Source organism: Cyprinodon tularosa, unplaced genomic scaffold (genome assembly GCF_016077235.1).
Source record: "Cyprinodon tularosa strain WSP-4 unplaced genomic scaffold, ASM1607723v1 ctg264, whole genome shotgun sequence".
NCBI classification, from domain to species: Eukaryota; Metazoa; Chordata; class Actinopteri; order Cyprinodontiformes; family Cyprinodontidae; genus Cyprinodon; species Cyprinodon tularosa.
In genome coordinates, this window is record NW_024038968.1 from 342,354 (window position 1) to 630,711 (window position 288,358).

General features: G+C 41.4%; 3 protein-coding genes across 5 annotated transcripts; 1 reads left to right on the top strand and 2 right to left on the bottom strand.

The window, feature by feature from the left end:
* Positions 1–543: 543 nt before the first annotated feature.
* On the bottom strand, positions 544–66,947 carry cntn2 (contactin 2). The gene is made up of 23 exons (XM_038289159.1): positions 66,777–66,947; positions 61,965–62,074; positions 60,469–60,610; positions 56,328–56,500; positions 56,117–56,212; positions 50,087–50,299; positions 48,899–49,001; positions 46,320–46,501; positions 46,107–46,243; positions 45,088–45,217; positions 44,811–44,961; positions 39,980–40,107; positions 38,736–38,911; positions 31,308–31,428; positions 26,334–26,492; positions 24,967–25,116; positions 19,890–19,960; positions 16,979–17,213; positions 9,595–9,707; positions 7,285–7,471; positions 6,249–6,361; positions 3,501–3,669; positions 544–888 (listed from the first exon to the last, which is right to left on the bottom strand). Exons 2-23 carry the CDS (start codon positions 62,017–62,019, stop codon positions 788–790), a joined length of 3,105 nt encoding a protein of 1,034 aa, XP_038145087.1. The 5' UTR covers positions 62,020–62,074; positions 66,777–66,947; the 3' UTR covers positions 544–787.
* Positions 66,948–96,792: 29,845 nt separating this feature from the next.
* Positions 96,793–235,605, bottom strand: nfasca (neurofascin homolog (chicken) a). Of its 3 annotated transcripts, XM_038289162.1 has the most exons (34): positions 235,391–235,605; positions 220,083–220,205; positions 196,696–196,743; positions 193,816–193,977; positions 190,980–190,997; positions 187,562–187,670; positions 182,903–183,099; positions 182,623–182,745; positions 180,107–180,277; positions 174,146–174,257; positions 172,097–172,281; positions 171,880–172,011; positions 169,699–169,842; positions 166,431–166,542; positions 165,211–165,377; positions 161,547–161,694; positions 161,309–161,433; positions 156,938–156,982; positions 154,114–154,215; positions 152,494–152,691; positions 152,181–152,251; positions 150,927–151,149; positions 150,710–150,825; positions 150,400–150,610; positions 145,066–145,188; positions 143,762–143,935; positions 140,569–140,595; positions 132,431–132,667; positions 129,335–129,451; positions 125,190–125,336; positions 120,566–120,694; positions 113,362–113,431; positions 105,189–105,230; positions 96,793–98,192 (listed from the first exon to the last, which is right to left on the bottom strand). In XM_038289162.1, exons 4-34 carry the CDS (start codon positions 193,931–193,933, stop codon positions 97,964–97,966), a joined length of 4,122 nt encoding a protein of 1,373 aa, XP_038145090.1. In that variant the 5' UTR covers positions 193,934–193,977; positions 196,696–196,743; positions 220,083–220,205; positions 235,391–235,605; the 3' UTR covers positions 96,793–97,963. The 3 variants fall into 3 exon arrangements, with proteins under 3 accessions (XP_038145090.1, XP_038145088.1, XP_038145089.1); XM_038289160.1 differs by lacking the exons at positions 96,793–98,192; positions 105,189–105,230; positions 113,362–113,431; ... (6 more) ...; positions 145,066–145,188; positions 190,980–190,997 and adding an exon at positions 176,397–176,444 and having other exon boundaries at positions 150,334–150,610; XM_038289161.1 differs by lacking the exons at positions 96,793–98,192; positions 105,189–105,230; positions 113,362–113,431; ... (6 more) ...; positions 145,066–145,188; positions 190,980–190,997 and having other exon boundaries at positions 150,334–150,610; positions 235,391–235,604.
* A 15,099-nt stretch (positions 235,606–250,704) lies between these two features.
* Positions 250,705–252,301, top strand: LOC119786082. The gene is made up of 3 exons (XM_038289170.1): positions 250,705–250,964; positions 251,136–251,418; positions 251,574–252,301. Exons 1-3 carry the CDS (start codon positions 250,720–250,722, stop codon positions 252,231–252,233), a joined length of 1,188 nt encoding a protein of 395 aa, XP_038145098.1. The 5' UTR covers positions 250,705–250,719; the 3' UTR covers positions 252,234–252,301.
* Positions 252,302–288,358: the final 36,057 nt, after the last annotated feature.

The following is a 288,358-nucleotide window of genomic DNA, read 5'->3' on the forward strand; positions in this document are numbered from 1 at the left end:
ATAAATAGAATTAAAATAAGCCGAGACTTTTAGTGTGTCCTTGTTAAACAGCAGAGCTCAGTCTGTCTTAGAAGGCGGGACTTTCCGTCAAGACTTAGAATGATTGTTTTCTACTTTCGGCTACTTTAGATTGTAGATGAAATGTGAAATAACAGCAAATATAGGGAATTATGTGTTTAGATTCCAAAAGAGATTTGATCCTTAGGAAAGTGGTGCATTAGAGTTTGTCCGAGTGGAGTTGCCACGTTTTGACATCATAAAGCAGATCTGGTGCCTACGCCGGTATGTGGGGGTCTGAGCGGCTCCCACAGAGAAATAATCTTTGAAGGCAGGATGGTGATCTGGATGAACTGACTGCACAGACCATGTTTTCAGGAGGACTTTCTCACTTCAACATAGATTCTAACTACTTTCTACCCGCTGATCACAGCTAATATAGCCGCCATTGTTCCAGGCAGAGAAAGGATAGAGTAGCTCCGCCCACCGCGCATCAGAACCACTTTTCCTCCGTACAGCTAGAGCAGCAAAGATGCTTCAGCTGCGTCAGAACTAAACTTATACAACCATTAAAAATGAAGCAGCAGGCGCGTTTTTGCTGCTTCTGCTGCGCGCGGTCTGAAAGCAGCATAATGCCTCATCATGAGCGGCGATGGCTCCCATCACACGTAATCCCCTCAGCCTCTATTGCAGTGAGTTATTAAACTGTTGTTATCAGAAAATAAAAAACATTCTAACTGAAACCAAGTCCATCTGGAGCCTTGAGTTTATCGACAGCGACCATCGGGGATCAGGGGAAGGTGAGAGCGAGGAGAACCAAGCCAGCCGAGATGCAGGCGTGCGATGCGTCCAGCGTGGAGCCGCCATCTTTCTGCACCATCATCCCAGTTCCTGCAAAGCAAACAAGCAGAAGATCGGCTCAGATCGAGCAAAAAGAATCTCCACTTTTAGGATAAATAATAAAGGATTATTTACAGACTTTATAATGAATAACTTATAAACTACCCAACAATATTTTATTATTTCAATTGAATATTAATTCACTCATTTTAAATGAGCATTTGTTGCAGACTGTCAACATAAAAAAGGCTTAATTTAAATATCTCAAACTTGACTGTTCTAATCTCTGATTAGAACCTTTTCTTTTCTTATCCTAACCTGTCAAAGGACTGTAAATATAAATCATGTAAAATAATAATCTTATCTGACATTAATGTTTGACTTTCTCTTTAAATGAAGCCGAAGTTCACCTGTTTTAGAACGTGAAATGCTCGATAAATCCTGACGCACAGGCCCCGGTAAGAAGGACCTCCATGTTTCATGTATTTAGCTTCAGTCTAAACCTGCTGGAAAGTCTAGGAATAGATTTAGTTTTTTCTTCTTTTTAATATGGGTTCTTTGTTCAAAGGAGAAAAGCTCTGAACAACGCGAACTTTACGGAGCGTTATTTTGGTTCTCCTTGCTTGACCTCATTCCTGAAAGCATGCTAACATTAGCCCGGCTTGCTAACATCACTCCTGTCTCTATTCCGCCAAAAACTCTGGTCGTTTTCAATTCACCAGAACGCGAGTACAGACTCGTGTTCTCGCCAAGAATGTTCTTGACAAGAACGCAGGTGAGAACGAAGCACGCAGAATAAATCTGGGTCAACAGAAGCGTACTGATGACATCATCACATTCAAAGCTAGTCTGGAGTTTCATTTCACCTCCTGTTATTAATAGTCTCTAGATAATAATAAATTAGACTTTTTTTTCATTTATTGGGGGAATATAATGAACAATGTCAGATAAACACAAACCAAATGAATATTTTACTAAATTAAAACAAAAATATCACCAAAATAGCCAGCGGTACTTCACACAAGGCTATGCAGAGAGAGCGCCGCTGCAGACGGGCTAACGTGTCAGACAAACGTTAACATTGTCAGGATTCCTGTCTGTGTTTGTCTCCCTTCCTCCACCAGGAGGCGCCTGGTTCTGGTCCGCCTCCCTACACACCTGCACAGAGTTACCTCATTAACGGAGCGCTCTTAACCTGCTGACTGACACTACCTCGACGCAAGAGTGTTTGCCAGTTTTGGGAAGTCATCCAGCAAACTGGATGTTTTGGACCTTCTCTCCCTGGAAGGATCATCTGAGCTTCAAGCTGAGTTGAGGATTTAAACTTGAGGTTTGAATCAACTTTTCCTCAAGAGATTGTTTGAGCTTCACACTGAGCAAGGGATTCATCTCCACTACGACCCATTCAAGTACCGCAGGAAATCTGAGTGGCAGTCAGCTTCTCCGTTCACCTACAAACAAACGCATTCTGGGTAAACCCTGTCCGCCCTCTATTGATTGAGACAAACACTGGAACTACCGCACACAAACTGGAGTCAAAGTGTCAACAACTTCTCTGGAAACGTGAGTCAGCAACAAAATCCTCCTCTTCAAGTAGGAGAATCACATTTCCCACCGAGCCTGACCTGAACTAACCGCAGTGTCTTCCCCTCACCTTTCAGATCCGGTTGAGCAGTGTTCAGAGCAACACTGGATTCTTCACAATCTCCTAAATAAACCTGTTAAACTTTTTCCCAGGTCTTTCTGTATCGGTTTACTGCTTTTGGGTCAGATCATAGTTAAAATCATGACAAACTTTATCCAACACAGTCCGATAACATTAACGTTTATCTGACTGTGTTGATTGTTATCAGATGCAGCCAGAGTTGTGTGTGTGTGTGTGTGTGTGGGGGGGGGGGGGGTTCACGTTTTATCTTTTTCATGTGCTTCTGCTCCAGCAGGATTGGTTCATTCTGCTTTCTATGATTATGGCCTCAGCTTTTTTATTTTCTATTTGCTTATAATAATAATAACCCTTAAAGGAACAGTACACCCAAAACATAATTAGCCTTCATTTTACCTGTGCAAAGAAAGAAACAACGAAAGACAAATGTCTGAGGACTTCAGTGTTGAGGAAGAGCATGAGTTCTTTGCCGAGCTGAATGCGCACTTTCATCTGGTTTGGTCTGCCGGCTTCCGTAGCATCGTGATCGCGCTTTTAGGAAATCCTATACACTACTGTTTATGCTCTAAAAACATTCTAAATGACTTCGTTTCGAGTAAATTCTGGACGCTACCCACTCAGGACACTTGGAATACATTGGACGAGCAGTATGGAGGAATATTGCCACGTTTTTTGTGGACTTTTATGGACCTTTCTGCCTCGGGCGCCATAGACCTCCATTATTTGAATGTCAGCAGACAGCAAGAAGCCTCCCAGATCTCCAGATGCATTTGAGATATCAAAAAAGTACTCCAGAGTGTTGTTCAGCATGGGGGTGAGTAGAAAGTGAAGGCTAATCATGTTTTGGGTGTACTATTCCTTTAAGCATCCTCAACATCGTTCTTTCTTCTAGCATCTCTTCATTCCTGTGGATAAATTCTGCTTCATCCAATAATCTGAGTTTAGGTTCCTACTAATCAACAGGAAGCACCAATCCAGGAATCCTGCTGCATCCTCCTACCAGAGTCCTGGGAAACGATGACTTCATGAGGCGGCCCGTCTCCACCCTCGCCGCAAGTCCGGATCTGTAGCACCACATAGCCATAGTCTTTAGGGAGAGGGAGGCTCAATGAGGTCTTTGTTTTGTCCAAAACCTTCATAACAGTCTGGTCTTCATGTTTGTACAAAACCTGAAAAACGAAATACAAGCAGGTCTCATAAAGGAAAAACTACAATTATCAGTAGTTTATGTAGTTATTAAGAACTGATAGATCTGGAGGTTGCTGCATTGCAAGAAACTGAAATCTAAATAGGTAATTTCTCTCTTAAAATAAGTGCATTTTGTCTTGAATTGAGGATGTAAGTGAGAGACTTTGCCAATGGGACGAGACAATTTACATTTAAAATAAGTAGGGCTGCAACAACGAATCGATAAAATCGATAAAAAACGACTTTTAAAAGCGTTGGCAACGAATTTCATCATCGATTAGTTGTGTCACGCGATTAATGCGTCATCCGCCACCGCCGTCATTGCCGTGGGGCGCCTCCCCCATCCCAACCCCGTTCTCCCGCAGGAGTCCCTCTCAGCGCTGCAGTCAGAGCCGCAGGATGTTTACCCTCAGCATCCAGACTGCAAATGAAGCGCGCACGCGCCGGGATTGACGGCGCAAATTGATCACAATAATTAAAATAGCCTGCGCTTTGTAAAGTGAAAAAAGTCGTAACATGCAACTTTAGTAAAAACAAATGAACATGGCACGGAAGCACCGCTGTTATGATGCAGCACCTGAAAAGGAAACACGTTGGAGCCTTCGATGGCGTGAAGAGAGCTGATCAGCAGGATGAGCGGCCATGTTTGTTTGGTTTTAAAGTGGGGAAACGTAACGTTAGTTTCACAGGTAGCTCATCTGATGCTTTCCTTACCGTGTTAGTAGGTTACAGACAGTGATAAGGTTGGCTACTTATTTTACTTTTAATTTCATTTGAATTAGCTTAAGCAGCGTTTATATTTTCTTTATAAATAAATTAACTTGCAAATTATGAGGGCAAGACTTTTAAAGTTTAAATCTTCTGGCAAAGATAAAGAAAAGAAGATCCTGCAATTTATGGAAGTAAAGCAGAATAAAATCCAGCAAGATCAGTAATATGTCAATTAATTATCTGCCACATTCCCATGTAAATATCTGTCTTTGGAGGATGTGTTTTTTAGCACCCCTAGTTCTCTCATTTTTATTCCAAATACAATTTATAATTTGAATCACAGGCTATTTTTATCTCTATGGTTCAGTATTTTCTCAAGTAGCAACTTTAACTGCTATACTTTCCGTTCTTAAAAGGCAGAACTCTTCTAGTCTAAAAAAAACTCATTTGTTGAAATGGGGGGGCCTGTTGTTTGAACCCCTTAGGGGCTTAAAAAACAAAAATGTCTTTTTTAGCGCTTTATGAAACAAAGTAGCCTATATTTTGTGGATGTACAGCTACATTTCTCATGTAAGTTTGCGTAGTTTTAACACAAACATTTATTTTTCATATTGCACCAGTACAGTTAATGAGCAACCTGTACTTGTGTGCTTGTTTGTTCTGAATAAAATGTTTATTTTGAAATAAAGAGGTTAATATAAAAATATTTTTTGTCCGATTCATCGATTAATCGAAAAAATAATCGGCAGATTCATCGATTTTTAAAATAATCGTTAGTTGCAGCCCTTAAAATAAGAAAAAGCAATTGCACTGTCTTATTACAAGTGCATATTATCTAATTATCGTATTTTTAAGAGTAAAATACTCATTCTATTGGCAAATAATCCCATTAACCTACTAAAATTAAGGGTAAATATTTTTGTGACTATTCTTGTCTTCCAAATCAAACTCTACAGGCCCTGATAAACATGTTTTTATGTTTCTTATCTGGCCACGTATTGTTCTCATCTCTCTCTAGACGAGATTATAATTCTTTAAACTTTAAAAACTAAAGCATGAACTTCCAGCTTAGAGGTCAGGCACAAATAAAAACCTTTATCTTCAATAAACACAACCAACACACAGCACAAATTTGAAATCTAAATAAATATTTTTTTTCATAAAATAAGTATGAGTTTTCTTGAATTGAGGAGTTGATTGCACACTGAAAAAATGATTTCTTAAATTAAATGTATTCACCCTTAATTCTGGGTAGATAAATGACATGATTTGTCAATGTAAGACGCATTTTTTAAATCTTAAAATAATATATTTAGATACAATGCACTTGAAATAAGACAATGCAATTGTTTTCTTATTTTAAATGATTTTAAATGTAAATTGTCTTGTTCCATTGGCAAAATCTCTCTTTTAATTTCTCAATTAGAAATAAATTGCCCTCATTTTAAGAAAAAAACGACTTATCTAGTGTCAGATTTTTTTCCAGTGCGACATTTTGCCAATGGAACAAGACAATTTGCATTTAACATAAGAAAAGACAATTGCATTGTCTTATTTTAAGTTCATATTATCTAATTATCTTATTTTAAGAGATTATCTTATTCAGATTAAGGGTTAATATGTTTCTTTTAAGACAATTGTACTTCTATTGTATTTCTAGAATGTTTTTGCAGTGTAAACCTTAATAAAACCAGGTTTATTTTACAGCTCTCTGTCTCAGAACCACAGCTTACTGAATGGGAGACTTTACTTCTGATTGGCTTGTTTTGGGCTGCATTAAATCTTCAAAGCATGACGACTGGTTGGTTTTTTTTCCGTTTAAAAAATGAACCTTGTTCAGCAAAGTCACCTTATAGCCCGACACAGCTGACTCGTTGTGCAGAGCCGTCACATGACTCCACCTCAGCGTTACTTCAGATCCTTTAGTTTCAGTAGATATGTTGCCTGGAGGACGATTAGGTGCTGAAAATGAAGAAATAAAGGATGGGAATTAAATATATATATATATATAAAAATAACAGAGAAAAGAAGGTCGGGTAATCTGGGTCTGCTCACAGATGATTAAACACTATTTTTTTTGGTGAAAATTCAAATATCTCTTATTGGCACTGATTAATGAAGCCCAGGTTTTTCGATCATTTAGATTTTAGCACTTGAAATCAGAGATTTAGATATCGCAAACCTATTGAATAACAAACTAAAGCTGTAAAGATTATTATTTATCTCTTAACTGACCTGCTGAAGACTTAGCCTAGATTGATGTTGGCCTTTTAATTTCTGTCCCTTTCCTTAAATATCCACTTCTGAACCACAGCTGTTAATACTACTACTCTGAAGACATTCTAGTTAATATTGGCATATGAAATAACTGTGACATATTCGGAAAGTCAAGGAGGAAACGACACATTGAGTCATAATATTTATGTTTGTTTCTTAAAAGAGCAGCAGAATGAGATCATGGTAAGATCATTTCTGTATCTATGCTTCTTTTTCTATGTCTGCTTCTGTCTCCTTGAACCCCAGTCGGCCTCAGCAGATGGCCGCTCACACTGAGCCTGGTTCTGCTGGAGGTTTCTTCCTGTTCAAAGGGAGTTTTTCCTCTCCACTGTCGCTACAAGCAGGCTTAGTGTGAGGGATTGCTGAAGAGTCAATGAGTCGATGCAATCAGCTGGTTTTCCTTAGATAGAAAACTTTGAATCAATCTGACTGGATGATCTGGTGAACTGGAAAGTGACCTGAGATGACATGATGTGAATTGGAGCTATAGAAATAAACTGAACTGAACTTTATATATTCCACATTAGAATAAATTGGTTTTTCTCCTACAGTTACTGGGTGGCGTGTGATTTGATGGGCTGTGAGCCCTGTGGGAGCTGCAGGCGTACGTGGTTTCCTGGTGGTGACGTTGGTGCGAGGCGACGCAGGCCCAGCGCCGGCGCTGTTGTACGCCAGAACGGCTACGTTATATCGAGTGCTGGGTCGAAGGCCAGAGACCCTGGCTGAAGGCTGCAGCCCGGCGGTCCGTACTCGGTCCGCCGCCGCCTCCCTTTCATGCTGCCGCCAGTACCGGATCTGAGGACACAAACAACACAGGCTCACTCCCTAATCACACTCTGGACACAGCAACACGTCCCCCAAATGAGGTCAATAAACAGGGAAATAAAAATATTCCAGACAAGCAATCAGCTGCTGACCTCAGCTTTTCCGTCACTAATGAAAGAATGCCTTTTGCTCTGAAAACTGAACCTAATAAAGCTGATAGCGGAAGCCTGAATTATCATCAGGTAATAAACATTAATCAGCTTACAGTAGGTCAAAGCACTTCTGATGCATCAGCAGCCCTGAAAACCGTATCAGTGAGAACATAGGGATTTATTATCCAATAAACCTTTTCTTTTAAACAAGAAAAAGCTGAAATTCATGCAGCATCCAGATAAATACAAATAAACACATTCAGCACTTTGCTGAAAATAAAACCCCAAAAAATACCTGAAACCGACTAAAACAGAAAGATTTTCACATCAGAACCATCCCCTGCAAACAGGAGGACAATGTGCCAGCTTCCTCTGAACCGCTGCTCTGTTCAGGTCAGATGGATCAACAGGTGAAATGTCTTCATGAGACCAGAGAGAAACACCAGTTTGATTATTTTGGTTTTTGTTTTATTGGCTTTTTTACTTTATTTGTGCTTTTGTTCATCCTCTGATCATTTTTGTGTTGAGAAATTATATTTTTGGAAATGTTATATTTCTGCCTGAGATTTTTATCGTATGTTTTTATATGGACCCCAGGAGGACTAGCTGTTTCCATGGCAACAGCTAATTGGGATCCTTAATGTAAAAAAAAAAAAAAAAAAGAACAAAATAAAGAAAAACTGTACAGGTACAGCTGATTGTTTGCAGTATTTTATGCAATTAGATACTTAGATACCAGATAAGGACAGAGCACTGCAGCAACACAAATGAGCTGAGAGTATACTGCCATCTGCTGGCCTGTTCCTGTACTGAGAGATAAACTGAGACCATATACATCCTGAAAAAAGACACAAAGAAAAAAAATTGTCCTAAAATTCAGTTAGTTTTAAATAGTTTTCAATATCTTACCACAGTTTCAGTTAGTTTTGGTTTTGTACAGGGTCTGGTTTTTATTTCTATATCAGTTAACAAAGATGTTTTTATTTAATGTTTTTTCTAGTTTAAAATCTAGCTTAGCTGTGACTCCATCCTGGAGAGAAATATCACCTTTGTTTCTAGATGTTGGAGCTTGGCCCGTTTTCCAGTGTAGTCCTGTTTCTCTGACTGTGACTAACTGGATGTGCTCTCTTCATCCTCTGACATGGGAGCTGGCTCGGAGCTCGTCTGCCTGGCTGTGTGTTTCCTGGACGGGGCCGCCTGTGGAGCTGGTTGACAGTTGCCTTTTGTATCTATGCTTCTTTTTCTATGTCTGCTTCTGTCTCCTTGAACCCCAGTGGGCCTCAGCAGATGGCCGCTCACACTGAGCCTGGTTCTGCTGGAGGTTTCTTCCTGTTCAAAGGGAGTTTTTCCTCTCCACTGTCGCCACAAGCATGCTTAGTGTGAGGGATTGCTGAAGAGTCAATGAGTCGATGCAATCAGCTGGTTTTCCTTAGATAGAAAACTTTGAATCAATCTGACTGGATGATCTGGTGAACTGGAAAATGACCTGAGATGACATGATGTGAATTGGAGCTATAGAAATAAACTGAATAGAATTTAATTCATTATGCTTTTAGCTAGTTATTGATAACATCTCTCTTCCTATTATCTTCCCATTATCAGGATCCCGTTGCTGTGGCTGAGAAATTGGCTGCAGGTCACTTTAATTGATTCAGGCTTTCAACAAAATGCTTTTATTAAGGTTATTTATTAAGAAAAGGTCCATCTGGTGTTTGCACATATTGACGGTTCGGCTCAAACATTTCTCCCGTTGTCTGATGTAAAGCGGTTGACTGAATACAGTTAATCCAGCTGCTCAATGAACTGATCGTTTTTGGTAGCTTTATGATCCAGAGTGATATCCAGGGTGATAATCCTAAACACCGTGGAGCACAGGGGCCTCACAGGCTGCTGGATCAGTCCTCTGACCTCTGCATTTTGAAGATGCAGCTTGTCAATTTTAAACTAGTTCCTATTTTTCCAAAGTAAAAACTAAACTTTTTTGTGGGTGAAGCCGTTTACCTCGTATCCTCGGATGATATCGTTGCTGAACAGCTGGACGGGCTCCCATGACACCTGGATCTCAAAGGCAGAGAGCGCCGTGGCATTGACGCTGGAGGGTCTCGCAGTGGGCTCTATGGGGAGGGAACGAGCATCATAATGATGGACCCTGCTTCATAACACACCAGCTATGGACAGACTGACAGCTAATAAACCTCCCATAGTGGTGACATGGTTTTGGCTGCTCTCTAGTGGTTAAAGTGGGAAAAACAGCTTTGGAGTCCTTTTCAAGCCTCTTATTTTTGATCTGCTCCTCAGATACACACATCCACACCCACCTCCCAATCAGAAACAGAGGGTGCTTGTATCTGTGAGCATCCATGGTACACGTTTCACTGTATTTTATAATGTGATTAAATAAATGTTTTTTTGTTTTTTTTTTCTAAAATTCTACTGCATTTTAAAATCCTTTAAAGGCACACTATGCAACATTTTTCAGTTAATTAATGTGTTCCATAACGTTTTGGATGATTAAATGAGTCATTTCAGGTGGAACAAAGGTATTCTCGGCCGCCCTGGTGGTCTGTGGGGGAAATACTGCACTTGCAATAGCAGGAGCCCTCGGCCCGCACCCACAGGCTCAGAAGTCTCGCGGGAGTCGGTCTTGCTTTACGGCGAGAACTGCTACACGCCCCAGTTAAAAGCATGCTCGTTGCTAGCACAGTGGCGATCAATAAATCCAGAAAGACAGTACTTAAAATCATGTCATCTTATCTTCAACAAACTGGACTAAACCTAAGGATTTAAGGAAACATAAATAAGATCAAGTAGGTGGCGATAATGCTCCATTTGGTTGCAAGTTGCCAGTAAAACAAGAAGAAGAAGTAGACAGTGGCGATCTTTGTGCAGTTATGCTACGTTCACATCGGACGCAGCAAAAGCAGCAAAATCGCGTCTGCTGCTTCATTTTTACTGCTTGTACCAGTTAGTTCTGACGCGCGGCTGAAGCAGCTTTGCTGCTCTGGCTGCGCGGTGCAAAAGTGTGTCTGACGCGCGTTGGGCGGAGCTTCACTATCCTTTCTCTGCCTTGCAGCTATATTTGCTGTGATCAGTGGGAATAAAGTAGTTTTAATATGTGTTTAAGTGAGAAAATCCACCTGAAAACGTAATCAGTGCCGTCAGTTCATTCAGATTATTATCCTGCCTTCCAATATTTTTTCTGTCGGAGCCGCTCAGACCCCCACATACCGGCGGTGCGCCGACAGTAGGAATCCCTTCATCAGCAGCCTCTGGCCGGGTCGCCTCCTCGCGGTTCACCGCGGCAGCTGGTAGGTGTTTTTCATCTAAATAATCCAAACTGCAGGCAGCAGGATAATAAAAGCCAACATATTCTGCCGGCAGATTTCTGCATTTTAAGTTAATTTAGGAGTCAATAAACTGTTTAAGAGGAGCGATCATCAGCACTGTGTCTCTCTCCCTGCCAGCTCCCAGACCAGCTTCTCTGATTGGTTGACGCGGCGCGTCGAGCAGCAAAAATTAAATTTTTCCATCTCGAGCAGCAACGTGTTTGCGGCGCGTCAGATGCTTAGTCATTCGTTGCGTTCGCCTGTCTGCTAAGCTCAAAACAACCGCGCCTGGCTTGACGGAGAAACCAGGAGAACAGCTGAGCATATTTACGAAAGTGCACTTTTACTTTCGCCCTCTGGGGGGAGCCTCGCTGGAAAATCAACACCGGTTGCATAGTATACCTTTAATATAAAATCTATTTCAGATGAGCACCCTTCACCAGAGCTTAAAAGATTTAAATCAGGATTTAGAGACACTAGTCTAATGTAAAGCTGATATAGCATGTCGCTGATTGGATCAACAGAAATGATCTATCCAGGGTAGGAAAGGATCTCCTGTGTAGCGTCCAGACAACGATCAGTTCTTCAGATTTCTACACTGAGATCACTGCAGATCGAAGGTATTCAGATCCAGGATATTAGATGTAACAATAAGATGTTGAGGAATCTCCTTTTAAAAGAACTTTTCCCAAATCCAATTAGAAGACATTACATTTTAAAGGACTTTACAACAGATCAGATTATTAAAATAAGAACTAATTACATAACTTACCCTCTGCCACCAAAAGCGAAAGAGATGCAATTCAAAATTATCAATGAAATATATCCAACGAAAGAATTTATGACTTCTAAGTTTAAGTTTGATACAGAATATTGTGTTTTTTGCATGAGAAACGTTGAGAGTTTGAAACATTTTTTTTTTTTTTTTGTGAACCAAACTTTAAATTCTGGAAAGATTTCCAAAGTTGGCTAATAAGTAAGAATGTTTTTTTGTCACCACTATCTGACACAAGTATTTTATTTGGTTTAGAAAGTGAGAATAAGACTCTTGAATATTTAGGAAATGACCTTATACTGTTGGGAAAATTCTTCATTCACAGATGTAGGTATTTTAAGACTAAACCCACTTTTTGCCATTGGAAAAATGACTTGGATTTATATTATAAGTCTCTGAGACTAACTAATTCCAAACCCGCTGTCAAAGTTTCATCTTTATTAGAAAACTTGAAGTTGATATAAAATTGACCGTTGTTATTATTTTATTACTTTACTTTTGTACAGTTTTGTTATTATTTTTTATTTCAGACACAATTCAGGTGTGTAAATGGTGTAATGTTTATGGCGTCTTGTTTCTGTATTATTTCATGGTCTTATTATTTATATACAAATTGACTTGATCTCTTAAAGGAATAGTACACCCAAAACATGATTAGCCTTCATTTTCTACTCACCCCCATGCTGAACAACACTCTGGAGTACTTTTTTGATATCTCAAATGCATCTGGAGATCTGGGAGGCTTCTTGCTGTCTGCTGACATTCAAATAATGGAGGTCTATGGCGCCCGAGACAGAAAGGTCCATAAAAGTCCACAAAAAACGTGTCAATATTCCTCCATACTGCTCGTCCAATGTATTCCAAGTGTCCTGAGTGGGTAGCATCCAGAATTTACTCGAAACGAAGTCATTTAGAATGTTTTTAGAGCGTAAACAGTAGTGTATAGGATTTCCTGAAAGCGCGTTCACGAGTCTACGGAATCCGCGGCAGACCAAACCAGATGAAAGTGCGCATTCAGCGTCTGCTCTGCCGATAATGCAAGCGTAGAAGAAGAAATGTGCTGTTTACCTGTGCAAAGAAAGAAACAACGAAAGAAAAATGTCTGAGGACTTCAGTGTTGAGGAAGAGCATGAGTTCTTTGCCGAGCTGAATGCGCACTTTCATCTGGTTTGGTCTGCCGCGGTTTCCGTAGCGCCGTGAACGCGCTTTTAGGAAATCCTATACACTACTGTTTATGCTCTAAAAACATTCTAAATGACTTCGTTTCGAGTAAATTCTGGACGCTACCCACTCAGGACACTTGGAATACATTGGACGAGCAGTATGGAGGAATATTGACACGTTTTTTGTGGACTTTTATGGACCTTTCTGCCTCGGGCGCCATAGACCTCCATTATTTGAATGTCAGCAGACAGCAAGAAGCCTCCCAGATCTCCAGATGCATTTGAGATATCAAAAAAGTACTCCAGAGTGTTGTTCAGCATGGGGGTGAGTAGAAAATGAAGGCTAATCATGTTTTGGGTGTACTATTCCTTTAAGGCTACACTCTCCTGGGGAAGGACTCTAAGTTACTGAAGCTCTCCATGAGAAAACCGCAACAATATGAAGGGATTTACGCCAACCTGTGTCACTATAAACTAAGCTAAATAAAATAGCGGGTTAACGCGTGTTTTTCAAACATGGGTGAACCTGCTAACAATCAGCATTTGGCTCCATTCCTACAGGCAAAGAAAGCTGCATGGCCTCTGACCCCCACAGCTGCGCGTCTGCTGACATGATCATAGTGGGTTAGCTGTGATGTTAGCGTTACATTACCGTGACAGAGATCAGGAAAATAAACAATGGAGAGTAACAGTAAGGAAGTGAGGGCGTAGTCAGTGTGCTTTATTGTTTCGCTCTATTATCTGTCTGAATCCCTCTCACCAGAGCTAATCCATGTTTATCAAATGAAAACAGTCGTTGGTAAAGATCTTCAGTCATCCAGGTCATAGTTATTCCAAAAAAGTTTTAAAAACAATCCACTGGACTTTGTTTCCAAGTTTGAAGACATTTCTCTTCCCATCCAGGAACCTTTTTCAATTCAAAATGTCTTCAGAAGCTTCTTGGATGGGAAGCCAAATGTCTTCAAACTTGGAAACTAAGGCCCCGTCCACACGAAGTCAAACCCTGGCCTAAACGCCCTAATTTTTCACCAAACCAGCCTCTCATCCATACGAAGCCGGCGTTTCGGGGGTCTGTCAACGATCTTTTTTTTTATTAAGCCTTCAGAGTGGGAAGATTCTGAAACGCCGTTTTCGCGTTTCCATCTTTAAGCTCTGACCGCATTTTTTTTCTTACACGCATGCGTCATAGCGTCGCCTCTACACACGCATGCGCGACACAGTATCACAACAACAATGGCGCCGTACTGTGTTGAATGGTTGCTGCTCATGCTACTCACCCTGCTGTCGGGCTTACAACAGAATCTTCTTCTTCTGGAATATCTCCAGGAAGAACAGAGCAATATCGACCACATAGTTCAGCACCTGAATTTGACTGAACCACGAAAATGGAACCGCAGGGCAACCATGTATAAATATTAGTGCGCATGCCCAACACTTCGTCGCCTATTTTTGCTTTGGCACCACAGCGCCACTTACAGGCCTGGCATACATTTTGCAGCGTTTTCATGCATTCGTGTGGACGATCACATTTATTTTACGTCTCCGTCTTTACGACAAACGTTCTGGAAAATATTAGCGTTTCGTGTTCGTTTTGACTTCATGTGGACGGGGCCTTAGTCCAGTGATTTACATTTTAACTTTTTTTCAGTAAACAGATTTGTTTCTGCTTTTTAGATCATATCGACTATGCTTCTTTTTCTATCTCTGCTTCTGTCTCCTTGAACCCCAGTCGGCGTCAGCAGATGGCCGCTCACACTGAGCCTGCATTGGAAAAACGATCTAGAAATAAGTAAAAATGTCTGAAATTAAGTGTATTTAACCTTAATTTGAGTAGGTAAATGAAATAGTTTGCCAATGAAATGAGTATTTTTACTCTTAAAATAAGATAATTAGTTTATATGCACTTGAAATAAGACAATGCAATTGTGTTTTCTTATTTTAAGTATAAATTATCTTGTTCCATTGGCAAAATGTCTCTTTTATCTCCTCAATCCAAGAACAAATGCACTTATTTTAAGAAAAAATGACCTATCTAGATTTTGATTTTTTTCCAGTGTGGTTCTGGTGGAAGTTTCTTCCTGTTAAAAGGGAGTTTTTCCTCTCCACTGTCGCTACAAGCATGGGCTTAGGTTTGCATAGGGACCATAGGGACATGTCCCTACCAAAATTTTGGACGGACCTATTTGTCCCTACCAATAATTGGATGTGAACAACATGTTTATAATTTACTATACAGCAGCCGCTTCTTTTCCTCTCGCAGCTTCTCTGCCTGGTAGCTGCAGCTGCCTGCTCTTTCCTGTCCCTTTCACATAGCAGCGCATCAACTGTGCTGCGCGGTTTAACTCTGATTATTCTGCCTTAAGTTCCGCCTTCTCTCTTTCTGATTGCGTGTTTTCTAGTCTGTATGTGCGCGCGTGCGGGTGCTTGGAGCGCGAAAAAAAAAAGACGCTAAAATAAATTAATATTGGGCTACGAAACTAGTCCCAATTGAAAAAAAATATTATCTACGCTAAAACAGGCGAAAGCTTCTGATTGGAGTTCTGTAAAGAAGTGGGAGAGAGTTTTATTGATTTGTGGAACTTAAGTTAACAACGTTAGGATTTCTTTTATTTTATCTTTTAATCAGATAGCCAAAGGCTCCTTAAAGATCTTTTATGAAATGAAACCAGGTGAAACAGAAACGTTTAAACGTTTCCTTTGGAGGAGTTCTGAATGGAGAATATTGACAGACAAAAACTTTTTTTTTTACTTCTTAAATGCAAAATGTTTACATATTTTTTACAATCTTGGTATAATTCCTGCTCTAAGTGGGTCGCTCTGTCGGCTCAAGGCACATTTTAGTGGCCCTATATTCCAGTTTACGATTAATCAATTACTAAATTAGTTCACGATTATTTAAATAATTTGTTAATATGATTAATTGTTTCAGCCTGAGATAAAATACATGAAATTAGCTACACAGAGTAACTACAGCCCAGATGTACAACTTCTAATATTAATACTTTAAATGCTCAGTGTCAGTTCCTCTTCTAGTTCCAGTGCACATGTAAATACAATACATTTATTTGCCGTCCCTTGAATTTATTATTTTGCATGATCCAGAGAGAGCATATTAGTTAAAAAAAAATAAGAGTGGGTTTTACCTCTGCACAATTCTATATCTTCAGAAGAAAACACAGGATAAATCCACATATTATAGACTATATTTGGTTAAACAGACACTGTCTTAGTCGCAGGTGAATTTAAATGCAATCCTTTTCAAAGTGGAAAAAGTCCTACTTCCACATTCATCAGAGCCAGTGATGCTTTAAATATTGATAAACAGCATCTAGTGCATGTAGTGCTTATAAGATTTGTATTAATGTAGCAAGAAATGCTGCTGTTCTCTTTAAACAAAATGAGCCCTGAAGCTCACATTAAGCATAAAAAAGAGCCTGCATATTTTTGCAAAGGACCAATGAAACTGAAGAATAGTGTCCCTACCAAAGCTGAAATCAAACCTACGCCCTTGGCTGAAAGCATGCTTAGTGTGAGGGATTGCTGAAGAGTCAATGAGTCGATGCAATCACCTGGTTTTCCTTAGATAGAAACCTTTGAATCAATCTGACTGGATGATCTGGTTGAACTGGAAAGTGACCTGAGATGACAGGATGTGAATTGGAGCTATAGAAATGTAGTGAAGTGAATGGAATTGAATCGAAATGTAGCAAAAGGTCGTAAAGCTCAAGGTGGCTGAATATGTTTGCAAGACGCTATAAGCTGGCTTTGAAAAAGGTCCGTTGATAGCAGTGAAAATAAAACTGAATTGATTTAGATTCTATGTTAAAAAAAAGACAGTTTGTGTGAATCAAATAGAAAACATGCATCCGTATCTCAGGAAAAACTTTTCCTGTAGCCAAAATTAAAGAATTTAATCATATTTGCAATACAATACTCTAACAATGAAAACCCAGACCATGCATGAAAATCTGATTAATTACAGTCCACTGATAGATTTTCTCTAACAACAATTTAAAATTGTGCTCTCAAATTAGGAAAGAAAGAATATCCAACTCTGCTGTTATTTGAGATCTCAATTAACAACCAGTACTGGTGCAAAGAAAAGGACAGGAATGACTCACCTTCCTCTGCAGAGTAGACCTCTGAGAGCTGACTGAACGGACCTTCTCCTTTACGGTTATAAGCTTTGATCCTTACTTCAAATGCCGTGTATGGCGTCAGGCTTTCATTGTAGTAGACATATCGAGAGGACTCCAGGTGTGGAATTTGCACCTCTGACCATGCTGCTGTGTCTTTCTTCCTGAACGCCAGAATGTAACCAAAGCCATCGCCGTTCTGGTACTCCCTGGCCATGGACTGGTGAGTTCAGAGCAGAAAACGAAGACATAAGGAAAGGCTGTCATTGCTAAAAATAATTGGTTGGTGTGCTAAATCTGGCGCAGCTGTATGTAAGCCACAGCGCTGCTCAGTGATCCATTAACAGGTGCGATCAGGGCCTCCTGGTGGTGGCACCATTCTACTACCAGCCTGACATTTTGTTAACACTCCAATATCTGTGTTATTGTGAAATACTCTACACCCAACATAAAAGTCCTCCCTTGGTCCTCAGTTTGGTCCGTTTTAAATGGAGAGTCGCTCATATTCAGAATCCAAACTTCTGAAAGTTCTTTAAATCTGAAATGATTCCATCCTGTTCAATAAATGATCAGTGTTTTTAATTCAGAGTAATTTTCATGTGAATGTTCTTTACTGGAGGCATCCATGTTTGTCAAAGAACACTACTGCCACCTACTGGTTAGTGACGTCACGGTGCGGTATCGGCTGTTGATCAAGTCCCAGTGCTGTATCTGGTGTTTGTCACAACTAGGGATGGGAATCGAAAACCGGTTCCTGTTCAGAACCGGTTCCGTATTTTCCGATTCCATGGCATCGTCTGGCAGCTCGCTGAACGATTCCTTTTTCGATTCCCGCAGCACCAGAGCCTAAAGCGCCGGCTCTGGGGAGCACGACTTACGTCACGTTTTTTACGCAAGTTACGCACACGGCGTTCAGTAAGCAAGTACGGAAGACAACGAGCTGCGGTCACTTTGTGAATCAAAGCCCCGTCTTTCCTTAGCCCAGAGGGTAGATCAGGAAATCCAGCTCTATAAAAGCTTGCCCTCCATCCACTGCAGGGATAGCGCCACACTGTGGTGGTGGAACAAGCAAGATACGCTGCCCTTGCTATCTGGACTGGCTGAAAACGACCTCTGTGTGCAGGCTTCCTCCACCCCATCTGAGAGGGTGTTCTCCACGGCTGGAGACACCATAAGCGCTGAAAGATCCCGTATCCTTCCAGAAAAAGCAGATATGCTCATCTTTCTGCAAAATAACTGTTAATTTTCCCTACTACTGTTTTATAATTAGTATTTTTTGTTATTTAAAATAGGTTATTATCCCATCATTTGTTATTAGACATTGTTGGTTTTTAAGTTTGTTCTTGTATTCATTTTTCATTTAAACACAGATGTTACTCCAGTTTCACATTTCCTGTGGACATCTTGATCTTGTTGAGTTTGTAAGATTGTGCAATAGTTAAGTAAACAAAGTTGATGCTGATAATCAAACTGTTTGTTCTCCTTTTTCCCCCAAATTGGAATCGAATAAAGAATCGAATCGTTACATAGAATCAAAAAAGGGAATCGGAATCGTGAAAATCTTTTCAATTCCCAACCCTAGTCACAACGCGCTATTATCCAAGTCATCTTGAAAACATTCTTCTTCCAAATGTTGGCTACATATTACGGGTTTTTTCTCTGGCCAGAAGTTCGATGGCAAATCCTCCCTCTTCAAGTTGGCGATCCAACGACCAACCTGTCCGTGGAGGATCAGGAATCAGAAAGGTGGAATAACTCTTTTTTTCCCTTTTACCCGATGTATTCCAGCATCCAGCTGCCATGCACGTGGGCATTGTCAGTTTCACTATAGCTCTGGTGAATTTCAATGGTGAAGTCCTCTGGAAATCTTCAATAATTGTTGTTGATTGCAGATGTGTCTAGTAGTTCCCATTGATTTAGCTTGTAAAGCGGGGAGAATGGCGCTAGGCTTACCGCACCGTGACGTCACTGCTGGAAGATGGCAGGAGGGAGGGGCTACTATATTTGGGCAAAAATGGCCGCTCCCAGACTCAGTGATCGCCACAAACATTATAGTTTTTCTACTGATTAACGCTAAAGTCATTAAATCACTGCAAACGTATTAGTTTAGGTATAAATAATGATCCATCGGTTGCTGATGAAGATTTTCAGTCAGTCAGGTCATAATCATTCCGTAAAAATTCTAAAAATATCCACTGGACTTGGTTTTCAAGATTTGAAGACATTTCTCCACCTCTCCAGGAAGCTTTCTCAATTCAAATGTCTGGATCCGCCATGAGTTTGAGTCTTGTATGGACAAGGCCTTGTATTGCTTGGAAACATGCAATGGTAACCGATGAATGGGTCGTTTAGTTCCATCGTTAGCCTGTGATATCTGAACCTGTCTATGATTGTTAAGGGCCTTTTCCATACAAGACTCAAACTCACTGCGGATCCAGACATTTGAATTGAGAAAGCTTCCTGGAGAGGTGGAGAAATGTCTTCAAATCTTGAAAACCAAGTCCAGTGGATATTTTTTTAATTTTTACGGAAGGATCCATCGGTTATTCCTTGCTGACCGGACTTCTCCTTTAAAACATTTTTAAAAATAAATAACTCATAAAATGAAAGAACTGATTGAGCATCAAACTGATTATCATACTGATCATCTGCACCAGCTTGACCCCCTAACCCTGGTATAATGGAAGGTTCCATTAAAAGTCAAAATGAACTCATAACAGAAGGGCTGACATGATAAACCAGCAACTCACTCCCTGCCAGCGGCGCTTTTTAAATAATTCAGATTTCATTATTTTCAGTAAGTTATAAAAAAAGGTCACATCCATTTGCAGAGCACCACACTGAAAGACAAAATGTTGAAATGGAAAAACATAAAGTAAAGTAATGACCCACTCACCGTCCAGGTAACTATCAGTTCATGGGGGTTTCCTCCTCCTCCACCAAGTCCACTAGGGGCCACTGTTGGTGCTGTGGTCCAAAAAACACATGCTGTGAATCCTCTAAAAGGACAAGCTAAAATAATATAAGAAAAAAACTCCTCAACTGGAGACCGATTAAATCCCTTGGAGAAGCAGAGCAGTCAGGATCTAAATCAGGGGCAGATTTAGGAAATGTGGGGCCCTAGGCAAAGACAGGAATGGGGCCCCTGAATTGAGAAGACATAAAACAGCCCCATTCTCCAGATAGAGAAATGTTAATAGAATAGACATCCATTGTCTGTTCTAGGTTGTGTCCCTCTCTTCTTGTCCCTTTTCTTCTTGTTTTCCTCTCTATGTTTTGTACTCAGCTGACTTTTCATGCTGTCTCTAAAGGAATGAAAGATTTTTTCCAAGCACTAAGCTCACTTAGCTGATTGCTCCTTCCTGTGTTTCCAAAAAGGCCAAAGTAAATAACCCAGTCCTTCTTTTCACTGTAGACAAGCCATGATCTGCTTATCTGTTCTCCATTTTTCATTTGGATGAAATAAAAGCTGCATGAATCATGACTAGGGGTGTAAATAATAATCGTTTTGTAACGATGCATCGATTCGTCCGCAAGATAATCGATTCATGTTTTTTTTTTTCCTCCGGTCTATTTTTATCCATTTGCTCCTGGGCGTAATTCTCCCTCCCGTGCTGCGGTGGCGCTAAACCTATTTTGCCCTCCTACCTCGGTTCCTGGTTATACTCTTACAGCAGTGTGTTGCAGTGAGCTTGACACAGACATTTTTAAATTATGCTCAGTATCGAAGCATGGTCTGAGCTACACGCTGTGGGTCTAGATACGGCCGAGGCGGCGAGGAAGTGGGGGCGAGTTTAGTCCAACGACGGAGGGACATGAGGGCCAAAAAGAGCGGAGATCCAGGTGGAAAAAGGGTCCCAGCGTTCTCGCGCACCTCGCTCTTCTAGCGGGTCAAACTTCACGAGTTGTATTCTGCAATTTCGGTCATAAAAACAAAACAAGCCGGCCTCCTGTCTGCTGCACTGTTTGCAGTCAGCTACAATTTGGGAGAGGTGCAGCGGAGCGTCTGTGGAGGGGGCGGGGCGTCTGGAGCCGAGGTATTGAATTGAACTCATTGCACTGATTCTGTGCAGTATTTTTTGATGCAACTTTTCTACTTCTGTTATTTGCTGTTGTTTCTAAAAAAAATGCATAACGATGTTACAGCTTTCATTGATTTATTTCAAACTTGAAACTTTGTTTAATGTAAAAAAAAATAATCATAATAAAAAAAAATTTAACCGATTAATTGAATCGAATCGTGGTGTATTCTTGAGTATCGAAAATAATCGAATCGTTGGGTCAGGAAATCGATACTGAATCGAATCGCCATGATGGATGTGATTTACACCCCTATTCATGACAGCAGACAAGATAGAGGAGAGCAGGAGGCGGGGTTACCAATCTACTCGCTCTGGAGAGCAGAGTTCGCTGCTTTTAGATGTTGTCTCCAAAGTCTCCAGTAGCAGAAAAAAGGCGCTAGATTTGGCGCTAGGAGCTTTTTAGAAATCAAAGTGCTAGAGGGGTCTGAAAAGTGGCTAAATATAGCGACTAAAGCGCTAAGTTGGCAACACTGCTCTTTGCATCTGTTAGGTTTAATCGATGATGATTATAAAGTTAATGTGTGCACATATAAAACATTGGAGAAATGAGATGCTTCACTCTGTTTACTGCAAACGGTCATGCAACGGCGGTAGAAAATTGCTGATGTTTGTGCAAGGCTAATCACAGTTATCAGGAGACCACTCTATTCTGTGATTCAATCAGAGGAGCATTTTGTCCTATGACCTGATCAATTGCCTTGTCAGAAGAACACTCTATTTTGTAACCCACCCCATGTGTTATGATCTGCTAATAAAAAGGCTTCTGCAGAGGAAGTCCGTCAGAGAGTAGATGTAGCTGAATGTAACTCTCTCCTTCTGCAGAAGTTGTTAAAAATCCCTCTTCTGTGTAGACTAAGTTCCTCTTTTACGTACCTACATTTTTGAACCTAACAGCATCGTTTGTTTTCAAGTGAAAATCATGATTTTCAGTCCTTCACCCGCTCGCTCCCGCAATGCTCAGTCCCGCTCCCGCAAAGAATTATGATTTTCAGTCCCGCTCCCGCCCGCAATTCCTGCATGATTCCGTCATTCGGCTACTGCTCAAAGCAATTCATGTCATTAGTTTGAGGAATTAAACACGCTGAGCTCAGCTGAGCACATTACTGGCCGATTCTTCACCGCATAGTGCATGACGTGCGTTAGGTGGCACGAGCTGCTGCTTCACAGCAATACCCAACTAACCTACCAAAATCTACTGAGGATATTAAGAATAATATATTGTGCAATATATTGTGCATCCCTCCCTTAGAGATAGGGTGAGAAGCTCGGTCATCCGGGAGGGACTCGGAGTAGAGCCGCTGCTCCTCCACGTCGAGAGGAGCCAGTTGAGGTGGCTTGGGCATCTGTTTAGGATGCCTCCTGGACGCCTCCCTGGTGAGGTGTTCCGGGCACGTCCCACCGGGGGGAGGCTCAGGGGGAGACCCAGGACACGCTGGAGAGACTATGTTTCTCGGCTGGCCTGGGAACGCCTTGGGGTTCCTCATGAAGAGCTGGAAGAAGTGGCTGGGGAGAGGGAAGTCTGGGCCTCCCTTCTTAGGCTGCTGCCCCCGCGACCCGACCCCGGATAAGCGGAGGAAGATGGATGGATGGATGGATATTGTGCATAATCTTATATGCCACTCATCATCAGGTTCACGTATGAAATAAAAATATAATAAGTTATAATTAATCATTTTAAACACCATATAATGGAGCCCCACCCAGCACATTGTGATGTATAAATATGATAGACATAGACTGATCATTTATGACTTTATTTTACATTTTAAAACATGTTTTTAGTTTGCGGGACTGCCGCTTACCCCCGCTCCCGCCCACACCTGCAATGAGCTTTCAATATTCTTCCTGCGCCGCACTGCTTTGTGTTGGGTCCCGCGAGTCCCGAGGGACTCCTGCAGGAGCGCACGGCTCTAGTCTGATGCGTGTGGGCGGAGCTACCCTATCCTTTCTTGGTCTGGAACAATGGTGGAGGAAATCAAGAGAGTTGCTTGGCTTATTTTTACTTAATAATGCTACGTTCAGACCGCAAGCACTGGAAACAGCAAAGAAGCTTCAGCTGCTTCATTTCTGCTGTTTGTCCTCATTAAGGTCAGACGTCCAGTAAAGTGAGTCCAGATGCTTCTGCTGCTCCTGTGTTCGATGCCAGAGAGCAGCTTTGCTATATTAGCTGTGATCAGCGGGTAGAAAGTAGTTAGAATCTATGTTGAAGTGAGAAAGTCCTCCTGAAAACATGGTCTGTGCAGTCAGTTCATCCAGATTACCATCCTGCCTTCAAAGATTATTTCTCTGTGGGAGCCGCTCAGACCCCCACATACCGGCGCTGCGCTGTCACTGGGAATCCCCAGCAGCAGCTGCCTCAGGCCCGCTCGCCTCTTGGGGTTTTCCCCTCCTGTTGGTGGCGGCTGGAAGTAGATGTTAGCGTTTTTCAGGTCTGTGCTACAAACTGCAGGCAGCAGGATAATAAAAGCCAACATATTCTGCCGGCAGATTTCGACAATTTAAGTTAATTTAGGCGTTAATAAACTGTTTCAGAGGAGTGATCATAGCGCTCTGCATCAGCAGTGCTGCGTCTGACTCCCTGCCAGCTCCCAGATCAGCTTCTCTCATTGGCTGAGGAGGCGCATCCAGCAGCTCCAAATGCCTCCAGCAGCTTCAGTCATGCTTCAGTTTCAGCTGCTCAGACGTGCTGCTCCTGTGGCTGAAAATGTGCTGCAGTACATTTTGCTGCGCCTTGATGTGCGTCAACCATTGCCCTTGCATGTAAACCAGCAGCGTGCGATCTTAATGTAGCTTTAATCTGATCATTTATGAACTTTTTAACAGATCCTGGCTGCTACTTCTCCACCTGAATCCCAAGTTAGCACAAATGTTACTAGATTCTCATATTAATTCCTAAAGTTAATTTTATACTACTCAGGCTCACTTCAGGATTCCCTCCAACATATTTCAGTGCAGAGGGCTGCTTCACCAAAATTTGGCTTTGACTGACATCTGGGCCCCCTCCCACACGGAGCTGTCCAGCACATTTCAGCACAAACACAAAAGTTTCAATTCAATTCAATTCAATTCAGTTTATTTATATAGCGCCAAATTCACAACACATGTCATCTCAAGGCACTTTACAAAATTACACTGAAATTACTGTAGGTTGATGCAGTGAATTTTAATGAGAATTAAAGCTGGGCCAACTGTTTTTAAAATATATTCATCCCCTTATTTGTACGTGTAAATGAGAAATGCCTTATGAAAAAATAAACCCCACAGCATCGTTGATATGCCGCGGTGTAGCCGCCTATCCCAGGACACCACGGCTACAGGCAGATCTATGCAACATCTACGGGCCAGCCTGATCATTTTTATCTTAAAGCTGGGCATACACTGTGCTATATTTTGAATCGTTGCACACGGCTACAGCTCCAACTAAACGATGAAAGTGCAGGGTTTAAAAGTTCACAGTTCACGATGCATGTTCTCACACTGTGCGACCCGACACTCTGATGCGATCTACCTGCTCACACTGTATGTGCAAAAAAACAATCGGACTCTGCACACCTGGACTCTTGGTTGAAGCTCCGGCGTCCATTGGAAAAAGTTCAATTTACTGTCCCCCATAGACTTTGCATGTAATTCAGATGCTTTGACACATAAAAGGTGTCTGGGCTAAATGCAGCATAGCAGCGACGCTCTCTCTGCATCTGGTATTGTCTAGTCATGCACTTCCAAAAAATGTTGAAACCTGACGAGGAACGAGTGCGCACAGCCTGATCCAGAAAGAACAACATGCAAAAACTTAAGACGAATGAATCGTTCCTTCTGCACAGCTTTACAAACAAGAGGGTGGAGGAACTGAAGGAGTTCAGAGAGACTCGGTTATGTTGGAGGGAATATTACCTGCTTGCTTTGTGCGGATGACGTGGGACGGCATGCTAGGCTCTCCGCTGCCCAGAATGTTGCTGGCAATCACCTGGAATTCATAATCCATCCAGGGAATAAGTCCACTCACTCGTGCAGACTCTGCGTTCCCCTCAATGTTTGCTGGTTCTATGGAGAGGAGAGGAGACGCAGGTTTATTAGATGCACTGATTCAGGGAAGTTCTCTTTTAATGTTACGGTTAAAAAGATAAAGAAATGCTTCTTGACTTTTTGGTTTAAACAGGTAAAAGTTTGTCTTTTCTAGACAATCAGACTTTAAATGTAGTTGAACCATCACATTCTTTCATACACTTTTCTCCTTGCTCTACTTTTCTTATAGCTCATCCAAAATACTTAGTTTATCCTGCAGCTATCTCTATAGTTCTGCTGCTATAGGCTTAGACTGCTGGAGGACATAGGGACCCCTTTTTCATCATTCTGCTTCATTCTATCTCTATTCTCCCACTCCGCAGAATCTGTTAGTTCAATCTCTAACGTTCTGCTCTCTCTGCTTTTTCTCATAGTAGCTTCATCTGGTCTGTTCCTGTTTGGCTGTGACTCCATCCTGGAGAGAAATATCAGCTGCGCTGCTGCCATCAACACCTTTGTTTCTAGATGTTGGAGCTTGGCCTGTTTTCCAGTGTAGTCCTGTTTCTCTGACTGTGACTAACTGGATGTGCTCTCTTCATCCTCTGACATGGGAGCTGGCTCGGAGCTCGTCTGCCTGGCTGTGTGTTTCCTGGACGGGGCCGCCTGTAGAGCTGGTTGACAGTTGCCTTTTGTATCTATGCTTCGTTTTCTATGTCTGCTTCTAACTCCTATCGTCAGTATGGAGCTACTCTGAAAATATGTTTGTACCTGAGAGAAGTTTAGAAATAGGGGAAAAATGCTGCATGAGGCATTTTGTTCTGAATCACTCGTAAACCATTGAAGAACTCATTTGTTTGTATGAACACTTCTTGCATGAGGCCCAATGTTCTGTGCTGTTATTCCAGCTTTACTTCCCACCTCTCATGTTCTTCCAATAGACTGCACAGGAAAATCCTCAAAGCTGTTCTTAATTTCTGTACAGTTTAGAAAACAGAACCCAGTTTGTTTGACACTCTTATCAGAGCCTACCTCTGAATATTTTGACGAATCAATTAAGCTGTCCTGCTCAGATGATTCATTTATTTCTCAATTACTTCCAAAGTTTTTAATTCCAATGAACGATTGTCTGACTGCCTTCAGTCGGGAAACTGTATCTCTGCTGAGTTTTGAAGCGTGTCTGAGTGTTTGTGCTCTAGTGTCTCTGTGTTTGTCTGTTTTCATCTCACTCTCTGCATAAACGCCATGTTTTCACACACCTGTCATCATCTTCTTCCATTCTGATGAGAGTGACGATCGACCCATTATGATGTATTTGCCAATGGGACTGTGGTTATCATGGCCGCGACTCCACTTCAGCTCCACTGATGTCTCGGCCACATTCTTCACCAGCAAAACTCCAGGGGGTCCAGGAGGTCCTGCGCACACAGGGGAAGAAACCATTCACCGCCTTCACTCAGATCCATCAGAAACAGCATCTACACTGCAAAAACGATCTAGAAATAAGTCCAAATGTCTTCAATTATGTGTATTGAACCTTAATTCGAGTAGGTGAATAAGATAATATGCACTTGTCTCACTTCCCTCCTCAGTTCAAGAAAAAAAGCACTTATCTTAATAAAAATATGACTTATTTAGATTGCTGTGTAGCTTCTAATCAGGTCTACCTAAAGCCACTCAAACGATTTTACTCAAACCTTGCTTACCTGCTGTGTGTCCCCATTTAGAGACAAACCTATCGACCAAACACCAGGGAGTTTAACCTTAAACTGCTGAGTGTTTTACACCATCAGAGCATTTAGAAGCTGTGACAGAAAGCAGACTGTCTGCAGGATGCAGTGATCGAAAGTTCAGCTGTTCCTGCTGCTTCCTCAGGTGAGAGCCACCGGACGGTGGAGCCATTTCTATTCTTTATTCTCCGGTCTCTACCTGCAGCAGAGCGAGTCGGATCTATAGTGGCTTCATAAACATAAATATTTAACAGGAACAGCAGTTGGGAGAGCTTCCCACATACTCTGATTCCCGACCCTTTTCGACTCGTCTACCCCTCTGACATTTTATCATGCCATGAGTCCCCCTCTGTCAAACGTGGTGATTATTTTCCAACAATAGGAAATACAGCTGATCATAAAAAGAAAAATATTTATTTCATTTTCTTAACTTCAACTTTTAATAATCAGACATGCCATTCTTTTCAATTCGAATAAAAATAATCTAAATATGTTGACTGGAAAGTGAATGAGAGCTAAAATAAACATAAAAGCAAATTATGTTGCAAATCCACATTTTTTTTTAACAAAAACGGCTTTTCGGAATAAGTCCCCTATAAACACGTCTAAGCTTGACGATTCAGGAAAAAAAATTAACTAAATAATATTCAGACTCATCATATCATTTTTACTGTGTTTTCATCAATCAGCTGGGGGTTGATGAAGTATGCTGGTTCAGATTCTCAGTCATCCAGGTCAGAGTCATTGCAAACAAGTTAAAATCAATCCACTGGACTTTGTTTGCAAGTTTGAAGACGTTTCTCTTCCCTTCCAGGAAGATTTTTCAATTCAAAATGTCAGAAATAACGTTGAGTTCCAGGCTTTATCCAGCAGCCCAACAAAGCCTGGTTTTTCAAGAAAACATGCAGATTGAACCTGACTAACAAGTCCCCCACTTTGGAATGGGGGTCGTTTGGGTTCTTTGTTAGCCTGCAATGCCCCATACCTGTCTATGTCTCTGAAAGTGGGTTGTTAAAGGGAATTGTTGGCCTGGCTGAATAGGCGAGGTCTTCTGTTCCCCTGTAAAGGGGTTGCGATGATAGCTGGAATGAATCAACTCTATCACTGCATTGTACACTCACCGGCCGCTTTATTAGGTACACCTGTCCAACTGCTCGTTAACACTTAATTTCTAGGCAGCCAATCACATGGCGGCAACTCAGTGCATTTAGGCATGTAGACATGGTCAAGACAATCTCCTGCAGTTCAAAGCGAGCATCAGTAGGGGGAAGAAAGGTGATTTGAGTGACTTTGAACGTGGCATGATTGTTGGTGCCAGAAGGGCTGGTCTGAGTATTTCAGAAACTGCTGATCTACTGGGATTTTCACGCACAACCATCTCTAGGGTTTACAGAGAATGGTCCGAAAAAGAAAAAACATCCAGTGAGCGGCAGTTCTGTGGGCGGAAATGCCTTGTTGATGCCAGAGGTCAGAGGAGAATGGCCAGACTGGTTGGAGCTGATAGAAGGGCAACAGTGACTCAAATAACCACCCGTTACAACCAAGGTGGGGAGAAGAGCATCTCTGAACGCACAGTACGTGGAACTTTGAGGCAGATGGGCTACAGCAGCAGAAGACCACACCGGGTGCCACTCCTTTCAGCTAAGAACAGGAAACTGAGGCTACAATTTGCACAAGCTCATGGAAATTGGACAATAGAAGATTGGAAAAATGTTGCCTGGTCTGATGAGTCTCGATTTCTGCTGCGACATTCGGATGGTAGGGTCAGAATTTGGCGTCTACAACATGAAAGCATGGATCCATCCTGCCTTGTATCAACGGTTCAGGCTGGTGGTGGTGGTGTCATGGTGTGGGGAATATTTTCTTGGCACTCTTTGGGCCCCTTGGTACCAATTGAGCATCGTTGCAACGCCACAGCCTACCTGAGTATTGTTGCTGACCATGTCCATCCCTTTATGACCACAATGTACCCAACTTCTGATGGCTACTTTCAGCAGGATAATGCGCCATGTCATAAAGCTGGAATCATCTCAGACTGGTTTCTTGAACATGACAATGAGTTCACTGTACTCAAATGGCCTCCACAGTCACCAGATCTCAATCCAATAGAGCATCTTTGGGATGCGGTGGAACGGGAGATTCGCATCATGGATGTGCAGCCGACAAATCTGCGGCAACTGTGTGATGCCATCATGTCAATATGGACCAAACTCCCTGAGGAATGCTTCCAGCACCTTGTTGAATCTATGCCACCAAGAATTGAGGCAGTTCTGAAGGCAAAAGGGGGTCCAACCCGTTACTAGCATGGGGTACCTAATAAAGTGGCCAGTGAGTGTAGGTTTTTGAAAGACTCAGATTTCAGCTATCAAAAACCTACAAAGCAGCAATAGCAGAAGACCTTGCCTTTTCAGCCTGGCCAACTATTCCCTTTAACGTAATGTTACAACGAATAAAGTTATAACATTACAAGAATGAAGTCATCAAACCACAACCTGTTTCAGAAAGAAATCTTGGAGCTCCGCCCAGCAGATGACGGCCGACCAGCTCCACCAATCAGCAGCCAGAGTCCACTTTGACCTCCTGCCCAGTTTGATGCTGCTGCTAAAAGATTTCCTGATCTGTCAAACCGATGCTAAAGTAGAACTTCACATGATGCTCCACATTCCTCATTTTAAGGAAGAAAGGGCTTCTTGGAAGAGTTGTCATAAAATAGAACTTATTTCTTGGAATTTCTCAACTTTATTCTCTTCTGTATTCATTTATATATCACAACCTTATTCTCGTAATTTTAGGACTTTATTTACGTAATATTATGACTTTATTCTTATAATATTACTACTTTATTCTTGTAATTTTATGAATTTAGTCTCATAACTCAACGCTAATTCTGACATTTTGAATTTAAAAAATTTCTTGCTGGATGGAAGAGAAACGTCTTCAAACTTGGAAACGAAGTCCAGTAGATTGTTGTTGAAGTTTTTTGGAAAGTGTTGATGAACCAGCTGAGCTTCTCCTGAATCCACAGCAGTGGGATGTTTCAGCCATTTATCCTTGACTGCAGCTGCTTTGGTGCGTTTCTTCTCTTGTGACCTTTGCCTTTAGGTCTATTTCTTCCCGCTCTCACTCACAGAGCAGCAGTGCAGGTGCACAGCAACCATAGCCACTATAGTCATGATGTAAGTATTGATTAAGACATTTTCTTTTGCTCTTTTTGCTTGATTTGCATTTGGGTCCTTCCAGAGTAAAACCCATCTCAGCCTTATTTTATGACATTTCTTTATCCGGGAAATAAAATATTTAATATTTTGACTAACCACTTGCAATGCCATGGCTGGCCTCTAGAGGTACTAGTACCCCTGGTTGGGAATCCCTGTTCTAATGGATAAACAGAAAAAAAAATCAATGATTGGAAAATTTTTTATACAACTTAGCAATATACCAGTATTTTTTTAATTTATTTTACAGACTAATATATTATATATACAGTTTATTTAATTTTTTTGGCTGATATTGGAGCAATTACCACAATTAATATCAAAATGTATATCTGAATATCAATATTTGATATTCAGAAATTAATTTGATCTCTGAATCAATCAGTATACACTGGAAAAAGGTTCTAAAAATAAGTAGAAATGTCTTAAATTAAGTGTATTTAAGCTTAATTTGAGTAGGTAAATGAGATAGTTCGCCAATGGAATGAGTATTTTTGCTCTTAAAATAAGAAAATTTGATAAAATGCACCTGAAATAAGACAATGTAATTGTGTTTTCTTATTGTAAGTGTAAATTGTCTTGTTCCATTGGCAAAATCTCTCTTTTACCTACTAAATCCAAGAACAAATACACTTATTTTAAGAAAAACTGACTTATCTAGATTTCGATTTTTTTCCAGTGGTGGCTAGCCTTGCAGCAAGAAGCTTTCGGGTTTAATTCCTGGCCTGAGGTCTTCGAAGTTAGCATGTTCTCCCTGAGCATGCGTGTGTTCTCTCCGGGTACTCCGGATTCCTCCCACAGTCCAAAAACATGACTGTTAGGTTAACTGGCTTCTCTAAACTCTCCTTAGGTGTGTGTGTGAATGGTTGTTTGTCCTGTTTGTCTCTGTGTTGTCCTGCGATGGACTGGAGACCTGTCCAGGGTGGACCCCGCCTCTCACCCGTAGACAGCTGGAGATAGACACCAGCACTCAAGCGACCCCGAAAGGGATGAAGTGTGACGGAAAATGGATGGATGGATGATATCTGAATATCCATCAGATGGGCCTGATCCTTCTGTTGTCTCTGGACTCCTCTGCCTGCCTGGCTTTTCAGTAACGTTCTGTATCATCTAATGAGGCAGACCCATCAGTTCCACTTAGAATTAAATATTGATAAAAATATATCATCTTCAAATCATCTGTGTACATTCCCAGGAATTTCAGTGGAGATTCTCTGCTGCTATTTTCTAACTATTGTAGAAATGAAGGAGATGTCAGAGTCCAGTCAGCAGACTGCTTGTTACTCACCTCTGACCACCAGTTTAGCTGAAGAAGAAGCGCTGTCCACCACCGTCTGAGCCGTGCAGGTAAATATTCCTGCCTGGCTCAGCTGAGCGTTTACGATCAGCAGGTCGCCGATGTTTTCTTTCTGAATAGAAAAGGTAAGAGACGCTTAGATTCTGTTCTGGAGAGGGAGCAAGATGTAAAACAGCCTGAAATCACCTGCAGCATTTTAAAGTTTGACATGGATGTAAGTATCACCAATACTAAATACAAACAATTGGATAAAAACCACATTTCATTTCAGCTATGAAGGTTCTGCACTGGAAAAAATTGAAATCTAGATAAGTCATTTTCTGTTAAAATAAGTGCATTTGTTCTTGGATTGAGGAGGTAAGAGAGACATTTTGCCAACACGACAATTTACATTTGAAATAAGAAAACAAAATTACATTGTATGAATTTAAGTGCAGACGAAAAATACTCATTCCATTGGCAAACTCTCTCGTTTACCTACTCAAATTAAGGGTAAATACACTTAATTTAAGACATTTGTACTTATTTCTAGATAGTTTTTCCAGTGTGGGCTGCATATGCTGCAAAAACGATCTAAAAATTTATTAAATTAAGTATATTTACCATTAAGTTGAGCAGGAAAAAAAGATGATCTGCCAATGGAATGAGTATTTTAACTCTTAAAATAAGAACATTTATTTCAGATAAGATAATTACATAATATGCACTTGAATTAAGACAATGCAATAGTTTTTTCTTATTCTAAATGTAAATTGTCTTGTTTCCCTGACAGTGTCTCACTGCCCTCCTCAATTCAAGGAAATATCCGCTGACTTAAAAACTTATTTAGATTTGAGTTTTTGCATTGTAAAGCCATCTTCCCTTCTGTTTTACTCACATACATGAAAACAGCGTTATGACTCTTGTCACACCTTGCTAAATTTATACAGCATCTGCCTAACGTCCCAGAATCTCCTAAAACGCTGGCATACGTTGAACTTTCTATGGATTTTTTCAATTTTGGGCGTATACATAGAGTATTCATTACGAGTCCAGAACTTCTGTCCAACGACAGCCTAACTGCTGCAGAACGCACGGCATGCTTGTGCATCATTTTAGAGGCGTTACGAAGCATCAGTTAAAGCTGCCGACTTTCTGTGGGGTTTGGACCATGGCTCCAGTCCTGTTTGGTTATACATGTACACCAAATCTCAAAATCCTTACTAAAAGGGTGGCCTGGGGCTGTTTTTTTTTTGTTTTGTTTTTTTGTCTTATGTCGAGAATTCAGAATTTGAAGTTTGGTCACACCCACATTGATAACTTTTGATCCATTATTCCTTAAGTCTAGGCTCAGTCAATTAGAAGTTTGCAACTCAAACGCTTTGGGAGGAGTTCGCTCAGATGTCATAAAGATAAATAAGTTAGAGGACACTTCTGGAACAGCCTCCCAACAAACATCAGGGAATGTCCCACTTATTGCACATTTAAAAAGCACCTTAAACAGTTTCTTAAAAGCTCCCAGTCATGCACTCACTAATGTTATTGTTGTATTGTCATTGTCTGAATGTGTGTCTATGTGTATTGACTGATATTGTATTATGTGATCTTGTGTTGTTTTGTCTTTCTGCCTCAGGACGACAGATGTAAATTAGCAACTATGCCATAATCTGGCTCATTTACAATCTGTAGAGAAGTATAAGACTGTTTATTTATTTGCTCTGTCCTGTTAAATAAATAAATAAATGATTGCCTCGATTCAAAATGGCCGACTTCCTGTGGGGTTTGGACCATGGCTCCAAGAGCCATGGTCCTTTTGTAGGTTTGGATGGGTTGCACTTTAGTACCAAATTTCATAATGGATCTTACCTTTTGCTTTATATCAAACAGACAAAATTTGACGCTTGGCCATGCCCACATGCTTTGATGTAGAATAATCCTTTTGATACCCAATGTCTAAGATTAATGTAGAGTGAAATTAGAAGTTTGCAACTCAAACGCTTTGGGAGGAGTTCGCTCAGATGTCATACAGCTAAATAAGTAAAGTGATTGCCTCGATTCAAAATGGCCGACTTCCTGTGCGGTTTGGACCATGGCTCCAAGAGGCTTTTTTGTAGGTTTGGATGGGTTGCACTTTAGTACCAAATTTCATAATGGATCTTACCTTTTGCTTTATATCAAAAAGACAAAATTTGACGCTTGGCCACGCCCACATGCTTTGATGTAGAATAATCCTTTTGATACCCAATGTCTAAGATTAATGTGGAGTGAAATTAGAAGTTTGCAACTCAAACGCTTTGGGAAGAGTTCGCTCAGATGTCATAAAGCTAAATAAGTAAAGTGATTGCCTCGATTCAAAATGGCCTACTTCCTGTGCGGTTTGGACCATGGCTCCAAGAGGCTTTTATGTAGGTTTGGATGGGTTGCACTTTAGTACCAAATTTCATAATGGATCTTACCTTTTGCTTTATATCAAAAAGACAAAATTTGACGCTTGGCCACGGCCACATGCTTTGATGTAGAATAATCCTTTTGATACCCAATGTCTAAGATTAATGTAGAGTGAAATTAGAAGTTTGCAACTCAAACGCTTTGGGAAGAGTTCGCTCAGATGTCATAAAGCTAAATAAGTAAAGTGATTGCCTCGATTCAAAATGGCCGACTTCCTGTGCGGTTTGGACCATGGCTCCAAGAGGCTTTTTTGTAGGTTTGGATGGGTTGCACTTTAGTACCAAATTTCATAATGGATCTTACCTTTTGCTTTATATCAAAAAGACAAAATTTGACGCTTGGCCACGCCCACATGCTTTGATGTAGAATAATCCTTTTGATACCCAATGTCTAAGATTAATGTGGAGTGAAATTGAAGTTTGCAACTCAAACGCTTTGGGAGGAGTTCGCTCAGATGTCATAAAGCTAAATAAGTAAAGTGATTGGCTCGATTCAAAATGGCCGACTTCCTGTGGGGTTTGGACCATGGCTCCAGGAGGCTTTTTTGTAGGTTTGGATGGGTTGCACATTAGTACCAAATTTCATAATTCTCAGTAGAGGATGGCCTGAATCTTACCCTTTGTTTTATATCAAAAAGACAAAATTTGATGCTTGGCCACGCCCACATGCTTTGATGTAGAATAATCCTTTTGATACCCAATGTCTAAGATTAATGTGGAGTGAAATTAGAAGTTTGCAACTCAAACGCTCTGGGAAGAGTTCGCTCAGATGTCATAAAGCTAAATAAGTAAAGTGATTGCCTCGATTCAAAATGGCCGACTTCCTGTGCGGTTTGGACCATGGCTCCAAGAGGCTTTTTTGTAGGTTTGGATGGGTTGCACTTTAGTACCAAATTTCATAATGGATCTTACCTTTTGCTTTATATCAAAAAGACAAAATTTGATGCTTGGCCATGCCCACTCCCTTGATATAGAATAATCCTTTTGATACCCAATGTCTAAGATTGATGTGGAGTGAAATTAGAAGTTTGCAACTCAAACGCTTTGGGAAGAGTTCGCTCAGATGTCATAAAGCTAAATAAGTAAAGTGATTGCCTCGATTCAAAATGGCCGACTTCCTGTGCGGTTTGGACCATGGCTCCAAGAGGCTTTTTTGTAGGTTTGGATGGGTTGCACTTTAGTACCAAATTTCATAATGGATCTTACCTTTTGCTTTATATCAAAAAGACAAAATTTGACGCTTGGCCACGCCCACATGCTTTGATGTAGAATAATCCTTTTGATACCCAATGTCTAAGATTAATGTGGAGTGAAATTGAAGTTTGCAACTCAAACGCTTTGGGAAGAGTTCGCTCAGATGTCATAAAGCTAAATAAGTAAAGTGATTGGCTCGATTCAAAATGGCCGACTTCCTGTGCGGTTTGGACCATGGCTCCAGGAGGATTTTTTGTAGGTTTGGATGGGTTGCACATTAGTACCAAATTTCATAATTCTCAGTAGAGGATGGCCTGAATCTTACCCTTTGTTTTATATCAAAAAGACAAAATTTGACGCTTGGCCACGCCCACATGCTTTGATATAGAATAATCCTTTTGATACCCAATGTCTAAGATTGATGTGGAGTGAAATTAGAAGTTTGCAACTCAAACGCTTTGGGAAGAGTTCGCTCAGATGTCATAAAGCTAAATAAGTAAAGTGATTGCCTCGATTCAAAATGGCCGACTTCCTGTGCGGTTTGGACCATGGCTCCAAGAGGCTTTTTTGTAGGTTTGGATGGGTTGCACTTTAGTACCAAATTTCATAATGGATCTTACCTTTTGCTTTATATCAAAAAGACAAAATTTGACGCTTGGCCACACCCACATGCTTTGATGTAGAATAATCCTTTTGATACCCAATGTCTAAGATTAATGTGGAGTGAAATTAGAAGTTTGCAACTCAAACGCTTTGGGAAGAGTTCGCTCAGATGTCATAAAGCTAAATAAGTAAAGTGATTGGCTCGATTCAAAATGGCCGACTTCCTGTGCGGTTTGGACCATGGCTCCAAGAGGCTTTTTTGTAGGTTTGGATGGGTTGCACTTTAGTACCAAATTTCATAATGGATCTTACCTTTTGCTTTATATCAAAAAGACAAAATTTGACCCTTGGCCACGCCCACATGCTTTGATGTAGAATAATCCTTTTGATACCCAAAGTCTAAGATTAATGTGGAGTGAAATTGAAGTTTGCAACTCAAACGCTTTGGGAGGAGTTCGCTCAGATGTCATACAGCTAAATAAGTAAAGTGATTGCCTCGATTCAAAATGGCCTACTTCCTGTGCGGTTTGGACCATGGCTCCAGGAGGCTTTTATGTAGGTTTGGATGGGTTGCACTTTAGTACCAAATTTCATAATGGATCTTACCTTTTGCTTTATATCAAAAAGACAAAATTTGACGCTTGGCCACGCCCACATGCTTTGATGTAGAATAATCCTTTTGATACCCAATGTCTAAGATTAATGTAGAGTGAAATTAGAAGTTTGCAACTCAAACGCTTTGGGAGGAGTTCGCTCAGATGTCATAAAGCTAAATAAGTAAAGTGATTGGCTCGATTCAAAATGGCCGACTTCCTGTGCGGTTTGGACCATGGCTCCAAGAGGCTTTTTTGTAGGTTTGGATGGGTTGCACTTTAGTACCAAATTTCATAATGGATCTTACCTTTTGCTTTATATCAAAAAGACAAAATTTGACGCTTGGCCACGCCCACATGCTTTGATGTAGAATAATCCTTTTGATACCCAATGTCTAAGATTAATGTGGAGTGAAATTGAAGTTTGCAACTCAAACGCTTTGGGAGGAGTTCGCTCAGATGTCATAAAGCTAAATAAGTAAAGTGATTGGCTCGATTCAAAATGGCCGACTTCCTGTGGGGTTTGGACCATAGCTCCAGGAGGCTTTTTTGTAGGTTTGGATGGGTTGCACATTAGTACCAAATTTCATAATTCTCAGTAGAGGATGGCCTGAATCTTACCCTTTGTTTTATATCAAAAAGACCAAATTTGACGCTTGGCCACGCCCACATGCTTGGATGTAGAATAATCCTTTTGATACCCAATGTCTAAGATTAATGTGGAGTGAAATTAGAAGTTTGCAACTCAAACGCTTTGGGAAGAGTTCGCTCAGATGTCATAAAGCTAAATAAGTAAAGTGATTGCCTCGATTCAAAATGGCCGACTTCCTGTGCGGTTTGGACCATGGCTCCAAGAGGCTTTTTTGTAGGTTTGGATGGGTTGCACTTTAGTACCAAATTTCATAATGGATCTTACCTTTTGCTTTATATCAAAAAGACAAAATTTGACGCTTGGCCACGCCCACATGCTTTGATGTAGAATAATCCTTTTGATACCCAATGTCTAAGATTAATGTGGAGTGAAATTGAAGTTTGCAACTCAAACGCTTTGGGAGGAGTTCGCTCAGATGTCATAAAGCTAAATAAGTAAAGTGATTGGCTCGATTCAAAATGGCCGACTTCCTGTGGGGTTTGGACCATAGCTCCAGGAGGCTTTTTTGTAGGTTTGGATGGGTTGCACATTAGTACCAAATTTCATAATTCTCAGTAGAGGATGGCCTGAATCTTACCCTTTGTTTTATATCAAAAAGACCAAATTTGACGCTTGGCCACGCCCACATGCTTGGATGTAGAATAATCCTTTTGATACCCAATGTCTAAGATTAATGTGGAGTGAAATTAGAAGTTTGCAACTCAAACGCTTTGGGAAGAGTTCGCTCAGATGTCATAAAGCTAAATAAGTAAAGTGATTGCCTCGATTCAAAATGGCCGACTTCCTGTGCGGTTTGGACCATGGCTCCAAGAGGCTTTTTTGTAGGTTTGGATGGGTTGCACTTTAGTACCAAATTTCATAATGGATCTTACCTTTTGCTTTATATCAAAAAGACAAAATTTGACGCTTGGCCACGCCCACATGCTTTGATGTAGAATAATCCTTTTGATACCCAATGTCTAAGATTAATGTGGAGTGAAATTGAAGTTTGCAACTCAAACGCTTTGGGAGGAGTTCGCTCAGATGTCATAAAGCTAAATAAGTAAAGTGATTGGCTCGATTCAAAATGGCCGACTTCCTGTGCGGTTTGGACCATGGCTCCAAGAGGCTTTTTTGTAGGTTTGGATGGGTTGCACTTTAGTACCAAATTTCATAATGGATCTTACCTTTTGCTTTATATCAAAAAGACAAAATTTGACGCTTGGCCACGCCCACATGCTTTGATGTAGAATAATCCTTTTGATACCCAATGTCTAAGATTAATGTAGAGTGAAATTAGAAGTTTGCAACTCAAACGCTTTGGGAAGAGTTCGCTCAGATGTCATAAAGCTAAATAAGTAAAGTGATTGCCTCGATTCAAAATGGCCGACTTCCTGTGCGGTTTGGACCATGGCTCCAAGAGGCTTTTTTGTAGGTTTGGATGGGTTGCACTTTAGTACCAAATTTCATAATGGATCTTACCTTTTGCTTTATATCAAAAAGACAAAATTTGACGCTTGGCCACGCCCACATGCTTTGATGTAGAATAATCCTTTTGATACCCAATGTCTAAGATTAATGTGGAGTGAAATTGAAGTTTGCAACTCAAACGCTTTGGGAGGAGTTCGCTCAGATGTCATAAAGCTAAATAAGTAAAGTGATTGGCTCGATTCAAAATGGCCGACTTCCTGTGGGGTTTGGACCATGGCTCCAAGAGGCTTTTTGGTAGGTTTGGATGGGTTGCACATTAGTACCAAATTTCATAATTCTCAGTAGAGGATGGCCTGAATCTTACCCTTTGTTTTATATCAAAAAGACCAAATTTGACGGTTGGCCACGCCCACATGCTTTGATGTAGAATAATCCTTTTGACACCCAATGTCTACCCAATGGGGTTTGGACCATGGCTCCAACAGACTTTTTGTAAGTTCCATCATGGGATGACATATGAAGCTCTACAGAGAGCACTCACCCCCTCCACCCGCTGGTACAGCCCAGCTGATTTCTCCAGGTCCAGCGGCATCCCATTAAGAGCCCAGGTGAAAGTCAAGTCCATGGTGGGGTCGTGGGAGGCATGACACTGCAGCGTGACGTTCTCCCCCTGGTTGACATCGGCATTGGAAGGAGCCAGAGTGATTTTGGTGGCATCTGCAAGAGAAACACATCTGTAAATAACAGAGGTCAGAGAAACAGGAAGGATGAGGGGAGATTGTCTGCATTTTCTTCTCATTCCTGAATGATTAGATTGAATACTGGGATGTAAAGAATCAGGCGTGGAAGAGGAAAGGAGGCCGTTCATCTTTAATCCAACAGCGCAGCCGAGTTCACTTTAAAACAGGAATCCCTTTGACTGGAGACTGTTGGACTGATGTTTGTTTGAAAAATGTAACATGAAATCAATAAAAGTAACTTTTATTCTGTAATTTTTTTATACGCGGATTCAAATTGTTAATATACTGTATGCACAATTAGATAATTAAATATACCAATTAAATTATGAAAGATACATTTGAAATTATTAATTAAATAATTACATGTTATTAAAAAAATTATACTTTAGAATTAAATACCTTTTTTATTTGTATAAATGAATATTGATTGAAGTTATAAAAAATCTCTATTTATTCACTGGATTGCTGATTGCCCGTTGGTAGTACAGTGTTGAAGTAAGCCACCGGCTGCCATATTGGTACTCCCTAGTTGGACCGGTCACAATGTAAATGATCCGTGCGCTACAGCATCGAACAACGATGATGTTATCATACATACATAACACTGACATTTCACAGTGAATTACTTTCTATTTTCTCTACTTTCTATTTTCTAATGTTAGACCCAATATCAATAGCTAACTCTGTCAATGTCTTCCAGTCAGTCCCAGATAGCCAGACTAATGTTAGTCTACAGACTATACTATAGGATCCATCGGCTTTAGATGGATTTATTGCTTAGTTCATCCACTAACTGGAAAATGACCTGTGGAACGTCTTCCAACAGCCAGAAAACTCCTGCGTTTAGCAGCCAGATGCTACACAGGGAGGCATTTTTGGGGAGTACCAATATGGCGAGCGGTGTCTTCACTTTTTTCAGCCAATCAGCAATCCACTGAATAAATAGAGATAAGTGGTTTGACCCAACATGTTGAGACAATAACAGCACAGCGTGTTACAGAAAGCTCAGCTTCAGCTTTGACAAGTTGTAAACAGGTGGGTTTACCTCTAACAGATAGATGTCCCGTACTGTTGGCCTTGCCCAGGTAATTTTCAGCAAAGCAGGTATATTTCCCTTCATCTGCCCGGCTGATGTTATAGACCCACAAAGTACCATCTGGAGTCACTTTGATTCTGAGAGGAATAAGGTGAGAAAAACAACAGCTGGATCATAAAAGCACATCAACAAATTTATGATCCTTAAAACTAGAAAAGTCACAAACCAAATCAATATTTTAATTTTGTGCATCAGTTTCTCTTATTGACTTTAGGGCCCTGATCTATTAAAGTGTTTGCTTTAAAACAAAAAAAGGTTTAAACCTGATACCATCGGCAAAGCTGATCTACAGACAGATCGCAGCCAGAAATGCCCCTGTGACACCAACAAAGTAGTAGGCGCATTTAATTTAGCCTGTGTGCCTTCAAAATACTGCAGAAGAGATTCTGCTTACCAAAACATGTAAAATACTGGGAGGATATGTAACCCTGACCTAAAACATTCTGGCAGTGAAGTTTCTGCTTCTATTGTTAAAAGTCTGTGCCCTCATTTAGCACTACATTACCCATGATGCACCCGTGAGTTAGCCGGTTACATTGTGCTTTGGTTTGGCTCAGTTCCGTGAGACCATCCACAGTGCTGGGATTAACAACCGATGCCAAGGCTTTGTTAATCATGTGTGTATTTTGTTCTTATCATGTAAGCATTTCTACAGGTTGTATCTGGTACCTAGGCCTTCAGTGGGTACCCCTCAACTTAATATCTGTTACTTATCCTTTGAGATCCATATATATATATCATATACATATGGACAATCATTTCCAATGATGGGTGTCAGGAGGTTCATATCACCACTTTTGCCTTTTGATTTAAAAAAACAATAGTATTCAAATGTGAAATGTAACAAGCACAGGTATAACTGGGAGGAAGATCAGTGTGAGGATATATACAGAGATCAGTTAGCAAGAAGCCCCGTTAAGACAACAGCAATTATCTACTCTATAACCAGTGCTCCACTATGTTTATATCATTGTTAGGAATCCAGTTTGTGTGGGTTGTTTTTGTGTTTTTCTCTCTCCACCACCAGGTGGTGCCCTGTTCCTTGTTGGGCCTCCCTGCACACCTGCGGCTCGTTGGATCATCACCGAGGAGTATTTGAGCTGCAGGCTGCCACTACCTCAACGCCAGAGTGTTTGGCGGTTTTGGGTACTCTAGCTAAGCTGAGATTAGCAGAGTCTAACCGAAGCTTTGTTTCTCTGAGTCTAATCTTGTCTTTGTCTTTGCTCTTCGGCAGGAAGCCTTTCCTGTGTAACTGGAAAACCTGGACCTTCTCCCCCTGGAAGCATTACTGAGTACACACTGAGCAGAGATAAACCTCCACATGATCTGTTCAAGTCCTCATCGGAAAACCAAGTGACAGTCCGATCCTTTACTCCTCTGGGTCCAACGTATGTCTACCTGTCCGCTCTCCGAGTTCCCTCTCGTCTGGATTAATTCCCCACAAACTAGATTCAAGGATTAACAAGAGGCCTCTCAAACGTGAGTTTCTCTCCAGCTATATTCAAGCCTCAGTCAATTTTCCTACGGTCTCTGAACTGGTCACCGTGACCTCTCCTTCAGACTTTCTGGTTCCGGTTCACCAGTCCACTGAGTTCCAGATCCTACTTCTGTGTTTCATCAACATTCAATAAACCTGTTACACCTTTTCCCTTGGTCTCTGAGTGATTCTCTGCATGTGGGTCAGATCGCTTAAAGGAATAGTACACCCAAAACATGATTAGCCTTCATTTTCTACTCACCCCCATGCTGAACAACACTCTGGAGTACTTTTTTTATATCTCAAATGCATCTGGAGATCTGGGAGGCTTCTTGCTGTCTGCTGACATTCAAATAATGGAGGTCTATGGCGCCCGAGGCAGAAAGGTTCATAAAAGTCCACAAAAAACGTGTCAATATTCCTCCATACTGCTCGTCCAATGTATTCCAAGTGTCCTGAGTGGGTAGCGTCCAGAATTTACTCGAAACGAAGTCATTTAGAATGTTTTTAGAGCATAAACAGTAGTGTATAGGATTTCCTGAAAGCGCGTTCACGAGTCTACGGAAACTGCGGCAGACCAAACCAGATGAAAGTGAGCATTCAGCTCGGCAAAGAACTCATGCTCTTCCTCAACACTGAAGTCCTCAAACATTTTTCTTTCGTTGTTTCTTTCTTTGCACAGGTAAACAGCACATTTCTTCTTCTACGCTTGCATTATCGGCAGAGCAGACGCTGAATGCGCACTTTCATCTGGTTTGGTCTGCCAGCTTCCGTAGCGTCGTGAACGCGCTTTTAGGAAATCCTATACACTACTGTTTATGCTCTAAAAACATTCTAAATGACTTCGTTTCGAGTAAATTCTGGATGCTACCCACTCAGGACACTTGGAATACATTGGACGAGCAGTATGGAGGAATATTGACACGTTTTTTGTGGACTTTTATGGACCTTTCTGCCTCGGGCGCCATAGACCTCCATTATTTGAATGTCAGCAGACAGCAAGAAGCCTCCCAGATCTCCAGATGCATTTGAGATATCAAAAAAGTACTCCAGAGTGTTGTTCAGCATGGGGGTGAGTAGAAAATGAAGGCTAATCATGTTTTGGGTGTACTATTCCTTTAAACCATTTATGACAATCACCAGATAAAACGGCGCATAAAGGATGAAAATAAAATATTTCAAACTAGTAGACATGCTGATTATTTATAAAGTAAATCCATCCTTCTGTCTTTGTGCAGGAAGTCTTAGTATCTCCATTTAGCATCAGCCATTGAGGTCAGAAACACTAAATGCAGATTTTAGGGAATCTAAAATGTAGATTGTTGTTAGCTTAACTTGGCTGTAAACATTTTGCTCTAACTCACCAATCAGAGGACAGAAAATGCAGACGAAGGTGCGGGCCCTCTAGCTGGCCCCGTGAGGCGAATCCGAAATCTGATTGGTTGAAGAAACTATTCCTCAGTAATATTGTTAGAAGACCCTGGGAGGATTTGATTTACATGGCAACACACTAAGGCTGAAATCTTATTTCCCACTTGAACAATGTAGTGTCTACAAAATGTGTCGTCTCGATCAACATCTCATCTGTCGTGGCTTTCTCCGCGGTGTGCTGGTCATGTATTCTCCTCATGTTCGCCTCACAAGTAGTTTGTAAGATGGCTCACCTGTGGCTGCCTGGAGAACAAGCCTTTAGACGTCAGCCACGCTGATGGGCTGGCAGCTTGTGGCGATCTACTGAGCGAGGTGATTGGTTAGCTTGGCTGATAGAGCTGTGCTTATAGCTTCATCCATGTCAGCACGTCACGTTCTATGTGGTAATTTCACAGTCGCCTACACGGGTAGGAAGACTGATCCGTTCTCGCCCCCAGATATAAATCCCAACTACAATATCAAGGTGAAAGTCATCATTAGTATAGATCCAGCTCCGATCCCAACTGTGAGAATAGATTAATGCAGATAACAGCCCAAGCAATAAATAAATGTCTTGCTACTTCTCTGTTGCTATCTGCGCACTGCTGTCCGTACGGCTGTGGTGCTGAAAGAGGCTCAATATCCAGCCGCTATTTTCATTTGTCTGTGTCTAAGGATACGTTTACACTGCAGCCTAAAGTGACCATTTTTGCTAATGTGCGACCTGGATCTGATCTATTCATGACAGTCTGAACAACACAGATCTGATTCTCTTTCTAGTGCGACCCGGGTACCTTGGATCTTTGGTCCTGAATCCAATACAAATATGAAGTTTTCAAATGTGACCTGTGAGTGAACGGCCAGGTCGCATTCATCCCACCTGTACGCCATTATGTAATAGCTAACATAGGTCACTATTCTGCGTCTTGCTACGCAGAAGCAGCAAGAAAAACAGCAACCATGATGGACGATGATAAGGAGAGCAGTATTTATCTTTAACCATCTTAAAAAGATTTTTTTTAAGGGTGGAAAAGATCTCTAGATGTTCTCCAGCGCTACCATCCATGTTTACTTCTATAAACACAGAGCACGCTGGCATGTGATGTCATGGCGTCCTCTACTGCGCATGCGGGACACTTAAGCTCTATGAATGCAGTTCACACAGGAGATCATATAAAGGTTGTTTATATTTGGAAATGTGAAAAACAACGCAAAAAGAATCAGATTTCACAAAAATATCTGAGCTGAGCATCAAGGCCTGTCAGAAGAGGAGCTACTCTGCTGTGCTTGTGCCTCCAACTGATTATTTTATTTTACAAAATCAGAGAAGGTCCTTCCTCTTGTGCTCCACTTAGCTGAGCTGCAGGAACAGCGCTGCAGATAGATGTCATGCCGTCTGTGGGCAGTGCTGTTGCATATTAAGGCTAAATTTATGATGCACAAAAATAGACCAGTCTGTTCCTCCAAACACAACCTCTTTATTTAAATATGCTGCCTACGATAGTTATGGATCACTTACCCAATGAATCTGCAGCTGCAGTTGATCAACTGTAATGTGGCAATAAGTGCAATTTATGTCTTTTGTTAGCTATTTTTACTGTTTTCTGTTGTATCTGTTGTTTTACTGTTGTAAAAGTATTAATTTTGCAAAAAAAAAAAAAAAAAAAATATATATATATATATATATAGGTTTTGGTTGCATAAACTTCGACGGATCCAAAATATCTAAATATTGACATCAGGTTATAATGCCAGCCTCGCATTTTTCACCACTGTCAGCTTAGTGTGTTAATATTATACAATGTTGAAAAAATGTAAACGTAAAAACTTTTATAGAAAACTCTGATTGTGTGATTTATTTTATGTGATCAAAGAAATGACTCCATATCGTACCTGCTGCTGTTGGTAAGGAGCTCCGTCCCGCGGCTCCAGAACAGGATGGGCTTGGGTGCTGCACGAGGGCGACACTCCATCACTACCTGGCCACCTCTGGCTGCTGGGATCAGTTTCCTAACCGGATTCAACCGGAAGTCAGGAGCTTGGACTGAAGGGAGGATACAGACGACAGCAGCATGCAGGAGATCACAATGTGCGTGAAGGAAATGGTTAAAAAGATGTCTTTAAAACTTCAACAGGACATCTCGTCCCTGAGAAGGAGTCGCTCTCTGACCTTGGACCCTCAGCTCTGCAGAAGAATAAATGGTGCCATGTTTGTTCTCGGCCACACACTGGTACATCCCTGAATCCTCAAGGGCCAGGTTACTGATCCTCAGATGAGCTCCGTTCACAACCAGCCGATCCTGTGGTTCAGTTGGAAAGATTTCATCACGGGAAACAAGAAGCAAAAGTACGGAAGAGAACGGCAGAAACTTTAACACAAATATGGGTGGAAGAAAGACTGAAGTAATTTTTAGAACCGTCTACCTCTGAAAAAAAACAAGGAAATAAGGTAAGAGATAATTTACAGTAGCAGCCAAATAAAAATGAACCTTCCAAGTCAAACAACCACCCAAGGACTACCCAAGGACCAACCAATGACCAGCCAAGGACCAGCCAATGACCACCCAAGGACCAACCAATGACCACCCAAGGACCAGCCAATGACCAGCCAATGACCACCCAAGGACCAGCCAAGGACCACCCAAGGACCAACCAATGACCACCCAAGGACTACCCAAGGACCACCCAAGGACTACCCAAGGACCAACCAATGACCACCCAAGGACTACCCAAGGACTACCCAAGGACTACCCAAGGACCACCCAAGGACCAACCAAGGACCAGCCAATGACCAGCCAATGACCACCCAAGGACCAGCCAAGGACCACCCAAGGACCAACCAATGACCAGCCAATGACCACCCAAGGACCAGCCAAGGACCACCCAAGGACCAACCAATGACCACCCAAGGACTACCCAAGGACTACCCAAGGACTACCCAAGGACCACCCAAGGACTACCCAAGGACTACCAAAGGACCAGCCAAGGACCAGCCAAGGACCACCCAATGACCAGCCAAAGACCAGCCACGGAAATTGGGGACATTTTTAATGGCTACTACTACTACTACAAATTAATGGGAGGAGTAAAGAGGAGTAAAATCCTCTGTACAGATCACACCTTTAAGCATAAAGTGAAGCATAGTTGCTAATCGAACCTAGGCAGGCGGCCATGTTGGCCTGTCTTTACCTGCGAGGAAAGAAACAATCCGTTGCGTATCCAGCGAACAGTGGGTCGAGGTTTTCCAGCAGCCAAGCAGGTCCAGTGAAGTTCGGAGCTGATCTCCACCTCTGAGTCGCTCATGACCTGCAGCCACTCCGGCTGAGCTGCAGGACCAGAGGGGCTAGTCAAAAAAAACATCCCAGACCGATGACAGGCATGAGCAAATGCTCTGTTTCTCACCTTGCACTACGATGCGTCCTTGGTACGTGTCTTTTCCCTCAGAATTGTAGGCTTCACACTCATAGATGCCCTCATCATCAAAGGAGAGCTCAGGTAGGGTGAGGGTGGGGCTCTCTGAGGAGGAGCCTGCTTTAGACGGCATTAAACCGTCAACCTTCCTCCATCGAAGCTTAGGGACAGGACTGGAAAACAGCAGAGAAATGAATAAACAGTAATAATCCCAACGGACTGAATGTGTGGCAGAGGAACAGTAACTAACCTTGTTACAGTACTTTTTTTGAGGATCTGTACTTATTGTGATTTTATGTCTTTTATTCTTACAGATAATTTTTGAGACTTGTTCTTCTTTATTTAAAACTCTGGGACGTTGTTATTCAATAAAAAAAAACTTAAATCTCAGTGGGAACCGTGTTCTGGTTGTCCTGATTCACCGTCCCTGCTGGTCGGCAGAGATTATAGGGAGGATTTTTATTCATATTGTTAAATTTCACTTTAAATAATCAAAATATTTTTAGTGTCATTGATTCTCAAAATAAATGTATTATTTCTATTATTATTATTGTCCTAAGAGTTGATAACATCAATATACTGATAAACTATCATGTATTATACAAAATGATACAAAAAATTTATATATATATATATATATATATATATATATATATATATATATATATATATATATATATATATATATATATATATATATATATAATTTTTATATATATATATATATATATATATATATATATATATAAATTTTTATATATATAAATGATATAATACGTTCCTCCCATATCATGGGGAAAAAAAATGAACAAATCCTGTGAATTTTGAAACTGTTATTATTTTTCAATATTATGTTGGAAACATTTATTATTTAATATTTTGAAATCCAAAATAGTTAAAATAAATATGTCTGTTGGTTTGATGATCTTTATTTTATGTAATTTTAATTCTCAGTTCCAAATGTCTGCAGTAGCATTGCTCCAGACATTTTGAATTTAGAAATCTTTCTGGATAGAAAGCGAAACATCTTCAAACTTGGAAAACAAAGTCCAGCTGTTTTGGTTTGAACTTTTGTTGGAATATTTGTAAATTGTTAGATAAACATTTAAACAGAAAAGATATTTCATAAAGATCATCAAAGGGGGAACTGATTATATCAGGTGGCTAAAATAGATGGTTCCCCTCTCATAACTTTGGCAAATAATGATCAAATGTCACCAAATCCACAGAGTTTGTTGTTGATGAAGAGAGGAATAAACACAGTTAAAGACGTTCAGATTAATTCATTTCTTCCCATATTATGGAGGAGGAACGGATTATTTCAGGCAGCTGAAATCTTCATTCTCTCCTCTCCTCCCATATCTTTGAGAAATAAAGAGCAACTGCTTCCAAATTCTCAGAAATTATTAAGTGTCATAGCATGTCAGATAGTAAAAATGTCCTTAAAGGGGAACGCCGTTTTTTTTTTCCATTGGGCCCTTGATTTTACGTTATTGCATCATGTTCTACTCACCCTAGTGTAATTTGGAGCCGTTCTGAAGATATTCCGTTAGGTTATATCCAGGTAACATCTTCCTATGGGCAACGACTTGAAGGATGAATGAACGGCTACCATTCCTTCATCATGTCCGCTGAACTGCTGCTAGTTTTCCTCACATGCCTGGAAGATGTCTAGTGCTGCTACCAAAGATGATCTCGCTCTCCAAATGGAATTGAACGATTCAGATTAGCTAGAATGAATAGAAGGGGTAGAGCGTAGCCGCCTGGTGCACTCAGGCGTTGCCAGATCCTAGCAGCTCTGTGGTAGAGCTGAGAAAAGGCTTCTTCTCTATGTTACAAAAGGCTACAAAAGGCTCTATGTTACAACAGGCAAACTGTAGACGGTTTAGGGAAGCAAATGGCTTCAAAAAGCCACTTTGCAACCAGCTAGCAAACAGAACAGAATGAGAGCCACTTAGAGGCTGGCAGACGTTCCTCTTATAGCTTTGACCTTTGAACAAAAGGTCAAAACCGTTTTGATCTGAAATATTTTCGCGCCTTTCACAATAAACATTTCATAATATACATCAGGATATAAACTAATTCTAAAAACCAAGTGTGCAACTTTTAAAGGCTACAAGTTATGATTTAAGGTACAGTAGCAGCCAATGAAAATGGCAGCCCACTTCCCTGCAACTCCCAGCAAAATCCCCTTCATCGTCCAGCCACTCGAGGGCCCCCATCTTGCATATTTGTCTTACTCTAACTCCACCCTTTCACTGAATTACAGGGTCTGACCAGGAGATGGAGCTTCTCTTTACATCTTAATGTCCAAAAATCATGAAAGAAAGAATATTTTAGATGTTTAAAAAGGAATTGTAGTGGAAGTTTTGCCAAGTGGAGAATTTTTGAATGGCTACTAATGTAATAGGCAATTTCTGACAAAGATGCATAATTTAGTTTACTAAACTGGTTTAGATCCTGTGATGATTCCACTGCTTTCTGTCAATAAGAGAACTGAATGCAGGCGTTACACAGAACAAACTGCATCAAACATGGACAAATGTAGGGATTTCTGGTGGGAAACTTACTTTCCGTAAGCGAAACATTCCAACTGGGCAGTGTGTCCGGCGAGAGCATACGTCTCTGCTGGGAAGCGCAGTTTGATGCTTGGTGCTGACCTCCTGGGATTGGCTGAAATAAACCAAAAACTGAAAAAGTTAGGACTTTGGCACAGGCGTTCCACGTACCAAAGTATTTATAGGGATCTCGGAGGAGCCTTTCTATTCATCTGCTCTACTTTATTAATTATTTTGCGTAGAGATTTTACTTTTATGTAATTTTGCTTTAACACCTAAATCTGTTGCAGGTCAAGATGTTGAACAGAATCTGTTTGGCTAAACTACTGAGACCTCCTAACATCTCCCACATACAGGGGGAGATTTACCACTAGGCAATACTAGGCAGTTGCCTAGGGCCCCAAGTTCCTGGGGGCCCCAGAAAACTCTGTTTACAAATGTCCTCCATATTGGATCAGTCCATTTGCTGCACATGTTCAGAAAGGTCCAAACAGACAGCAGCAAACCATTTGAAAACAAACCATGCAAAGAGCAGTGTTGCCAACTTAGCGCTTTAGTCGCTATATTTAGCCACTTTTCAGACCCCTCTAGCACTTTGATTTCTAAAAAGCTCCTAGCGCCAAATCTAGAGACTTTTTTCTGCTACTGGAGACTTTGGAGACAACATCTAAAAGCAGCGAACTCTGCTCTCCAGAGCGAGTAGATTGGTAACCCCGCCTCCTGCTCTCCTCTATCTTGTCTGCTGTCATGATTCATGCAGCTATTATTTCATCCAAATGAAAAATGGAGAACAGATAAGCAGATCATGGCTTGTCTACAGTGAAAAGAAGGACTGGGTTATTTACTTTGGCCTTTTTGGAAACACAGGAAGGAGCAATCAGCTAAGTGAGCTTAGTGCTTGGAAAAAATCTTTCATTCCTTTAGAGACAGCATGAAAAGTCAGCTGAGTACAAAACATAGAGAGGAAAACAAGAAGAAAAGGGACAAGAAGAGAGGGACACAACCTAGAACAGGTAATGGATGTCTATTCTATTTACATTTCTCTATCTGAAGAATGGGGCTGTTTGATGTTCCTGTCTTTGCCCAAATGGTGTACAAACCAGAGGAAGGTTTCTACTGTATGTCTCACTGCAAACGCTGTCAGAAAATTATTAACACAGGTAAATAGCCTTAGTTAGATTTGAACCTCATTGATCATACCGTCTGGCATTACGGTGAGCAGGCTGCCTTTGCTGAAGGTGCTTTTGGTGCTGATGTCCAGATTGATGGTAGTGAAGCAGAAGTAGTTCCCAGTATCATTCAACTCTGCTTTGGCCAAGTACAGGTTCCCTGTGACCTGTGACACAAACCAGCGGCCATCGTCCTTCCTAATGAAGTTGGGGAACTCGTTGAAGTACCAGCGATAGGACAGAGCTGCAGAAGATGAGGAGCAGAACATAACAGTTAAGCACATTCAAAAGCTGAGATGTATTGCAATCAGGAGTTAGGATGTAGGTTAAAGGCAGCTGAAAGTTAAAAAAAAAAAGCTTCTCAGGTAATCCTCCTCAGAACTTTTAGACTTTTACCAAACAGAAGCTGTAATCTATAATATTGCATCGATTTATCTGATTTATGTCAGATAAAACCAACCTGAGAAGATCTATTTTTATTTAATCATTATCTCCAGGATACCTGGTGTTCTCAGTTCTGTGCCATGAACCATGATAATAATTTTGGAACCAATGGCCATGCTTTATATTAACCATATCCATTGGGTTAGGAAGATAAAGGACAAGCCCCATTTCTCTCACTTGCACTCATTTTGGACCCTAGCACTCGGTTTTGTGTGTTTACGTGTAAGGCTAGTGTGGCCCAATAGTTATAAGAGCTAGGGGTGAGTGCCCTCCAACCCTTAAAATGATTCCTTCAGACCGTGGTTTCCCAGAACTCATTCAGCGAAAGGAAAAATGCCGTCCGGCTTAACTGCACAAATCTAAACGTATTTTTACAATTAACTGCGCATTAAAAAAAAAAAAACATGTTGGGATATCTTAGTTAGATATAAACACAACTCAGTTCTTTATTGTTGTGTTAAAACATTAATATTGCAAAATGGCTATTAGTAAAACACAAGTCTACCGAGAGTTTTTAAGCTTTGCTCTGCAGCTGACTTTGCTTTACAAAGTTAAGGTGGAGAGCCCTCCTGATGTGTGTCTGGCTGTGATCCTGCCATGCTAAGCTGCTAAAGATGGGAGAAAACTTAAGCCAGGCTTACACTGTGGGATTTTTTCAATTGTTTCACGCAGCTACAGCTCAAACTTTACGATGAAACCACAGGGTTTAAAAGTTCACAGCTCAACATGCTCTGATGCGATCTACCTGCTCACGCTGTACGTCTAAAAACCAGGTGAGACTTAGCTCCGCAGTGAGATGGCGCTACTCGGACTCGTCTATCTGGAAGCCAACCAGTAGAAGAGGAACATGAAGCTCACTAGAGTGAAACGCGCTGCCTTGGATATTTGGGCAACTTTGTGCTGAAAGCCCTAAAAAGAAAAGGAGACGACGTATTTGGACAAAGACATGGCTGAGCTAACGTGGCTACTACGCTCTGTCATGACTGAAAAATCAGCCAGAAAAGGACAAAGAATCGAACAGTGTATGGCCGACTAAGTTTTCCAAAAACGAATATGTGTAGAGGTACAGGTCAGGCACAAGTCAGGGAGAGTTTATAGCCAAATAATTTGTTTCTTTGTGGATTTCTGATCATTTCATGTCTTTAATGTTGAGTAAAGACAAAGCTAACAGGATGGACGGCATAGTACGATATGCTAACATAACTGAGCTGTTGTTTATAAAGGTAGAAACAGGTTTATTTCATTAAGGGTTTAAACACTGATATGATGTTAACATTCATGTGTTTTCTTATGTGCTCATTACATTTTGATTACCAAATTATGACCATAAGTCAATTAATGGAATCCTCATGTCTGCTAGCTGCTAGCTCACTCAAAGAATGATTTAAAGATGTCCGCTCATAATCAGAACTCAAACTTCTGAAAGTTCTTTAACCCTTTGAAACCGAACGTGTCGCCCGCGACACATTTCACAAGCCAACTTCAACTTACCGTAACTCTGCGACGGTTTGCGCTATCAGAAAAATTCAAACTGTCTTTGAAAGAAAATAAATTGCACTTTCAGACATGCATAGTGTTATTACGGTAATTGACTTCCCGCCGCTCCAGGAAGCCCGCGAATGCTAGTCTGTGTCTCCCTCTGCTGCACGGACGAAGAGTGCAGAGTGAGGAGGAAAAGATGAGCGACAGAGCGGAGAGTCAGAGTGAAGCGCATGATAATATGACTAACAAACGTCCTTCAAGAGATAAAAAGAAACCGAGGAGGTTCCTGGATGGTTTTGTGTTTGAAAAAGGAGATCCAGTTTTTTCTTCTGAAGAAAGGTAATGTTTGATCATTGAATAACATTTTGAATTTTATTTCTGAATGAATGGGGCTTGTTACTTCATGGATAATAGCTTTTACTTGGTACACATAATTGGATGTATTTATAGATTTATTTTCAATTTTATTTTGTTTTTGGAATAGTTTAGAGAGTATAAAAAAATAAATAAATAAAAAAAAGAGTATAAGTTATTATAATATTCATCAATATTTACTTTGTGTAAAAGTGCACTTTTGCTCACTATATATGACACTCCTAAGTACAGCACCACACTCTTCATGTATTCATGTGTAGCTTACTATGACTTTTTTTATTGCTTAGTGTGGATTTGAGACCAACTTTATTTATTTACTACTATAAATAAAAGCTGTCATTGCTGTGACAAACTTGTATATTTACTGTTTTTAGAACATTTTCTGATGAAGAGCAGCTGGCTCCAAGGGGGCGAAGTAGAAGAGACAGAATTCCTTCTGGAGGGTCTGCTGGAGGTCCTTCTGGAGGGTCTGCTGGGGTCCATGCTGGGAGTATGAGGCACCGCAGCCGTTCCCCACATCATCCAAGGTGGAAGACCCATGAAGAGCCTGATGAGAAAGGCTTTCAACCCCTAAGGTTCTTCCCCAAAAGAATCCCTGGTGTTCAACCCCCTCTAAATGTAGGAAATCCACAACCAGGTGAAATTTTTGAGTACTTTTTTGACAATGAAGTCCTCACATTAGTTTGTGATTTTACAAACAAGGGGGCAGCCAGGAACCTGGAGAAAGGGAGGAAGTTCTCCTGGACTGAAATAAGTCCAGGGGAACTGAAGAAATTTATAGGCATGCTGCTCTACATGTCAATCAGCCGCCTGCCAAAAATCAGAGATTTTTGGTGGACTGGAAGTATTTTCAGTCTTCAAACACCAGCTACCATCATGTCCAGAGACCGGTTCTTGGCCATTTTGGCCAATGTTAGAATGAGTGACCCAGAGGAGGATCAGCAAAATGATAAACTAAAGGGCACAGAAACATATGACCCTCTCCACCGGGTCAGGCCACTGATGGAGATGATTGGGACAAGGTGCTGTGCCTTATACCACCCAAGGCAGCACCTTGCAGTAGATGAGAGGATGGTTTCGACCAAAGCCAGGCTCAGCATCAAACAGTATATGAAAGCCAAGCCAACAAAGTGGGGCCTGAAATTTTTTGTATTGGCTGATAAAAATGGCTACACGGTGGATTTCCAGCTGTACACTGGAAAATCTAACGTGTCATCGGAGAGGGGCTGTCGTTCGATGTTGTGACCACCTTAGTGAAAAAAGAGTACCTGGGCTCTGGATACATTGTCTACACGGACAACTTTTACACCAGTCCTGTCCTGTTCAAACATCTGAGGCAGCAGGGATTTGGCGCTTGCGGGACATACAGGCAGGGAAGAGTTGGTGTCCCCACCACCACTGAAAATGCCCTCACCAAAAAGTCCAATGGATGGACACCAGGGAGGTCTCGATGTGTTCCACCATCCACCCTGTTTACACTGGAGACTCTGTTCAGCGCTGGCAGAAGTCACCTGATGGGAAAGTACAGGTCGCTGTCCCCAGGCCCACTGCTGTGACAGAATACAATAAATACATGGGAGGGGTGGACACATCGGACCAAATGATTGGGACACATTCTATCCACCGCAAAACAAAAAGGTGGGTCACCACTGTGTTCCAACATTTGGTCGACATCGCTGTGACAAACTCCTTTGTTATTCACAAGGATCAGTGTTGTGCAATGAGAAGCAAGCAGAAGACCCGACAAAGTTTCCAGGAGGAGCTGGCAGCACACCTCCTAGGTGTTCCTCTTTATGACGAGCCACAAAAAGAAGCTGGGAAAAAACATCTACCAGTCCCATGCAGCAGCAACAAGCAGGCAAAGTCTGAGAGAGCAAGCATGGGGAGACGGCGCTGCAAGCTTTGTCAGAGAAGCACAGCCTGGAGTTGTGAGCTCTGTAATGTGGGCTTGTGTCTTCAGGTGGACAGAAATTGCTTCTGGGAATACCACCAAGGCCCAGGAAAATAAGGAGAAATGCAGAGAGGGGAAAATCGCCTGTAAATAGTTTTAATTGTTAGTCTGTTTCTTATTTGTAAAAATAATTGAGAATGAAAAAAATATTGTAAATATGTTCTATAGTGTTGAAATTGTCAATTTGTGATGCAAAATCTGTACTTCATGTTCAAATGCAGTGTTTTATTTGCATAAAATCTCCAAAATCTAATTTCGATTTTTGTTTTTTCTTGATATCAAACAGTTTTAATAGTGGTTTAGTATCAAGAATAATGTAAAATAATGCATTTATTGAAAGCTCTAAATGATTCTGGAAAAATGTGCTGAAGCACTTGGCCACAGGACTTTTTCTTCCTACTTTTTACTTTAAACAAGTAAAAAAAATGCCAGGCGGACTTTTGAGTGACAGGCCTAAAAGGGTTAAATCTGAAATGATTCCATCCTGTTCAATAAATGATCAGTTTTTAATTCAGAGTAATTTTCATGTGAATGTGCTTTACTGGAGGCATCCATGTTTGTCAAAGAACACTACTGCCACCTACTGGTTAGTGACGTCACGGTGCGGTATCGGCTGTTGATCAAGTCCCAGTGCTGTATCTGGTGTTTGTCACAACGCGCTATTATCCAAGTCATCTTGAAAACATTCTTCTTCCAAATGTTGGCCACATATTACGGGTTTTTAGTCTGGAAAATCCTCCCTCTTCAAGTTGGCGATCCAACGACCAACCCGTCCGTGGAGGATCAGGAATCAGAAAGGTGGAATAACTCTTTTTTTCACTTTTACCCGATGTATTCCAGCATCCAGCTGCCATGCACGTGGGCATTGTCAGTTTCACTATAGCTCTGGTGAATTTCAATGGTGAAGTCCTCTGGAAATCTTCAATAATTGTTGTCGATTGCAGATGTGTCTAGTAGTTCCCATTGATGGCAGGAGGGAGTTGTTACTATATTTGGGCAAAGATGGCCGCTCCCAGACTGATCACAACGAAAGTTATTGTTTTTTATTTTTTACTGATTAACGCTAAATTCATTAAATCACCGCAAACATATTAGTTTTAGGTATAAATAATGATTCATTGATTATTCCTTGCTGATTGGACTTTTAATTTATCTAAAGGTTATTGGTTCTTGATTTAGCAAATGATATAATAACACATTGTTTGGCTGGATAATGTTTTATTCACCTCTTGGATTTGCATGGATTGAATTGGTTTGAAAACATTCCAATTGTTCTAAATTGTTTAAAAGCTAATTTGAACAAATCCCAAAATCTTCATTTTAAACTTTGGTTCTTTGGTTCTCAAATATAAAATCCACGTTCAACTGTGATATTATTGCATCATCTCATTGATTATATTTTTAACTTCTTCTTTATACATAGCAGCTTCGTTTAGTTGTGTTTAACTAGTTTTTAGTCAAGTTTTTATCCCAAATATGCTTGACTTTGAGCTAAATAATTAAACTCTTAAATAGGGCTGCAACAACAAATCGATAAAATCGATAAAAATCGACTTTTAAAAGCGTTGGCAATGAATTTCATCATCGATTAGTTGTGTCGCGCGATTAATGCTTCATCCGCCGCCGAGGTTGTTGTGAATATATTCCATATATGTGCAGAATTATATTACCCCGGTGGGCAATAGATATATTGAAGTTGCTCAACACTCGGCCAAAGGATAACGGATCTCATCTCTTCCTGCCTTCAAAGATGGAAGAGGTGTCTGTTTTGTTAAGCTTGTGTTGAAGCAGGAAGGCGGGTGGTGGTACCTGGGTAATGTGGGGGGGGCTGACAGGCATGGACGGTCCCTGCACCCTCATATACAGTCTGTGAAGTCCTGCTGTTAGGGGGGAAATCATGAAGGTCTGAGGAAGGAGGAAAACACGGAGATTAGGATGGGATGTGAGATTTCTGCTTCAGTAACAGAAGGAAAGCTCAGTGTTTAATCATCATCCTCCAGGGAGGTCTTCCTACACTCACAGCCAAACTTGACATTAGCAGCCCGGCTGATGATGGTCCCACACGGGTTCTTAGCCAGACACTGGTACGACCCTGTGTCCTGAATACTGTTCGGGTTGCTGATCACCAGGCTGCCAGCCACTAAAGTGTAGCGGCTGGACCCCAGCTCCAGCAGGGTGCCATTCAGTTTCCACCTACAGGACCGGAAAGGAAACAAACTATAGAAAAACTACATTCAATTCAATTCAATGGTACTTTATTCCTAGGCTCAGAGGTGAAATGGTATAATCTTGGAGAAAGTTGTAGGCGCATAACAATCTTTTCTACAGGGTTTCGTCATGATGAGACTACAACAAAAACTCTGAAGACTGGCAGAAAAAATGATCAACCAGCCTGACCCAGAAAATCTGTCTCTATCTGAAATTCAGCTCCACACTGGCCTTCAGAGCCTTTATCTACTCAACTCTCCGGGGATGAAATGTAAATATGAGGCTCTGCCCTCCGCCCCCCTCCATCACATAAAGACATCTATGAAGCTGCGCTGTTGGTCGGCTGACTAACTGTTACTCCTGTCAAGGACATTGACCCTGGGAATAGTGCTTCATGCACTTCATTGGCACACACTGATGCTCAGATATTCAGCCTACAAGAATAGATGAACTGAATTGAAGATATGATGTTGTATCTATGGAAGCCCGTTTCTGCCACATGAAAAAAGAAATAATGCCAAATTGAAAGTCATAATTATAAGATACAAAGTTTGAAAGTTGAATATCTCATAATTATGACTTTCTTTTCCATTTTGTGTCATTCTAGTTGTTTTCTGGTTTTACTCCTGGGAGCACCTATCGCTTCCCCAAGGAGAGCTGGAAGAACAGTCTGCGTAGAGCAGAGGTCACGCATTAGAGGACCGCGGTCCGGATCCTGACCCACCTGCTGGCTAATCTGGACCCAACCTGATTTCGAAAATGTATAAATTACCGCATGTTGTCTGACGACAGTGTCTAACTTAACTTTTACCCTGAAATCCCACATCCTCCGTCTCCCCCCCGCAGCATCCAGACCTCCTGCAAAGCAAAGCTGCAGCCTCCGCTGTTCCTCCCGTATTGCTGCGCTCCGACTTATCCTCAGAGCTCAAGGAGAGCATGCGCCATATTATCAATACATTTCTCAGGAGTAAAACATGCAGAAATGAACACTTAATTTAATATGACATACTAAATAAATCCCAATCAGCATCCAGCAGATGTGCAGTTTCTAATGGAGATGAGAAATCTGCTTCCTGGTCTGTTGAAGAACCAATAGTTTGCATCCAATGTTTTGAATAAACTATGTTAGCTTTTTGAAATATAGAAGAATTATGCTCTAATTTATAGTTACCGATCTGTTGTTACTGTATTTTTATTTGACAAACCGGATGTTCTCGCCGTAGTGGTTCAGTTTTCCGGTCCCCTTTGCAGAAAATCGGATCCAAAGGAGGGGCTGGAGGAGAACTTAAACAATGACTAAATACTTTTTTTTTTTTCAAAGAGGATCACTACTTTATCCGTTTTCTGTCCTCCTGAACTCCCATCATGGGGAAAGTTTTCTATTTTAATGTTTCATTCATTGTTTTTGCTCCAGTCTGTCCTGCTTACTATAAACGCGATGTGCGACTCCAAACTGACTCTTTCCCCGTGAGATTAACAGATTTTATTTTGGATTTTTGGATTTTCCCCATTATACTTTGTAACTGCATCTCTCTTCCTGTCAGACCCATGAAATTGCTGCTGAATTGCTGCATAGTCCAAATAAAATAGACGTGGGCCGTTTCTCATTTCACGAGAACACGAGTACGTACTCGCGTTCTCGTCAAGTCCGATCTTCCAGCGTTCTCGCCAAGAACGGGCGTATTGTGTATTGGAACAGAAGCGTACTCGTGACGTCCTCACATCCAACGTTCTTTAACTAGACCGAGAGAAGTGCACTACAGACGGGGTAAATTTAGCCCTGGCTGCGGTTACCCTCGGAGGTCTGCTGGTCACTCTGGTCCGCTCAACATCGGACCTTTTTTTTTTTTTTTCGCACTAACTCTGTAAACAGACCACACAGGGAGGCTTCAATGTATAATGTTATCGCCTCAAACGATTTCAAAACGTACTTTTGAAGAACAACAGCAGCAGAAAAGGGAATGTTTAACTTACCACTGTGAGCGCTGTCTGGAATCAAGCTGCGGCCGCGGGGCATTCTGGGGAAGCGGTCAGTCTGAAGAACGCACAAGTCTGCTCTGATGCATGCTCGATAAAGAGGGCGGGGCGAGAACAACATCCGGGGATTTGATGCATTATCGATCTGGCGTTCTCGAGAATCGGAACGGTACTCTGGCTGAGGCTGATGACGTGTCACGAGTACACGAGAACGCTCAAGAACGCATTTTGAGAAACGGCCGTGGTCTCTATCTCAGTCGGAGCTACGCTGCCCCCTGCTGGAAATCATCCCCATTTACTTTCAATGAGCGCTAAACGCTACAACCTCGTCTGACATGATTTTGCGTTGGATCAGATGCAAAGTTGGATTTTCTGTGATCTGGCCTTAAGGAGTGAAATGAGTTTAGGTTTAGGGTCACAGTAAGGCTGTAGAAATGGGTTAGAAATGAATGGAGGTACAACAAGTATGGAGAAACATGATGGTGTGTGTGTGTGTGTGTGATGTGTGTCTACCTGTCCAGCCCTCAGAGTGAGGACCATTTTTCCAATTTCACCATTATATTGTTGCATCACACCGTTTTTTTCAAAGTGAGGACGTTTTGCCAGTCCTCACATGCTAATTTGCTAATGGTTAGGTTAAAGGCTCAGGTGGTTAGGGTTAGGGTGAGGTATGCATTGGTAATGGTTAGGTTTGGGGTTAGTTTTAGTGTTAAGGCATAGAAAGTAGGGCTGGGCGATAATTCAATATATATCGATCGATAGACGTGTGGCGCAATAGAAAAAAAGAGAGTCGATAAAAGTTCGATAAAGAAACGCAGTTTTCCTTCCTTCTCATTGTAGCCTAGCATGTAGGTTTATGCTAGTCGCTACTTCCTCCCAACCAATCGCAATCGCGGACCCAGGCACGCCGTCACCAAGCGCCGCCCTCTCAAACCACAACACAGAGCACATGAAGATGTCGCAGCAAGGAGAGGCGGAGGAAATTGTTCCAAAGAAGGGTTTTTGTAGTTCTGCAGTTTGGCAGTATTTCGGTCATGGCAAGTCGGACCAAAAACAAACCACAGTCATCTGGAAAATGTGTCGGGAACCAGTGAAAACCAAGTCTGATAACGAAACCAACTTTTTTATTAACATCTCAGCCGCTAACACCCGCAGGAGTACAAGCTGTGTAGGCCCCGGCGCGGCTCTCCTCCGAGGAATCTTCGGGAATTTCGGGAAAATATATATATATATATATTTTCAGTTCTGGGCAGTTTCCCACATAGTTCTAACAATTGAGAGAAAAATGCTGAGGGGCCTGAAACTTCAAATTAATAACTCAGAAGAATGATGGGGGGGGGGGGGGTTCCATTTATTTATTTGTTATATTTATTTTGGTCACTTTAGTTTATTCTTTGTCAGTATTTAATAACATAACTCAGGTCTCTTAAGTTATTTTTCTTTAAAACAATTCTGTTATGGTTAAAAAAGTTGGTTAAATAAAGATTTAATTGGAAGTCTGTGTTTGTGTTCTTTATTAAAATTAAATCATTTAGCAATATTATAAAAAGTCCAGGTAGAGCTGCACATAAAATATGGTTTCAAATCTTTTCAATAATTATCGATATCGATCAATATGCATTTTTTTTTATCGATAAGCTTTTTTTTCTATATCGCCCAGCCCTAATAGAAAGGTTTGAAAATGACTGAAAATGAATGGAAGTCAATGGGAGTCAACATATGGTCCTCCCTACACATAGCAGAACGAGTATGTGTGTGTGTGTGTGTGTGTGTGTGTGTGGGTGTGTGTGTGTGTGTGTGGGTGTGTGTGTGTGGGTGTGTGTGTGTGTGGGTGTGTGTGTGTGTGTGTGTGTGTGTGGGTGTGTGTGTGTGGGTGTGTGTGTGTGTGTGTGGGTGTGTGTGTGTGGGTGTGTGTGTGTGGGTGTGTGTGTGTGGGTGTGTGTGTGTGTGTGTGTGTGTGTGTGTGTGTTACCCACGAGTAGGTTGCCAGTGGATTGGCTCTAGCCTGGCAGCTGAGGGTTATTTTGCCTTCAGTCAAGCCCTCTGGATAAATTAAACTGCTCGGCTGTTCTTCAAACATGGGCCCTCTGTCGTGACCTGATACACACACATTTCCCACTGGGAAGAAATTAAAGGATAAAAAGTGAATAAACTACTTTAGTGTATAACATCAAAAACGTTTGAAAACATCAAGGTGTTAAAGTGACGTTCTTTCAGGTTATTGTGAGAATTTTTCGCTGGAAAAACTTTATTTTTTAAGTTTGAAGACATTTTGCTTCCCTTCCAGGAAGCTTTTTTTAATTAAAAATGTTTAAATTGGCGTTGAGTTCCAGGCTTTATAGAGTGGACCAAAAAAAAAGCCTTGTTTTGGCTTAGAAAACATGCAAATTAAACCAGAAGAACAGGTCCGCTCCTTAGTAATGGGGAGTGGTTGAGGTCTTTGTTAGCCTGCAATACCCTTCACAGGCCTATGCATCTGAAAAGGTGAGTTGTTAGGGCCGTTGTTGACCTGGCTGACCAGGTGGGATGTCTTGCTCCCCTGCATGGCGATGGGTTTGGGAATCAGAGAGAGATAAACCAACCTTAAACAGAGGCGGTGGACTCAGGTTTCAGCTTTTAAAATCCTACAATTCAGCAATAGAGTTGATTCCTTCCCACTATCATCGCAGCCCCCACCGCCATGCAGGATACAGAAACATCTCGCCTGGTCAGTCAGGCCAACAATGCCCCCTAACGACTCCTCTTCCAGAGACATAGACCAGTATCACGTATTGCAGGCTAACAAAGACCTCTGCATTACTAGATAGTGGACCTGCTCTTCCAGTATAATTTGGATGCTGTCTAAGCAGACCAAGCATTTGTTGGGCTACTCGATGAAGCTTTGAACTCAAAGCTAAGCTGTTTTTTTTGTGTTTTCGGATTGGTAGCTGTTCTGCTTTGATGACTTTCTGACGCAGGATCCTGGCTGCTTCATTCTGTTTCTCTCCTAGATGAAACCACCGCTGGAACTACAACTGCAACTAACCTCCCACTTCTCTCTCACATACAGTTTCCTCCTAGATCGGTGCTTCTGAGTTCCTTTCGTGTTTCTGCATCGTTTGTTCAGATGGCTACTCACACTAAGCCTGGTTCCTCTGGAGGTTTGCTCTGTTAAAGGGAGTTATTCCTCTCCACTATCACTCTATGCAAGGAGAAAATGCCACCTGCTCATCTGGCAGAAGCGAATCGTGCAAAGTCAACGACTGGATGCAGTTAGCTGGGTTTCCTTAGATAGAAAACTTTTAACCAATCTGATTGGATTTTCTCCATAAAGAACCTTGAGGTGAGTTGTGTTTTGAATTGGCATAAAAAGTCAACTGAAATGAAGTACAATTAAAGAAATGTTTAGGTCTGTCATAGTCCTTCCCTCTGATATGGTGCATAATTCATTCAGAGAAAACTGATAACTCAGAGGTGTTGAAGGGAAACTTACCATCTGCCTTAACAGCGACAGAAGTGAGGAACAGAAACCCCAACAACACTTCCATTCTTTGGCTCCAACTGGGTCCGTCAGGTCTGTCTCAGGTAGACTGCCTAATGTATCTGAATGGAAAATTTACAAAACATGATAAGAGTCGAAGATCATGAATCTAAATAACTGCTTTAATGTAATGAAATAAATCAGAACTGGCAGAACAGAAATGCAGAAGAGTGAGTTAAACTGGGAAATGTACAGAAAGTTCTAAACATCTCTAGAAAACGTCTTGTGAGGATGATGAAAATCACTCCTGTCCTGACGAGGCAGGTAGGTCAACTCGTTAGTTTAGAGTCTTTATCCATGGAGCTGATACTTTATAGAGAAAATAGAACCTGGAATAAAGGATAAAAATGATTTTTTTAATAATGTTAGTACTGAAAAAAAATGAAATGCCATGAAGTTAGACAGAAAAACAACAGAAAAAATTTTTACTGAAAAATTTCAATAGACATGTATCAACCCTTAATGGACAAGTTACTGTTTGATGCTTGCCCTTACAAATAGAATAGAATAGAATAGAATAGAATAGAAAATCCCTTTATTGTCCCACAATGGAGAAATTCTGGTGCTTACAGCAGCAAAAAACTTCCTTTACAGAAATCCTTCACCACTTCTGCGAAACGTACTCTTATCCAAATGACCATTCTACCCATTCTAGACCATGGAGACACTATTCTATTCAGTTTATTTCTATAGCTCCAATTCACATCATGTCATCTCAGGTCACTTTCCAGTTCACCAGATCATCCAGTCAGATTGATTCAAAGTTTTCTATCTAAGGAAAACCAGCTGATTGCATCGACTCATTGACTCTTCAGCAATCCCTCACACTAAGCATGCTTGTAGCGACAGTGGAGAGGAAAAACTCCCTTTGAACAGGAAGAAACCTCCAGCAGAACCAGGCTCAGTGTGAGCGGCCATCTGCTGAGGCCCACTGGGGTTCAAGGAGACAGAAGCAGACATAGAAAAAGAAAAAAAATTGAAGCTGTGAGCTATCTTATCAAACAGTAAACTAGCTTCACAGGTGGCTTTGTCTGGGAAAGAAACTGTTAATCAGACAAACTCTGAGCCAGTAGTAACAGATTCTGCAGAGTGGGAGAATAGAGATAGAATGAAGCAGAATGATGAAAAAGGGGTCCCTATGTCCTCCAGCAGTCTAAGCCTATAGCAGCAGAACTATAGAGATAGCTCAGGATAACCTGAGCCAGTCTAACTAGAAGCTTTATCAAAAAGGAAAGTTTTAAGCCTAGCCTTAAAAGTAGACAGGGTGTCTGCCTCACGGACTAAAACTGGTAGTTGGTTCCACAGGAGAGGAGCCTGAGAACTTTTAGAAGTTCTAGGAACCACTAGTAAACCTGCAGATTGAGAGCGAAGTGCTCTGTTAGGAACATAAGGAACAATCAGATCTCTGATATCAGATGGAGCTTGGCCATTTAAGGCTTTATATAGGGTTGTAGTCCACTCTATCAAAACTCGAGAGTCTTTACCATTCCGCCATCAGGTGCACCACTGCACTCTGTATTCATCAGTCAACTGGCCCTCCCTTCACAATGGACACAAAATTCACTCGTTCATCTTCATTTGCCAGACCCTTCTCTGCTGCTCACCACCTTATTAAGGTCGCCTGCAGCAGCACACCCTGTCACTTAAAGGAATAGTACACCCAAAACATGATTAGCCTTCATTTTCTACTAACCCCCATGCTGAACAACACCCTGGAGTACTTTTTTGATATCTCAAATGCATCTGGAGATCTGGGAGGCTTCTTGCTGTCTGCTGACATTCAAATAATGGAGGTCTATGGCGCCCGAGGCAGAAAGGTCCATAAAAGTCCACAAAAAACGTGTCAATATTCCTCCATACTGCTCGTCCAATGTATTCCAAGTGTCCTGAGTAGGTAGCATCCAGAATTTACTCGAAACGAAGTAATTTAGAATGTTTTTAGAGCATAAACAGTAGTGTATAGGATTTCCTGAAAGTGCGCGCCGGCGCGTTCATGACGCTACGGAAGCCAGCAGACCAAACCAGATGAAAGTGCGCATTCAGCGTCTGCTCTGCCGATAATGCAAGCGTAGAAGAAGAAATGTGCTGTTTACCTGTGCAAAGAAAGAAACAACGAAAGAAAAATGTCTGAGGACTTCAGTGTTGAGGAAGAGCATGAGTTCTTTGCCGAGCTGAATGCGCACTTTCATCTGGTTTGGTCTGCCTGATTCTGTCCCACTTTAGTCCAACGAGAGACGTTGAAAAGGCGTTAATAATCCAGTTTTCAACGTCTTTTAAACAATCTTAAAATAATGGCCTTTCAACCAAATGTAGATGTGCTTTTGACGTAAATCATGTTGTCTTTTCAACCAAGGTTTGCTCGGTGGGAGGCTGGCAGCAGTAGTCCTCTGCAGCTATGCCTGAATGAGCAGCTTTATCTTTAATAAGATGGAAGACTCATTGAGGACTTGACCAGACACAGAAAGATATTTATGAGAAGAGCTTGATTCCTTTCTTGTCATCCTGGATATCAGTCACTCATTTGCTAAGGATGAAAAAACTAAGAGCTTAGCATTGAGCAGATAGGAGCTGGAAGAAGTGGGGAGGAGCGTAAGAAAGAGAAGAGAACTGTCAACCATGTCAAGCCCAGGTTATCCTGAGCTATCTCTATAGTTCTGCTGCTATAGGCTTAGACTGCTGGAGGACATAGGGACCCCTTTTTCATCATTCTGCTTCATCTATCTCTATTCTCCCACTCTGCAGAATCTGTTTGTTCAATCTCTAATGTTTAAATATAAAATCATATTAACAATTATAAAAGACAATTTAACACTATCTTATCTGTAATGTAATAGTAACCAAAATAAACAGCCAGATTCCAGCATTATTTACCAGACGTTAATGTTTGTACTAATTTACTTATGGACCGTGTGGAAATCTAGAAAAATAGAATCAGTGTAAATAGAATTCCTCTGTTTGTCTTTATCCTATTTTTAGACGAAGAATCAATTAAATAGAATTATTTTGATGTGAAAACAAAACATATCAGATCTTAATCATCCATCTCATGTTGTTATCTTCTACAAAACAAATAAAACCTGTGATTTATACCTGAACTGCCTCAAAAATGAAAACATTAATAGAAATATTGGTGAAAGGGAATCAGAAATATTGATAGTTTACAGTCTTTGTTCATTTTAACAGCCGTTTTCTTAGTTTAATAAAGAAATCCTAACATTGGTTACTTTCATTTCTCTAGTTCCATAAATCCAAACTCTCTCCTGCTTCTTGGCAGTTCAGCAATCAGAAGCTTTTGCCTTTTTTAGCGTAGATGATATTTAGTTTTTTAATTGGGACTAGTTTCCTAGCCTAATATTAACTTTGGTAACCGTCGTATTCTAGTGTTTTTTTTTTTATTTCGCGCTCCAAGCACACAGGTATGGAGGACCAACTCTGCCATATTTAAAAATAAATACAGAAATAAATAAATGCTCAATAAATAAATAAGCATACAATTAATTGCCACCAAAAATACAATAAACAAATAAATGTAAGTAGAAATTAAATTATACAGTGAGACATAAATGTTTATAACTCTTTTAATTTGCTTCTTTATTTATTTGCCTTTGTAATATTTACCTGATTTTTTTTGGGTCATTTATTAACTTCAACTTTATTTTTTAATTACTTATATTTTAAAGTATTTATTTACGTGCATGTTATAATTAGGGATGCACGATATTGGGATTTTGGCCGATATCCGATATTTTAAAACTCATGTAGCCGATAACCGATATCGATACCGATGTTAAAGCTGGACAAAAATAAGTAGTTTGAAAATAGCAGTTTTATTATCCATTTCTGACACTTTGAAAAATAATATACTCAAATATATTTTCATATGCTGATATCAAATTAATTTTTAAAACCGCTGTATCGATCTATTTTACTTTCAAAATCTGGTGAAATTTCATCGTTCTGTTACAAACTCTCGTGATATTTTGCAAATTCTTGTGAGATTTTGTTAGTAAAATAGATCGATACCGCGTCAATATATCAACATATAAAAATATGGCAACATTTGGTGAATTTTCGGGGGATTTCGTAGCATAACGATGACATATAGCAATATTTCATTAGTAAAAGAGATTGATATGGTGTTTTTAAATGGCAATATATCAGCATATGAAGATATTGGGATATTTTAATGGATCAATATTTTTTCCCTCGTCTTTAGAAGTTTTTAAGTCTGTAAAAAAGAAGTTTTTGAGGAAGAAGAAGAAGTTTTTTTTTTAGACTTTAGAAACTGAGAAGCTGATCAAATATGGGTTAAATATCGGTGGGGGGGCCGATGTCCGATATTCAGTTTTAAGGCCGATACCGATAGGGGGCCGATTATTTGATTTGTGTCTGTTTTATTCTTCCTTTGTATTTTTTTACCCTAGTTATTTCTCCGCTGCTATTTATTTCTGTCTGCATTTCTGCTGCAACAACTACTGCAGGAAATTACAAACATAATTCACATTATTGCTAGAGACAAATAGGTCGGTCCAAAATGTTGGTAAGGACATGTCCCCATGTCCCCATGCAAAGCTACGGCCATGCTGAGCAGGTGTGCTGTTGAAAAGGAAATCAGCAGGTTTGGTTTATGCGGAAGAGAAAAGGGAAACATCTTCTAAGGTGAAAGAATGAGGTAAACATCAGGTCGGCTGATGTCATGTTCCGCTGCTGAACCGACCTGGAGCGATGAAGATGATGATGATGAGGAGGAGGAAGGTTGTTTACCTTTAGAGGAAGCTGCGGAGCTGATGGAGGCCGCCGGGCTGCTTGCTTTCCTCCAGCTGTGTCCAGATGTGCAGCGGTTCTACCTCTCTCTGCTTCCTCTGCTCACTCTCATCCCTCCTTTCTTTGAATCGCACTGATGTCGCCGTTCATCAGTAGTCAAGTCTGCGGAAATGACGCCGCTTCCGGTCTCTATCGCAATAAGATTCATGTTTTTTTTTTTTTTTTTTCACTTAAAGTCACACAACAATGTATAAACAAACAATGTATAAACAAACAGTGTATAAACAAACAACAAACAAACAAATAAATATGCCAGGGGGTATGTCACAATAAACAAGTTCAGTTAGGAGAAAAAAACATGCAATTATATAAACATCAGCGCTGGGGAGTGTCATATATATATATGTGTATGTATTATACAAATATATATATCTTCTACAACATTAAGTTGTCTAGAATTTCTAGTTGGGAACAGATTGTTATGGTTTTTTGAGCTTTCTGATGAGAAGAAAGATGAATTGTATGAAAATATTGTTTGATTTCTATTAAATAAGCTTTAAAGTCCGGTTTTTTTTTTTAGAAAATTAAATTTATGCAAGTGAAATTTGGCCAACAAAATTAAAAGATTGATAAGGAATAAGATTCATGTTTATTTCTCCAGTCAGGGAGGATTTACCATCAGGCAATACAAGGCGGGGCCCCAAGTTCCTTGGGGGGGGGGGATCTGAATGAGAAGACAGCACATGAAACAGATAGAGAAATGTTAATAGAATAGACATCCATTATTTGTTCTAGGTTTTGTCCCTCTCTTCTTGTCCCTTTTGTTGTTTTTTCCTCTCTAAGGGACCCTCATGTCCATCACACCTGACCTGACTGCCTTCACCCCTCCTGAATGGTGATTTTTATCTATCTTCTCCATGAGCAACACTTGACTCGACCAATGGGACGAGGGGATTCTGGATCGTTACATATATGCTGTCAGCTCATTGGTCACAGAGCAGGACAGGGACGGGAACAAGTTTACCGTAAGTTTTTGATCTAACGCGCCCTTGTTCTTCATTTTTCATTAGCATTTTACTGACTATTTTTCAATCTCCCAGTAAAACGGGACAAAGTGCGTTCCTCTTCCACTAAATACAGAACAGGTACTTCTCTTAATAAATATGGAACGATTCCACTTTTCAAGGGAAGGTTGGCAACCCTACTCTAAAGGAATGAAAGATTTTCTCCAAGCACTAAGCTCACTTAGCTGATTGCTCCTTCCTGTGTTTCCAAAAAGGCCAAAGTAAATAACCCAGTCCTTCTTTTCACTGTAGACAAGCCATGATCTGCTTATCTGTTCTCCATTTTTCATTTGGATGAAATAATAGCTGCATGAATCATGACAGCAGACAAGATAGAGGAGAGCAGGAGGCGGGGTTACCAATCTACTCGCTCTGGAGAGCAGAGTTCGCTGCTTTTAGATGTTGTCTCCAAAGTCTCCAGTAGCAGAAAAAAGTCTCTAGATTTGGCGCTAGGAGCTTTTTAGAAATCAAAGTGCTAGAGGGGCCTGAAAAGTGGCTAAATATAGCGACTAAAGCGCTAAGTTGGCAACACTGCTCTTTGCATGGTTTGTTTTCAAATGGTTTGCTGCTGTCTGTTTGGACCTTTCTGAACATGTGCAGCAAATGGACTGATCCAATATGGTGGACACTGAAGGGGGGGGCTGAGACACACCTAATATTATCAGCGTTCTGATGGCATTTTAGTTATTACAATGTTATTAATGTATTAACCATACATGGAAACAGAGTTTTATGGGGCCCCCAGGAACTTGGGGCCCTAGGCAGCTGCCTAGTATTGCCTAATGGTAAATCCGCCCCACCCCCCTGTCAACAGCCAAGGCAGCCATCCAGCAGGGTTTTTTTTTAAGTTTTTTTAAACAGTAGGATGTATACTTCTAATGAAGTAATAAACATGAATACTTTTGACACCTCTGGGAATATTTCACAGCATTCATAAAAATGAGTTTCACTTCTCCATGTTTCTTATTTAGTCTACCTGAACGCTTAGGGTGTCTAACTGAAGACTTTTATTTTGAAGGCAATGGGGATCTGCTTCCTGTAATGGTGTGGCCCCCCTGCCTCTTTCCTTACTGCACTGCCCTCCCACCCCCCACCCCTGAACCGTTCAAGTTTCTGTTGTGCTGTGTTGAGGCTAAAGACAGGCTCACCATCAGCAGCAGGAGGAGGAGGTTAGACTCCTCCGTCAGAGCTGGATGGTCCTGATGCAGATCTGGTTCAGTTCTGCTCATCCTTCATCCAAATCCTGGATTTCAACATCTACCTCTAATAACACTTTCCTTCACATGACTCAGATCTCTCTATTTCTCCCTGTGAGCATAAACTGAGAGATGTCATCATTTTCTCAGATTCTACATAAAAGGTTTGAACTAATGACAAAAAGCAACAGCAGTTAAATATGGTTACTGGAAAACAAACATTTACGACAGGAAATGACTTTAATTTCCACCTAAATGACCACCTGGTTCACGGCAGACATTTTATTTACTTTATTTTCAGACAAAGAGTTAAAAATAAAGCTAAAACTGGACTAAACGTCTTTCTGCTGAGGCCATGAGAGGAACCTTTTGTTTTAGGCCTCTGTGCCTAGAAGTGAAGCTGAAGCGGGGAGCAGGTGCGGCTCTCCTCCTCCTCCTCTTGCTCCTCCTCCTCCCTCCTGCTCCCAGGGGAGCCGGGCTGTGGGTGGAGTTGTGTTACCAGTGAGTGAAAGGAGAGCTCCAATTATGCACTGCATGCAGATATAATGCCTCAGTCCACTAATATACTACACTTAAAAAACCTTGCATTCATTTTGAAATGTTGTGTTTGCTAAAAAAATAAAAATAAAAAATCAACAATCATATATTGATCTAAATAAGAAAGAAGGCGCAGGAAAGTTCCCACTTTTTTCTCTCAGTTCACAACATTAAAGGGTAGAAATATTTGGAAATAAAGCTCAACACAGAACCATCTTAGCCATGGCAATGATTTATGGAAGAAAATTTAAAAAAAAAATTTTGTGGCTAATTCAACTTTGACTACAATTTTATATGGTACAGTTTGATTTCATGTAATTTTAGTAAACAGACAAGCAGCAAGTACAAGAAAAAAGCAACTGACAATTTTTTAACGTAAAAGTTCAGAATTCAAACTTCTGAAAGTTCTTTAAATCTGAAATGATTCCATCCTGTTCAATAAATGTTTTTAATTCAGAGTAATTTTCATGTGAATGTGCTTTACTGGAGGCATCCATGTTTGTCAAAGAACACTACTGCCACCTACTGGTTAGTGACGTCACGGTGCGGTATCGGCTGTTGATCAAGTCCCAGTGCTGTATCTGGTGTTTGTCACAACGCGCTATTATCCAAGTCATCTTGAAAACATTCTTCTTCCAAATGTTGGCCACATATTACGGGTTTTTAGTCTGGAAAATCCTCCCTCTTCAAGTTGGCGATCCAACGACCAACCCGTCCGTGGAGGATCAGGAATCAGAAAGGTGGAAGAACTCTTTTTTCCACTTTTACCCGATGTATTCCAGCATCCAGCTGCCATGCACGTGGGCATTGTCAGTTTCACTATAGCTCTGGTGAATTTCAATGGTGAAGTCCTCTGGAAATCTTCAATAATGGTTGTTGATTGCAGATGTGTCTAGTAGTTCCCATTGATTTAGCTTGGAAAGCGGGGAGAATGGCGCTAGGCTTACCGCACCGTGACGTCACTGCTGGAAGATGGCAGGAGGGAGGGGCTACTATATTTGGGCGAAAATGGCCGCTTCCAGACTCAGTGATCACAACGAAAATTATCATTTTAATTTTTTAACTGATTACCGCTAAATTTATTAACTAGCTGAACAACTGAACTAACAGCCAGGACATGGTGGTGCTCCAAGGTGTAGCTGCAGAGGTCAGGTCTAATGAGACATCGGTTGATCCTTGCTAATGTTGGGATATGTGTAGTCTAGGGCAGGCATCCCCAGCCTGTCCTGCAGGTTTTAGAGGTTTCCTTGCTCCAGCACAGCTGATTTTAATTGAAGGCTGATTAACAGGCTTTTGCTGAACAGCAATCATCAGAATCAGCTGTGCTGAAGCAGGGAAACCTCTAAAACCTGCAGGACAGCGAGCCTCGAGGACCGAGGTTGGGGATGCCTGGTCTAGGGGACTGATGTGTAAAATATCAATATAATATTGTTTCAGTTTTAAATGTTTTTATGGCATAAAAAGACAATATTTTACAGCGATGATTCCCGGCAAAGAAAATACATTTGAATTAAGTTTAAGATAATGTTAAGGCAAATGGTCCTAAAGCCACTCCTTCAATATCCTATCCAACATTACTTTGAAGGGTCTCTATTTTAAGTTGAAAATCAGTCAGCGTCCCTCTTTTATCTGAAATGTTTCTAAAACTTTGCATCAGTTATCAACGTCAAGCTCAGGTTTCCCAGTAGATCATATTTCCATGTTTTTAAGGACATCACATCGGATCCAGCTGTGTCCTGAGACTGAACCCATCTGTTGGTCAGAGCAACACAATCAATACTGCTGGCTGAAAGCCTGCAAAGAAACCCGAGATGCTCTTTTAGCCCAAAGCATGGGGTGTTACTCCAGTAGCCACTGGTTCTCCTGGTTGTCTGATAAAATCACTGCCATAAGGTTATGAATTGATTATAGTCGCATTTTTTTTACAAATTAATTTGTTTCCCACTAATTTGATCAAAAGTTCAGCTACGTTGTAGACGTGCCTTCGATGTGAACCTCTCCCTCATAATAAACCATAAATAACATCCTCACATGGTAATAAGAGAAATATCCCAACTTAGAGACCCTCAAAATTAGGTTTTCAGACCCCAGTTATAATCCTAAAACAAAATACACAATATACTGTTTAAATATAATTCACAAATCTTATTTCAGTATTCGGTGTGTCCATCCCCCTCCCCAGCCACTTGGGCCAGCTCCTCCTGCGGAATCCCAAGGCGTTCCCAGGCCAGCTCCCTCCAGCGTTTCCTGGGTCTCCCCCTGGGCCTCCTCCCGGTGGGAGGAGGCCGTAGGGCGTGCCTGGAACACCTCACCAGGAAGACGTCCAGGAGGCATCCTAACCTCCCTGGATGACTGAGCTCCTCCCCCTCTCTCTAAGGGAGAGCCCAGACACACTACGGAGAAAACTCATTTCAGCCGCTTGTATCTTGGATCTCATTCTTTCCGTCATGATTCAAAGCTCATGACCATAGATAAGGGTAGGAACGTAGATCGACCGGTAAATCAAGAGCTTTCCTTTTTGGCTCAGCTCTCTCTTCACCACAACATACTGGTACAAGGCCCGCTGCACAGCAGACGCCGCACCAATCCGCCTGTCGATCTCCCGCTCCATCTTCCCCTCATTCGTTAACAAGACCCAAAGATATTTAAACTAATCCACTAGGGGCAGTACATCCTGCCCAACCTGCAGAAGGCTTTGTGCGTATGGTAATATTATTATTTAGGAATGCTTGCATGCAATATTGAAGTAAAGCTAAGGCTTTAGCTCTACTATTTTTCCGCCTGATCCACTACTGGTCATGGCTGAGGCAAGGAAAAAGTTTAAACCTTCTGAGGCTAAAAAGAGAAAACGTGAAAGGGGTTGAGGAAAAACAAAAGTTGATCTTAAAAAGGAGTTTGTTCGTTGGCACAGGCTGAAAGAAGAATCTGGTGTTCTGTCAGACCAGCATTCCTTTAGTTTTGTACATAGAATAGACTTTAAACTACCTCGATGGGCGTGTATCCCTTTAGTCATGTACAAAAAAATCTATTTAAGGGGTGATAGAATGATTCTATAGGGTATCTGGTCCTTAAAGTCTCTGAATAGGGTGTGTAACATTGATTGGGCTGAAAATGGCATATTAGCTGTTCTATGAGCCCTAATGCAGCCTGGTTAAAAGCCCTAGAATGAAACCACAGGTTTTCTCATGAATATTTAGATGAGCTGTGCTCTGATTGGTTTGTTTACAACGAGCAAAGCTGCTGAGCAAAGACGCATCATAGCAACAAGCACTCACTCACTGAAACATCAGATTGTTGATATGGTAGGGTGACCAGACGTCCTCTTTTTCCAGGACCTACTTTTCATACCTAAAAAAAAATGTGTGGGGGGAATTTCAAAATCGGCCTGGATTTTGGTCGACTACAGTGCAGCACGTAGTCGAAACACACCGAGCACTCGAACCGAACCGTCAGCTCCGGGGCCGGTCCGGGAACCTTGGCAGACTGTGGCAGGGAGCCAGCGGGGGGCGGAGCGACCAAACCAGACCCCGTCAGACATGGCAAAAGTACTCGCTTTCCATACTTGAGTAAAAGTACAGATACTTGTGTTAAAAAATACTCTGCTAAAAGTGGAAGTACTGATTAAACTTCTTTACTCAAGTAAAAGTAACAAAGTACAGGCTTGTAAATGTACTTAAAGTATAAAAGTAAAAGTAGAAACCACTTTTTTCATGCCGTTGCCTACATTTTAAATGGATGTCTGCCAATAGGACTAGATCTCCGTTGTGTTCATTTTCAATCATCTCGTCGTCCATGCTACTATGCTAACGCCACCGCCACCAAGCTGCAATGATTTGCCGCCAATGAATACCGCCGAATCTGTCGATTCATCTTGTAGTGGTGCGTCAAATGCAACGTAGATTCCCATCCAGTTAGATTGAATTTGGTATTGATGACGTGAAAAATAATAACGCTAACTCCATTGAAATGATTCAAAACTAAAGTAACGAGACAATTTTTAAAATGTAAGGAGTAGAAAGTACAGATATTTGTGTAAAAATGTAAGGAGTAGAAGTAAAAAGTCGCCATAAAAATAAGTAGTAAAGTAAAGTAAAAATATCAGAAAAATCTACTTGAGTACATTAACGAAGTATTTGTACTTCGTTACTTCCCATCTCTGGACCCCGTGACGGTAACCTGGACACAAGCGGCCCCTGAGGACGGGCGGCTCATGGCTCTCTGTTGAGGCCCAGCAGTCGACTGTCAAATTGGTGCTTCATTCGGATTCGCCTGTTTTATGTTGGAAGTTTAGAATTGTGAGATTTGCAGAGAAAGGAGGTGTTGATGGGGTTTAAACTTCTCTGTACGTCCATTTCACCCACTGAATCATTGTTATTCATCTATGACAATGGAAACTCCATTTTGCATTCTGTGACCCCTTTAAGGTCAGATCACCATATGCTTCAAAATACACCAAAAACGAAGTAATTAAATCGTTTTTTTGTACTTCACTTAAGGGATATACGCCTGTTGAGGTGGTATCCAACACCCTAGAAATATTTTCAAACCCTGCCTTATTTCATTCTTTTCAGAAATAAAACCTCCTGAAATCCCCCTCGCTAGTTTTATTGCTGCATAAATATACATCAGCAAATTTGGACTAAATTGGTTGAAGAATATTTGTTCCACCAAGGTTTTAGTGGACATAGAGGCAGACGGACCTGTAAGCATCCAAACGCGTGAAAACCCAGTGCCTAAAGCCTAAAAAAAGAGACAATACTTCTGTACCATGACTGAAGTTTTCTGCCTCCTGCTTCACGAAGTGCAGCTAATGTGTGCTGTCATCACAGTGTGACATTAACACCCACCCACCACACCACCTCCCATCTGTCTGTCTCTTGGGGCTTGCAGCGTGAATACATAATGAGGTGGTCAAAGCACAGCAGCCAGATAATAGCAGACAACCATTAGCTCAATGACGCCCAGGGAAGCAGCACCCGCTGCAACTAATGCACTTTTCTTCCTCCATTGTTTTCCAGCTCCTCCTCTTGGTTACCTGCAGCGAGGGACCAGAGGAGGGGCTTCCTTTAAAAGCAGCCACAAGTACTTGCAGGAGTCATTTTCCTCATTTTTCATACTAAAGGACGCAGCCCTGAGGGGAGCCTGTGCGAAGCAGCAGACGCGATTTTGCTGCATCCAACTGCACAAAGATCGCCACTGCGCTAGTAACGAGCATGCTTTTAACTGGGGGCGTGTAGCGCTTCCGCCGTAAAGCAAGACCGACTCTCGCGAGACTTCTGAGCCTGTGGGTGCGGGCCGAGGGCTCCTGCAATTGCAAGTGCGGTATTTCCCCTACAGACCACCAGGGCGGCCGAGAAAACCTTTGTTCAACCTGAAATGACTCATTTAATCATCCAAAACGTTATGGAACACATTAATTAACTGAAAAATTTTGCATTGTGTGCCTTTAGAGGGGGGGATTGTCTCCTGTAATACCTGAAACCTGTCTATGATTGTTAAGGGTCGGTCGTTAAGGAGGTATTGTTCACCGGTTGGAGTGGGGAGGTACTTTGTTCCTCTGTGATGGGGTGGGGGTGTGGTGATATCTGGAAGGGATCATCTCTATAACTGAACTGTAAGTTTTTGGAAGCTGGAATCTGAGTTTTCAAAAGCATTCCTCGCTGCACTGAACAGCATATACCACTCCGCTCATATTGGGTCTGGGGGTTTTATCTTTAGGATGCACTAGTCTATGTTTAAGGGTTTTGTTTGGTTTGAAATGTACTGGGATTTTGTGTTTGGAGAAAATCCTCTTGAGCTTTTCAGACACTCCAGCAACATAAGGGATTGTGATGTTTTTGCGTTTAATTTTCTCATTGCTGTCCTCTGTTGCGTGTCTTTTGGATTTCCTTGCTGATTTGATAAAAGCCCTGTTTGGATATCCACAGTTGCTTTGATGATTACATCCAAATCCAAACGACCCATTCATCGGTTACCATTTGCATGTTTCCAAGCAATACAAGGCCTTGTCTATATAAAGACTCAAACTCACTGCGGATCCAGACATTGGAATTGAGAAAGCTTCCTGGAGAGGTGGAGAAACGTTTTCAAATCTTGGAAACCAAGTCCAGTGGATATTTTCTGAACTTTTACGGAATGACGATGACCTGGATGACTGAGAATCTTTATCAGCATATCCAGATATGATCAATTTTCAAGCAGATGCATTGGCCCAGGCAGATGCAGTTATTTAGGGATGCATGTGGAGATGTTCTGTTCACCGGTTTCAGATGTGATCAACCATTAAATGGCCGTTATTAGCAGTTATATAGAATGCCTTCGGACTTTGCCTCCTCTACTCTACATTACGTAATATGCAGCTAGCTGTTGATTATGGGCGCTTCTGCCACATCTAAAACCTTAAACTTTACTTTCTGTTTACCTACTTCATACTTTTTATCTACTTTATTTACAGCTTACCTAAAAAAAAGCATTTACTTTGAGTGAAAAAACAACTCAGTTGACAGGATATCAGATTTTTTTTTGGAGGGGATGTTCCATACGAGAAGCATGTCAGTAAACTTTTTATTTTTTTTTTAACAATAGATGAATAACTACTAACATTATGTTCAGATTACACAAAAGAACCACATTCATTAATTATGCAACTATAAAGGAATTGGCTTAGGGTTAGGATCCATTCACTGAGCCTACTGTTGGGTTTTAATCCAGAGAAATGTGAGTTTAAAAGATTAAGAGGAAATTATCAAAAACAGACTGGGATTTTGAAAAGTCAACTTCTGCAAAGGGGAGAAAGACTGCTGGCTCCAAAACCAGCACCGTTTCTCTCAGATCCCTTCACAGCAAAGCCTTTTATTGACAGTTTACAACATAATAGGGCGGGCCTTGAACAGAAGACCCAGTAATGATTATCTGCCAGGATGCAGGTCATAAGATGTGAAATGACCATCTGGCTGGATGGAAGTCGCACAACCGTGTGACTCTGCCTCATGACCTACTGGATGCAGGTCATAAAAGTTTATGACCCTTCTGATTGAATCACAGGATAGAAATGTAGCATCTTCTTTCTTTCAATGTTTCATATGCCCACACAATAATTTTATAATTATCCCTCTAACACCTACTGGTAGGTAGGAGGCACAATCTGAAGCCATTCTATGCGACTGATAACCACTAATAACGGCCATTTATTGGGGTGATAACATATGAAGCAGCTGTTCAGCTGATAAGTAGAAAAGTTAATATTTTATCTGTAAGACGCCCAGAGAAATCACTGCAGACCTTCTGCAGCTGTCCATGTTACGCTGACTCCTGTTAGGTTGAACGCTTTTGGTGCAGCAGTCTCCAGCCCTCCATATAACCTTGTATTTAAGCTTTCTCTGTGTTTCTCTGACTCTATGCTTAATCCAGTTAGCTCTGCACCCCTAAATTATTGGCTTCAGAATCTCTTCTAACGCTGCTCATAGATCCAGCTCACCACTTGACCTAATATCTCTAAGCTCATTCCCTGCCAAACATAGTGGTTTTTTAAATTAAAATCATTGAATTTTTTCTTGAATTAAAAAAGTAAGAGCGACACTTTGCCAATGGGACAAGACAATTTATATTTGCCTCTGCAATGTGACACTTGTGTAATATCTAATGTGCAATTACTATTTCATACCCTGTGCAATAACCTGTTTTTTATATTTGATACCCAGTGCAATAGCTATATATAGAAATACTCATCTTTATAAATATTCATTTAATACCCTGTGCAATAACCCTGTATAATAATCCGGCTAAACAAGAGACTTCAGCTGTTATATACATACAGTAGCAGCCGTTCAAAATGGCCCTTCCCAGTCAAACGGCAGCCGAATGGCAGCCCACTTCCTTCCAACTCTTGCATATTTTTTTAATCTGACTCCAACCTTTCACTGAATTAAAGGGTCTGGCCAGGAAATGACACTTCTATTTAGATCTTAATGTCTACAAATCATGACAGTAAGATGATTTTAGTACAAATATCGATGGAATATCGAGGAATTGTAGGGGACCAACCAAGGAGAAGCCAAGGGCCCATCAAGGAAAATGGGGAAATTTTGAATGGCTACTACTGTACATACTGTATATGCCCCCATGCACCTTTTCCTCCTTCTGGCACCTTCTTCTTCTATTTGACTATTGAGCAGCTGCAATTAGGGATGCACGATATTGGGATTTTGGCCGATATCCGATATGCCGATATTTTAAAACTCATGTAGCCGATAACCGATATCGATACCGATGTTAAAGCTGGATAAAAATAAGTAGTCATTGAAAATAGCAGTTTTATTATCCATTTCTGACACTTTGAAAAATAATAAACTCAAATATATTTTCATATGCTGATATCAAATTGATTTTTAAAAACGCGGTATCGATCTATTTTACTTTCAAAATCTGGTGAAATTTCATCGTTCTGTTACAAACTCTCGTGATATTTTGCAAATTCTTGTGAGATTTTGTTAGTAAAATAGATCGATACCGCGTCGATATATCAACATATAAAAATATGGCAACATTTGGTGAATTTTCGGGGGATTTCGTAGCATAACGATGACATATAGCAATATTTCATTAGTAAAAGAGATTGATATGGTGTTTTTAAATGGCAATATATCAGCATATGAAGATATTGGGATATTTTAATGGATCAATATTTTTTCCCTCGTCTTTAGAAGTTTTTAAGTCTGTAAAAAAGAAGTTTTTGAGGAAGAAGAAGAAGTAGTATTTTTTTTTTTTTTTTGACTTTAGAAACTCAGAAGCTGATCAAATATCGGGTTAAATATCGGTGGGGGGGCCGATGTCCGATATTCAGTTTTAAGGCCGATACGGATAGGGGGCCCATTATATCGTGCATCCCTAGCTGCAATAAGTAAATTTCTTCACTGTTAAATCAATAAAGTCAACAATCAATGAATCAATTAAAATAGGAAAAATCTACTGCATTGTCTTATTTCAAGTGCACATCAACTAATCTTATTTTAAGAGTAAAAAAAAATCTGTATCTATATTTTCTGGTCAAATTAAGGGTCAATACATTTAATTTAAGACATTGTTACTTATTTCTACAACATGTTTGCAGTGCTGGCTTCCATCCTCTGATCATTCAGAGTTCACCACTTCATGCAACCCATCCATGTCTTGCCTTTTTCCACGCCAGTGAACACCATCCAGTATCAAAGGAGGCTCCTCCTCCCAGACTTCAACATCAGATCAACATGATGTTCTGCAACGGTGGTCAAATTTAGTTCCCCACAATGACAGAAGAATGAGGAAATACTTGTCCACTGCTTCAAAAGAAAACAGTAATCATCTTGAACTTTTAAATATTTCAGTTAAAGGAAAGGTCCGGTCAGCAAGGAATAACCAGTGGATCATTATTTATACCTAAATCTGTTACGTTCGCTGTGATTTAATGCATTTAACGTCAATCTGTAAAAAAATAAAAAGCAGACATTGTCGTCACGATCACTGTTACTATAATTTGCCCAAATATAGTAGCCCCTCCCTCCTGCCATCTTCCAGCAGTGACGTCACGGTGCGGTAAGCCTAGCGCCATTCTCCCCGCTTTACAAGCTAAATCAATGGGAACTACTAGACACATCTGCAATCAACAACAATTAACATTTAAGTTTCAACACGTTTATGTTTGCATATTCAGTAAATTTTTTCATAATCCTTTTAAATAGAACACAACTCAATGTTCTACTGCTTTTCAGCAACATATTTATTTATTTTGCACTGCACTGAACCTTTTGCTCCATCACCTTCAACTGGCTTCCTTTTCTACTACACTATTTACATTCTGAACAGTGCTGCACTTTATAAATGGAAATGTTCATTTCACTGTTGGAAGCTGTAAGCATAGAAATTTCCATAAAGTTTGTCTAAATCTAAACAAAAATCTCCCCATAGAATAATAAAAAATTCAACAGTCCATCGTTAAAGTAAAAAAATGCACCAACAAGAGCACCTCTGAAGGCAGTTGTTTCTAATGGGAGGAATACTGTGGAAGGTGATGATGGAAAGTCAGTGTTCATTGGCTTCCTGTTAAATCTAGAATAGAATTTAAAATCCTCCTTCTCAATTATAGGGCTAGGCTTAAAACTTTTCTTTTTGATAAAGCTTCTAGTTAGAGTGGCTCAGGTTATCCTGAGCTATCTCTATAGTTCTGCTGCTATAGGCTTAGACTGCTGGAGGACATAGGGACCCCTTTTTCATCATTCTGCTTCATTCTATCTCTATTCTCCCACTCTGCAGAATCTGCTAGTTCAATCTCTAACGTTCTGCTCTCTCTGCTTTTTCTCATAGTAGCTTCATCTGGTCTGTTCCTGTTTGGCTGTGACTCCATCCTGGAGAGAAATATCAGCTGTGCTGCTGCCATCAACACCTTTGTTTCTAGATGTTGGAGCTTGGCCTGTTTTCCAGTGTAGTCCTGTTTCTCTGACTGTGACTAACTGGATGTGCTCTCTTCATCCTCTGACATGGGAGCTGGCTCGGAGCTCGTCTGCCTGGCTGTGTGTTTCCTGGACGGGGCCGCCTGTGGAGCTGGTTGACAGTTGCCTTTTGTATCTATGCTTCTTTTTCTATGTCTGCTTCTGTCTCCTTGAACCCCAGTGGGCCTCAGCAGATGGCCGCTCACACTGAGCCTGGTTCTGCTGGAGGTTTCTTCCTGTTCAAAGGGAGTTTTTCCTCTCCACTGTCGCTACAAGCATGCTTAGTGTGAGGGATTGCTGAAGAGTCAATGAGTCGATGCAATCAGCTGGTTTTCCTTAGATCGAAAACTTTTAATCAATCTGACTGGATGATCTGGTGAACTGGAAAGCGCCTTGAGACGACATGATGTGAATTGGAGCTATAGAAATAAACTGAATAGAATTGAATGGGTACTTCTGTTCCCTAAAGCATTTGACTTTTTTGAAGTAGGGATTGACTGACTTGGAAAGCTATTGTCCCTTAATAAATGAAATGTCTGTTACAGCCAACTGCTGATCTGTTATAATTATCCTCTTCTGACAGCTGGGAGAAGGTTTTTTTTTTCTAGTAAATCCAGACAGAATATAACAGCCTGCTAATAATAATAGACTTTTGCATGTGTCAAATTATTTGGGTGTTAATTAATGACTGCTTGCTCACTTGAGGGTCTTCTTCCTTCCCTAACTCTAAATAAAACCTTTAGTGGTGTCTTCTAAAATCAGGCTCAGTTTAAATGATTCATAAAGACACTTTTGGTCCTCATTAAATCATTTATGATGCACTTGTTTTGACCCCTTTCTCTCACCCATCCATCATGCTTGTCTAGACGTTCAAAGCAGCAATTCCCAACTGGGCTGAGATGTGTGGGTTGGTTGTCTGCTTAGTGAGGCACGGCTAGCCATGCGGCACCAAATGTTTGACAGAGGCTGGAAGACGGGGACGAGTGAAGCAGGAAATTGGATGGGAGGAGGGGAGGTTCTGCAGTGCCTTCCTGTTATGTTTTCTTAGCTGTGATCTTTGTCTAAAGGTGTCTTGATTTCTCCTTTGATTTAGCAGGAACCGGATGGACCAAAGATGACAGATACTGCAGCTAGATGACTTTGCTGAGCCAAAGGCTGCAAATGTAGGTTTTAAAAGCGACAGCCATCTTAACTTTGACAGCCAGATTAAAGCTGTTGTCAAATCAACTTTCTTCCAAGTGCAGCAGCAGCTGTTTAAAATAAACTTCCTGCTGAGCAAAGCACACTTTAAGACGCTGATCCACGCCTCTACTATCTAGAAATAACTCAAAAAGTCTTCAATTAAGCAAAATGATCCCTTAATTTGAGCATGTAAATAGGATGATCTGCCAATGGAATGAGTATTTTTTTACTGTTAAAATAAGATAATTAGATAATATGCACTGAAGTCTCTTATTTAGCATGATTATTATACATGGTTATTACACAGGGAATAAAATGGGTATTTATACATATAGCTATTGCGCTGGGTAATATATATATATATAAAAAAAGGTTAATTCACAGGTTATTTTATAATAATTGCACATTAGATATTACGTAAGTTATTGCAGTAATAGTGTCAGATTTTAGAGTCAAATGTAAATTGTGTCATGAAACGGTGCAAATGGAACCAGCATTCAAGGTGAGACAGTCAGAGGGAAAGTTCAAAACGTTTATTAAATGAAAACAAGCAAAACCAAAGTGGAGCTGGACGGGGGGGCGGGGCACCTCCCAATCTCTGGCACAGAGAGAGATTCCAGGCATCCTAGAGATCTCAGGCAGGTTCAGAGTCCAACATAGTCCGGAAGCGTGATCAGGCGGACACGCACAGCAGCAGACAGGATCAGGTGCAGAAGGCCAGGCTCAGTGGAAGAGGGTAGCAGAGACAGGACGTGGAACCAGAACTTGATGCAGGAACTTTAAACTGGTCTCCTCCTTGGAGCCAGGCTTACTGGATAAAAATTGATCCTCCCCTTATTTCAAGTCTATCTATCTAATTATATAATTCCATTGGCAAATTGCCATATTTATCTTAGCCTGGGTGCCATTCCGAACTTAGTCCCGCCCACAAAGTTTGAGGTCGGGAAGTTCGGTCTGGCTCTGCTCCATAGTAGCGCGAGTATTATCGCCCACTGTCAGGCGATCCAATCAAATTGTCAGGGCGGGCTTTATACGATGATGGACAGATGATCAACAGTAACGTAATCAACCACGTGACCAAAGCGCGCTTGGGTGACAACAACAATGGCTGCCGCTGGAGAGTTGAGGTGTGTAGATTCTGCTATTAGGTCTGTTCTAGAAGATATCGACAGCAAATTAATTTTAAGAGAGGAACAGAGAAACGCGATCAAGGCTCATCTTCTTATTCTAGGCGTGCAACTGCACGCTTTGATTTTTGTGGACAACAACTATGCGTCGCTTAACATACGTCACGCACTCCGTTGCTCTTATTGGTTGTAGGTCTATCCAATTGAGTGCAGAGGCATTTTTTTTCCTGGTTCCTTCGAAACACGCCCCATAATCACAGCTCTATGGAGCAGCATCAGACTCATTCTGACTAGAATTGAGTCGGACTACGTCAGGCCATATTTATCTGCTCATTAAGGTGAAATAGACTTATGTTAGTAAATGTTTTATTATTTCTGGATTGTTTTTCCGTTGTGTAACCCTTGGCTGCATTCCTGTAATAAACTTTATTTTGTTGCAAGTGGAGATTTAATGTCTGCGGACCGTTGAAAATGCTGCTGCACAACTGGGACACATAAGTTTGAAAATATCTCCCAGTTTTTGGTTGACTTCACTGCCGGTTCATTTTGGGATTCATTTTAAAATTAGTTTGTTTTGTTTTAGTGTTTAAATGGCCTTTTCCCACCAAAAAGGCCATTTAAACACAGTTTCTGGAACCTGGAGTCACAGCCAAACAGGAACAGACCAGATGAAGCTACTATGAGAAAAAGCAGAGAGAGCAGAACGTTAGAGATTGAACTAACAGATTCTGCAGAGTGGGAGAATAGAGATAGAATGAAGCAGAATGATGAAAAAGGGGTCCCTATGTCCTCCAGCAGTCTAAGCCTATAGCAGCAGAACTATAGAGATAGCTCAGGATAACCTGAGCCACTCTAACTAGAAGCTTTATCAAAAAGGAAGTCTATACCACTTTGCTCTTCAAATCTTTTCCTGAGCTAGCTTCAGCCGTTTGCAGCATCTTCCCAGCAGGCTTCTCCAATCTACCGCAGTCCTCCTCAGGTTTGCAGCTGGGAAAGCTTTGCTTCAGAGGAGGAAATGGCTGGCTGCTTCATCTCAGATCTGATGCTCTCTCTGCTGCTGCTCTCAAACTCATTTCCAGCTTCTCTAAGCTGAGCTCCAAAAATGTCGTCTCACTTTACCTCCAGGTGACTGAACTTTGACTTTATTGATCTCTCGTTGGAGAATTTTACCTCTGCATTTAACCCATCCCCTTCGGGAGCAGTGGGCTGCCATCATGGGGCGCCCCAGGAGCAGTGTGGGGTTAAGGATCTTGCTCAGGGACCCAGAGTGGCAGTCTGTGGGAGTGGTGTTTGAATTCATAACCTCATGATTCCAAGCTCTATGCCCTAACCACTAGGCCGCCACTCCCCATGATACCATACCATACCATACCAACTTTATTTATGAAGCACTTTATACACCGAACAGGACCAAAGTGCTGTACACAATCATAAAATAAAATAAAATTATAAAATAGAGAAAAAACGAGTGTAAAATACATATTAGTATACAAAAAGAATAAAACAAAGTAAAACCTCTCAAATTGTGCCAAAAGCCAAGGAAAAAAGATGAGTCTTAAGAAGGGACTTAAAAACAGCAAGAGAAGAGGCCTGTCTTCTGCTCAGAGGCAGATCGTTCCACAGCTTAGGAGCTGCCACAGAAAAAGCACGGTCTCCTCTGAGCTGCATTTTGTCTTTGGGACCCTCAGAAGCAACTGATCAGCTGACCTGAGGGAACGGGAGGGTGTATAAGAATGTAACAGCTCAGACAGATAAGAAGGAGCAAGGCCATTAAGAGTTTTAAAAACAAATAAAAGAATTTTAAAATTAATCCTAAAATGTACTGGCAGCCAGTGTAAGGAAGCTAAAACAGGGGAAATGTGGTCGAATTTTCGTGTACCTGTTAAAAGACGTGCAGCAGCATTTTGAACCCTCTGAAGATGAGAAATATACAAGTCACTGACCCCTGTATAAAGTGAGTTACAGTAATCCAGCCGTGTCGTCACAAATGCATGGATCACTGTTTCGAAATGCTGTCTGGAAAGAATGGGTTTTACTTTTGCTAGCTGCCTTAAGTGGAAAAAGCTGGACTTTATAACGGCTCTGATGTGCGCTTCCATTTTAAGACCAGCATCCATCTTAACCCCTAAATTTGTAATAACCGGCTTAACGTACTGATCCAAGGAGCCAAGACTGGTCACGGAATCAGCAGTGGATCTGCCAAAGATCATTACGTCCGTCTTGTCCTCATTGAGTTTTAAAAAATTTAGGGCCACCCAAGCCTTCACATCTTCAAGACATAAAAACAGAGACCGAAGAGAGGTGGAGTTTACATTCTTTAGCGGTAAGTATATCTGTGTGTCATCTGCATAGCAGTGAAAGGCAATCCCATGTTTTCTTAAAATAGAGCCGAGCGGAAGAAGGTAAAGTGAGAAAAGGAGCGGGCCTAGAACTGAGCCCTGTGGGACACCACACCACAGTGGAGCAGAGGGGGACCTATGGCCATCAAGACAGACACAAAAAGTACGTTCAGCCAAATATGATCTAAACCAATCTAGAGCTATGTGACCGACGCCCACCCACTGTTCCAGATGGGTGATGCACTGTTCCAGATGGTTCCAGATGATGCAAAAGTATCTCCCTTACCTCCTAAATTCAAGAACAAATGCACTCATTCTATTGGCAGATCATCTTATTTGCTTAGATTTATTTTGTCATTTTGTATACACAAGTATATACAAAAGGAAATTTTGTTTAAAACCACTCTAGATAATTTAATGTTTTAAAGGGCAGCCTTGAAAACAGTAATAAATAATCACAGACTGATGTTAATTATATTTTGTCCATGAATATGAATGGCCCCCTGGTTGCGCTGCTTCCAGACGTGTATTTTCATATTTAAGTATTTAACCAATCACATTTCAGCCACTATTTGTTGCCAGGGTCAAAGAAATCTGCCTGGAGGCCTTCACAATCAGTTCTGCAGGCCCTGTAACATAAAATAAATGTCGACCAAACTGTTGCTTCAACCAATCAAATTTTGAGTTGGCGACACTGAGGCCCTCTAGCAGGCGTACGGAAACGTCAGTGTATTCACACGCTTTGATTTGATAGTCAACAACTATACTAGCCAGAGCTAGAATACTGTACCTGTAGCGAGCTGCACAAGCAAAAATATTGTTGTGTTGATGTAATAGCTGTTTTGTCAATCCACAATGGGTGAAGGAGGAGAAGAACTGGATTTGGTTGGAGATTTACTGTCGAAGAAATATTGAAGACGGACTTTTCAAGAAAAGCTGGACCTTGTTAAGTAAGGTCGGGAAACTCCGAAGCTAGCAAGCCTGTCACAACCGGGAAAAGGATTTGTCCAACACTTTCAGTCTACTAACTACGAGTGGTACTCCTGGATCACAGGCTGCGAGGAACGCTGCAAATTGTATTGCTGGGAGTGCTTGTTATTTGCCACTGATCGACATGGTGTTTGGAGCCATACTGGATTTGTAAATTTGACCTGCCTAACCAAGGCAGCAACGAGGCATCAAAGCACTGCCGGACACTTACAAGCAACGGTGCGTTCCAAAACTTTTGGAGAAACCAGAGTGGATCTACAGCTCAGCAAGCAAGTGCACAGGGAAACGGAGCTCCACAACGAAAAGGTGAAGAAAAATAGAGAAATCTTAAAAAGACTGATAGACTGTGTCACTTTTTGAGGCAAGCAGGAACTTTTATTTCAGGGGCACGATGAAAGCGCAGGATCCAAAAACAGAGGAAACTATGTAGAGCTTCTTTCTCTCATTGCTGAAAGCAACATGGATTTTCATTACCAAAAATACTAAACAACCTTATCACTGCTATTGCTGAATTGATGGGGGAAGAGATCAGAAGGGAAGTTAATAAAGCGCCGTTTGTCTCTGTAATGGTGGATGAGACAACAGACGCGAGTAACGCAGCGCAGCTCGCACTGGTTCTGCATTGTGTAACGGGCACAGGTGTCAAGGAGCGGTTTGTTAGCCTGGGTGCCATTCCAAACTTGTCCCGCCCACAACGTTTGAGGTTGGGAAGTTCGGTCTGGCATTGCTCAATAGTAGCGCGAGTATGCTAGCACAATATCTGGCGGGCCAATCAAATTGTCAGGGCGGGCTTTATACGATGATGGACAGAGGATCAACAGTAACGTAATCAACCACGTTGTTGTTTGGGTGACAACAACAATGTCTGCCGCTGGAGAGTTGAGGTGTGTAGATTCTGCTATTAGGTCTGTTCTAGAAGATATCGACAGCAAATTAATTTTAAAAGAGGAACAGAGAAACGCGATCAAGGCTCATCTTCTTATTCTAGGCGTGCAACTGCACGCTTTGATTTTTGTTGACATCAACTATGCGTCGCTTAACATACGTCACGCACTCCGTTGCTCTTATTGGTTGTAGATCTATCCAATTGAGTGCAGAGGCATTTTTTTTCCTGGTTCGTTCGAAACGCGCCCCATAATCACAGCTCTATGGAGCAGCATCAGAGTCAGATTCTGACTAGAATTGAGTAGGACTACGTCAGGCTAGCGGTTTGTCAGATTTGAAGATGTTACCAGTGAAGCGAGCTGATGATATTGCAGGTTTTATCATCCGATTTTGGTGGAAAATGAATGTCTGGGTAAAGTTGTTGCACAGTGTTTTGACGGCGCAGCGGTCATGTCTTCTGGATTAAATGGGGTGCAGCCTAAAGTTAAGGAGAGAGCACCCCTGGCTTTATTCATACACTGCTATGCACATCGGCTCAATTTAGTTCTGACTCAGGGAGCCTCAAAGCTCAAAGAATGCAAGATCTTTTTCTGCCACCTCAATGGCCTTGCTGCATTTTTTTCTAGATCACCTTGGCGCAAGCAACTACTGGACGAAATCTGCCAGCGACGTCTCCCTGGTGTGGCACCAACACGGTGGCAGTACACATCCTGAGTGGTCAATATAGTCTTTGAGAAGAGAGATGCTCTAAAGGAACTGTTTCATCACATTCTGGAGCATCATGACGAGTATGATGAGGACTCTGTGCGCTGTGCTGATGGATTTAAAGCACGTGTGGATGATTCTGAGTTTTGTTTTTTGCTTCACACATTCAATGGCATTTTTGAGTACTCAGATGTGCTCTTTTCAGTACTACAGGACAAGCAGTTTTGTAACACAGTTTATCGAGAGAGGAGCCGATACGAGGAAATCTATGAGGCTACTGAACGCACCGTGGGCCCTCCGAGCGCAAGAAGAGATCCAGCGCAAGATCCTCGCGAGCACTACCACCAACTCCAAGGCAGGATTCTGGACATTATTATTTGCCAGAGACAGACCAGATTTGAAGACCACGTAAAACTGATCTTTGTCACCCTCTTCAAGCCCCAGAAGTTTCGGGAATACCAGAAAAATTTCCCTCATGCAGCCTTTTCCAGCTTAGCACAGAGCCACGGAACACTTATCGATCTACCTCGGCTAAGAAGAAAACTAACTGTAATGTATGCCATGGATAATTTTGCAGGAAAATCTCCCGCTGATCTCCTTGACTTCCTTCAGCAGAAAAATCTGAATGAGAGCATGAGGTGTTTGGTGGTGACCATCCCCGTGTTTACTGCTTCTGTTGAACAGACATTCTCTGCCCTTAAGCAAATTAAAACTTATGCCAGAAATACGACAGGGCAGGCTCGACTTTCAGCTTTAGCTTTGATGGAGATAGAAAAGGACTTCTTGATGGAACTGAAACGCATGGATAATCTGCACAACAGAGTATTGAAATCACCTTACTATTACCTTATTATTATTTATCTGCTCAAATTAAGGAAACATACATTTGATTTAAGAAATGTTGACTTTCTAGATTTGCCGTTTTTGCAGTGAAGAATGAAAGTTGGATTTCTCCAGACCAGAGGTGGAGATGTTTAACCCAGTAGAAGTGAGAATGCTGGAGTGGCTGAGTATGTCGTGCCTCTTTCTACAGCAGAGCTGCAGGTGTTTCAAAAATCTCGTTAGAGAAATCTGTTTGACCAAGAGATGAGGTAAAAAAGAAATAGGCTCAAACGATACAGTTCTGTGAAATTATGAACATATTTCCACATATTGTCAGGGTTTGGTTGTGGTTTTTGAGGACCCAAATTCAGAGACTGAGGGGCAGGGGTGAGTTCTTGCAGTTTAAATTAGTGGTAAAAGTTAACAGAGGCAGGAATCCATGTTAGGAATCCAGTTTGTGTGGGTTATGTTTTGTTTGTGTTTTCTCCCTCCACCACCAGGTGGCGCCCTGTTCTCGTTGGCCCTTCCACACACCTGCGGATGGCTGGCTCATTATCTGAGGACTCTTAAGCGGTGGACTGCCACTACCTCGACGCCAGAGTGTTTACCAGTTTTGGGTACTCTAGCCAAGCTGAGTTTAGCTGAGTCTGAGTCTTTGTTTCTCTGAGTTCTAACCTTGTTTTTGTCTTTGGCTCTCTGCAGGAAGTCATCCTGCAAATTGGATGTTTGTCATTTTGAGCTTCACACTGAGCAGGGGATGCAAACTGGATGTTTGGGCCTTCTCCCCCTAAAAGGATTGTTTGAGCTTCACACTGAGCAGGGGATAAATCTCCACATGTACCATTCAAGTTCTCCTGGAAATCTAAGTGGCAGTCCGCTCCATTGATCCTCAAGGAACCTACCTAGCCAAAGTAAAACCGATCTGCCCTCCCACGACTCAACCAAGTTCTGCAATAACCCACACCGACTGGATTCTGGGAAGTACACCTTCTGGGAAACGTGAGTCCCGTTTCCACTTAGTTGTTGCAAGTCATCATTCAAGTTTCCCATGGAACCTGAACTAAACTCTGAACTTCCCTTCTCACTTCCAGTTCCGGTTCACCAACTCTCTGAGTTACCCTGGATCCAACGTATCGTGTTTTTTCAATAAACCTGTTGAACTTTTACTCTGGTTCTCTGAGTGGTTTCCTGCATGTGGGTCAGATCCCTTAAAAAGAACATGACAATCCAAAATCCAACTTGAAATTTACCACAAACCAGAACCATGGAGACATCAGGGGAAAACACTCACGAGAAGTGAGGGTAAGACAAGGTAAGACGAGGAACCAGCACTGAAGAACTGCACAAGGAGAGTATTTATGGTTATGAACAAAGAGAGGACTAATGAGCAGATTGGGAGCAGGTGTGAACAGAGCAGTCAGGAGAGGAGCTAGGGAAAAGAAGACCAACACAAGATGGCAACAAATAAAAGACTAAGAACTCAAATCTATCCAGAAAATACAACAAAATAGGAATCAAACCAATAAAAGTAGAAAGTATGAACCAAAGTAAAAAAAATAACAGAACCAAGATCATGACACAGATAGTTACTTTTACCCTTTGATGCCTGAATGTAAATACAATTTAAAAAATGTTTTTAAATTTTAGTTGCCAAACTAGAGTGTCACGCCGTGTTAAGGTTTGTATATTTTTGTAACTATCCATGACCAAGTTTTGCACACCTTCATTTTGTAATGCCTTGCACTTAATGTCTATGTTGGTGGAAGTAACTAAAAAGTAATCAGTAACCTATTACTTTACAAAGATAGTAATATTGTAAGGAAAAGATAAGTTCAAGAAAAGGTAACTTTTAATATTGTAATGATCTTTACACCTTTTGGCTGTATTTTGCCTAGTTGCTCTCTTCTGCTTTGCTCCACCTAATGCTCATTAGCTCTTATCACATCCACCTGTTCCTGCTGCTATTTAAGCCTCTAGACCCCAGCATTTGGTGCCAGATTACAGACATGGGCAATGTGGAGTCAACAGGTCATCTCCATGTCATGTATTTAATCTACCCAGCCAATAAACCAGGTGAGTCCAATCTGCACAGGTTAATTCACGGTGAAGATTGGACTCACCTGCTTCAGTGGCTGGGTAGAACAAATACATGACATGGAGATGACTTGTTGACTCCACATTGCCCATGTCTGCCAGATTATTTAAGACTACCTCTAGACTTCCTGGTGTTTAGCTTTCTCTGTTCCTGATCTGTTTTCTGTCCAGGAACTTCTGAGTTTTCGACTGCCTCTGTTCTGGTCTTTCTGGACTGTTACCTGGAGTTCCGCCTGCCGTCGACCCTGGAAACGTCTTCTGACCACAGCATTGTGCCGGCTCAGTAAAAAGCAAAGGAGTTCTGTTTCTCTGGACTTCACTCCTTCTGGACACGACTGAACTTTTCCAGGTTGGTGGCTTTCATCCTCATTATTATCCATCGTTTGAGTTTTGAAGTCACTGACCTGAGCCTCTACTCCTGCAGAGTTCCCAGTGAGCCCTCAGCAGCAGACGAGTAGCCAGACATTACTCTAATTGAATATATCACTTTTTTTTAGCAGAGCTGTTATACAGACGGATAAATCCAATGAATATCCAATGAACAATCACACTTTTAACTTGTTCAGTCAGGAGCAGATTTGCTGTCATGCTGATCAGTATTTTAGTCATCACCTATTGTTGAAATGAAAACCCTTTTCTTGAACCATTTATGAAAGTAGAAAGAGCTGCTGCAGTAAGGCTGGTTTATTAAACCCAAAGACTGATTAGTGAGGAGGGAGAATACAGAGCTTTACATTGGAGGAATGATGGTTAACCCGAAGACAGCGAGAGAAAAAGTAATCCACCAATTACACATGACCAGCCCCCCCTCTGATTAATGGCGGCAGAACAAAGACAGAAGTCGGAGGTAGAGAAAAGGAGATAGCTTTATAAAGAAGCTGTTGCTAGCAGAAGTTGCAACATCTTAAACACGCATATATGGTGAGTAACATTTTGTTCTTGAGTACTTTACTAAGGCTTTAATTTGCATGTTGAAGCAAGACTTTAACAGGCTGCTGTGATGCACATGGTAAAAAGAAGATATGCAAACATGACAGCTCATAAATCGCTGAACCCCGTGTGTTCAGTCGTTAACAAAATCAAGATTATAGGCGTCATCTAAAGCTTCTTTCAGAATGCAAACAAGGAGAGCATGGAGATTGGATGGTTATGGAGCTTTGAAGCCAGCCTACTTTTGCCCCTGTGGTTCACTCAGAAAGGAAGATTTACGCAGAGGAAGCAGCAAGCAGCAGAAGGGAAAAGTTTCAGTTTGACCCTTCTGGGCTCCCCTTCGCTCATTTCCTGCTTCATGCTGGTCAACACGTCTGTTTAAAATGACATTATATAAAACAATGCATCCAAGACACGACTCAACTAATTATAACTTCCCAAAGACAAAAAAACAACAGTTGTAGCATGGGCTAAGAAATGTGAATTTTTACTAATTAATAATCTTTCTGTTTCATAATGAGGGGGAATAGGAAGGCAGCTTATTTTGGTTTAAAGAGAATCTCTTTATGGTTCTGCATGTGCAGGAATATTTGTTTTACAGCAGAGCTGAGAACGAGCAAACAGTTGAAAGCCTCCTGCAGCTGATGTTCTCTAATTAAGGAACACCAACTGTGAAATATCTGCAGAAACGATCATTTTTGGCTACAAAGGTCTGCTTACCAGATTTAAAGGAGAAGTCCGCTCATATTCAGAATTCAAACTTCTGAAAGTTCTTTAAATCTGAAATGATTCCATCCTGTTCAATAAATGATCAGTGTTTTTAATTCAGAGTAATTTTCATGTGAATGTGCTTTACTGGAGGCATCCATGTTTGTCAAAGAACACTACTGCCACCTACTGGTTAGTGACATTGTCACGGTGCGGTATCGGCTGTTGATCAAGTCCCAGTGCTGTATCTGGTGTTTGTCACAACGCGCTATTATCCAAGTCATCTTGAAAACATTCTTCTTCCAAATGTTGGCTACATATTACGGGTTTTTTCTCTGGCCAGAAGTTTGATGGCAAATCCTCCCTCTTCAAGTTGGCGATCCAACGACCAACCCGTCCGTGGAGGATCAGGAATCAGAAAGGTGGAATAACTCTTTTTTCCACTTTTACCCGATGTATTCCAGCATCCAGCTGCCATGCACGTGGGCATTGTCAGTTTCACTATAGCTCTGGTGAATTTCAATGGTGAAGTCCTCTGGAAATCTTCAATAATTGTTGTTAATTGCAGATGTGTCTAGTAGTTCCCATTGATTTAGCTTGGAAAGCGGGGAGAATGGCGCTAGGCTTACCGCACCGTGACGTCACTGCTGGAAGATGGCAGGAGGGAGGGGTTACTATATTTGGGCAAAAATGGCCGCTCCCAGACTCAGTGATTGCAACGAAAATTATTGTTTTAACCCTAAATTGATGAAATCATTGCAAACATATTAGTTTTAGGTATAAATAATGATGCATTGATTATTGCTGGCTGACCGGACTTTTCCTTTAACAAACATAGGAGCCAACATGAACCGACTTCTGCAAATTATCTCATTAAAGAAGCCGATCTAATAACCAACTTAATAACTTTTATTGGAATAACTTACTGGAAATTTAATTTTACATCATTTAGAAAATAGTTTAAGGAAACAATGATCTCCATAAAATAAATTGTGGATGGCAGCCAGAATGGGAAGCATCTGCATTATTAACATTTACATAATAAAGTGACAACAACATGGCGGCGCGTTTCAAAATGAGATCCTGGAAGAAAATTTAGGCTGCTTGACGTAAAATCAAGTCTGATATAACTGCTAATGAAGCACGTCTCCATGCAAAATACAGCAGATAGCTGAGAAAAGCCGGGGAGACGCTGGGACTACGTTTCCTCGCTGAAAGAAGGGTCATATCAGAGATTATCTGAAGAAAGATATAGAGTAAATAGATCCTCTTTGAATGAAGTTAACCTCTACGACATTACAGATCCCAGTGGAAGCAGGTTATCAAAGATTAAAGACTTTAGGGATGGAAATCTGTCACTTTGTGATTTTCTTTTCAGAAATCTCTATGGGGAAGTTATATAACTATAGATATATAAATGGTAGATCTTCTTCCAGGATCTACAGGTACAGAATAAATGCCAAGTAAGAAATAAGGACTGGAAGTTTCTGTACAGTGTGTATGAAGACAACAAAATGATAACAAGGAAGATGTTTCTTTCACACATTAAAAGGAAATCTTTGCTAATTCTGTTTTTTTTTTGAAACAACAAAAAAAGGGACAAAATGTTCATGAAGTCATTTTTATTTTGGTGTTTTTCTATTTTTTCACATGAAATACAGCCACAAGAAAAGGCAAAGTGTGTTTTTTTGTTGTTAAATTAAATATGAATATGTAGAATTAATATTGATAGTATTTCTGTAATAAACATATAAATAAAATATTTACATAGACTGCCAACCTAGCTAAAAATCAGGGCTATTTTTCATTAAAGAGTTCAACGACGCCTTCGTCTGGAATGGCCGACACCGAAGAATAAAGTAACGCATTAAATAGGGATTTAGTTATCAGATAGTTAAATATAAAGACATCTAAAATCAAACTGTCCATGATTGTTTTAACTGAACATGGACACGACGGATCAGCTGGAAATACTGAGCCAACGTTTCCGAACCGAGCCATGGCTCCATGCATCTAACGCATCTAAGTCCAGTTCATGACGTTCGGTCTAAAAGCTGCATGGAAACAACGTACCGCTGGAAAGTCCGCCCCTTTAAGGAGTGAAACAACACAGGCAGGTGGAATTTGTTGTAAAGTTGGACTGGGGTTTATGTTTGTCATGTTAATGCAGGTCATCCAATCCGAAGTTCTTCCTACTGCTTCGGAACGTCTCAGTGATGCTGCGTTCACACCGGGTGTGTTCTGGGCAACAAAGTGTCCGGTTTAAGGCGGGCGTAAACTGTATGATATTTCCAATCGTTGCACGCAGCTAAAGCTCGCACTGTACGATGACACCACAGGGTTTAAAAGTTAACAGCTCACGATGTTTGTTCTCACGCTGTGCGACCCGACGCTCTGATGCGATCTACCTGCTCACACCATACGTCTAAAAACCAGGTGTAGAAGAGGAACATGAAGCTCACTAGAGTGAAACGCGCTGCCTTGGATATTTGGGCAATTTTTGGCTGAAAGCCCTAAAAAGAAAAGGCGACATATTTGGACAAAGACATGGCTGAGCTAACGAGGCTAATATGGTCTGTCAATTTGACAGAAAGAACTCCATTTCACTCATTGCCCCCCCGCCATGCTTCTGTTTTCCTCTGATAGGAAGAAGAAGAATCCTTGTTTGCACGCTGAGCGATTTGCCCCTGACCACCTTAGGACGGCAGACTGAATTTCAAACATGATTGATTTTCTCCCAGCTTTACGATTCCTGTTGGGGAGGTGGTCGTTAGAGGCTGAGCGCCCCTCGTTAGCCCCTGTACACTACGCCACACACCATCAGGCTGAAAGTCGGCCTTATCAGAAAATTCCTAGCATGACTATAGACTTAGAGAAAAGGGTAAAAAACTCATACAGTGTATGCCAGGTTTTACATGCAAAGTTTCATGGGGGACAAAGCTGAGAGGTTCGAGCATCCGAGAGTTCTGGCGTCTGAGCATTTGAGAGTTTGACGCTGGAGTTCAGTAAATTGAACTTTTCCTGCCGGACGCCAGAGCGTCAACCAATCAGGAAAGCTGATCCAGGATTTCTTTGGCAGAGATAGACTCTATCTGCAAGCTGTCATCTCTTCTGCAGACATTCTGCATATAAACAATAAATAAATATCAAGGAGTTAAACTCCAAAGGTTAAATAAAGCAGGTAGAATGTTATACAGAAGGAACAGAGAGCAGCTCTGATCATTATTGCTGCACTAAAACATTTTTCATGAACTATGGAGAAACAGTTTATAAAAACCCAAATTAAGTAGAAAAGTTAAAACCAGCTGATGAAAAATATTGGATTATATATTCTGGTTCTTGCAGTTTTTACCACAAACCCTAAAACTCTTTCTATGAGTAGTGGTTAGCGCACACGACCCATGTAAGGAGGCCATAGTCCACGACAGCGACCCGGGTTGGGATCCGGCCCGTCGTCCTTTCCCGCATGTCTCTTCCCCCCTCTTATACCTCCTTTCCTGTCAGCCTACTGTCGAAAAAAATGAGCCACTCGTGTCGTAAAAACTGTTTCTATTGACTTCCAGCCGCTACGAACGGCAGCAGGAAATCCCCCACAGGCAGAGAGCTTTCAGCGGGGATTCCCAGCGCCGCCTCCCGGCGGGATGCTGGAGGTCCGGAGCTCCCAACAAGAACAGAGCAGAGCAGATTATAGTGAGGTTATAATCCTGAAGGACTGATGAGCAGAGGATGATTGGAGATGTACTTTCTAAATAAAAACCTGTTCAATAAAGTCAGTAAAGCCGAGCTGCTCTCTAGCTGGAAGCTACAGAACAGAGCAGATAAACAACCAGAGCGACGGGAAGCCTGTGGTGTGAACGCAGCATTAGCCCCCGTCCACACGAAGTCAAACCCTGGCCTAAACGCACAAATTTTTCACCAAACCAGCCTCTCATCTCATCCATTTTTTATTCAGCCTTCAGAGTGGGAAGATTTTGAAACGCTGTTTTTCGCGTTTCCATCTTTACGCTCTAACTGCATTTTTTTTCTTACACGCATGCGTCATAGCGTCGCCTCTAAACACGCATGCGCGACACAGTATCACAACAACAATGGCGCCGTACTGTGTTGAATGGTTGCTGCTCATGCTACTCACCCTGCTGTCGGGCTTACAACAGAATCTTCTTCTTCTGGAATATCTCCAGGAAGAACAGAGCAATATGGACCACATAGTTCAGCACCTGAATTTGACTGAACCACGAAAATGGACCCGCAGGGCAACCATGTATAAATATTAGTGCGCATGCCCAACGTCGCCTATTTTTGCTTTGGCACCACAGCGCCACTTACAGGCCTGGCATACATTTTGCAGCGTTTTCATGCATTAGTGTGGACGATCACATTTATTTTACGTCTCCGTCTTTAAGACAAACGTTCTGGAAAATATTAGCGTTTCGTGTTCGTTTTGACTTCGTGTGGGCGGGGCCTTAGTGATTCAACAATATCTCAGCATCTTCAATATTGTTCAGTTTTCAATAGAACTCATGAAATCATTTCAGTCTGGACACAATCTTCTTTTCTCCTTCCTCCATGTCCAGAGGGGCAAACAGTCGCTTTGCTCCAAACGTTTAAGCTGCTTGAGGGGTTTCAGGATAAACGGATCGACCAAAGAACCCCGAACCCCAAAGATCCGCTCTGACCGTCTAAAACATGCGTGCCTATGTTACAAGGATTGGATTCTTCCTTCGGTCTTGTATCCAAACAGGGGAGCTCCTTTAGATTTAATATTCGTCTTTAAATAACCTGAATTTAACGGGGAGAAGAATAGAAGCTGAGTCATCTGATTTCCAATCAAAGCACTACTTAAAGCCTACTTGTTTCTGAGGAACTAAAATCCTCTTTTGGTGTCTCTTGCTAACAGGGCTGGAAGTTTTTTCCGGATGGCGATTTTTCCATGTTTTTTTTGCAGCCGGAAGAAACTTGAAAGGTCAAATTTACTGAATATTTTTGCCTTAATCAGGCCCAGATCCAGTAATAACCTTGAGGTGGGGTTTAACATCTATAAAGCAGGCATGAAGAGCAGAAGAAATGAAAGAAACAGAAAGCCAGCTGGTTGAATCTGAGGATACAAGAAAGCGTTTTCCTACCATTTAAAGGCTGTTAGTAAATGATCACTTCTTTATTATTATTTTCTCTGCTGGGCTTCTCCTCATGTAGCCTGGTGGATATAGTGAGTTGACTTTTCAATGGAACTCTCCCAGTTCTCCAAAATATGATCTATTACCAGGACTTTCTTCCTGCTTGCTAAACTACATTTTTCAGTTTTTCGTGTTATTTTTTCAAGCATGCACCGACACAATCTTTTCTCTCTCATTACCTCAAAGATGGACTTTTTTAGAAGAACCTAAGAGGGGCTGCAGCCTGCGGAGCCGCTGGATCAAAACAATGAATTGAAGATAGGAGACAAACATGTTGAAAAAGCGCCTGTGTTCAGATTTAAGATGGTTAACGAAAGCCAAAGCAAAGGTTGACAGACCAGATCAAACTCAAAACAGGAGGGAGGTTGTGCATAGTTTCAAAGGGGCACGGAAAGGTGTGCCAGGAAAGGTGTACGGCATTCCTTAGGATTCGCTCCATCATCTACCAGCTGGGAGGAGAAATAAAAATCGTTCGTTGCGCAAGTATCAATATGATAAACATATCTGCCAGCATCCAGTTCAGATTAACGGTGAGAGGCTGATACGTGACAGGATTGCGTGGGAGTGATGTCATCCCTGTTGGATTCGGTGGGAGGCGTCTCAGGCAGAGCAGCAGAGAGATGAACGGCAAACATACACAAAACAACAACATCCAAAGCTGCCTTGAAGGCACACTTCAAGTTAGCGTGGGTAAGGAGCAGACCCGGCGCCATGGAGACTTCTTCTTCTCTCTGTCCCTCCATCACCTCCAACAGATCCTGTTATCAGAGCTGAAAACACAAATTAAAGGCTTGTGGTCTAAGATTCGCCCATGTTCTTCCACTTCATCCCTTCAGGAGAGCCTCTCCACAAAGACCCTCCTGCTTGTTCCGTGTAGCAGGTGTTAAATATTCATATAATCAAGTGTGTCTTGTGTACGGTGAGGTGGCTAATAGGAATAAGACCGAGTCCTGGTGTGCGGCGCGGCTCCGCTATGCTAAGGAGTAGATGGCGTTGACAGGAGAGGTGGCCTCAGAGCTCTCGTTGCCCTCCGTCTCGTCCTTGTCCTTCTTCACGGTGTACTGACCAATGAAGGAGCCGTCCTCGTTGAACTGGCCGTCGCCTCCTTCCCCGTAGTCCACCAGGCTGTCATCGCTCTCCTTCACGTTGCCGTCCAGCGAAGTCTGGCTGCCCTGCAGAGGCTTGTTGTCCTCGTCGCTGCTGCAATGATGAACATAGAAGGTAGAGATGAAAATCCAACACCAGCCCAGATGGATGGACAACATACCCGTCTGTTTTTATAATTTTTATCCAGATCAGCAGGCTGATCAATATATTCTGTTTCAATTACATTAGCAGCCATTCAAATTTCCCCACTTTCCTTGACTGGTCCCCTACAATTCCTTTTTAAACATCAATCTTTGTACTAAAATATTCTTTCTGTCATGATTTGTGGACATTAAAGGAATAGTACACCCAAAACATGATTAGCCTTCCTTTTCTACTCACCCCCATGCTGAACAACACTCTGGAGTACTTTTTTGATATCTCAAATGCATCTGGAGATCTGGGAGGCTTCTTGCTGTCTGCTGACATTCAAATAATGGAGGTCTATGGCGCCCGAGGCAGAAAGGTCCATAAAAGTCCACAAAAAACGTGTCAATATTCCTCCATACTGCTCGTCCAATGTATTCCAAGTGTCCTGAGTGGGTAGCGTCCATAATTTACTCGAAACAAAGTCATTTAGAATGTTTTTAGAGCATAAACAGTAGTGTATAGGATTTCCTAAAAGCGCGTTCACGAGTCTACGGAAACCGCAGCAGACCAAACCATACGAAAGTGCGCATTCAGCTCGGCAAAGAACTCATGCTCTTCCTCAACACTGAAGTCCTCAGACATTTTTCTTTCGTTGTTTCTTTCTTTGCACAGGTAAACAGCACATTTCTTCTTCTACGCTTGCATTATCGGCAGAGCAGACGCTGCATGCGCACTTTCATCTGGTTTGGTCTGCCGGTTTCCGTAGCGTCGTGAACGCGCTTTCAGGAAATCCTATACACTACTGTTTATGCTCTAAAAACATTCTAAATGACTTCGTTTCGAGTAAATTATGGACGCTACCCACTCAGGACACTTGGAATACATTGGACGAGCAGTATGGAGGAATATTGACACGTTTTTTGAGGACTTTTATGGACCTTTCTGCCTCGGGCGCCATAGACCTCCATTATTTGAATGTCAGCAGACAGCAAGAAGCCTCCCAGATCTCCAGATGCATTTGTGATATCAAAAAAGTACTCCAGAGTGTTGTTCAGCATGGGGGTGAGTAGAAAATGAAGGCTAATCATGTTTTGGGTGTACTATTCCTTTAAGATCTAAAGAGAAGCGCCATCTCCTGGTCAGACCCTGTAATTCAGTGAAAGGGTGGAGTCAGCCAGGGGCTGGAAGTGGGCTGCCATTCGTCTGCCGTTTGACTGGGAAGGGCCATTTTGAATGGCTGCTACTGTAGCTGCATATCTAAAAGTCCTTTACATACATATACAGTCCATAAAAATAATACATTTAACATTGCATGGTTTAATAACCTGTTCCCTAATGTTACCCAACTATTGACAAACCCAAATCAGCGTCAATTAACCACAAAACACAGAACTGGAAAAAAGGAATCACTGAACATTAGGGGTGCAACTAACGATTATTTTGCAAATCGATTAATCTGTCGATTATTTTTAATCAGATAACCAAAGTTAAAACAGGCTAAACTAAAACTTTTCCACTGGAAAAAGTTGGATAAAGTTCTGGATAAATCTGATTGACAGAGAATTTTTTATTTTCTTAACTTAAATGCAAAATGTTTATATATATTTTTAACAATCTTTGTATAATTGCTGCTTTAAGCGGGTCGCTCTGTCAGCTAAAGGCCTGTTTTACAGCCTCTTAGTATCTCCATAATCCATTAATTGTTTCAGCCCCACTGGACATGGAAGATTTTAGTCACGTTTATAAGAGTGTGACATTAGGAGATATAGAATACAATTTTCCATATTTTAAAGCCCTTTAGACCTTCAATAGTGGATATTTATAATATTGACTGAAAGCAATAAAGAACAAATATATGTTTTTAAATATAGATATATAAAAAAAACAGGATTCAACAGATTTCTTTAATGGAAAAAAATCTTTAACTTCACAGCAGAAAGAAAAATATCAATAATATTTGTTTAATTGATTTTATTTAATGAATGAAAATATATATTTGTGTTAATGATGGAAGGAACCAGTGCTTGAATCTTTCAGAAACATTTCATCCATCCATGCTTGCTGGACTGTGGGAGACTGGTGCAACTCTCCACTAATCACTGGCTCAAAACATGGTGCACTACAGAAAGATCGCAGTCTATCACGGTACGTTCACCAGTAACACCAGTTCCTCTGAATAAACAAGATGATTTATTGTCTGGAGGTCATAATAATAGTCTGCACCCACCTAAGAACAGATATGGCTTCATATTAGACATCAACAGATTGATGTGCACTTTTGATTTCAAACCCTAAAAGTGTTTCCACGTTTATGCAGTTTGGTAATCAAAGTTGAGATGTTCTGATCCGTAATCCCATCCACTGTCGCTTGATACTCGTCTATAAACTTAGCAGTAATGTTTTAGAAGTAGGATGAGTTTGAATCTCTCTGTGTGATTTTATTGACTCGACTTTTCGTGGATTTTTGCAGTAACCCGACTTAAAAATGATTCTTTGAATGTAGCGTTTAGCAGCACATTAGATAGAATGCAGTTTCAGCATGCAAGGAGAAAATCAGAAAGACGCATGCATCCCTGAACCACTGACTCCATCGCCCACAACTTATCAACTTAATGTTTCCAAATATCTTTCCCAGATTGAGTTTTCAAAGCGTTTCACAGCGGTCAGGAATGTTTGTAGATCAGACACTTCAAAACGTTCTCGGAGCTGTAGAGCAACAGGATTATTTTCTCTGATGTGAAATGTGTTTTGGAACCAGCAGAACCTAAAGAGTTAATGAAAATGTTCCCTTACATCCTGTTAGATCTCAGTGCTGCATTTGATCATAATATTCTTTTAAAAAGACGTTAATGACGAATCTTCCTCATGCTCCAGTATTACCAGTGGAGCACCACAGGGATCAGTGCTAGGACCAGTTCTCTTTATTTTGCACACTGCTCATAAAAATAAAGGAAAACATCAACAACACACTATAACTTTTATTTAATCAAACGTATGTGAACTTAAACTGTCCATTTAGGAAGCTACACTGATTGACAACCAATTCCACATGCTGCTGTACAAATGGGAATTATTGGCAATTAGTGAGACACACCGAATAAAGGAGTGGTTCTGTAGGTGGGGACCACAGACCACTTCTCAGTACCTGTGATTTCTGGCTGATGTTTTGGTCTCTTTTAAATGTTGGTGGTGCTTTCACACTCGTGATAGCAGGAGACAGACTCTACAACCCACTCATGTGGCTCAGGTAGTGCAGCTCATCCAGGAAGGCACATCAATATAAGCTGTGGCAAGAGGGTTTGCTGTGTCTGTCAGCATATTCTCCGGAGGCTCAAGGTACTACCAGGATACAGGCCAGTACACCAGGAAATAGGGAGACTTTAGGAGGGCAACAACCCAGCAGCAGGGCTGCTACCTCTGTCTTAGGCCCCGTCCACACGAAGACGAACCCTGGCCTAAACGCACAAATTTTTCACCAAACCAGCCTCTCATCCACACGAAGCCGGCGTTTCGGGGTCTGTAAACAATTTTTTTTTTATTCAGCCTTCAGAGTGGGAAGATTTCGAAACGCCGTTTTCGCGTTTCCATCTTTACGCTCTAACCGCATATCTTTTTTTACACGCATGCGTCATAGCGTCGCCTCTACACACGCATGCGCGACACAGTATCACAACAACAATGGCGCTGTACTGTGTTGAATGGTTGCTGCTCATGCTACTCACCCTGCTGTCGGGCTTACAACAGAATCTTCTTCTTCTGGAATATCTCCAGGAAGAACAGAGTAATATCGACCACATAGTTCAGCACCTGAATTTGACTGAACCACGAAAATGGACCCGCAGGGCAACCATGTATAAATATTAGTGCGCATGCCCAACATTTCGTCGCCTATTTTCGCTTTGGCACCACAGCGCCACTTACAGGCCTGGCATACATTTTACAGCGTTTTCATGCATTCGTGTGGACGCTCACATTTATTTTACGTGTCCGTCTTTACGGCAAACGTTCTGGAAAATATCAGCGTTTCGTGTTCGTTTTGACTTCGTGTGGACGGGGCCTTAGTGCAAGGAGGAACATGAGGAGCACTGCTAGAGCCCTGCTAAATGACCTCAGCCAGGCCACAAATGTTCATGCATCTGCACAAATGACTAAACACTGACTCCATGAGGATGGTAAGAGGGCCTTATGTCCACGGACAGACAATACCAAGCAGGACGCCAAAGAACAACATAATTGGCAAATTCTCCACTGGTTGCCTGTGCTCTTCACAGATGAAAGCAGGTTCACACTGAGCAGAGTTTTGAGACACCGTGAAGAGCGATCTGCTACCTTCAACATCCTTCAGCATGACCGGTTTGGCAGTGGGTCAGTAATAGTGTGGGGTGGTATTTCTTTGGAGGGTTGCACAACCCTCCATGTGATTGCCAGAGGTAGTGTGACTACCGTTATGTACCGAGATGAGATCCTCAGACCACTGGTGAGGCCATATGCTGGTGTTGTTGGCCCTGGGTTCTTCCTAATGCAGGAAAATGCTAGAGCTCATGTGGCTGGAGTGTGATAGCAGATCCTGCATAATGAAGACCGGCCTGCCCATTCCCCAGACCTGAATCCCATAGAGCATATCTATGACATCATTTCTGGATCCATCCACCAACTTCATATTGCACCACAGACTGTCCAGGAGGTGGAGGATGCTTTAGTCCAGGTCTGTGAGGAGATCCCTCAATAGACCATCCACCTCCTCATCAGGAGCAGCCCAGGCATTGTAGGGAGGTCATAGAGGCAGGTGGAGGCCACACACAACACTGAGCCTCATTCTGACCAGTTTGAAGGACATTATATCGAAGCCGGATCAGCATGAAGGGTTTTTCCACTTTCATTATGTGTGTGACTCCAAATCCAGGCCACCATTTCTTAACAACTTTGATTTCCATTGATGATTTTTGTGTGATTTTTTTTGTCAACAACTTTGTGCAAAACAAAGTATTCAATGAGAATATTTGATTTATTCAAATCTAAGACATGTAATTTGAGTGTTCCCTTTATTTTTTAGAGCAGTGTATATGCTTCCAATTGATATAATTATTAGACAGCATGGGATTAATTTCCACTGTTATGCTGATGATACCCAGCTATATCTGTCTATAAATCCAGATGAAGCTAACCCATTACATAGATTACAGGCATGTCTTGAAGACATAAAAACCTGGATGACTCTTAACTTTCTGCTTCTGAATGCAGACAAAACAGAAGTTATAGTCTTTGGACCAGAGTCTCTGAAAAATAAACTGATTAGCCAGTCACTTCATTTGGATGGGATTAAACTGATTTCAGATAATAAAGTAAAAAATCTTGGTGTTATTTTTGATCAGGACCTGTCATTTAAATCCCACATCAAAGAGGTTTCTAGAATTTCCTTCTTTCATCTGAGGAATATTGCAAAAATTAGAAATCTCCTGTCCAGGGGTGATGCTGAGAAACTAGTCCATGCATTTGTTACTTCAAGGCTGGACTATTGTAATTCTTTACTATCAGGAAGTCCACAAACTGTAGTTAAAAGCCTTCAGCTGATCCAAAATGCTGCAGCCAGAGTTCTGATGAAAATGAAAAAGAGAGATCACATCTCTCCTATCCTGGCTTCTCTTCATTGGCTTCCTGTTAAATCCAGAATAGAATTTAAAATCCTCCTTCTCACATATAAAGCCTTAAATGGCCAAGCTCCATCTTATATCAGAGATCTGATTGTTCCTTATGTTCCTAACAGAGCACTTCGCTCTCAATCTGCAGGTTTACTAGTGGTTCCTAGAATTTCTAAAAGTAGAATGGGAGGCAGATCTTTTAGTTCTCAGGCTCCTCTCCTGTGGAACCAACTACCAGTTTTAGTCCGTGAGGCAGACACCCTGTCTACTTTTAAGGCTAGGCTTAAAACTTTCCTTTTTGATAAAGCTTATAGTTAGGGTGGCTCAGGTTATCCTGAGCTATCTCTATAGTTCTGCTGCTATAGGCTTAGACTGCTGGAGGACATAGGGACCCCTTTTTCATCATTCTGCTTCATTCTATCTCTATTCTCCCACTCTGCAGAATCTGTTAGTTCAATCTCTAACGTTCTGCTCTCTCTGCTTTTTCTCATAGTAGCTTCATCTGGTCTGTTCCTGTTTGGCTGTGACTCCATCCTGGAGAGAAATATCAGCTGTGCTGCTGCCATCAACACCTTTGTTTCTAGATGCTGGAGCTTGGCCTGTTTTCCAGTGTAGTCCTGTTTCTCTGACTGTGACTAACTGGATGTGCTCTCTTCATCCTCTGACATGGGAGCTGGCTCGGAGCTCGTCTGCCTGGCTGTGTGTTTCCTGGACGGGGCCGCCTGTGGAGCTGGTTGACAGTTGCCTTTTGTATCTATGCTTCTTTTTCTATGTCTGCTTCTGTCTCCTTGAACCCCAGTGGGCCTCAGCAGATGGCCGCTCACACTGAGCCTGGTTCTGCTGGAGGTTTCTTCCTGTTCAAAGGGAGTTTTCCCTCTCCACTGTCGCTACAAGCATGCTTAGTGTGAGGGATTGCTGTAGAGTCAATGAGTCGATGCTGAAACTGAATCAATCTGACTGGATGATCTGGTGAACTGGAAAGTGTCTTGAGATGACGTGTGTTGTGAATTGGCAAATAAAAAATAAACTGAATTGAAATAGTAAATATTTGTATAACCACCTTTAATGTAAAGAAAATAAGAGGCTCAAAGGAGGAACCACTCAAAGTTATTATGTTGTAGTATGACTATAGCTTAATGCTTAATATAAAGGCAACAAAAATCTATTTAAGCCATACAGCTGACAGAATAAATAAAAAAATGATCGAAGATCCAACAGTGCAAGCTCTTTGGTGTTCCAGATCAAGTTCCAGCTGATTGTCCCCCCCCCCATATCAAACCAAACCCAAATCATGCACAGAGTCGTGCCGGAACCAATGTACCTGTTCTCATTTTCGTTCCTGTCACGAACAGAGGAACCATTTCCGCATTTGGAAGGAAAAAGGGTTGAAATGTGAGGAATCGTGGGGGGTGCAGAAGGGGTCCAGAGAAAAAGATAGAAATGACAAAACACAAGCTCCACTCTGTGCAAACACGGGAGACCTTTCATGCACACAAACATGGCCGGTTAAATGAAGGGACCTCAGTCTGAGCCAGGATCTGCTCACAAAAGCAACAATCTAAACAGCAGTGGTGGAAAAGTTACACAGTTAGTAAATGAACTAAACTTCCTTAATTGGAAACGATTAATTGTGTCAATCAAAGAGCAGCTCATAACATAAAACTATGTCTGACATTTTATACCTTCAAATTCACCTTCGTCTCTCTAAAGAGCTGATTTTCCTTTGAAGACTCAATCTTTTGCTCAATAAAAGCCTAATAATAATATTAGGCTTTTATTTATTACTTTTATGTCTCCAGACTTGGAGTAGAACCTTTGTTAAGCTTCTTTTTTTTTTTTTTTGCACTAAGCAGGTTTCAGGCAAAAATACAGGAAGATTTGTTGAAGCTCCGACGCACACAGTTAAGGGTAAATGTTAGAGCTGGTGTGTATTAATCACAGATTAAGAAGATCTTTTTAATAAGATGAATATTAGATGAAAGCAGATGTTGGATGGAAATAAGGATAAAAACCACAGAGATCAGTTGAACCTGGAAGGAGCAAAAGACAAATCACTTACAAGGATGGATATGAGGGCAAATGATCATTCCCACCTAAAGGCCTGAACACACCGAATCCGATTCTGTGTCCGATCCGACAGAAACCTCTGTCGGATCAGGTTGTGGCGTTTAGTGCTCATTAGGGATGCAACGGTTTTTGAAAACCGTCCGAACCGTTCAGTTCGACTGTCTCGGTTCGGTTCGCGTGTGTTGCGTTCGGTTCATGCGCTGCTCCTTTTTCTCATAGGCGAAGCGTTTACACTCCAGAGCAGAAGGTGGCGGTACTGCGACCAAAGCCAACCACCAGTAGTAAACAAGAAGAAGAAGAAGCGAAGAAGTGTCGCTACCCGATCCGTACCGGTGTAGGCATAGATATCCATAATAAAGGCTAGATGTCTTACGGTGGAGTCTCAAACGTCATCACCGGCGGCCATCTTACCTCAGGCAGGCTTTCTGTTGTGCTCTGTGGTACCTAATGTAAGGTGAGTGATCAGCACGGACACAAATACTCTTACCTCACTGAATTCTTGACGGATTTACAAACAGTTTGGTTTCTTACAAACATTATGAACGTGGCTATTATTCTTGATGCTTGAACATGTCGAAATTGCAGATTTTCTTGTCGAAAAATGACTTAATCGCGCAGCATAGTTGTGCATCACGGCTACTTGCGCAAGTTATCAAGGCTGAGATTATTAGTCAATTATATAGGTTTTACTGACACCAATAACGATTGTATGACAGTTAATCTTTGGTGTAAATTACAATATTTGTGGATGTGGTTGTAGTTATTAGTTGGCTAATAACAATAATCTGAGTGTTGTTGTATTTTCATTATTAGCCTAACGTTAGCTGGCTAATAACAAGAAGCTGCGAAGTGAGACTTAACGTTAGTAAGTTAGCAGCTAACGTTACAGTTTAGCTAGCTGCTAACGTTAACAAGCAACTTTACATCAGTGGAAGAGGCAAAATTTAACATGATTTCCAATCGATTTGGTTTGTCAACACATCTTACATTATGTTACAGGAATTTGCTGGGTTTATTAAAAGGAAGATGCCAGACTTTTGCTTTGACATAATAGTATTACAAGACTGTTGTTGACTCAAAGCTTTTATAAGTTTGTATTAGTTTCCTTTGGACAACTTAAAGATGGTGTTGTGCCAAACATTTTCAACTTTCCAGCTCATCTTCAAAGGGCATGTGTATCATTGAAATTTAATCACATATTGATATACCAATCTTATACACCGTGAATTGTTGTTGGTCACTTTTGTTTTTGTTTCTGCAGGTTATATAATGTGTAAGCAGGAGGAGAAGATCTTCCATCCCCGTTTGCTGACATTCCTGTGCTGGTACATGACCACAGCTACCTTCCTGTCCGCTTTGATGGCCTTGTGGACAACGCTCTCTTGTACATTACACAGAAGCTCAATAAAACCTTCCTTTTCAAAGGGCATTAGCCAAGCTATGTTTTTTGGGTCATTTTTTAAATCTCTGTCTTCCATGTGTATACCATCACAGTAGTGTAGTTGGGGATTTCAACATGCTACATCTATATATACTTGTGAAGGGGACTATTGTACCAATTTTAATAGCAAATAAATGTCACTTTTATAATGGTTTAAAAATAGGAACTTTTGTGTAATTACCCCTGATATATAATCCAAATAGTCTACATGAAACTTCAAAGTGTTACCTTTAATTTGAAACCTGGATTATGCTGCTACACCAAGAGGTTGCCACACAATAAGCCTTTTTTGTATTTCATATTTTATTATAATAATAATATTCATATTATAAAAGTATGTATGTAAATATAAATAAATTAGGACTGTGAAATAATTAATCACACCCAAATAAAAGTGTTTATTTATATATATATGTATATATATATATATATACATATATATATATATATATATATATATATATATATATATATATATATATATATATAAATATGTATATATATACATATTTATATATATATACATATTTTTATATATATATATATATATATATATACACATATTTATATATATATATATATATATATATATATATTAAAATATATATATATATATATGTATATATACATATTTATATATATATATATAAATATGTATATATATACATATTTATATATATATACATATTTTTATATATATATATATATATATATACACATATTTATATATATATAGATATGTATAGATATATCTATATATCATGTTGCCATTCAGTACACTGAGTTTTATTAGCATATATTGATTTAACATAAATACCTTGTGCATGTGTATATTTATTGCACCTGTATGTTCTATTCAATGTTCTTTTCATATGAAATTCCATGGTTATAATTATTCATAAGTGTGCAGTATCATAACTACATGTCTGACTTTTGTTTAACAAACCAAACAGTTAGACAATTGGGGAAGTTATGGTTATTTCAGTACATGCGCCTTTAAAACACAATGTTACGAATGAGCGAGCTGCCTGTGGCAAGATGGCCGCCACGTGCGGACGTCGACCCCCATTGGCCAGCAGCGCGGACGAGACATCAGGCCTTTATTATGGTTATCTATGGGTGTAGGTACCAGATTGACTCGGGGGGCCTGTGCCTTTTGATGACGTCATAATATGGCAACTCCGCCCGTCACTATATGGCATCGCCACTCAAAAAAACTACATTGCGCCCGGGGTCTCTATTTGTCACAAATCTATTTTATTTAGCCAATAAACGGTAATCGTTTGGCACTGTAGTATTTTTGTTTTTGTAATATTACAAGTTTATTTTTTGTATCCCTTTAGCTTCATTCTCCTGAATTTATTCTCGTTACAAATGCAGACCGCGGGCTCAATGTAGTTTGTTTGAGTGGCGTTGCCATAATGTGACGTCATCGGGAGGCGCAAGGCCCATGGCGAATTCAGTGACGTCATCGGAAGGCGCAGGGACCATGGAGAATTTCTTCTTAAAATTGTCCGTTTACAAACCGCAATCCCGCTTTCGAATAAAACCTACACCCCACTATAATTACTATAGTAAGCTGTCCAGACCAATCAAAATGTTTTCCGCAATTGTGCAAACGTTAAAACAATTATGTATTGTGACGTCATCAAAAGGCGCAGGCCCCCGAGTCAATCTGGCAGCCCGAGTCAATCTGGTACCTACACCGGTAGCACGATCCGTACCATCAGCTCATTTGCGCCTGCGCGAACAGAATAACTTTTGGGTCGCCAAAAAATAATGTAATTACGGTATTGAAAAAACTTTATTTATATCCTTAAATAATTAAAGAATACCAAACTACATCGTAAAGACAATATTGAAGACTTTTCTGGAAGAAATGGATGCTTTTTGAATTCAATCCATTGTATTGCTTGACGTCATTTTTCTGGAATAAAAATCCAAATTTTCGGGAAATGTTCCCTTATCAATGAAAAACTGCAGGTCACGAAAGGGTAGCAAATGAATCCATTGTGGGATCAGTACTGCTGGAGTGCATAGTTAAGTACAGAGTAAATCAAATATTTAAACAAATTTAAATATATACGCTGTGTGACGTATATTTGCGCATGCTCAGAGCAGTCAAAGTAACTATCACAAGGCGACTGAACTTTTTTATGTATTTCTGTTTTTTTATTTTTTGAAAATGCAATATTGATGAAAATACAAAGATATACAAAAAGAAACCCATGCCTCTAAAAAATACAAAAGAATAAAAAAGTAAGAAAAAGGAAATATTGCCACCGGAAGTTATTCTGTTTGCGCACGCGCAAATGAGCTGATGGTACGGATCGGGTAATGACAAGCAGCGTAGCCGGGTGTAGCAGAAAAAAATCAGTTGTTGTGGAGAATTGTGCGGGTATGGCGAGTGGGAAAGAACAGGAGTTGGAAGACGCGCCAGCAGCACTTTATAGGTCTGCTGTATGGGACCACTTTGCATTTAGAGTGACCTACGATGACGGCGGGAAGAAAGCTGTGGATAAACACGTTTTGTTTATGCTAACAGCAACATGACCAACATGTCATGCTAACACTGAAATCCTCTGCTGCGCTCCAGACCGCCTCCTTGGAGATCGTAGAGAGCATGCGCCAGATGATTAAATTCAAAGCAGCAAAACATGCGGAAATGATCCAGGGAATTACAATTCATTAATGTTTTTGGATTTTTTCATTAATTTCATAAATTTTCATTTTTTCATTAATTTTTATAATTTTTTTAATTTTTCGGTGTAACAATAAACATATACCGAACCGAAAACGGTGACCACGAAACCATGAACCGAACCGAACCGTGGATTTTGTTAACCGTTCCACCCCTAGTGCTCATATAAGGTCAGTGGGGATGGACACATCCAACACGATTTCCTGCAGGGGGCAGCATAGCTCCGACTGAGATAGAGCCCTGGGGTCCGTTTAACGAAGCAGGTTTAACAAATTCAGATTCAAATCCTCAACTCTAAATTAATCTAGCCTAAAGTTGGGAACTCTGAGTGTTCGGTTTCACAACAGCTGCTATCAATTACTTCAATCAACTCTAACTCGGTCCACTCAGAGTTAAGCACGTGCGCAACAAGTACGAAAAGCAACTACAGGCAACAGGAAGTGCCTATTTCACCACACTGGAACCAACACTGGAGATTTTAAGGCAGAACAAAAAATCTAAAATAAAAAAAGGAGAATGTGTTTAAAAGGCAGAGAAACAGCGCTACAGCTGCAAAGGAGAGGATGATGGAGAAGATTGTTGCTTGAGTTAATGCCTAAGTTTATATGAGGGCATCTATGGCAGGCTGTTTTTACATTTACTAAAAGCATTCCTCTCTTGATTCTTCCTGATCAAAATCACACTCCTATACTGAACTATAAGATATTTTCTTAATCACATTTTTGTAGCAGAAACTGGATTTTAGAAATAAAAAAAACCAAAATCATACTAGTAGAAATGAAGTTTTATACATCTAGAAATGTTTATACATTTTAACTGGCTGTTCTGTTTTTTCATAGTTAAAATAATAAAAATAATGACTAGTAATATTGGCAATATGGAGATCTGAAATTACTGTCTAGACATCCAGGATGTTTATTCTAGATGTGGAAAATGTTGTTTTGTTTGAAATGGTCATTTAGAGAAAAATGCTCAAACGACGAATACAATACGACAAGACAAGACGTTACGACAGAAATCTGACTTTATCAGGAAATAAAACTGTGATTGGCTGTAAGGAAAGCGGAGACAGACTGAAGAAAACCTGCTGCTGACCAGGATGTTACTACGGCAACAGAAACAGAGGTTGAGGAAACTCTCTTTGTGAACTGAAAACGTCAGAGTTTCCCTGTTTTTAGGTTAAACAACTTTTCAAGTTTTCAAAAAACCTGCTTCATGAAACGGACCTGGGTCTATTTTAGTCAGACTACGCAGCAATTCCGCAGCAATTTCATGGGCCTGACAGGAAGAGAGACGCGGTTACAAAGAAAAACTCATCCGCTTTGGAGGAAAATCCCAAATAAAATCTGTTAATCTCACGAGGAAAGAGTCTGTCTGGAGTCGCTCATCGTGTTTATAGTAAGCAGGACAGACTGGAGCAAAAACAATGAATGAAACATTCAAATAGAAAAGTTTCCCCATGATGGGACTTCAGGAGGACAGAAAACAGATAAAGTAGTGATCCTCTTTGAGGCCCCGTCCACACGAAGCCAAACCCTGGCCTAAACGCACAAATTTTTCACCAAACCAGCCTCTCATCCACACGAAGCCGGCGTTTCGGGGGTCTGTAAACGATCTTTTCTTTATCAGGCCTTCAGAGTGGGAAGATTTTGAAACAGCGTTTCCATCTTTAAGCGCTTTTTTTCTTCTTACACGCATGCGTCATAGCGTCGCCTCTAAACACGCATGCAGTATCACAGTATCACAACAACAATGGCGCCGTACTGTGTTGAATGGTTGCTGCTCATGCTACTCACCCTGCTGTCAGGCTTACAACAGAATCTTCTTCTTCTGGAATATCTCCAGGAAGAACAGAGCAATATCGACCACATAGTTCAGCACCTGAATTTGACTGAACCACCAAAATGGACCCGCAGGGCAACCATGTATAAATATTAGTGCACATGCCCAACATTTCGTCGCTTATTTTTGCTTTGGCACCACAGCGCCACTTACAGGCCTGGCATACATTTTGCAGCGTTTTCATGCATTCGTGTGGACGATCACATTTATTTTACGTCTCCGTCTTTACGACAAACGTTCTGGAAAATATTAACGTTTCGTGTTCGTTTTGACTTCGTGTGGAGGGGGCCTGAGCCTCACAGAAACCAAAATAAGGAGGAGCAGACAGAGCAGGTCAGCACAGCGTATCTATCTCATCTCTTTATGGAAAAAAGAAAGATAAACTTCCCAGATCTCTCTGAGAATCACCTCTCTGCCTCAGTCACCATAGAAACCGTCCCACAGAGTTTATTGCTGCTTTTTTCTTTAGACGTAGATCTCATTATGTTTTTAATTGATTAACAATTTCTATCTGTTCTGGTTTTAGATCAGGGGTCTGCAACCTGCGGCTCCGGAGCCACATATGGCTCTTTGGACCCTCTCCAGCGGGTTATAAGAGTGGCTAAAATGTATATAAAGAGCTAAATAATTGACTATAATATATACCAGTATCAATAGCTTTAGCATTTTTTATAAGATGGAAAAGAATGAGATTAAAAGAACCAGAAATATGTTTTAAGAGACATTTTTCTATGAATTAGCTTGAAATTTATACGTTTTAACATAAAAAATAGATGAATTGATTGTTTGAGATGGCAACAACTAATTTCCTATACAAGATTTAAAAAAAAAGGTTTTCTAGATAAAGTCATGGTATATTTTGTGGCTCTAAACAACTTTTATTTGGTCGTACTCTGGGCAAAACGGCTCTTTGGATATGAAAGGTTGCAGACCCCTGTTCTAGATACTGCAAAGACTCATTAAGTAGAGCTTTGCCTTATAGAATGTGTTTTTTTTATTTATTTTAAATAACGTTTTATAATCTGTTCTGGTCAATTGTGGGAAATTATTTTATTAGCACAGAGACAGAAGTGAATAAAATCTACACAGATCTTCACATCCTGCCTATTCGGAGCCTCTCTATATGCAGTCAGTGGGACATAGAAAAAAAAATGAGATGGGAGATTAAAAAGTCGGGTGTAACCGGTGTGTTCAGGCCTTTACACTGAGGTGGACTGATATAAACACGCTATCGTTTCAAAAATACAATATTATAGGAGCCTCTTCACATGAAGCACGAGGTTCTGGTTCATAAAATCAGTTTATGTTTAGAATAAATTAGCATAATTTTAAAGCAAACTAAGTGCAAAATCACATTAAATCACTTCCATGACATTTCTATCTCTACTCTTTTAAAATGAACTGCGCTTAATAGAATGCAAAGAGCTGTTTGTATATACTTACTGGTAGTCAAAGGATCCGTCGGGATCTTTGTGATCCACCGAGTCCAGGGGGAGATCTTTTTTGTCACGAACTGAGAGAAACAGGAACAGAAGTTTAATCAGAACATCACAACTGTTTCCTCTGCAGAAGCCTTCATGCTTGTTTTTCAGGTTGGTTAAAAAAAGCAAATTTCTGCCAGTGTGACTCCAGAGTGTCACCTCACAGTCTGCACACTCTGCTGTCAATAAAAAAAGTGTTTTTATATTCATACACTGCATAATAATAGAAATCTAAAAAAGTATTTTTTTCTTAAAACAAATGCTTTTTGTTCTTGAATTGAGGAGGTAAGTGAGACTCTTTGCCAATGGAATTTAAAATAAACAACAATGTCGTTGTCATATTTCAAGTGCATATTACCTAATTATCTTATTTTAAGAGTAAATATACTCATTCTATTGGAAAATCATCTTATTTACCTGATCAAATTAAAGGTAAATACACTTAATTTAAGAAATGTTGATTGTTTTTGCAGTGAACATTTTCCAGATCATCAAACTTTAAAATCAGTCAATAACTGCAGTAAATATAACAAACGCGTCTTAGATGAGGATCGCATTCATCAGGAGAAAGGAGCTACTGAACGCAGAGAGCAGAAAAAAATATTTTGTGGATGTTTAAAGGAAAAGTCGCTCATATTCAGAACTCAAACTTCTGAAAGTTCTTTAAATCTGAAATGATTCCATCCTGTTAATAAATGATCAGTGTTTTTAATTCAGAGTAATTTTCATGTGAATGTGCTTTACTGGAGGCATCCATGTTTGTCAAAGAACACTACTGCCACCTACTGGTTAGTGACGTCACGGTGCGGTATCGGCTGTTGATCAAGTCCCAGTGCTGTATCTGGTGTTTGTCACAACGCGCTATTATCCAAGTCATCTTGAAAACATTCTTCTTCCAAATGTTGGCTACATATTACGGGTTTTTTCTCTGGCCAGAAGTTCGATGGCAAATCCTCCCTCTTCAAGTTGGCGATTCAACGACCAACCCGTCCGTGGAGGATCAGGAATCAGAAAGGTGGAATAACTCTTTTTTCCACTTTTACCCGATGTATTCCAGCATCCAGCTGCCATGCACGTGGGCATTGTCAGTTTCACTATAGCTCTGGTGAATTTCAATGGTGAAGTCCTCTGGAAATCTTCAATTATTGTTGTTAATTGCAGATGTGTCTAGTAGTTCCCATTGATTTAGCTTGTAAAGCGGGGAGAACGGCGCTAGGCTTACCGCACCGTGACGTCACTAACGGAAGATGGATGGAGGGAGTGTTTTTGGGCAAAAATGGCCGCTCCCAGACTCAGTCTCAGGAGTCATGCTCATCGGACTTTTCCTTTAAATGGCCGTTATTTCAGATCAAGTCAATGAGGCAAATGTTGAGTCACTATTTCAGGGATTAAGGTCCAGTTTCAAGATAAGGATACTAAATAATGATTAACAAAGATGTTAGAAATTAAAGGTATCTTATGCAGGTGAGTACGTTTTTGATAGAAACTTAGACCTGCAGACAATTAAGGCGGTAGGTATCACAAACTATTTGATTCTTTAAACATCCTACAGCAAACAGCAGATTGAAGCCAATAAGACTCTGGAATCTCAGCACTAGTCTATGATCTTGAGCTTGAGAACTTGAATTAAGCCAGGCGTATACTGCGTGATATTTCCAATCGTTGCACGCAGCTACAGCTCGCACCGTACGATGAAACCACAGGGTTTTAAAGTTCACGGCTCACCATGTTTGTTCTCACGCTGTGCGACCCGACGCTCTGATGCGATCTACCTGCTCACACTGTACGTCTAAAAACCAGGTGGGTCTCAGCTCCGCAGTGAGATGGCGCTACTCAGACTCGTCTATCCGGAAGCCAAACGAGTAGAAGAGGAACATGAAGCTCACTAGAGTGAAACGCGCTGCCTTGGATATTTGGGCAATTTTGTGCTGAAAGCCCTAAAAAGAAAAGGAGACGACGTATTTGGACAAAGACATGGCTGAGCTAACGTGGCTACTACGGTCTGACAGTTTGACAGAAAGAACTCCATTTCACTCATTGCCCCCCCGCCATGATGCTGGGTTTTTCTCTGAGAGGAAGAAGAAGAATCCTTGTTTTCCCACTGAATGATTTGCCCACGACCACCGACTGAATTTCAAACATGTTTGATTTTCTCCCGATCTTACGATTCCTGATGGGGAGGTGGTCGTTAGAGGCTGATCGCCCCTCGTTACCCCCCTGTACACTACACCACGCACCATCAGGCTGAAAGTCGGCCCGATCAAAAAATTCTCACACGACTGGAGAATCGGCCCAAAAAGTAGGGATGCACGATATTGGGATTTTGGCCGATATCCGATATGCCGATATTTTAAACCTCATGTAGCCGATAACCGATATCGATACCGATGTTAAAGCTGGACAAAAATAAGTAGTCATTGAAAATAGCAGTTTTGTTATCCATTTCTGACACTTTGAAAAATAGTATACTCAAATATATTTTCATATGCTGATATCAAATAGATTTTTAAAAACGTGGTATCGATCTATTTTACTTTCAAAATCTCGTGAAATTTCATCGTTCTGTTACAAACTCTCGTGATATTTTGCAAATTCTTGTGAGATTTTGTTAGTAAAATAGATCGATACCGCGTCAATATATCAACATATAAAAATATGGCAAAATTTCGTGAATTTTCGGGGGATTTCGTAGCATAACGATGACATATAGCAATATTTCATTAGTAAAAGAGATTGATATGGTGTTTTTAAATGGCAATATATCAGCATATGAAGATATTGGGATATTTTAATGGATCAATATTTTTTCCCTCGTCTTTAGAAGTTTTTAAGTCTTTAAAAAAGAAGTTTTTGAGGAAGAAGAATTTTTTTTTTTAGACTTTAGCAACCCAGAAGCTGATCAAATGTCGGGTTAAATATCGGTGGGGTGGCCGATGTCCGATATTCAGTTTTAAGGCCGATACCGATAGGGGGCCGATTATATCGTGCATCCCTACCAAAAAGGGTAAAAACTCATACAGTGTACGCCTGGCTTTATGCAGACAGTGGAAATAAGGTTTTGAATTGGCCTAGTCAAAGTATGTCCTTAATCATACTGGGATGCTGTGGCATGGCCAGAATCAGGCACCTCATGGTCTATAGCACTTCAGTCATTACATTCAGTAATGTTGTCAAATGTGCATCAAAGTTTGGGTCAAAATTCTCCCACAGTGATTTTAAGGACTGATTGTCAGTCATTGCAGATGCTTGATGGCAACTATTGCTGCCAGGAAGACGAGGTTTAGAGGACAAAAAAAACTTTCCCACAGAGCCTGGAATGTATTTAAAAAGGTGATCAGTCTGAGATCAAAACTTGATGAACCAAACGAGAACTGAATGAGGAAACTTACCTTCTCACAGCCCTACATATATATAACAACTGTTGTGATTCTCTTTAAAGTAAATAAAACATATTACTTTTTGCAAAAAAAAATGTTCAGCAGCGATTTCTGTATTTCTGACATAAGTAGTTCAGGGGATTGGAATATGTGTTAGAAAGACAGAATAATCAGTACATTTCAACAGTGTTGGGTTTAAAGGAGTGTAAGTTTGTTTGTTATTAATAAAGAATTATTCTGTGGTTATTCAGTCAGTCACCGTAATGTTATGCCCTTAGTCCCTTTAAGTTAGTTTTTTTAATCTGATGCATCCCTTCACCTACCAAGGAGTTTTGTGAAACCAGTCAAGGAGCCCCAACCTGCACATTAGAGAAACTGAAAAACATCACTTTTAGACCTCAGGTCAGCAGACAGCCATAATATTACTAATGCACTTTAAGCTTATCTTATTTTAATTTTCCATCACATTAGATAGACGGAAGAAACTACAACAGCAGACCCTTTCATGCCTGTGCAGATCATAGAAATACATATAAGAGTAGACGCCGCATTGACTGTTTTGGCGCAATAATTACAGGCGCCATCTTGGGGAGGTCGACCTGCGGCCCTAACTTGCTGGTTAACGGATTATTGACATCAGGGATCGATGATAACTTTGTGAAGAGAGAGATACATACAGATATATACCGATATATATATATATATATGTGTATACCTGTATAAATATATCTGTGTACATAGTAATAAAAAATATATAAAAATGTATGAGTGGCTGTGCTTTGAAGCATACATAGATCACATGAGAATATTCTATTACTCTTAATCCCACTAAGAATATTTAAAAACACTGAATCATTTTGTTTGTTTTCAGCAAAAAAAAAAAAAACAAGAAAATGAGTTCAATATTCAGCAAGTTAAAGTTGATTAAAATAGTTTCTTTGCCTGCTCAACACATCAGACTGAGCGGAGCTGTCTTCTGCCCCAAGATGGCGCCGCTAAATCACGTCATGGGGGAAAGCGATCGATGGGGGGTCCACTCTGATATTATGTCTATGGTGTCGATTCTCAGTCCTCCAGGGCTTCAATCTGAGGGGATCTAAAAACCTTTTGACATCTATTCAAGGTCTCCTCTGTTCTGCCATCCTCCGCTTACACTGTACGATATTTCCAATCGTTGCACGCAGCTACAGCTCAAACTAAACGATGAAAGTGGGTTTAAAATTTCACAGCTCATGATGTTTGTTCTCACACTGTGCGACCTGATGCTCTGATGCGATCTACTTGTCACACTGTACATCTAAAAACCAGGTGGGACTCGGACTCGTCCTTCTGGAGGAAGAACTCCCAGTGCTGGAGGTTCTGGTAAATCGGCTCGTAGCTCTGCTTCAACAGCAGGATTTGCCCACAACCACCTTATGACGGCTGAATGAATTTCAAAGCCGGCCCGATTGAAAAATTCTTGCAAGACTGGAGAATCGTCCCGAATCGGGAAAAAAAATCGTACAGTGTATGCCTTAAGCACATTCCAAGTCAGATGCAAACCGTCGCTGTGGTTTCAGCACCAAACATCTACAACTCTATCATGGAAATTATCCAAAGAGGAGAAGCTTCAACTGAAGCCTGTTATGAGGTTTTCCTTTTAATGTGCCTAGAAATGACCATTGCACATGTACCCACCCTCCTCCCCCTAATATTGGAAAAAAAAGATCCCTGATTGGTTAAAAGCTGCTCCTATCAGAATTGACCTCATTTTAAGACGTAGATTAAAGCACCCTTAAGCCAGTCCCAAATCTCGCTTCACCAACTCATAACCCACACCGATGAGGTTGGGGTGGAGACCATATTCCCACCATCTCACCCACACTTCCTCCAATGGATGAAATAAATTGTTTGCAATAATCAGTGATAACCTCCTGAAATCATCTTAAAAGGTGGAGAACGAGCTGTTCCATTACAGCCACTAAGGCCCCGTCCACACGAAGTCAAAACGAACACGAAACGCTAATATTTTCCAGAACGTTTGTCGTAAAGACGGAGACGTAAAATAAATGTGATCGTCCACACGAATGCATGAAAACGCTGCAAAATGTATGCCAGGCCTGTAAGTGGCGCTGTGGTGCCAAAGCGAAAATAGGCGACGAAATGTTGGGCATGCGCACTAATATTTATACATGGTTGCCCTGCGGGTCCATTTTCGTGGTTAAGTCAAATTCAGGTGCTGAACTATGTCGTCGATATTGCTCTGTTCTTCCTGGAGATATTCCAGAAGAAGAAGATTCTGTTGTAAGCCCGACAGCAGGGTGAGTAGCATGAGCAGCAACCATTCAACACAGTACGGCGCCATTGTTGTTGTGATACTGGTCGCGCATGCGTGTGTAGAGGCGACGCTATGACGCATGCGTGTAAAAAAAAATATGCGGTTAGAGCTTAAAGATGGAAACGCGAAAACGGCGTTTCGAAATCTTCCCACTCTGAAGGCTGAATAAAAAAAAGATCGTTTACAGACCCCCGAAACGCCGGCTTCGTATGGATGAGAGGCTGGTTTGGTGAAAAATGTGTGCGTTTAGGCCAGGGTTTGACTTCGTGTGGACGGGGCCTAAGCCTTTATCACCAAAGAACAAAGCAACAGCTGTCAAGAAAGTGGTAGCATCATGCTGTGGGCCTTCTTTTTATGCACTCCACAAAGAGGGTGCTGTTTTACAGTTAGAGGACGACTTTCAATGACTTTAATCGATCTCAGGTCCACAGCTAGATTATGTAGCCTCTTTAAGTGTTTTTCAAACATGGGTTCCAACTTCCAACCCTCACTGGCAGCTGCTTCTCTGTTGACACCATCACGCTGGGCTAGCATTGATGATGTCATCAGTCTGACAGAAATCAGGGAAGTAAACAATAAAGAGCCACGTGTAAGGAAGTCAGGGCGTAGTCAGTGTGTTTTATTGTTTCTCTGTATTATCTGTCTGAATCCGTCTCACCACAGCTGCTCCATGTTTATCCGATGTAAGCAGAGTTTTTTCCGCTTGTTAGATAAGAAGCGACTGGAGCGGTGTGACGCTGCGTTCAATGGTATCATGTAATTTAGCGGGTCAACCCGCTGTTCTGTCATTTGAGCATACCCGGTCAGAGCAGCATACCCATAGTCAATACCAATTTATCCCTTTAGTTTTAGTTTTGTATGAAAAATGCACTTTAAACTACCTTAAAAGGTGTGTATCCCTTCAGTCATGTACAAAATAACTATTTAATTACTTACTTTTTGGTGTTTATTAAAGTGCATGGTGATCTCACCTTAAATTGTTTTTTTTTGTTTGTAAGTGAAGAGATACAAGCCTGTCGAGGTAGATTTAAGTATGTTTTTCGTACAAAACTAAAGGGATAAATGCAAATATGTAGGTATGCTGGTCTGACGGGGTATGCTCACCTGACAGAACACCGGCTCTGGTGTTCCCACAGCATGGCGATCAGAGCCGAGTCGATTATAACACGGGTCGTCTGACCCAGGTAGACAGGCGTCAATGAGCTTTTCCCGCTGCCTCTAAAGGCCAATTATTCTTAAACTGGTTTTTCAGCCGGTGGGAAAGGGGTATAAGTTTCCTTAAAGTGCTTCCAGTATCTGAGCTACTGGTCTATTAGTTAAAATCGAATCAGATTTTACCGTTCTGCTACCAAAGCAAAGTATTACATCAGACTACTGGTGTAACTGAACAGAAATGTAAACACAGGAACATAGAAATGCTATAAAAACATCAAAATGACATTACATTGGATGGAGAGATTTTCTGGCCTTACTTGGGTATTTGCCTCCGCGGCTCCTCTTGATGAAGCAGACAATGAGGAGAATCAGTATAATGAGGGCGATGGCACACATCAGGCCGATGAACCAGCCCTGAGTGGCTATGTCCACCTGGTCTATGTGAGCTGGAGACAGAGACAGAGAGGATGTTCTGGATCAGCATGAGTTCTGCTCCCCTCAGCCACTTTGGTCCTCATCGGCATCTCATTTTTAAAAGGAGTTACAACAAAACAAATTTCTTTACACATTTAAATACAAAAAGAAATGCCATCCATTCATTTTCTTCCGTTTTATCCGGGGCCGGGTCGCAGAGACAGCAGTCTAAGCAGAGATGCCCAGACTTCCCAATTCACACATACCTCCTCCAGTCGGTCCGGAGGGACCCTGAAGCGACACCAGGCCAGCTCAGAGACATAGTGCCTCCATCCTGTTATTAATAAATGATTAAAATAAAATTACTCAGAACTCCTTATCTGATCCTAATGATCAATTAGACAAAGGAAGAATTTTGGACTTTCTTTCCTCTGGGCTCTATGACTGTATTTGTGGTGTTGCTGCTAAGTGAAGCTGCAGCTTTGCTCAGGATAGGATCCTTCATCCTCCATTGTTTGTTCCTGAGGATTAGCATTCATGCACAGAAACGCAGGCATGGCCCACATTGCTCAGACCACGGGTGGGTCTAGGAAATCTGGGGCCCTAGGCAAAGACAGGCAGGGGCCCCTCTGAATTGAGAAGACATAAAGCAGCCCCATCCTACAGATAGAGAAATGTAAATAGAATATACATCCATTATCTGTTCTAGGTTGTGTCCCTCTCTTCTTGTCCCTTTTCTTCTTGTTTTCCTCTCTATGTTTTGTACTCAGCTGACTTTTCATGCTGTCTCTAAAGGAATGAAAGATTTTTTCCAAGCACTAAGCTCACTTAGCTGATTGCTCCTTCCTGTGTTTCCAAAAAGGCCAAAGTAAATAACCCAGTCCTTCTTTTCACTGTAGACAAGCCATGATCTGCTTATCTGTTCTCCATTTTTCATTTGGATGAAATAATAGCTGCATGAATCATCACAGCAGACAAGATAGAGGAGAGCAGGAGGCGGGGTTACCAATCTACTCGCTCTGGAGAGCAGAGTTCGCTGCTTTTAGATGTTGTCTCCAAAGTCTCCAGTAGCAGAAAAAAGTCTCTAGATTTGGCGCTAGGAGCTTTTTAGAAATCAAAGTGCTAGAGGGGTCTGAAAAGTGGCTAAATATAGCGACTAAAGCGCTAAGTTGGCAACGAAATGGACTGATCCAATATGGTGGACACTGAGACACACTAATTATTATAAGCGTTCTGATGGCATTTTAGTGAAAGGATTTTTCAAGTTCCTTGTGGAAGAAACTAAACTCTGCTATAAACCACTGGTTCCACACTGCCATTGATTCAGGGACACGTCTAAAGGCAGCAGGACATCAACCCTCCAGCAATAGGCTTTCAGACCCCTCCTATAAACTCTCTTCCTCTTCCCTCTGCAGCTAAAATATCTCTGTACTCATCAGAAAAATGTCTATGACTGCTGCAGCACTGACTGTGTCCTTCATTATGATATAAAGGGTGCAAATCATGCAAAATCAACTATTTTGAGCAAACATTGTTTTAATGCTGTTCTTTTATATAAATCAGACACCAAATATTTTGTCTCTGGATTCATGCATCAGTGAGTAAACCTCATGAATCTGCTGTTGGGGCAGCAGCCCCTCCCTTCTGACGTAGATATTCTCCAAATGAGCAGTTGGAGAAATGTGCCTCCTAGAAGCAGCTTCTTTAACCAATTTTCTGAGATTAGAGAGTGATGATCTATAAGCAGCTAATCTGCTCCAAGCAGCACGCTAGTGCAGGAATCAGCAACCCAAAATGTTCAAAGAGCCATGTTGGACCAAACAACATAAAACAGATCTGTCTGGAGACACAAAAATGTAAGTCTTATATAAGTGTATATTAGCCCATTATCAAAATGACTATGATGGGTTAAATACACCAAAAAACATTCATGATTAAATGTTTATTTTCCCTGCAGCGCATCCTGGGGAAAATGACACCATGTGACTAATCTGCTGTACGATATTTGGTGCTTTAAGTTTTACTTTCATTACAGGATTATTTAGCGGTGCGCCTTTAATCTATTCTCACAGCTGGTGGGAGCTAGGTCTGTACTAAAGGTGACTTTCACCTTGATATTTTAGCAGGGATGTAAATCTGGGGTCAAGAACGAATCAGTTTTCCAAACTGTGTAGGCAAACCCGGTTTCTGCTCAGAAAACAGGTCGTCTGCGTGTGTGTTGCATATCTGGAATCGAAGGCAAAACTCGCAGCGCCACGGCTAGTCTTTGGGGAACACTCATGTGTAGACGGCGAACAAGCTGGTCAAACCGAAACACCCACAATCCTAGCTACTTCCTGATTGGCCCTCTGGAGTTGTGGCGTGGAATAACACAGCGCAGACCACGCTTCGAAATTGTGCATAAATCAAAAATATCTGCGTCATATCTGCGACAAGCTAACTGCGACACACTGCCGCGGGAGGATAACCAGGCCTTTACTGTGAAATTACCACAATCAACCGTGACGTCCTGACATGGATTCAGCTATTAGAACAACTCTATCAGCCGAGCTAATGATCTCCTCTCTCAGTGCATCGCAACAAGTTGCGCTAGAGCTCATGCTCCAGGCGGCCACAGGTGACCCATCTTACACACTACCTGATGAACCATCATGAGGAGAATACACGACCAGCACGCCATGGAGAAAGCTGCGAAAGATGAGAAGTTGATCGAGGCAACGTGTTTTGGAGACACTACATTGTTAAAGTGGGACAGTTATAATTGGAAGGGGGACACTCTATTTTTTTCAGCAAAAACACAGAAACAAATGAGCAAAATAAGTATTTATAACTTACAATATCTTCAGTGAGAAGACAAAATTACAAGTGATTTTGCAAACATATAAAAAGTAAACCTGTTAGCGCACACATATTATGAGCTAACTGCGACACACTGCTCATCATTCAAATGAACGATTTTAATCTAGATCAATTCCAAGATTACAGTGAGATTAATCTAGATTAACAAAATTAATCTATGCCCACCACTAGTATTCAATAAAAAAATATGATTTTTGGTGTTATTTTTATTTTGAGGATTTATATGGAATGTGCATAATTGGACTCCTGTCATTTCAAAAACCTCCATGTGGAAATAAAATGCAGTCGTCTTCAAACCAACGTAACAATACAATCCTCTTCCCCTCCTTATTTGGGTAACAGTGCAATAAAATGCGGCCTGCAACAGCAGCCTTTGGATGATGTAAGTAGATAATATAAATGAAAAAAAGACGCTATTAATCAGTTACTGTGGACCCATCGGTTGGGTTACAACAGCCACCTGCCTGGCAGTGTGTCACAGGCTATGACGCAAATCTTTGTTGATAGAAATGTTTATATTTGTGTATATGCAAATTTTTACAGCATTGGAAAAGATAAATAATGAAACGGTGTTTTGTTCTTCTTCACACTATATTAAAAGAAACAAACAATAAAATATATTCTATCTTTTTCATACATTTTTAAAAATGTATGAAAGCTGCTGACTGCCACTACCTCGACGCCAAAGTGTTTGCCAGTTTTGGGTGCTCTAGCCAAGCTGAGTTTTTGTCAACCTGAGTCTTAACATTGTTTTTTGACTCTGCCTCTCGGCAGGAACTGGATTTTTCGGACCTTCTCTCCCTGGAAGGAACAACTGAGCTTCAAACTGAGCTGAGGAAACAAACCGGAGGTTTGGATCCACTTTTCCCCGAGGAAACGTTTGAGCTTCACACTGAGCAAGGGATTCATCTGCGCAACAGTCCGTTCAAGTACTGCAGGAAATCTGAGTGGCAGTCAGTTTTTCTCTATTCACCTACAAGCAACCGCATTCTGGGTAACCCTGTCCGCCCTCCACCGTTTGAGACTAACACCGGAACACATTCCTCACCTACTGATGTCTAAGAGTCAACCTAATCTCTGGAAACGTGAGTCTTCCAACCTTTTCTCCTCTTCAAGTTCAAGAATCAATTCTCCCACTGAACCTTGAACTAACCGCGGTGTCTTCCCCTCACCTTTCAGTTCCGGTTCATGAAAAGAATAAAAATAAACTGAGACTGTTTTTGTTAAATAGCAGAGCTCAGTCTGTCTTAGAACGCAGTACTTTCCAGACTGACAATGATGGTTTTCTACTTTTGGCTACTTTAAATCGCCAATAAAATGTAAGATCATAGCAAATACAGGTAATAATATGTTGAGACTCAAGAAGAGATCTGATCCTTAAGAAACGGGTGCATTACAGTTTGTCCGAGTGGAGTTGCCATATGATCATGTCATAAGAAGGGACGGGGCCCCGAGCAGGTATGGTACTTACATTGCCTCACATTTCATTAGACATTTATCCAAAGGATGACATAAAAAGTTACATCAGATCAAACAGAAATGTATCTTTGAAGGAACAAACCAGATAGAAAAGAGAAGAGTTACAATGACTCTCCCAGCTGTGCCGGACATTACTGATAGAAATGCATTGGGATGGGCCCACGTGGCTGGAAGCAGGTGTCATCTCACCTGCTTTGGTTTTAAAGATGACGGGTTCGCTGCTGACGCTGCTCAGCTCTTGGGAGTAAACCCTCAGGTGGTACGTCTCCCCAGCAATCAGAGCCTTTAAATGAACCGGTGGTTTTTTAACTTCTTCAAAAGTCTTTGTGTTGTTGCCTTGGGGACACAAGAAAGGTGCCGATCACACTCCAGAGGTGTGACTGTGACTGAACGGAGCCGACGGCCGTGAACGATAGAGATCACCAAGAGGAGAGACTGTTTGAAAGGCCCAGAGATTCACAGGACTGAGCCAGACAACCATGCATTGCCATCAGAGTTAGAAGCAAAGGTTTTAATTAAAACCTTTAGGATGGATGTTTAGTTAAGCTGAATGAGTCAAATCAAACAAATAAATAATAAGCATTTCTTCTTAAAGATAACTGTTTCTAAAGGCTTCATTTTCAGAGAAAGCTGGAATGAAACAGATAATTTTAAGGAAATAATCCAATCAATAATCCAGACAGAGAAAGAAAAAAACCCTTCTTTAGTCTTCTGGAGGGGAAATTAAATATCTTATTAATGAAAAACCCGTCCAGAAGACTTCCTCAAGTTCTTTTGACCAAATAAAACAGGTTAGATCAAATCTACCAAAGGCCCATTAAACAGCTACTATAGTTCAGGTGCCTTCCAGCTTTCCTAGACATTAATAAAGGATCTATGTGGCAAAGCAATATTGATTATTCTCACAACTTCTGATTTATTAGACTAAACCAGAAATGAGAAGAACATAGAAGGGAAATTAAGCTGAGGACAAATGGTGTCGTGACGGTAACCAGTGAAAAGCTTAATGTCATCAGACCAAACCAGTTCAAAGCCGTTCTAAGCATGCTGGTCCTGAAACAAGCCAAACGATGTCTGCTGCACACAAAGAAGACATGCAGACTACATGCAAACACGCAGAGTCAGCGGTGCTGTTTGAACAAGGCTGGGAAAAGCTTTACGCTTCTGGATCTAATAAAACCAAATCGACCTTGTGAAAGTGGAGGACAAAGCAGACATCTTCCCTTCATCCAGATGAAAATAATCTCTTATCCGACATCATCCCACAGACCAGAATTCAGAACTTCTTCCCAGGCAGGAAGATGGCGGGGAGGTGATGAGATGAGGGGATGAAGGAGGCGTCAGGTTCTCCCAGTCAAAGCTTTCTGGCTTGACCTTGGAAAGCAGCGAGTCAATCCCATCATTTCACTTTCATCCACTTTGTCTTTTTCCATCAGCTTAGATCCGAACTCCATTTAGGATTAAAAATGCCCAAATACAGCAAAGCTTCATCCTATTTTCCCATCCAGAGAAGAAAGGTGAACCACCGACCCATTACAGTGCGACACTAGAAGCTTTCCAGTGGTGAAATAAAAGAAAGCACCAATTAGAAGCAAATCTTCACTAATAATGAGGAAACCAGCAGCTTTTCGTTAACAAACATTTATTTTATGCTCTTGTTCATTGTTAACTCACTAAGCAACCCTCTCTGTAGAAGAGGTGGCCGGGCTGCACAATGAAAAGACTATAATAGGTCTAAATTTCTATTAAGGTTCTGATCTAGGTGGATAAAGTCTGGGTTAACTCTCAACATGGTGGCTAATAAAACCCTAAACTTAAAGGCCATAGCTACAACTCTCTTATAAAAAACATAAATAAAAACTATATCAGAGAATACATAGAGTGGTGCAGAATAAAGCATACATTTTACTGAAAAATGAAGATATAAATGATTGTTTTTATGAGAAACAAGTTCTTTCTATGGCAAATTTCTAAGGTTCCAGCAGACAACCACAAACAAAACCAAAAAAAGCTAAATTAGGATGAACTAAGGTCAAGCTTTTGCATTTGGCTGGAAAACAGTCAAACATGAGCGAGCGATTTAAACCTGCCTTCCCCTTTAATCCATATCTTTTTAAATAATCCAGCATACCAGCTGCTGAATGTCCTTGTGACGGCCATTTTGCAGACTGGTGAGGCAATGCCGTATGAGGAACAGTATTTCAAAACAGTTACCACCACCGGATTTTCTAAATAACTATTTTAATCCGGGGAGATTTTTGAAGCTTGAGAACAGTTCACTGTTCCGTAGTTTTTGTTTCCAGAAATAATTTAAAACAGATAAATGTCTTTTTCCTGTGAGTGGAAAGGTCTTCATAAACTTTTCTGCATCAATCGAATTTGTCATAATTTAGTAAATATGGAGTAAAATGACTGTCAATAAAAAGGTATGGGAGGATGTGTGAAAAAGTCAATAATGTAAATCATTTAAAATTTATGTCTGTTTCTCATTTAAACAATATAAGTTTAAATCACGAGTAAAAAGATTTTTACGAGAATGAAACATAAGCCTCTTTCCCCATGAAAATAGCAGGTTAACACGTGTTTTTCAAACATGGATCGACTCGCATCAGCGTTTGGCTCCCTTCCCAATGGCTAAATAATCTGGGTCTAACACCTTTCTGGCAGCTCCCCCCACAGCTGCATGTCTGGTGACATCATCATGCTGGGTTTGCGTTGATGTCACCAGTGCGACAGAAATCAGGAACATAAACAATGGAGAGTAGCATGGAAGAAAGCCAGGGCGTAGTCAGTGTTATTTATTGTTTCTATTATCTAACCAGAGCTGCTCCATGTTCATCGTGTTTCTACTTGTTGAATCAGAAGTCACTGGCATGGTGGTTTAACGTCCGAACGTTGCATTCAATGAACAAATGTGTGTCAGAAAGCTAAAAGTTCCAGACAACAAAACATCTATGCGACATGGTTGGTCAGAACAGCGGCATGTTCAAACAGCAGCTCACGTAAAGCCTAAAGCAGCTCATTCCTAACCAGGCAGCAGCATGAACAGAAACGGCACAGAGAACTTGGAGCAGCATAGAGGCGGGTTCAACAGCATAGAAAATAATCCCCTCATCCCACATTCTTATAAATCAAATCTCAATAAATCCAATTATTTCATTGTCTTTTGATATCAAAAAATTCTTACAGCAAAACATTTGTGTGATTTACAAATGTGTACATTTGCACGAAACCCGATAAAACCTAATAACAATTTTTTTTACTTTCACAAAAAGATTAGCGATACCAAAAATGTCCCCAGTGTTTAAAATTCAAACTGACATAGATTTAAAATCTTGTGAACACAATTGTCCAATTGAGCTAATAATCATCCGTGCGCGCCGGCTACCGATCATTCATCCTGTCCGCTGAACTGCTGCTAGTTTTCCTCTCATGTCTGGAAGATGTCTAGTGCTGCTACCACAGATGATCTCGCTCTCCAAATGGAATTGAACGATTCAGATTAGCTAGAATGAATAGACGGGGTAAAGGTTTGCTTTAGCAACCTTTCCATCTGCAACTTCACAAAATGCTTCATGCACTTTGTCCTGATTTGTACTCAAATGATGAATCAAGTTTGTGGTGTTAAATGTAGCTCTGCCGCTAACTCCTCTTGAAATTGCCATGTTGCACACACTGCAAGTAGCTTTAGGACAGTCTTCACTCGTGAGAGTAAAATATTACAAAACTTCTGACATGCTTGCTTTGCACCGCAGCAGAGGTTTGTATTTACAGCTACCGTCAACCATCAACCGCCAATAAAGATTGTCACGACTCGTCAGCTAATGTAGCCGAGCTCCGATCACCAGAAATTAGGAGAACATCAGGCCGATCCGATCTCAAGATCGGGATATCCCTATTTATTGATATTTGTCTGAATAAATAGTCAGAATTATTATTCAGTGGTTGCTAAAAGCCAATCTACACAAGCCATAGCATTTAAAAGGCAGTTCTTACTGCTACTTATAAATGTTCCTAAATGTGTTTTTCGATTTAGTTTTTTTTTCTTTTGTAAACAATAAATATCATAACTCAAAGAGAGACCCAGTTTTAGTTAGATTTAGTGCCAAACAGTCAGAAATAAGGTAAGGTACACATTTGTAAATCATAATGCACAGCAATTTCTGCATCAATACCAAAACCCTTGTAATGAAGGGGGTTTAAATTTCACCCTAAAGTGTTTGGACCATTTTAGAGCTCTGTGTGCCGTCACTATAAAGAGTTCCCTCTGAAATGAGGAAACTCAGATGGATGTTGGGTGTTTGTATAGCTTAAGCACAGGCTTTGTGTCTTACTGTCCAGAATGACCTCTACAACAAACTTGATGTCAGCGGGGAAGTTGTGACTCCAGTTGACGTTAGCATAGTAACTGTTAGGGACCACCGTCAGATTCCAGATCTCTCTCCGAGGGGCTGGTACACAGGTTGGGGGAAAAGGGTTTTAAGGTCAGAAGCAAAGGGCACAGCGGCAAAGTTCTCAGTTTGGAGCTATAGTTGGAGTCAATACTGAGGGAGTCTGCCCTGAATGGTTTTGATTGTAGAGTGATTCCAGTTACTAGCCCTTTCCAGAACCGTGAGAGTTCATCTTTTACAAATTGTATCAGAAAAGTAATGAAATGACAAACCTTAAGACTCTCCAAGTCTTCTGCTCCTTTATAAAAGCCTCAACTCTGTCAGTATAGTCTTCACAGGTTTTTAAATTGGTCTAAGGTACAAAATATATTTTATTTACCTCCCCCAAGGGTTTGAGCCATTGTGTAAAGGTGCGTTCACAATCAATATGAAAGCGGCAAGTAGAGTGATTTACATGTTATCTTTGGGTAAGGATGCATTTAAATTCAATGGTGTGAGATGCAAAGGACTGCGTTTGAGTGATGAAAATGGAGCAAATTGTGTGGTTAAAGCAGAGCAAAACCACAATCTATGCTGTGGAAATGCAGATACTGCAAAGCATAATTTCACCGGAGTTCGAAAGTCAGAATTTTTCTGTCAGTTCGTGTCACATTAACCAATCTTGGACTGTGGTTGTGATGTAGGGTGAAGAAGAAGAAAAGACAAAGGTCGTTTCTCAATTCACTAGAACGCGAGTACGGACTCGTGTTCTCACCAAGTCTGTTCTTGACAAGAACCCAGTGAAGTCTGGACTTGGGGAGAACGGGATCACGCAGAATAATCTGGGTCAACTGGAACAGAAGAATCCTGATGACATCACCACATTCAAAGCTAGTCTGGAGCTGCATTTCACCTGCTGTTATTAATGGTCTCTAGATAATAAATTATGACTTTTCATTTAGTGGGGGAATAATGATAAACACAGTCAGATAAACGCAAATCAAATTAATGTTTTGCCAAATATAAAAAAAGAAAAACACCATCAGAGGCAGCGGTCTTTCACACATGGCTATGCAGAGAGAGGGCCGCTGCAGACGGACTAACGTTAGCCCTGGCCGCTGCAGACGGACAAACGTTAGCCCTGGCCGCTGCAGACGAGCTAATGTTAGCCCTGGCCGCTGCAGACGAGCTAACGTTAGCCCTGGCTGCTGTTAGCCTTGGACCTCCACGGTCCTCTCAACATCTGAACTTTTTTTTTATTACGCACTAAGTCAGAAAATGGGCCATATAATTAAGCTTAAAGTATAATGTTCTCACCTTAAATTATCCTAAAATATATTTTTATTGAACAAGGGCAATAGGAAAGAGAACTTAATACTGGAAGCTGCTGCTGCAGTGCATGCTGGGACAGCTCTCCATCTGGAGAACAGACAAGTCTGCTCTGATGCATGCTCGGTAAAGAGGGAGGGGCCAGAACAACATCCGACTTATTAAGTTTCACGAGCACACAAGAACATACAAGTAGGAATATTGAGAATCGGCCATGTCAAGCTTATGTCAGAGCTGCTGTAACCATCACAGTACAGGAACTCCTAATACTGGGTTCCTGGACAGATGGAAGTACTGCTGAGGCGACCAATCAGCAATCAACAATGTTGAAGGCTGTCCAGCTCTCCCTATCACATACAGCACCGTGACTCGCTCTGTAAAATCAAGGACCCACAAGGTCAGCAGAAACCAATAAGTGGATAGACGTTCATTTTATTTGCTGAGGCAGTGCAGTAAACAGGAGCAAGTTTTATTGCAGTGTCCATATGCATTGCTGGTGAGAGAAGGGCGAAATGTCAAGGAACCAACACCAGGAGAACCACATGGAAAATTGGTCATGTTAATTGTGAACGCACCTTTAGGCTCTAACAGCACAGAGATGGCTTTAAACTTTCTGATTCCAAGTCATAAAAGTTAGCGGTACGTTTTTAAAATGAATTCTAGGAGTATCTTGTAACCAGTGATGGACAAAGACGGTGGTCATGGCTGTTCTTTTACTCGCTGGAGTTAAAAGTTGCAAAACAGTCTTTGCAGGCATCATTCTCATGTTATATCACCAATGCAATTCAGTGCAAGAAACATTATTGTGCCCTGTCGATAACAAAAAACCTATTATCATCTTCACCTCAATAAGTTTAGTGGGATACTGCAGGTTCCTGCAGCATCGCTGTCTTCTTTGGAGCTACAGACTTGCTGCTATCTATCATATAACGGCCTTCTAAGAATGCCACTCTACCCTTGCAGCTCATTCTTGTGCCAACACTGTTGCTACTTCCAAGGTTGGACTCCCCCATTTCCATGTTGTGTCTTTAGTTAATCATGAGGTGTAAAAAAACACATTTAAATTGCAGACTGAATGCACAGTCTGAGAAGGGCTACTACTGGATTTATCAAGTCATAAAACATAATCTTTCAAACAAATGTAAAAAGATCTAAATACAGGGGTGGGCAATTCCAGTTCCTAAGGGCCATTATCCTGCAACTTTTAGATATGCCTTTGGTTCAACACACCTGAATCAAGTAATTAGATAATTCAGAGGACCCTGGAGGGACCGACTGAATACTGAGGTTGCAAAAGGCACACCTGGGTCAGGTGTGTTAGACCAAGGGTGAATCTAAAAGTTGCAGGATACCAGCACTCAGGCACTAGAAATGCCCACACTGATCTAAAGAGTGGTTCCAGCTACTCTCATAATCATTATTGAACTTGGAGCTAAATATCAATTGCAAGAAAAAGTACCTCCAATAACTAAAGCTAAACCAAACCATCAGTTTAACAGAGGAGTTTGGTTTCTCACCTCCTGACCAGGAGAACTGCTGTTGGCTACATCCCAATATTCTGCAAAACATGTCTGCTTGTAGTGCAACAGTCAGAGCACAGCCTATCAGGATGCAGCCCTGATATAGTTTCCTGTTTTGTCAGGTGGGAGAACGCCACCATATTTTTATATCTATGAAGTGATATCCAGAGAGGTCTTCAGAAAGTATTAAGAATTCCAATGAAATACCAACATGTACCCAACACATTCTGATCAACTCGTTTGGTGGGGACCAGCAGAGGAGTTGTAGTGGTTGTAGTTGCCTCAGTGGTAGTAGTAGTAGTAGTTGTTGTTGTGGAAGTGGTAGTTGGTAGAGGGGAAATAGTAGTAGCATTACTTTTTGTAGGAGGGATGTCAGTAGGAGGAAGAGGAGGTAAAGGAGTAGGAGTAGGAGAGAAAGCAGAAGACAGGGTGGCGTCCGTTAGCTCAACTACAAGGGAAGGAAGAAGGAGAGAGCAGAGAGTTAAACACAAGGCAGTAAGAACATCCAACACAACTGCCAAACACTCACACCTGCTAATAAACCATGCTGAGAGAATATGGATGCCTTTCTGCTGCTCTTTTCCTCCGGCTAAGACACTCAGTCTGGCACCCACCGCAGTCACAATCAGCTAAATAAAATAACAACACTGCCTCCTACACCATAACTAATGGCAGCCTCAAACACTGTATGTATGGAAATGTGTTTGATAGTTACAGTGTGTCATTTTTAGCTACATTTATGGCCAGCAGGCTTTTAGCTAGTAATATTTCATAGAGTGTAGACCTTGATGTAACACTTCTTTAGAATTTGCACAGCGTAGCATTGTAGGGTGTCGTCCCCCAGAAAATAATCTCTGAAACACTTTATAAGCTATTTCCTGCATTTTGAGGTAGAATGCAGCTAACTTTTTGTCTTCGTTCCGACCCTACTTTTGTCCTGATGAAGAGAAGTATGTGTGCTTGACTAGAGGTGGAAATTTCATAAGGAAAACATGAGATCACTTTTAGGTACAATAATATTTTTCATAGGTTCGTTCAAACAACTAAAAGTCGTAGGGAAGCGGCTGTTCCAACCGTTGCATTTCCAAATTCTCCCGAGTGGTGCCCGACACGAGTGTATAAATTGAATGTGATTGGTCGATTATCAAGGGGATTGGGGGGGATTGTTGTGGCGGAAGCATCACAAGCAAGTTTGGTTGCTAACCAGTTAGCAACTTAGTGCTAGTAGGTTCCCAATGGGAAATTCCATTGGGACCAAGTAGCACTAAATTGGTGACTTAGAAACGACGCTGTCAAGGAACGCTATGGACAGCGGAAACATGCAAGAGGAGGAGAGTTTAGTGTCGGAGGTCGTGGATGAGTCTCCTCCGTCATCCATTTTTTATTTAGAGGAGAAAAGCGGGGACGAAGATGTTGTGGAAGAGGACGCCAGGGCGGCAGAAGCTTGGTTTACAGCCGTCCATGTTTGAGCCCTTGCCTCGCAACGCTGCCAGTTCTGTTAGCTCTACACCTGCCGAAGACACAGACGTCCATCCCCGTGAACACTGGGACGCAACTCAATGGGAAAGAAAAGGATTCTGATTTCAACCATTGCGTATATTAGCTGCGACACATGAATCAAGATGCTATGACCGAAAACATTTGATCGACAGATGACCGTTGATTTTTGATTGGCCGAATTTAGGTGTACAGGCTCACGTATTCACGATTCACAAGATATGAGCTTAGCGCGAGAGTGTATTAGACTAGGTTAGGAATTAAAGATGGCAGCCCGATGAAGAACGGATCAGCAAATTTTGAACATTTAACCAAATTTTCCTGGGGAAAAATTTAGGGCGTACCAAAGCCGTACATCCCAAAAACAGTGCGTACTACTTTTAATATTTCTAGTAAAGGCCGTAGAATGTACGCCGGTATGCATTGCTAGCTAAAAGCCTGTTGGTCAGACTGCAGATATCAGTGCATGAACCGTTTCGCCCCCTCCAGCAATACGGAGGCAGGGTAGAAAATCTCTGCATCACCAATCCTGTCAAATGATGACGAGCCTTGTTCACATAGATCGTTTTATAAATAGTTTTTTATTTGTCAGAGTGGGATATAGATGGTATAGAGGCCTAACTTGACGCAGCCACATTCAAGCTTATCGGCGATCTCTACAGTCCCTCTGTGGTGCGCTGCGGTAGACCAAAGATGTCTGCCTCCATTGATGTAAGACCCGCTCCAGTGCAATTATTAATAGCAATATAAAAGGCAACGCAAACATAAAGACTGACACTTTCATTCCGTGGAGGATTATCATAACATATGTATGGATACGTTACATTTATGTCAGTAAAGTTATAATTACACACTGTAGCTTTGATCATGTTTTCAAACAGAAAGCTCCATGTGAAAGTTGAGGTTGTTTGAATAAAATTAATAAGAATATAACAGATTTTATACGTTTGATATTTATTTACTGGTTGAAAAAAACTATGTGACAATTTATGGTAACAATCAGACAAATTAGGGATGCACGATATAATGGGCCCCCTATCGGTATCGGCCTTAAAACTGAATATCGGACATCGGCCACCCCACCGATATTTAACCCGATATTTGATCAGCTTCTGAGTTTCTAAAGTCTAAAAAAATAAAATAAAATACTACTTCTTCTACTTCCTCAAAAACTTCTTTTTTACAGACTTAAAAACTTCTAAAGACGAGGGAAAAAATATTGATCCATTAAAATATCCCAATATCTTCATATGCTGATATATTGCCATTTAAAAACACCATATCAATCTCTTTTACTAATGAAATATTGCTATATGTCATCGTTATGCTACAAAATCCCCCGAAAATTCACAAAATGTTGCCATATTTTTATATGTTGATATATTGACGCGGTATCGATCTATTTTACTAACAAAATCTCACAAGAATTTGCTAAATATCACGAGAGTTTGTAACCGAACGATGAAATTTCACGAGATTTTGAAAGTAAAATAGATCGATACCGCGTTTTTAAAAATCTATTTGATATCAGCATATGAAAATATATTTGAGTATATTATTTTTCAAAGTGTCAGAAATGGATAACAAAGCTGCTATTTTCAATGACTACTTATTTTTGTCCAGCTTTAACATCGGTATCGATATCGGTTATCGGCTACATGAGTTTTAAAATATCGGCATATCGGATATCGGCCAAAATCCCAATATCGTGCATCCCTAACACAATTAGATGTTTTAAAGAAATAACTTTCATTGAGACGTCCAGACTGTTTTATCCAGACCTCATTTAGCTAATTTGTAACTTGGAAAATTTTCTGATTCTTCTTCTTAAAAGAATTGGCATCAAGAGTCAATAGAAACTGGATTCAAAAAGAGGAATCAAATTTTTATAATTCAGTCGATGCTTAACCTTAAACATGAATAAAAGTCAATGAAAGTTCTTAAACATGGGTATTTGTCTCAAAGTGTGCGGGGCGGGTTGTTTGCTCCTGTTTTAGCATCAGATTGAGGGCCATGTTTCTGATTTAACCATCAATGTGAGGACATTTTGCTGGTCTTCACCTTGTTTGTGCTAACGGTTAGGTTTGGGACGGATGTGTGAATTAAGTTTAGGTTCCTGATAGGGGTAGGTGTGCACTAGGTTAGGTTTAAGATTATCGTCAGAGTTCAGGCATAAAAAGTCTGTTGTTTATTTGAGGAGGTCAGGTTAAAGATATGTTGTTAATTAAGTTTAGGTAAAGGTCAGAGGTAGGAGTAGTCCTGATTGGTTAAAACTAGTTTTGGACTGTGAGTGTCTTATTTCTGGTCCTTAGGATTAACAATTTCCTATAGATGTTTTCCTCTTTAAAATCAGATTAAACTTCCAAATAATATTTTCCTCCAAGGTCATTTAATTCAACAGTCATGTTTAGGTGTTCTGCAGCAGAGAAGTCAGTCTTCAGACATCCTCAGTCCTGACCACAGGACTGAGCTTTGCTGCTATCTAGGGGTTAAACTCCAGTAATACACGTTTCTCATCTATGGCAGAGGATGGTCCTGTGTTCAGAAAGAATTTCATTTTGTCATAATCCCACTAAAATGTGACTGAGGATTTTTTAGTATAAGGACATTTTATGGCTTTATCATATCGTTGGGTTTCCTCGTTGAAGTGGTTATAGTGTCTGACTATGCAGGACACCTGGCTTCATACTAGGGCTGCAACTAATAACTGCTTTGCAAATCGATCAATCTGTTGATTATTTTTTCAATTAATAGATTTTTAATCAGATAGCCAAAGGTTCCTTTTTAAGAAATTAAACCAGGTGAAACTAAAATGTTTCCACTTGTGGAGTTCTGGATAGAGCATATTGACAGACCACAATGTTTTTTTAATCTTTAATGCAAAATGTTCATATATTTATTACACTTTTGGTATAATTCCTGCTCTAAGTGGGTTTCTCTGTTAGCTAAAGGCATGTTTTACAGTCTCTGTACTCCAGTTAACGATTAATTGATTGCTGAATGAGTCGGCAATTATTTCAATAATTGATTAATCTGATTAATTATTTCAACCATAGTTCATTCCCTATTTTTATAATTAGGGCATCTGGTGTCAAACACATGAGAAATTCCCAAAGATCCTAAATGTGACCTGTTGTTTGACTTTGAAGAGGTCTGCAGTAGGGTTGTCACGATACTAAACTTTTCAACTCAATACCGATACTAAGGAAAATATTCGATACTCGATACCATTTTCGATACCACAAGGATAAAAACAAAGACTCCAAAATTCTACAGAAATATTTTCATTAATAAATAAAATACAATAAAGGTTGTATGCTGTGCACAATATTAAGAAGCTTGATAAAAACCTTACAAAATTAAAATTAAGTGTTCCTTCCTTGGCTATGCTTTGCACACATAACAATGACACCGGCCAAACCGGTTAAGAAACAAAAATAATTCTCAGCAGCTGCACCTCTTACAAAACAAAAGTCTGAAACTGAAAAGTGCGTAGAATTATTCAATCACACAGTGTTCAGAAAGTGCATTTTCCTCTATTCTGCACTTTAGATGAATGACTGTTTAGGTGCCACTGGTGACGGCACTGTATCGATACTTTTAAAAACGAGTATTGTATCCGGATACAACATTTCAGTATCGATACTTTTTTGAATATCGATACTTTTGACAACCCTAGTCTGCAGACCTGTGCGCTGGGTTTGATAAGCCTCAGGCTGTGGAAGACAGAAGGGACGACTCTGGATCTGATAAATGAAAGCATTTATGGCAGATATCGTGTTGGAACAACTTTTGACTGATCTGAACAAAGATCTTTGTTCTCTCATATAAAGAGTCTCCAGAAGGAGATGTACGTATATGTCTGAATTAGATGCGTTCCCTTGTTGTGATTAGTGATCATGTAGAGTCAAATCTTGGCAGTGCAAATGTCTGCATCAAAGACCACAGCAAAACAAAAACACCCCAAACCTCAGGCAGCATGCGGCTGTCATGGACTTCATGCATGTCCCTAAAACAACATGTCCCAAAGCTCCTGCAGTCGAAAGCTCAGAGGTGGAGACCATTTCATGGAAAGACTTCATGCTTCATTACAGCCAGAAGGTGCTAATGATTCACGGAACCGTGGTGAGCCTTAAACATGACATTATGGCAGATGTGCAAAAGCTCAAAACCAAGAAAACCAAGCAGTCCAAACATCGGCTACGTCAGTGTTCCCTTCAACCTGCATACTTCAAACACACCGGCTCCTGGATGTGTATTCTGATGCAGCGGTTTTTATTTCCTGCTGTAGCTACAAAAGGCAGCGGCAGAAAACCCTTTGGTAGCTACACAGGGTTACCTTGCATCTATGAGCAGCAGGCTGTGATGCAACGCTGAGGCTGCATTGCACAGATGCACCGTTAGGTGGCACTGTTCCAGTAACTGCAGTGTAAATTATGCACGATGAAATGCAAACAAAAGGATGAATGCACATCATGCCCGTTGGATTCCTGAGAGGATACAGCAGCAGCAGTGCATCAAACGTGAGATGAAGACGGGGCTGTAATATTCTGCTTTTCACTCTTTTCCATACTGATGGGCTTTCAGTGAGTTTACCAAAGCACTCTGTGCTCATTGAGCCTTTCAGTGCATTGCTCCTAATCTGAAATTTCCATGTTTCCAAGGGTTATTCTGCCTTTTTCCTCTTATTAAATTCTTCCATATTTTGGGCTGGATTCTATTTAGATAAGGGATACCAAAAGTCTGTCCTGGAAGGCCACTGTCCTGCAGGTTTTAGAGGTTTCCTGCTTTAGCACATCTGATTTCCATTGATAGCTGATTAGCAGGCCTTTGCTGAAATGCATCTTCACATTGGCTGTTTCTCGATCTGTTTACTTGTGCGTCCTCGTGTCCTTGTGAAACCTCATCAGCCTCAGCACTAGTACTGTTCAGATTCGCATAAACAGCAGGCCGAGAACGAACAAACGTCCATGGATGTTGTTCTGGCCCCTCCCTCTTTACCCAGCATGCATCAGAGCAGACCTGTCCGTTCTCCAGACTGACAGCTGTCCCAGCATGTCCCAGAGTATTAAGTTAAAAGTTCTCTTTTCTGTTGCTGTTGTTCAATGAAAGTACATTTTAAGATCATTTGAGACGAGTACATTACACTTAAATTTTCACTATATGGCCCATTTACTTATTTAATGCGTAATTTTGAAAAAATTACGCATTAAATAAGTGTTAAATAAATGTTGAGTGGACTAACGTTAACCCGTCTGCAGCAGCCCTCTTCCTGCATAGCCGCGTGTAAAGTACCGCTGGCTCTGATGGCAATTTATTTAGTTTTATTTAGCAAAATGTTCATTTCATTTGTGTTTATCTGACTGTGTTCATCATTATTCCCCCAATAAATGAAGAAAGTCATCATTTATTATTATCTAGAGACTATTAATAACAGGACATGAAATGCTAGCCTGGGTGCCATTCCGAACTTAGTCCCGCCCACAAAGTTTGAGGTCGGGAAGTTCGGTCTGGCATTGCTCCATAGTAGCGTGAGTATGATCGCCCACCCTCTGGCGATCCAATCAAATTGTCAGGGCGGGCTTTATACGATGATGGACAGATGATCAACAGTAACGTAATCAACCACGTGACCAAAGCGCGCTTGGGTGACAACAACAATGGCTGCCGCTGGAGAGTTGAGGTGAGTAGATTCTGCTATTAGGTCTGTTCTAGAAGATACCGACAGCAAATTAATTTTAAAAGAGGAACAGAGAAACGCGATCAAGGCTCATCTTCTTATTCTAGGCGTGCAACTGCACGCTTTGATTTTTGTTGACAACAACTATGCGTTGCTTAACATACGTCACGCACTCCGTTGCTCTTATTGGTCGTAGGTCTATCCAATTGAGTGCAGACGCATTTTTTTTCCTGGTTCGTTCAAAACACGCCCCATAATCACAGCTCTATGGAGCAGCATCAGACTCAGATTCTGACTAGAATGGAGTAGGACGACGTCAGGCTAATGATATGCAGCTCCAGACTAGCTTTGAATGTGGTGATGTCATCAGTACGCTTCTGTTCCAATTGACCCAGATTTATGCTGCGTGCTCCCGTTCTACCTGAGTCCAGATTTCCTATTTTGTTGTCAAAAACGTACCTGGGGAGAACATTAGTCCATAATCACGTTCTTGTAAATTGAGAAACGGCCTTTGAAAACCTGCAGGACAGCGGCCATCAAGGGCCGACTTTGGCGGGCCTGATTTAGCCAGTGGAGGCTGGTCCGCACGATATTAGATGTTCAAGTTTTCAGGTGATCTTCAGACAGCCCACATATGAAGATAAAGAATTGGAGCTACAACTGGTTCGTTCTATTGTTTGGTTTGGAGACTTAGAGGGCGAGCACAACACACCACACATTAGCAGATCTCATTAGATAGTAAAGCTCACCAAACATGATTTCCTAGTAAATGAGCATTAATAAACAAACCCTTCATATGGAACCGCTTTCTGATCAGCTGCCTGGTGGACCTCCCTGATTTGGGAAGGGAATAATCCCAACAGCCTTCCGAGCAGACCCGATCACTCTTAACCATACACATGCAGCACGATAAGCCCGGGCCTCTCGGAAGGCACAGTTGTCTTGTCGTGTGAACCAAGAATTTGACCATTTCTAAACTTTTGAAAATGTGACTTTGCACATTTACCGGTTTCCTTTATAGCAGTAAAATAGGAGCCAATTGAATCTCATGCTGCTGTGAACAGAGTGAGACAGAACGGTGACTGCACTGCTGCTGTTGTTCTGGACAGGGATAATAGAAGTCAGTGTTGGGTGGCAATGGTCAGAGAGACTGTTATTATGTTCCCCATTACCTACATCTGTAGCATGAGTAAAGTTTTCTGCAGAGACACAAAGGACAAAGGAAAGCTGTGGGTAAAACAGGAAGGAAGAACAACATGGTTTTAAACCAAGTCTCTGGTGTGAGAAATGAACCAATCAGCTGGGTTCAGTCATCAGCCAGCCAACTGGAAACCATCCTGCTGGACAGGTCACACGCTTTTAGATGGAAGGACAACTGTTGTAAGACACTATACAGTGAATAAAATGGAGAGCTGATTTTATTTTAGATTATTTATAAATATGCACAAGAGCTGGTGCCAGGGATGGGATTTTCTTATGGATGTTTTTTTTCCCCTGGATTTTACCCTAGTTTCCTCTGAAAGAAAAAGGTCAAATTTACTAGAAAGTTTTGTTTCTTTTGGTGATATTTTGCCTTACAGTAGTAGACATTCAAAATTTCTCCACTTTCATTTATGCGACCTGGGCTGGTTCTTGGCTGGTCTTTGGCTGGACCTTGGCTGGTCCTTTGCTGGACCTTAGCTGGTCCCTGGCTGGACCTTCGCTGGTCCTTGGCTGGTCCCTGGCTGGTTCTTGGCTGGTCCTTGGGTGGTCCTTGGCTGGTCTTTGGCTGGACCTTGGCTGGTCCTTTGCTGGACCTTAGCTGGTCCCTGGCTGGACCTTCGCTGGTCCTTGGCTGGTCCCTGGCTGGTTCTTGGCTGGTCCTTGGGTGGTCCTTGGCTGGTCTTTGGCTGGACCTTGGCTGGTCCTTTGCTGGACCTTAGCTGGTCCCTGGCTGGACCTTCGCTGGTCCTTGGCTGGTCCCTGGCTGGTTCTTGGCTGGTCCTTGGGTGGTCCTTGGCTGGTCTTTGGCTGGACCTTGGCTGGTCCTTTGCTGGACCTTAGCTGGTCCCTGGCTGGACCTTCGCTGGTCCTTGGCTGGTCCCTGGCTGGTTCTTGGCTGGTCCTTGGGTGGTCCTTGGCTGGTCTTTGGCTGGACCTTGGCTGGTCCTTTGCTGGACCTTAGCTGGTCCCTGGCTGGACCTTCGCTGGTCCTTGGCTGGTCCCTCACTGGTCCTTGGCTGGTTCTTGGCTGGTCCTTGGGTGGTCCTTGGCTGGTCTTTGGCTGGACCTTGGCTGGTCCTTTGCTGGACCTTAGCTGGTCCCTGGCTGGACCTTCGCTGGCCCTTGGCTGGTCCCTGGCTGGTTCTTGGCTGGCCCTTGGGTGGTCCTTGGCTGGTCTTTGGCTGGACCTTGGCTGGTCCTTTGCTGGACCTTAGCTGGTCCCTGGCTGGACCTTCGCTGGTCCTTGGCTGGTCCCTGGCTGGTTCTTGGCTGGTTCTTGGCTGGTCCTTGGCTGGTCTTTGGCTGGTCCTTGGCTGGTCTTTGGCTGGACTTTGGCTGGTCCTTTGCTGGACCTTAGCTGGTCCCTGGCTGGACCTTCGCTGGTCCTTGGCTGGACCTCACTGGTCCTTGGCTGGTTCTTGGCTGGTCTTTGGCTGGTCCTTGGCTGGTCTTTGGCTGGACCTTGGCTGGTCCTTTGCTGGACCTTAGCTGGTCCCTGGCTGGACCTTCGCTGGTCCTTGGCTGGTCTCTCACTGGTCCTTTGCTGGTCCGTGGCTGGTCCTTGGCTGGTCTTTGGCTGGACCTTGGCTGGTTATTGACTGGTCCTTGGCTGGTCTTTGGCTGGACCTTGGCTGGTCCTTTGCTGGACCTTATCTGGTCCCTGGCTGTACCTTCGCTGGTCCTTGGCTGGTCCCTCACTGGTCCTTGGCTGGTTCTTGGCTGGTCCTTGGCTGGTCTTTGGCTGGTTCTTGGCTGGTCCTTGGCTGGTCTTTGGCTGGACCTTAGCTGGTCCCTGGCTGGACCTTGGCTGGTCCCTCACTGGTCCTTGGCTGGTCCCTGGCTGGACCTTGGCTGGTCCCTGGCTGGACCTTCGCTGGTCCTTGGCTGGTCCCTCACTGGTCCTTTGCTAGTCCCTGGCTGGACCTTGGCTGGTCTTTGGCTGGACCTTAGCTGGTCCCTGGCTGGACCTTCGCTGGTCCTTTGCTAGTCCCTGGCTGGTCCTTGGCTGGTCCCTCACTGGTCCTTGGCTGGTCCCTCACTGGTCCCTGGCTGGACCTTGGCTCCTTTAATCTTGACTGAATGTATTTCTTCTATTTGCCTTCTTCTTCTATGAGAGTTTTTCATCTCCAAAGGTAGAAGGTAGAATGCCACCGGCTCAGAAATGAGTAGGATAACTAGGTCAAAGGGAATGAAGTAGAGGAGTCATCATCAGGGCCCAGGGGTACAAAGCTGTCTGCTGCATATATTAGAGCTGGCGCCTCAGGTTACAGAGAAGAACCCAAACAGGTCAGAACCTTCTGTTTGGCTCTCATCAACACTGCAACACTAGGCCCAACGAGTCCAAGCAGAATAAAGTCCAATTGTTCTTGTTTTTCTACGCTTTTTGGAAGCAAACATGTGTGGATGACTGAAGCATGCATGAAGTTATGCTAAAGCCCAAAAAATAACAACATCAAATCACAGAATAATTCACAACACATTCAGATCATCAACATGAGGCAGGACGTTTCGTCAGGCCAATATGGAGGCAATAGGAACGCTTAACAGCAAGGAAGATGTAAGCATGATTTTACAGCTTGTAGAAGGAGGTTTGAGGCTAAAAACATGAAGTATTGCGCAGCTGTAAGAACTGTAGACTTTTCACTGAACTTCCTTTAGGTCAGTAAGACTGAAAAGCTTTTTATAGACTTCAGCTTTCTACTGTACAATCATTAGGGTGATGGCAAAGAGGGCTTCCAAACCTACTGATGAGTCAGAAAATCATAAAAAAACCAGTGAAAAAATAAGCCTCGTAAGAAGGGGAAGTCTCAATTGATTATTTAGAAGCTATGATTACTTTTTGACATTGTATCTTGGATGAAATACAAATAAATACATATTATTCTGTATTTTTCTGAGAGAAACAAACTTCTTGATTCAATGACAATAAGTTCAAAGCTAAATCTGCAGGAGGTTAAAATTTGGCTTTATTGTATGTATTTCTGAATGTTTAACAATGTCAAATAATGGAAACTACATATTCTGGAAAAAGTCCTGCTGCTTTTCTCAGGCCAAAGGAGCTGATCTAGAATCTTATTTCTTTCCTTTTCTCCTCCTAATCAGGAAAACTCATCAGAATGATCAACTGGAGAAAATGAGCAGAAGTCCTTCAGCGATCCTCACCTTCGTTGGTAAAGTGTGGCGATTCTTCAGCATAGACCTCTCCTGCTCCCACCTTGGTGAGCGCCGACAGGCTGAACTTGTAGCGCGCCGATCGCTCCGGCAGGCGGAGAGTGAAACTCGTCACATTTGGCCAGAAGGTCTTGATCTGCTGGGGACCCAACCTGGAACCGTTGACTGGAAACACAGAGCAGGTTCAAAGCTTGGTTTAACTGCTGAGTTTAAACAGCTAAATGTGAACAGAAAGATTTATAAACAGAAGATTTTATAACATATATCCAGGCGTCAGAGTCACTCTGAGCCTTAATAAAGCAAAGTAAAAGTTATTTTATGTTGATCTCATTAGATAGTAAGATGTTGCAGCCTAATAAAGCAGCTTCATGCTACAGGCTAATAAAGCAGTTTAAAAACTCAGCACCATAGAATGAATATTTCATGATAAATTAATATTTTGTAGGGTGAAAACAATATTCCGTTATATATATATTCCTTTAGTTGTCTTTAGGTAATATAAAAAAGCAGGAAACAGGACCTGAAAGTTTTCTAGAAATTAAAATAAATGAGTAGAAAGCATTGGTTTTTGGGCCTTTGGTCCGTACTCTGTACCTTCCCTCTGCAGGTACAGCTTCTTGGGCTTAAGCGTGTGTCTCCTTTAGCTTTGAACAGACTGTAGTTCTGGTCTACCGCTGCATAGCGCTTTATTTAGCACCATTTAAGATCTTAATACGCTGAGTAGCAGGCTAAAGAAAAAAGTGTCCCCAAAGCATCTGGATGGTGTGTTGAGGATGATGTGCAATGGCAGTTTTTAGAGATTCATTTCAATGTAAGTTTTGAGCTGGTCTTACCAGAGCAGTTGCTGCTCTTCTGCCCCCTTGTGGTGTACAGCCGCCATTTTTTTACCTGATTTCTTCCTGACCTGCCTGCTGGTTTCCTTCCCTTGTGTTTTTTAACAAACCTATGAGGTCAAAGACAAAACGTCTGCATACATAATTTACTGTGATTTCACACAGATGAACTATCTATGAATGATTGAATTTTCTTTAGAACTTTAAGAATTAAAAGTGATGGATATAAATGTTTGCCACACTTTAAAGACTTTTTATTTGTAAACAAAAATAAAGACCTTTATTTTCCTGTTCTACTTCAAAACTATGGGTTACTTTTCATTGGTCTATTACATAATAATAATAAAATATATGCAAGTTTTTGGTTGACAAATAAAATGTAAAAAAAGCTAAATTTTTCCACACCAAGATGTCCCTTTGTTTTCTGGTTTAACATATCAGGCTTTGCAAAGAAGGAGTTACCTCTTTGGTAAACGAGCTGGTAGCCAATTATAACGCCGTTGGGTTCTAAAGGTTTGCCCCATTCCAAGTAGAGGGTGTCCAGACTTCGGCGGTTAATCCTGAAGAACCTTGGTGCGTCCGGGACTGCAATTCCAGAAAAACCAAAAAGAAATCATTATTCAGTTTTAGATTCGTTATTTCAACATCCGAAGTAAGAAGGAGCAAAACATAAAGCAAGCCTGACGTTCAAAGCTTTACTAAAACGTGTTGTTTTTCAAAAAATTCTCACATAAAAAGAGTTTTTTTAAGGTTTAACCTGGAAAACCTTTGTTTTGAAACAAATGAAAAAATTTAAAGGAATGTCACTCAGGGGCGAAGCTAGATGGGGGGGCATGGCCACCCTTATCAAATCATTGGTCAGCTCCTTTTGTTCCCTCTAATACAGTCGAAGGCAGCAGTAATACTCTCAATTACAAATTAAAATTTTTCTATATATATTTACAATTACTTGAGAATATAAACAATGTGTTAGAGTGGCTCAGGTTATCCTGATCTATCTCTATAGTTCTGCTGCTATAGGCTTAGACTGCTGGAGGACATAGGGACCCCTTTTTCATCATTCTGCTTCATTCTATCTCTATTCTCCCGCTCTGCAGAATCTTTACTACTGGCTCAGAGTTTGTCTGATTAACAGTTTCTTTCCCAGACAAAGCCACCTGTGAAGCTAGTTTACTGTTTGATAAGATAGCTCACAGCTTCAATTTTTTTTCTTTTTGTATCTCTGCTTCTGTCTGCTTCTCAGCAGACGGCCGCTCACACTGAGCCTGGTTCTGCTGGAGGTTTCTTCCTCTTCAAAGGGAGTTTTTCCTCTCCACTGTCGCTACAAGCATGTTTAGTGTGAGGGATTGCTGAAGAGTCAATGAGTCGATGCCATCAGCTGGTTTTCCTTAGATAGAAAACTTTGAATCAATCTGACTTGATGATCTGGTGAACTGGGAAGAGCCTTGAGATGACATGATGTGAATTATAGAAATATCGAAATAAACTGAATTGAAAATCAGAGATTAATAAGTAAATGTAAGTAGGTAAGTAATGACGGTGGAAAAAATGTTTGCCCCAAATGTTTGCCCCAAGTTTTGTCCACTATACTTTTTATTTACACAGCATAGATGTTTAAATGTATGCATCTATTTGTTAGCAAAGGATGTAGGAAAGTATATGTTGTCCTAATTTAGAAAAAATGATGCTGTGGTCATTTGATCATTGCAGATTGACCCAGAGGATCTGACTCCTGTTAGCTTTCGAACAGCCCTCAGCGTACATTGGTTATTGCCTGGCCACCCTTATTAAAATGTTCTTATTAAATGCTGTGGGAACACCTTTGCTGGTTGACCCGCTAAATTAGGTGATACCATTGAACGCAGCGTACGGACTAGAGACTGACACGGGAGTGGATTTTCACTCTTGTCCCGTCCCACTCCCACAGAAAAAAATGGTGTCCCGGGCCAGAGTATAGATCTAAATCCTGTCCCGTCCCACTCCTGGTGAAATTACTCCCACTCCCATTCTTGTTGTTTTTGAGCGCGGGTGAAAAACTCAGAGCAGAAGCACTGTTGGTTTTTGGGTCGTGTAGTTTTTTTGACTCGCATTATAGTGTAGGCTTCAAGGAAAAAAACTACAAAATGGCGGCGCCAGTACTGGATTTTTTTTCTTTCTATTTTATTTTATTTTTTGGCATCGATCCTAGTTTTTTTTTTAGTTACTATTGGTTTGCTCCAGCTCCCGTCTGCTCCCGTTAATGTTTAATCCTGTAGCGTCCCAATCACGTGATCGTTACTAATACTGACTCCCATCCCACGGGAATCCCAAAAAATGTCAGTCTCTAGTACGGACGTGAACACTGCGCCAGTCGGTTTTGATCTAACAAGCGGAAACAACTCTGTTTACATGCGATAAACATGGAGCAGCTCTGCTGACAGGTATTAAGACAGATAGTACAGCGAAACAATAAAACACCCTGACTACGCCCTGGCTTCCTTCCATGCTGCTCTCCATTTTCTACTTCCCTGATTTATGTTGAACTGATGACATCACAAGCACTAACATAGCATTATGGTTTCACTAGACGCGCAGCTGGCAGTGAGGGTTTAGACCAGCTTCTATTGCCAATAGGAAGGGAGCCAAATGCTGATTGTTACTGGGTCAACCCATGATAGAAAAACACGAGTGAATCTCCCATTTTCAGTGGAAAAGAGGCTTTAAAGAACTTGGTAGACAGACATCATGCAATCCTTTTCAAGCCAAAATCAAATCATACAAACAGTAGCAGTCATTCAAAATGGCCTTTCCGTCCGGTTTGCGGGTGGCGAAGTGGTTGGTGTGCACGACCCATGTACGGACGCTTTAGTCCTTCACACGGCTGATCCTTTGCTGCAAGTCTCTCCCCTTCTCTAATACTCCTTTTCCTGTAAGCCTACTGTCACAAAAAAGAGCCACTAGTGCCGTAAAAACCCTAAAAAAGAAAAAAAAAATCCCTTCCTAGTAAAATGCCAAGTGCATGGCAGCCAAGTTCCAGCCACTGGAGTGACTCCCTCTTGCATATTTTTTTACTCCCTTTCACTGATTTACAGGGTCTGAGCAGGAGATAACGCTTCTCTGCAGATTTTAATGTCCAGAAATCATGACAGAAAGAATATTTTACTACAAAGATTGGTGTTTAAAAATGAACTGTAGGGGACCAGCCAAGGGCCAGCCAAGGGCCAACCAAGGTCCAGCCAAGGACCAGCCAAGGTCCAGCCAAGGACCAGCCAAGGTCCAGCCAAGAACCAGCCAAGGTCCAGCCAAGGACCAGCCAAGGTCCAGCCAAGGACCAGCCAAGAACCAGCCAAGGACCAGCCAAGGGCCAACCAAGGACCAGCCAAGGGCCAACCAAGGAACAGCCAAGGTCCAGCCAAGGACCAGCCAAGGGCCAACCAAGGAACAGCCAAGGTTCAGCCAAGGACCAGCAGAGGACCAGCCAAGGGCCAGCCAAGGACCAGCCAAGGACCAGCCAAGGGCCAGCCAAGGGCCAGCCAAGGACCAGCCAAGGGCCAGCCAAGGGCCAACCAAGGTCCAGCCAAGGACCAGCCAAGGACCAGCCAAGGTCCAGCCAAGGACCAGCCAAGGTCCAGCCAAGGTCCAGCCAAGGTCCAGCCAAGGACCAGCCAAGGACCAGCCAAGGACCAGCCAAGGAACAGCCAAGGACCAGCCAAGGACCAGCCAAGGACCAGCAAAGGGCCAACCAAGGACCAGCCAAGGGCCAACCAAGGAACAGCCAAGGTCCAGCCAAGGACCGGCAGAGGACCAGCCAAGGACCGGCAGAGGACCAGCCAAGGACCGGCAGAGGACCAGCCAAGGACCGGCAGAGGACCAGCCAAGGGCCAGCCAAGGACCAGCCAAGGACCAGCCAAGGGCCAGCCAAGGGCCAACCAAGGTCCAGCCAAGGACCAGCCAAGGACCAGCCAAGGTCCAGCCAAGGACCAGCCAAGGTCCAGCCAAGGTCCAGCCAAGGTCCAGCCAAGGACCAGCCAAGGACCAGCCAAGGAACAGCCAAGGACCAGCCAAGGACCAGCCAAGGACCAGCCAAGGGCCAACCAAGGACCAGCCAAGGGCCAACCAAGGAACAGCCAAGGTCCAGCCAAGGACCGGCAGAGGACCAGCCAAGGGCCAGCCAAGGACCAGCCAAGGACCAGCCAAGGGCCAGCCAAGGGCCAACCAATGTCCAGCCAAGGACCAGCCAAGGTCCAGCCAAGGACCAGCCAAGGACCAGCCAAGGTCCAGCCAAGGACCAGCCAAGGTCCAGCCAAGGTCCAGCCAAGGTCCAGCCAAGGACCAGCCAAGGACCAGCCAAGGAACAGCCAAGGACCAGCCAAGGACCAGCCAAGGACCAGCCAAGGGCCAACCAAGGACCAGCCAAGGGCCAACCAAGGAACAGCCAAGGTCCAGCCAAGGACCGGCAGAGGACCAGCCAAGGGCCAGCCAAGGACCAGCCAAGGACCAGCCAAGGGCCAGCCAAGGGCCAACCAATGTCCAGCCAAGGACCAGCCAAGGTCCAGCCAAGGACCAGCCAAGGACCAGCCAAGGTCCAGCCAAGGACCAGCCAAGGTCCAGCCAAGGTCCAGCCAAGGACCAGCCAAGGTCCAGCCAAGGGACAGCCAAGGACCAGCAGAGGACCATCAGAGGACCAGCCAAGGGCCAGCCAAGGACCAGCCAAGGACCAGCCAAGGGCCAACCAAGGACCAGCCAAGGGCCAACCAAGGAACAGCCAAGGTCCAGCCAAGGACCAGCCAAGGGCCAACCAAGGAACAGCCAAGGTCCAGCCAAGGACCAGCAGAGGACCAGCCAAGGACCAGCAGAGGACCAGCCAAGGGCCAGCCAAGGACCAGCCAAGGGCCAACAAAGGGCCAACCAAGGAACAGCCAAGGTCCAGCCAAGGACCAGCCAAGTTCCAGCCAAGGACCAGCCAAGGAACAGCCAAGGTCCAGCCAAGGAACAGCCAAGGACAAGCCAAGGTCCAGCCAAGGACCAGCCAAGGTCCAGCCAAGGACCAACCAAGGAACAGCCAAGGTCCAGCCAAGGACCAGCCAAGGGCCAACCAAGGAACAGCCAAGGTCCAGCCAAGGACCAGCCAAGGGCCAACCGAGGACCAGCAGAGGACCAGCCAAGGACCAGCCAAGGGCCAACCAAGGAACAGCCAAGGACCAGCCAAGGGCCAACCAAGGAACAGCCAAGGTCCAGCCAAGGACCAGCCAAGGGCCAACCGAGGACCAGCAGAGGACCAGCCAAGGACCAGCCAAGGACCAGCCAAGGGCCAACCAAGGAACAGCCAAGGACCAGCCAAGGGCCAACCAAGGAACAGCCAAGGTCCAGCCAAGGACCAGCCAAGGGCCAACCGAGGACCAGCCAAGGGCCAGCCAAGGACCAGCCAAGGACCAGCCAAGGGCCAACCAAGGAACAGCCAAGGTCCAGCCAAGGACAAGCAGAGGACCAGCCAAGGGCCAACCAAGGACCAGCCAAGGGCCAACCAAGGAACAGCCAAGGTCCAGCCAAGGACCAGCCAAGGGCCAACCAAGGAACAGCCAAGGTCCAGCCAAGGACCAGCAGAGGACCAGCCAAGGGCCAGCCAAGGACCAGCCAAGGACCAGCCAAGGGCCAACCAAGGAACCAGCAAAGGAAAGGGGGGAAATTTAGAATGACTACTACTGTACTCAGGAAAGGGCTGCAGGACTTTGAGATGACACTGTTGTTTATCATAACTCATGGTTTAGAGTGAACTCGCCCTCATGGTTTATGTGGATTGATGCTTTGTGTCCTCACCATCCTCCTTGGTGCTGAATTCCACTCTGTTACTGGGGTTACTCTCAAAGCCATTGTTCGCCACCACCATGAACATGCTATAATTGGAGTAGGGCACCAAGTCTTTAAGAATGCCAGATGGTTCCGGCACAGTGGTGTAGAAACCAGTGGTCTTCTTCTCCTTCCTCACCCCCCGCTCTTTGATCAGACTGGACTGACGGGAGTAGTATAGCTGGGAGTTATAGGGAGAGGCAAAAAGAGGACATGATGGAAAGTGATGAGTGGGCTACGTTGGAGACAGCTCTCAGTGCAAAACCTTCCTCCTTCTTACTCGATACTCCTTGAACTCCCCCTGGATAGTGCTGAGATCCACAGGCTTCCAGTGGACATTGGCTGTGGTGCTGCCAACCTTTGACACCCGCAGCTCAGTGGGGGCCTCAGTGGGCTCTGAGAGCAGATCAAACAGCTCATGTTTACTCTTTCCTTGTTACTCAGGAAAATCTACGTTTGCTTTTTTAATGTTTGCTGAAATTCTCATGCATACTCACTGTCCTCTCCGGAAAATCCGACGACAATATTTGACTCCGGTCCTGAACCAAAATCATTCCTTGCCTGGATTTTGATCTCGTAAGGCACATATGTTTCAGTGGGATGGACGGTATATTTGGTGTGGAACGTGGTCACATTGCTCCACTCCTCCCCAGAATCTTTTCGTCTCCACCACACGCTGTACTGCAAGTTTGGACCGTTTCTCTGCATATCCTGCAGCGGCTGAAGAGACACAACAAACCTTCCAGGTTAATCTGCCAGACGGAGGTGTAGATTAGGATTATAATTCTACCCTGACACTTGTTCGCTTTGGTTGGATTGTAGAGGAAACAGCAGAACTGATTGAAAACATCTGAAAACAGAGCGGTCTGGAACGCCTGTCTAACATCTATCAGCAGTTCAAAGTTTGATGAAAGTTCTCCTTTTTCAGACAGTGTTTGCGAACATGTTGGTGTTGCAAAGAAACTTAAATAGAATAAATCATTAGAGCAAGTATGTTTTTAAAGTATTTTTACTTTACTTGAGTAATTTTTCAGGGGGTGCTTCCTGGAAATGGAGGGGCCCTCCATGAGGCCAAGTTGTTCAGAGTCTCAGATCAGAGTTCTAGTTTCTAATAGATTCAGCCTTTAACCTCTTTTATATAGAGAAAGAAAGAGGAGAATCAAGACTCTCCTCATTTCTTTTTGGTTTGTTTTTACATAACAAAAAAATCAAATATCTGTCCTTCTTTTTTGTGTTATTTCTATGCAGAAGTTCTTTCCAGGTGGTGTAGGATCTATAATAGGTGGTTCTACGTATCAATACATTAGGTGCTTTCTGAAAGTTTCAGGTTGTTTGAAATTACTCTGAAAATTAGACAGAAATGTTCTGATTTAGGAAATTTTATCTGTACTTAATACCTAAGTACTCTCAAAAGTGAGTACTTCAATACTTTAACATCAGTAATAAATACTTTTACTTTAATATTATCATTATGATTATTATTATTATAATTACTTTATTTATTCTATTTTACTTTACCGATACTTTTAGGACTTCGTGCATCACTTGGTGTTTCCTTTATTCTCTCCAGTGAAGTGCTGAGCAGGATTTTATTGTTTTTTAATTCTTTCTGTAATGAATTACTGTTTGAAATATATTACAGTTAAAAAAGCTAAAGAGGAAAACCTAATCTCCATATTTGATCTCTTGTCAGTCCCACTGAATGCTGAGTGTGATGATGGTTTCTGTTACCTTTGCAGCAGCCATCTTACCTCCCAGGTGATCTCCATGTTGTCCTTTTTTGAGCCCCATCCACGTAGATCTCTGGGAATGACATCTGGGGCTGGATGAAAAAAAAAAATGGAAAGATTTACAGCGAGAAAGAAAGCAGGGAAGGATTAAAAGTTATACTTTAAATTAGATCAGTTATTCTGCTTAAAGTCTTTCACTTTAAACAGATTGAGCTACAAATCGCTAATAAACATCATGAACATGGGGACGTCTGCTAAAGATCTATAAATTCATTCATTCAACGGTTTACTGTTTGGTTTTATTGGGATTTGAGCAAAGTGTGATGTCACTCACGAGCCCCACTGGTTTTGTATCGAGGCGAGGGCCGGCTTGGAGAACTCCGACCCACGGAGTTAATGGCGATGACCCTGAACTGGTAGTTGATGTTGGGGGCGAGCTGCAGGATGACGGAGTTGAGGTCTCCTGGGAAAGAGGAGAGGTTCTGCCATCTGCCTGCTTCCCAGCGGTCCTCCTCAAACTGGACCAAGAACTCTGCAGAAACCACAACCAGCTTCAGAAGAACGGATCAAACCAGGGAGAGGTACTGGGTCACCAGGGTACCACGGACTTAACAGAACCAGGATGTTAATTTTTAGTTTAAAAAATATTGTTTATACATTTTGACATGACCAAAAAGTCTGTCTACTTTTAAGGCTAGGCTTAAAACTTTCCTTTTTGATAAAGCTTCTAGTTAGAGTGGCTCAGGTTATCCTGATCTATCTCTATAGCTCTGCTGCTATAGGCTTAGACTGCTGGAGGACATAGGGACCCCTTTTTCATCATTCTGCTTCATTCTATCTCTATTCTCCCACTCTGCAGAATCTATTAGTTCAATCTCTAACGTTCTGCTCTCTCTGCTTTTTCTCATAGTAGCTTCATCTGGTCTGTTCCTGTTTGGCTGTGACTCCATCCTGGAGAGAAATATCAGCTGTGCTTCTGCCATCAACACCTTTGTTTCTAGATGTTGGAGCTTGGCCTGTTTTCCAGTGTAGTCCTGTTTCTCTGACTGTGACTAACTGGATGTGCTCTCTTCATCCTCTGACATGGGAGCTGGCTCGGAGCTCGTCTGCCTGGCTGTGTGTTTCCTGGACGGGGCCGCCTGTGGAGCTGGTTGACAGTTGCCTTTTGTATCTATGCTTCTTTTTCTATGTCTGCTTCTGTCTCCTTGAACCCCAGTGGGCCTCAGCAGATGGCCGCTCACACTGGAGGTTTCTTCCTGTTCAAAGGGAGTTTTTCCTCTCCACTGTCGCTACAAGCATGCTTAGTGTGAGGGATTGCTGAAGAGTCAATGAGTCAATGCAATCAGCTGGTTTTCCTTAGATAGAAAACTTTAAATCAATCTGACTGGATGATCTGGTGAACTGGAAAGAGCCTTGAGATGACATGATGTGAATTGGAGCTATAGAAATAAACCGAATTGAATTGAAAATATAGAACCATTTAGTTCTGATGAAAATTTAAAGGTTCAGTAGGAGTAGCAGGCTGAGATCAGGTACATTACAAATTAGTGTATTTAGCTTTAATTTATGTAGGTAAATATGTCGAGATGAGATTTTTTTTACTCTTAAATAAGATAATTAAATAAATGCCCTTAAATTAAGACACAGCAATTGTTCTTTCTAAGTTGAAATGTAAATGGACTTATCCTAAACCTAACCTAAACTCAGTCCTAAACCAAGAAGAGAAGCGTTCCTCATGCTCCCATTCGATTAGTCAACATGAGGATGTGAGAGCCCCCCAATGGGGGCTATTCCTGGGACATCAGCCTTACTCTGCAGCCATGAGGGAACAGTACCACTGCTCACACACAGCCATGGCTGCTAATTCAGCCCTGAGGTGGGGGTGCTTTAGCTGTGAGGCGTCACATATGTCCTGACTCGCAAAGAGACAACGGAAACCGAGGTCAGAACAGACCTGTAACGGGGCTCCTGTGGTCGTTTCCAGGGATCCAGGTGAGCCGAACACTTCTTTCTAGTGGGTCTGACAGATCCAGATCCATTGGTGGGTCTGGACGGTCTGCAGCAGCCCAGAGCAGAACAGAAAAGACAAAGGTTAGCATGTATTCCATGAAATGACTGATAACACAGGAAAAAATGGCATGAAAGGATTAAAAGGTCATGAAATCTGTGTTGTTTGAGTCTGAAAGCAGTGGTTCCCAGCACTGGTTCCCAGGGCCCTGCATCTTCTAGCCGTGTCTCTGTTCCAGCACACCTGATTTAAATCAGGGCTCGTCTGCAATCAGGTTCTGCAGAAGGCGGTGATTCTCCGTTCTTTTCTGGTGTGATGCTAGAAGGAGTCGGCTTAAACATGCAGACCCTGAGAAACGGGATGGGGAACCACTGGAGGCAGGCAGCTTTCATCATCTTTAGATGTTAGTTTGGAGCTCAGGACAGAAACAGGCTGGTTCCCAGGGAAGATGCATGGATGCTAGGCAGACTAAACTGATGCTCAGCGTGGTGTAAATATGGCGGTGATAGTATCAGTCTGCATGTCAACCAAAACAATGATGAGGCTCAAACCTTTGTGATCTGGTTCATCAGCATCGTGAACATCTGAACATATTACTGCGATTTTATGTGATAGACCAGCAGAGATGAGGGCATTCCACGAGTCCAGCCATGTGTTCATGTCTGGGATTCAGCCCATCATCTGGACAGGCTGGGCAGGCAGATCCCGATCAGGAAGGAAGAACGGTGGCTCTGGAGGACCAACAGAGATCAATACCGCAGGAAACTAACCCTGACTATGGGAGAAACTAAAGACTTCACTGTAGGTCAGGGGTGTCAATCTGGTTCCAGAAAGGGCCGTGTTCAGTATTAACCTGATGACTTGATGCTTGACTGGAGTCTGGTGTGCTACTGGCTTGGGTGGAACAACAACCGGCAGCCATACGGCCCTTTCTGGAACCAGATTGACAGCATTGCTGCAGGGGTTTGGTTGACCTGTCATTTAAATCCCATATTAAGGAGGTTCATAGAATTTCCTTCTTTCATCTGCGGAATATTGCAAAAATGAGAAATCTCATTTGTTACTTCAAGGCTGGACTATTGTAATTCTTTACTATAAGGAAGTCCACAAACTGTAGTTAAAAGCCTTCAGCTGATCCAAAATGCTGCAGCCAGAGTTCTGATGAAAATGAAAAAGAGAGATCATATCTCTCCTATCCTGGCTTCTCTTCATTGGCTTCCTGTTAAATCCAGAATAGAATTTAAAATCCTCCTTCTCACATATAAAGCCTTAAATGGCCAAGCTCCATCTGATATCAGAGATCTGATTGTTCCTTATGTTCCTAACAGAGCACTTCGCTCTCAATCTGCAGGTTTACTAGTGGTTCCTAGAATTTCTAAAAGTAGAATGGGAGGCAGATCTTTTAGTTCTCAGGCTCCTCTCCTGTGGAACCAACTACCAGTTTTAGTCCGTGAGGCAGACACCCTGTCTACTTTTAAGGCTAGGCTTAAAACTTTCCTTTTTGATAAAGCTTCTAGTTAGAGTGGCTCAGGTTATCCTGAACTATCTCTATAGTTCTGCTGCTATAGGCTTAGACTGCTGGAGGACATAGGGACCCCTTTTTCATCATTCTGCTTCATTCTATCTCTATTCTCCCACTCTGCAGAATCTGTTAGTTCAATCTCTAACATTCTGCTCTCTCTGCTTTTTCTCATAGTGGCTTCATCTGGTCTGTTCCTAATTATTCCTCCCATTGTTTCTGTCTCCCATATATACACCTCCTGTTCAGTTCCTCATAGCTGGATCCTTTTTCTTTAGGTTTATTCCTCCCTAGTGTCTCCTTGTTGTTTGTTTCTTGAGTTTTCTTGTGATCAGTTTTGGACTGGATTTTGTTCTTTTACTTCTTCGTCAAACTTTTTAAGTAATCATCTCTGCCTCTTCTACTCTGCATTTGGGTTCACAACAATATCCACCAACCCCGACACCTAATCTATCATCATTAATCTGGAGAGTGACCCAAAGAACGAGTCCAGACGCTGAGAAGAGATTCCTCTGCGGGGTGGCTGGGTTCTCCATTACAGACAGGGTGAGTCTGGGAGTCTCTGCTGAGATTGCTGCCCTGCATCCCAGTCAGGATAACTGGAAGATGACCAGTATGTGCACAAGATCTTCAGGCTAATCAATTAACTCATCTTTAACTATTTTAGTTTATTAAACTGATGGCTGCGTTCTGACAGCTGCAGGCATGTTCTGTAAAATTATGATAATTTCCATTACTGCTACTGTTACTTGACACAAACACAGCGGCATTTCACAAGGAGATCCTGAACAGTAGCCAATCACAAGCTGTTTCCTTTCTCTAACACGGGCGAGCAGAGAAGCTACAGGTGCGCAGAGAACAAACCACAACTGCCACCTGCTACTGACTCTGCTGGGGAGAAATCTTCAAAATGTGGAATCAATAAATTTGCTGGTATGAGAATTTTCTGACTTCCTTCCTTCACTTTGAGGGAAACTCAAAGATACAAAAGGCCCAGAAAACATCAGAATGGCCAAGCCAATCTAGATGCTTTTAATACTCTCGGACTTAGTGGACTGTTTGACAAATCAAAACAGGCAACATCTCTTGATTTTTCTCTGTAAGGAACTTAGGTCTCGATTTAGTCTGACCTTTCATTTATGCAATTTTTTTTGTGTTGGTCTGACAAATAAAATCCCAACAAAAGAAACAAACAGATAAAAAGGGAACAAAAGCAGAAAAGAAGAGAGAAAGAGCTGAGCCCTGTTTTACCTGGAGGTAAGGCACTAAAGATGGAGGGGTTGAAGGAGGCGTCCTCTGTGGGGGAGGGGCAGGAGGGGAGTATAAAGATTAGTTTGGTTAGTCTACAAGCCAAGAAACAGTAAGAGAAAACAACAGTTAAAACTTCATCTTAGTATCAGCGGCAGCGCAGATTAAAAAGGTTTCTGTTAAAGGTATTTATGAAAGAATAATAGACCATTTTTAAACATGAAACCTTTAATCTAAGCTGCTGAGGCGTGTTTGACGAGCAGCCGTCATGATCAAACTGTCAATAAAACTCCTTTGGTTCTCCACACATAACTCAGGTTATCATTCTGCTGTTAGGATTATTTTAGTCTGTTAAACCCTTACAACACCTGCCTGCTGTGTGTCAGAACCAGTGGCGGCTGGTCAATAGAGGGCACTAAATTTAAATGCAAATATTTTGAAATTTATTGATATATATTTTTTAGATGTGCAAGAAAAACATTTAATCTTTAATAACAAGTAAAGCGTCCTTCCATTTTTCGTCGGATAAGCGACATATTTCCGACATAGGGCGCAAAAATCTTTGCCCATTGACTCTTGTTAAAAGTATTGCAGCAACTCTTCTGTAATACAGAAGGTATAGAAAAGCTCGGGGTGCAGGAGAGCTGAGAGAACAAACATTCTTTTCATGACCTGGTTTAGCTACAGGGCTTGGCTAACTACATGCATGCTCCTTTTTATAAGGTCAGGATATAAGCCAGCTTGGATAAAGGACTGATTTAATGCACTTTTTAGAAAAGGCAAAGAAGAATAAACAATCTGGGAATAAAGTCGAGAATAAAGTCATAATGTTACAAGAATAAAGTCATCGTTTAACAACCTGTTTCAGAAAGAAAGCTTGGAGCTCCGCCCAGCAGATGACGGCCAACCAGCTCCACCAATCAGCAGCCAGAGTCCACTTTGACATCCTGCCCAGTTTGATGCTGCTGCTAAAAGATTTCCTGATTTGTCAAACCGATGCTAAAGTAGAACTTCACACGACGCTCCACATTCCTCATTTTAGGGAAGAAAGGGCTTCTTGGAAGAGTTGTCATAAAATAGAACTTATTTCTCGTATTTTCACGACTTTATTCTCGTAATTTTTAGCCTGACGTAGTCCGACTCAATTCTAGTCAGAATGAGTCTGATGCTGCTCCATAGAGCTGTGATTATGGGGCGTGTTTTGAACGAACCAGGAAAAAAATGCCTCTGCACTCAACTGGATAGACCTACAACCAATAAGAGCAACGGAGTGCGTTACGTATGTTAAGCCACGCATAGTTGTTGTCAACAAAAATCAAAGCGTGCAGTTGCACGCCTAGAATAAGAAGATGAGACTTGATCGCGTTTCTCTGTTCCTCTTTTAAAATTAATTTGCTGTCGATATCTTCTAGAACAGACCTAATATCAGAATCTACTCACCTCAACTCTCCAGCGGCTGCCAATGTTGTTGTCACCCAAGCGCGCTTTGGTCACGTGGTTGATTACGTTACTGTTGATCATCTGTTCATCATCATATAAAGCCCGCCCTGACAATTTGATTGGATCGCCTGACAGTGGGCGATAATACTCGCGCTACTATGGAGCAGAGCCAGACCGAACTTCCCGACCTCAAACCTTGTGGGCGGGACTAAGTTCGGAATGGCACCCAGGCTACGTAATTTTAGGACTTTATTGTAACTACTTTATTCTCTTAATTTTATTACTTTGTTCTCGTAATGTTACGACTTTATTCTCGTAATGTTATGACTTTATTCTCGTAATGTTACGACTTTATTGTCATAATGTTATGACTTTATTCTCGTAATGTTACGACTTTATTCTCGTAATGTTATGACTTTATTCTCGTAATGTTACGACTTTATTGTCATAATGTTATGACTTTATTCTCGTAATGTTATGACTTTATTCTCATAATGTTATGACTTTATTCTTGTAATGTTATGACTTTATTCTCATAATGTTATGACTTTATTCTTGTAATGTTATGACTTTATTCTCATAATGTTAAGACTTTATTCTCATAATGTTATGACTTTATTCTTGTAATGTTACGACTTTATTCTCGTAATGTTATGACTTTATTCTCATAATGTTAAGACTTTATTCTCGTAATGTTATGACTTTATTCTCTTAATTTTATGACTTTATTGTTGTATTTTCACAACTTTATTCTCGTAATTTTAGGACTTTATTGTTACGACTTTATTCTCATAGTTTTATGACTTTATTCTCATAATGTTACGACTTTATTCTCGTAATGTTATGACTTTATTCTCTTAATTTTATGACTTTATTCTTGTATTTTCACGACTTTATTCTCGTAATTTTAGGACTTCATTGTCACGACTTTATTCTCATAGTTTTATGACTTTATTCTAGTTATGTTACAACCTTATTCTCGTAATGTTATGATTATTTTTGTTGCAACTTTATTCTCGTAATGTTATGACTTTATTCTCATAATGTTATGACTTTATTCTCGTAATATTACGACTTTATTCTCGTAATGTTATGACTTTATTCTCATAATGTTACGACTTTATTCTCGTAATATTACGACTTTATTCTCGTAATGTTATGACTTTATTCTCATAATGTTACAACTTTATTCTCGTAATATTACGACTTTATTCTCGTAATGTTACGACTTTATTCTCGTAATGTTTTGACTTTATTCTCTTAATTTTATGACTTTATTCTTGTATTTTCACGACTTTATTCTCGTAATTTTAGGACTTTATTGTTACGACTTTATTCTCATAGTTTTATGACTTTATTCTAGTTATGTTACAACCTTATTCTCGTAATGTTATGATTATTTTTGTTGCAACTTTATTCTCGTAATATTACTACTTTATTCTCCTAATTTTATGACTTTATTTTCGTAATGTTACGACTTTATTCTCGTAATGTTATGACTTTATTCTCATAATGTTATGACTTTATTCTCGTAATATTACGACTTTATTCTGGTAATGTTACGACTTTATTCTCGTAATGTTATGACTTTATTCTCATAATGTTTTGACTTTATTGTCATAATGTTATGACTTTATTCTCGTAATGTTACGACTTTATTCTCGTAATTTTAGGACTTTATTGTCACGACTTTATCCTCATAGTTTTATGACTTTATTCTAGTAATGTTACAACTTTATTCTCGTAATGTTATGACTATTCTTGTTGCAACTTTATTCTCGTAATATTACTACTTTATTCTCTTAATTTTATGACTTTATTCTCGTATTTTCACGACTTTATTCTCGTAATTTTAGGACTTTATTGTCACGACTTTATTCTCTTAATTTTATGACTTTATTCTCGTAATGTTACGACTTTATTCTCGTAATGTTACGACTTTATTCTCGTTATGTTACAACTTTATTCTCGTAATGTTATGACTTTATTCTCGTAATATTACTACTTTATTCTCTTAATTTTATGACTTTATTCTCGTAATGTTCCGACTTTATTCTAGTAATGTTACGACTTTATTCTCGTATTTTCGCGACTTTATTCTCGTAATTTTAGGACTTTATTGTTATGACTTTATTCTCATAGTTTTATGACTTTATTCTAGTGATGTTACAACTTTATTCTCGTAATGTTATGACTATTCTTGTTGCAACTTTATTCTCGTAATCTACCTACTTAATTCTCTTAATTTTATGACTTTATTCTTGTAATGTTACAAATTTATTCTCGTAATTTTAAGACTTTATTCTCGTAATGTTATGAGTTTATTCTTGAAATAGAAAAAAAATCTCTAGCCTGGCCCTAATACTGTCTTACTATCCAGAACTTCTCAAGTGGAAAAGTTGTAGTTCCATCTGGTTTAAATCTGTAAAAAATCTTCTACATAGAACCTTGTGCTGTTCGATTATTAATTGATTTATTGAAAAAATAATAGACAGATTAATCAATAAGCAAATAATAGTTAGTTGCAGCCCTTTAATGAACGTCTGTTATCTTAAAGAAGCTGTTAAAGGAAATATTGCAGCATTTTTCTTTCTTAGTCCAGAATTTCAGCAGCGATCTTTCATGACACCATCCATGAACGTTACTCAGCTTAATGTAAAATAAAAGGAGACCCCACGTATTTCACATCTGCGCTACACTAAACCCGTCTGCAGGGCTGGCTTTTGGATTTTCCCAGTTGAGTCGTTTTCACTATAAGTTTTGCAGATAGTTTGCATCAGGAGAACCTCCATATTGATTTCCTGTTAGCTTAGTTTCGGCAGGTGATGTCGCAGCATCCGGTCATTTCCAGTCACCATGGTGGGCTGTGTTTGTGTCCCATATTTCTGCCTGGTTACATCACTACTTGCAGCTCAGTTCTGAGTGCTGCTGTACCTAAGACGGTGAGGCGAGCTGAGGCGGCGTCCTGGTCTATCTCAGTTTGAGCGATGCAGGTGTACAATCCCTCATCTTCCTCACTGACACTGGAGATGGTCAGGGAATCTTTATCAATCTTTACCCTTAAAAAAAAAAAAAAAAGTTGTTATTTATGTAGCAGCATGTTTGTCATCGAGCACAGAAACCAAAGCTCTTCTGATTCTACTGTCACCTTAAAAAAGATCACGTGTCATACCTCCATCTTGGATTCAGAGGCTCTCCATCCTTTGTCCAGCTCACCTTGGTGGGCAGGGTGGAGTCAGAGACCGCCTTACAGTGGAAGGCTGCTGTAGAACCCCTCACAGCTGACTGAGGCGTGGGAGCCTGAATTATACGTGTCGGCTCTTAATTGAGTTAAGGTGGAAGGAGAGAGAAACAGCCATACTTAGAAAATCAGATGAAACAGAGAAACATCAGGAAGCTTCTAGATTTATCGACAGATCTCTGCATCAAACTCTGTTTGATTAAAACCTTACTAGTTCTGCTCTGGTTCCATTTAATGTTGGGAACAAGGAGGAAACATCAGCTCCTTTCACTGCTTTAATTCTAATCAATTCTCCTCCAGAAGAAGAAGAAAAAAAAACATAATCTTACTGATCATCTGGACAGTATTCGCAGTGCTGCACGTCTTCCACATTTCTTATCTTCCAGCCTTATTCAGGAGGAAATCCTCTGTTTCTTTAAACAACAACCCAGCCCACCTGCCCCCCCCCCCCCCCCCCCATCCTCCCCACCTTCTCCAGAAGCTCCATAGAGAGCGTTCTGAGCAGCTGTCTCACTGTGTGGTGTGGAGGCTGCAGCGCCTCAGACTGGAAGAAGGTGAGAACAGCAGAGAGGATCATGGGGGCTCCTCTTCCCTCCATTAAAGACATTTCATTGCAGCCCGTGACATCATCAATTACCCCTCAACCCCCCACCATGGAAGGTTCTCCCTGCTGCCCTCTGGGAAGAGGCTTCACAGCATTCAATGCAGGACCAGCAGGTTCTGCAGCAGCTCCTTCCCCACCGCCATCACACTGATGAATGTTGAAAACTCTAATCAATACTGTCCATCACACCTGGAAACATCATATTTGCACCACCAATGTGCCTGATTTTTTTCACAATCCCTTTAAATAGAACACAACTCCATGTCTAATGCATTTTTCACCATGATTTTCAACTGGCTTCCTTCTCTCCTAGATTGTTTACGGTACATTATGATCACTGCTGCACTTTATAAATGGTAATGTTCATTTCACTGTTGAAAGCTATACGCCTCAACACTTTGTTTTGTGTGACAATAAAGTTAAATAAAGTTTTTCTAAGGTCATGAAAACATGGAGAAGGTTTTGGAGATTGTTGCAGATTTGTCAACTATAGAAACTGTAGAAATCCCATGGACGGGGCCGCCTGTGGAGCTGGTTGACAGTTGCCTTTTGTATCTATGCTTCTTTTTCTATGTCTGCTTCTGTCTCCTTGAACCCCAGTGGGCCTCAGCAGATGGCCGCTCACACTGAGCCTGGTTCTGCTGGAGGTTTCTTCCTGTTCAAAGGGAGTTTTTCCTCTCCACTGTCGCTACAAGCATGCTTAGTGTGAGGGATTGCTGAAGAGTCAATGAGTCGATGCAATCAGCTGGTTTTCCTTAGATAGAAAACTTTGAATCAATCTGACTGGATGATCTGGTTGATCTGGTTCTATAAAGTGATGTGAGGTGACATTATGTGAATTAAAGCTGTAGAAATAAACTGAATAGAATTGATTATATTGCAAACGCAATTAATCACCCCACCCTAGTAAATGTCCCAATGTGTAAGACACTCACTCTGGTTGTTGTACATTTACACAACACAAAACCTTCAGTGTTACTGTACTGGTGGATATGTGCTAAACTGGGCCAGTACTGCAGAACCCACAGCCTGGGAGTGGGTGTGTAGCGGGACCAGCATGAGCTGAAGCCTGGTGTCAAACTTTGAACTTTGGTTCTCATATATATGGTTTGTAACCATGCTTTCCCTTCCTCTTTGTACATAGTAGTTTAGTTTAGTTGAGTTTCACTAGTTTTTAGTCAAATGTTTTTGACTGACATGTTTGTCTCTGAGTTGAATGATTTTTTAAAAACTCATATTTTAAACGGAAGTTGTGAATTTATTCCATATATGTGCAGAATTATCTGTCTGAGCGTGATTTGAGCTCGATTCACTCTTTCATTTGCTGTTCTAACACACAGCCAGTAGGAGGCATGTTCACAAACAATATATCGTCGCTGTCGGGGAAAAACCTTGTAACTCCCATTTTGGACTTTTTTTTTTTTTTTTTTCATAAATTGATATGATTGGTCAGTCCCCACGTGTGAACGTATGTTTTGGAAAATATTAACCAATTAAAAGTGTTGAAAAAAGGTTGGGACTTAATCTCGTTACTCCATTGGACTCTTCCGCTGTCGCTGTTTTTACAATTTCCTGTAAACTTTATGGTTTTGGACATACGAGGTTTCCGTCCGACAGCGATGATATGACAGTCTGATACAGTCTAATATCTGCTAAATATCTGATTAAATAACATATTTACCATCCCTACCGGGGCGGGCAAGAAATATGTTAAAGTTGCACAACAAAGTAAAAACTGCTTGGTTCTGTGTTTGAGCATCATTTTCTAAATCTGGGTTATTGTAAAAAAAATAAAAATAAAAATGTAAATCCCTTTATTGTCCCACAGTGGGGAAATTTTCTCTCTGCAACCCATCCACTTGGGGAGCAGTGGGCTGCCATTTTGTGGCGTCCGGGGGGCAGTGAGCCAGAATGGAGGCTGTGGGGATCGAACCGGGTACTTGCAACCTTCTCAGAGCACAGTGCTCAAATCCACTAGGCCAACACTCCCCCGTGTTATTTTTAGGGTGTTCGCCATTTCTACGCGGGGTTTCAAGGAAAAGTCGCTTATATTCAGAATTCAAACTTCTGAAAGTTCTTTAAATCTGAAATGATTCCATCCTGTTCAATAAATGATCAGTGTTTTTAATTCAGAGTAATTTTCATGTGAATGTGATTTACTGGAGGCATCCATGTTTGTCAAAGAACACTACTGCCACCTACTGGTTAGTGACATCACGGTGCGGTATCGGCTGTTGATCAAGTCCCAGTGCTGTATCTGGTGTTTGTCACAACGCGCTATTATCCAAGTCATCTTGAAAACATTCTTCTTCCAAATGTTGGCTACATATTACGGGTTTTTTCTCTGGCCAGAAGTTCGATGGCAAATCCTCCCTCTTCAAGTTGGCGATCCAACGACCAACCCGTCCGTGGAGGATCAGGAATCAGAAAGGTGGAATAACTCTTTTTTTCACTTTTACCCGATGTATTCCAGCATCCAGCTGCCATGCACGTGGGCATTGTCAGTTTCACTATAGCTCTGGTGAATTTCAATGGTGAAGTCCTCTGGAAATCTTCAATAATTGTTGTTGATTGCAGATGTGTCTAGTAGTTCCCATTAATTTAGCTTGTAAAGCGGGGAGAATGGCGCTAGGCTTACCGCACCGTGACGTCACTGCTGGAAGATGGCAGGAGGGAGGTACCTCCGGCACCTCTGGGCTAATCGCTGCCCCCCTCAGGACTCTGGCTTGTTCATAATTTCATGGGCGTTACGCTGCCGTGCGTTATGCAGAAGTTAGGCTGTCGTTGGACAGAAGTTCTGGATTTGTTATGAATACTCTATTTATATGCTTAAATAGAAAAAATCCATAGAAAGTTCAGCGTATGTCAGCGGTTTAGTATATTCTGGGACATCAGGTAGACGCTGGACTAATCAGCAAGGTGTGACAGCGGCTTAATATGATAAGACAGTTATTGAAGTAGGAGCTCACACATGATTTATTAATGTCTGACCTTTGACCTCCAGTTGGACCTGGTTCTCAGCCTTGCCTAAGATGCTGGTAGCCACACAGGTATAGATGCCCTCGTCCTCCTTCCGAGCCCGTTTTATCTCCAGGGTACCGTTGATATAGACCCGGTACTGACCTCCATCCAGGCCACTCCCCAGGCCGTTCTTAAACCTTTGGAACAAACAGTTGGCTTCAGTCAAGATCAAATTAAACCATTTAAAAAAAACACACACACTCACAATAACCAGTCCAATCCATTTTATTCATAATGCACTTTAAATTACAGCGACTGAACAAAAAAGGCTGACGATAAAAAGACTTGAAACTGAACAAAAACAGGAAAAGAGTAAAAGAACTAAAGTGCATAAAAACATAAACTATGCAGTGAAAATGGATGCACACACACAGGCTGTGGAGCCAAACTCCAGCAGAGCTGGATCCTAGAAATGATTTAAAAACTACTGATCAGCTAAGCCCTGATTAGTCGTTCTGATAAGCAAACCACATCTCCTTCCTCTAAACTTATGAATTACTTTATGCTACGTTCACAACCGCACACGCTTTGAGCAGCAAAGAAGCTTCAGCTGCTTCATTTCTGCTGCTTGTCCTCATTAAGGTCAGACGTCCAGATGCGTCTGATGCTTCTGCGGCTGGAAGTAGATGTTAGCGTTTTTCAGGTCTGTGCTACAAACTGCAGGCAGCAGGATAATAAAAGCCAACATATTCTGCCGGCAGGTTTCTACATTTGAAGTTAATTTAGGCGTTAATAAACTGTTTGAGAGGAGTGATCATAGCGCTCTGCATCAGCAGTGCTGCGTCTGACTCCCTGCCAGCTCCCAGATCAGCTTCTCTCATTGGTTGATGAGGCGCATCCAGCAGATAACGTTACATTTTTTCCAACTCTAGTAGCTGCTGCTAGTTCAGCGCGCCACGCGCCTCAGATGCTCAGAAGCTCATGAAGCGCTGCTCTAAACGCACTGAAGGACCCTGATGTGTGTCAACCATAGATTTTGCAGGTAAAGCATCTGCTTCTGCTGCTCGGCGTGCGCGCAGGTGAAGGTAGCATTATTCCCACAGACGAGCAGCTGACCTGCAGGAGCATGAGGGTGTTGATGGGTGACTGGCTATTTCACATCTGTTCACCTGTTTCAGGTGTGTTTAATAGCAGAAAAAAAAAACACAGATTTCTTTGCTTTACATGATGTGAACAAAGAAGATCCTCACCAGCGTAACACGGGCAACGGTGAGCCAAAGAAAGGGCAGTTCAGGAAGGTGCGGTTGTTCACAATGACTTTGATTAACTGATTTTTGGGTCCCAGCATCCTTGGAGGCATGTCTGTAAAAGGAGAAGCGATTGGTCATCACAATGCAGCGATTTCACAGATCTAGAAGGACGGTGGCGTGCTCAGCCTTCATGGACATGATCAGTTATTAGGGTGTTTGGAAATGCATTCAAACAGGCTGATGGTGGACATCATGCAGGAGCGTCTCCAGGGCATGTGTCCGTGCTGGTATGGATTAAAACATTTAAACTACAGTTATTGTCCAGTCCCTTGTTGGTGGCAGGATCAGAGGGAAATGGACATGATGGTTAGATGATACGAAGAGACAGACGCTCAAAGCTCTCCTGCATTAGACCACCTCATGGGGTGGGGTTCCTAAAGCCCCTGTTACACCTTGACGATTTAGCCCAGTGGATGCCTGACGTATGAAAAATCTGGTAAAAACGCTGGCATACGTTGGATAAGTTATGCTTACATTTGGTATAAGTGATAAGCACACTGAAGCACGCTGGAACACTTCAACATACAGCAAGTACGTTGGAAAACCTTGAGGATGCTCATAATTTCATGTCGTATGCCTGTCGAAAGCCATCATCCGTGGGCCGTCAGTTCCAGGTCAGTTATCTGATGGTCGACGTACGTTCAGTGTCAGTTCCTCATCAGTCGTGGCGTCTAGCTGATCCTAAACCTCTGCGTAACTTATCCAGAACTTCTCTCTAACTCATATCAAGGTATCTGACGTGTTCCAGACGAGCGCTGAACGTGTTTCTAACTTCCAGCTACTGTATAATGGCGTATTGGCAGCCTTCTTTCTTTCTTGTTTCTTTTTTTTTGGGTGGGTGGTAAACAGCAGCTAGGTTAACACCGCGATCAGAGGCATGTTTTTATGCAGGCTCCCCCTTTAGGAGCAGCCATGTGTCTGAGGGGAGCAGCTTAAAGTGATGCAGCGTAATGCCCATGAAATGATGCTTGTGGTATTTCATGTTCATTACGCTGCCGTGCGTTAGCATAGGTTTGGCTGTTGTTATAGAAATAGAAAAAATCCATAGAAAGTTCAGCGTATGCCAGCGTTTTAGGAGATTCTGGGATGTCAGGCAGACACTGTGTTGGGATCTAGAGGTCTATCCACTTTCTCCACCAGAGGGCGCACGAGATCTCCTGGAGCCGGAGCTGACTGCAACCACCTGTCGCTCGTTTGCTCATCAGGAGATCAGTATTTAAGGAGGCAGAGGACGTCTTTCCAGTGCCAGAGGGTTTGCCAGTTACGGTTAGCAAGCCTAAGCCAACCTGCACACTCTCATCCTGCAAATTACCTGGACCTCCACTAACTCCTCTGTCCCCCTCCGCAGTGAACCCTCTCGTGACCAGTCCTGGATCTGATTACTCTGTGTGCATTTCAGAATCCACTCGTGACCAGACTAGTTCCCCTTAGGATCTGTTTATTCATTGTATTCCAACTTCTCAATAAACCTTTGAACTTCTATCCTGCCTCGGAGTGTTCTGCATGTGGGTTAGGCACCTGAAGCCAAACATAACTGGAGAAATCAGCAAGGTGTGACAGGAGCTTAGCAGGGAGGTGCTACCCAAAATCCAGTTCCCTTCTACTGATGGCTGCTTCCTGCAGGAGAAGGGGTCATAAAGCTGAACTGGACCGTCAGTTTACTGCACACTTCCTGCAAACCAGCAACTCTTCACTGAGTTTTCCAAAAATATTTGATATTGCAGAGACTCTGTGTTTCTTATGGGATTCAGATATTTTTTATATCTAATGTAGCCAGAAAACAGATCCGACAGTTTCAGCTTAAGGCTGAAGCTCTTTGAAACCATTTGGTTTCAGGCCAGTTTATCTAAATAAAGCTGCAGCTGTGCCTAAAGTACGGTGGCTGAGAAGTGCAAAACACATTTACAATTCAAAAACACATTAACAAATAAAAAACAAAATAACATTTGAAGAAACAAAATTATATTTTATGAAACTAATGTATTTTTGAAAAAAAAGTTTAAATTTTTAAAAACAAATTTACATTTTAGGAAACAAATTCACATTTTAAATAAGTTAGATTTTAAGTGAGAGAAAGTTTCATTTTAGAGAAAAAAAAATACATTATAGGGAAACAAATTTACATCTAAAAAAAAATTGACCGTTCGGAAACACTTGTACATGTGCAAAGACAAAACTGCAAGCGGCAAAACACAGTTACATAGCCAAAAACAAATGAACAAAAGACGGCTACACGGAAAGGGAATGTCCCAGTGGCCGGATGTGACGTCACCATTACCCTGACTTGTAGTACAAACAGCTCAATCTGTAGTCCTCCTGCTTCACGTGAAAAGTCAGCGGCGATTTTAGATGGAAAGAATTGCACTGAAGCTGTTTTTCTTAAGTTTACGCTAACCGAACAATGTTTTGCCCTTATTGTGGTCTCTGGAACCTTTACGGGACACGGACCAGGTGGCAGGACCAAGCAGCAGGGCCGAGCTCAATTCGTGGCAGTGGCTGCGTTGCAGCAGTTCCGGTGGTCCTGCCACCTGGTCCGTGTCCCGTAAAAGTTCCAGAGACCGTCCGCACGAAGAACAAAATGGTGTAAATTGGCTGAAATTTGCTCCACAATAATAAAATCGCCGCTGACTTTTCACGTGAAGCAGGAGGACTACAGATTGAGCTGTTTGTACTACAAGTCAGGGTAATGGTGACGTCACATCTGGCCACTGGGACATTCCCTTTCCGTGTAGCCGTCTTTTGTTCATTTGTTTTTGGCTATGTAACTGTGTTTTGCCACTTGCAGTTTTGTCTTTGCACATGTACAAGTGTTTCCGAACGGTCAATTTTTTTTTAGATGTAAATTTGTTTGCTAAAATGTTTATTTGTTTTTAAAAATTTAAACTTTTTTTTCAAAAATACATTTGTTTCATAAAATATAATTTTGTTTCTTCAAATGTTATTTTGTTTTTTATTTGTTAATGTGTTTTTGAATTGTAAATGTGTTTTGCACTTCTCAGCCACCGTACTAAATGCCTGGCTATCCATTTATTATCTAACCTTTTTACGTTTTCTTCCTTTCTTTCTTGTATGTAAACAGCTGCTGACTTCATCAGTTACAGCTGGGCTTGGATGACAGACTGAAGAACTGATTTACATTTGAGCTTTAAAACAGTCCACCTTTCTTTTCGTGTTTCAGCAGTCAGTGCTGAGGTCAAACATGTCTTACCAAGAACACTAACGAAGGCGTTGGCCAGCAGGTAGCCGTGCTGGTTTGAGGCGTTGCACTGGTAGACAGCGCTGCTGGCGATCTGCACCTCCCGGAAGAGGATGGTATCTCCAAGCACTTCTCTGTTGGCATTCGGTGAAGCAGCTATGATCGAAAGCAAAGAGAAACATCAGGTAGAACATAATCTGTGCATTTATTAAAAACAATATTTTATTTAATAACAGGGATGCTGCTGCATGTCCAGTATTTCATTATTCCTTCCATTTTACAGTAGCAGCGTTTGGCTGAGCGAGGGATGATGTTCCCCACTGACCTGAAGGCTGTGGCTGCAGCTATAGGCTAATCAGGGCCGGATTTACCGTTAAGCAAAACTAGACGGCTGCCTAGGGCCCCAAGTTTCTGGGGGCCCCATAAAACTCTGATTCCACGTATGGTTAATACAACTATTCCTTATTTGTGCACAATAACTATGTTTTTGATAAAACTCCTTTGGCTAAAATGTCATCAGAACGCTTTTAATATTAAGTGTGTCTCAGCCCCCCCTCTTCAGTGTCCACCTTATTGGATCAGTCCATTTGCTGCACATGTTCAGAAAGGTCCAAACAGACAGCAGCAAACCATACATATATCAGACCATAAGTTTTGGCGTCATCATCCAGCCCTCATATTCATCTTCATCCAATCGTCGTCCAGTGAAGCAAACCTTCACAACGTTCTAGATCAATATCTATAGAGTTTCTTTTCCAGATCAATGGTAATGTAGATCCATATCATAACTTCATTAGATAAATACAAGGATTACAACAAACAAAACAAACAAACCCAGTACTGAGGCTTTAAAGGAATAGTACACCCAAAACATGATTAGCCTTCATTTTCTACTCACCCCCATGCTGAACAACACTCTGGAGTACTTTTTTGATATCTCAAATGCATCTGGAGATCTGGGAGGCTTCTTGCTGTCTGCTGACATTCAAATAATGGAGGTCTATGGCGCCCGAGGCAGAAAGGTCCATAAAAGTCCACAAAAAACGTGTCAATATTCCTCCATGCTGCTCGTCCAATGTATTCCAAGTGTCCTGAGTGGGTAGCGTCCATAATTTACTCGAAACGAAGTCATTTAGAATGTTTTTAGAGCATAAACAGTAGTTTATAGGATTTCCTGAAAGCGCGTTCACGAGTCTACGGAAACCGCGGCAGACCAAACCAGATGAAAGTGCGCATTCAGCTCGGCAAAGAACTCATGCTCTTCCTCAACACTGAAGTCCTCAGACATTTTTCTTTCGTTGTTTCTTTCTTTGCACAGGTAAACAGCACATTTCTTCTTCTACGCTTGCATTATCGGCAGAGCAGACGCTGAATGCGCACTTTCATCTGGTTTGGTCTGCCACGGTTTCCGTAGACTCGTGAACGCGCTTTCAGGAAATCCTATACACTACTGTTTATGCTCTAAAAACATTCTAAATGACTTCGTTTCGAGTAAATTCTGGACGCTACCCACTCAGGACACTTGGAATACATTGGACGAGCAGTATGGAGGAATATTGACACGTTTTTTGTGGACTTTTATGGACCTTTCTGCCTCGGGCGCCATAGACCTCCATTATTTGAATGTCAGCAGACAGCAAGAAGCCTCCCAGATCTCCAGATGCATTTGAGATATCAAAAAAGTACTCCAGAGTGTTGTTCAGCATGGGGGTGAGTAGAAAATGAAGGCTAATCATGTTTTGGGTGTACTATTCCTTTAAAGTTGAAGGTGACATCATTGACACGATGATGGAGAATATTTGTGAAACAGATTGTATAATAAGTCATCATTAGCTATGTTTACATACACAAAATAAGAATCAATTAGATTGAAAGTTGTCCAGATTAAAACAGCCCAAATAATCTGATTGTACGGCTTTGTGATTTGTATAAAGTGCTGTACTTTGACAAGTACAGCACTTTATGTCAGCTGTGGTTGTTTTAAAGGGCTTTATAAATAAAGTTGAGTTGAATATTATGAAATCGTCTAGACACTTAAAGTTGAAACATGTTTAAATGTTGGTCTTTTACGCGATGGATGTACAGTAAGTAGCCGTGTTCCTTAATGAGCTTCATCGGAATAAAAACTTGTAAAAAAGAAATGAAGGATGATAAAATAAAGGTGAAATGAATAAACCCAGGAAGATATCTCACTCTCGATGGGCTCTCCATCCACCAGCCACTGAATGTTGGGCTTGGGGTTGCCGTTGGCTCGACATACCAGACGGCCGTTCTCCTCTGGGGCTAGCACCAAGTTGGTAGGTTTGTCTAACCAGTAAGGAGCCGCTGTGGAAAAGAAGCAGGCAGTTAACTTTACTAACATCGGCTTCTTCATCTGTTACAACAAAAGCTTCACTTTCATCATCCTCACCTTTAACCTGCACGTCGATGGCGTGGCGTATGCTGCCCAGATCGTTGTTGGCCATGCACACATACTCGCCAGCATCCTCCTCGGACACATTGCTGATTTCCAGGGTTTTGTTGTATTTATCAAACTTCACCTTTTCTACTGGAAGCTCTCCGCCCCTCTTGAACCACTTGATGGTGGGAGTAGGACTGCGGGGCAAACCGGTGGGAGGAGGCGTGTAAGACTTGGGAGGAGAAAGAATGTCTTCTCCAAAACATCACATTTAACAAGTAAAAAATCACATCTTTAAACCTGATTTTCTACTAAACTCCCAATGATTTGGTTACAGTAGCAGCCATTCAAAATTTCCCCACTTCATGGGCCCTTTCCTGGCCCTTTGCTGGTCCTTTGCTGGTCCTTTGCTGGCCCTTTGCTGGCCCTTTGCTGGTCCTTTGCTGGCCCTTTGCTGGTCCTTTGCTGGCCCTTTGCTGGTTCTTTGCTGGCCCTTTGCTGGTCCTTTACTGGTCCTTTGCTGGCCCTTTGCTGGTCCTTTGCTGGCCCTTTGCTGGTCCTTTGCTGGCCCTTTGCTGGCCCTTTGCTGGTCCTTTGCTGGCCCTTTGCTGGTCCTTTGCTGGCCCTTTGCTGGTTCTTTGCTGGCCCTTTGCTGGTCCTTTGCTGGTCCTTTGCTGGCCCTTTGCTGGTCCTTAGCTGGCCCTTTGCTGGTCCTTTGCTGGTCCTTTGCTGGTCCTTTGCTGGTCCTTTGCTGGCCCTTTGCTGGTCCTTTGCTGGCCCTTTGCCGGTCCTTTGCTGGCCCTTTGCTGGTCCTTTGCTGGTCCTTTGCTGGCCCTTTGCTGGTCCTTTGCTGGCCCTTTGCTGGTCCTTTGCTGGCCCTTTGCTGGTCCTTTGCTGGCCCTTTGCTGGTTCTTTGCTGGCCCTTTGCTGGTCCTTTGCTGGTCCTTTGCTGGCCCTTTGCTGGTCCTATGCTGGCCCTTTGCTGGCCCTTTGCTGGTCCTTTGCTGGTCCTTTGCTGGCCCTTTGCTGGTCCTTTGCTGGCCCTTTGCTGGTCCTTTGCTGGCCCTTTGCTGGTCCTTTGCTGGTCCTTTGCTGGCCCTTTGCTGGCCCTTTGCTGGTCCTTTGCTGGCCCTTTGCTGGTCCTTTGCTGGCCCTTTGCTGGTCCTTTGCTGGCCCTTTGCTGGTCCTTTGCTGGTCCTTTGCTGGTCCTTTGCTGGCCCTTTGCTGGTCCTTTGCTGGCCCTTTGCTGGTTCTTTGCTGGCCCTTTGCTGGCCCTTTGCTGGCCCTTTGCTGGTCCTTTGCTGGTCCTTTGCTGGCCCTTTGCTGGTCCTTTGCTGGCCCTTTGCTGGCCCTTTGCTGGCCCTTTGCTGGTCCTTTGCTGGCCCTTTGCTGGTCCTTTGCTGGCCCTTTGCTGGTCCTTTGCTGGTCCTTTGCTGGCCCTTTGCTGGTCCTTTGCTGGCCCTTTGCTGGTCCTTTGCTGGCCCTTTGCTGGTCCTTTGCTGGTCCTTTGCTGGCCCTTTGCCGGTCCTTTGCTGGCCCTTTGCTGGTCCTTTGCTGGTCATTGGCTGGCCCTTTGCTGGTCCTTTGCTGGCCCTTTGCTGGTCCTTTGCTGGTCATTGGCTGGCCCTTTTCTGGCCCTTTGCTGGCCCTTTGCTGGTCCTTTGCTGGCCCTTTGCTGGTCCTTTGCTGGCCCTTTGCTGGTTCTTTGCTGGCCCTTTGCTGGTCCCCTACAATTCCTTTTTAAACATCAATCTTTATACTAAAATTATTCTTTCTGTCATGATTTGTGGACATTAAGATCTAAAGAGATGCGCCATCTCCTGGTCAGACCCTGTAATTCAGTGAAAGGGAGTAAAAAACATGGTTGGAAGTTGGAGGGCATATTGCTGGGAGTTGCAGGGAAGTTAGCTGCCATTCGGCTTCCATTCAGGTTCGAAGGGCCGTTTTGAATGGCTATTACTGTACTAACATGTTTGCAATCATGGTGGGACTTTATCTGGATGAGACCAAAGGGATGCGGTTTGAGCATGTTTGTGTTTATGTGTGGGTGTTGGTGCTCACAGCCCAGCAGCGATGCACTCCAGCAGCAGTTGCTCATCTCGTAGCACCATTTTGGAGCTCTCTTGCCCTGAGGGGGACAGGAAGGTTGGCGGGGACTGTGCTACTTTGCGGCCTGTAAATGAGAAATGATGGGAGGTTAATCTGAGCACAAAAGCATTAATTTATCCGGCTGCATGAGTCACTTCCTCCAAGTAGCTAAACATCCTCCCTGTCACATCGGCTTACGTTATTATTCTGATCATTTCCTTGCTGCTGGCTTTCGTCTCTTATCTGTGAGCAAGAAGCTAACGCCCGTGGTCTCGTTTCACAGTTAGGAATTTGAAAAAAACAGATAAAAAACATTACTTTTTACCGCTGGTCAGCAAAGACGGCAAAATCAGCCAATGTTCTCATTTACAGAAATATTTAACAAACATGATAGGAATCGTCACTGAAGGGACGATGTGCCACATAAAGCCACAGAAGGACTTTGGTGTTTATTCAATCAAGCATTTCAGGTGAGAAAAGAAAGAGGAGAAGAAGAGATAATTATCCATTGCAACTACTGCAGGAGGAAATCTACTGGTTGGTCAAATAAAGCACAGGGAGAATGTGCAAAGTTCAGTCAATCAGTCTTTATGTGTGGGGGTGTGGGTGTGTGGGTCTATTGTGACAGCATGATCGTTAACAGGAGGAGCAAGCTTAGGACAAAGGTTGTGAGAGATCAACGTGATTCTAAGGCATAAACCAAGACCTTTAAGGCCGAGACAAGACCTAGACTTTTAGAGGTCGAGACCATGAACAAGACCTTTAAAGGGCCGAGACCAAGACCTTTGGAGGCTGAGAACAAGACCAAGATCTTTGGAGGCCAAAACCAAGACCTAGTACAAGACCTTAAGAGGCTGAGGCCGAGACCAAGACCTAGACATTTAGAGGTCGGGACCATGAACAAGACCTTTAAAGGGCCGAGACCAAGACCTTTGGAGGCTGAGAACAAGACCAAGATCTTTGGAGGCCAAAACCAAGACCTAGAACAAGACCTTAAGAGGCTGAGGCCGAGACCAAGACCTAGACATTTAGAGGTCGGGACCATGAACAAGACCTTTAAAGGGAGGAGACCAAGACCATTATAGACAGAGACCAAGATGTTTGGAGGCTGAGGCCAAGACTAAGACCTTTAGAGGCCGAGACCAAGACCTTTGGAGGCTGAGAGCAGGACTTAGACTAAGACCTTAGGCTGAGACCAACACCAAGACCTTTAGAGGTTGTGACCAAGACTAACACTAAGACCTTTAAGGCTGAGACCAAGACCAAGCTCTTTAGAAGCTGAGAACAAGACTAAGATCTTTAGAGACCCAGACCAACACCATGACCAGCCTTTGGAGGCTGAGACCAAGACTAAGACTAAGACTCCAAGTATACCTTAGACTATCACTACGGTCCTGCTTGGAGACATTCTAGATTTTTCGTCCCTGTTACACTATTGTTCACCACCAGTTTGGGTAGTTGAGCTGAAGGCTATTTTCCTGGATTCTGTAACTTAATGCTCTTCATATGGAAGGAAATAAGAGCTTTGACTCATTGGTTGGGGTTTTCTAGGGCCTCCTTATTGGACAGCTTGTTGTATTTACTGGAACATTCTGATCCAGTATGAAATTCATTGTCGAGTCCATCCATCTTCTCCTGCTTATTCCGACAGGGGCCGTTGGGGTCTTTGCCTATCTCCTGGAGTGTATGGGCAAAAGGCAGGGTACACCTTGGACAGGCTGCCAGTCTCAACACGGATACGTTCAACCATGCACTCACACACTCACATCTGAGGACAATTTAGAGAAGCCAGTTAACCTAACAGTCATGTTTTTGGAAAGTGGGAGGAAGCCGGAGTACCTGGAGAGGACTCAAGGAGAACAGCTAACTGCATGCAGAAAGACTCTGGACTGGAAATTTAACCCAGAACCTTCTTGCTGCACTACCCACTGCACCACCATACAGACTATTCACCAAACTGTGCGTTTACGAAACATCATGAAATATAACTCCTTTACTACGGAGTGTCTGAAAAAAAATACTCAGCAATAAGTCACACATTAGATAAACTATTTAAAACCAAAAGAAAGACAGAGGCAGAGCTATGAAAATGTTATTCAAAGAGCTTTTAGATAAAGCAGTTAGTTCAGGTTAGATTCAGCTTCACTGATTAGTGTGCAGACCATGTTACTGTCAAACTACAGGGTTAACAGGAAGCAGGTCTCCATCACAGAAACAGACTCACCACCGTAGGGGTTGGATGCATTGTGAGACGTGTCATTGTATGGCTCCGCTAGAAACAGCAGGCAAAAAAAAACTGCTTATCAGTTCAAACTTTGGCTAAATCAGAAAGTTTTACTGAGCACTTATGAAACCTGGAAGACTTTAGGTGACCTTTTTTAAATTACCCGTTGTATTACGTCATTTCTAGACAAACTTACACCAAAGTTACGCAACATAATCTGATTAAACTACAGCAACCTGCCATGGAGAGAGAAGATGATAATAAACATTTCAATCAAAAGTGGCTGCTTTAAAATGAATGGCGGACTGTTAGCCAGCCTGTTTAAAAACCACAAACATTGACTCCTCTTTAGAGGAGGCTTTGCTCTAACGGGGGTTGGGGAGTGAATCAAAATTCAGCCAAGGGGTGAATACACTGAATACAAATGACACAAAAACCATTAAAAAAATTATACCTTTTAAAGTTTTATAATCATACAATCCTGTAATATTGTCCTATTGGAAAATCGAAGGAGTGAAAACAAATTGTATTTAAACCAACACACATCAAACCTTCATAAGATATTTTCATAACTTTTTTATAATACATCGAATACCAACTAGTTGAATGACGCCTCTGTCATGACCTGAGGGGGTCTTTGTCACTTTCACCAACACTAAACAACTTAGATGAGTGTGGCAGTAACCCTGCCACACAAAACAACTCCAAATGTGCAGACTGCTTTACGGCATATATCACTTAACCATTCGTTGTAAAGACGGAAGTCGATGCAACTAAATTTCCCTGAGAGACTGTGTATATGAGGAAACTGTCCAGGATTGATATTGTCAGGACTCCTGTTTTGTGTCTGTGTTTTCTGTGTTTGTCTCCCTTCTTCCACCAGGAGGCGCCTGGTTCTGGCCGCCTCCTCACACACCTGCAGATGGTTGAAAACGGAGTGCTCTTAAGCTGCTGACTGCCACTACTTCGACGCCAGAGTGTTTGCCAGTTTAGGGTACTCTAGCCAAGCTGAGTTTTTATTGAGTCAAGCTGAGTTTAACTTTGTTTGTCTTTGCCTCTTGGCAGGAAGTTGTCCTGCTAAATGGATTTCTCGGACCTTCTCTCCCTGGAAGGATAAACTGAGCTTCAAACTGAGCTGGGGTTCAAACAGGAGGTTTCGATCCACTTTCCCCAAGAGATCGTTTGAGCTTTCACTGAGAAAGGGATTATTCTCCACAACGACCCGTTCAAGTACCGCAGGAAATCTGAGTGGCAGTCAGTTTCTCCGTTCTCCAACTATCAACAGCATTCTGGGTCAAACCTGTTCCGCCCTTCATCGAATCAGACCAACACTGGAACCACAGCACACAGACAGGAGTCCAGAACACAACAACTTCTCTGGAAACGTGAGTCGGCAACCAAAATCTCTTCTACAAGTTTCACGAGTCAAATTCCCCACTGAGCCTGAACTAACCGCTGGGTCTTCCCCTCACTTTGCAGTTCTGGTTGAGCAGTGTTCAGAGCAACGCTTCTCCCCCTGTTTACTTCTTCAATAAAACCTGCTAAACCTTTTACCTGGTCTCTCTGTTCAGTTTTCTGCATTTTTTGGGTCAGAACTTTGAAACATCATGACAGATATTCAGGCAATGCCACTCCTTCCTGCTGGGGTCTATAGCTTTGTTTACTGTGAATATGTGTCATATTAAACTGTTTGAATGCTCTAAACTCATGTGAGGTAGGGGACAGGGCTGTGCAGGAATACTATATAAGAATTAAAGGTTACTTATTTTCACATGGTCATCTGACATAGTCTCACCACAGTTAGATTTATTACCTCATCTCTCACAGCCACAGGAAATAGAAATGTTGTTCAATCTAACTGCAGGCGACCGGCAGGCCTGGATTCTACCATGCTATGCACTGGTCCTCATGAGAAATGCTGTCTTCCTTTAGGTAAACAGTACAGCTTTTGTCCAGGGGGGAGCCCAAATCGACCAAAAGTGAAAGTTCTTTAGTACTGCTTTAAAGCCGTAGGGAAGCGGCTGTTCCAATCGTTGCATTTCCAAATTTTCCCGAGTGGTGCCCGACTTTACTTGCCTGACGTAGTCCGACTCAATTCTAGTCAGAATGAGTCTGATGCTGCTCCACAGAGCTGTGATTATGGGGCGTGTTTCGAACGAACCAGGAAAAAAAATGCCTCTGCACTCAATTGGATAGACCTACAACCAATAAGAGCAACGGAGTGCGTGACGTATGTTAAGCGACACACAGTTGTTGTCAACAAAAATCAAAGCGTGCAGTTGCACGCCTAGAATAAGAAGATGAGCCTTGATCGCGTTTCTCTGCTCCTCTTTTAAAATTAATTTGCTGTTGATATCTTCTAGAACAGACCTAATAGCAGAATCTACTCACCTCAACTCTCCAGCGGCAGCCATTGTTGTTGTCACCCAAGCGCGCTTTGGTCACGTGGTTGATTACGTTACTGTTGATCATCTGTCCATCATCGTATAAAGCCCGCCCTGACAATTTGACTGGATCGCCAGAGAGTGGCCGATCATACTCGCGCTACTATGGAGCAATGCCAGACCGAACTTCCCGACCTCAAACCTTGTGGGCGGGACTAAGTTCGGAATGGCACCCAGGCTACGACTTTACACCAATGAATATAGTGAATGTGATTGTCAAGGGGGCGGGATTGTTGTGGCGGAAGGTTCGCAACCAAGTTTGGTTGTGGCCGGTTTGTCGGAAGCATCTTGCTAACCAGTTAGCAACTTAGTGCTAGCAGGTTCCCAATGGGAAATTCCATTGGGACCAAGTAGCACTAAATTGGTGACTTAGAAACGACGCTGTCAAGGAACGCTATGGACAGCGGAAACATGCAAGAGGAGGAGAGTTTAGTGTCGGAGGTCGTGGATGAGTCTCCTCCGTCATCCATTTTTTATTTAGAGGAGGAAAGCGGGGACGAAGATGTTGTGGAAGAGGACGCCAGGGCGGCAGAAGCTTGGTTTGGTGTAGAAGGCTTCCAGCCGTACAGGTTTGAGCCCTTGCCTCGCAACGCTGCCAGTTATGTTAGCTCTACGCCTGCCGAAGACACAGACGTCCATCCCCGTGAACACTGGGATGGAATTCAATGTGTTGATATATGATTGGCGTAATTTATATGTTCAGGCTGACGTATAACTAACTGGCCTGCATAAGATAATGTAAAAAAAAAAAAAACAGATTTTAAGACAGATTTTTTTTTTATAGAAATTTTCTAACTTTTTGGTCAATATGGTCTGACAAAGACTACATTTAGATACATGCTTAGGCCAGAATGATTTCACATTTAAATATGACTTCCCTGCGATTTTAAAGCAACACTGTGTAACTTTAAGCCATTAGGACTCTAGACACAAAACTTTGTGGTTTAGTCCCCCTACAGGCCAATGGCAGCACTGCACTCTCTGAGAGGGGAAGGGATCTGCCAACTAGATCCGGAAAAGTCTTCCAACAGGAACTGCCTCTGTCTCAGCTCTTCAGAGATGCTCCTCCTAACTTCAGATCCAACTGTAGAAAAACGGCTGACAGATTAGCCAGCTGGCTTCCAATTAACATGAGAAAAATAACGCTGCCTCTGCTGTTTGGTCAGAGATAATCAGCTGATTGACGGAGCATCACAGACAGAACCTGTATTGATCCAAAATTAGATCCTAAAGCAGAGCAGGTGGTGCTTTTGTTTTTATACTTACTGGTTTGAACCCGGAGGTTGAAGGGGTTCTTCTGCTGGATGGTTTGTGTGAAGGGGAAGCGAGCGTTGCAGCAGTAGTCTGTTTGTCCATCTTCAACTAAAACATTTGAGAAATAGAGGTCTCCATTGAGACCCATGGAGACTCTGCTATCCTGAGGAATGGTTGCCATATCTGTTGGACCCAAGAGAAGAACCAGTTAGCACTGGGGAAGAACAAACCAAAACTCAATGCTGCTTTCACTTTTTTAAAAATAAAATATTCTTTGAAAAAAGGTGTTTGTAAAAGTGTAAAAAAAATTCTAGCATTATAGTAAACATGAACAGGGAGATGGTTTTTTTCATATTTTTTATTTTTTTGTCTACCCAGGTGTTAGATTAGTTCAGGGGTCACTAACGTGGTGCCCACAGGCACCAAGGGGCCCTCAAGATACACCGGGGTCCTCAATGTCTTCTGAAAACATTAGAGCACCAGTGGGCTAAGTTTCAACTATAATTTTATTCTCTTGCTCTTCTTTTTTTTAATCCTTCATAGAGCAGTTCATCATATTAATCATATCTAATTATTTAAAGCAATTAAAAAAAGGAAAATATCTGAAAGAAAATTTGCATTTCTCTCCCCTTTTTTCATCATTCTGCTTCATTCTATCTCTATTCTCCCACTCTGCAGAATCTGTTAGTTCAATCTCTAACGTTCTGCTCTCTCTGCTTTTTCTCATAGTAGCTTCATCTGGTCTGTTCCTGTTTGGCTGTGACTCCATCCTGGAGAGAAATATCAGCTGTGCTGCTGCCATCAACACCTTTGTTTCTAGATGTTGGAGCTTGGCCTGTTTTCCAGTGCAGTCCTGTTTCTCTGACTGTGACTAACTGGATGTGCTCTCTTCATCCTCTGACATGGGAGCTGGCTCGGAGCTCGTCTGCCTGGCTGTGTGTTTCCTGGACGGGGCCGCCTGTGGAGCTGGTTGACAGTTGCCTTTTGTATCTATGCTTCTTTTTCTATGTCTGCTTCTGTCTCCTTGAACCCCAGTGGGCCTCAGCAGATGGCCGCTCACACTGAGCCTGGTTCTGCTGGAGGTTTCTTCCTGTTCAAAGAGAGTTTTTCCTCTCCACTGTCGCTACAAGCATGCTTAGTATGAGGGATTGCCTCATTGCAATCAACTGGTTTTCCTTAGATAGAAAACTTTGAATCAATTTGACTGGATGGTCTGGTGAACTGGAAAGTGCCTTGAGATTATATAAATAAACTGACGTTAATTGGATTCTATGGTTGGATCAAAACATGAGCAAATATGCAAAGTAGGTGATAACATCATTTAGCTACTTGTAGGACAGCTAATAGTGACTTTTCTTTCTGAAGCGTTGGTAACAGTGCAGGTCTTGCATGGTGTTTTAGGGTTCACCTTATGGCTCCATCCTTAGGGCCCCCCAGTGTCATGCTAAAGTAGAAGGCATCGATATGTTAGTGGAAAGGTCAAGCAATATCTGCCTCACATAAAGTTACATTGCTTTACCATATTCTTATGTCACAAATGTAATACAAGCTTGAGAGTCATGCAGCCTTGTCATTCTACATGGTGTAATGTCAGTCTACGTTTCTACACTCTCCCTGGTCATGACTGAAAATGGAGACCTCAGATGCAAAGGGATGGCCGGACAGAGCTAGTGTGAGGGCGAAGTTCAGAGTAGAGTCCTTCACAGCGACAGGAGTCCACTAAAGCTGGCTCATAAGTCCCTTATGGACGTCCCACTGGGAGGAGGTCCGCGGGACACCAGGGACATGCTGGTGGCTCCTGGTACACCGCTAGCTTATCCTAAACAGCTGCAGGAGCTGTTTAGGATGGGGGGGTCTCGGCTGCCACTGCGACTCAGGCAAAGAGCTACATTTATATACATTACTATTTCATTTATGGCAACTAATAGATAAGTGGTTTCAAAGTTATAGACAGCATGATTTGGTTTCTCTTTTCACTCTGGAGGATCAGTATTAGTTGATTAACAAAGGAAAAGCATAAACCTTCCTCTAAATTCTCCCTTTAATGTGTCAAACGTGTGAAAGCAACTAAAGAACTCCTTTTATCCTCCAATAGGATTAAAGACAGGAATAATGCATCCAGTGCCAACAGTGCAGGGTAACTCTAATCAGATCCTCCAACCAATGAAACGTCAAGAACTTCATGACATTTATGACAGAATTCTGGTATAAAACATGTCAACATATCAAACATACTAAGCTCCACCCACTTTTCGCTGTGTTACAGGTGCAGCAAATAAGTAGCAGATGCAAAGACTTGCATGTATTTGTACTATGTTAAGGAAAAAAATCAACATTTTAAAAAAAAGTAAATCATGAGAATTCCTGAAAAGTTTAAAAAAGTCCACTGGACTTTGTTTCCAAGTTTGACGAAGCATTGTAGGTTTTTGAAAGTTGAAATCTTAGTCCGCCTTGTGACTATGACCTGGATGACTGAGAATCTTCAGCAGCATAAATCATAAAAATGAATAAGGAAATGCTTTGCTTACTACTGTCCGCCCAGAATATGTATGGAGGAGGCAGGCCAGGGGGCGGGTTGCAGGGTAGGACCAGAGGGGAGCCTTCTGTCACTGTCACTGGGTCCAGCAATTCCTTAGGCCACAAGGGAGCCTCTGGAAAAAATGGCAACAACAAGAGGGTGAGACTCTTAGCTATGAAGAAGTTTGATCTTCTAAAGAACTAAAGAAAGTCTCTTCTTTCTCTTCTTTTGCACTTTGCACAAATAGGTCTACATGTTTAGGAGTAACTCAGTGATAGAAAGGTTCTTACTGGAGACCCGGAGCAGTATTTTGTTGGACAGAGCCACTCCATAGTTATTGGTGGCAAAACACTGGTACTCTCCTTCGTAGTCCTCTGGTTTTCCTCCTGTTTTAAATCCGATCTCCAGAGTCCCTGAGCGTTTTTTCATTGTCACTCTGTGATCTTTGCCAATGTTGAAGAACTTCCCGTTTCTCCTCCATGTGAACCTGAGGGAGAGTTCAGTGAAGGTTACAGTCCTGACACCGAGCATAAGAAAATAGAAGGTGGACCAATATCTTCTCCAGAGATTACAGTTACTATTCTAAAGATACACTTTACAGGCATGTCTGAGTGTTCTATGTCTACTTTAGTCCTAAGGAAAAACAAAAAATGGATTGTGTTCGAATTGCCTCTGGAGCAAAGTCAGACAGAATATGGAGGCTGTAAAGGATCATCTGAAAAAATTCATATTTTTCTTAGGTATTACGGGAAAGAATGGCTGGTTAACCTGTTTACTGTCCAGTCAGTAGAACATACGTAGTACTACAACAAGGCTACTGTCCACCATTACTATGGGTATATATGGCAGGCTGGATCCTGCTGAGAATAGCAGCTGATTTAATTTATGGGCTGCGCAGTGGCGCAGTGGGCAGCACTGTTGCCTTGCAGCAAGAAGGTTCTGGGTTTGATTCCCGGCCCAGGATCTTTCTACCTGAAGTTTGCTTGTTCTCCCTGAGCATGCACTGGTTCTCTTTGGGTACTCTGGCTTCCTCCCATGGTCAAAAAACGTGATTATTAGGTTAATTGTCCTTAGGTTGCCCCTGCAACAGACTGGTGACCTGTCCATGGTGCACCCCCCCCCTCTCGCCCATACACTGCTGGAGACATGTACGGGACCTACTGCGACTCTGACAAACACTAAATCCATGCATAAACTCTACAGCTCACACTGTATGACGAAACCGCAGGGTTTAAAAGTTCACAGCTCACGATACATGTTCTCAAACTGTGCCACCTGACGCTCTGATGCGATCTACCTGCTCACACTGTACGTCCAAAAAACACACTTTGGACTGTGCGCCGAGACATGGCACTGGTCGGATTCGTCATTCTGGTGGAATTAGAAGAAGAACTCCCTTGTTTGCGCATGCGCAGTGCTCGAGGTTCTGGTAAATCAGCTCGTAGCTCTGCTTCAACAGCAGGAGTTGCCCACCGATACCTCACGACGGCCGACTTAATTTCAAACATGTTTGATTTTCTCCCGACCTTACGATTCCTGATGGGGAGGTGGTCGTTAGAGGCTGATGGCCCCTCATTATCCCCTGTATGCTACACAACGCAGGACGGGTGATGAGGCTGAAAGTCGGGCCAATCAAAAAATTCTCGGGTAAAGGGCAAAACATTGTACAGTGTATGCCCTTAAGCGGGGGAAGATGGATGGAACTTCCATAATTACCAAAATATAATAGAGGTTTTATTTTATGCATATTTGTCCTCTGCCAGAGGCTGCAGACACTTTAGGAAGCACTGAGCTAAAGGATGGATGTGGTTTGGTGTCGGAAAAACCAGCTCATATAAAATGGGCCAAAGCCAGAATTGTGTGTATGTGTGGCCATGTCTTTAATACCTGGTGGGGACAATTTCCTAGGAATATGCTACATTTTGGGGACTCATAGGTACTTGTGGGAACAAACAACTGGTCCCCATAAGGAAAGTTTCTCTTCTTGGGGTGGGGGTTAGGTTTAGGACTAAGGTGTGAATTGAGTTTAGGTTAGGTTTAGGGATAGGTATGTGTCGGTAATGGTTAGGGTTAGGGCAAGGGTCATGGTTAGGCCATATAGATTAGTGGGAAATGAATGGAAGTCAATGGAAGGTCCCCACAAGGATATTGTGACGCAACATGTGTGTGTGTGTGTGTGTGTGTGTGTGCTTTGCTGGGTATTTTAATGTCAGAGCGATGACAATCGAAGGAGTCAGAAAAGGTCTTTTGGTAAAAATCTCATCAGCATGAATGGTCAATTGAACGCATTATGGCAGCACAATGCTCCTCCTATGAAAAGAAAGGCCAGTTTGTGAGCATAGCAGTGAGCCGTGTGTGGGTGGATGTGGGAGAGTTAGAATGTGCATCTTACGTAAAGCTGGCCTGCGTCCACACAAAGACTGTCCCGTGTCCTGAGTGGTCATCCCCAGGATCACGTAACTGAGTGTGAGCAGCGCAGCACGGATAGTTTCAGCAAGTGGGGTTAGGAAATCAGATTTTATGAATAAATAGACCCTTTAAAGAGTAAAAACAATAAAATGCTCTTGATTTCCTTATTTCTCTGGATTACTTCAAAATAAAAGGCTCCTGTATCCAGGATGCTGTGGATGTTCACTGCATTCATTTAGCTCCATTAGGAAGATGAGGAAGACTGACAGAAGGGGAACTAAGGCTGAGCTTATCAGTCACTGCAGGTGGAGCTTTCTATCAACATCCACATGGCAGAAAATTCAATAAGCAGGACTTTGCTTTAAAAGAAAGCATAAAAAACCAACAAACATCAACAAGTCTTCCTTCTGGTTATGCCCCAGTTTTTAGATAATCCAGTGATTTTGTATGTAAATGTTTGTCATGTGTTTGTGGTTACAGAGGTAAATAGTTTTATTTACAGTATTACTTAGATCAGTGGCTGATCTGCTTCAAACGTCACATATTGGATTAAAAAATGCTAAAACACTTCACTATAACAGGTGAAAAGAGCTGCTGTGAAGCGTCTGAAATAATAAATTCCAGAAACCACAGCGACAGTTCAGCACAAAAATGACTGTTCTGACTCTTATGCTACGTTCACACCTAAAGCAGCAGAGGCAGCAGAAGCAGCTGGTTTACATGCAACATCAATGCATCAGGGCGTGTCAACCATTCAGATTTTGAGATGACCGCGGCGGAGCTCCGAGGCTAACCGCAGGCAGGGCTAACGTTAGCCGTCTGCAGCAGCCAGGGCTAACAAACGTTAGAGAGGTTTGAAAATTATCGGACAACAGAAATTAAAAGTCTAATAGCTCTGGAACTGTTAGAGGTCTGAAATTTTCAGCAGTTGTTGACATGATGCAGAATAAATGTAAAACAATGACACGTGCCTGCTATAAAACATGTCTTTGTCACTGCTATTCAAAAGAGACCTATTATTTTCAAGAAGAAAAAAATTAACTTTGAATCATGTTTTAACTGCAGCAGTTTAGGCTGTGTTTTAGTCACATTATTTTCATTTATATTTTTAGAAACTAGAAAGTGTTAGCTTTCAAATGATGTATTACACATGGCCCTGTCACGCCTTGCCGATTTATCCAGCGTATGCCTGACGTACCAGAATTTCCTAACCCTATCCTACACAGAGTATTCATAGCGAGTCCAGAACTTCTGTCCAACGACAGCCTAACTTAAGCATCACGCACGGCAGCGTAATGCCCATGAAATGATGCATGTGCATCATTTATGTTTTGTGTGCTCATACGCTGGCATACAGCTGGAAATTTTGACATTTCTCAACATGCTCGCCGTATGGCGATGTGTGCCAGCTGTTGGGATCTGGAGGTCTGTCCATTTTTCTCCACCAGAGGGCGTTCTAGGTCTCCTGGAGATGGAGCTGACTTTACCACCTGCGACTCGTTTGCTCATCAGGAAACCAGTATATAAGGAAGGCAGAGGACATCACTTCGACGCCAGAGTGTTTGCCAGTTATGGTTAGCAAGCCTGAGCCAACCTGCCTGTCTGAATCTCTGACTCCCAGAAAGCCTGAACCTGATCTGTTTTGTCCTCTCTGCTTCCCAGGTTGAACCTGCCAGAAACCTGAAACCTGGAAGGGTTTCTCTGCTGGAAATCTGTCAGTCTGGTCTCTGAAGAACCCTGGAGAATCAAACCTGTCAAAGACCTGCCTGCCCGCTCTCTGAAGAATATGAAAGGGAAACTCAAACCTGTTACCTGCAAACCCTCAAACCAAGCTCTGCCTCCGCCAAGCCCTCAGCCTGCCGACAGCCTCTGGATCCTCCTGGTTTCCCCTCTCTGCTGCTCTGCTCAACTCCAAATCAGGTACAGACCTGCACTCTCTAACTCTGCAAATTACCTGGACTTCAGCTAACCACTCTGTCCCCCTCTGCAGTGAACCCAGTCGTGACCAGTCCTGGATCTAATAACCCCTTGGATCAGTTCTTTATTCTCTGTGTTGTTTTCAATAAACCTTTGAACTTTTTCCCTTGAGTCCGTGTGTTTTCTGCATGTGGGTTAGAAACTTTAAACCAAACATGAGACCAGCGTGTTTCAGGGTACCTCAACGTGCTCATAACTCATACCAAACGTACCCATAACTTATCCTACGTATGCCAGCATTTTTGCACATCAGGCATATGCTGGTCTAAATCGTCAAGGTGATACAGGGGCTTACGTGTAATTTGGACTTGGGTATGCAAAAAAAGCGAGGATTAATTAAAACTAGGCGTATGTGTAAGAGGTTAAAGAACCTTTGAACGTAAAGAACTGAAACAATGAGACACTTTAAATGTTCACGTAATTGAAAAAGATTCTGATGGTGGACATGTAGCCTGTTGAATTTCATCACTGGTTGGAGATTTGAAACTGCATTTCCTGGACCAGAAACTGTGACTTGGTGTGTTTTGAAGTTTGCTGTGGATCTGTGAGTGTGCACTGCTTACGTCGGCACAGGGTTGCCTTTGGCTTCACACTCAATGACAATGGTGCTGTCTCTGGGGTCCACAATGTAGTCCTTGGCTGACTGTTTGGTTATGGTTGGGGGCTGCTTCACTGCAAGAAGTCCAGAAACACACAACAGGTCTGACACATTGGGCCTACAGGAGTACAGGCAGAGAATAATACATTCTCATTTTTTTTTTTTTTTTTTTTTTTTTTTTTTTTACAGTGTCCTGTCTGGCAAGGTGGCAATAAGAATAATTGTCTTGATGCCAAAAGGAGCCCAACAGATTTTACTTTCACAAGTGTAGCGGTATCGCAATTGCCATACCGCTCCACTTGTTTCATGTATATAAATTGCTTTATTATAATTATGCAGGGAGTTTTACAGTTCATATGGACACTGCAATGTAAGTAGAGCAGAAAAACAGAAGAAGAAGAAGGAAAAAGAAAAAGAAAAAAACAGGACAAAAGATGAAAGAAAGAGGAGATAGGAAGGAGACAATGACAAAACATTTTCAGTCTGCTTCAACACCTGTAATGAGATGGAGAAAAAAAGAAAAAAGAAAAAAGAAAAAAGAACAGCACAACCAAAAAACATGGTACGAGATATACAATAAAGCAAACACCTTGAAACTATCACTAAAGTAATATTATTAAGTCTGACATGTACTCTGTGTTACCTGAAGATATGAATGTGAATGTGTGTACATTCTCATTTCTAACATGCATTAGCTCATTAATTGAACTACAGTAACAGCCATTCAAAATGGCCGTTCCCATTCAAACGCCAGCCTGACTGGCCGCCCACTTCCCTCCCCCGCCGGTGAGAGCTGAATCTTCTGTGTATTGTTCCTGAAAGTTCTTTCGAAGTAGGAGAAATGTTACCAAGGAAGAAAGATAGTTTGAGTGAGGGGTTAAGGAAGCCATCTTTGTTAACCTGGAAAGAAACGTGTAACAGAGGAGGTGGTCTTAGACAGAACCTTTCACCTACTTCCAAAGCACATTTAGGAACAATACCCTGAAGCAGTGTTCCTACAGTAACATTTGAAATATCTTCTAAAAAAGCCGGGCATACACTGTACAATTTTTCGCCCTGAAAGTTGGCCTGATCGAGAAATTGGCCCGCCTTTAGCCTGATGGTGCGTGGTGTAGCGTACAGGGGGTGACGAGGGGCCATCAGCCTCTAACGACCACCTCCCCATCAGGAATCATAAGGTCAAATTCGGTCTGCCATCTAAAGGTGGTTGTGGGCAAATCGCTCAGTGGGCAAACAGGGAATCTTCTTGCCACCTCCGCAGGCTCCGCCTTACAGAAGCATGTCCAGGGGGGGCAATGAGTAAAATGGAGTTCTTTCTGTAAAACTTACAGACTGTAGTAGCCATGTTTGCTCAGCCATGTCTTCGTCCAAATACGTCGTCTCTTTTTCTTTTTAGGGCTTTCAGCATAAAATTGCCCAAATATCCAAGGCAGTTTCACTCTAGTGAGCTTCATGTTCCTCTTCTACTCGTTTGGCTTCTGGATTGACGAGTCCGAGTAGCGCCATCTCACTGCGGAGCTGAGTCCCACCAGGTTTTCAGACGTACAGTGTGAGCAGGTAGATCGCATCAGAGCGTCGGGTCGCACAGCATGAGACCAAACATGTTGAGCTGTGAACTTTTAAACTCTGCGGTTTTGTCGTACAGTGTGAGCTTTAGCTGAGAGCAACCATTGGAAAAATCGTACATTGTATGCCCGGCTTAAAGGAATAGTACACCCAAAACATGATTAGCCTTCATTTTCTACTCACCCCCATGCTGAACAACACTCTGGAGTACTTTTTTGATATCTCAAATGCATCTGGAGATCTGGGAGGCTTCTTGCTGTCTGCTGACATTCAAATAATGGAGGTCTATGGCGCCCGAGGCAGAAAGGTCCATAAAAGTCCACAAAAAACGTGTCAATATTCCTCCATACTGCTCGTCCAATGTATTCCAAGTGTCCTGAGTGGGTAGCGTCCATAATTTACTCGAAACAAAGTCATTTAGAATGTTTTTAGAGCATAAACAGTAGTGTATAGGATTTCCTAAAAGCGCGTTCACGACGCTACGGAAACCGCGGCAGACCAAACCAGATGAAAGTGCGCATTCAGTGTCTGCTCTGCCGATAATGCAAGCGTAGAAGAAGAAATGTGCTGTTTACCTGTGCAAAGAAAGAAACAATGAAAGAAAAATGTCTGAGGACTTCAGTGTTGAGGAAGAGCATGAGTTCTTTGCTGAGATGAATGCGCACTTTCATCTGGTTTGGTCTGCCGCGGTTTCCGTAGCGTCGTGAACGCGCTTTCAGGAAATCCTATACACTACTGTTTATGCTCTAAAAACATTCTAAATGACTTCGTTTCGAGTAAATTCTGGACGCTACCCACTCAGGACACTTGGAATACATTGGACGAGCAGTATGGAGGAATATTGACACGTTTTTTGTGGACTTTTATGGACCTTTCTGCCTCGGGCGCCATAGACCTCCATTATTTGAATGTCAGCAGACAGCAAGAAGCCTCCCAGATCTCCAGATGCATTTGAGATATCAAAAAAGTACTCCAGAGTGTTGTTCAGCATGGGGGTGAGTAGAAAATGAAGGCTAATCATGTTTTGGGTGTACTATTCCTTTAAGCTGAATTCTTCAAGCTTGGCCATGACTTGGATGACTGAGAATCTTCACAGGTATACTTTATCTAGTAGAGTAATCGCAGTTTATAGAACATACAGACATTTATTCTGTGTTATTTTTATGGGTCCGAATATCAGAGAGTTGCTCAGTGAAGAGCGTGTTTCATAAATTTACTGCAGTAGACGGTAAATAAAAGCTGATGAAGGACCGTCAGACCTCTCTGGGTCAACACTGGAAGGTGAGCTGTTGGAGTTATTCTGATTTCTGTTGTTTTTATCATTTTATTCATTTATATATTTTATATTGCTTTTAATTATTTGTTTTCTATGTTACTGTCATCAGTGGAAATAGTGTATGCAGGTTCATAAGACGGTCAAATGTTTTGCAAGAATGCTTTCCTGTTTTTCATTTGAGAAACACAGAACTTGAAGTTCATGACCCCCGATACCTTTTTTTAAAAGCGTATACTGAAACCAGACATGTTCCCTATCTTAAAAGTTCATGCCATGTCTAAGAGATTGCGTAATCAAAACTAACGCCTGCTGTTGTAATGTGTTGACTGTTCAATAAATAAGCCTGCAAGAGTAGAGCAAGACGAAGATGCACAGAGTAATCCTAAAGCTCTGTATATCTTCCGCTTTGCAAAGCACGGTCGGGAAAACTCTTACACTGTCTTTGTTTCATTCTTTATAGGTTAAAGTTGGAGAAACTTAACAACCCTAACATGAGCTATGCTAGCTGCTGCTAAATGAAAAGGTCCCAAGTGGTACTTACGGTCTCGCTGGATCTTTGCTGTTAGTCCGTTGCAAAGCAGAAGAAGGAAAAAAGATGGAGGTTGGGATGTGGTCGTTAGTATTATTAGAGACAAACTGTTCAATCTTATACAGCCATGATAAACCTGGAGCTTTAAAAGGTTTTTAGTAATCAGGTTAGAGCTTAGTGGCTCCTAGCTGCTTGGAGTTTGATGCCTTCTGACTTCTTTACTTTGTTTTTTACTTCTCAGACATTCAAAAAAGTTAAAGATTAAAATCAATAAATGGACTTTATTTTCCAAGTTTGAAGACTTCCCATTCAGGTAGCTTCTGGATTAGCATGGAGTTCCAAGCTTTTTTTGTGTGTTTTTTTAAACCTTGTAATGGCTTAGGCATAATGAAACTGAAATCAGCTCCACCCCTTAATAATCGGAGTCGTTGAGTCCACAAATGAATCCACCCCCTCTGTTTAAGGTCGGTCTTTCTCCTTTAACATAAATGGCTTTCTTCAGATCCCTCTCAAACCACCGGTCTTCTTTGTCTTAAATGTGAACATTAGGTCCTCAAAGATAAAGAAGACAGGTGGTTTGATAGGGACGTGAAGGAAGCCATTTATGTTAAAGGAGAAAGACAGAACTTAAACAGAGGTGGTGGATTTAGATTTCAGCTCTCAAAAACCTACCAGTGATAGAGTTGTTGCTTCCCAGTGCAAACTCAAACCCCATCGCTATGCAGGGGAAGAAAAAAAACCTCTCCAGGTCAGCCAGGCCAACAATGATCCTAAACGACTGCCTTTTCAGAGGAATGGGCCAGTATCACGTATTGCAGAACAATAGGACCTCAAGCTGGTTTTCCAGTTTCAATCTGCTTGTTTTCTAAGCCGTTACAAGGCTTTTGCTTGGAACTCAACGCTATTTATGACATTTTGAATTGAAAAATCTTCATGGATGGGAAGAGAGATGTCTTCAAACTTGGAAACAAAGTTCATTAGAATATTTTTTAACTTTTTGGAATGACTATGACCTGGATGACTGAGAATCTCCACCAGCACTTCTCAAACATGAAGGCATGAGCTCCTAATGTGTGACATTAGCGGGTCGATGAAGGCCAAAATCAAAGGAAAAACAAGCAGTTCGTCTCTTATCAAAAGTTAGAAACTTTATCAGCTCTGCTTTATGCTTAGAATACAGCATCACTGAACAAATCTGAGGAAACTACACAAATCAAGAAAGGTGGAGAGCCGGAGGCTGAAAGCAGGACTGTAATAACACATAGTTAGGTTGTTTAGCATGTGAATATGGTTAGAAAAAGCTACGTTACCCTAAAAGAGAAAAGTGTCTGTGAAGGAAGCCGAGAAAACTTACCTGTAAAAATGTTCCGTATCAGTAGAGAATAAGCAGGGACCAAAACAGAGACAACATACAAACGTTAGATCAATGACAACACATTAAGTTAGTTAGAAAACAAAAGCTGGCTTTGAAGGATCCACAGGCCCCCTTAACTCGATGGTCCCTTCATAGCAGAAACTACATCGCTTCATGCTACATCCAGGGTCCTGATGCAGGACCCTGGATGTAGCATGAAGCAGAGCATTGGTTTGAGAACGCTTCTGGTTGCCCTGGGTTCCTCTAAGCGGCTAATTTATCACAGCACTGCTATTACTAAAGCTGAAGGATGATTGGAGAGTCTAGACCAGCTTATTTTTAGCATAACTGAGGTTTTATTTCGTCTTTTAAAAGAGCATTGAATGTTGCAACCAGCATGTTAGCAGAAGTTTTTCTAAGCAAAAGACAAGTAATCAGGTAGAATCTGAATGCTTCATTCACTATTACAGCGGGTGTGAAGTCAAAGCAGAGGCATGATTCCTGCAGTCCAAAAATACCCGTTTTGAAGTGAGCCAAGACCGGGTTGTCAGCTCGGTTGGTTTGGTTTTCTATTTTTAAGGCTAGGCTTAAAACTTTCCTTTTTGATAAAGCTTCTAGTTAGAGTGGCTCAGGTTATCCTGAGCTATCTCTATAGTTCTGCTGCTATAGGCTTAGACTGCTGGAGGAGATAGGGAAGCATTTTTCATCATTCTGCTTCATTCTATCTCTATTCTCCCACTCTGCAGAATCTGTTAGTTCAATCTCTAACGTTCTGCTCTCTCTGCTTTTTCTCATAGTAGCTTCATCTGGTCTGTTCCTGTTTGGCTGTGACTCCATCCTGGAGAGAAATATCAGCTGTGCTGCTGCCATCAACACCTTTGTTTATAGATGTTGGAGCTTGGCCTGTTTTCCAGTGTAGTCCTGTTTCTCTGACTGTGACTAACTGGATGTGCTCTCTTCATCCTCTGACATGGGAGCTAGCTCGGAGCTCGTCTGCCTGGCTGTGTGTTTCCTGGACGGGGCCGCCTGTGGAGCTGGTTGACTCCACTGTCGCTACAAGCATGCTTAGTGTGAGGGATTGCTGAAGAGTCAATGAGTCGATGCAATCAGCTGGTTTTCCTTAGATAGAAAACTTTGAATCAATCTGACTGGATGATCTGGTTGAACTGGAAAGTGATAGAAATAAACAGAGCATTTTTAATACTGAAGTATTTTCAAAAGTGAGTACTCAAACACTTTAACTTGAGTAGATGTTTGACTGAGTAACTTTATTTGTAGTTTAGTAAGATTGGACTACATGTATCACTCAAGTACTACAGCTGAGTACTTCATCCACCACTGACCCTCAGTGACTGAATACTGCAGATAGAAGCGGCTGTTGATGAAAAAAGAACTGAGATGATGTTGGTCTGTTCATCCCAGCAGTCTGAACGTCTGTGACCTCAGGGCTGCTTCTACGCGTTTCCCTTCATCGACAACGTTTTCCAGACTTACGATCGAGAGGAACTTCGATACCCGACGCTTCCTGCAGCAGCAGCAGTAGAAATGACAGGAGAGCCAGGGCTGCTCGCCCACCCTTTCCCAACATTTCTCTCCCTCCAGCTGCTCGCATGTAGTCCTGCCCTCTGCTGATTGCTCAGATGGTTCCTCTGACAGCTTTGAGGAAAGACACAAACACAGACGGTTAGTAAGTCGGAGCAGCGGAGCATGCAACACTTTATGTAGGTCACACACAGAGGTGAGCGTGCGACTGGCTTTCAGGTCTGGCCTACATTCACAGCTGAGTCGTTCTGCGTCTCTCCAGAGAAAGCAGCTCAGAAACATGGTGACGGAGAGGTTACTGTGTTACTGTGTCCAGATTCATCTGGGAAACCACAACAGACTGGTTTCTTACAATTCCTTTGGAGATAGGTTAGATTAATATTTAGCAATAATATTAATGCACAGAGTGAAGTCAGTAATAAGAATTAAATCTAGTTAGAATCTATAAATGCATAGATTGACTCTCACCGATCTTGCAGGGTCACAGGTTGATGGGGCCGTTAGAGGCAGCGTACCGAGGGTTATTATGATTATTATATGTTCTATTATTCCATTATTATTAAAACATTGATTTTTATATAAAAAAAGGTAATTTTCAGTTGATTAGAATAAGAAAGTAAAAAATTTAACAAGAACATTTAATAGATTATTACTCAGACTAATGAGGTCGAGCCTGAGGAGAACTTTTGCTCACAGGTTTGCCGACGGGTGGGGGGGCAAAAGGGTCAATTGTCCCAGGCTCAGGGCAGAGGGGGGGGGGGAATTGACACGGACTATTAAAAATACAGGTAGAAGTAATTTTTCAGAAAATAGTAGTGAGAATAATATTTCTGCTGCAACTTTTAAAGTTTGTTTGGCTGCAAACTAGGAATGTCAGGTTTCCAGAAAAAAAGGGAAGATGACGCCAAAGGCTGGAGGGATTTTAGGAGTAAATATTAAAAATAAAGCGAGGATGAGTCAGGAAAAAAAGGAAGTCTTTCATAGAGATAGCAAATGACCTGCCAGCAGATTGACAGCTCTCCAATTGTTGTCAGCTGGCTTGAAAACATCACACTAAAAACAACATTAGAATAAACAATACGGAAAGCGAGAGCGGTTGACTCGACTCTTTTTTTTCCCTTTGCCTTGTCGAGATAACGACATAACTATCTCGTTATCACAGTTTAACCATTCATTGTTATCTGTAGATTATTATCTGGTTATCAGGAGAAAACAGTTCTTGATTGAGATAACGAGCTGATTAACCTGTCTGAGTAATGAATGAGGCTGGCCAGCAGCCCTGGATTCCCCGTCCATCCATGCCTGCGTAGTTGTGCAGTCCTGGTACCCCGGGTGCCCTAATAATTCGTTTTTTAGTATCCTTCATTTTTTTTAACTAATTTTCAGGCCATGGTGGATGATTGGATTGCATGGAATACAGTAGAAATAAATCTTTTTTTATGAAAATCTTTAATCTGGACTCATTTTTGGGGTTAATGCATCTTATAGCTGTTCTGGGCGTAACACCTGGAGTCATAGATCTGATTGATTATGAATTAGAAGTGGAAATAAATCATTAAATGGACAACGTCGTCTCGTTACCTAAAAGTTAAACACAGGATTATTTCCAGGATCACAAACAGGCTGCAATGACTTCTAAAACCTCTCCTGCTGTTGTGGGATTGAAGGATGGAATCAGCCAAGGACCTCATTTTGATCCAGGCTCAGAATGAGCTCCTTGATATGTGCTTGAGAATGGCTTAGTCTCCATTTAAACCCAGGTTTAAAGCCTTGCAGGGCAGCCTAAAGCCCACTGCCAACATTAAGACAGAAAAAATAAAGAAAAGAACAAACGATCAGTTCAGGGGTTTCAGAAAATATGGGAATCAGGAAATTATCTATAAACCAAACTGAACGATTTTTGTTCTCTACATCAAAACACACTAGATTTTAAAATAAGAAATTTTTCTATTTTTTATTCTTTTTTTTTATTTGAAAATTCAATATATAACATGGATGGATAAACACCTGCATTTTATTTCAGTGATAAATTCTGTTTAAATTAACAGATCATTAAAAATGTCTGCAGACCTTTACTGGTTTTTTATTTTCTTTATTCAGCCCCCGCTGATTTTTAATTGGTTCCCCCTGGTTTAATGTTTCTACATATTTATTTCCCGTCATGTGCTCCATCCAATGCAGATCATTGGCTCCGCCCATATCTAGTGAAAACTAGTGTGATTGGATGAGTCATAGAACGCAAACACTCATTGGTTAGCTAAAGGAAATCATCAGAAGCAAGCAGGTGTTCTTAAACTGCTAACGTGAATTGTCTATGCCATGCTACAATGTGGGATTCAGAAAAAGATGTTGAAATGTCTGAAAGGTCGGACACAGGCGAGAGCGTATCGGGAGACGGAGACCAACCAGACCTCCCTCATCCTTGGCCCTATCTCTAAGAATTTACAGAAATAGTTGAAAAATTGAGCTTTTAATTCATATAGCGGCATCTGGCTGGTTTTTTTTAAAGGGTAATTTATACTTTGATACTTTAAGTAGTTTTTGAAGCACATAGTTTTTCACTTTTACTTGAGTAAAGAGGTCAAGTTGCTACTTCAACTTTTATCAAATGTTTTTAAACTGCAGTATCTATACTGCAGTTTAAATTAGTTATACTATAACTAATTTCCGCTTTCCTTTCATTTTGCTTTTTGGCCCAAAGGTGTAAAAAGTTTAGACACATCAACCAACCAGGATTCAGAGAAATTCTGGTACAGAAGCTGCATCCTCCAGTTTAATCCTGACAGACGCTCAGTCTTTCTAAACCCTGCAGACGGTTAAACTCTGACTCACATTGGCTGCTGGGATGTTTCCTTCCACTCTGCTGAGACCCGTACAGACCTGCAGACCAAACAGAAATACAGATTTATTAACAATCCAAAAAAACAACCAGTGAACAAATAACTGACCCCCCATCAGATTATCCTCAACTATTGTTATAAAGTAATTTAAACATGAATACGATTTAAGTCAAGTCTGAGGAATGCTGCTCATTAGCTGGCATGTGAGGAAAAGGCGAAGCAGCAGAAACAGGATAGCAAAGGCTGAATAGTGGAGAAACACGGAGCAAGCCGCCTCAGGAGCGTCTGCAGCAGAGAGGAAAGTTCAGCTGCGCAGGGAGGCTAGAGAGACGCAGTCTGTGCAACAGCTGCTGCTCCCCTCAGGATCACAGCTGCCTTTTTCTGTCCTGATTTACTCAGCAGCCTCTTTGAAAGGCGGGAGGAAAAAAAGCCTTTTTTCAGACCTGTTTGTCCAACAGTCAGTGAAACGCCGTAAAATGGGTTTTACTGGAAGTTTCTCCAGATTAGCATCAGGTGTTGAAGGGAAGGGAGGTGTTCCGGTACAGTGCTGTGTGTCTGTGCAGAGACGACCCAGACGGGCGTCCATGTTGGCGACCAGGGGCGTAAACGACACCGTGTTCTATCGATTTGATTGGCGGGGGATACAATGCTTTTCTTTTTGTTACTTATATTTATTGAACTTTTAAAAGAGAATATTTACAGCATTAACCCAACATTAGCACTCAGAGAAATACTTAAAGGTATACTATGCAACCGATGTTGATTTTCCAGCGAGGCTCCCCCCAGAGGGCGAAAGTAAAAGTGCACTGTCGTAAATATGCTCAGCTGTTCTCCTGGTTTCTCCGTCAAGCAACGCGCGGTTGTTTTGAGCTTAGCAGACAGGCGAACGCAACGAATGACTAATGCTGCGTTCACACTGGACGTAGCTGGCGCGACAGAAGCAGCGAGTTTACATGCAAAGTCAATGGTTGACGTGCATCAAGGCGCAGCAAAAGGTCCCGCGGCGCGTTTTGGGCAGCAGGCGCAGCACGTCTGAGCAGCTGAAGCAGCCCGTCGGGCGCGTTTAATCATCTGATGCAGGGAGAGAGACACAGCGCTGTGATCACTCCTCTTAAACAGTTTATTGACGCCTAAATTAACTTAAAATGCAGAAATCTACCGTCAGAATATGTTGGCTTTTATTATCCTGCTGCAACAGTTTGGATTATTTAGATGAAAAACACCTACCAGCTGCCGCGGTGAACCGCGAGGAGGCGACCCGGCCAGAGGCTGCTGATGAAGGGATCCCTACTGTCGGCGCACCGCTGGTATGTGGGGGTCTGAGCGTCTCCGACAGAAATAACATTGGAAGGCAGGATGGTAATCTGGATGAACTGACGGCACTGATTACGTTTTCAGGTGTATTTTCTCACTTAAACACATATTAAAACTACTTTATTCCCACTGATCACAGCAAATATAGCTGCAAGGCAGAGAAAGGATAGTGAAGCTCCGCCCAAAGCGCGTCAGACACACTTTTGCACCGCGCAGCCAGAGCAGCAAAGCTGCTTTAGCCGCGCGTCAGAACTAACTGGTACAAGCAGCTAAAAGGAAGCAGCAGACGCGATTTTGCTGCGTCCGATGTGAACGTAGCATAACTGCACAAAGATCGCCACTGTGCTAGCAACGAGCATGCTTTTAACTGGGGGCGTGTAGCAGTTCTCGCCGTAAAGCAAGACCGACTCTCGCGAGACTTCTGAGCCTGTGGGTGCGGGTCGGTGCTCCTGCAATTGCAAGTGCGGTATTTCCCCCACAGACCACCAGGGCGGCCGAGAATACCTTTGTTCAACCTGAAATGACTCATTTAATCATCCAAAACGTTATGGAACACATTAATTAACTGAAAAATGTTGCATAGTGTGCCTTTAAATCAACATTTCCAGCCAATAGTGTTATTGGAATCCAGGCAGAGACCTTATTACCTTTGGAACATTCAACAAACATGGATATTTTGATGTCTGTTAGGACTCCAGTCTGTGTGGTCTTTGTTTTTCGTGTGTTTGTCTCCCTTCCTTCACCAGACGATGCCTGGTTCTGATTCTCCTCCTCACGCACCTGCAAGGGGTTACCTCGTTAACGGAGCGCTCTTAAGCTGCTGACTGCCACTACCTCGACACCAGAGTGTTTGCCAGTTTTGGGAAGTCATCCTGCAAACTGGAGTTTCGGACCTTCTCTCCCTGGAAGTATCTACTGAGCTTCAAACTGAGCTGAGAAAACAAACCAGAGGTTTGGATCCACTCTCCCCCGAGGAGTCGTTTGAGTTTCACACTGAGCAAGGGATTCATCTGCACCACAGTCCGTTCAAGTACCGCAGGAAATCTGAGTGGCAGTCAGTTTTTCTATGTTCATCTACAAGCAACCACATTCTGGGAAAACCCTGTCCGCCCTCCACCGAATGAGACAAACACCGGAACACATCCTTCACCTACTGGAGACTAAGAGTCAACCAATTCTCTGGAAACTTGAGTCTGCCTACCTTTCCTCCTCTTCAAGTTCGAGAATCAATTTCTCCACTGAACCTGAACTAACCGCAGTGTCTTCCCCTCACCTTTCAGTTCCGGTTGAGCAGTGTTCAGAGAAACACTGGAACCTCCACCCAACTTCTCAATAAACCTGTTAAACTTTTCTCTGATCTCTCTGTTTGTTCTTCTGCATTTTGGGTCATATCTTTATTTAAATCATGACAATGTCAGAAATTAATGTCAATGTAATAACAAGGAACGCCAACTTGCCTGAATATATTAAGAAAAATAACAAAAGTGCTTCTAGAAGAAATTCATGAAAAACACGTTATTTTGGTCCATCATAACCTTAGAGGCATTAATGCTGATATTTCCAATGACATTTTTTTTTAGTTTATAAACCTAAATATAATTCTGAACTAGGCTTTTTAACTTTTCATTTAGCCTTTTCATCATTCTGCTTCCTTCCATCTCTATTTTTGTAGTCTTTCCTTATTTTTATATTGAAGGGAAACATATTCAAGGACATTACAACTTCTTTCTGTTATGCTTTTTTGGTACTATATACACTCTTTTTATATTGTCTGTCATATTTTTGTCTTTAATGGCATCTTGCTTTAACTCTTTGTACTCTATAAAAGCTAATGGAATTTAAATAAACTAAATTGAATTGAAATAGGCATTTTGATTAAAAAAGAACTGCGTTGTTCTGAGAGACAGATCATAACCTATAATCTCATGTGCTTTGAATTTTGAAATGAAGTCGTATTTTTTAAAGGTGATGATGCAGATTGGTATTTTCACTTTGCATTGATTGGGTCATTCTTCAGTGAATCAATGTGAATGGATGTATTATTACACCACTATTGTTGACCTCTCATATGTTTATATCTATTCATCAATAAGATGAAAAAACGCTGATGCATCAATTGCTGTAACACATTAGTGTTTGTCTGTTTAATTCCGGGACAGGTTTGAACCTTGCACCTATTTGTATTTAGGCTGTATTTCATTCTGCAGAAAACAGTTCTGGTTTAGAGACAGTTTACCAATTAAATCAATTAATCAACCCCAACTCCTCCAAAATGTTCACAGAGTGTTAAAGGCAGAAAACTATTCTGTGAGATACTGAAAGAGTTGAATACATTGCTAGGGGAAAACCCAGACCAGTTAAACTGGTTTCTATATCGTGACTAGTAGTTTAGCCCAGTTCTCGTCGCCCAGCTTACTGGTCAATCCTTCATTATGGAACATTATTTTGGCTAAAAGCTGAAACATTACTGTCAGTAAGAGACCTTATCATGCAGAGTTACAGGCCTACCTCTCAGTAACATCATTCTGAAAACTTCCACATAGAGCTTCATTTGAAATATCACTGATTCTTGAAACTTTGGCAAAAACATGTCCCACTAAGAAAAGTGCTAATTCTGTTGGAAAGAAATAAAATTTTCATGAATAAAAACAATCAAGGTTATACTCAGGGGGTCCTTTGCACAAATGCAAGGTTCTTTTAAAGTTTTTTTTATTTTATTGTTAATTTAATGATTATATGCTGGCCCATTGCCTATAAAATCAGTTGTCCTTGGATAGGAGATAATCATTTCAACTTGATTAAAAAAACAAAAAGTAATAATTGAATTGAATAATATCTTTACCAAATGAAAGGGTACATTTTAATATGTATTTAAAACTACAAACAGTGAGTTTTGAACAATAATAACCATTATTTTGTGATTGCTCAAAATGTGTCCCACATATTTGTCACCACCGTCAGATATTTATAAAAAGCAATAAAATCAGGCAACTACAAGGTCAACTACATGCCTGAGGACCCCATTTTCAAATCTTCAGCTCTACTGGATGCCTTAAGGTCACTCAAGCTCCTGTAGGTTTGCTATTTTCTCTTAAACTTGTTCATATTTTTGGACACTGCTAATGTCACAACCATAACATGTCAACACCGTCTCTTTTGTATAAAAAATATTAGATTAGATTATGACATAAATGTTTACTTTTTAAGAAGAGGTCTAAAGTAGCTAGCAACAGAGGGGAAACAAGATGGCTAATGTGAACAACTCATGCATATCATGTGAAAGAGTAGGATTTTGTCACCACCGTCAGACGTCACCACCGTCAGATTTTCTGTCTGACGGTGGTGACAAAAAACTACAAATGGTTCTCAATGGAGGCTAGAAAATAATTGTTGATCTGTAATGTTTCATTAACTTCTTTTATATTTTTATTTATGTACTTCCGCCTAGATTTCTTCCATATTGTATAACCCTAGGGGATGGGGTGTGCCTTCCCTGTCTCTCAATTCACTATTATGCCATGTTCATTTTGTTTACATCATTTGGGATGCACATAGTGCACCTACTACCTACCTACATAGCACATAGTATACAATATTCCTTGTAAGCTATGGCAGGGCTACATTTAACCAAATCTAACATTTACTGTAATTCCCCCCAATTTCATAGTCATTACACTCAACTTTGACTTTATGTATTTTAGGAAGTTATGGCTAGGAAGCAGCTATCTGTGAAGGAAAGAAGGAAAAGAAACAGGGAATATCAAAAGAAGTGTGAAGGCCTACTGACAAAAAACCTACATATATTCAAGCAATTACTCAGAAGGTTCAAAATTTCTACCATAATGCAGCACGAATGACAACTGACAAACAGGACACAATCACACGCAAGAAAATAAAGCATCAGAGAATGATTCTGACTGATAATGATATTTCTTAATTGTACCTTATATTCCTTGAAAAATATTTGTCACAGTGCTCATGATTGTTATTTTTTGGACCAAATAGTTAAATAAAGTTAATAAGCAAGAAACCATTGACTTGAATTGTATACAGTTTGGAATTGTATGTTGAAATGAGGCCACTGTCACCACCGTCAGAGGGCTTTTTATTCGTTTTAAATGAATATGCTTGCAATATGTTTCTTCAGTGCTGTTCTCTCATTAAAGTAATGGTCTCTTTTAATACAAAAATATGTTTGTTAAATAAAAAAACATGACTTTTTCTATTTAGGCTTAAAGTAAACGTTATCTGATGTTAGATATTTTAAAGGACTACACGTGAAACAGTTAAAAAAAATTAACAAAAATGAATATTCAACATTTAACAGCATAAATGTGTGCTAACAATGCCAGATAAAGATTTAAAAACTCTAAATACTTATTAGACCAAATAAATAAAAAATAATTAGCTTTTTATTGTGTCTGATGGTGTTGACAAAAACAGTAATAACTGGAAAAATGCCTATTTTATGAAAGAAATACAAAATGAGGAGGTTGCACCTGTACACTGCTGAACAGCCAAGACCTTGGTCTATAACAATATACAGGTGCTGGTCATAAAATTAGAATATCATGAAAAAGTAGATGGATTTCAGTAATTCCATTTAAAAAGTGAAACTTGTATATTATATTCATACATTACATACAAACTCATATATTTCAGATGTTTATTTTGTTTAATTTTGATGATTACAAATGACAACAAATTAAAATCTCAAATTCATCATATCAGAAAATTAGAATATTACTGAAGACCAATAAAAACAAAGGATTTATAGAAATGTTGGCCAACTGAAAAGTATGAACATGAAAAGTATGAGCATGTACAGCACTCAGTATTTAGTTGGGCCTCCTTTGGCCTGTATTACTGCAGCAATGCGGCGTGGCATGGAGTCGATCAGTCTGTGGCACTGCTCAGGTGTTATGATAGCCCAGGTTGCTCTAATAGTGGCTTTTAGCTCTTCTGAATTGTTGGGTCTGGTGTATTGCATCTTCTTCTTCACAATACCCCATAGATTTTCTATGGGGTTAAGGTCAGGAGAGTTTGCTGGCCAATTAAGAACAGGGATACCATGGTCCTTCAACCAGGTACTGGTAGCTTTGGCACTGTGTGCAGGTGCCAAGTCCTGTTGGAAAATGAAATCTGCATCTCCAAAAAGTTGGTCAGCTGCAGGAAGCATGAAGTGCTCTAAAACTTCCTGGTATGTGGCTGCGTTGACCCTGGACCTCAGAAAACACAATGGACCAACACCAGCAGATGACATGGCACCCCAAACCATCACTGACTGTGGAAACTTTACACTGGACTTCAAGCAACGTGGATGAAGTGCCTCTCTTCTTTTCCTCCAGACTCTGGGACCTTGATTTCCAAAGGAAATGCAAAATTTACTTTCATCTGAGAACATGACTTTGGACCACTCACCAGCAGTCCAGTCCTGTTTCTCTTTAGCCCAGGCAAGACGCTTCTGACGCTGTCTGTGGTTCAAGAGTGGCTTGACACAAGGAATGCGACAGCAGAAACCCATGTCTTTCATACGTCTGTGTGTGGTGGTTCTTGAAGCACTCACTCCAGCTGCAGTCCACTCTTTGTGAATCTCCCCCACATTTTTTAATGGGTTTTGTTTCACAATCCTCTCCAGGGTGCGGTTATCTCTCTCGCTTGTACACTTTTTTCGACCACATCTTTTCCTTCCCTTCGCCTCTCTATTAATGTGCTTGGACACTGAGCTCTGTGAACAGCCAGCCTCTTTAGCGATGACCTTTTGTGTCTTGCCCTCCTTGTGCAAGGTGTCGATGGTCGTCTTTTGGACAACTGTCAAGTCAGCAGTCTTCCCCATGATTGTGTAGCCTATAGAACTAGACTGAAAGACCATTTAAAGGCTTTTGCAGGGGGTTTGAGTTAATTAGCTGATTAGAGTGTGGCACCAGGGGCCATCAATTTTGAACCTTTTCACAATATTCTAATTTTCTGATATGATGAATTTGAGATTTTCATTTGTTGTCATTTGTAATCATCAAAATTAAACAAAATAAACATCTGAAATATATGAGTTTGTATGTAATGTATGAATATAATATACAAGTTTCACTTTTTAAATGGAATTACTGAAATCAATCTACTTTTTCATGATATTCTAATTTTATGACCAGCACCTGTACCTTCAGATTTTGTAATCCCACTAACTTTTTATTTTCAAAATTAAAACCTGTTTTATCCAAATTCCCAAGAATAAGTGATATGTTATATTTAAAGCATTTGATGTCTAGAACATCATGTTTCCTCCGATTACAGCAGGACACGTCTTGAACGGCTGAGGTGGAACCTTAACTGGGTTAAGTGCATTGCCAAAGGCCACAGCAGCCGTTTGTCCTACTTCAGGAGGACATGCATGAAAGAAAAGCTTCCATGGTCACAGGCTTAAAGCTCACCCAGCAGAACCCAACAACACCCAACAGAACCCAGCAGAACCCAGCAGAACCCAGCAGAACCCAGCAGTAGCATGACATCAGAAATAATGAAGATCGGATGATGTTTGGATCTCAGCCTGCAGTTAAAGAACAATAACTATGATAATGAATATTGTTTATGGAGTTCTTAACCTGCTACATTGATTGGAGGGTGGGGAGTGATTACTTTGCTGTCGGGTCTGTAGCGTGAGTAGATAACAGTCTGAACAGCGAAGGGTTCTTGTTTTTACAGCAGGTCTGCATATAAGGAGCTAAATGTTTTAAAAACATAGTTTCCGTTCCGGTCACTAAAAGTCAGGGTAATTATAAAAGTTTCAGCCTAACCAGCGCTGGGGGAAGTCCAGATGTTGATCAAACAGCCGATATGTGCGAATCATGGGCCTGATTTTCAGCTATTGTGCCGTAATGAAGGGTTTTCCAACCTATTTTTACTTCTCTACCCCTTTGGGCATTTCGTCTCACCATGAGTTCCCCTCTCAGTCCAAAGTATTGATGATTGTCCAAAAGTGGAATGTCAGGGTTCCTGCAGGTCCTTAAAAAGCCTTAAAAGGCATTGAATTCTTCAAAATAAAACTAAGGCCTTAATTGGTATTAAAATGTCTTAAATCAGTCTTAATGGATCATAAATAGGATTATTTTTATTACGATTTATTTTTGTAATGTAAATAAAACATTAAAATTTACCTTTTTTTTTATTTTTAAAAAACAACTGCTCGCCATTATTGGTTCCGTCCCGATAGCGGAACCAATAAAATCATTGTTGCTGCCGGGACATTTGGGAGATGCACCATTAACTTTTTGTCTAGAAAACATGATCAAGTGTAAAAGTAACCAAAATTGTCTCCAGCCAAGAGTTTCCTCCATGGCTAAAACCAGGGAACATACATGAGGCTCAGTGGATTTAGTGCAAGAAGTCATTCAAGCTCAGAACGATGGGAATTAAGGCAGTTGAGTCGCACATGCGAAGCACGAAACACAAAGCATCAAAATGGAGTTACAGAGAAACAGCCGGTATTTCTCAGTTTAGTTCCACCCTTGTCTCTGCAACGCCTCCACTTATCACCAAATCAAACATACTAAGAAAACCATACAAAGAAAAATAGCTGCTAAAAGACTTAGCACTGGTTATGTTGGGGCTTTAAAACTGATTTGTTTTGTTCCCTGCTAAAACGAAGTTTGTGAATTCAGTTAAATAATTATTAAAATATATCTGTCATTTGTGTGTTTTTAGCTTTCTTCCTGTATGGGAAGCTTTTCAAAATCTGAAACATTAGTGCAGTGGTTTATGTTAAAATAAACCTTTGGGTTAAGTTGTCGCAAGCAGGTTTTTCTTGCGTTTCTTGTGAATTTGGTCTTAAATTTTTATTTCAAGTGGCATTAAAAAGTCTTAAAAAGTCTTGAATTTAACTTGCCTTATGCTGTAGGAACCCTGAATGTACCATAACTGATTATAAAATAAAAACTATTTCACTTAATCTTTTATCTTAAACATTTAATTCTAAGGCACTTTATTCTTTAAATCTCAAATGAAAAAACATAATTATGTTGCATAGAAACTAGAAATTAATCAAAATAAATGCAAAATAAAATCCAATATAAAACCTGTAATTATAAAACTGGAGCTCCTCTCAGTAACTCCCTTATAATCACATTTCAACTAGATAAATTGGGAACAAAATACAGATCAAAACTTACAGTAAGACTGGATTAATTAGTTTTATTTATTTTAATCCAAACACCTGAGTTGCTTTGATGAGCTGATAGCTCAGAGTGAAAACCAGGCTGTTCTCTACATCCAGTCTGTTCCTCTGCTTGGTTTGGATGGGTGTCAAAGCTAAACGTAAACTCAAACATATCAGAAAAACTACTTATTCTACCCTATTTCACTTTACTACCGAAGAAATAAAATGTATACCTTGCAATACACTCGCCAACCACTAGGGGAAGTCACTGGTGTAAACCAAAACCCTGAGCCGATCTGTAAGTTCTGCAAACAAAAGTACAAAATAAAATGATAAAAATAACAATAAAAAAAATCTATTTAATTATTTTATCATAAAACATGAGAAAGTCCTTTGTCTGTTCATCCCCACACCCCCCACCCCCCCCCCCCCCACCCCCCACCCCCCAAGATTTGCAAATCTTAGATCAGGTGCAAACGATAGAGAACAGTAGAAAGAAGAGTGGTGAGAACAGCAGAGAGGATCATGGGGGCTCCTCTTCCCTCCATTAAAGACATTTCATCCCAGCGCTGCGTGTCCCGAGCCCGTGACATCATCAATGACCCCCCCACCATGGACTGTTCTCCCTGCTGCCCTCTGGGAAGAGGCTTCACAGCATTCAATGCAGGACCAGCAGGTTCTGCAGCAGCTTCTTCCCCACCGCCATCAGACTGATGAATGTTTTGTAGAATGGGCCATAAAAAAACCCTGAATGTTGAAACTATAACTATACAGTCATATGTTTACTTCGCTTTTTTACATAAAAATGTTTTTTTCCCGTGGCAGCAGGTACATGCAGGTACATGTTGACCTGAGTTTGCCCCTAACTTTCAGAAGTACAGGAAAAGATGAAACAACTGCAGCTGCAGTTGGGTTTCTGAACTGTAAAAGCCGACCAATTTAGCTGTAATGAACAATTACAATTGGAAATAAAGTTGATTATCCTTTATTCAACAGCATGGTGCGGATGCATGCATCCTTTATACCACGGTGCAGCAGTCTATCTGGTTGTTCACATCCTGAATTGAAATCTCTTTCATCTAGTTAAGCAGGGGATGAAAGTTAAAGGAAAACACTCAAACTGGGAGGTTATGCAGTTCGGTTAGTCCAGGTCCTATGCCGCATTGACACAGGTATCCATGATGGATTTAACCAATGTTAAAGATAATGTTCATGTTTGTTGCTTACTGCTGGGCTGGATATGATTTACTAGAATCTCTACGGATAGCAGGCATGGGGTCAAAGAAGGGTTTGGTTTACACAACCCATTCTATTCAGTTTATTTCTATAGCACCAATTCACAACACATCATCTCAAGGCACTTTCCAGTTCACCAGATCATCCAGTCAGATTGATTCAAAGTTTTCTATCTAAGGAAAACCAGCTGATTGCATCGACTCATTGACTCGTCAGCAATCCCTCACACTAAGCATGCTTGTAGCGACAGTGGAGAGGAAAAACTCCCTTTGAACAGGAAGAAACCTCCAGCAGAACCAGGCTCAAGGAGACAGAAACAGACATAGAAAAAGAAGCATAGATACAAAAGGCAACTGTCAACCAGCTCCATAGGATGAAGAAAGTGATCTATCTAAGATGGATCATTTGTTGGCATCAGATTGGCCTCAGATAATAATGTAAAAAATTATTTTTGTTCAGGAGACATAATTTGATAGTTCAAGGCTGGACTATTCTAATTCTTTACTATCGGTTTCTTGTCAATCAGTCATGGATTATGGCTTCTGTATTTTTACTTCTTCATTCTAATTTTGCAAGCAATAATCTCTACCTCTTCAACTCAGCATTCGGATCCTCAACCTGTATCCACTAATCCTGACAGTCCGGAAGATACGGATGTGACCCGATAGAGAACTGAGTTTGACAGCCCTCTTCAAGGCTATCATGTTATTCCCAGGAGTACTAGAGGAGCAGATTCCCTAATGACTCCTGGCATCAACCCCCCAAACAGAACTCAGCCTGTGTGCTCCTACAAACACAATTATTTGTCATAATAAAGCAACCAAGTTGTTGTTTTTTGGAGACTAGCTGATATAAAGTGTGGGTAAGTGTGTGTACCTTCACACTAATGCCTACTTTGTAAGAAACTTTGGGTAAAAGCGTTCGCTAGATGCATAAACATAAGTTGTTAATAAATTGTTATATTTGAATCTTCAACTGTGGTGTTGAAGGTAAAAAATCTTTAAAAGAAGGTTTTACAAATTTATTTTGCTTTAGATTAGCAGATTGTTTATCCATTATAATTACCTCCACTTCCCGTTTAAGGATCCAGGTCGATTCAGATGTCCACAACCCAGGATAGGGACAAAACAAAGTGGCATCATATTTCAGCCTAACCCTCTGAACCCTGTGCAAACCTCCAGGGACAGTAGGAGGGAGAAAGGGAAGAGGAAAAACTGGGGGGTGCAGAATGAATGCACGGTTGCCAGGCGATAAATGTGTGTATCTGGATGTCATGCTTGGGAAGAGCCATAGCTCAATGTTGCAGAATGACCCAGTTTTCATCAAAAGCAAGAGCAAGTGTGGGCAGAAAATTAGAGAGCGTCGGGGGAACGTGGAGAATCAGCTGAAAGGTCCAGAGGTTTTATTCTCTGAAAACAGCAAAGCGAGAGGAACGTTAACCCGAACATGGAGCAGAAGGTAGACCTGCAGGTCATCTCAGGAGGGAGAGATGTTTGGGTGATGATCCACCTCCCCCACCTGTCAGTCAGCTTGAACTGACAGGATAATTCCCCCAAATATTTCCCATTAAAAAATAATTAACAAAAAAATACATTTTTTATTTAGAAATAGTTCTGGTGCAAAAATTAGAGATTTAACCACCACTCGTTATACTTTTTCTAATTCAAATACCTTTTCCAGGAACCAGGGAATATTCCTGGACCTATTCTTTAAACCTTCTGTTTCCACCAGGGTTGGAAGTTTCTTCCGGAGAATGTTTTTTTTTCCCACGATTTTTTCCGTCCAGATGAAACAGTTTCTTCCAGTTTCTTCAGGAAGAAACTTGGAAGGTCAAATTTACTGGGAAGTTTTTCTTTTGGTGAATATTTTGCCTTAAGCTGACTTTAATTCAGCAATACCCTTGAGGTTGGGTTGTTTCTGCTTCTAAGATCAAGAGCGAGTGGTGCAGTGAGTTGACGTCTGTACATTGCGTTCAATGGTGTCACGTGATTTAGCAGGTCAACCCGGCACTGGTGTTCCCACAGAACCGAGGTGACTTTAACACGGGTCGCAGTCCGAGTCGTTTGACCCGGGTAGACACACGTCAGTGAGCTCTTCCCACTGCCACTGAAAGCGTTCCTGGGTTTAAACAGGTTTTTCGGCCAGAGTGAAAGGGGTAAAAGTCTCTTTTTGATAACTATGTTAGCAAACAGTAGTAGTGCTTTCACGTGGTTTTCCCCCCTTCCATCAGAAAGTTCGTCCAACTGTGTTAAAACTAGGACAAACAGAACGAAGAGCGGTTTATTTCCTGAAGCATTGAAGGCAATCGTTACCATGTAGACAAATGGTCAATATCATGACCAGTGCTTGTCTGTAGATCACAGAGTACACTTCATGGAGATACATCATGTACATCCCCATTGCAAGGGCGCCATTGAAAAAGAACACCCTTGAGAAGCTTCTACTGCAAAACTACAGGCCCATCTCACACCTCTCCCTGAGACTTGAGTCAGGAGACTTGACCAAAGCGCTTTACACTACATTCATTCACCCATTCACACACACTGATGGTGGCAAGTTACATTGTAGCCACAGCTGCCCTGGGGCTCCCTGACAGAAGCGGGACTGCCGTACACTGGCGCCACCGGGCCCTCTGACCACTATCAGTAGACGATGCAGGTGAAGTGTCTTGACCAAGGACACAACGACAATGAAAGTCGGAGCCGGGGCTTGAACCGTCAACCCTTCGATTTCAGGGCAAACTCCTACATCCAACGCCACTGTCGCAACTAAACAATTTTCTAACTATGACCAGTTATTTTCATGTCATCCAAACATCTTCAGCGGTTGCCCAAGTACAGAGACCTTGTCAAGGTGTTCAATGACATCCTTCCACAGCATTGTCTAGGAACCACAGTGCTCACCAAGAGACCATTTCAAGGCCCCCAGAAAATGTCGACATGTCCCCCAAACTCCAATCTCAGGTGCTAATACTCACACTGTACGTCCTCAGACAGGTCGGGGTCTTGAACAATCCTTACGCAAAAGCGTAATGTGAAAATCCATGAGGAGAGTTTTCTCAGTCTAGTCATGTCACCACTTCATACAATTCATTCACGAACCAAGACTAAAATATCAAACAAGTTTGATTTTCTTGCAACATGCCAACTAAGAAAGGGGAGACCATCAACCCAGTTCTAAAGTCCTTCCTCTGGCTCCCTGCATCTCAGGGAATAGACTTTTAGTCCTTCTGTTATTCTAGAAATCAATGAATGGCTGAGCTTCAGAATGCATTATGGACTGGTTGGCAGTGGATCAACAGCCAGACCTCTCAGGTCTACTACATCAGAACCAGAACCAAACAGCAAAAAGAAGCAGCTTCTAATTTTAAGGTTTCACTTACTTGGAATAAACTCTAAGAAAACTGTAAAGGTTGCATTGAAACAGTTAGCATTAATACCTTTGTTACACAGAGAAACTGCAACATCTGAAAAAATCTGAAAAAGATGTAAAATATGCTGTTTAAAAGGTTTAACTAGGAAAGCAAATGGGGGCAAAGAAACAACATTCACTGATGTAACACACATATAAGTTAGTCTTTAATAAGAAAGATAGTACCACTAATTGACATTAAGCCCCTGTTGAAAAGTACTGCTTGGGGGGGGTACTGGAGTAAGTAATACAAAGTCCCGCAAAAAATCCAAGAAAACTGGAAAATCACTGAAATCCTCATTTGATTTAAATCCAGATTATAATCTCATTTGTTTAGAATGGCCTTTGACTGTTCTCTCTAGACATTAGTTATATATACAGTGCAACTTTCCTTTTATTATCTTGTATAATCATCTTATAACTTTAGTTATTCAATGTTATCTGTGTCTTGCTACTGAAATGTCTATATAAATAAACTCGACTTGCCTCTATGTATATATTATATTTCTAATTAGGGATGTTTTCCCCTTCATCTCTTACTTCTTAAGGACTCCTTAAAGATGCTCTGTCCCTGTGCATTCTGAGCCAAGTGTCTAAACAATCATGACATTATTGCTTCACTATGCCAATGATTCTAGACATTACTACTGCTGCACATCTGAAAGCCATGAACAGTTATCTGTCATCAGTCCATCCACCGGTCATCCAATAACAGTCAATGGATTATTTATAGAGCTTGTTGTCCACCTGTCAGTTTTATTATTTTTCAATAGACAGCAGCGCCCTTCCAAGCAGTATTGAGGGCGAACAGCCCCTTAATGTCAGTGGAGATGATTCACTTCAATGCCACAGCAGTCTAAATGCAAACTCCAAACAGCCAAAGGTAGGCTGAGGGTTCTGAGCTGTTAACTTGGAGGGATAATTAGTTTGTCATATATGTTGATTTACTTCTATTACCACAATATATGTGGGACTGATGATCAATGCTAGGTCCTAAGAAAGCACTGCGGAAAAAACGCATGAAAACACATAGGGAAGATGGGATTGATTGATTGATTGATTGATTGATTAATTGACTGACTTTATTGATCTCGCAGTGGAGGAATTTGATCCGTAGCTCAGGAGAAAACATCAGACGGGCGGCAATGGGACGCACAACCACCGCTATCTGATGAAGGAATACTGCTTAGAAGAACCCTCCATGAAGAAACGAAATGATTGCAACCAGGCGAGAAGGGAGGAGCAAGACTGACTTTACACATGTAACAGGGTCATTCTGATTGGCTGGGAGTGAAATTATATTTCTTAACAACAGCAAATAAAACAGCACTAGCTACGTTTACATGCGCAAAATTTCCCCGATCCGATCCAAACCTTGGTTGATCGGAAATTCAAAATCTCCGTTTACATGGACACTAAATGAAATGATCTGATCATGACGTGTGTATACATGTACCAAGCGTTGGATCAGATTAAATCTTTTAAGCATGCGCAGAACTTCCTGCCAAACTTGGCAGTTCTGTCTGCGTCTGGTTTTTGGGAGGCCTGACAAACGATGCGCTCGGAGCGAGCGGAAAGAAAAAAGGAGAGAGGAGGAAAAAAGCGCTTGGCAGCGAAATGTCCGAGCGAAAATGTAGAGAATGAGCGATTGAACCGGCGTGGGAGAGCGAGTGGGCTGTGGAGAGAGAAAAGAGGAAGAGGAGGAGGATAAATTCCTGCTTCCTGCAGCTTTAAATGAACTTGAGTGTATAAGTCGGCGTTCCTAGACTCCTCCCGCCATGTTGTTCACAACAAGAGCGAGAGCGACCGGTGGTTTCCTGTTGTTGACAAGGCGGAAAAACGTCACGCTGACATCGCACACATGCGCAGTGAAGATTATTTTACTCTTAAGATCCGAATGGGTGTTTACATGGACGCCAATCGGAATGGCGATCGGCAAAAACCACCTCTCTCTTTCGGAATTAAATTTAGATCCGATCGGACTGAATCGGATTAGAATCTTCAGTCTGACATGTTTACATGAAACATTTTTGATCTGATCAGGCCTTCAATCCGATTAGTTGTGTCCATGTAAACGTAGCTACTAGTACTCCTAGAGCTGTAGGATAATAGAGGGAATGGAGAAGTGTCACTGGAAGCTAAAAGATCTTTTTCTGAGCTCCTCACTTTATGTGCTCTGTGACGTGTTCTGGAGCTGTATCAATATGTTCTAATGCATTAGGATCTACAGCACGATCTTCGTATAGTCTAACCCTTTAGAGACTGTGGTGTCGCATTGGTTGGCTACCGTGAGGTTAGGCTGTTCAAGGGGGATGGCAGATAGCAAAAGGTGTGAGGAAAAGACAACTCCAGTTTCCATTCAATGCTTCAGTAAATGTCAAAAGTTTGAGAAGCCAAAAAAACAAACAGACAGTAGTCAAGAGAGAATGATGAGCGCAAGAAAGCAGGTTCATTCAAAACCACTGAATGAATTTTTAAGGCGAGTTTCAGATTTAAATCCAAAGACCAGATATTCAGCATCTGGTATGATCCTGAATCATACCAGATGCTATGACTGGATGATCTGGTGAACTATAAAGTGCCTTGAGATGACATGTGTTGTGAATTGGCGCTATAGAAATAAATTGAATTGAATTGAAACCTCTTCCTTGATGTGATTCTTGTTGTTCTGGTGAAGTGTCTGAGATCAGATCCAATCGTTTGCATGTGTCGCTCACTGTTCTCTATTTATTCACTGGATTTATCCACCTTCCGCCATATTGATACTCCCCACTCCCACTGAGAAACGCAGTAAAAATGCCTCCCTGTGCAGCATCTGTCTGCAGGAAGACGTTCCACAGGTCATTTCCCAGTCAGTGGATGAACTAACCAATAAATCCATCTATACGCCGATGGATCCTTTAGCAAATGCAAATAGGAGGAGCTTCATCACCTGAGATCCATAGATGAATGTTTTTATATTTTGGTAAAGGAGTTCAAACTGTTTCTAAAAACAAGAAGAATCTGGATCTGAAGCTGTCTTGTAGATGGAGAGCAGCTCACCCAGAGGAACGCTGAGAATCCTCACTGACTAGGAACTGACTTGGGGTCGGAGGAACCATCAAGCCTGGTTTCTGCTGAGAAAACAGGTCGTCTGCATGTGTCGCCGTTAACGCAGATATTCCCCTCCCCAAAATTGTGAGCACAGACAGTGCCGCTGACAGGAGGACTCGGATAGGTCAAATCTATATCCTCTATGCGTATTTCCTGTTTGGTTCCTTACCGGCTTGTTTTGTTTGTATGACCGCCGTTAGGGAAAACGACTGGTGAAGATGGACCAGCTAGAAGAGCGATGTGAGAACGCTTGGAGCCTTTTTCCACCTGGATCCCCGCTCTTTTTGGCCCTCATGTCCCTCCATTGTCACACAAACTTGCCCCCACTTCCTCACCGCCTCGGCCGTATCTAGACCCACAGCTAGTTCCTGATTGGTCCTCTGGCGTTGTGGTGTGGAATAACAGCGCAGACCATGCTTCAATATTGGGCATAAATCAAAAATATCTGCATCGTACCGGTGAAAAGCTAACTGCTACACACTGCTGGGGGAGGATACACAGACCAGGGCTCTAGTTTGGTTCCAGGTTTAAGAATAAAATCTACAGGAAGACATGGTGTGCCGCAACTCAAGGAAGCTCAGATGACACCGTCAGCACAGACGAGTTATGAAGAGATGGATGTCGGTTTATGGCATAATTACATAATCTCAGATGTATGTTTATAATGTGAGAACATGTTTCATTGAGTCCAGACTTGAGCTCTGGGTTAATTCAACAAATAAAGAGTGTTGGGATCTGGAGGTCTGTCCACCTTTCTCCAGCAGAGGGCGTTCTAGGTCTCCTGGAGCTGAAGCTGACTACCACACCTGCGGCTCGTTTGCTCATCAGGAGACCAGCATTTAAGCAGTGGCAGAGCAACACTCCTACGCCAGAGTGTTAAGCCAGTTACGGTTAGCAAGCCTGAGCCAACCAGCCTGTCTGATTCTCTGACTCCCCTGAAACCTGAACCAGAACCTAACTTGTTTTTGTCCTCTCTGCTTCCTAGGAAGAACCTGAGCGAACCCTTGAACTCTAGAAGAGTTTCTCAGCTGAAACCAGCTAGTCTGATCTCAGAAGAACCCTGGAAAGTCAAACTATCAGAACCTGCCTGCCCGCTCTCAAGAAGAGAACTGGATAGTAACTCTGATCTGAACACTGCAAAGTCTGAAGTCTAGCCCTGCCTCTGCCAAGCCCTCTGCCTACCTTCCGCCTCTGGACCCTCCTGGTTCCCTCCCTCTGCCGCTCAGCCAAAATCACTGAACACGTACAGACCTGCATTATTCAACAAACATCAGTATTTGGATCTCAGCTAACCGAACTGTCCCTCTCTGCAGAGAACTCAGTTGTGATCAGTCCTGGATCTGTTTCCCAAACATCAGTTCTTTATTCTCATTGTGTTTTAATAAACGGTTGAACTTTTCCCTCTGAGTCCGTCACCTATCCGTCTCCCTGTTGTTTGCAGAGGCTCCTTTCTTTATTAAACCTTTTTTATGCTCCATCTATATCTGTTTCTTTACCTTGTTTTCTTTGCTGCCGCCCCCCCGATCATTGGCTGCTTCTGACGTTCATTTGCCATCAGCCATGAGCACATCTGGCTCTCACTATGTGCTTCTCCTCCAACCATTCATCTTTATCGCAGCCCCCATCAACACCCCCCCTTACCTTCATCCTTCTTCTTCTAGCCGTCTCCTTTCACCTCTCCCTCTTGCCCAGACAACTCTGCGGTTGCCAGGGCTCCTTAGCAACAGCCCCACCAGGCAAAGGATGGATGAAGAAGGTAGGCAAGGGAACAAAGGCATTGGGGGGGTTGAAGATGAGGAGAAGGTGGTAAGGGGGAGAATCAGCCAGCAGCTGCTTTGGATTATCAATACTAGATTCAGGGTATTATGGATGTGAGGATGATTTGATGCGTTTCTGATTATTTGTATTCATACATTTTGTGCTGCCTATTTGAAGCACAGTAAAGCGCCTTACTAGATACTCTTCTTTATTGCTTATAATCTTTTTTCAAAACCAAAAACTGGCTGATTTTGAAGTGAAACTGGGGGTATGAAATTTAGCCGTGCTACATGAGCTCCCGGGCGACTGATTCTAGAGGGTTAATGAATAAACATGAAGATAAAAGAGGCATAAACACGCTCAAACCAGGCTTTTAGTTAAGAATATTTCATAGGGTTTCCCCCTTGGTGGATCACATCTCTAGGCTTTGCGCGGCGTTGGGGGAATGGGGGCTTCCTCCCCCAGAAAATATTGAAAATGGAGACTCTCTGAAATGCTGCTTCCTGCATTTTGAGGTGAAATGCAGCTAACTTATTTTCTTTGTTAAACTACTACTTTAGTCCTGATTATGGACTTTTTGTGTTTGTTTTTTTTTTTTTTTATTAGATTACACACTATATACTAGGGATGGGACGGTTTATGAAAACCATCCAAACCGTTTGGTTCGACTGTCTCGGTTCGATTCGCGTGTGTTTCGTTCGTTTCATGCGCTGCTCCATTTTCTCATAGGCGAAGCGTTTACACTCCAGAACAGAAGGTGGCGGTACTGCGACCAAAGCCAACCACCAGTAGTAAACAAGAAGAAGAAGCGAAGCAGCGTAGCCGGGTGTAGCAGAAAAATATCAGTTGTTGTGGAGAATTGTGTGGGTATGGCGAGTGGGAAAGAACAGGAGTTGGAAGACGCGCCAGCAGCACTTTATAGGTCTGCTGTATGGGAGCACTTTGACTTTAGAGTGACCTACGATGACGGCGGAAAGAAAGCTGTGGATAAAAGTGCCACAGTGTGCGAGCATTGTGCAACACGTTTTGTTTATGCTAACAGCAACACGATCAACATGTCATGCTAACCCCGAAATCCCTCATACTCCGTCAGCGCTCCGCCCCGCTGCCTCCAGACCGGCTGCTCAAAGCAAAGCCTACAGCCTCCACTGTGGCTCCCGTCCGCTCCGCTCTGAGTTCCTTGGAGATGGTAGAGAGCATGCGCCAGATGATTAAATTCAAAGCAGCAAAACATGCGGAAATGATCCAGGGTTTCCGCGGATCATTTTAAATAATTACAATCCATTATTTTTGGGGGGATTTTTTCATTAATTTCATAAATTTTATGGGATTTCGGTGTAACAATCAACATATACCGAACCAAAAACCGTGACCACGAAATCGTGAATCGAACCGACCCGTGGATTTTGTGAACCGTTCCACCCCTAATATATACCAATATGTAAATACAGTATTGGGGCCAGGCTAGAGATTTATTTTTTTTTTTATACGAGAATTAAGTCAGAACAGTTATACCATTACAAGAATAAAGTCTTAAACTTATGAGAATACTAACATAAATTTGCGAGCATAAAGTTGAAAATGTATGAGAAATGAAGTCATCATAGCACAATCCATTTCAGAAAGAAGGCTTTGATCATGCTCCTAGCTGTTTGCACAAAGTTCTGATTACTGATAATATGCTGGTTAGGGTTGTCAAAAGTATCGAAACTCAAAAAAGTATCTATACTAAAATGTTGTATCCGGATACAATACTCGTTTTTAAAAGTATCGATACAGTGCCACCACCAGTGGCACCTAAGCAGTCATTCATCTAAACTGCAGAATAGAGGAAAATGCACTTTCTGAACACTATGTGATTGAATAATTCTACGCACTTTTCAGTTTCAGACTTTTTTTTTTGTAAGAGGTGCAGCTGCTGAGAATTATTTTTGTTTCTGGTGGTGTTTCTGTTTGATGGTGGTCAGAGGGCCCGGTGGCGCCAGTGTACGGCAGCCTCGCTTCTGTCAGTGTGCCCCAGGGCAGCTGTGGCTACAATGTAGCTTGCCACCATCAGTGTGTGAATGGGTGAATGAATGTAGTGTAAAGCGCTTTGGTCAAGTCTCCTAACTTGAATAAGGGCGCTATATAAGTACATGCCATTTACCATTTACCATTTATCTTAACCGGTTTGGCTAGTGTCATTATGTGTGCAAAGCATAGCCAAGGAAGGAACACTTAATTTGAATTTTATAAGTTTTTATCAAGCTTGCTTAATATTGCGCACAGCATACAACCTTTATTGTATTTATTTATTAATGAAAATATTTCTGTAGAATTTTGGAGTCTTTGTTTTTATCCTTGTGGTATCGAAAATGGTATCGAGTATCGAATATTTTCCTTAGTATCGGTATCGAGTTGAAAAGTTTAGTATCGTGACAACCCTAATGCTGGTGCACTAAAAGACTAAAAGACGTATTTCCTTATTTGTCAAATCAATGTCAAAGTTCACAAGATGCTCGACATTCCTCATTTTAGGGAAGAAAGGGCTTCTTCTAAGAGTTGACATAAAATCAACCATTAAAATCCTCCTTCTCACATATAAAGCCTTAAATGGCCAAGCTCCATCTGATATCAGAGATCTGATTGTTCCTTATGTTCCTAACAGAGCACTTCGCTCTCAATCTGCAGGTTTACTAGTGGTTCCTAGAATTTCTAAAAGTAGAATGGGAGGCAGATCTTTTAGTTCTCAGGCTCCTGTCCTGTGGAACCAACTACCAGTTTTAGTCCGTGAGGCAGACACCCTGTCTACTTTTAAGGCTAGGCTTAAAACTTTCCTTTTTGATAAAGCTTCTAGTTAGAGTGGCTCAGGTTATCCTGAGCTATCTCTATAGTTCTGCTGCTATAGGCTTAGACTGCTGGAGGACATAGGGACCCCTTTTTCATCATTCTGCTTCATTCTATCTCTATTCTCCCACTCTGCAGAATCTGTTAGTTCAATCTCTAACGTTCTGCTCTCTCTGCTTTTTCTCATAGTAGCTTCATCTGGTCTGTTCCTGTTTGGCTGTGACTCCATCCTGGAGAGAAATATCAGCTGTGCTGCTGCCATCAACACCTTTGTTTCTAGATGCTGGAGCTTGGCCTGTTTTCCAGTGTAGTCCTGTTTCTCTGACTGTGACTAACTGGATGTGCTCTCTTCATCCTCTGACATGGGAGCTGGCTCGGAGCTCGTCTGCCTGGCTGTGTGTTTCCTGGACGGGGCCGCCTGTGGAGCTGGTTGACAGTTGCCTTTTGTATCTATGCTTCTTTTTCTATGTCTGCTTCTGTCTCCTTGAACCCCAGTGGGCCTCAGCAGATGGCCGCTCACACTGAGCCTGGTTCTGCTGGAGGTTTCTTCCTGTTCAAAGGGAGTTTTTCCTCTCCACTGTCGCTACAAGCATGCTTAGTGTGAGGGATTGCTGAAGAGTCAATGAGTCGATGCAATCAGCTGGTTTTCCTTAGAAAACTTTGAATAGATTTGACTGTATGATCTAGTTGAACTGTAAAGTGACCTGAGATGACATGTGTTGTGAATTGGCGCTATAGAAATAAACTGAACTGATTTTAATTTAAACTAAACTTAATCAAATAAAATAGAACTTTATTGTCGTAAATTAAAATTTTGTTATTATAATATTACGACTAAATAAAGTTGTAAATTTACTTTATTCTTGTAAATTTACAACTCTTTTTTTATTCTCGTAATCTTATAATTTTCATTCTTGAAATATTACAAATTTATTCTAGTAACAGTAGGACTTTATTCTCATAAATTTAAGACTTTATTCTCGTCATATTACGACTTGATTCCCATAAATCTACGAGAATAGAGTTGCAAATTTACTTATTATCATAAATTTGCATATTAATTCTCTTAATCTTATGATTTATATACTTGAAATATTAGGACTTTATTCTCATAATATTATAATTTTATTATCATAATGTTACGACTCTTGGATTACAAAAGCCATACAAATCTCTAGCCTGGACTTAATACTCCGTTGTAATACCATAAGGTTAACATCAAAGGAATAAATAAAACTCAAAAAGACTAGATTTATGTTTAAAAAGTTAGCTCTCTGAAGTAGCGTAGGTTTCCGTTTCCTGTACAGATCGGGAGAAAACAGAAAGGATTTTAAGCCGTTTATTTTCTCAGAAAATACATTATTAAACCTTAAACACATAATTTAGTACATTTACTATTTTAAAGGAGGGAAAAATGTAATTTAGGTCTTTTAAAGTAAAATCGAGGGCGACCCAGATGTTTATCTTGTTGCAGATGATGATAACACGGATCGTGCTTCCGGTACAGATCGGGTAGTGACAGCAGCTAATGTTCTGCTGGCTCCACTAAAGCTTTTCCCAAATGTTTGCAGAAGCCAAAGGTTCCCTGTTACCTCAGCTGGCCATCGGCTGTTGGGACTCGGAGAGACGGGGACTCGTCAGAACTGGACCTGGAGCATTTGGAAGCAGCTCTGTCTTATTTCTGTTGCTCCTTCTTGCATCCAGGTGACACCTCACTGCAGGACCAGATCAAACACAAACACACAGAACAGGTTATGAAGTAACCTGTCCTTCCCATCCACTGATCTCCATGCAGTCAGGATTTTTCTCTGTTTTATATTCTGCTATATTTGTTTTTTTTATTTCCCCATTGTGGATCAAAAACGGGATTTTCTCTTCTTTATTTACATTCAGACACCCCAGTACAGTCACATCCTTCCACCAGTTCAACTGGTTTCAACACCAGCGGCTTCTGGGTGAACTGAACGGACTGAATCTTTATGAAATGCCGTTTTTCTAGCCTCGCTGACCACAGAGTTCTGCTGTTCGGATTAGAACCGGAACATTTATGAAAGTCTGAGAAGCTGGAATCAAACCCGCAACTTTTCCAGTCATAAGACAACTTCTGTGAGCCGCAGTCAGTGTGTAACCCAGCAGACCTCTTCATCTCTCTGGTACCAGAACCAACGTCCACCAGAACTTTTAGCCTTTTTGGACCGGATGAATGCTGGAGTTCAGAGAACGGAACATTTTACACAGAAAAGTTTCAGCTGGATCTTTTTATTCTACCACAAGTTATTATATTATCGAAATAATTTAAAAAAAACATGCTTTTTGTACTTATTATACTTATTATAAAGTTGTCACCATTACTTTTGCTCCATTTTCGCGAAGCACCTTTGAAAACCAGTGACCGTCTTTAAGGTTCATCTCTATCTTTCTAAAACTAAGCAGGTTTCTAATATATTCGATAGAAGAGACAGTTCCTACTATGGCTGGACAATTAGCTGTATCTGCAATAAAGTGCAATTAAAAAAAAATGCAATTTTCAAATTGCACAGACTAAGGTGGCGGTAATACAATTAAAGAGGGGGTGCTGTTGCACGGAAGGGAACAGAGAGCTGCAGCTAGCACATAGATCTATGCATTATAGTAGAAGGAAGAACTTTTTTAATGCAGATGTTACTGTGAAGTCCTGCAGCACTGGATTCTGAACAAGCAGGATTTAAAGTCACAGAAAAACGCGAACTCTGGAGGAAAACATCCACAAGCTTGTGCTTAGGGCAAAGGAAGATCGCAATATTGTCTGAAAATAATCGCAATTTAGATTTTTAGCTAAATCATCCCGTGTCCTTCAATCAGGGTTCCTCCTTTCTTTGGGCAAGTATTGATGATTGGTCAAAAGTGGAACGCACAATAACTGATTATAAAATAAAAAACATTTTTTGTGTGTCAAAGCCGAAGGTGAACTCAGACATATAAGAAAAACTTTGTAAATGCTTGTTTAATTTTTAATTTGGGTCCTCACAAAGCAAAACGAGTTCCCCCTGATGGGAATCACAGTTGTACAGCAAACGTTCATAAAGAACATGCTGGAAGTGGAGGGAGGAACCATCAAAGCTCTAGAAACAAACACCAGGCATCATTTTAACATCATGCTGTCAGGAAGAGCTGACATTTCCATTTATTTTCCATTTCAAAAATAAAACCATGGATAGTAGAAAATGAAATATCTGCCAACGATCTCAGGAAATGTGAATTTAAAAGGAAGAAGCAGAGATAAGGGAGATAACGAAGAGCGTTTTCGACTGAAGCAGACGTGTTGAAGCACATAATGTTATTTCATGGGAGCAGCAGTGAAAATGAAATTTGGTAATGCTATAATTAAGCAGACAAATGAGAAATGACAGGCATGTGTGTGTTTGCCAGGCTTTAGGACAGCCCAGGATATGGCAGAATGGCTCTCATTGTTTTAGCCTCCGGGGAAATGATCCAAGGCCCCCAAATGAGGCCCGGTTGACATGGTTTTAGAGTTGCACACAAAGGAAGGAAATGACTGCGACGTTACTGTCCTACAGGATCGTTCTGTTTGGTTAAACTGAGCAGAGAAATGTCAGAGCTCTGCGTCCTGGAAGGTCCCATCCCAAACAGATTAAATGGAAATCCTGATGCTTCAGGAAGACCAAACTAAAGCTGCCACGGTGAGACCTTTCATTTACGATAAAGTCTCTGAACATTAGGACACACAGAACACGACTTTAACATCTGGGAGTGCGGATCTCACTGAAGATGATAGAAAATGAGCCCGCAGTCTGGCTCTGCAGCTCTTAGCTGTACTTCAAGATGAGGGGTCTGCAAACATGCGGCTCCAAAGCCACATGCGGCTCTTTGGACCCTCTACAGCGGCTCTTAATTACGGTGGCTGAGAAGTGCAAAACACATTTTCACTTCAAAAACACATTAACAAATAAAAAACAAAATAACATTTGAAGAAACAAAATTACATTTTATGAAACAAATGTATTTTTGAAAAAAAAAGTTACAATTTTTAAAAACAAATTTACATTTTAGGAAACAAATTCACATTTTAAATAAGTTAGATTTTAGGTGAGAGAAAGTTTCATTTTAGAGAAAAAAAAATACATTATAGGGAAACAAATTTACATCTAAAAAAAAAAAATTGACTGTTCGGAAACACTTGTACATGTGCAAAGACAAAACTGCAAGCGGCAAAACACAGTTACATAGCCAAAAACAAATGAACAAAAGACGGCTACACGGAAAGGGAATGTCCCAGAGGCCGGATGTGACGTCACGATTACCCTGACTTGTAGTACAAACAGCTCAATCTGTAGTCCTCCTGCTTCACTTGAAAAGTCAGCGGCGATTTTAGATGGAAAGAATTGCACTGAAGCTGTTTTTCTTAAGTTTACGCTAACCGAACAATGTTTTGCCCTTATTGTGGTCTCTGGAACCTTTACGGGACACGGACCAGGTGGCAGGACCAAGCAGCAGGGCCGAGCTCAATTCGTGGCAGTGGCTGCGTTGCAGCAGTTCCGGTGGTCCTGCCACCTGGTCCGTGTCCCGTAAAAGTTCCAGAGACCGTCCGCACGAAGAACAAAATGGTGTAAAATGGCTGAAATTTGCTCCACAATAATAAAATCGCTGCTGACTTTTCACGTGAAGCAGGAGGACTACAGATTGAGCTGTTTGCACTACAAGTCAGGGTAATGGTGACGTCACATCCGGCCACTGGGACATTCCCTTTCCGTGTAGCCGTCTTTTGTTCATTTGTTTTTGGCTATGTAACTGTGTTTTGCCACCTGCAGTTTTGTCTTTGCACTTGTACAAGTGTTTCCGAACGGTCAATTTTTTTTTTAGATGTAAATTTGTTTCCCTATAATGTATTTTTTTTTCTCTAAAACGAAACTTTCTCTCACCTAAAATCTAACTTATTTAAAATGTGAATTTGTTTCCTAAAATGTAAATTTGTTTTTAAAATTTAAACTTTTTTTTTCAAAAATACATTTGTTTCATAAAATATAATTTTGTTTCTTCAAATGTTATTTTGTTTTTTATTTGTTAATGTGTTTTTGAAGTGAAAATGTGTTTTGCACTTCTCAGCCACCGTAGTTAATAGTGGCTAAAATGTAAATAGAGTTAAATAATGTTCTAGTCTTTAACGCTTTGGGGGTTTTCTTTTTAGGATCTAACAAATATTGGGAATTAGTCCTTCATTAAACTCCCCAGCGTGACTAAATAAATACGACTTATTTAAAAACAACATTTTATGTCATTCCAAACAACCTTTTAATCATTTCCACTATCAAATAAGTTTTGATGTTTTGAAAAACCACAGGCCTTAATGACATGCTGCTTGTCTTTGTTTCCTCTGATTGGTTGCTCCTCCAGTCGCAGGTGCGCTGGGATAATGGCTGCTAATGCTTTCTCTGATGATGAACAGGCCATGCATTATGATGTAATTATTGACCAGAGGGTCGGAGCCTCGGCTCCATATGCGGCTCCTCCTACTGGCCATTGCAGGGTACGACATCTACTGGGCATCAACACACGCTATGTGTTCAGCAGCCAATGCTGGGCCCAGAAATGATGCATTTTAGGGATTTCTAAGGTGTGGTTCTGGTTGCAAATCCATTCATCTGTCGATTAATCATTTAATTATTGGATAGCCAAATGTTCCTCCCACTGAAGGAGTTCTGGATAGAGCAGATTAACAGACAAAAATGTTTTTTTCAGCTCAACTCAACTCAAACTTTATTTCTAAAGCACATTTAAAACAACCGGGGTTCTCCAAAGTGCTGTTCAGGAATCACAGTTAAGGAACATAAGATAAAAAAGAACAAAAGTGAATGGAGATAAAATATTATATTGGAGTTTCAATTAAAATAAATTTGAAAATGAAAGAATTTTTATCTGAAATACAAAATTTTATATATATACTTGTTTTTTTTTTTTTTTTTTTACATTTTTGGTATAAATCCTGCTCTAAATACAGGTGCTGGTCATAAAATTAGAATATCATGAAAAAGTAGATTGATTTCAGTAATTCCATTTAAAAAGTGAAACTTGTATATTATATTCATACATTACATACAAACTCATATATTTCAGATGTTTATTTTGTTTAATTTTGATGATTACAAATGACAACAAATGAAAATCTCAAATTCATCATATCAGAAAATTAGAATATTGTGAAAAGGTTCAAAATTGATGGCCCCTGGTGCCACACTCTAATCAGCTAATTAACTCAAACCACCTGCAAAAGCCTTTAAATGGTCTTTCAGTCTAGTTCTATAGGCTACACAATCATGGGGAAGACTGCTGACTTGACAGTTGTCCAAAAGACGACCATCGACACCTTGCACAAGGAGGGCAAGACACAAAAGGTCATCGCTAAAGAGGCTGGCTGTTCACAGAGCTCAGTGTCCAAGCACATTAATAGAGAGGCGAAGGGAAGGAAAAGATGTGGTCGAAAAAAGTGTACAAGCAAGAGAGATAACCGCACCCTGGAGAGGATTGTGAAACAAAACCCATTCAAAAATGTGGGGGAGATTCACAAAGAGTGGACTGCAGCTGGAGTGAGTGCTTCAAGAACCACCACACACAGACGTATGAAAGACATGGGTTTCTGCTGTCGCATTCCTTGTGTCAAGCCACTCTTGAACCACAGACAGCGTCAGAAGCGTCTTGCCTGGGCTAAAGAGAAACAGGACTGGACTGCTGGTGAGTGGTCCAAAGTCATGTTCTCTGATGAAAGTAAATTTTGCATTTCCTTTGGAAATCAAGGTCCCAGAGTCTGGAGGAAAAGAAGAGAGGCACTTCATCCACGTTGCTTGAAGTCCAGTGTAAAGTTTCCACAGTCAGTGATGGTTTGGGGTGCCATGTCATCTGCTGGTGTTGGTCCATTGTGTTTTCTGAGGTCCAGGGTCAACGCAGCCACATACCAGGAAGTTTTAGAGCACTTCATGCTTCCTGCAGCTGACCAACTTTTTGGAGATGCAGATTTCCTTTTCCAACAGGACTTGGCACCTGCACACAGTGCCAAAGCTACCAGTACCTGGTTGAAGGACCATGGTATCCCTGTTCTTAATTGGCCAGCAAACTCTCCTGACCTTAACCCCATAGAAAATCTATAGGGTATTGTGAAGAAGAAGATGCAATACACCAGACCCAACAATTCAGAAGAGCTAAAAGCCACTATTAGAGCAACCTGGGCTATCATAACACCTGAGCAGTGCCACAGACTGATCGACTCCATGCCACGCCGCACTGCTGCAGTAATACAGGCCAAAGGAGGCCCAACTAAATACTGAGTGCTGTACATGCTCATACTTTTCATGTTCATACTTTTCAGTTGGCCAACATTTCTATAAATCCTTTGTTTTTATTGGTCTTCAGTAATATTCTAATTTTCTGATATGATGAATTTGAGATTTTCATTTGTTGTCATTTGTAATCATCAAAATAAAACAAAATAAACATCTGAAATATATGAGTTTGTATGTAATGTATGAATATAATATACAAGTTTCACTTTTTAAATGGAATTACTGAAATCAATCTACTTTTTCATGATATTCTAATTTTATGACCAGCACCTGTAGATCGCTCTGTCAGCTACAGGCATGACAGAGGCCTAAATTAATCAATTAATTACAATTAATTTGATTAAATGTTTAAGTCCTAGATAGATTTGAGCAGCAATTGGATTTGGTTATGAGGGAATAAAAACGCAGACCTGAACGCAGAGAGCGACATCAGAAGTTTGACTCTAATAAAGATCCGATTTGCTCCTTTATTTAGGAAAAACAACAAAACACAGAAGAGTCGCTGATTCATTTATATTTAAAATAATTCCTGTTAAGAAGAAACAGGCAAACAGAAGACATAAGACTGGAAAACTGCAAATGACATAATAGAGGACATAATGTTCGGTACATTTACCTGTTTTATTGCTCAGTCTGTGACTCTTGATCACATCAAACATCTAGATTTGGTAAAATAAGGATAAAACTTTCTCCTTTATTTAAGAACATTATGTCAGTGATCTATCTCTTACTCTTTGGTTAGCCTAAATAATTAAAGCCTGGGCAGAAAGCACCATAGGCAGGACTGCTCAGTAATTAAAGGACCTATTTTACGAGTGAATGATTAAACAGCCAATGGCGAGCTGGGCCTCGAGTCCAACCAATCAGGACAGTCACTGGCTGGAAGAAAAAGCTAGTTTAGACAGGGGTTTGTTATCGTGTGCTGCCGGGGGTTTATGACACATGCTGAGAAAAGCCAAACACACACACGGTGCCTGAGCTGGTCTGTTTTTACAGCAGCATCTATCACCAATCTACTAGTAGCACTGGTTTTCCAACAGCTAAACAACATATTGGTAAGAGTCCTTTCATATGGATCTATGAATCTCAGCCAGTATATTTATCATTGTCTCATTCACTCCCCCTCCAATAACTGATCAAGTGCAGCCTGATTAATTGATTACATCAAACACAGAGCTAAATAGCTTAGAAATGCAGTAAAGTAACGCTTCTAGTTAGAGTGGCTCAGGTTATCCTGAGCTATCTCTATAGTTCTGCTGCTATAGGCTTAGACTGCTGGAGGACATAGGGACCCCTTTTTCATCATTCTGCTTCATTCTATCTCTATCATCTCATTCTGCAGTATTTTTAGATAATCAGCTTCTGCTGAACTGTATTGAATTTCACATCATGCAGATTTTTCAGCGTAGAAATACATGTAAACTCTTAGAAAAAACAGCTCTGATCAACAGTTTAACAGACCTGATCACATGATGTCGGATCACAGTGACCCCATCAAAGCTTTCAGCTTTACAGGCCTCCTCAGTGCTGTCTTGTAGCAAGAAGGTTCTGGGTTCGATTCCCGGCCCGTGGTCTTTATGCATGGATTTTGGGGAGTGGTTAGGGCATAGGGCCTTGAATCCTGAGATTGTGAGTTTGTTCCCCCACTCCCACAGACTGCCATTCTGGGTCCCTGAGCAAGACCCTTAACCCCACACTGCTCCCCCGACGCCGCACAATGGCAGCCCACTGCTCCAAAGGGGATTGGTTAAATGCAGAGAAGTAATTTCCCTCAGGGATTATTAGAGTATATAAAATAAAATAAATAAATACTCTGATTTTATGTGGTGCATTTAAAGGAATAGTACACCCAAAACATGATTAGCCTTCATTTTCTACTCACCCCCATGCTGAACAACACTCTGGAGTACTTTTTTGATATCTCAAATGCATCTGGAGATCTGGGAGGCTTCTTGCTGTCTGCTGACATTCAAATAATGGAGGTCTATGGCGCCCGAGGCAGAAAGGTCCATAAAAGTCCACAAAAAACGTGTCAATATTCCTCCATACTGCTCGTCCAATGTATTCCAAGTGTCCTGAGTGGGTAGCGTCCATAATTTACTCGAAACGAAGTCATTTAGAATGTTTTTAGAGCATAAACAGTAGTGTATAGGATTTCCTAAAAGCGCATTCACGAGTCTACGGAAACCGCGGCAGACCAAACCAGATGAAAGTGCGCATTCAGCTCGGCAAAGAACTCATGCTCTTCCTCAACACTGAAGTCCTCAGACATTTTTCTTTCGTTGTTTCTTTCTTTGCACAGGTAAACAGCACATTTCTTCTTCTACGCTTCCATTATCGGCAGAGCAGACGCTGAATGCGCACTTTCATCTGGTTTGGTCTGCCGCGGTTTCCGTAGACTCGTGAACGCGCTTTCAGGAAATCCTATACACTACTGTTTATGCTCTAAAAACATTCTAAATGACTTCGTTTCGAGTAAATTCTGGATGCTACCCACTCAGGACACTTGGAATACATTGGACGAGCAGTATGGAGGAATATTGACACGTTTTTTGTGGACTTTTATGGACCTTTCTGCCTCGGGCGCCATAGACCTCCATTATTTGAATGTCAGCAGACAGCAAGAAGCCTCCCAGATCTCCAGATGCATTTGAGATATCAAAAAAGTACTCCAGAGTGTTGTTCAGCATGGGGGTGAGTAGAAAATGAAGGTTAATCATGTTTTGGGTGTACTATTCCTTTAAGGACAGCGTTCTCCATAGCCAAAGCAGATTAAAAGTCATCTTATAATTTCACCAACATATCTGTGATATAAAGCGTCTGTGCCAGAGTCCAGTCTGGAATAAGAGGCAGAATCTGTGGGCAGAGCTGATGATTAGGGTGATGATAAAGAGGCCTTCCAGCCTCAAACACTTTGAGCTCCTCACTAAAGATAAAATAGTCGTTCTCTGAGATTTTTATTCACTATTTAGATCATGTATGTGTTGCAGTGTATGATCTTCATAAAGACATATCTGGATTAAAATTTGATCCCGCCTTACATTATTATCCCATGTTTTAATGTGATGCTCATGTAATTACTCATCACAACAAATGTCCTGGTTTTCAATGATGATCATTTCAAACTCGGTCAGAGGTGAGACTGATTTACAATTATTCCTCTGCTGCTTTTCTGAGATGCAAAAACACACTCTGGGATGCTGAGTCCCACCACACTGAGTGGATAGAAGGTCATTTCATGAATAAACTGATGCAGACAAAGACAGAGATGGCCAGACTTAATGTTATCGACAGATATCTGCTGGGATCTCGCTTAGATGAGATAGAATGCCCTTTCATAAGTGTATTTGAGTCTCAGCCAGAGTAAGTATTGTTGGCACATTCACTCCCCCACAAGGAAAAGATTGGCTGAGCCTCTGATCTGATGGATTAATTACATCAAACTAAATACTGTAGAGATGCATTAAAGTAAAGCTTATAGTAGCTTATAGAGTGGCTCAGGTTATCCTGATCTATCTCTATAGTTCTGCTGCTATAGGCTTAGACTGCTGGAGGACATAGGGACCCCTTTTTCATCATTCTGCTTCATTCTATCTCTATTCTCCCACTCTGCAGAATCTGTTAGTTCAATCTCTAACGTTCTGCTCTCGCATCTCATCTGACATGGGAGCTGGCTCGGAGCTCGTCTGCCTGGCTGTGTGTTTCCTGGACGGGGCCGCCTGTGGAGCCGGTTGACAGTTGCCTTTTGTATCTATGCTTCTTTTTCTACGTCTGCTTCTGTCTCCTTGAACCCCAGTGGGCCTCAGCAGATGGCCGCTCACACTGAGCCTGGTTCTGCTGGAGGTTTCTTCCTGTTCAAAGGGAGTTTTTCCTCTCCACTGTCGCTACAAGCATGCTTAGTGTGAGGGATTGCTGAAGAGTCAATGAGTCGATGCAATCAGCTGGTTTTTCTAAACTTTGAATCAATCTGACTGTAAGATCTGGTTGAATTGTCTCTTTAAAGAGTCTAGAGAATGAAATGGTGCTGAAGAAACTGAACTGAATTGAAATGTTGACCAAAAGGAAGCAAAGGAAAAAGACAACAATTGGTTTCTGCTGTTTAATACCTGGGAATTAAAAGATGAATTATAGTAACCCTTTCTATGAATACAGAGCTTCTGACTGATCTGATCAGCGGAAGGTCAGAATGGTTTGCATAAAACAAAACTGTGTTTTCAGGCATTCAAAGAAAGCTGTGTAACTAATAGGGCTTTTATTCAGACAGCAGGTCATGTAATGGCGTACTGCTAACAGGATGCACTGAGCCTCCGTCTCATTCACCGTGCTTCTCACACGCTGGCTGGTAGGTCAGCTGGGAAACCAGCAGCCATAGCACCAAGCCTCTCCATGAAGCCAAGCTGAGGGTTAGAACTGGTATCACTGGTAACCTCCACCGCCAGGCTCTGATGCTTCCAGTAACCTTTGGGATGCGAGTATTTTTCAGGCTCTGTGGTGATTTAGAGTCCCGACAGAAATCATATGAACAATTAGCACCAAGAATGAACCTGATTCCTGTAATATCCTGATTTTATCCTGACAGAGGGATCATAACTTCATGTCAGTAAAACTGATTTAACCAACAGAAACAATAATGGGACATTTTATTCGCCAGTAAAAAGTCGATAGACTTTTGAAGTTCATAAGTGGGCTGATCTCACACAGATCGTTTGTTCTGATATTTTCCCTTCTGCCATGCAGGGAGAGGGGGAGTCTGGAGGAGAGAGAAAAGGGGGATGGGACCAAATATCTGCTTTGAAAGCGTAGTCACTGTCCATTAGCGTTTGTCTCTCTCTTTCAGAATTGTGGGTGCATTAACCGCCTCTGCACAATGCTCCCTAACAAAGCGCAAACTGTAGCTGGGGAGGAAAACGCGTTTGTGTTCAGTTCTCCGCCGTTTCCGCCAAACATCCTCCAACAAGCACCTGTCTGCAACACCGGACCCGTCAAATAAAACCGAAACGCTTGGATGCAGTGATCCTCCTGTTGGCAAAATATTCCTTTCTAAATAAAGTTTTCTACGTGTTCCTTATAAGCTGCCGTCTGATTGGAGCAAACAACATTGGAGTAAAAGCATCTGAATGGACTTCAGTACTAATATTAAAATAATCACATGCAGCCACAGGTAGCTTCGGCTGCACAGATTGGTTGATTGGCCGGCCATCCGATCGATGGACCCTGACTTCCTTCCTGTTATTACAGGATTTATACAGGAATGAGGAACTCTAATTTAATCCTTTTAATGCCATCAACAAGTCCCCATGACTCTCATACATATATATATAAATATATATTCGGGACATGGCTGCAGCCTGTCAACTTATATATATTATATATATATAAATATATAGTGTGTAACACGGCAAAATCCTTCGTCATCTTCACCGTCGAGAGGATGCAAAAATTTTCCCGCATTTCTCGTTTTTCAGCCACTTGTGTTGAAATGAGAATTTTCCATTTTCCCATTATCTAGCTTTTTCTTCGCCTCGAGCTTCTTTATGATCAACCATAAACACGCCGAGCCAGTTATATCTGATATATTCGATTAAATTGTTTTAATAAACTTTTTTTTCATTATAAAGGTTTTTAAACGCCACGATAATCACATTTAAGGAATTTTAATGCCAATTAAGGCCTTAATAAAAAAAAAAATAATAATAATTTTTTGCAGTTAAAACTGGTTTTGACGGCTCCACAGTGTTGCCATCCTAGAATAGGAGTGAAACCTTAAAGGTGTGTCTTGATCTTATGACAACTGGCAAAAGAAGAAAAAAAAGAAGAAGAAAAAAGATCAGTTAAAATCAGAATCAGGCTGTCAGCATGTCAGACTCTTAAAGTCGTAGGGAAATAATATTTAAATTTCAAATCATTCTGGCTTAAAGATGTATATATATTTATTTTATTTTATTTATCTTCTGCAGGCCAGTTAGTTATACGTCAGCCTGAACACCTAAATTCGGCCAATCATATATCAACGGTCAATAGAATGAAGCAGAATGATGAAAAGGGGTCCCTATGTCCTCCAGCAGTCTAAGCCTATAGCAGCAGAACTATAGAGATAGCTCAGGATAACCTGAGCCACTCTAACTAGAAGCTTTATCAAAAAGGAAAGTTTTAAGCCTAGCCTTAAAAGTAGACAGGGTGTCTGCCTCACGGACTAAAACTGGTAGCTGGTTCCACAGGAGAGGAGCCTGAGAACTAAAAGATCTGCCTCCCATTCTACTTTTAGAAATTCTAGGAACCACTAGTAAACCTGCAGATTGAGAGCGAAGTGCTCTGTTAGGAACATAAGGAACAATCAGATCTCTGATATCAGATGGAGCTTGGCCATTTAAGGCTTTATATGTGAGAAGGAGGATTTTAAATTCTATTCTGGATTTAACAGGAAGCCAATGAAGAGAAGCCAGGAATTTTCATATTGCACATCTGCATTCTTTAATATTTTCTGTATTTTCTACCAACTTTAGGTGCGACTGAATGTTTTTTGACTTCTTAGGCTGGAGTTAGTGATTGGCTATGCGTGTGTGTGACACACACGCTCACATCATGCTATATGTAGTGAGGACCGTGTTTTGACCTTCATTGATTTGCCCTAACCCTGACAATAACCCAAAGCTAACCGGTTCTCCGTATGTTTTCATATTATAAGGCAGTAAGGAGAGTTTGGAGCAGATGATGAACTCCAACTAAGCTTTGACCTCAGAACATTGGCTAATGAGCTGAGGAGGGTGTTTATGTGACATCAAGCTGCAGTTTGTTCAACTTTCAGTAAAACTGTGCCAGCTTTGGCGGCCTTGCTTTGACGCTGCAAAGCTGCAGACATTAAAATTATTCAAAATTACAGCTAAAGCTTAAAGACTGTACTTCTACAGTTAAACATCATCACTCAATGACCATCGCGGCGCCTCAAGGCAGTGGCCAGGAACTGCTCTCGGCAATTCCCCAAAATATGCCGTTCAAAAGGCTACAAACCAGGCATCGATCCCAAAACTATGACCACCAACGCCTGCTGGAGCTACCAGTGTTATGTTTACATTTGATCACTATGTCTACATTTTATCACTGCTGCTTTAGGAATTGAAATGTCTTGAGAGCTGTACTGAACGAAATTTTGTTTTGTATAAACTGTGTGTACAAAATGACAATAAAGTTAGTCTAAGTCTAGATCTACCTGAACAAACTGGCCAGCAGGCTGGTTACTGAAGCATCTATTTATCAGACATTAGCAGCTCATCCAGCGTCTGCTGATGGACCTGAGAGGGCAGGGCGCTTCAAAAACATGAAGCTCATCACATATAAACAGGATGCATCAGATTCTTTCAGTGCTTTCACAACAAAGCTTTGGAAAACTTGTGAACTTTCCAGAATCCAGCTTCTCCTACGGATAAGGCTACTGTGAATCCATCAGAGAACCGGACATCAGCACAGTTACAGGTGCCGGTCTCCCTCCAGCAGGGGGAATGTGAGGCTGTTCTGGTGATGCAAAACCAGGAAGAAAGGATGTGACATAAGACAAGGAGGAGAAGAGGAGCAAAGAGCACGGATGTGAAAAACAACAAGTCTGGTCATGTGGGGTAGAGGAGGGTCAGAAACACAGCTGCACTTCAAACCAAGGCAGCAGCAGAAACTCCATCAGAGGTTCTTCATCCTGTTATTCTAATATTCCAGCTATGCTGCCACAGAAAATGCAACTGCAGGACGTTGTTTGGTCTGCTCTACGTCCAGGGGCCTATCTCTGCTGCGATTGCTGGACTGATTCCTGGACTGATCCCTGGACCGATCCCTGGACTGATCCCTGGACCGATCTCTGGACTGATCCCTGGACCGATCCCTAGACCGATCCCTGGACTGATCCCTGGACTGATCCATGGACTGATCCCTAGACCGATCCCTGGACTGATCCCTGGACCGATCCCTGGACCGATCCCTGGACTGATCCCTGGACCGATCCATGGACCGATCCCTGGACTGATCCCTGGACTGATCCCTGGACTGATCCATGGACTGATCCCTAGACCGATCCCTGGACCGATCCCTGGACCGATCCCTGGACTGATCCCTGGACCGATCCCTAGACCGATCCCTGGACTGATCCATGGACTGATCCCTAGACCGATCCCTGGACCGATCCCTGGACCGATCCCTGGACTGATCCCTGGACCGATCCCTGGACCGATCCCTGGACCGATCCCTGGACTGATCCCTGGACTGATCCCTGGACCGATCTCTGGACTGATCCCTGGACCGATCCCTAGACCGATCCCTGGACTGATCCATGGACTGATCCCTAGACCGATCCCTGGACTGATCCCTGGACCGATCCCTGGACTGATCCATGGACTGATCCCTAGACCGATCCCTGGACTTATCCCTGGACCGATCCCTGGACCGATCCCTGGACTGATCCCTGGACCGATCCATGGACCGATCCCTGGACTGATCCCTGGACCGATCCCTAGACCGATCCCTGGACTGATCCATGGACTGATCCCTAGACCGATCCCTGGACCGATCCCTGGACCGATCCCTGGACTGATCCCTGGACCGATCCCTGGACCGATCCATGGACCGATCCCTGGACTGATCCCTGGACCGATCTCTGGACTGATCCCTGGACCGATCTCTGGACTGATCCCTGGACCGATCCCTAGACCGATCCCTGGACTGATCCATGGACTGATCCCTAGACCGATCCCTGGACTGATCCCTGGACCGATCCCTGGACCGATCCATGGACCGATCCATGGACCGATCCATGGGCCGATCCCTGGACCAATTCATTCAAGTTAATCTTTAAAAAAAATCTTATTCATGACTTAAAACAAATTAAATATAATTATGAAAATTGTTGTACAGAAAAAAATTTATATGGGGATTTTTTTTTTGTCCACTCAGCTCAGTCAGTCTCAAGATCTTTTCAGTCATTTTTTACAACTGATGTAAAAAAGAACTGTTCAGTAACAAAAAAAGGGAAAAAGACGGTTCAGACTGAGGAGAAGAAACTTAAAAAAGCAATAAAAGCAGATTATTAGGCAGCATCAGATCCATTCCCAAACACTGAGCCGTGTCTCAGATGCCTGTTTGTTATATTTCATCTCCATTCAACATCTTTCAGAACTACAGTCCTAAAAGAAGTCTAAGATAGAGCAAGAGCAAAGAGAAAACCCTACTTACTCTCACTGACGGTGAGTAACAGTAAAAAATAAAAAGTAAGGAACAAGGCTGACAGACACATGGAACAGGAAAATACTGATGAGATGAAAACAGCAGAGAAGAAGGAGGACAAAGGTTATGATGATGGAAACCGGCAGAAAAACGGAGAGCGTTGAACTGCCTGTGATGCTGACGGGACTCTGGTCAATGAACCAGCAGAGCCGAGGACAAAGAACTCTTCATAATCTGAACTGAACTGAATGCTGTGATAATTAGGATTATTTAGCAGCAGTTTTTATTCCTTAGAGGAAAGTGCCCTACAGAGTGAAAAGCAATTATCTTCCCCTTTGATGCCACACACAGGACGCACGTTTCAGTACCTCTGTGAGGAAAGCTTCCTGTCGACACTTCTGAAAAATCCTCCAGCATACAGGAATGAAATGAGCGGATCCACAGCACAGCAGCAGACGCTCCAAAATAAACGATGCAGAAGAGGAAGAAGAATCCCCTTTTATTTCATTTCCTTCATTTTATCTGCCTTCTTTCTCCTCTCTCTCTGTGCTCTCACTGTCTGTCAGCCCGTTACTCTCTCCTCACACTGATTCTCCATCTGTCACCGCCTCCTCTCCGTCACCACGCCCCCTCATCCATTATTAATACATCTCAGACCCATGCTCCACCACACACACACACACATTTACATTACAAAATATAGACCAATGCCCTACATCTTCATCCAGGTCAGATATGATAGAAAATGGTTCCTCTGCTGCCAAAGTTAAACGACATTAAGGTAAAAGGTCAAACTAAATCTTTCTGACAGCATCACGTCCCAGCCTGTGTATGTAGGCCACTTTCCCACCAGGCAGATAAACGCTGGCACATTGGGAACGATGTGGGCATCAAACCACCAACCCCAGCCTGCAGTTCATCAGAGGGTACCTTCAATGGATCCTTCACAACACCTAGATTACAGATGTTTACTCACATCTGCACACCTTAATTATTAAAGGAATAGTACACCCAAAACATGATTAGCCTTCATTTTCTACTCACCCCCATGCTGAACAACACTCTGGAGTACTTTTTTGATATCTCAAATGCATCTGGAGATCTGGGAGGCTTCTTGCTGTCTGCTGACATTCAAATAATGGAGGTCTATGGCGCCCGAGGCAGAAAGGTCCATAAAAGTCCACAAAAAACGTGTCAATATTCCTCCATACTGCTCGTCCAATGTATTCCAAGTGTCCTGAGTGGGTAGCGTCCAGAATTTACTCGAAACGAAGTCATTTAGAATGTTTTTAGAGCATAAACAGTAGTGTATAGGATTTCCTAAAAGCGCGTTCACGAGTCTACGGAAACCGCGGCAGACCAAACCAGATGAAAGTGCGCATTCAGCGTCTGCTCTGCCGATAATGCAAGCGTAGAAGAAGAAATGTGCTGTTTACCTGTGCAAAGAAAGAAACAACAAAAGAAAAATGTCTGAGGACTTCAGTGTTGAGGAAGAGCATGAGTTCTTTGCCGAGCTGAATGCGCACTTTCATCTGGTTTGGTCTGCCGCGGTTTCCGTAGCGTCATGATCGCGCAGGTGCGCGCTTTCAGGAAATCCTATACACTACTGTTTATGCTCTAAAAACATTCTAAATGACTTCGTTTCGAGTAAATTCTGGACGCTACCCACTCAGGACACTTGGAATACATTGGACGAGCAGTATGGAGGAATATTGACACGTTTTTTGTGGACTTTTATGGACCTTTCTGCCTCGGGCGCCATAGACCTCCATTATTTGAATGTCAGCAGACAGCAAGAAGCCTCCCAGATCTCCAGATGCATTTGAGATATCAAAAAAGTACTCCAGAGTGTTGTTCAGCATGGGGGTGAGTAGAAAATGAAGGCTAATCATGTTTTGGGTGTACTATTCCTTTAAACCTCTCAAAACTCATCTCTGCTTCCCTTGTCTCTGCATCTGGGTCCTTGAGCAACCTCACCACCCATTGTTGACACCACCCTGAAATCCAGCAAATGGTGCTCAACAGTGAAGGCGGTGGGTGGAAATAGTGTTTTCATGTAACTTTTTTTTAATTTTTTATTTAGGATTAAATAGGAAAAAAACTTTTTCAAAGCCGTCTGTGAAAGAAAAGATGTGAAGGATAAAGCCCGGTTTGGATCTAACGCATACTAAAGGATCTCACTTTAGATTTTCCTCACCACATGCTTGTGCAAACTGTGAAACTAAAACAGCTGAGGGAGAAGGTGAAGCTCTGAATTCAAAGTCCATCCCTCATCTGTATCATCAGAGGTAGATCATATCTGGAACCAACAGCTTAAAGGAGCTGAACCTTGGAGGAACCAGCTGCTGCTTCTCCACCTTAAAACCAGTCGGTAAATGTGGAATGGACATAAAATAAGGATGGCACCTGGAACTGGAGGGACTTTCTATATCCTCTGTGAAACCTTCTGGAACCCTAGAGTGAGCTGGATGGTACAGTTGGACAGAGAGCGGTCTTGGTCTCCCTGATTGATGCTAATTTACAAGCAGAAGGCCGCAGTCATCCGTCCATCAAAGGAAGTCCTAAACTTTATGAAAAAAAGAGCTTTTTCTAAACAGATTAAATGATCTAAACACACGCAGGCCTCGTGGGAGTTCAGTCCAACCATGCACGAATGCATCGTAACCCTAAGATTTCACACACAGAGTTATCCATGCATTCGGCAAAGAGGAGGATGCTCAGCTGGAGGGATTCCAGATTTTCCAGACATTTCAGGAAGAACAGCTGACCAGAAAACAGTCAGTTTGGTTGGAATCTGGACAGAAATATTCAAAACAAATGACAGGAAACTTATTTTAACCAAAACATTTTTGACTTTGGTTTGTTTGGTTTGTTCCACCTGCCCACAGAAACAGAACAGTTTCTTCCGTCGTTTTAAGGTGACAACAGAGAAATCTGTTGCTATATTATAGCAGAGCTGATCGCTGGTTTTTATCCAGGTTCTTTTCAACATTCATCTTCTATTTTTATTCAGAATGGAGGCAACTTATGTTTCAAAGATTGATCTTGCATTGTCTCCCAGAGCGATGTTGAAATGTAGTAGCAGTTTTATTGTCTTATATCAGAAATCAGAATCAGAATATCATGGCCCTATACTTACTTAGCAACAAAACAGTACATCTTGAAGTTCAAGTATGAGTCTTAGTAATAATAAAGTCTCTAATGCTGGCTGGCTTGCCAAACAAGGAAGCAGTTGTACTGCATTATGTTGTCCTGTTTCTGACCTTATGCTCACTTAGTAACACAGAGATTGCAACATGTAAACAGGGAGTCTGCAAGCTGGGAGTCACGTACGAATCTTGGCAAAAACAGGCTTCTTACTGGCTGACTCGCACGCAATCGGGTCACAGGCCAAGAACTTCCAGGAAGGTTCTTCAGAGCGTCCAGTCGTGCGCGTGCATCCACACAGTGCGTTGTGGAGCCTATAAAAGGCCGCCCTCAATGGATTGAAGGTGGGGGAAAACTACAGATGTGAGGACATAGCGCTGAATGTATGAAGTGTTTAAGACAGCTGTATGAATTCGGTTTTGTAAATAAATGTTTCCCCCCTCCGGAGACAATGGAGTGAATCCTCAGCCTTCTTTCTATCATAAGAGAATTCTACCAATGAGCTTCCACAGAATCTACCGCTGGGTTTAAGTTTATCAAAACTATATTTAAATCAAATACTATTACAAGCAACTAAAGCATCTTTATTGCAGAATGTGATAATTAAATTTAATTCAGTTTATTTCTATAGCACCAATTCACATCATGTCATCTCAGGTCACTTTGCAGTTCACCAGATCATCCAGTCAGATTGATTCAAAGTTTTCTATCTAAGGAAAACCAGCTGATTGCATCGACTCATTGACTCTTCAGCAATCCCTCACACTAAGCATGCTTGTAGTGACAGTGGAGAGGAAAAACTCCCTTTGAACAGGAAGAAACCTCCAGCAGAACCAGGCTCAGTGTGAGCGGCCATCTGCTGAGGCCCACTGGGGTTCAAGGAGACAGAAGCAGACATAGAAAAAGAAGCATAGATACAAAAGGCAACTGTCAACCAGCTCCACAGGAGGCCCCGTCCAGGAAACACACAGCCAGGCAGACGAGCTCCGAGCCAGCTCCCATGTCAGAGGATGAAGAGAGCACATCCAGTTAGTCACAGTCAGAGAAACAGGAAAACACTGGAAAACAGGCCAAGCTCCAACATCTAGAAACAAAGGTGTTGATGGCAGCAGCACAGCTGATATTTCTCTCCAGGATGGAGTCACAGCCAAACAGGAACAGACCAGATGAAGCTACTATGAGAAAAAGCAGAGAGAGCAGAACGTTAGAGATTGAACTAACAGATTCTGCAGAGTGGGAGAATAGAGATAGAATGAAGCAGAATGATGAAAAAGGGGTCCCTATGTCCTCCAGCATTCTAAGCCTATAGCAGCAGAACTATAGAGATAGCTCATAATAAAGACTAAAAGTAGTTGGTGAACAAATCCAGGAAAATAATGAATCGATTAGTTGACTGCTGCTGGTTGATTGCAGCCATAAAATAAACCCATTTTCAAATCTTAATGTATTTAATTTTTTATTGATTTATTTATTTTATTGTTTGGTTTAAAAACGCTCCTCATCCCATCTGCTCTGTCGGACCACCGTGTTCCTAAACGAGCCCACGGGGAGAAACCAAACACCGACTGCAGGACTTGATCCTCTTTCAACAACTGTTACATAATTGAGCCGCATGAATGAGGCGGGGGATGTAGCTACATTCATGAAAAGTGTCTAAGCATTGAATCAGATGATAACACCTGATGGTCACATGCTATCAGGTATTCATTAAAAACAATCCTCAGACTATTTCTAGAAACAACAAGGCAATAAAACCTACAGTAAAAACGTGGAAAAAAAGAATCCCAAAATAAGAAATGGGAAGAACTGAAGACCCGCCCCCCCCTACACACACACACACACCTGCCCATTTTAAAGTGAGTTGAGAGCCTGCCAGCCCCATAAACAGTTCAAAGGAAGCTGGTTTCTGTGTGTAGCCCTCAGGGTGGATGAGTGTGAGTCCCGGCTTGACCCACTGACCTCAGCCAACATTTTCAGCTCCCTTCTGTCTACAACCAAACTCCCAAATCAATACCTCTCTACAGTCACTGCTGCCAGGCATGCTATGCAAATAAGAGACGCATCTCATTAAAACCATGTGCTGACAACAATAGGAAGGACTAAGCCTCTCGCCGTTTTTCCTTGAGACATCTTCAAGACGTTCTAACAGACACACGCAGATGAGCGTCGCGGCCAGATGGCCTCAGATTTCTGACATCTTCAACAGAAAAGAAAAGCCCAGACTAACGCCGCCATCTTTGCGTTACCTTCAGCACCAGACAGCTACTGATAGAGGGTTTTTAAGCCCATGGCTGCACCAATTATTTAGATGGCACATGCTGACAGTTTTAAAAGCAATTCTTTAGGTTCAAATTACTCTTCCACCAGTTATAACAAAGTTTTAATGAAATAAAAATGGTTAGCATATCAAAGAGGATGTTAACAATGGAAAGCAAACATTGCATCGCCTCCTGTGATCAATGAATAATAATATTGAGAGATATGATTGTTCCTTATGTTACTAACTTAATTGAATTGTGATCTCAAAGCATGTAAGAAAATTATTGGTGCACTTTTATCAATCATAAACAATTGGACTTAAAATGGGTTTAAATGTTAAACTAAGAACTGTTTTATGTAAGGTTAAAATAATCCATCACATTTATTTTATTATTGAAATAATCGTCAAATCAATTATTCGTTAACTGCAGTATTGAGGCAAAAAGTATGTAAAATATGCCAAAAAATTATGCCAAAATTGTAAAAAAAAAAACTAACAGAACGGCTCCAAATGACACAAAACTCATTTGGGTGAGTAGAAGATGATGTAATAACGTTAAATCAAGGGGCCAATGTATAAAAAAAAAAAAAAAACGGAATCCCCCTTTAAAGCTCTTTTTAGAAACGGCAGAGAAGAATGAACATTCTGGGATTCACATGGAAAATAATAGAATATAGTCCACTTTTCTAGATGTTTGTCAATTTGCATAGTTGCTCTTAAATAAAGATAAACAATTTATATGTTAAAAAATAGTTTTAATATATAAAAAATACAGAGATGGCAAAAGTACTCACTTTCCGTACTTGAGTAAAAGTACAGATACTTGTGTTAAAAAATACTCTGGTAAAAGTGGAAGTACTGATTAAACTTCTTAACTCAAGTAAAAGTAACAAAGTACAGGCTTGTAAATTTACTTAAAGTGTAAAAGTAAAAGTAGAAACCACTTTTTTCATGCCGTTGCCTACATTTTAAATGGATGTCCCTAAGGGGCCGAAATTGTTGCTTTATTATTTACAAATGTGGGTGGAGAGTTGTATATCTGTATCTCGATTTGTGCGTGTGCAGGGGGATTTAAAAATGTGTAAATGTGTGAGGAGATTTGTGTGTCTGTACAACAATCTGCAAATGTGCAAATGTGTGTAATCTGGTTTGCAAATGTGTAAAAAATCCACAAATCTGTATTCAGATCTACAAATATGTACTGCAATTTACAAATCTGTAGTAAGATTCGCAAATGTGTAGAACAATCTGAAAGCACACGCAGACACTGTGTCCGAAGTATTTTCGCTTCAACACCCAGAAATACAGACACATCATTGGTTACAAGTCCAGCGGTTTCTTGGTTGGCTCTCTTTACACACGTGATTTTTGCTACACTTCTGCCGTGTGAGATTCACAAATGCGTAACAGGATTTGTATCTGTAATATCTGGATTTGCTGCCCTGGGCGCAGGCTCGCAGGCTGCCTCTTCCTTTTTTCCCCCCGCTGCAGGAGTTGAATTGACAAGGAAAGATGGCTGCTAACAGCGAGATGGTTCGAACGTTTGTGGCTACAAATAATCCAAGGGTAAGCGACTTAGGTACAAAAAAAATCCTTTTTTTTTGGGATTATTTGTAGCCGCGTACGTTTGAACCATCTCGCTGTTAGCAGCCATCTTTCCTTGTCAAGTCAACTCCCTATATGCTTTTTCAAATTCGATGGTGAATTCTTGAAAGCCAGCAGTTCATGGTGTTTTGGTTGGCACAATTTGCAGCACATTCGCCAGGAGTCATTCTTGATGCCTACTATGTCAAACAGATAAGGCCAAGGGTGATCGGGAATGTCTTGCTGCTTTTCTGCCGAATCTCTGGGATCTCCGTTGTGTTCATTTTCAATCATCTCGTCGTCCATGCTACTATGCTAACGCCACCGCCACCAAGCTGCAATGATTTGCCGCCAATGAATACCTCCGAATCTGTAGATTCATCTTGTAGTGGTGCGTCAAATGCAACGTAGATTCCCATCCAATTAGATTGAATTTGGTATTGATGACGCGAAAAATAATAACGGTAACTCCATTGAAATGATTCAAAACTAAAGTAACGAGCCAATTTTTTAAAATGTAAGGAGTAGAAAGTACAGATATTTGTGTAAAAATGTAAGGAGTAGAAGTAAAAAATCGCCATAAAAATAAGTAGTAAAGTAAAGTAAAAATATCAGAAAAATCTACTTGAGTACAGTAACAAAGTACAAATACTTCGTTACTTCCCATCTCTGAAAAAATATAAAGCTGACTGATAGCTTCTCCATTTTTAAACTGGCACATTATATTTTTAGGTTTGTGACCCAATATTGGACCATGAAGAACACAGATTTATGGACAAAAAGTAAACCTGGACATAAAATGATGTTTTGTTCTTATAAAGTGTTTTTATAATGTTTTTTGTTGTTGACATTCATATAAATATACTGGTGTGATAACTTAGTATACGTTGGATTTGTTTTTGGTATACGTCTATTTTAAATTTAACGCCCCCCCTGGAGAAAACTCCACCAGCCGCATCATGTTGGTCCCGGATTCCACTTTTTCCTCATCACTCTCACACTAAAACCAGATTTTGGGATAAAAGCAAAGCTTCCTTCTTCTTCTTGCATCATCAATGAACTTGCTGCAAATACAGAATGAAAGAGAAGAAAGTAAATCTGCAGATTAAAGAGGAAAGGAGACAAAAAAACAGCTAAAAACTGGAGCAATTGGACTGTTTACTAGTGGAGGATGATTGGGTCTGCATTAATTAACTAGTTGACCTCCACACACCCAGACTAACCCACTCAGACACGCATGCAGGCCATGTCCGGCAGTTACTGAGCCATATGTGGGCTACACATCACCCTGGGCATTAAGGCATGGTTATTCTAATTAAACTGTAAAAGCATTAAGCCCCCCCCCCCCACATACACACACACTGACACCCTGTCAGCAACTGATAGTAGAACATAAACTGCTGTATGATTCAGTAGAAACCAGCAGTTCGGGGCCACTTCAGTCCCCAGAAGGAAAAACATCTATGAGTCACTCTGTGGTTGTTTGTGTTCATGAATCACAGATCATCAGCAGCTAAATGAAACGTCAGCTGTCTGCATGGAAGTGAAGCTGATGTCCTCTAGATTCAGCTGGGAGGATTTCTCCCTGCAGCTCGTGGTAGTCAGGGAGAAAGCTATGCTAAACGGATACAGTGAGTGGGATGCTTTGAACAAGGCTTCGTCTCTGACCTCAAACATCTACAGACTGCAGCAATCTGATCCACGGCGTTCCCCTCAGTGGAAACATGCAGAAACGTTACACTGTGGCTCTTTCAAATCAGAGAAAATCTGAAAACGGAACAAAACAAAAAAAAAACAAATCTGATCTGATGTTTCATGGCTCAACTTAGACATGATCAAATAACAGCTGTTAGTATCTTTAGTATCTAGTACAGACAGACGTTTGGGGATGGTGTGATGTAACCAGGACAAAGGAGAAACATCATGCATGTTCAGGCGAATTTCAGATCTTTAAAACACAGCTCATGTCACTTCAGAGCCTTAAATCAGAGATGGGTCCATTAACAGCAATGCGTGGGTGCATGCATGGAGCCCATAGAGCTAAACATCGTATGTGTGTCGTTTCCAGAAACTCAAGTGACCGATCCAGGAGTTGTTTCTAACTGACTAACTCACTAAACTAGGGATGCACGATATAATCGGCCCCCTATCGGTATCGGCCTTAAAACTGAATATCGGACATCGGCCACCCCACCGATATTTAACCCGATATTTGATCAGCTTCTGAGTTTCTAAAGTCTAAAAAAAAATAATAATAAAAATACTACTTCTCTTCTTCCTCAAAATCTTCTTTTTTACAGACTTAAAAACTTCTAAAGACGAGGGAAAAAATATTGATCCATTAAAATATCCCAATATCTTCATATGCTGATATATTGCCATTTAAAAACACCATATCAATCTCTTTTACTAATGAAATATTGCTATATGTCATCGTTATGCTACGAAATCCCCCGAAAATTCACCAAATGTTGCCATATTTTTATATGTTGATATATTGACGCGGTATCGATCTATTTTACTAACAAAATCTCACAAGAATTTGCAAAATATCACGAGTTTGTAACAGAACGAGGAAATTTCACCAGATTTTGAAAGTAAAATAGATCGATACCGCGTTTTTAAAAATCGATTTGATATCAGCATATGAAAATATATTTGAGTTTATTATTTTTCAAAGTTTCAGAAATGAATAACAAAACTGCTATTTTCAATGACTACTTATTTTTGTCCAGCTTTAACATCGGTATCGATATCGGTTATCGGCTACAATGAGTTTTAAAATATCGGCATATCGGATATCGGCCAAAATCCCAATATCGTGCATCCCTACACTAAACTAACTTAAAAGCGTTTCTGTCAACATGATGCATCTGCTAAAATAATGTCTCATCTTTTGTGGTTTATCATTAAAATCATCCAGAATTTTGAAGCAGCCTAAAAGGAAGAGGAACGTTTCAGCCGTTGCGTTTTTATTGTTTTCTTCTAATTTAATTTCAAATTGACTCTTAGTTTATTTTCTGTACAAGAATCCTTATTCATATTTTCCCCTTAATTTTCACATTATGGTATATGTTTACTTTATTTATTGGCTGCATCTAGAAATATCAAAGATATTTTCCAATAAAAATAGATATGAAATAAAATAATATAACCTGTTACCCACTCTTTACTCCATCCAGACAGTGTCTTGCCAACGACCAAAATCTAATAAATTAGCAAAGATTCCCAAAGGAGTAAATCATGATAATCTAATTAAAATTGGGGGAAAAGTTAAAACGATTACATTTTTTTTTATTTATCATAAGACCTCTTTCTTCAAAAAGTCTGCTAGTTAATGACTTGATTTGTGATAATCACATTGACTTGTTTTGCCTTACAGAAACCTGGCTGCAGCAAGAGGATTATGTGAGCATAAATGAGGCAACTCCTTCAAGCTATTTAAATTTTCACATCCCCAGAAGTTCTGGGCGAGGAGGAGGAGTAGCAACAATCTTCCAGTCTGACTTACTGATTACTCCCAAAACAGTTAATACCTACAACTCTTTTGAACATTTAACCCTTAATTTCCCTGATCCAAATTGCAAAGGCAGAAAACCTCTTCTTTTTGTAACTTTGTATCGTCCACCAGGTCCTTACTCTGAATTTTTAGATGAGTTTTCGGAGTTCCTTTCTGATTTGGTACTAAATACTGACAGGGTCATCATAGTGGGAGATTTTAACATCCATGCTGACATTGAAGGCGATAGCTTAAGAGCAGCCTTTAATGCTATCTTAGACACTTTTGGCTTTGTTCAAAATGTGAATAGTCCCACACATTCTCATCTTCATACTTTGGATCTTGTGCTGACATACGGCATAGAATGTGAAGAAATAACAGTATTTCCTCACAACCCTGTCCTCTCTGACCACTTTCTAATAACCTTCAGGATTACTTTAACAGAGTTCTCCTCCCCCAAAAGAAGGTTCAATTTTAGTAGATCTTTATCAGATAGTGCAGTTATAAATTTTAAAGAATCTGCTTCACTTTCTCTCTCCTCTGTGTCACTGAGCAGTGCTGCAGAGTGCAAAAGCTTAGCTTATTCCCCTTCACAGGTTGATGATTTTGTTGATGGGGTTGCTAGTTCTCTGCGTATTGCCTTAGACAACGCAGCTCCTTTGAAAATGAAAACCGTTAAAAATAGAAAGCTTGCTCCTTGGTTTAATGCAGAGCTGCGTACTTTGAAGCAAAATGTTAGGAAACTGGAGAGAAAATATTGCTCCACAGGCCTGCGGGAGTCCTTCCTAGTCTGGAAAAATGGTTTACTGCTGTATAAGAGGACCCTTTGTAAAGCGAGAGCAGCATATTTCTCCATAATAGAGAATTTCTAAAAGTAGAATGGGAGGCAGATCTTTTAGTTATCAGGCTCCTCTCCTGTGGAACCAACTACCAGTTTTAGTCCGTGAGGCAGACACCCTGTCTACTTTTAAGGCTAGGCTTAAAACTTTCCTTTTTGATAAAGCTTCTAGTTAGAGTGGCTCAGGTTATCCTGAGCTATCTCTATAGTTCTGCTGCTATAGGCTTAGACTGCTGGAGGACATAGGGACCCCTTTTTCATCATTCTGCTTCATTCTATGTCTATTCTCCCACTCTGCAGAATCTGTTAGTTCAATCTCTAACGTTCTGCTCTCTCTGCTTTTTCTCATAGTAGCTTCATCTGGTCTGTTCCTGTTTGGCTGTGACTCCATCCTGGAGAGAAATATCAGCTGTGCTGCTGCCATCAACACCTTTGTTTCTAGATGTTGGAGCTTGGCCTGTTTTCCAGTGTAGTCCTGTTTCTCTGACTGTGACTAACTGGATGTGCTCTCTTCGTCCTCTGACATGGGAGCTGGCTCGGAGCTCGTCTGCCTGGCTGTGTGTTTCCTGGACGGGGCCGCCTGTGGAGCTGGTTGACGGTTGCCTTTTGTATCTATGGTTCTTTTTCTATGTCTGCTTCTGTCTCCTTGAACCCCAGTGGGCCTCAGCAGATGGCCGCTCACACTGAGCCTGGTTCTGCTGGAGGTTTCTTCCTGTTCAAAGGGAACAGGAAGAAACCTCCAGCAAACCTCAATCTGACTGGATGATCTGGTGAACTGGAAAGTATCTTGAGATGACATGATGTGAATTGGCGCTATAGAAATAAACTGAATAAAATTTAATTATCACATTCTGCAATAAAGATGCTTTAGTTGCTTATAATAGTATTTGATTTAAATATAGTTTTGATAAACTTAAACCCAGCGGTAGATTCAACATCGTTCTGGGAGGGCACTATAGAATAAACTGAATTGAACTAAACATAAACTAATTCTCTCATCCTTTTTGTGGTGATGATCATCTAAACATTTTCCATCATTCACATCTATTTCTGCTTCAGCTGGTTGTAAAATGATAATGATCTGTGTTTAAACATGCTTACTGACAGAATATCACTTAGATAAAAGGCAGGTCTGTTTGTTAATTATAATCATTTATTATAGTCATTAGAAATGTAATGGTTTCCCAGATACACTGCGATAATAAGGTTTTGCCCAGATGATATTTCCTTGAGTTTACAGCAGACTTTAGAGGCGAGGAAGCAGAAAGAAGAGACAAAAGCACCTCTTGCACTAGTGCAAAGGGTTCACAGACATAACGGCAGCACCGAGTCCATTAGTAACTTTATACAGGATACCCTGCAGTGCCAGGTCAGCTGTATTTTGTGGGAATAAAATTGATCAGTTTTACAAATCTGATAGACCAACTGAACTAGAAAAAGTGCAATAAAGAGACTGAACTTGTTTATTTAGTGAAAATGTTTAGAGAAAGTTAAATAAATCTGAATAGAATAGAGAAGAGTCACCGAGCACAGAAGGTGCAATTGTCGGTGAATAAGACATTGAAATAAGCAGTCTGAAGGTAACCAAGACACACTGGCAACCTAATTATCATTTCCATGGTGACGCTGATGCTGATGTCCGCCTCTACAGAGTCCAGAAACAACACAAGAGTCAACATCAAATCGATTTGGTTCCTTATTATTTCCTTAACTCTGCCTGACAAGGAAACGTTCCAAAAACGTTTGTTTCATTACATTAAAAGCTTTTAAGCTTTATATTCTTTCTAATATCTGCCTTATTTATAAGATATGACCCCCCACCCCTGCCATCACACACAAACACACACTTTCCTTGAAACAAGAACAAACTTCAGATCCATGTCTTTGTCTCAATGAACAGGAGGGCCCATGTTTTCACAGTTACTCAGCTTGCAGGGCCACAGGGGCCACAGGAAGGGCTGCCAATCGCCCGCTCAGTGAGTGGAGCTTCCCTGCTCCCCTTTATACCACCTCATTATCATTAAGTAACATGGAATTATCTTTTTTCTCCAGCTCAGGTGTTTAGATCTTCAGGATGCTGATCAATATCTGAAGGTAATTAGGCATTGTCTGAATAACTACGGAAGAGGATTAGGGCCACTGAAAAAAAAAACGGATTTTTTAATTTTATTTCAGTTTAACATGGGAAAAAAGTCAGAATTCTGACTTTAATCTCAGAATTCTGACTTTAATCTCAGAATTCTGACTTTTTTCTCAGAATTCTGACTTTAATCTCAGAATTCTGACTTTTTTCTCAGAATTCTGACTTTTTTCTCAGAATTCTGACTTTAATCTCAGAATTCTGACTTTTTTCTCAGAATTCTGACTTTAATCTCAGAATTCTGACTTTTTTCTCAGAATTCTGACTTTAATCTCAGAATTCTTACTTTAATCTCAGATTTCTGACTTTAATCTCAGAATTCTGACTTTAATCTCAGAATTCTGACTTTTTTTCTCAGAATTCTGACTTTTTTCTCAGAATTCTGACTTTAATCTCAGAATTCTGACTTTTTTCTCAGAATTCTGACTTTAATCTCAGAATTCTGACTTTTTTCTCAGAATTCTGACTTTTTTCTCAGAATTCTGACTTTAATCTCAGAATTCTGACTTTAATCTCAGAATTCTGACTTTAATCTCAGAATTCTGACTTTTTTTCTCAGAATTCTGACTTTTTTCTCAGAATTCTGACTTTAATCTCAGAATTCTGACTTTAATCTCAGAATTCTGACTTTTTTCTCAGAATTCTGACTTTTTTCTCAGAATTCTGACTTTAATCTCAGAATTCTGACTTTTTTCTCAGAATTCTGACTTTAATCTCAGAATTCTTACTTTAATCTCAGAATTCTGACTTTTTTCTCAGAATTCTGACTTTAATCTCAGAATTCTGACTTTAATCTCAGAATTCTGACTTTTTTCTCAGAATTCTGACTTTAATCTCAGAATTCTGACTTTTTTCTCAGAATTCTGACTTTAATCTCAGAATTCTGACTTTTTTCTCAGAATTCTGACTTTTTTCTCAGAATTCTGACTTTTTTTCTCAGAATTCTGACTTTTTTCTCAGAATTCTGACTTTAATCTCAGAATTCTGACTTTAATCTCAGAATTCTGACTTTAATCTCAGAATTCTGACTTTAATCTCAGAATTCTGACTTTTTTCTCAGAATTCTGACTTTAATCTCAGAATTCTGACTTTAATCTCAGAATTCTGACTTTAATCTCAGAATTCTGACTTTTTTCTCAGAATTCTGACTTTAATCTAAGAATTCTGACTTTTTTCTCAGAATTCTGACTTTTTTTCTCAGAATTCTGACTTTTTTCTCAGAATTCTGACTTTAATCTCAGAATTCTGACTTTAATCTCAGAATTCTGACTTTAATCTCAGAATTCTGACTTTTTTCTCAAAATTCTGACTTTTTTCTCAGAATTCTGACTTTAATCACAGAATTCTGACTTTAATCTCAGAATTCTGACTTTAATCTCAGAATTCTGACTTTTTTCTCAGAATTCTGACTTTTTTCTCAGAATTCTGACTTTAATCTCAGAATTCTGACTTTTTTCTCAGAATTCTGACTTTTTTTCTCAGAATTCTGACTTTTTTCTCAGAATTCTGACTTTAATCTCAGAATTCTGACTTTAATCTCAGAATTCTGACTTTAATCTCAGAATTCTGACTTTTTTCTCAGAATTCTGACTTTTTTCTCAGAATTCTGACTTTAATCACAGAATTCTGACTTTAATCTCAGAATTCTGTCTTTAATCTCAGAATTCTGACTTTTTTCTCAGAATTCTGACTTTAATCTCAGAATTCTTACTTTAATCTCAGAATTCTGACTTTTTTCTCAGAATTCTGACTTTAATCTCAGAATTCTGACTTTAATCTCAGAATTCTTACTTTAATCTCAGAATTCTGACTTTTTTCTCAGAATTCTGACTTTAATCTCAGAATTCTGACTTTAATCTCAGAATTCTGACTTTACAGTTTTTCTCGATTGTTTACACACAAATATTGGTACTTGAAACACAATGACCACAAAATGTAACTCATGCACCAACCCCCTGAACCAATTCTGCTAAACTACAAGCACAATTCCTGCTTTACACTCAAATTGCAGTTCTAAAACACACTTTTTCCAAAACTCTACACACAATTGTCATGAAGAAAATCTTTTGTTTTCACAAGGAACACACTGTTATTCAAAACTCTAAAGTTAATTTCCCTACTATGCACACTGACTCCTCACATGGGCAAACACCTAACACACATGTTTCCACTCAGCAATCAGAGCTTTAGCATACAAGGGCAACAGGTGAGCTCTTCTGTTTTGGAGCAATGGAGGCCAATGTTGTAAACAGAGGCAGAGCCAGAGCCAGAGGAGTGAGAGTAAGAGGAGGACGATGGGGAGGACGAGGACGAGGAAGGCCAAGGACAATCATTTCTGATGAGATCCGAGCAACTTTGGTTGACCATGTGGTCAACCATGGCCTAACAATGAGGGAGGCTGGGCAAAGAGTACAGCCAAATTTGAGCAGGTACACTGTAGCATCCATCATCCGGACTTTCCGCAATGAGAATAGGTAAGAAATCTACTCTCACTACAAAACTGCAGTACTGCATATCAATACAGTACTCAATGAGTACAGTAGTACAGTATTACCTGTGGACTGTTCTGTAGGACATTGTGTTTCGAGTATTTGGGAAATGTATTCCTACACAGTATTTACAGTATTGCACTCTTTGTATTGCAGAACTGAAAGATTACCAACAAGAGGTGGACGGGGCCGTCTTCTGTCTCCTGAACAGGAAACAGAGATCATGAACATGGTTCTTGAAAATAATGCCATTACCTTACGGCAAATACAAAGAAAAATAATAGAAAACAATGAGATATTTCAAAATATTGATAGGGTAAGTTTATCAACGCTGGACCGTGTCTTGCACAGAAATAAACTGAGGATGAAGCAGGTCTACAGGGTGCCATTTGAGCGCAATTCAGAAAGGGTCAAAGAATTGCGATATAACTATGTGCAAGTACGTCCTATACAGTACATTCCCACCTTTGATGCATACTGTCAACATTGTATAAATCATACATATTTCTTTCTATTATATTGTAATCATAATGATTGTGCTTCACAATAGAGACCGCTCCATGTCTACTTCTGATATTGTCATGTGTGTTTCAGAGAGTCCTTGAGCTGGAGGTGGATGCAGTGGAGCACCAGTTCTTCTTCATTGATGAGGTTGGATTCAACCTCACAAAAAGACGAAGGAGGGGAAGGAATATAATCGGCCAGCGTGCCATTGTTGAAGTCCCTGGCCAGCGCGGAGGGAACATCACAATGTGTGCAGCGATGACCGACCATGGCATCATCCATCACCATGCTACCCTTGGCCCCTACAACACTGCCCATCTGATCACATTCCTGGACACCCTACACAACACACTCATTCCACCAGATCAGATAGACGGCCCAGAGCAGCTCAGGTACGTTGTCATTTGGGACAACGTAAGCTTCCACCGGGCTGCTCTGGTTCATAACTGGTTCACTGACCACCCACGCTTTTCAGTTGTTTATCTCCCTCCATATTCTCCATTCCTCAATCCTATTGAGGAATTTTTTTCTGCCTGGAGATGGAAAGTGTACGACCTAAATTCAGAAACGCGTATACCCCTTTTCCAAGCTATGGAAGACGCATGTGGAGATATAGCAGTTGATGCTTTTCATGGCTGGATTCGCCATGCTAGGCGATATTTCCCCCGCTGCTTGGCCAGGGAAAACATTGCTTGTGATGTAGATGAGGTGCTGTGGCCAGACCGAAACAGAAGAGAGGATGCAGCATAGTTTATTTTGTTTTGTTTTTTTTATTATTACTGTAACTGTATACAGTAAAATCTTCTGCACTGTATGTGCAACTTTGTGTCAGTTGGGATGTACACTGTGTACATTGTTTTGTGGGAAAAATAAAACATGTTTGTTACAGTATATTTGTGTGTTCTGAGTATAAAAACAATATTCTAAAATATTTTACAACGCACTTATGTATTTAATGTCTGTAGTAAGTGTAACACTGAACAAAAAGTCATTATGATGAATGGAGAATGGTGTTTTACACTGAGCACATCAGTGTTTAAATGCTTTTTTTAATTGTCTGTTCATATGATAGTTTGTGTGTGTCATCTGAACACAAAATGGCCTTTTGTGAAGAGATAAAACTGTTTTGAATGTAAAGTTTCATTTTGCAGGAGAATTGAAGGGTTTTGCCCATTGTGTGTGTGTTTGTTGGATTTGTGTGTAGAGTTCTGAGAATACGAGGCATGTTTTCAGAAATGTGTGTAAACAATCCAGAAAAACTGTAATCTCAGAATTCTGACTTTTTTCTCAGAATTCTGACTTTAATCTAAGAATTCTGACTTTTTTCTCAGAATTCTGACTTTTTTCTCAGAATTCTGACTTTTTTCTCAGAATTCTGACTTTTTTCTCAGAATTCTGACTTTTTTCTCAGAATTCTGACTTTTTTTCTCAGAATTCTGACTTTAATCTCAGAATTCTGACTTTAATCTCAGAATTCTGACTTTTTTCTCAGAATTCTGACTTTAATCTCAGAATTCTTACTTTAATCTCAGAATTCTGACTTTTTTCTCAGAATTCTGACTTTAATCTCAGAATTCTGACTTTAATCTCAGAATTCTGACTTTAATCTCAGAATTCTGACTTTAATCTCAGAATTCTGACTTTTTTCTCAGAATTCTGACTTTAATCTCAGAATTCTGACTTTAATCTCAGAATTCTGACTTTAATCTCAGAATTCTTTTTTCCCATACTATACTGAAATAAAATAAAAAAAATCTGTTAACTTTTTTTTTTTTTTCCAGTGGCCCTAATCCTCTTCCGTAAATAACAAGCCATCACTTGACTAATTTAAAACTGCAGAAAAGTATTAATTCAAAGATGCCTGTTAATATTTGTGCATTAATGGTCAAATTTTTTTTATACATTGAATTTCTTACACTTAATTTTTATCGGGCGAAAATTAAACTGCAAAAAATTTGCCTGCAAAAAAATTGACCTGCTAAAAAGGCCTGCAAAAAATGCGGCTGCAGATGTGTTGACCTTTTGGTGAACTCAAGCCAAAGCAATCTACACTCGATGCAGATTGCATAGTCAGTAACATAGTCAGTAGACTCGCGTTCACGAGTCTACGGAAACCGCGGCAGACCAAACCAGATGAAAGTGCGCATTCAGCGTCTGCTCTGCCGATAATGCAAGCGTAGAAGAAGAAATGTGCTGTTTACCTGTGCAAAGAAAGAAACTACGAAAGAAAAATGTCTGAGGACTTCAGTGTTGAGGAAGAGCATGAGTTCTTTGCCGAGCTGAATACGCACTTTCGTCTGGTTTGGTCTGCCGCGGTTTCCGTAGACTCGTAAACGCGCTTTTAGGAAATCCTATACACTACTGTTTATGCTCTAAAAACATTCTAAATGACTTCGTTTTGAGTAAATTCTGGACGCTACCCACTCAGGACACTTGGAATACATTGGACGAGCAGTATGGAGGAATATTGACACGTTTTTTGTGGACTTTTATGGACCTTTCTGCCCCGGGCGCCATAGACCTCCATTATTTGAATGTCAGCAGACAGCAAGAAGCCTCCCAGATCTCCAGATGCATTTGAGATATCAAAAAAGTACTCCAGAGTGTGGTTCAGCATGGGGGTGAGTAGAAAATGAAGGCTAATCATGTTTTGGGTGTACTATTCCTTTAATGTTGCCAAACGTTAGCTACCACATGGACCTGGACCAAACCAAAGGCTCGACTCCATGCTGCATGGGAGAGCCAGACAGTTATACTTTGGACGGATTCTTCATTTGCTTCTAAATCAATAATGTCAGAGAACGATGCTCTGAACCTGGTAAAGCTGGAGCTCAATTTAATTCAACAGGAAAAAAGCTGAGGACCCCTGTTTAACCTGTCCTTTTCTTTCACGTGCACACACACAGACAGCCATGGAGTCATTACGTCTGGTTACACAATAGCTTCTGGCAGCAGCTGGTCAGCAGAAAAGAACTGAATCACCCCACCCCCGACCCCCTGCACACACACATACGCCGTCACACACCCTCAGACGGAGCAGGAACAAGCCTCTGCATGTATAATGATGCACCACAACCACACAAAAACAAGGAAAGACAAGTTGACTCACCATCTGTAGCACGGAGACCATGTGGAGCACCTGGACCAATCCTTAACACATTCTGACCCCACAAGGCCAAATTATTCACACCCCTGCCTGATTTAGATGTTTTCTTTAAACCGATAATGTTATTTTCTGTCCTCTCAGATCTGAATTTCTCATATTACAAATAAACCTATGGGGGAAAAAAGAAAATGCTCCCAAATCTGAAGGGGTTAGAATGATTATTTTTCATGAAGTTGGATAGCTGACTGTTCATGTCATAAGAGCCAGCTTCTTCAGCCGATGGTCAGAACGCCAAGGTCCCCGCCACCCATCACACATTGCACCCAACCCCTTTGGACCCTCCGACAAGTGCTGAGCCCAATCGAAGGGGGACCCAAGTTTCCCCTTCGGGCTCTGCCTAGCCGAGCTCCATGAATAAACGCCCGTCCACCAGGTGCTCACCAGAGTGCCCTACCTCCAGGCCTGGCTCTAGAGTGCGGCGCCGGTGACCCACGTCTAGGCGAGGGAACACTAGAGGTCTTTAGGCAGCTTTTTGTCTGGTCTCTTACCTACAACCTGTCTGCCTTGGCTGGCCCTACTAGGAGCCTAAAGCCCCCCGACAGCATAGCTCCTAAGGTCATTGGGACACTCAAACCCCTCCATAACGATAAGGTGGTGGCCCAGGGAAGAGCATTGGTTATCCTGGGATAACCAAGGCCCTCATCTCCTCAACCTCCGCAGGAAGTCCAATTCCTTCTGGGCCTTTTTGACCAGTGAGATGGTGTTTCCAGTCCATTATTGGATGTATTGATATTTGGCCTCCGTTGGATAGTCTCTCTCTAGAGCAGAGATGGGAAGTAACGAAGTACAAATACTTCGTTACTGTACTCAAGTAGATTTTTCTGATATTTTTACTTTACTACTTATTTTTATGGCGACTTTTTACTTCTACTCCTTACATTTTTACACAAATATCTGTACTTTCTACTCCTTACATTTTTAAAAATTAGCTCGTTACTTTAGTTTTGAATCATTTCAATGGAGTTACCGTTATTATTTTTCACGTCATCAATACCCAATTCAATCTAATTGGATGGGAATCTACGTTGCATTTGACGCACCACTACAAGATGAATCGACAGATTCGGCGGTATTCATTGGCGGCAAATCATTGCAGCTTGGTGGCGGTGGCGTTAGCATAGTAGCATGGACGACGAGATGATTGAAAATGAACAGAACGGAGATCTAGTCCTATTGGCAGACATCCATTTAAAATGTAGGCAACGGCACGAAAAAAGTGGTTTCTACTTTTACTTTTATACTTTAAGTAAATTTACAAGCCTGTACTTTGTTACTTTTACTTGAGTAAAGAAGTTTAATCAGTACTTCCACTTTTACCAGAGTATTTTTTAACACAAGTATCTGTACTTTTACTCAAGTACGGAAAGTGAGTACTTTTGCCATCTCTGCTCTAGAGTCTATAGACTCATTTTCCCCTCTTTCCAAATCATTCATTTAGTCTACCTCATGTTTATTTTCTAGTATTGTTTGCATAGATGTTAGATTTCTTAATAATCATTGATTGTTAGAAATGAAGAAATTTTTTTTTACCTGTAGTAGTTTGGGTTTATTGTAAAGCGAGTCGTTTATCACTCCAGATTCACCCTCCTTTTGGTGACATCTGAATAAATAGAGACAAGATTTCTTTGGTTGGTAATTAATAGCTGTGCTGATAACCTAGCCTACGTCACTAAATTGGTGGGAATAACTGGATTTTAACAGCTGGTCCTGAAGCCAACCGGAACGTGAGAGGCCAAGAATCCTGCTGAGTAAGCGGATTACAGTTAGAATTATTCAACTAAGAACATTAATTTGGTTTTACCCTGGATTTTCAGTTATTTATCAATTAACTACAACTTCAGTTCAAGCTGATCATATATTCATAATCTAAAACAGGGGTCTTCAACGTTTTCAAGGCTAAGGACCCCCAAACTGATGGCGAGGTGGAGCGGGGACCCCCTAATTTTATATATTGTATGAAATTGTGTTATATTAAACTGGTTCTATAGTCACTCTATTCAGAGATGGCAAAAGTACTCACTTTCCTTACTTGAGTAAAAGTACAGATACTTGTGTTAAAAAATACTCTGGTAAAAGTGGAAGTACTGATTAAACTTCTTTACTCAAGTAAAAGTTAGAAAGTACAGGCTTGTAAATTTACTTAAAGTATAAAAGTAAAAGTAGAAACCACTTTTTTCATGCCGTTGCCTACATTTTAAATGGATGTCTGCCAATAGGACTAGATCTCCGTTGTGTTCATTATCAATCATCTCGTCGTCCATGCTACTATGCTAACGCCACCGCCACCAAGCTGCAATGATTCGCCGCCAATGAATACCGCCGAATCTGTCGATTCATCTTGTAGTGGTGCGTCAAATGCAACGTAGATTCCCATCCAGTTAGATTGAATTTGGTATTGATGACGTGAAAAATAATAACGGTAACTCCATTGAAATGATTCAAAACTAAAGTAACGAGACAATTTTTTAAAATGTAAGGAGTAGAAGTAAAAAGTCGCCATAAAAATAAGTAGTAAAGTCAAGTAAAAATATCAGAAAAATCTACTTGAGTACAGTAACGAAGTATTTGTACTTCGTTACTTCCCATCTCTGACTCTATTACAGATGGAGTAATGTAACGAAAGTAATCCCTCCCTGGGATTATTGAAGTATTTCTGATTCCTGGTTGATGGGACAGGTGTTGTGAATGAAACGGTGCCCAGCTTGAAAGAGCTCCTGTGTGTCGCTGAATGTGAGCATTGATGACTGAAAGACATCTTCTGCCTCCATTTATCTGTTTACTACAGTCTGTTGGATTCATGTTAATGTGGATTTAAAGACATTTCAATTTGTGGAAAAAATTGCAGGAGGAATATAAAAAAAAGGTTTAGGTTACAGCTATCCTATACCTGTTTCACCTCTTTTCTCTGGTTCATTTGTCATTTATGTTGAAGACTATCTAAAAATATAAGTCATGTTTTTAGATATTTTATGCGTCAAATCTTGATATTCTTTCTCTGACTTTTTGAAGAACTAAAAAAATCTAGAGTCTATGTTTCTGTTCTTACTACTAAACTTATTGGAACAACAATAACAAAACATTTTTTATATAATCTTCTAATTTCAACTCTTTTGTCACATATTTGACTTATTTTTACTCAGAAACGCGGATCTGCATCGATGACTGAAAGACATCTTCTGCCTCCATTTATCTGTTTACTACAGTGTGTTGAATTCATGTTAATGTGGATTTAAAGACATTTCAATTAGTGGAAAAAATTGCAGGGGGGAATATAAGTCTAATTAACCAAAACTTGGCGACCCCCATGCAGTACCTCTGCGAACCCCCTAGGGGTCAAGGACCCCCTGTTGAAGACCTCTGATCTAAAATATCACAACAAACACACATCCAGATAAATATAAAATAGAATGTGCTGGTCCTCCAAAAAAGGAAAAATGGGATCACCTGTGTGATCACAGCTCTGCACGATGTCATACATTTACAGACGCAACGCTGATATTATTATTATGCTGCTGATTATATAGAACTGGGAGGGAAATGTTGCTCGCTTCAGGGAAACACCTCCAGCCATGTTTGCCCTCATGGTCCAACAGACATGTGCATCCATTTCCCACTTAAGGGAGCGCTGACTCTGACAGAGCCACATAAACACACGTGCTGTAAGATGTCCCATTATCGCCTCCAGTCCCAGGGGGATTTATTGCGATGTCACTGGGAGGCTGAGGAAGGCCTGGAGACAATGAGGGGCTGATTTCTCTGACCTCAGGATGAACTGGCAGAGAATTTCCACACTTGGGAAGATTGGAAATTGTCTTGAACGTTTTCACCCAAGGCTTTGAATCGTAGAGTGATGAGGGCCGACTTTCTCTCCACGATGTGCCAAACGCTCTTTGTCAAAATGAGCATGTGATTTATCATCATTACAGGTAATGCTAGCATGAACAGGCTATTTACCATCCGTATCATTTATAATAAAATTAGATTCAATAATCCACTTTATTATCAGATAATAATTTGGTAATAATATCACTTACTATTATTTTAGTAAGAGATCTGATTGTTCCTTATGTTCCTAACAGAGCACTTCGCTCTCAATCTGCAGGTTTACTAGTGGTTCCTAGAATTTCTAAAAGTAGAATGGGAGGCAGATCTTTTAGTTCTCAGGCTCCTCTCCTGTGGAACCAACTACCAGTTTTAGTCCGTGAGGCAGACACCCTGTCTACTTTTAAGGCTAGGCTTAAAACTTTCCTTTTTGATAAAGCTTCTAGTTAGAGTGGCTCAGGTTATCCTGAGCTATCTCTATAGTTCTGCTGCTATAGGCTTAGACTGCTGGAGGACATAGGGACCCCTTTTTCATCATTCTGCTTCATTCTATCTCTATTCTCCCACTCTGCAGAATCTGTTAGTTCAATCTCTAACGTTCTGCTCTCTCTGCTTTTTCTCATAGTAGCTTCATCTGGTCTGTTCCTGTTTGGCTGTGACTCCATCCTGGAGAGAAATATCAGCTGTGCTGCTGCCATCAACACCTTTGTTTCTAGATGTTGGAGCTTGGCCTGTTTTCCAGTGTAGTCCTGTTTCTCTGACTGTGACTAACTGGTTGTGCTCTCTTCATCCTCTGACATGGGAGCTGGCTCCGAGCTCGTCTGCCTGGCTGTGTGTTTCCTGGACGGGGCCGCCTGTGGAGCTGGTTGACAGTTGCCTTTTGTATCTATGCTTCTTTTTCTATGTCTGCTTCTGTCTCCTTGAACCCCAGTCGGCCTCAGCAGATGGCCGCTCACACTGAGCCTGGTTCTGCTGGAGGTTTCTTCCTGTTCAAAGGGAGTTTTTCCTCTCCACTGTCGCTACAAGCATGCTTAGTGTGAGGGATTGCTGAAGAGTCAATGAGTCGAGGCAATCAGCTGGTTTTCCTTAGATAGAAAACTTTGAATCAATCTAACTGGATGATCTGGTTGAACTGGAAAGTGCCTTGAGATGACATGTGTAGTGAATTGACACTATAGAATAAACTGAATAGAATTTAAATAAATTCAGAAACCAAACTACTTAAAAAGACATTTGGAAAACATTAAAAACCACAAAAGAAGGAAAATCTACCACATGTTTGTTTTTACTGCAGACTAAATCCTTAAAAAATGTGTGGAAATATATATATATATTTCTAAGAGGGGTTTTTTTTAGTAAATAACAGGACGTCTTAAATCCGATCCCATTTTCAGATCCTGTCACATCTGTCCAACCCCTCACCTCCTCTGGATCTCTTTCCAGTTCTGCTTCTGAATAATTTATAAAAATAAAACACAAATTAAAATAAAATCCAATTATTTAAGAGTGGTAATAATCTTTAATTGAATTGTTTGTGGAGGAGTTTAAGTATCTTGGGGTCTTGTTCAGGAATGAGGGGAAGATGGAGCGGGAGATCGACGGGCGGATTGGTGCGGCGTCTGCTGTGAGGCGTGCGCTGTACCGGTCTGTGGTGGTTCAGAGAGAGCTGAGCCAAAAAGCAAAGCTCTCGATTTACCGGTCGATCTACGTTCCTATCCTCATCTATGGTCATGCGCTTTGGGTCATGACGGAAAGAATAAGATCCCGGATCCAAGCGGATAAAATGAGTTTTCTCCGTAGCGTGTCTGAGCTCTCCCTTTAGCCGGGCGTACACTGTGCGATTTTTTCAATCACTGGACGCAGCTAGCAAGTAGCAGAGGAACCTGAAGCTCACTCGAGTGAAACGCGCTGCCTTGGATATTTGGGCAATTTAGTGCTGAAAGCCCTAAAAAGAAAAGGAGACGACGTATTTGGACAAAGACATGGCTGAGCTAACGAGGCTACTACGGTCTGTCAGTTTGACAGAAAGAACTCCATTTCACTCATTGCCCCCCCGCCATGATGCTGTTTTCCTCTGAGAGGAAGAAGAAGAATCCTTGTTTGCGCACTGAGTGATTTGGCCACGACCACCTTAAGGCGGCCAACTGAATTTCAAACGTGCTTCATTTTGTCCCTACCTTACGATTCCAGACGGGGAGGTGGTCGTTAGAGGCTGAGCGCCCCTCGTTACCCCCCTGTACAGCTACACCATGCACCATCAGGCTGAAAGTCGGCCCGATCGGAGAATTCTCGCACGACTGGAAAGTCGCCCAGAAAAGGGCAAAAAAATTGCTTTTGAGCTAGGGTGGAGGAGCTCAGTCATCCGGGGAGGACTCAGAGTAGAACCTCTGCTCCTCGAGCCAGCTGAGGTGGCCTCCTGGACGTCTCCCCGGTGAGGTCTCCGGGCGGACGGATGGATGGATGGAATTAAATGATGTTAGAGTAACTCTCATAAATGCGAATAATAACTGAATGGTTAATTAATCTGACTATTCTTAAGGAAAGTGTAAAAATAAAATGATCTACTTGTGTTTTATACAAACTTTTCACATTCTTATATCGCTGCCAAGGTTTGGGATGTAACTTTTACTGAACTTGAAGCCGAGGTCTACAGATCAGGTCCCTCTATAAGGGAGACAGACATGTGGAACAGAGAGATGCTGAAACCCTGAGAAAGTTAAAAGGGGAATCCAGACTGAGGCATGAACGGCTATGTCAGCCATGCTGTTGAGGTGTTTGTGTGACCTACATGTTCCACTGCAGGAGACCCCTGGGCTTCAGCTTTATTTGGTCATGTGCGCTCGACCAGGAAGGACATGCAACACACACAGCTGGAAACAGTTTTATCAACGCGCTGAAAACGATGAACAAACCTTCTGCTGGAAGCCTCTTCAGAGGCTGCTTTCCACCTTCACCTCATCTTCACTCAGGACACAAACCGAATGACTGATGCTGTTTTAATTCTGTTTCACCAATGAATCTAGACTTAAACAGATAATAGTGACCTGTCACCACCCGATCCGTACCATCAGCTCATGTGCAGATATTCATCCAGGTCGCCATAAATTATGCATTTATTTTTCTAAAAGTAATTATTTCCATCCTTAAATCACTGAAGAATTTTACACTTCATCTTTAAAACATTATTTATGGCTTTTCTGAGACAATTCTGATGCTTTTAAAATTTTCTACGTTAAACTGCTACTCTGACGTCATCATGGGACATGCTCAGAGCAGTCCAGCTAAATCTGATTAAACCATGCTTATCTAAATTTTAGTTGCTTCTGTTTTTTTTTTTATTACACACTATAAACTACAATGTTACCATAAAAGGAAAACATAAAACTCAGAAAAACTAGATTTAGGTTTAAATCCAAAGTTGAAAAGGTTAGCTCTTGGAAGTAGCGTAGGATCCCATTTCCTGTACAGATCAGGAAAAGAAAGGATTTAAATGCATTTATATTCTCTGGAAATACATTATTAACCTTTAACACATTATAATATGGAAGCGTATTGCATTGACCAAAGAAAAAAAAATCCCAGGTTTATAGATGGATTTATTGATGAAGTGAAAAACAGGAGCAGAACTCCAACACATATCATGTTAGACCTGCAGAGAACTGTTCAGTGGAACAGATGCAGATAAGTGATCATGAAGACCAGTTTTGTGAGAGATTCTACATTACAGGCTCAAGTAAGTGTAACCAAATATATACATATTATCTCATAATTAGGAGCTATTATCTCTATTATGAGATACTATCTCGTAATTATGAGGAAAGATCTCGTAATTATGAGATAAGATCTCGTTATTATGAGAAAAGATCTTGTGATTACGAGATAATATATCGTAATTATGAGAAAAGATCTCATAATCATGAGATAAGATCACGTTATTATGAGAAAAGATCTCGTAATTAAGAGATAAGATCTCATGATTACAAGATAATATCTCGTAATTATGAGAAAAGATCTCGTAATGAGATACTATCTCGTAATTATTAGAAAAGATCTTGTGATTACGAGATAATATATCGTAATTATGAGAAAAGATCTCGTAATCATGAGATAAGATCACGTTATTATGAGAAAAGATCTCGTAATTATGAGATAAGATCTCATGATTACGAGATAATATCTCGTAATTATGAGAAAAGATCTCGTAATGAGATACTATCTCATAATTATGAGAAAAGATCTTGTGATTAAGAGATAATATCTCGTAATTATGAGCAAAGATCTCGTGATTATGAGATACTATCTCGTAAATATGAGAACAGATCTCGTAATTATGAGATAATATCTCATAATTATGAGAAAAGATCTCGTGATTACTAGATAATATCTCGTAATTATGAGAAAAGATTTCGTAATTATGAGATACTATCTCGTAATTATGAGAAAAGATCCCGTGATTACAAGAAAACATCTCGTAATTATGAGAAAAGATCTCGTAATGAGATACTATCTCGTAATTATTAGAAAAGATCTTGTGATTACGAGATAATATATCGTAATTATGAGAAAAGATCTCGTAATCATGAGATAAGATCACGTTATTATGAGAAAAGATCTCGTGATTATGAGATAAGATCTCGTAATGAGATACTATCTCATAATTATGAGAAAAGATCTTGTGATTAAGAGATAATATCTCGTAATTATGAGCAAAGATCTCGTGATTATGAGATACTATCTCGTAAATATGAGAACAGATCTCGTAATTATGAGATAATATCTCATAATTATGAGAAAAGATCTCGTGATTACTAGATAATATCTCGTAATTATGAGAAAAGATTTCGTAATTATGAGATACTATCTCGTAATTATGAGAAAAGATCCCGTGATTACAAGAAAACATCTCGTAATTATGAGAAAAGATCTCGTAATTACGAGATAGTATCTCGTAATTACGAGATAATACCTTGTAATTATGTGATACTGATCTCGTAATTATAAGATAACCTGTCAGATTTTTTTTTTCTTTGGTGAATGCAATACGCTTCCGTACTATCACATACCTAAAAGGAAATAAAAGCATATTAAATCCAACAACCCACTCATTGTTCACGTTTCATGTTTTGGAGATCAGCAATCACTGTCCTTCCTGATCTCCTAAATATGACATATTATCTTATAATTATGAAATCTTATCTCGTAATTATGAGATAAAATCTCATAATATTGAGATCAGGATCTCATAATTACGAGAAAAGATCTCGTAATTATGAGATAATATCTCGTTATTATGAGAAAAGATCTCGTAATTATGAGATAATATCTCGTAATTATGAGAAAAGATCTCGTAATTATGAGATAAGCTGTCAGATTTTTCTTTCTTTGGTAAATGCAATATGCATCCGTATTAAAGTTTAGGAAGCTCATAATTTCTAAGGAGGGAAAAATGCAATTTAGGTATTTTTTACAATGCAAAATTGAGTGCGACCTGGATGTATATCTGGGTGGTGATGAGCCGATGCTACGGATCGTACCTAAATTACTTTGCTGATTTCTCCAGCATCTGCCTGACGTCCCAGAAGCTCTTAAACCGCTGGCATACGCTGAACCTTCTATGGATTTTTTCTATTCTTGGCGAATACATAGAGTATTCATAATGAGTCCTGAACTTCTGACCAACGTCAGCCTAACTTCTGCATAACGCACGGCAGCATAATGCCCATGAAATAATGCACAAGCCAGTGTCCTGAGGGGGCAGCGATGCGCCCGGAGGCGCCCGGACTGCATGAAAGGATTTATTTGATCAAAGTATTAACCTAGCTGCTGTTTACCACCCGCCCCCCCAAAAAATATATCTAAATATATAAATTATTGTATAAATAAAAGGAAAAAGAAAGAAAGCAGGTTTTTGGTGGCAGCAGATTGAGCGTCATGTCTGCTAGGAAGTGTGTTGGTGGTGGGCGTGAACGCAGGGAGGATCCATCACTCACCTTCTGGCTCACCCTATGATGGGGATGAAGTCTGGAGGAGAACTGACGGTTTCCTCCTGTGAACCCCCTTTATACCAAAACGCTGCCAATACGCCATTATACAGTAGCTGGAAGTTAGAAACACGTCAAGGTGTGACCGGGGCTCTACAGATCGGGTAGAGACAGGCACTTCTCTCTGAACGCCTCAGGACGGCACGTACCATCACTTATGCCAGCCGACATGATAAAGTGAGAACAACTCTCCAGGTTGTAACAGATTCTCATTCTGTGGTCCACGCTTAGCTTGCTAACTCTGCTTCCTGTTTATTACCACTTAAATTAACCTACATGCATGACAACATTATGGTTTACGTCATCTGGTTAATTTGCTCCAATGGACGCAAAAAATAAATAAAATTTCACTTTGGATTTACATGAAAGTCAGATGGCAACCCGCCTTCTGCACTGTTTCTCCTCTGATAAAATTAGTTATCATTGTGACCAAATTCAAGTTTATTTATTTTAAATGTATGTTTAATCACTGGCGAGTTTTCCCTGAGTGAAACCAGTTATATCTCATGTCCTCTGTTGGGTCTCTTAAAATCGATCGCCTGCCGTTTATGAGAAACCCACTACGGCAGAAAGGAATTTCAACCGCAGCGTTCTGTCTTTGCACGCCTGAACAAACGATCAGAGAGAAGAGAAGATGAATGACTGCTTGGTAACACAGCTGTATAGGTCATGGCAAGTCTGCATGGCAATCAGCAAAAGATCAGTCTTTAATGGGGGATGTCCATCCTTCACAGACTGTTAATGTGTCATCCTAGCTGAGGCATGAGTACGTCTGTGTGTGATGAAGTCAAATTGAAGCGACTGTGTGGTTTAAAACCCATCACTCCAGTCTTAATCCTAACCAGTCTTGACATTCATCTCTGACCTGCCATGCTCCGCTGACTTTACATCCCTCTATAGTAGCTGCCCACCCCACAGAGGAAACACATATACTCAAATAAAGAACAAAGCCAATTATCTTGTCTATGTTCTCATCCAAACATGTAGCTCATAAAGCCACATTTGCCCCATTCCCACTACCCTTTTGAAACAGTGCAGAGATCGGTCCTAACATGGTAACCGAGGTAACTGTTGAGTGTAAATGACATGCACAACAGAACCGGACCACACCAGACCCAACCGAACCGCGCAAACTGTCATAAATGGGACAGATGGACCCAGCATTCAAGGTGAGACAGTCAGTAAGAAAGTTTAAAACATTTATTAAAGAAAAAAACAATCAGAACAAAAGCGCAAACCTGTGGACCTGCAGACCGCAGCGGCTGCAGGAGGTGGGCGGGGCAAAACCCATCCCTGACACTTTCTGGAGGGAGACACACAGGTAAGTGACCGTGATCATGTGACGGAAGAGGATATTCCGCGTGAGTCACTTAACTGGTTTAACAGTTCAGTCCATCCTCTCAATAAAGGCAGGATCAGCCGATGCACCGGCAACAAGATGAGTTGCCCAGGGTGTCACCAATGCAGCAACGCCAGTGAACAGGCAGGACTCGGATCCAGGACAGGGATACAGAGCAGACAGTAATAGTTCTGCAATTCAGGAGTCTGCAGTCCGGTCAGGGCTTCCGATCCACACAGGAACAGACAGATCCAGGTTCCAGGAACCCACAGAGCGTGAAATCAGGTTCAGAGTCTGGTTCGTCGAGCAACCAGCTCAGAGAGAAACACAGCAATGAAGACAAGCAGAATCCTGCAGGAGTCCAAAGGAGGTTCAGGTGAACAGATCAGACAGGAACAGACAGGACCAGTGGGTGAGAGGGAATAGAATCAGGAGATCAGAATCACTAAGGAAACGCTGAAACGCTCTCACCACTGGCTAAGGAGAAAACCTGCCTGAAGATACTGGGTCGTGAATAGTCTCCTCACAGGAACGGGGACTTGAACCTTACAATAACCCAAACTTACCAAACAGAACCTAAAGAAATAAAAATAGGGAACAAACAATGGTATGGCCCTGATAGCTGGGCTGAGCCGAATATATAAGCAGGTGGATAAGACAGTGATAATTAGGACCCAGTCATAGTTAGTGCAGATCATGACACAGTTCATCAGTAGGGCTCGGTTCTCAGATAACAAAGAGCGCATAATCAGACTGCTTCATCTCCATACAGTCAACCACCGTAATCAGGAAATTTCAGACATTGATAAAAATCCTAGCTTCCCTACCCTGCCATGCGATTTCCAGTGAGGATTCTGCTAAGCAGTATGATGCACTTCAACGTCTGTTGTTGCTTGATGCCTCTGGAAGCCCTGATTAGACCATTGTTTGTCGTATCCACTTCCCAAAAGCCAACTCTGTCAAGTAAATTCACCAAAGGCTGCTTTCTTCCTGGTTCTCCAAAGGCTTCCTTCTTCCTGGTTCTCCCATCTTCCTGAATGTTACAGGTGCTAATGTTGGTTTAGGGCTAATGTTAGCCCGTCTGCAGCAGCCCTCTCTCTGCATAGCTATGCGTGAAGGACCGCTGGCTCTGATGGAGTTTTTTTGTTTTATTTAGCATAATGTGCTCCTGTTTTCTCCAAGTCCAGACTTTCCTGTTTTGTTGTCATGAACGTACTTGGCGAGGACACAAGTCCGTAGTTGCTTTCTTGTGAATTGAGAAACGGCCTATGTCTTCCACTGTGACTGCCTCAACTACAGATATGATGCTGCAACACACATCAAAAGGACCCCACAGCACCATCTACTGGAGTGGTGGTGCAAAGAGAACCCATTTTCTGTCACTGTTTCAGGCAAAACTGTTTTGTTCTTTTTAAAATGGATACTCGGATATTATATCGGGCAGCTAATTACCACGATATATCACCAAATCGTTTTTTTTTTTCCCACAACCCTATTTCATATCCACCATTTCTACTTCATAGTGACTAGAGTAGTCTCTGCTATATATTAGCTGAACCATATTCTACTGAATACTTACAGTCAATTAAGTACTGACCTCCATCATTAAGTTTATGAAATTCAGAAAGAGAAGACTTTTCAATCATTTTCTTTCCTGGAGTAGAGAACATGACTAGGTGGTAAAAACTACCCAGTATACCAGTTAAAAAGCCACTAACTGCACAGGAAACAAGGTTGCTATGTGATGGTGAGGACCAGCGTGATGCATGAATGCACTTCAATGAACGGCGCTCACTGATTACGTTCCTTAGCCGTTATGCTATGGAGAGACATTTCAGCCAAAATTAAATAAATAAATAAATGGGTGAAATAAATAAAAAATGAGTAAAATAAATCAAAAAATGAAGAAAATGAGTGAAATAAATAAAAAATTTGTTAAAGGAAAATTCCGGTTTTTAACACTTTTAGCCCCTTTTCTGTAGTGTCCAGGATGAAATCGAATGATTGACACCAAAATGTTGACAATTGGTCCTGTCTCTGCTATTTGGCTCATGCAGAATCCCCCCCTGGCTGCTTCAGAATGGCTTCCATTGTGCATGTCCGATAATGTCCTTAAAACAACCTTAAATGTTCTTTTTTTAAAATATGCTACTCACCGGGTCGTCAGCGCTGTTCAATGACGTTCCAAAAAAAGTTTCGTGAAGAAAAAACGTTCCTGTAGTGTTTTATTTAGCATTTTGTAAATCCCATTGAGTTCTGTTGGAATAGTCAATATCCCTCCGCCACCGGAAACGGAAATGGGGCCTGTTTACGCTTAGTTGTAGTCTTTTCGCAAGGCCCAAGTGTTTCTGCTTCACTCTGTGTACTCCGACGTCGAGGTGCTAACGTCTCTGTTAAACACTTTAAGAAACTCTGAAAATGGAATACGAAAGGTGGATTCTTGAGGAGGACATATTGGACTTTGAGTTTGACGGTAGAGGACACCGTCGCCAACTAGTGGTCTGGAGTGTGCAACGCTTCAGATTCGAACGGGAAGTGGAAGTTTATAAGCGGTTGTGATGTATCGGAAAAAATAGTTCTGGGATTTACAAAATGCTAAATAAAACAAGACAGGAACGGTTTTTCTTTACGAAACTTTTTTTGGAACGTCATTGAACAGCGCTGACGACCCGGTGAGTAGCATATTTCAAAAAGAGAACGTTTAAGGTTGTTTTAAGGACATTATCGGACATGCACTATGGAAGCCATTCTAAAGCAGCCAGGGGGGGATTCTAAATGAGCCAAATAGCAGAGACAGGACCAATTGTCAAAATTTTGGTGTCGATCATTCGATTTCATCCTTGACACTACAGAAAATGGGCTAAAAGTGTTAAAAACCGGAATTTTCCTTTAAATAAATAATTTAGCTTTTTCATTAAACCAATTTTTAATTTATTTATTTTTCATATTATCAATTTCTCTTTTTCATTTATCTATTTGTCATTTATCCATTTACCCATTTTTCATTAATCTAATTTTCATTTAACCACTTTTCAATTTCCCTTTTTCATTAAGCCAATTGTTTTATTTATTTATTTTTCAGATTATCTATTTCTCAATATCTATTTTTCATTTATCTATTTTTCACTTGTCCATTTTTCATTTATCCCTTTATTTATTTACCCCTTTTTCATTAATCTATTTTTTAATTTAACCATTTTTCAATTTCCTTTTTCCAGTAACCCGATTTCCTATTTCCCGGTTTCATTAATCAATTTCTCATATATCCTTTTTTTATTTACCCATTTTCTTTTATCTATTTTTCATTTACCATTTCTTTGAAAAATGTTTAATTTTCCCATTTTCCAATTTCCCTTATTCATTAAGTATTTCCTTATTTTTTAATTTATCACATTCTATTTTCCCATCTTCGCTTCTACTTTAATATGATAATGAGGGGCGGGGTCTTCAGGCTACAATGGCAGCCTATTGGTTGGTTAGATGCAACTGCAGCGCTCACTTCCTGTGGACTTTCCCTCCGAAAATGAAAACTACAAACAGCCTGACAGAGCAGCATGCCTACTGTCTAGTAGTCTAGTCTGCTCTACGACCGTGTATTGGGGCCATTCAAAGAGGACATTTTTTTTTTTTTTTTTAAGTGGCATATTTACTAGAATAAAAATTTAAATTTACAAGTAAAAACATAAAAACACAGTTCTGAAATTAAATCATACAAATATAAGAGAAAGGGTTGCAAATTAATGCAAAAAGAAAGAAAAAGGCAGATTTAGGAGGAAAAAGTAGGAAATTGGAAAGATTTTAACATGTACATGTGTGGAACAACACAAGTCTATAATACCCGTTAAAGTGTTCTACATAAAGCACAAAAATGTATGATTAATTGGGCAGCTTTTTCTAGGCTGAAGCCTGTAAATATGTTAGCACTACAGCTAACATTTGTGTCCTTGGCTGTTTTGATAAGCGGGCGGTTTTTATCCTCTTACACCCTAAGGAGGTATAAATAAATTTCTGCCTGACAAAAACACACAAAAGTAAATCACTTATAGCCTCACAGCTATTAGATTTAAGAAGAAACTTTTGGTACCTCTGTAAAGGTAAGATGTCATAGAATGGTTTTCTGGTGTCAGCACCATTGTAGCTTTGACCCTGCCTGAAATATTAGGGACAAAATACAAAATATTTTGCATTTTTTGAACCTCGCCAAAATTTTCTTTGAAATAAACATTGCAAAACACTACCAAAATATTATTTATAGCACAAAAAAGTAGTACAGACTTTTAAATCTAAATGTTGTGTAAAAATATACCAAATTTGGACTCAATCAGATGAATCATATTTATTTTAGAATGGTATTAGTGAGAAATTTCTTAGGCGGAGGGGCCATTTTGGCACATTTATCCAAAAATGGCACCAAACTGTGCCAAATGTGTTTTTTACATCAATACTGGGGGTTTGTTAAAATTACGAGGTCACGTGGCAGCTGGACCCACCGGTGGGTCCGTAGGGTTCTAGGGGTTATAGGATGGATAATCTTCTCTGTGCTTCACCAACAGTCTTTTCCTAAAATCTGCAGTGCTTCTGACCGTGTGTTTGTGTTGAAGTCATTATGTCAGTAGCAGCCTGGTTAGTTCATTACAGCCGATAGAGGCCATAGCAGCTCAGGCTAACCAGTTACTGGGCTATAGCGTATACTTGTTTGTTTATTGAAAGGTTGTTTACAGAAAAACAGGTTCGTTCTGCATGTAGACGGAATGCTCCACGCTCTGTGTTGAGATGATCTGAGTGAGAACTTTCCGTATTTCCAATGGAATAAAATTTTTTTTATTGTTTTTACCATCATAAATGAATGACAATGAGCAGTTATCTGGTCAACCTGCTCCAGTTGTGTGTTAAAGTCACTTATAAGCAGCTCGGAGCGGCCCATTGGCTAAGGTCTGCCTTTTTATTATTTCTCTCTCCTAGCTGCCATAGTTAGAATTTTGACTGGTCGTCATGGTTACGGGTTGCGGGGCGTGGAAAGACAAAACAGCTTGTTAAGAAGAGGGCTAAATAAGGAGGTAATTGGTTCATGGTGTCTGCCTAATCTGAGATAATTGTTCTGCCCTAACAGCAAAAATGTGCTCTGAAGGGCTCATTAATATTTTTTATTTTAAATGTAGCGCATGAGACCTGTAATACAATAATAATAATAATAGTAATACAATTTAATATAATCAACTTTACAAAGCACAAAATATACAAAAACAAATGTTTAAAAAATGAAAATAAATAGAGAAATTACGAGAATTGTGTCTCTAAGAAATCTCTAAATCGTGTGTAACATATGGCTCATACTTTGCAGATGATAAGTAAATTTGAAAGATTTTTAGAACACATGTGGATGAATTCCATGTCTATTTGTTGGCTGAATTTATATTTTTAGCATCTGTGACACGGACTACATCTGGGTTATCCTCTAAACAACTAATCACACAGCATCTGTCAAACAGTGGCTGCTCTTGGCCCTTGGTCATCACCCAGTTTTTGCTCAACTTAACATAATCATATTTTTAAAGCACAAGACTGGATTTCCTTCAGCACTGTTTTGAATTACAATACAATATACTATTTATCCCTCGCCCTGAGTAAAGGTAAATAGAGAAGCTGTTGAGCCAGACATTTCAGGACTATGTTCAAAAAGCCCAGCACACCCAGCTCATTGGCTCCTTTTGATAAAGCTTCTAGTTAGAGTGGCTCAGGTTATCCTGAGCTATCTCTATAGTTCTGCTGCTATAGGCTTAGACTGCTGGAGGACATAGGGACCCCTTTTTCCTCATTCTGCTTCATTCTATCTCTATTCTCCCACTCTGCAGAATCTGTTAGTTCAATCTCTAACGTTCTGCTCTCTCTGCTTTTTCTCATAGTAGCTTCATCTGGTCTGTTCCTGTTTGGCTGTGACTCCATCCTGGAGAGAAATATCAGCTGTGCTGCTGCCATCAACACCTTTGTTTCTAGATGTTGGAGCTTGGCCTGTTTTCCAGTGTAGTCCTGTTTCTCTGACTGTGACTAACTGGATGTGCTCTCTTCATCCTCTGACATGGGAGCTGGCTCGGAGCTCGTCTGCCTGGCTGTGTGTTTCCTGGACGGGGCCGCATGTCCAATAATGAAGCATGTCTCTTCCACCAGGATTTATCCAGAACACAGAAAGTGGTCATCAGTGTTGCCATATTTTCCTACAACCAGAGAAGATTGTTGTATGTCTGCTTGTGCAGAAAGAAAGTGTGATGGTTCTGTTCCCAGTGCCCAGAAAGGAGCCACACCAGGTTCTGACAGCAGCTGAGGCATTATTGGGTTTCATAATTAAAAGCTATGGGTTCAGACCCTCATGCTGTTGCAAACTGTGGGAGCAGGTGGAAATTAGCGCTCCGCAAAGTTCTCAGAGCTGCTGCTTCTTCTTCCTCGCACACGTACAGTCTGATCGGTTTCCCCCGATCCGGAGGACACAATAGGAAGCACCTCAACTCTTATTCACATTCATATTTATTTCAGATTGGAGTGTTTAATTTTTTTTTATTCTGATCAGCTTAATATTCCTGTCATCATCAACTTTATGTTTTCCATTTCCAAGCAGCCACTAAAGCCTTAATTGAGAGAAAATCCTTGGACATCTAAGCCCTCTGAAGCAATTAAACCCCTTTGGGCATATTACCAGCTCACCTGCCAGCACCCCCTCCCCTATCTGTCCTGTATTCATATAATTTGACACCCCTACAGTTTTAGTGATGAGCTTTCCCTTCCAAGGATTTCTCCGTGTCTCCATCACTTCCCTCTCTCCCCTCCTTCTATCCCTTCTGTCTTTCTTAACCCACTTTTCAACCGAAACAATAGAAACAATACATAGTGAGCGCCTGGGGTGATGGGAGGGGATGCGGGGGGGTTGGCAGCACGAGTATCAAAGCCTGCTCCCCACAGAGAGGGAGGAGCAGTGCTGTCCATCTGCTGAGCTACAAACAGGAAACAAGGCACGTCTAGAAGGTGATGACAGGCTGCCGGTGGAGAGAGGAGAGTTAACACCCATCTCTGCCTTGTTAACTTAATAACTATCAACCAGTGAGGTTTCATCTGTAACTCAGCCGCAATTACTAGTTATTGGCTGTTGTTAAAGCAAAAATCCGGTCATACTCAGAATTCAATGTGCTTTACTGGAGGCATCCATGTTTGTCAAAGAACACTACTGCCACCTACTGGTTAGTGACGTCACGGTGCGGTATCGGCTGTTGATCAAGTCCCAGTGCTGTATCTGGTGTTTGTCACAACGCGCTATTATCCAAGTCATCTTGAAAACATTCTTCTTCCAAATGTTGGCTACATATTACGGGTTTTTTCTCTGGCCAGAAGTTCGATGGCAAATCCTCCCTCTTCAAGTTGGCGATCCAACGACCAACCCGTCCGTGGAGGATCAGGAATCAGAAAGGTGGAATAACTCTTTTTTTCACTGCCATACATGTGGGCATTGTCAGTTTCAAGCAGTGAATTTGTTCATGTTATTTATGGGAATATTAGATTTTATGGGCATGGGTAAGCTTTTCGACTCCAGGATTTGTTTTTACTGATATGAGCAGAGCAAAAATATTAAAGAAGGCAGAAAATTCATTTCAGATTCTTTTCAATAGATAAAAACATGTTCATCTGATCCTAAAAGAGAAATAAGTTGGAAGTTTACTGTAAAATGAACCAGAATGGAAGTAACATTCCCTTATAAATAACCAGTCCTCTCTATAAACTATGGCAAAATCTAGTTTTCCTTGTTTCCGACCTAAAGGTACGGTGCTAAACTAGTTCAGGGAAACATGTAGGCCATGTTTGCTTCCTCAGCCAATCATAAGAGAATTACAAGGGTTTTCAAAACAACGCAGCTTTCAGTGTTTATTGTTGGCAAAATAGCAGCGGCCTACAAACATAAAAGACAGCAAGAGAAGTGGACCAGGGACGACCAGGAATGACAAGGATTGACCAGGAATGACCAGGAACAACCAGGAATGACAAGGAATGACAAGGATTGACCAGGAACAACCAGGAATTACAAGGATTGACCAGGAACGACCAGGAATTACAAGGATTGACCAGGAATGACCAGGAACAACCAGGAATGACAAGGATTGACTAGGAACGACCAGGAACAACTAGGAATGACAAGGAATGACCAGGAACGACCAGGAATGACAAGGATTAACCAGGAATGACCAGGAACAACCAGGAATGACAAGGATTGACCAGGAACGACCAGGAATGACAAGGATTGACCAGGATTGACCAGGAATAACCAGGATCTAACCCTGTTTCCGACCTAAAGGTACGGTGCTAAACTAGTTCAGGGAAACATGCAGGCCATGTTTGCTTCCTGAGCCAATCATCAGAGAATTACAAGGGTTTTCAAAACAACGCAGCTTTCAGTGTTTATTGTTGGCAAAATAGCAGCGGCCTACAAACATAAAAGACAGCAAGAGAAGTGGACCAGGGACGACCAGGAATGACAAGGATTGACCAGGAATGACCAGGAACAACCAGGAATGACAAGGATTGACCAGGAACGACCAGTAACCACCAGGAATGACAAGGATTGACCAGGAACGACCAGGAATGACAAGGATTGACCAGGAACGACCAGGAACAACCAGGAATTACAAGGATTGACCAGGAACGACCAGGAACGACCAGGAATGACAAGGATTGACCAGGAATGACCAGGAACAACCAGGAATGACAAGGATTGACTAGGAACGACCAGGAACAACTAGGAATGACAAGGAATGACCAGGAACGACCAGCAACTACAAGGATTAACCAGGAATGACCAGGAACAACCAGGAATGACAAGGATTGACCAGGAACGACCAGGAATGACAAGGATTGACCAGGATTGACCAGGAATGACTAGGATCTAACCCTGTTTCCGACCTAAAGGTACGGTGCTAAACTAGTTCAGGGAAACATGCAGGGCATGTTTGCTTCCTGAGCCAATCATAAGAGAATTCCAAGGGTTTTCAAAACAACGCAGCTTTCAGTGTTTATTGTTGGCAAAATAGCAGCGGCCTACAAACATAAAAGACAGCAAGAGAAGTGGACCAGGGACGACCAGGGATGACAAGGATTGACCAGGAATGACCAGGAACAACCAGGACTGACAAGGATTGACCAGGAACGACCAGGAATGACAAGGATTGAGCAGGAACAACCAGGAATGACAAGGATTGACCAGGAATGACCAGGAACAACCAGGAATGACAAGGATTGACTAGGAACGACCAGGAACAACTAGGAATGACAAGGAATGACCAGGAACGACCAGGAATGACAAGGATTGACCAGGAATGACCAGGATCGACCAGGAACAACCAGGAATGACAAGGATTGACCAGGAATGACCAGGAACAACTAGGAATGACAAGGAATGACCAGGATCGACCAGGAATGACAAGGATTGACCAGGAATGACCAGGAATGACTAGGATCTAACCCTGTTTCCGACCTAAAGGTACGGTGCTAAACTAGTTCAGGGAAACATGCAGGCCATGTTTGCTTCCTGAGCCAATCATAAGAGAATTCCAAGGGTTTTCAAAACAACGCAGCTTTCAGTGTTTATTGTTGGCAAAATAGCAGCGGCCTACAAACATAAAAGACAGCAAGAGAAGTGGACCAGGGACGACCAGGGATGACAAGGATTGACCAGGAATGACCAGGAACAACCAGGACTGACAAGGATTGACCAGGAACGACCAGGAACGACCAGGAATGACAAGGTTTGAGCAGGAACAACCAGGAATGACAAGGATTGACCAGGAATGACCAGGAACAACCAGGAATGACAAGGATTGACTAGGAACGACCAGGAACAACTAGGAATGACAAGGAATGACCAGGAACGACCAGGAATGACAAGGATTGACCAGGAATGACCAGGATCGACCAGGAACAACCAGGAATGACAAGGATTGACCAGGAATGACCAGGAACAACTAGGAATGACAAGGAATGACCAGGATCGACCAGGAATGACAAGGATTGACCAGGAATGACCAGGAACAACCAGGAATGACAAGGATAGACCAGGAACGACCAGGAACAACCAGGAATGACAAGGATTGACCAGGAATGACCAGGAACAACCAGGAACGACAAGGATGGACCAGGAATGACCAGGATCGACCAGGAACAACCAGGAATGACAAGGATTGACCAGGAATGACCAGGAACAACCAGGAATGACAAGGATGACTAGGAACGACCAGGAACAACTAGGAATGACCAGGAACGACCAGGAATGACAAGGATTGACCAGGAATGACCAGAAACAACCAGGAATGACAAGGATTGACCAGGAACGACCAGGAATGACAAGGATTGACCAGGATTGACCAGGATCGACCAGGAACAACCAGGAATGACAAAGATTGACCAGGAATGACCAGAAACAACCAGGAATGACAAGGATTGACCAGGAACGACCGGGAATGACAAGGATTGACCAGGATTGACCAGGATCGACCAGGAACAACCAGGAAGGACAAGGATTGACCAGGAACGACCAGTAACGACCAGGAATGACAAGGATTGACCAGGAATGACTAGGATCTAACCCTGTTTCCGACCTAAAGGTACGGTGCTAAACTAGTTCAGGGAAACATGCAGGCCATGTTTGCTTCCTGAGCCAATCATAAGAGAATTCCAAGGGTTTTCAAAACAACGCAGCTTTCAGTGTTTATTGTTGGCAAAATAGCAGCGGCCTACAAACATAAAAGACAGCAAGAGAAGTGGACCAGGGACGACCAGGAATGACAAGGATTGACCAGGAATGACCAGGAACAACCAGGAATGACAAGGATTGACTAGGAACGACCAGGAACAACTAGGAATGACAAGGATCGACCAGGAACAACCAGGAAGGACAAGGATTGACCAGGAACGACCAGTAACGACCAGGAATGACAAGGATTGACCAGGAACGACTAGGAATGACAAGGATTGACCAGGATTGACCAGGAATGACCAGGATCTAACCCTGTTTCCGACCTAAAGGTACGGTGCTAAACTAGTTCAGGGAAACATGCAGGCCATGTTTGCTTCCTGAGCCAATCATAAGAGAATTCCAAGGGTTTTCAAAACAACGCAGCTTTCAGTGTTTATTGTTGGCAAAATAGCAGCGGCCTACAAACATAAAAGACAGCAAGAGAAGTGGACCAGGGACGACCAGGAACGACCAGGAATGACAAGGATTGACCAGGAATGACCAGGATCGACCAGGAACAACCAGGAATGACAAGGATTGACCAGGAATGACCAGGAACAACTAGGAATGACAAGGAATGACCAGGATCGACCAGGAATGACAAGGATTGACCAGGAATGACCAGGAACAACCAGGAATGACAATGATAGACCAGGAACGACCAGGAACAACCAGGAATGACAAGGATTGACCAGGAATGACAAGGAACAACCAGGAACGACAAGGTTTGACCAGGAATGACCAGGATCGACCAGGAACAACCAGGAATGACAAGGATTGACCAGGAATGACCAGGAACAACCAGGAATGACAAGGATGACTAGGAACGACCAGGAACAACTAGGAATGACAAGGAATGACAAGGATTGACCAGGAATGACCAGAAACAACCAGGAATGACAAGGATTGACCAGGAACGACCAGGAACAACCAGGAATGACAAGGATTGACCAGGAATGACCAGGAACAACCAGGAATGACAGGATTGACCAGGAAAGACCAGTAAACACCAGGAATGACAAGGATTGACCAGGAACGACCAGTAACGACCAGGAATGACAAGGATTGACCAGGAACGACCAGGAATGACAAGGATTGACCAGGAATGACCAGGAACAACCAGGAATTACAAGGATTGACCAGGAACGACCAGGAATGACAAGGATTGACTAGGAACGACCAGGAACAACTAGGAATGACAAGGAATGACCAGGAACGACCAGGAATGACAAGGATTAACCAGGAATGACCAGGAACAACCAGGAATGACAAGGATTGACCAGGAACGACTAGGAATGACAAGGATTGACCAGGATTGACCAGGAATGACCAGGATCGACCAGGAACAACCAGGAATGACAAGGATTGACCAGGAATGACCAGAAACAACCAGGAATGACAAGGATTGACCAGGAACGACCAGGAATGACAAGGATTGACCAGGATTGACCAGGAATGACCAGGAACAACCGGGAATGACAAGGATTGACCAGGAACGACCAGGAACAACCAGGAATGACAAGGATTGACCAGGAATGACAAGATTTGACTAGGATCGACCAGGAATGACCAGGATCGACCAGGAACGACCAGGAATGACAAGGACTGACCAGGATCGACCAGCAACAACCAGGAATGACAAGGGTTAATCAGGAACGACCAGGAATGACAAGGATTGACCGGGATCGACCAGGAATGACCAGGATCGACCAGGAACAACCAGGAATGACAAGGATTGACCAGGATCGACCAGGAATGACAAGGATTGACCAGGATCGACCAGGAATGACCGGGATTGACCAGGATCGACCAGGAATGACAAGGATTGACCAGGATCGACCAGGAATGACCGGGGTTGACCAGGATCGACCAGGAATGACAAGGATTGACCAGGATCGACCAGGAATGACCAGGATCGGCCAGGAACAACCAGGAATGACAAGGATTGACTAGGATCGACCAGGAATAACAAGGATTGACTAGGAACGACCAGGAACGACCAGGAATGACATCTATCCTTCAAAAGGAGCAAACGATTGCTGACTTGATTGGAAGCTGGAGAAGTCTGAGAGACATAAATGAATTCAAAACAATGCAGAGTTTGTCCAGGACAGGTTGGCACCATGTTACTCTTTAGCTGTTAGTATAGCAGGGGTATCAGGTTAGACGTGCCTTTGGCTGATTCATATGTGTGTTCTGAATCTGCACTTGACTAGTAAAGAAGTTGTTCACTGTGTCTTGGGATTGAAGTCATCTTTTGTTGCTGTTAGTGTGAGTGAAAAAGCATCACAGGACAAATAACATCTTCCTGAGGGACTACATGTCGAGGAAATCAACCTTCTGCAGGAGCCGGGGGCTAACGTTGGCCCGGCTGCTGCAGCCATTCATTTGATTTGTGTTTATCTGTCTGTATTCATTATTATTCTCCCAATAAATGAAAAAAGTCACAATTTATTATTATCTAGAGACTATTAATAAAAGGAGGTGAAATGCAGCTCCAGACTAGCTTTGAATGTGATGTCATCAGGACGCTTCTGTTCTAACTGACCCAGATTTATTCTGTGTGCTCCTGTTCTCCGAATTGAGAAACAGCATCAGTCAAGCTTCAGCTTTGGGCCCATTTCCACTGATTGTGTTCCCGAACGCCACTATGCCTTCAAATAAAGTGATGAAAGATCAATCTTTTTCTTTTTTGTCAAAACAGCGTCTTACTCTTTGTTAATTAAAACATTTCCATAAGGTAGCGAAGTGATGCACCTGGTGTCTTCAACAAAGATCAATAAGTTAAAAAATTTGATATTTGATACTAAAGTAATTTATTTCGGTGTCACACTGTGTGTAAAAATAATCAATGCAAGAAACTGTTTGAATTTAGCAGAGCGAAAAAATTAAGGTTTGAAATAAAAACATGTCATACTTAATTTGGCTTAAGAACGTATTGCAGTCACCAAAGCCTTTGACTGTTAGACGGTCTGCCAGGATGACTGCATACAGGAAACCTGCAGCCGTGGTTGTTTCTTATTTTGCTTCATCAGCATCATTTTCACCTCTGCAGCAAGAAGGAACACAGCAGCAACCTAATATGATGACTAAATGACCAGTCCTGTATTTTCCCTATCCCAGTCATTTCCACAGATTAACATATTATATTTTCTACTAATAATAAACAAACAGGACGTAACTTACCTGCATTCAGAATAACAGAAATAAATTGTATTAAATTCAGATATCTGGTTAACTTAAAGCATTAATGGAAACATAATTCAAACTTTGCATTTAAGGTGATTTACGTGCATCCTTTACTTTCAACTAAAGGTTTGAACTTATCTTCTTGTTTTTTGAGCACAAAATCTTTCTAAGACTGCTCAAAGTGTGGTTAGTTTTTCTATCAATAACCTGCACATGTTTCAGATCACAAAGTTCTGTGTAAGCTCGTCAGAAAATAACGAGTTACAACTGAGAGACGGTTTATACTGAGAATATCTGGGTCTGCATACATGCTTTTTGTACAGATGTGCATTGTGGTTGTTTTGTATGTGTACTGTGGTTTATCAGTGCAATGAAATGTATTGGACAGGCCATTCTTAACATGGCGTTAGTATGTCCTACAATACCATCATTGAGCAGCCTGACACTCAGCATGTAAAGAAAAAAAACAAAAACAAAAGCAGCTACTGTTGCTGTTCAACACTAACTGCACACAGCATTGCATTAAACAGTATTTCTCTGCTAATGCTGTGGCATTTTTTTATGTCCCAGTTTGAGCTTTTGACGATGAATTCTATATGAGGTTAATTTCTAAAACTAAACTAATGCTACGTTCAGACCGCAAGCAGCAGAGGCAGCAAAAGCAGTTAGTTTCCATGCAAAGTCAATGTTGACGTGCATCAAGGCGCAGCAAAAGGTCCTGCAGCACATTTTAAGCAACAGGAGCAGCGCCTCATAAGCTTCAGAACATCTGACCCGTGCGACGTGCTTCAGAAGCAGCAGCTGCTGGAGATAGAAAATTTTAACTTTAGCTGCTGGACGCGCCTCATCAACCAATCAGAGAAGCTGATCTGGGAGCTGGCAGGGAGTCAGACACAGCACTGCTGATGCAGAGCGCTATGATCACTCCTCTGAAACAGTTTATTGACGCCTAAATTAACTTCAAATGTAGAAATGTGTTTGATTTTATTATCCTGGTTCCTGCAGCTTGGATTACGTACGTGAAAAAGCTAACATCTACTTCCAGCCGCCGCGAACAGTAGCAGCAACCTGCGAAGAGGGGACCGGGCCTGAGGCAGCTGCTGCTGGGGATTCCCAGTGACAGCGCAGCGCCGGTATGTGGGGGTCTGAGCGGCTCCCACAGAGAAATAATCTTTGAAGGCAGGATGGTAATCTGGATGAACTGAGTGCACAGACCATGTTTTCAGGAGGACTTTCTCACTTCAACATAGATTCTAACTACTTTTTACCCGCTGATCACAGCTAATATAGCCGCCATTGTTCCAGGCAGAGAAAGGATAGTGTAGCTCCGCCCACCGCGCATCAGACCCACTTTACCACCGTGCAGCTAGAGCAGCAAACATGCTTCAGCTTTGCGTCAGAACTAAACTGGTACAAGCATCAAAAATGAAGCAGGACGCGCGTTTTTGATGCCTCTGCTGCTTGAGGTCTAAACGCAGCATATTTCTCACACAGAAAGGTGGGCCACTATAGGCACTCATATCATTGCTGTCTTAGTGCAGCGTGTTGAAGAGACAATCAACCTGTGGCCCTGCTGAGGTGTTAGGAAAGCTCAGCTTCATTTAATGGCGGTCTTTAGCTCATCTGCACTGTTACCTTTAGTGTTCCCCACTGTCACTACCCGATCCGTCCTGGAAGCACCATCCATTCTGCGCATGCGCTATCAGCTCATTTGTGCATATGCATCCAGATATATAAACAGATCGCCCTCGATTTTAGTTTGTTAAAAATACCGAAATGACGTTTTCCTTCCCCAAAAATAGTAAACGTACTGAAATATAATGTGTTAAAGGATAATAATGTATTTCCTGAGAAAATAAATGCCTTAAAATCCTTTCTGTATTACCACTAGTCTCTGCCCGATCTGCACTGGAAATGGGATCCTACGCTAGCCTGACGTAGTCCTACTCAATTCTAGTCAGAATCTGAGTCTGATGCTGCTCCATAGAGCTGTGATTATGGGGCGTGTTTCAAACGAACCAGGAAAAAAAATGCCTCTGCACTCAATTGGATAGACCTACAACCAATAAGAGCAACGGAGTGCGTGACGGATGTTAAGCGACGCATAGTTGTTGTCAACAAAAATCAAAGCGTGCAGTTGCACGCCTAGAATAAGAAGATGATCCTTGATCGCGTTTCTCTGTTCCTCTTTTAAAATTAATTTGCTGTCGATATCTTCTAGAACAGACCTAATAGCAGAATCTACACACCTCAACTCTCCAGCGGCAGCCATTGTTGTTGTCACCTATGCGCGCTTTGGTGACGTGGTTGATTACGTTACTGTTGATCATCTGTCCATCATCGTATAAAGCCCGCCCTGACAATTTGATTGGATCGCCAGAGAGTGGGCGATCATACTCGCGCTACTATGGAGCAATGCTAGACCAAACTTCCCGACCTCAAACCTTGTGGGCGGGACTAAGTTCGGAATAGCACCCAGGCTAATCCTACGCTACTTCCGGTAGATAACTTTTTCAGCTTTGGATTTAAACATAAATCTAGTCTTTTTGAGTTTTACGTTTTCGTTTTGTTTTAACCTTATGTTATATAGTGCGTAATCTAAAGAAAGAAACAAGTAAAATGCAGATAAACATGGTTTAATCATATTTTGCCGGACTGCACTGATTATGTCTCATGATGACGTCAGAGAAGCAGTTTAAAGAAGAAAATGTAAAAAGCATAAACATTGTCTCACAAAAGTCATAAAACATTTTTTACAGATTTGTAATAGTATTCTTTAGTGAGGTCAGGATAGAAATAAGTAGTTTTAGTACCATAATTACATTATTTATGGACAAACAGATATATATCTTTTCACGCATCCGCACAGGGCCGGCGATTGCTATAGGCGAGCTAGGCAATTGCCTAGGGCGACAAATGTGTTGGGGGCGCCCTCTAGCGTCGCCCTTAGGCTTACTTCCCATTAATCATAGAATTAGAAAAAAAAGCAAATTAAACCGGTTATGAAGCGTCCGTCAGTTTGACTTAACCTTACGTATATATAAATAGCAAACTATGAACATATAAATATACCACCGTTTTTTTATTTATTTTTTTCACATTTAAGAGAAAATCGGAAAAGATTCTGATCACTTTTCAAGCGCCCTCCAACCCGGAAGTCGTGACGTCAATCACTGCAGCATGTACACCAATATTTTGGAATGAAATTGTAAGCAAACAGATATTAAAAGTAAAACAAGTGAAGTCTGGCAGTTAACTTTGCCTCCTCCTCCTGCCGCCTCAGTCGGGCCCGTCTCAATCATCCACTCAGAGTACCACTGGTCAGCGCACACAGACTTTGTAGCTTGTCCGGTCAGTTAAAAATATTAATTGTGAAATCCGTGTTGTAATCGGAAGCATACAAGCTAGTTAGCTTGAAAAGTAAATAAAGTTTCAGACGTGCTGCGTGATGATGTGTTCAAATTGGCTCAGTAAAACGACAATTAGGTTATCATGATGCGTTCAAGTGTAACGTAAAGAAAACGGGAAATTTTGTTTTTGGCGAGAAACATGAGTAATACAGTTGTATATTGCTCTATATATAATTAAACTACTGATGCCAACATTTATTAAAAATTACATTTAATTTAAAATACAATTATTTATTTGTTAAATATTTTCCTAATCACTAAAAACATGATGAAAATTGACAGTAGACAATACATTAACCAACAAATGTAAAAATATATACTAGTTAGTTTTATGTCATTTCGAAGTGGCCTATTACATTAGCCATGTTTATTGAAGGCTAGAAACGTTTTTGTTATGCTCACTTGTTAAGCAATAAAAGCAATACCAGTTCTGTAAAAAAAAAATTTTTGCATCGTCTTTCCACCAAATAACAGAAAAGTATCGATAGTGGTATCGATAAAGACTCGGATCGATAAGGAGTATCGATAAAGGTATCGATATCAATAAATATTAACGATCCCCATCCCTAATGTTGACATCATTTTTTTCTCAGTATATATGCAGCAGAATTATGTGTATTTTGTAGTGATTATCTGCATTGAGTATTCAAAAGGGATGTACAAATAATCATCAAAATATATGAAGTTATGGCTGTTCATCATAGAATATGTGAACAACAAAAAAAACAACAACTTCAAACTTTTAATTTTGTAATGGTATTCATAAAAGCACTTTTGTTTGTAGAGGGTTAATCCTTTCTTTAATCACTAATCAATGTCAGAAATCAGGGTAAATATACCTGATATATTTTATTTAGAGGAAAATTTTGTTTATCTCATTTCTATTTATGTTCAAATGATTTAATTGAACTGGAACAGAAAATTTAATTTAATGTTTATCAATTACTTTTTTATGTAGTCCTTGGTTGAAGAATTTCTTAAATTTATTATTTTTTATTGTTATTTGGTAATTTCTGAAATTGATTTATTTAATATTTGTTTAATGTGTGTTAAATTTGTTAATTTCGCAAAACTCAATCTCGCCTAGGGCAACCAAAGGGCTAGAACCGGCCCTGCATCCGCAGAACGGACCGTGCTTCCGGGACGGATCAGGTAGTGACACCCATCATCAGCCTGTTGTGTCCCTCAATGTCAGTTTGACCCTAAGTTAGAGGGTAACTGCTTGAGCAACCTGTCAAGTCAGCGGATGAGAAAAAAAACCTGACCTCAAACATACTTAGACATGGGGCGCTGCTGGGTTAAACGTGTCCTATGTTAGAGGCTTTAGTCCTCGACGTGACCTTCTCTGGTTTACTGTCTGCCTACTTTCATGAGTACCATAATTAAAGGCCACTGCAGCCTAAAATACTCTAAAAGAACATACTTAGACACACATTCATGCACAGGTTGAACTATTCTGACAAAGTCTGTTATATCAGGTGACAATAATTCAATTCAAGGCACTTTACAGATACTCACTACTCAACAGACTGCCTCTGAGAATGTGCTCATGATCATGAATGCAAAGATGACCAGTTTATTAGGATCAGATGTAAGAATTGTCCGTTTGAAGAATGGCGCTAGGCTTACCGCACCGTGAAGTCACTGCCGGAAGATGGCAGGAGGGAGGGGTTACTATATTTGGGCAAAAATGGCCGCTCCCAGACTCAGTGATCGAGATGAAAATAAAAGTTTTTTATTTTTTTATAATTAATGCTAAATCAAATCACCACAAACATATTAGTTTTAGGTATAAATAATGATCCATTGATGATCCCTGGCTGACTAGGGGTGTAAATCACATCCGTCATGGCGATTCAATTCAGTATCGATTTCCTGACCCAACGATTCGATTATTTTCGATACTCAAGAATACACCACGATACGATTCGATTAATCGGTTAAATTTTTTTTTTTAATCATCATTTTTTTTTTACACCTTACAGGCTAAACAAAGTTTCAAGTTTGAAATAAATCAATGAAAGCTGTAATATCATTATGTATTTTCTTTAGAAACAACAGCAAATAACAGAAGTAGAAAAGTTGCATCAAAAAATACTGCAAAAATCCTGCACAATATCAGTGTAATGAGTTCAATGCAATACCTCGGCTCCAGAGAAACTGTCCAACATATTTTTTTAGAATGTAATAAATATACTCAGGAAAGAGAGATGTTGCGTAGAGAGTTAGACAGGAATAAAAATATTCTAGATATAAGGGAATTGTTTCAAAGGTCATCTGGGGATGTAGTTTTTGGGAGTATTTTTAATTTTCTAAGAAGAACGGGTATTTTAGGGAGAATATAATAGTTTGTCTGGTCCATACTCCATTCTGGAAGGTGGCGGTAATGCACCTACAGGTGCTGGTCATAAAATTAGAATATCATGAAAAAGTAGATTGATTTCAGTAATTCCATTTAAAAAGTGAAACTTGTATATTATATTCATACATTACATACAAACTCATATATTTCAGATGTTTATTTTGTTTAATTTTGATGATTACAAATGACAACAAATGAAAATCTCAAATTCATCATATCAGAAAATTAGAATATTGTGAAAAGGTTCAAAATTGATGGCCCCTGGTGCCACACTCTAATCAGCTAATTAACTCAAACCACCTGCAAAAGCCTTTAAATGGTCTTTCAGTCTAGTTCTATAGGCTACACAATCATGGGGAAGACTGCTGACTTGACAGTTGTCCAAAAGACGACCATCGACACCTTGCACAAGGAGGGCAAGACACAAAAGGTCATCGCTAAAGAGGCTGGCTGTTCACAGAGCTCAGTGTCCAAGCACATTAATAGAGAGGCGAAGGGAAGGAAAAGATGTGGTCGAAAAAAGTGTACAAGCAAGAGAGATAACCGCACCCTGGAGAGGATTGTGAAACAAAACCCCTTCAAAAATGTGGGGGAGATTCACAAAGAGTGGACTGCAGCTGGAGTGAGTGCTTCAAGAACCACCACACACAGATGTATGAAAGACATGGGTTTCTGCTGTCGCATTCCTTGTGTCAAGCCACTCTTGAACCACAGACAGCGTCAGAAGCGTCTTGCCTGGGCTAAAGAGAAACAGGACTGGACTGCTGGTGAGTGGTCCAAAGTCATGTTCTCTGATGAAAGTAAATTTTGCATTTCCTTTGGAAATCAAGGTCCCAGAGTCTGGAGGAAAAGAAGAGAGGCACTTCATCCACGTTGCTTGAAGTCCAGTGTAAAGTTTCCACAGTCAGTGATGGTTTGGGGTGCCATGTCATCTGCTGGTGTTGGTCCATTGTGTTTTCTGAGGTCCAGGGTCAACGCAGCCACATACCAGGAAGTTTTAGAGCACTTCATGCTTCCTGCAGCTGACCAACTTTTTGGAGATGCAGATTTCATTTTCCAACAGGACTTGGCACCTGCACACAGTGCCAAAGCTACCAGTACCTGGTTGAAGGACCATGGTATCCCTGTTCTTAATTGGCCAGCAAACTCTCCTGACCTTAACCCCATAGAAAATCTATGGGGTATTGTGAAGAAGAAGATGCAATACACCAGACCCAACAATTCAGAAGAGCTAAAAGCCACTATTAGAGCAACCTGGGCTATCATAACACCTGAGCAGTGCCACAGACTGATCGACTCCATGCCACGCCGCATTGCTGCAGTAATACAGGCCAAAGGAGGCCCAACTAAATACTGAGTGCTGTACATGCTCATACTTTTCATGTTCATACTTTTCAGTTGGCCAACATTTCTATAAATCCTTTGTTTTTATTGGTCTTCAGTAATATTCTAATTTTCTGATATGATGAATTTGAGATTTTCATTTGTTGTCATTTGTAATCATCAAAATTAAACAAAATAAACATCTGAAATATATGAGTTTGTATGTAATGTATGAATATAATATACAAGTTTCACTTTTTAAATGGAATTACTGAAATCAATCTACTTTTTCATGATATTCTAATTTTATGACCAGCACCTGTATAAGTTGTTTGCCAACCGCCATTAAAAAAATGAAGAAGAAGAAGGCTCCAGAGTGTCGACGTCACCGCCCCCTTGAGAGACGCGCCGCTGCTCCTCTCCCAGATTGTAGCTGACCGCAGACAGGAGGCCGGCTTGTTTTGTTTTTATGACCGAAATTGCGGAAAACAACTCGTGAAGTTTGACCCGCTAGAAGAGCGAGGTGCGCGAGAACGCTGGGACCCTTTTTCCAGCTGGATCTCCGCTCTTTTTGGCCCTCATGTCCCTCCGTCGTCGGACTAAACTCGCCCCCACGTCCTCGCCGCCTCGGCCGTATCTAGACCCACAGCGTGTAGCACAGACCACGCTTCAATATTGGGCATAATTTAAAAATGTCTGCATCAAGCTCACTGCAACACAATGCTGTAAGAGTATAACCAGGAAGCGCGGTAGGAGGGCAAAATAGGTTTAGCGCCACCGCAGCACGGGAGGGAGAATTACGCCCAGGAGCAAATGGATAAAAATAGAGTGGAGGAAAAAAAACAAACATGAATCGATTATCTTGCGGACGTGTCGATGCATCGGATCGTCGGCTTTTGGATCGATGCATCGATACAAAACGATTATTATTTACACCCCTATGGCTGACCGGACTTTTCCTTTAAGAGTAAAATCACTAAACATTTTTCTGAGACTTTATTGGTGGACCTGGCAGTGTAATAAAAGGAAACTTGCTTTTTGTTTAACTTTATGTCTTGAAAAAAACAATTGTGAAGGCCTGTTACTTCAACTAAGAAGCCAGTAGCTGCACTATGTTCAATCTGGCTAATTCAGATAAATAAAGCAGAGATAACGGTGAAAGCATGCTCCTGGCATGGTTGTGTGGTTCATCCTGCAGTCCACAGCTGTCAGTCACATGCAGCCAAACCAGGATGCTGAACAGATGGGGTGTTTAGATGGTAAAGGCCTTAAGGCATCAGGCTTTGGTTACTTTCAAACAGGCTGGAAAGGCGCTGAGGGTTCAGATGAGAACACACAAACTATAAACACAGTCTGTTCAGACTACACAGTCATTATCTCTAACTGGCATCCTGAACCACCAGAATGCAATAATACAAGCAGTAAAAAACAACTACTTAAAGGAATAGTCCACCCAAA

Coding starts and splice junctions, on each gene's coding strand:
- cntn2 (XM_038289159.1), bottom strand. CDS start 62,019: ATGGAAGTGTTGTTGGGGTTTCTGTTCCTCACTTCTGTCGCTGTTAAG. Junction 56,213..56,327: donor TGCTAATGTCAAGTTTGGCT/GTGAGTGTAGGA, acceptor CTCCTTCCTCAG/ACCTTCATGATTTCCCCCCT. Junction 26,493..31,307: donor AGCTAAACTGGTGGTCAGAG/GTGAGTAACAAG, acceptor CTGTGTGCGCAG/GACCTCCTGGACCCCCTGGA.
- nfasca (XM_038289162.1), bottom strand. CDS start 193,933: ATGCGAGCAGCTGGAGGGAGAGAAATGTTGGGAAAGGGTGGGCGAGCA. Junction 152,252..152,493: donor ATACAAAACCAGTGGGGCTC/GTGAGTGACATC, acceptor TTTTTCATCCAG/CCCCAGATGTCATTCCCAGA. Junction 150,611..150,709: donor GGGAGTTCAAGGAGTATCGA/GTAAGAAGGAGG, acceptor TATAACTCCCAG/CTATACTACTCCCGTCAGTC.
- LOC119786082 (XM_038289170.1), top strand. CDS start 250,720: ATGGAGGCCAATGTTGTAAACAGAGGCAGAGCCAGAGCCAGAGGAGTG. Junction 250,965..251,135: donor ACTTTCCGCAATGAGAATAG/GTAAGAAATCTA, acceptor TTTGTATTGCAG/AACTGAAAGATTACCAACAA. Junction 251,419..251,573: donor TGCGATATAACTATGTGCAA/GTACGTCCTATA, acceptor TGTGTGTTTCAG/AGAGTCCTTGAGCTGGAGGT.